Genomic DNA, 286,266 nt, shown 5'->3' with positions numbered 1-286,266 from the left:
GGGAGCCGCGTTTGGTATGTGGTAGGTGATTCAAAACTCCCGTAAAAGCTGGGTTGAGAAGAGGAGGAAGGATATAAGGAGATACTGGGTGTGGGATGGCCAGGTGTGGCCACGAGAGCCCAGCCTGGAGCGTGTGGCCTCCGCCTCTCTCAACTGCAGAGTCTGGCAGGCCGGGTCAGCCTGCAGCATGTGCCCATGAGCAGAGCCAGGAGAGGTCAGCCTCACAGAGACCGCCTGTGCCTTTTAGAAACCTGTGTTCAGTGGGACCAGTACATTCGCAGCCAGTGAGAGCGGAGAACGTGTGTAGTTAAAGTTTTCCACTCCTGTGAGACCCATTCACATTAATCTACCGATATCTCCATCGTGTCCCTGCCTCTGGTGCTGGGTGGAGACTGCCTGGCCCCTGGTCCCAGCCCCAGGACCTCCCTATAGAAGTCCTGCATGGCCGCTGTCTGCAGCAGGGCTGTGGCCCAGGGTCTGGCTAGTGTCAAGCGGTCCTCATGAACAACCAGCTCTTCCTCAAACCCTAGGGAGAAAGGAAGACCAACTGCACATGTCACCTGTGCATGAGCAGGCTGCCCAGGCAGTCCCAGACTCCAGGTGGCTGCATTCATTGTACAGAGGGGGGGCAAGGAACAGGGGAGCCAAAGGAGGCTGCCACCATCAACCCAGAAAGCCCAAGACGGCTCTGTCCACTCCCTGACTTCCTCGTCCTGAGTCTCACTATCCATCCTCAGAGCAGGGTGGTCACCACAACCTGTGAGTCCCACCCAGAGACTTGCTTCCCTGTGTAACAATTAACGGCATCAGTGTTCTAACCTCTGGATGCCCTCTATGCCTAAAGCATCCCTTCTAAAGGTGGCGGCATCCTAGGAGATAAGGCCTGTGTGCTATGCTTGGTCTCCTGGGAGCCTTCTGCCTTTTCCCATCTGAAGGACCATTTCCTCTGGCTCTGATTTCCAGGACCATCTCTCCAGGCTGCCCGTGGCGGTCTCTCCCCGTCTCATTGCCCGTCCCTGTTCCAGCATGTCAGAGGCATACACGAAGGCCCAGGCATCGCTGCCATTTAAAGACAAGCAGGGAGCACGGCACACAGTGGGCGCTCAATACAGCTTGCCCGTCCAGTGACCGAGTGGCGAATGCGCGGATGGATGAATAAGTTAATGGGAACACGTGCGGAATCAACTGGGGGGGAAGGCCTTCATCGGGCGCACAGCTGGGCGACGGGCGATTTTTCATTTATGCTTCGGGATCCGCTCGAAATTCAAATTCTCATTACAGCGCGGCACAGAACACAAGCGGCACTTTGAACGACGACCCACAGAATGGGACGGCGGGGAAACGTGATCACGTCCTTCCTATTGATTAGGACCCTGCAAAGGGGAATGAAAAGATGGGCTTCAAACCCTTTGACTGTGAAAGGCGAAGAGGAAGGCAGCCCTGCGCGGCCTGCTGAAGCCGGCCCTTTCAGTCACGCCACCGCCACCACCAAGACATGTCTGCTGCCCACCACATGGCGTGTTGCCGTGCCAACATACATTCTGAGTCACCCAAGCAGATTTAATGTCATCGCCACGAAGACTTTCTCTTTGCCTTTTCTTGTGAGATTGTTAAAAGGAAGATTCTGACCTACCTAGGAAATTATTTTAATCAGTTTCGTTCCGGAAATAACTATGGGAATTCAGATGTTTCCATTCTGCTGCTTCTGGAGATGGCAACAAATGGCTAATGAAGCTTCTGCTTTCCCCCCAGCCCGCGGGTGAGACGCTGTGATTGGCAGCCGTTCCAAATCCCACATGGCAGGGCCAGAGTGCATAAGCATATGAAAAGCTCGCAGAAATGAAGCTTGTGAAAATGAGAAAAAGCCCCGAAATCGGGCCTCGCTCCTCATATTCCACACAGATAGCCATATCCTCCTTCATTCAGCGTCCTGTCCTGCGGCCACGACTCTCAGGGCCCGAGAAGCATGGCCCTGGGAACACAGCAGCGTCATGTGCTGGTGCTGCAGCCGTAGCCAGGTGGGCAAGACCCGCTCCGAGCAGGGGCCAAGCCAGGGCATGAGGTGCACAGAGGAACGCGCCATCTCAACGCTGACAGGCGACCCAGCCAAAGAGCACGCGAGGGAAGCACCCGAGGAGCAGAGAAGGGAACATCCCAACACGGCTTGACCGGTTTCTAAGAACATCTGGGTGGCCCTGTGCCGGTTTGGAGCACAACATTCATCGCTTTACCTGTTCATTCAACTACATCGATTGGCAGGCGTGTGGTCTCGATCTCTGCAATCACCTCCGATGAAGGTGAAGAAGTGATTCTGTGGGCAAGGTTCAGGGGAATGTTGCCAACACCACCGTGCTAGCAAGAAGCTTCCTCCCTGGCCTGGTGCCGTCCCGTCGGCCGCTCTGTCCACTATCCCTGTTCTTTCTGGGGCCTCTTAAACTAAATATTTTCAATATTAAAATGAAATTTGAAACCTCCCAAATGCACTTAAAAGATTGACTAATGCTTAATGTGTGTGTGTGTTTCCCATGAGCACATCTTTTATATAAACCCTAATGCACTGAATTCATTTCATCGAAGTCCACTTGGCCACAATGAGAACCCTGGCCTGAGTCCCACACACGTGTCTCCCTTGCCTGTAGCTGGAGTCTTGGGCCAGGCTCTCCACCCCAGTTCTATGGATGTCTGAGGTCTGGTATTCTGCGTCATGGGGGTGCTCCTGAGCACCTGAGTTTGAAACAGCACCCCTGGCCTCAACCCCTGAGGGCCAGTCGCATGCCCTGCCCAAGTTGTGACAGTCAAAATATCTGCAGACACTGCCACGTGTCTCCTGGAGGGCAAAGTCACAGTTTGAGGTAGACGGGCCTCACCTTTTTGGTCACTGCCCACAGGCGGACACTCCCCCCTCCCTGTGGCTCTGGAATGCATTGTTTTGAGGAAAAATGCAGACTGTGCCCAGAGAATGCAGATGGACCATGCGGCCCCTGAGCACGGATGGTGTATGCCCCGGGCACTGTGACAAACCCTTTGCAGCAACTGTCACTTGGTCAGTACAACAACCCTATGAACAAGACCATCTTCACCTGACTCCAGAAGCAAGGAAACTCAGGTCTAGCAAAATAAAACCTTCCGTGTCCCCCAGGACAGTAGGCGGTGATGACTGTGGGCTGCACCTCTGGCTGCCTATGACAGAGTCCCAGGCCTTACAGAAGGTGGACCTCAACTGTAGAGCCCAGGCCCTGGTCAGACTGTCCCAGACATGACCATGGGGATCGTTTGGTGTGTGTGTGTGTTAGCTATGTGGGCTGTAGCAGGTGCCGTGTCTGCATGTGCTCGTGTGTGTGCATAAAAACTGGCCTGAGGTAAGCAACCTCTACTAGAAGGGTTGACCCAGGAGCCAGCCCTCTTCACCCATCACAAAAGCAAATAAGCCTTGGCAAATCCCACCTGCACCCATTAATTACAGTCAGTGTCCTCAGGGCAGAAGCCCTGTGTCTAGTAGACATACCATGCCCCTGAACTGCTGCCCTCCAGAGACCCAAGAAGCCTCCAGGTGTAGTGACCATATGTCTCGATGCTCTGCCAGAGCTGAACACAAATGTCCAAGGGCTCTCGTCCCTGGTTGCTGGGATGAGCACTCACAGGAGACCTCGAGGGACCAGTAGTCCTAGAACAGACAAGCATTTGCTCCTTGGTGCCCAAGGAATTCCACATCCAGCATTCTCAGTGGCCTAGCTTTCCTTCTTCACTTGCAGGAAACCTAGGTGTGATCAAAGCACGTTGCTTCCTCGTGGAACCAGATGGAGCATCTGACGCTGATTCACAAGAACAGGCCGCACTGGGGACCTCTGGCATCTCACGGCCAAGGAGGGAATGGTGGGCATGGAGCGTGTCCCCTCTCTCGGGGCGGGTGAGAGCCCCGGCCAGCAGCGCCCAGGCAACAATGGCAGGGCTCCAGAGGTCATCAGTTGCTAAGGGGTAATAGCTTTCTTGCCACCTCAGGAGACAGGTGTTTTTAAACACTGGCCACCAAGAAGGATGACCCTGAAACCAAAGAATTTCAGACCCTCTGGTCTCTGGATCCCCAGGAGGCCAGAAGCCTTCTGCCCAAGGTCCACCCAAGACACGATTCCTTCTACCTCCTCCATGTCCACATCTGTAGGGTGGGACAGAGGTCCCTTTCCATCTTAGAGGATGAGCACTCTCCCTGTGGTACCTTCTGCACCCGCTGACCTGTGTGTCCAGTCTTGACATCGCTCCAGGGAAGAGTGTTGAAGCCCAATTCAATCGAAGTAAAGCTTCAGGGTCCCAATAACCTGGGATCCATTAGGAAGTCTTGGAGTCCCAGGCAGGACTGCAAAGGGGATTTCTAGAAGGAGCGGGGAGCACTCATGACAGTGGGTGTGCACCTGCGACATGGTGTGTCAAGCATATTGGAGTTAGCAAGCCACTTCCTGGCCTCGAAACTCAGGCTGTGTGACCTTCGCAGGAAATAGGTGCCCACCTGCAGATGGTGCCATCTGTGGCCCCCAGGGACCCTGGACTGTGAGTATGGGTGAGCCCATATGAGCAGAGTCTATCCAATAGGGCACCAGCCCCAGCTCTCAAAAGAATCCACCTCCGTGGATGGCACTGGGGTGGGAAGGGCCCTACTCTGAGCTCCCACCCAGAAGCCAGGCCTGCAGAAGTCTGCGGCTTCTGTGGCTGTGTGTGGAGGTCGGCCGTTCCAAGAGTGCTCCTCCAAGGGCTTCTCCCAGCGCAGGTTCCTGTGGAAATGCACGAGCCGGGAGCTTGCTCCTTGTCTCAAGAGCAGTCAAAAGCCTTCCCTTAGCCTCAGTTTCACTTCTGCAGTTTCAGTTATTCACATCCCAAAAAATGCTCCATGGGAAATTCTAGAAATACACGATTCCCAAGTTTTATGACTTTTATTACAGAATGTTGCCATAATTATTCTATTTTATTTTCAGTAATTGTTGTTGATCTCTGTGCTAATTTATAAATTAAACTTTGCCATAGGTGTGTATGTCTAGGAGAAGACATAGTAAATATACGTAGTATACATAAGGGTTGGGGACCTTCCAGGTGTCAGGGGATCTTGGGATGCATCTGGTGCAGACGACAGGGGACCACTATAATTAGCTGGTCTATGGTAAAGAGAAAATCTGCACAGGAAGTGTCAGTCAGAGGTCTCCTAAGAAGGAGAGGGAAAGCAGCCCTTGTGCCTTCAACCCTCAGCAGAGATGGCATGAGGACTGTGACGGGTGGCTCTGGTGGCACAGGAGTCCTGGCTGATGCAGGCCTCACGTTGGCTGCACCCCTTCTGCCTCCGCAGACCTGTCGCTGCACCGCCTGCCACCTCCCTCCCCAACACACCACCCGCTGAAGAGCTTCTAAAATACTCAGCACCTTGAATCTGTGCCTTTCATGTCATGCACCCACTAACCCTCGGGTTGGCTCGGTGGCAGTTCTCTTTATACTTACTCGGTGGGCCTGCATGTGCCACGTGCGTCCACAGAGCATCACCATGAATGCTACCTAATGCAAGCACGCTTTCACAAATGAGGTTCAGAGGCACTTTTAGGAAACAAAATTCTTTATTAAAAAAAATAACTTACAAATTAAGAGAACTCTGTTCATTTTGTGCACAGGTTTTGCAGCCTGGAACGGTCTTCTTTTGTTTTAAATGTAACTCTGCAATAGTATTAACGTCCAAACTGCCTTACGGAGCAGTTTCTGTTCCATATCCTGTGCTGGTACAACACACCACACAGAAATAAAACTATTGTAAATAAAACATTTTGGCCAAGACTGGCATATATTTTTATATATTCATATATATTTATATATATATATATAAAATTTTAAATCAGCTAACAATTAATGTCATCCTTAGTCACAACTGAAGTCAAACTAAATCTTAATACTACATCAATCTGAGTATGTCAGCATTATACCTCCCATACAATATTTAAAATATATTTAACTTTCAAATACATTTATAAAGTACGCCAATAGTGAGAAAATAAAGCCTTAAAACTTAAATACAAATCACCATATAAAAGTTTCAGGAAGCCCAGGAGGTTCTATGTACAGACGTCCAGGCAAGCCTGTCCTGAAGCTGGCTGGCACACAGCGCTGGCTACACGGCTCAGTTCTGCCTTTGCCAAAGCGTCAGAGTGCACAGCCAGGCGACAACTGCACTGGCGTGGACAGAGGAAGATGCACAATGTCACGCCTTCTCCTCTTCATGTCACTTGGGCATCAAGACCCAAAGCTCCCTTGCTCTCCTATGGAAACCATGCGGCCCAAGGCCACGTTCACAAGCTCCCTGTCCCAGGCTCTGCATGGTGGGTCATTTGGTGCTTTGCTCCAGCGCAGAGTACTCTGTGTCTGACGCTCTGGAGGCGTCGATGAGCTTGGTGAGGCCTGTTTTGGCGGAGTACTTGAAAATGAAGGCCTTCATGAGCTCGTACCTGTAGTTGCGGTTGATGAAGCTGTAGAGCACGGGGTTGACGCAGCAGTGCACCAGGGACAGGCACTGCGTGACGTGCAGCGCCGTGAAGAGCGCGTTCTCCAGCTGGCAGGTGAAGGGGAGGTAGTGCAGGATGGAGAAGATGTCCAGCAGCACCACCACGTGGTAGGGGAGCCAGCACACGAGGAAGACCACCACGTAGGAGAAGATGATCTTCCGGCTACTGTGCTTCTCCTGGTCGCCGGACGCCGAGATGGCCCTGGCAAGCAGGAAGTAGAAGACAGCGATGATGGAGAAGGGGACGGCAAAGCCCAAGACAACAGAGACCAGCTCCATGCCGATCAGCCACTCCTTGATGCTGTGCTCGGGGTAGAAGGACCGGCAGTAGGTCTCGTTGTTGGAAGCAGACGTGACGGTCTTCAGGTAGTAGGTGTCGGGCAGAGACACGCAGAAGGCCAGCAGCCACACCAGGACGCACACGATGCGGCGCACCATCTTCTTCCTGCGGCTGGAGGTGCTGGTGAAGTAGGTGATGGAGAGGTAGCGGTCGACGCTCATGCACGTGAGGAAGAAGATGCTGCCAAAGAGGTTGATAGAGAAGATGAGGTGCGTGACCTTGCAGGTGAGCTCGCCCATGGGCCACTGGTTGTGCTGCACCAGGCTGACCACCCAGACCGGGATGGTGATGACCACCCACAGGTCCGCGATGGCCAGGTTCAAGATGTAGCAGTGGGTGTCGTAGCCTGTGGTCTTGGCCTGGATGTTCACCCAGACCACCACAGAGTTGGCAATCATGCCTGTCACGAAGATGAAAATGTAAATAAAGGAGAGCGTGTAGAGCAGGATGCTTTTGTGGGGCATGGCGGGGCACTGCACCGTATCGACCAGGATGCAGTCGCTGCTGTTGCATGGCCAGCTGATGTCAGAGAAGTTCCCTGGCTCCGTGTAGTCAAAGAGATGCAGATCCATGGTGGGGGGAGTGAGAGGGACCTACAGCAAGCCGGAGAGATGGGAGGGAGAAATCACTCATCAGAGAATCTCACTTCCAGTCCCAACACTGCTCCAGGGTCCTGATAAGGCCCAGCAGTTCTGCTCAAGTTCTGAGGTATCCCACAAAGAAAGGAGAAAAGAAAACAACCGCACGAGAACTGTGTCACATAAACAAACACCCAGAGTCTCGTCCACACGGTGCCCAAAGACGGACACAGTGTTTGTTTTCTATCTTTTCACAGCTGTGTTCTCAAGACACCATCAGCCTGGCTGTGCCCAGGGTGTGAAATCAACACGGTTCAGGGCCAAAGAAACGTCAGGCTGCTGAGCCTGGCCACTGCAGTGCTGGAGGCCTACTCCTTCTCAGCGGGAGACGGCGGAGCTATTTTATCTAGGTCTCCCAAGAATGGCAGGGTGGGTCTGCCCCTGCCATGTTGAATTGCAAGCGTCCCGCTTTGGTGTCTGGGTGAAAGCATTTCAAATCCTCAACCCAATTTGCCTTTAAAACATGACTTAGCGCTTATTACCTTTTTGCAAAATTCATATGCAAACCTAGATCTTGGGCCCCTTTGCTTCAGCCATGAGGCCACTTGGAGCTTGGCCAGCATGTGTGCAATGCCCACAGCCCAAATGCACCCCAAAACCACAGGCTCAGGGCTGGCCATGCCATGTCAGCTGAGGGCAACCAACCAGCTGCCTCAGGCCCTGGCCTTGGCGTAGTTTCCCTTTATTTGTTCAACTGCTTCAGGAGCAATGTGTGCCAAGACCCGAGGCACAGAGGCCACCACCTGCTGCCTTTCTGCAGAGCCGACGATCTGCCAGCTTCTCCTGCTAACCCGACCTGAGGCCCGCAAGCTCCACGGTCAGCACTTCTCAGCCAGTGAGGGCTCGGCCACAGGTAGCCCCGGTTCCGGGGTGACGCTCCACAGATACCGTGATAGTGGCCAGGAGCTGTCTTTGAGTGACCTTCTGTCCCTTGACAGCCCTGAAGTCAAGGCTGTGGTCCTAGGTGGGTGGGGAGTATAAGCCAGGGACACCAGCCCTGACTCGTCCCTTCTAGGTAGGTGGCAGTTCTGTTACCTGCCACAGGGGCTGACTGGCCAAGAGTCAGGCTCACAAAGTGACCCTGGGTTACCCATAGCAACTCCTAGAAGAGGGTCAGTGCGTGTCGGGTGGCCTTGCCAACTGTCTGAGAACCAGAGCAGGGACATTCCGGGTGGGAATTCTGGCTCCTCCACCCAGCAGTGTCCAACTTAAAACTCGTGGTTACCCTGCCTGTGTCTGCTGCCCTAGGACAGCAGCACCCACCTCAGCGTTTCCTTAGGGACAAAGGGCCTAACCCGGAATCTCTAGGTAGCAGATGCTCAATGACCCGCCACCTGCCACTGGCCCAGGGGAAGCCATCAGCTTCTGCCCTTTAGCAGAAAGGCGAAACCTCGCCCGGCTCTTCTCCACTGGGAAACTGGTTCTCACTGGCTGCCTAACAACCCCCCCCACCAGAGGGTCCAGGAGCCGGCAGAGAACACGCACCTAGATTAGGCGCTCCTCAGGAAAGCGTGGACAGTTCCTGAAGGATGGAGGACACCTGCTGCCTGCCAGAAGCCCCTCCACAGCCTCCAAACTCAGCAGGCAGCCCACTCCTGAATGCCACCCAGGGAGACTGGCAGGCCCCGCGGCTCCCGTGTGGGTGCAGGGGACGTAGGTGGTTGTGCGCTCCCCACCTGGCCTCCCAACCCAGCCTCTGTGTCCTCTGTGCTGTTGGAAGGTCTGGGCATTCTGTGGCAGCCACTTCCCCTCTGCTCCACCATGGAGTGGGTCACTGGCCCTGCAGCCAGGAAGGACCCCACAGCCCAGTGACCCCCAGGCACAGGAGGGCACCCACAGAGGGCAAGATGGAGTCAGGACAGACAAACCCAAACAAGGAGACGTTGTCTTGTCCTAAGACACAGCTTCAAGGACTCCAAAAGGACGCTGACCCAATGGGGCTGCAGAGGTGCTGCCAGAAGTCGGGCCCTGGCCTCCCAGACTGGCCTCAGAGCATCCAGCCAGCCCCAGACTCCTCGAAGCTACTCCTGCCACCTTCCATTGGCCACCAAGTGTCCTGGGCTGCCCTCACCCTGCCAGCCTGCACCTGTGACTCCAGATGGACGCTACCTCTGCTCTTCCTCGTGGCTCCAGGCAGAGCGCCCACCCTGGGCAGCGCCCTGCCCCTCCTTCCCATGTCCTTACAACGGAGCATCTGCAGCACAGCTGAGTTTAAGGCATTTTCTCCCCCGAATCTCATCAGTCCTCATCGCACTGGAAGCAGAGGAGCCCCACCGCCATCCGGACCTGAGAGCGCTCTGCTGGAGTGGCTTCAGCCCGTTCTCTGTCCCCACTGGCACAGCCCAGGGCCTTGGCAGGGACAGCCTTAAATCCCAGAGCCCAAAGAAAGGAAGGACCCTGAGCCCTTCACAGCCTGCCCTTGGGTCTGACCCCACTCTCACACCTGGATGCTTCTCTGGCCTTGCCTCCCTTGCCCTCCAGAGCACCCACACTGGGCCCTGGTACAGTCCAGGGAGAACGGCCCCAGGCAGGGGCCCAGACGAGAGGAGCCTCCTCCTGGGGCTGAGCAGTGTCCGTCTAGGCCCCTTCAGTCTCCCCCAAATCATCTCCAACTCACCCCCTGCACCTGGCAGCTGCCAACCCCGTATCCTCCAGGCCAGAGCAGAGGCGGGCACTGGGAAGGCTCGGGGCTCTGATCCAGCCTTTGGCTCCTGCCTCTGCCCTCCGGCCTGGAGTTTCCTGGGACAGGCATGCCACCCTCCAGCCACACCCTCTCCCCCCTCAGGGGTGGGGCGGCACCACGTGGGAGAAGTGGGGTGGCATGAGAGACGGCTGCCGTCCAAGGTGGAGCAAGGAGCAGACAGGGAGGCTCCCACTGGCCCTGAGCACAGGTGACCAGCCACCAGTCACTGGGCACCAACTGGCCTGAGGAGCAGCAACACGCACCCAACTGCCATAGGAGCCGGAGGCCCACACCCTGGCCACCCCCTTCTCCCACCGCAGAAGGCTCCAGCCCAGGAGAAGGCGACCAAGTAGCGTGGCGGGATCAGACGCTCCACAGGTTCAGGTGGGAACTATCGACAACAAAGAGTCAAAAACCAAACCTCACGACAGTCCCTTCTCCAGAACAGGACCTGCTGCATCATGGGGACCACTGTGGGCACCTGGGGTGGGGGGACACTCTGTCCAGTGCCGCTCCCGGTCAGTCTGTCCACCCCTGGAGCAGAGAGCTGCCTGCCTAGGGCGGCCTCAGCAGGGCCACTCTCAGTCCTCGCCAGGAACAGAAGATGGAAGGCAAAGGAGCCTCAGCCAGGCCCTGCTTTCCCACAGCCTGGGACAAAGCTCCAGGGGACCAGAGCACGGAGGCAGGAGGGAGAGGGGCTGCAACTCCTGGAGTGCCCTGCACAAAGCCAAGGGTCTGCCTGGTCCTAGGGAAAGAGCCACTGCAGGCCACCCAGATCCACGGGCCACTGCACTCCTCGCACGCAGACCTCACGGAGCCATGGGTCCATTTATGCTGGCAGCAGGGTCCACTGACAACCAGGAGGCCCGAAGGAGACCCCACCCCACTCAGACGAGGCACTGGCCTGCTGCTGACCAACCACAGCTCATTCCTGCCAGCTCGAGGCCAGAGAGCAAGAGAAATTTTGGATATAAATCTGTGTGTTGCCTCTGTCTGGGCTCTGTGCCCGCGCCTGTGAAGGAGGCGCGAGACCCACCTCACGGGCTTCGGCTATACAGCATCTGCACAGAGGTTCCAGAAGAGACGAAGGGCTCAGAGTAAAGGATGTTTCCCATTCTAGGATTTTATAATTTTATATGTGAACCATATTTCTTATCTTGAAATACATTTCCCCAAATGTGCATACAAAATGTTTATTGAAGCAGTAATTTTTTTACTAGCAAAAATTGCAGACCACATAAATCTCTATCAACAGAGGAACCGTTCAATAAACTATGGCATAGTCTCTGGAATATAATACAGCTATAAAAAGGGAGGGACAGTGTTTCTCATGAGCAGGGAGAGTTACAACATGCTGTTAGTGAAAGGCAAAGTGTAAACATTATCCCTTTGATGTAGGAGAAAAAGCAAAACTCAAGTGTATTTTCAAATGCAAATGCCATCAAGGGCACAGGAGTCTTCAGTAAGTGCGACCCTGGCAGGAAGGTAGAAAAAGGGGACAAAGGAAGACTGTAGTTTTTACTCTATAAACATCTGTGTTATTTGAAATTTGACATAGAAAATTACGTAAATTTAAACAGAGGGAGGAATGACCCATAGAACCATTAAGGCTCGTGTTCTATTTTTGTAGACCCCAGAGAACCCACTGAGAATAGAAAGCCATAAACACAGTTTGCCTTCCTAACTTCTGAGCTTCTCTCCTGCCCAGTGCCGTCCACAGGGTCACTGCTGGGAAGACCCTGCCCACCACCTGCACTCACCCGGCATCCACGTCCACCATGACAGGAGGGGGCCAGCGCTGGACATGGCATCCCCTGCCCCTCCTCACTGGCCCTGGGCCTGGAAAGGGACTATCCACCCACCACTCCCAGTCCCAAGTGGTGCGGGAGGTCCTCCGTGTTGGGAGGAGGACGCTCCTGGGAGACTCACCTCTGGTTTCCGAGGTTTGTTATCATGACCGCACATCCCTGGCGCCGCCCCAGCCATGGCGGGCAGCCTGAGGGATTTAGCTGCATCCACAGGGTTCGCCTGAGCTCACCCCAGCACTCTGGGCAAGGCCAGAATTAGAAGTCTCCAAGTTCAGAGTCCCGCGGGGTGGCGGTTTGCTCTGAGGCCCGCGTGTCCTCACCCTGGTTAGTTCCTTCAAGAGCCTGCCAAGTGTTCAGGTGTCTGGCTAATGTTCCCCAGGATGCCTTCAACAGCTCACCCTGGCCCTCGCAGCCTGGGGGGATCCCCCGAGGCCACGCCCTGGCCGCTGCTCCTCCACCTTCTCCCCACTGGACCCCGCAGGAGTCCATGCCCCACCCCACCGCGTTCCTGCTCAAGCCTGGTGCCTCCCACCGTGTCTCCTTTGTCATCCTATGGCCACACAAGCAAAGTGGATCAGTGGTCATCATGCCCCCGAGGCTGGTGACCTCAGCCGGCACTGGGTCTAGGTTTCCCGAAGGCCTCTTCTGAATCCTCGCCTCGCTGAGGTCTGCAGGCCTCTGCAGGGCACTGCTCTGGGGCAGGTGAAGGTGAGGAACTGGGATCATCCCCCCCTGTCCCCGCCATGCTCTGCCAAGAGCTGAGGAGGTCAGGAAGGTGCAAAACCAGCACTGTACCCCCAGGCCCAAGCAAGGTGGCAGGTACCTCCTGTAGCAGGGGAGGTGCTCCCACTCTAGTGACCCATGGGGGGCTTCCAGAGTGGCAGCCCAGGGGGCCCCAGGCAGGTTCTGAACTTTAGGGGAGTCGCCCAGCCTGGCTGAGGCAGACTCTCCATAAAGGAGAGAAGGAGGTGAGAGTGGTCTTTGAGGGTGGGCAGGAGGTCAGGCTGGCCTGACTCTTCAGTAGCCACAAGAAGGTCTTGAGCAAGGCCACAGCTTGGGGCAGAAGCAGCTTAGAGGATGAAGGTGACACTCATACCCAGGCCTGGCAGGGGCACCCTGGTGGCTGGGTGCAGAGCAGCCACTGCACGCACCTGGGAGGAGGGCCCTTCAGCTCTGCAGGAGGCAGATCAGATAAGGTGGAGCCTGTCTGGACCTGAGCCTCCAGGTCGCCTCTGTAGCATCTGTCTGTGACTCATGACCTGTGCCCTGCAAGGGCACTTCCTGGAGGAATTCATTGTTGTACTAACGTAAGAGCTGACCATGGCCTTCAGTCCCTGTCACCGCCATGTGTGCACCTGGAAACTGAGGGCAAGGCGGGCACAGACACCCAGGGACTGGGATCAGATCTCTCTGCACGGCCGACTGGCGCTGTTGTGTTTAACTGTTTAACTGGTTAAATCTAGGGGACACTGGACACTGACCGCCAACCTGCAGGCCTCCTACCCGCAGGCCTCTGCCCTGCAGCCTCTGTGGCTGGGCCTGAGGGCAGGCAGCAGGGGAAGCGGTCTGCACTAGGGCCACTCCATGGAAGACAGTGTGGTCCTATGACACCTTCATCACGACCCCAAGTGACCTTATTTTATGCAAGTAGGGAACTGCTTTGATTTATTTGTGAACTCAAAACGTAGTAAATATGAGGAAAGGAAGAACACTGAATGCAGAGGGAAGACTCCACGCCCATCCTGACACAGGCCGCCTGTTCACCGGGTGCTCGGCAAACTCACATCAACACGTGGGACGCCCGACCCACTGTAAGTAACCGGGGGATAAAATGAATGCCACATCCAGAAATCCGATCTGCTCTATTGTGCTCAGCTGCCCAGGGAGCAAAGCTGTGCCCAGCAGAGCAGATCCGAGGCTCCGGTGACAAAGGCAGCCGTCTGGGCTGGCCGAGTGTGATCAGAGATCTCCTTCCCACCCAGCTTAGGACCAAGTGGGAGGTCAGCCAGGCTAGGAGGGCTCTCAGGAGACACAAGGAGCTTCCCTGGGCGAAGCTGGGAAATCTCAGGCTCTTCCTGTAACACCGAAGGAAGACGTCCTCAAAGGCCTCCGTGACACAGGAAGCCATCTGCCTGACATAGCCCTGGAAACGCAGTCCACCCTGCCCATGCCTTATCTGTCCCCCCGCCAGCAGTGGCTCAAGGCCACCTGCGATAGCCACAGCCCCTCCACCCTCTAAGATCCTGGGACAAAATAAGGTCTGCTTCCAAACCCACTTGAAGTTCCACAAAACTGTCACCGTGAAGTTATGCCATCCCCGTCACTTTATAACAAAGCAATAATGGTTGTTTTGTTCTTGTCTTTGGGTGGGGGTTGGGGTGGAGGGTTTGTAATTCCAAACTAGTAGATTCTCTGTAAGGACCTTCATCAGATGGAGCATGCCCAGCAGAAAGCCCTCGAGTACTAAAATCAGGGACACCCTCTAAGGCACATCCTGGTCTCTCTCTTGCTCTTTTCTTTGCTTTCCTTATAATAGAGAATATATGTCCTGGAGCTCGCCGTGTGTGTGTGTCTGTGTGTGTGTGTGTGTGTGTGTGTGTGGACATTAAAAAACACTAGACCTGACAGAGTTTTGGTTTCATTCTATTATACCTGCATGCACGTGATCCAGCCGCACAGCATTTTAATACTATTCTGGTTGCTAGGAGTAAGCTAAGCCCCTTAGTTGCCTGGTTTAAAAGTGCAAATGCCTTCAGGCCCCAAATTCCATTCATGTTCCACAAAATCACTGAGAAAAAACCTAAAGATCTGCAATCTTTGAAGCCCTCTGCTCTCTCCTCTTACGGTTTATAAAGTGACTGCCCTCTAGCCCCAGGTCGGAGTGACTCCAACCACTTCCCTCCTGTTGACGTGAAAACAGGAGCGCTCTGCCCAAAACCATCACACAAAAAGCCACTGTTCTGATGAAGTAGGGTGTTCTGGGCAGGGTGGTTTTTTGTTTTTTTTTCCCCCTTTCTTTCTTTCATCCAGAAAGCCTATACTTGGCCTGTTCTGGGCCTGATTAGAAATCATAATACTTTCTCGACTCTCCAAGGACTTGCTGTTAAATGCTTGCTGTTAAATGGGGCAAACTCACCTCCAAAGTCCTCACCTAGTTAAGCAGAAGCTGCTGCCTTGGAATTTTCTGGAGCTTTTTAAAAATTACAGCTGCAATGCATGCTCTTAAAAAAAAAAAAAAGACTAGCAGCAACACATGGCCGTTCCTCAATTTCCCTGGCTTTTGCATCCCCTCCCCCACCAGGGCTCCTGGAGGCTATGCTGAAGCTCAGCAGTTGTACGCAGATTCAAGTGTTTATGGCAGAGACAGGGAAAAAAGAGCAAATTGTTTCCAAGCTAGAGCTCCCATGTGCAGCTCCGCCCTAGAGAGAGCCTATGCATCTGGGCTAAGCTCCTGTTCTGAAGGGAGGAAGACCAGCAGCTCATCCCTGAAAATCCACAGAAAGTGCAAGCACCGAAATCAGAAACCACAGCCTCCCTGCCCGGGCTGGGCATGCCTATTTGATCTCCACATTTTCCTGGAATAAATAAAGGGACACAAAGGCGGCATCAGCGTTTTAGAAGAAAAGAAGAAAGTTGCCACAGCCAGACTGCAGGCTGAAGTTTTAGGGGATGTCACTGCCCCAGATACCTTCAAAGGGCTGTAAACCATTTACGGAGGCCCACTCCCACTTTGGAGAAACTAATTAATCCTGTTGTAAGCAAATGAATGGCAAGAAAGAGAGAGAGAGAGCGAGAGAGAGAGGGAAGGAGAGACAGGGAGAGACAGCCAGTCTGACTTTTACAACTTCTCCTTCTCCCTGGAAGTTACAAGTCTTGGCTAACCACCCATTCCTGACCTCAGCCACCCCTGGAATTCACATGCATCTTAACAAAATGGAACAAAATTCACTTCTGCCTTAAGAATATCTGTAAATTATCGAACACTACACTTTTGTGTGATGCTTTCTTTTCCCATCAAAGTCGGACTTCACTTTCTAAGAGAACAATAAATACTTAAATTAGATTAGCAAGGATATAATTGAGAGACAAGAAGACCAGGGTTGTATTTAACATTCCCATTTATAGCTTCCGGACTTCAGGATCTGGTAATCCCCCAAAGAGTTGAGTTCAAATACATTCTGGATTCACAGAGATTCTCAACCCAGCCCTCTGGTTCACTTAAGGCTGCCCCTTAAAGTGTTTGTCTTGCCGGAATTACGAAATTACAGCCAATTCTAGTTCCCACTCAATATATCAGAAGCAAAGCAGGTAACGGTGGTGCAAAGTAAACCCTACGCCAACTTTGGGCAAGCAGAACGGACAGTATGCCTTCTCCCAAAGGTCCCTTCCTACTGGAGCTTAAGTACCCACAGCAGCAAATAAACACCAGATTCCTCAATTCAACAAATACACATAGAAATCGCCAGGCGCCAGTGCCCTGCGCTTTTTATAGCTAGAGGTGAAGCCCGAATCAGCAGAGGCACTTTGAACACAGAGTTAACAACGTGCAGCCTGCACTTCCAGAAACCAGGCTCCCAGGCACCCATCTCAGCAATCAGAAAGGGTCCTGCCAACAAGCCCTCTTAGCTTAAGGGCAAGAGCTCTGCCTGTCCCTCTTCCTTTCTCAGCAGGCTCCCTTACCTCGGGGCTGGTTGGGCTCCGGTTTGCCTTCCTGGCCGTGAGCTTGCTCTCAGCGTTGAGCAGTTTTGAGGAACTGTGAGCTCAGGAGCTGCAGACTTGTGTTATATAAGCTGCAGAAAGGCGCCTCTAGGTGGCAGCTTTGTAGCCCTCATCGGCTTCCCCTGCGTCTCCCTGCCCCCCTCGCACAGGCATGCAAGCAGGCACACACACACACACACACACAGCACACACACCCCTCTGGTGAACCTCTGCCGTGTGGTTTCCTGCACATGCACACTCTTGGGAAACCCCAGCCTTCCTTCATTTGCAAAATCTAATGAACCACAAGGTCTAGACCCCATGGGGGGAAGTGTCAGCAGAAGAAAAACTGAAAGGAATCCCAGGGCTTTGCAAAATCATCAAATATTTATCTGGTCTCAGGTAGATATTTAATAATCCCATTAACGCCAAGAGTTCCTTTGAATGCCTCTAGCTCTAGGGAAGACTTTGTTCCCAAGACAAATCACCCTGAACTTATGAACTTTGGTGTTGATTTATTAAGGCTGTGTTGTCTTTTGTTAATTCCTCCAAAACAGAAGTCTCAGTTTTGATGTGAGCAACTAATTGGTACTGCACCATATGACTCAAAGTGGGGGAAAGAAAGCACTTTTATAACAGATCTTAATATATTTTATACATTTATTTGTAAAGCTCTTTAGGTGTAAAATCCTTGAGACTCTCCCAGAGTGCTCTGCACAGTCTGCCCGGTGCCAGACACATATTAAGGACTAATCCATGGCTTTGATAATGTCTTCTCTCTGGTGAGTCCAGCAAACACTTCATTATCATCATCATCATCATCATTAAAATCTACATTCTTATCTAGAAACAGATTGCTAAAGTCCTGTCCACGGAGGAACCTAAAAATGTGTTCCAATGTCATTATTCTAACACCCCCACTTAGTAAAACCATCCATGATCCTGTAAGTCTATGACCCAAACTTCTCCTTTTTATCCGGGTCCTAGGGACTGAACCCAGGGGTACTTCACCATTGAACTGCCTCTCCAGTCGGCTTTTTTTTTTCCTCTTAATTTTTGCTACGGGGCCTCCCTAAGTTGCTGAGACTGGCTTTGAACTTATGATCTTCCTGCCTCAACCTCCCAAATCTCTGGAATTACAGGCTTGGGCCACCGCCCTCCCCGCCCCCACTGCTGGACTTTCCAAGACCTCGCTCTTCACTGCCCTTGGTCCTGCCAGTTCTGTGCAGTACTGGCCTTCGCTCTGCTGTCTGATTCTCCGGGAGTCCTTTAAGAACAGTTGAGGACCGGTATGTGGAGGCACCGTCTGTAAGCACGCTTTCTTCGGAGCTAAAAGTTTTCGAGATTCTTTTATGTATCTACTAAAAATAACAACAGACTGCAAAGTGCTGAATCTGGGGGAGTGGAAGGTCAGTGTCACGTGGCTGGAAAGCTTCTGTGTGCAGAAAGCTCTTAACAAAAGCAATATTTTGTTTAGATAAAAGCTTCGCATTTTTCCCCTGACCTGCGGCAGACCGGCTCAGCGGGGGCGGAGCGCACACCTGCTTTCGGGAGGCCAGCGCCAGGCTGAGGCCACGGAATCCCGCCCTGCCGCGTCCACGCGGGCCGTGACCAGCGCAGCTGCTCCCCGCTCCCGAGATGTAGCAAAGCTGCCCACTCACATCCAGGGCTTAGGCGAGACCTGGGCCCGCCCCGGGAAATGCTCCTAACATTCTGCTCTGTGCGACCCAGGGGACCAGGCTCTGAGCCTGGTGGGAACGCACAGACCTCCCGGGACTGCGCGGCTTGGCTCTAACTGCGGACTATCCTTCAGGCAAAGCGTTTGGGGTTGGACAGCCTGCGCGCACCGCTAGGATAGGGTTTGAATCCGCCGAACCCAGGCGCTCTCGCCGAAAGAACAGCTGCACTGACGACAAACCTAGGACAGGATGCATGCCATTGCTAACAAGGAGGAAGGAAAATGCAAATAGTTCTTAAAAAATGGTGAACCCACTTCACTTATGCCGGTGTCTGGGCCCACCCTCGCGCAGGATGAGAATGCAGGCTTCCGCACCGCACAGCACCGCACAGCACCGCGCAGCACCCAGCGCCCAACAGCCCGCGGCAGCCCCGCCCCGCCCCGCACCAGCTCCAGCCACAGCCTCGCTCCACTCCAGTCTCGTCCCTCACCCAGCTCCAGCCCTGGCCCTCACTTAGTCGCAGTACTGGACAGCATTAGGCCCTCCAAGTCACCACCCAGCTGCTCCACCCGCCCCAAGTCCGGGCCAGGACCCAGGAGTCTTTCAGAAAGCGGGGTAGGCTGGTCCTGCACCCGGCTCCCTCCCTGTGAGGAGGGGCTAGGCGCTGGGCTGGAAGCTGGCACCCTGAGCCTGCCTCGTTCCCAGAACAAGTCCTCGGGGAAGATCAGAGGTGAGCAAGCCATGATGCTTGGGGAAAAGCCAAGACCTCCCTGCCCTGGGACCTCGAGTGTGTTTTTGGATTTCCAAATCCTGTCCCAGCCTTGACAGGACTGGGTGTATTTACTCTGGTTTTGTGGCTACTGGGCCTTTTGGTAACCTCAAGTGTAAGGTCCTATTTAATGCCTGGTTTTGGTAGGAATGTGTCTAGTCACCAACCACAGGAAACTGAGAAGGCAGGAAGAAGACATTGTCCCCAGAGTTGTCCTAGTGCACCTAACACTCAGTGCTCACTTCTCCTGAGTGCCTGCTGAGTTCCCAGCTAAGCTCCGCCTCCTTCCCTGTCTATTAAGTGCACCTGGGTTTGCTGCTCTCAGGGATCCTTTGGTCTGCAGCTGAGATACCACCAGCCTTCTGCCTGAATCTGGATCACTTAAAAGGACTGTATCCTGGAGCCCCAGGGCTGTGACATGTAAGGCACAGGCTGGACGCACCCAGTTATGATGGGCCGCACATGTGGCCCCAGAGATAGATGCTCAACTGTGCCTGACCTAAGGACCAGCATCAACCAGGCCTGAAATGCTGACCCTGGGAAGAAGCTTCACTGTCCAGACATGCAGCATGGCGGTCCTTCCAGCCAGACTGGACATCTCCCCCCGCCCCAGCCCCCGAAGCCGTGACACCAAGCTCCTTCTGCAGGAGGACTTAGAAGTAAGGTCAGAGCCCTAGCCTCCAGGGGCCCATGTTCCCAGTCCAGACAGATCTGACTCCTGGCTGACCGGCATGTCCCCTCAGGCTGCTCAGCCTCATAGAGGGTTAGGTCCCTTCTTTAACAGTTAAATAATGATGAATTCTGTTCTTGCAGGAGCTTGTCAGGATTAAACAAGGGTCGGCAACTCCAAGGTACCAGAAGGGCTGGTTTTCCCCCCTCCCACCTCTGTCATCCCCAGACTCTAGTGGCACCGAACACTTTTAAGGAATGCAATAGAACGTGACCCAAGGCTCATGGCCTCTGGTGACTGCGAGAGGCTTCAAAGCACAGCTAAGCACAGCAGCACCGCCGTGTCTCTGCCAAGGGTGTAGCCCACAGTCTTTCATTTACTCCTCACAAAAATAGTGGCACTTTTGTGACAAGGAAATGAAGGCCCAAAGAGAGCAGTGAGCTGCCCGAGGGTGACTCAGAGAGTGGCCGTGCACACCTGAGTTGGCTGGTCATAGCACATGCTGCTGATACCACCGGGGAACAAAGATAAAAATCGTTCAGCGTGTATCAGGGGCTGAGGGTGTTGCTCAGTGGAGGCCTGCACTGAGCATGCCCAAGGCTGGGTTCCGTCTAATTTATGAAGGAAATCCCTTAGAAGTTAGCAAGAAAGGGAGAGAAAGACTCTCAGGGCTCGCGCTCTGGCTCAGTGTCTCCACGGCCTGTGATGCCATGGCTCTCTGCAGCCCAGGCCGGGGAGATGAGGGTACCTTCTCCTAGGTCCTTCATCCACTGCATGAGGGCTGCTGGTGGAAACTGGGGAAATTGGGCTCTTAGATACTTTCCGCTCTCTACCCATGTGGGCCAGGCAGCTCCCGTGACCTGAGGTCAGGCTCCCAACAGTTAGTGACTGACCCAAGCGCAGGCCGCCCACCCACATGAAAAGTGCAGGAGGGGTGGACAGAAACAGCAGGGTGGAGGGCGCTCACAGCAGCCTGCCAGCGTCCCGGAGCCTCTGCGCCCCTAAGGCCTCAGTTATGGCCAAAGTGAGGGTGAGCTCTTCAACACCCAGACCCTCGGCTCCTGGGAGGCTCCTCCCAGGGACGGCTGCAGGCAGCGTTCTTCTCATTCTTCTGATGCAGGCCTGGATGTAATTGCTTTAGGAAAACCTTTAACACTGGCTGCAGTGCCCTGCCGGCCTGTCCTGTCTTACTAGTCTGATTTCTTCTCAGCACTTATCACCACCCCAGGTTACCAGTTTACCACTGCTAGAGCATAAATCCCCTCAGGCAGGAACACTGCTGTCTACTTAATGCCATGTCCCCACCACACTGTTCTTGGCATATGCTGGATGCTTGTGAATGCCATCTCAGTGAACAGACTCAGAATCTCACCGCGGAATCAGGGTTTGTCCCCGCTCTACATATTTCACCCACTGTCTTCCTCCTAGAATTGAGCTGGCAGCAAAATATCTCAGGACAACTTAAAACACACACTTTGGAAATGGGTAAAGATTGGATAAGTGCTTCACACAAAGGGATATTCAGACAGTCTACTCAGGCGGCAGAGACCACAACTTCCTTAGTCCCTGGGGACTCAGTACCAACAGCAAAGCTGAAGTGAAAACTGTCCACAGGGACGTGAACGACCAGAATTTTCACACACTAGTGCTTCTCAAACTCCATGTGGTCAGAGGCCAGCTTTCTCCTTTTCTTTTTAAATGTCCATTCACTGAGCTCGCCCAGCATGATGCACATTCCACGTGTGCCTCCTTGTGCAAGTGTGACAGCTTCTGAACCAGCCTGCACACTGGAGGCCCAGCCGGCCGCCTGACCACTGCTCTGTGTCACAGCAAGTTCACATTTCTATAAAGGGCTCTAAAGGTGCACACACAACTTCCGGACCTGCCTCCTTGCATATGAACCTATAGCTCATGGTCCACACTTGGAACAGCACCGCTTCACCAGGTGGTGTGTACACATTGGCAGGACCACTTTGTCAGGATGTACTCAAGTCCAGCACACACACACCCTGCGACCCAACGTCACTGCAGCACACACACTCAACCAGAAAGTGTACGCGCTGCATCGAAACACTCAAGCTCCTTTACAGCAGGACTGCAGGAGCGCCAACTGAAAATAAACCAACATCACTAGGAAAGAACGTTACAGACAGTATTCTTCATGAACATAGACATAAGAGTCCTCTTAAAAAAAAAATGTAAAACAAATGCAACAATCTACACAACACACTAAAGGAAATGCAAGTTTGCTTCAACATCTGAAAATCAATGTTGCTAAAATTAATAAAGCACTTGATAAAAATGCAAAGTTAACTAATGAGAAATCCCTGTGCACTAAGAATACAATCATTTCTATTTGATTAATTTTCCCGGATTTGATATGGGACGTGTGAATTTGACTCAAGCCAGATCAGGACTCTCATGGCTGATGGCATGCCTGATGGTAGAAAGGGAAGGCTGGACTTGTACCCTGGAGAGCAGCGAGGCCCCCTGTTCTCACCACTCCTCTCATGGTGCCAGAGACTCCCGCTCGCACAACGAGATGTGCATAAACTGGAGAGAAAGAGGCAAAACCACTGCTGTTAGCGGCTGACTGGTGATTTATGCAGAAAATCCTGATGGATCTACAAAACTCCTTCAAGAGCTAATGAGTGGATTTGGAAAGGCAACGGAATGCAGAGTCAGTATGTGAAAAGGCCCTTGTGTTTCTGTGTCAGCAGCAAATGATCAGAAAATGAGTTTAAAACTCCTTTACAATAGGCTACAAAACAGAAAACACACGGAAATAAATTTCACCAAAGACACTGAAAACAGAGACTACGACAGCCCAGGATAAATGGAGAGGTATCAATCGTGCTTGTGGCTCAAGGCACTCAGTACTATTATCAGTCTGTGGGGTTGTGTTTTTCTATATTTAACCTCTATATTTTACTTTATTTTATGTGGAATATTAAAAGCTGGTCACATGGAAGTTGAGAGCAGAAGGGTGGTCCCAGAGGCTGGGGCCGCTGGAGGAGGGCGGTAAAGTTTGATGGATGGGCAACAAGTCCCAGTTTGAGAGGAGATAGAAGTTATGTCCTGTAGGTTTGGAAAAGTCTGAAGAAAGGATTTTGAATGTTTTCACCTCAAATAAATGACAAATGTTTGAGGAGAGAGATAAGTTGACCCTGATTTAAACACTACTGTAACCATCACGTCGTACCTCATTGATGTGTGTAGTTTTTAATTTTATGTACCATTTAAAAATAACATAATTTTAAAAAAGAGAAATCAGTCATCTGTGGGGATGGGGACTGAGTGGAAGAGGAATTTCTGGGAGTGTTGGGAACATGTCATGTCCCCTAGGGTGGTGGTGACATGGGCGAGCCTGTTGAAATGTAGGCTTAAGACACAGCTTTTCAATAAACTTTTGCCTTGATTTTTAAAAAGCTGGTTGCAGAATGTTCATCTAAAGTAATACCGTTTAGGTGAAACTTGAAAGTACTCAAAAACAAGTATCTGTGGTTTGTAGAACTGTGCAATACCCCTGGTGAAGCAAGTCTCCAAGCAGCCCCAGGACAGTGGCTTCCTCTGAGCAGGGAGAGAGAAGGCCTGCCTCTTTGTCCCCAGTGATACCGTGGCAACAGCGAACTAAAAACACAGCTACAATAAAGTCAACGGAGGCCAGGGCTCTCACTGTGGAGAACAGAGCCACCAACACGGAAAGGGAGGAAACGCGTCCCCATCCATGGGATTGGAGTTCAAGGGATTAGTGCCAACCCCCTGTACTTCATGCAGACCTATGAACAGATATCTTAATGTCCATGTGTGTATATTCATTCATACGCATGTCCTGGAGCTGACTAATGGACAACCTGGGAATCGCAGGACCTCAATAGCATTGGGCACAATTTGCACCTACCTCGCGGCATCCACATACCGTTTTTCCACCTTGCTCCTCAGAGAGGCAGATTCTGAAATGGGAAAGAGAAAACTGAGCCTGGACCAACTTCCTGAACCAGAAAACAAGGAAGTGTTCCAAGAATGATGGGGATGGATCGGAAGGACCCAGAAGCTATGGTTTTGCTTTACTCACCGTGATCAAAAGACCTGAGAAGAACAACTGAGAGGAGGAAAAGTTTATTTGGGCCTCATGATTTCAGAGGTTCAGTCCACAGTCAGCCAAGTGCCCACAGTGAGGCAGAGCATCATGGCAGAAGGGCCTGGAGGAGGAGGGCAGCTCAGAACATGGCAACCAGGGAGCAGGAACAGAATGTATACCCAAAGGCACAGTCAGTGACCCACTTCTTCCAGCCACACCCCACCTGCCTGCAGTCACCATCCAGTTAATCCTCATCTGTAGATTAATCCACTTGAAATCTAACCATTTTACCCTGACAGTCTTTCATTGTCTCACACTTAAGTTTTGGGGGACACCTCATATCTCAATCCCAACAAGCCAGCTCCCCTGGTGAAATCAAGAGCAATATGAGCTGCAAAAACCAATAATGAGAGAATCGTATTAAAATTTACTGAACAAATCAGGAAGCCACAAGAACACATGAATAAGAGTAAACTAAATTTTGAGTAAGAATGAAATATTTCTGAAGATTCAAAATATCTCCCCTCAAAATAACAGTTGACCGTGTAGGAGAAGAGAGTGGAGGAATCTGAGAGCCCTTTCATCAAGGGATTGCATGACCACCAGGAGGGATGTATGCACGGTCGCTGTCCACACCCTCACCTCTGTAACACGCGCCACAGGTGTGAGGTTCAAATCTCATCACGAGAACCATCAGACACACTCACACCGACTGTCACGCTCAGATGTGTCCAGGTCGTGAAAGTCAAGGGATGGCCGAGAGCCTGCGCCAGGCAGAAAAGCACTGAGGAGACAGGGCCCCTGGATGCAGCCTGTGACTCCCAGGGCCCTTCTCCGCAGACAGCAGCACAGAGACAGGCGGCAAAGCTGGGGTGGGGCTGGGAACCTTCCCAGTCTGGGTGGCTGCGTGTTTGTGAGAGCTGCCTAGGACGTGGGCTGGGGAGGGCGTCAGGTGGGCCACCACTGTCCCCTGGTTCAGGGAAAAGTCTCTTTTCTTCACTTGAAATTGTATATGTTTATGGTTATTTCAAAACAAAAAGGGAGGTAAGAAGGCAGGAGGGACAGGGAGAAGGAGTGGAGGAGGGCCCCGCATTAAGTTCACCTCACACGTTGTCGACTCAGGCTCTTTAGAGGTCTTTCACACACAAGTGAAAATAGAATGTCTGCCTCCACCAGATCCGTAAACCTGAAATCCCCAGCCCCTATCAGCAGAAGTGACTTTATTAGAGATCCTCGGACATTGATTCTTTGTCTTCGGGATCTAGGTATTTTTGAGCTGAATCTTTTTTTTTTTTTTTGGTTTTGAAGCTGAAACCTCTATATTGAAGTTTAGGACTGTTGGTAAAGTTTCAGAGAAATGAGACTTGGCTCTGACCCCTGATGTCTCCTTAGGTCCGTGTGCTTTGGTACATTCTCCCGGCAGAAGTTTCCCGGCCTCCGTCAGAGATCAGAAAATATTCTTTTCTGTCAGACTTCACAATGAAGGGAAAGTAGAGAAAGCCAGGCTTCACTCAGAACTTCCTATTCAAGATCGTTCCCCCTTTTCTTAAAAAACCAAAAGCTAAGAATGAAAAATGTTGAACCCAAGGAACAGCAAATCGTATAAAGTATCCCCGAGTGTCCACTGAGAAAGTTTAACACGTGAATATTTTGCTTACAGAAATAAAAACTCTGAGAGAGGAGGTGAGCACCCGTGAGAGCACCTCACCCTGCCCATCTCTTCCCTGCAGAGGTAGCCACTGTCCTCTGGATGCTGGGGAGACTCTTTTACAGAGATCTACAAACTGCACATGCTAGGCTTTGAACACTCAAAGGTTTACGTAAACAGTGTCACTTGCTGTGAGTATTCTACAACTCGCTTTTTTTTTTTTATTGAGGCAAAATATGTTGAAAATGGTCCTGCTCCATTCACACTCCAGACCACACTTGGAGCCTGTTCCTGAGGGGACTTAGCCACCACATGGGGAAAGAGGCCCAACCCTCTAATTCCTGGGATCAAACACCCCTGTTCACGTGGCTGTCTGCCTGTCTCTCCTACCTGATGTGCTCGAGCTCAGTCTCAATGGCACAGTCTCCTGGTGCCTTCTCGGATGGGCCTCCCTCCTCAGGCCTCCCCGCGCCCCCCTGATCTGGAGACCAGTGTCTAGATGCGCTGGCTCAGTCATGCTTCATGACAGTGATTCGTGTGAACTGTCCAGAGGGTTGGTACCCCTCCCCGCTGAGGGACTGAGTCTTGCTCTTGCTTTCCCAGGACAGAGGAAGGTGCAGTTCCAGGCAAGGTGCTGAGCCAGGGCCACCATGGTCCCCACGGTGCCGCGTGCTTGTGAGCCGTGTCCTGCACCGAGCCCACCGCAGTGCAGACAGCAGGTGGGAAAGCCTTTCTGAGCAAGGCCCCTGAGGAGGGAATGTTCCCCAGACGACCCACAGGCAGTGATGGGATGGCTTTCTGCCCTCTTTACCTCCCCTCCCTTACTGCTTCCAACACTCGCAAACCAAGCTGCTCCAGGCCACAGGCCCTGTGGGCCCACTCGGCCCTGCCCTGCATCCTCTGACCCTCAGTGGTGCTGCGCATGGTCCAGGCAACTGCCCCAAACCTCCAGAGGACGCGAGTTTCCTTTTGTGCTTCTCTGCCGGCGACTCGGGCAGCGAACGTGTGGGTCTGTTTCCAGCAGCGGCCAGGCCAGGTCCTTTTCCAACTCAGCTGTGGCCGAGGGCGCTGAGCTCGGCACCGTTTTCTCTCTCTGGCTCTTTGTTGGCAGCTCCGTGTCTCGTTCTTTTCTGCCTCAAGCAAAGTGGAGGAGTCTCGTGAAGGACTGTGAGCACAGGCGAGCCACACGTCGCGGTGGCTTGCTTTAGATGTGGCCACTGCGAACTCTGCTGCTTCTGGGCTCCGGTTGCCACCCTTCCTGGGTCCCTTCTGTGGCCACGTGCTGCTCCTCCTCTGCCTGGTTTCCTTCACACACGTCTCTGTGAACACACCCTCTGTACGCAGACACTCCTCACATGATTCTGATTGGGTTGTCGCGGTCCATCAATATTTTCTAAATGTTAACAATTGCAAGTTTTCACTGTCTTTTCCAAATAATATTATTCTCCCCACAAAAGAAAAAGGGAAATTGTCTTGTTTACTGCAGCATCTAATAAAAACTTGTAAAAACTAAAGCAGTGAGGAAAGAGTAGGAGGAAACCATCCCCCAAACTCTCAAAGGTGATTTTCCTTGGGGGTGGGGACTATGCTGATGGTTTTCCTTAGCTGTTATTTTACTAATTTTTTCAAAATTTCTTACATGCAAAACTAAGGAGATGAGCTTTAGACCGATGACAGATCATTCTCTGTTTCCAGGATTTGTCCCCTCCAGTCACCCTCACACATGATGCTAAGGACACACTGGCAAGTCCCAGGCCAGTGACCTTGCAGGGAGGTCTCCTCCCTTTTCACATCTCTTTTCAGGACCTCACAATACACATTTGCATCCGAAAAGATCGGCCCTGGTCTGCCCTGGGAAGTGCCCAGTCTTCCTTTCAAAAGTGTCAAAACTCTGAATCCGGGTATTAGTCAGGAAAGCCAGGCAGAAGGCTGCTCTGAAGGAGAGGCCACATTTCTTCACTAACATGCAGATGTGAAAATGGGAGGCATCAAGGCCAGAGCAGGGACAAGGTTCCGTGTCAGGAGGCAGGGTGGGACCAGCAGCCTACCCGACGGGAGGCTTAGCCTGTGAGCCCAGGCCCTGGGCCCCTTGATCTGCCTGGACCAGGGCGGGGCTGTCTCAGAGCAGGATGGGGCTCAGCCCCTCCGGGTCCTTTGTAAGGGGTCCCAGCTGCAAGATCAGAGAACTAAGGAAACAGAAAACCAAGGAGATCAAGGTCTTGGAGGTCTTGGCTCAAATATAAATCAATGCTGGTTGACGTTATTCTCAGCAGAGCAAGCTCATTCGCTGTGGGCGCCTCTTGCACTCCACCTCTCTCTGAAGCTTACATTCTGCTGCAGGGGGTGGGGGCAGGTGAGGAGCCCAGACCAGCCCTTTTGTACAATGGAGTCAGCTAGTGTCCGAGCAGCTGTTCCCTGGGTCCCATTTCCCACAGAGACCGTGCACATTTGGGGTTGGGCTCTCAGCATGGCTCCATGGCGCCAGGTTACCCTCAGTACTCTGCATACATCGCAGCACCGCGTGCCTCAAGTGTCACTGGGAAATGCTTTCCAAGTTCTTCCTGGTGCATCAGGAACACTATCCTTCCTGTAGTGAAAGGCTGGTCTGGGACGGCCACCTGCGGCTCAGAGTCTCCCTGTGATTCCCTAAGGCCCAAGCAAGGGACTTGCGGTGGCCAGGCGGGTCTAAGACTCAAGGCACAGGAAGTCAACTTCTTGGCCGAGGCCTCTGTGTAGCACCTGAGTGCTGAGAGGCCACCGCCCTGCTGTGTTGGCCCTGCCCACATGTGGATGGGGACGTCAGAGACCCTGCAGTGCTGAGGGAGGGGCAACTGAGGCAGAAAAACAGGCAGATCCTCCCCTAGGAAGAGAACTGTCCCAGGATCAAGGATGTGCACTCAAGTAGACGCTTTGAAATAAGCAACCAGGAAGAGGCCGGGCTTCCCGGCTGTGGTCAGTGAAAGGACAAGCCCTGCTTCCAGTGTTCGCTGCAAGGTGTGTGGGCAACAGGGAATGGGTTCCTTAGCAATGAAACGAGCAGAGCGATAATACAGATGCATCGCTTATCCACTCTCACCCCAGAGCTCCCAGTAACAGCTCCGAGGATTACTGCAGCTGTGCCACAGGTAGGAGGCCAGGCCCGGGAGTCACTCGCTCTTCAGTGCAAAGTCAGCTTCAGGCCCCAGATGCACCTGCTCCCTGCTCCCAGGAAACCCACACGGCCAGCAGCCGGGACTCGGGCTACCAGTTCCCCTCAGCCTGCTCTGCCTGGAGCACTCACCAGGTGTGAAGTGGATCAGTGTCCCAAGCACTGGCCCCCGGGAAGGTGGTGCCATCGGTGAGCACGTTTCACTGCCCTGTGGCATTAAGAATGTTCACCCACCAGTCCTAAGTGCACCCCTGAAGGCCGAAGGACTTTCCTCAGCCCAGCTTCACAGACAGCACCCTGGCCTGGCTGGTGTGTGGGCAGCAGGGGACCCCACCTGACCCTGGGCATCTTCATTATGCTCCAGCATTAGAGGCCCACCCCACCCCAGATACAGGAAGGAAAGGGCTGCCATCCTCTTCTCACGTTCTACCTTTACTGTGCAGATTGGCCTGGGACAGCCAGCCTCTCTCAAGACCGCAGGGACAAAAGGTGTGGGGTGCTATCATTTGGCCACAGACAGCAGAGCTGGAGCCCTCTGTTAACCCGCATCTAAGGAGCTCCTGTCCAAAGGCCAGTGGGCACCCTGGGCAGAAGGTGCCCCGTCCACAGCAGCCAGCCTTAGCCAGCAGTCACTATATGAGTGATATTAGGAAAACTAGAGAGGTGGACACTTCCTTGTCATTTAGAGCATTCAATGATTTGAAAACCCAGCTCACCCACTAGTCCTGTAGAAGTAAGTGGATTGAGACACAGTCCACAGCCAATTAGACGGTGCACACATCACAAATGCACTGCCCAGGGGATGCCAGGCACTGTGATCACCTGTACCTGCCACAGCCATGGAAGGGACACCACTGGTGGTCACTGCTCCTTATGGTTTGGATGTGAAGTGTCATCTTGAAATGATTATATGATAAAAGCTGAAGCCTACCCAGTGGATTAATCCACTTGATGGGTTGGGAATCTGAAAGGACTATCGTTACGGTACAGGTGATATCTGCAGGTGGGTAGGTGTGGCAGAGGTGGTCAGTCACTGGAGCATGCCTTTGGAGTTCTGATTTTGTCCCTGTCATCTTGCTCTCGGCTTTGGCTGCCATGAGCAGACACTTTCCCCTGCTGGGCCCTTCCTCCAAGATGCTCTGCCTCACTTTGGGCCCAGAGCTATGGAGCTGGCCACCTCGGACTGAACCTCTGAAACTGTGAGTCCAAAATAAACAGTGCTCCTTCTAGGTGTTTTGGTCACAGCAGTGGAAAGCCTACTAGCACAGCCCCCTTCCAGCTGTGGAGGGGTTGGTGGCCTGTGGGGCAGGACAAACCTCCCACGAGCCATGACCCTCCTCCTGTTGTCACACCCAGAAGGGCAGCCAAGGGAGGAGGGTGCAGCCACAATGAACACCTCACTGTGCTGGAACTTAGCAAGGTTTGAGATGTACTGGCAACCTCCCTCCCAGTGGCCCAGCCCACCCTTGGTCAAGACACCTCATGGAAGGAGCTCTTTGGAAGCACAGAGTGCAGGGCCCAGAGGACGCAAGCTCAGCGCACTAAGGAACCCAGAACATCTGGGGTCACCCCGCTAGCTGGGCAGCAACAGGTGGAGCACCCAGAAAGGGTGACCAAGGGCTCCCAGGCAAGGGCCATGGGCAGGCTTAGGCCACACGGGTCTGGGGTGGGCGTCCCCTTCCTAACCCCACTCTGCTCCCAGCTGGAAGGACAGGCTGACTGCATGGAGCCTGCTTGGCTGGAGCTGGGGGCAGGGTTCTTGATCGGGAGCTGGGTGGAGAGCACCTCAGCTCCATTTTACCAGGGAAAAGAGGAGCTGCTCATCACCTTCAGAGAAAGAAAGTCAATCACAGGTTTTCAGCAGCACAGTAAAGCCCTCAGGTTTCTTCCAAAGTTGAACGAAGGTGAGTAAGATTTTAATTAGACTGCTCCAATTTTTTACCCAAAGATGCTCAAATTAAAGTTTTAAGAACAGCCTTAATTATGTACGCCCTTCTTGTCACCATAAATTATATTCCAAATGGTAAGATGGCCTTTTTGGATTGATGTGAATGGGCTTTTAGCAAGCAAGTTGGCAAGAAACTCATCCGCTGAGAATCACTCACAATTAAATAAGCACCAAGTGGGTCGGCGTGGACCTACACTGGACGCACCATGAAGACACTCCAGAGCCCCGAGGGCAGAGACGAGAGCCGGGAAGCAGCCCTGGAGAGAAGGTAGACACTACTAGGACTGGCAAGGAGACCTGGCCCCCGCTCGACGCAGATGGGCCTGGGCAGCAGTGCCTGTCCCATGCTGTCCACCTGGAACCACAAATCCGGCGCAGCTATCTGTGAAGACGGAGTGCACAGTGAAGGCCTTTTCAGGTATCAGCACCAGCCTCCCTAAAGGGGACTTCTTGGAAGCTTTGGCTTCGGAAGAAATAAAGTGACACTAGGAACAATCTTGATCTGCAACAAAGAAGACAAGAAAAGGAGACCCCGACAGCTGGCCCCGTGTTTGTGTAAGGACACAGACACCTATGCAGGCAACCTGGGCACAAAACTGGCCTCTGTAAAGGGTGTCTCTTACTTAGGACCTGGACTTCAATAACTGTGCTTACGCTTTTACCCGGTACAATTTGAAATATATTAAAAAGAAAAAAAGAGTAGTGTTTTCACATGGTCTTGATCTCTGCATAGCAAGGCTCAGGGCAATCTATATTTCCTCTGTACAGTTTCATAGGTTTTCTGCATTTTCTAGACTCAGCTTTGCCACGGTCCGTCGTAACAGTGGGCGGGTGTGGCCAGGGTGAGGGGTGCCATCTGGTAATGCAGAACAAGACTCTCCCCCAACCTCTAGTTCTCTGAACCAAGAGCCAGAGACTCTGGACCACCAAGAGGGAACCCTTTTAGGGACAGACCCCTATGGAGGAGGCCAGTGGACAGAGACTGTAGGACAATAGCCTCCAGGGCCATCCCCTTCCTCCCACTGTAGAGGTCCCTGGGAGGAGCCAGGTGAGAAGGTAGCCTCACTGCCTGGGTTCAGAGCAAGGGAGTGGACTTAAACCAGCTCCCCAGGAAGGCACAGCCTGCCGGTCCTTCTGGCCCTGGGCCGGGTCCCCGATCTCCTGGCTCAGGCACCAACCCTGGCCCTGTAGCTCTGTGAGGCCCCACCACCCAGGCACCCAACCCTGTCATCTGGTGAGTAAAACTTCAGGCAGGAGGGTCTTCTGGCAGGCCTGAGGCCCTGGCCACAGTGGCTGGACTTCTGCTGGCCCACTGATTTTATCATTCAACTCTCAGAGGACACTCTGATGTCCTTGAATCTAATTTGTCACTATAACCACCCCAAACTGACATGTTTTACTTAATTCTAAGTGGAGAAATGTCTATGCGGTAAGATAATTATGGGCTTGCTCATAGAGAGATGGACAGAGAGCACCAGCAAGGGAGCCCCATTGACCACTGACATGAAGACGCCTCAGCGGCCAGTCCTGAGAAGTCACCCGTCCAGGAGCCCTGAAAGAGGCTGATTCCTCGAGGGCATGGCAGTCATCAAAGTACCCACTTTGCCTACAAGTAAGTAAAAGAACAATATTTATATCACAAACTCAACAGCTAACTGTTACTCATGAGACCAAGAATAGCCAGAAGCAGAATTCTCTTATAATGATACAACGTACTTCACAATCCACAAAACACAGCCCTCTGTTTTCTCCAATAAGACACGACCTGAATCTCTGAAAAGGAAGCAGAACTCACTGTGGTCAGAGCACACCCCTCTCCTCAGTCAGGCTGCAAAATAACCAGAGAACAGCTGCTCCAGAGCCTCGCTTCCTTTCTCACAGCCTACAAACCTGGGTGTCTTCAGTTCTCACCACGCTGCCGTGTATTTTAGGCATGTGAAATTCAACGACAGACCAAGCCATGCAAATAACTTAATCAACAAACCCGGCTTCTCTTCCTACTTGTGCAATACAAGGAACTCTTCCATATACCTGTAAAGCGCATTCCCAGGGGTTTCATTTGGCGTCTCCATAGCGACGCGAGCCCAGGTTCCATGCCATGAAGTCCTGGTTTCTTCACCACACTGTCAAGTGCAGCCTTCAAGTTCGCACAGCGACTAGCAGGTGCAGGGACTCCCCAGTCCTGCCCCCTCACTGTGAAGCAGGAAAGCATCACAGGGGAAGAGGAAGTAGAGCATGAGGCCACCCAGCGAGCCTCCTGGCCGACAGCGAGGTGAGCGACTCTCAAGAGGTGGAGCCTGTCTGTCGCGGTTTTATCGACAGGTGCCCACACCACCTCCTTCCTCCCAGAGGCCTAATACTGGGTCCACTCTTCCTGCTGGACCTTGAGCAGCAGCATCTCGGTGTTCATTATGTGCTGACCCCACGCTGACTACCTGACACTAGGAACAATCGTGATCTGCCACAAAGAAGACAACGAAGGAGACCCAGACAGCTGGCCCCGTGTTTGTGTAAGGACACAGACACCTGGGCAGGCAGCCTGGGCACAAAACTGGCCTCTGTGAAGGGTGTCTCTTACCTGACCACAGGGTGTGACACGTGGTAACCTTCTTCCCTCCTCAGTGCTGTGCTGGTAGAGGGGACCAAGGACCACAGACCTCTGCCCAGATGCTCCATGAACACCAGACAGGGACATGGGTGCTGCTGTGACTTGAGACTGAATTCAGCGCAAGCGTGGGCCTCGTGTTCTTAGGCACGGTGACCGAGGAGGAGCTGGGCTCCTATAGAGTGGGGCTGTCAGAAAGTGGGTGACACCATGGGCCATGCATTTTTAGGTCTGCCAGTGACAGGGTCCCAGAAGTCATGGTGTTGGTCTCACGTCCCTCAGTTGCTAGAAACTGAAGCCTCTCAACCACATGGAAGCTGCTAAACACCAAGATGTACAGAAAGGGCCCAGACGGTCCAAGAAGACCAAGGAAGCACAGGTGGCCGTCCTGAGGGACACAGGGAGCAGGGATGCCAGTCTGTGTGGAGCTGGCTCCTGGAGGCTATGGTCTGCCTCTGCCGTGCTCTGCTCTGCCTGTCTGCCACCATCTGGGAGCCAGATTTCTCTTCTTTGAGGTAAACACTAGTGGCCCAAGTCCCTTATGAATATGTCCAAGTGTCTCCAATTATAAACAAATTCCATATTATGTCATCTTCTATATTTCAGCTTCTTAAAGTAATTGTGTACCCTCCAAGTCCCTACTTTCTCCCAAATCAAGCCCCAAGGATCTAACCTACATTGGCTCCTTCCTCAATGTGCGCAGGACCGGGCTGTCATCTTCCCTGTGGACTCGGCTCCTCCTGTATTTCCACAGCTCGGTTAAGATCCACCCTGGTTTTAGTCCAGGACTCTGGGAATCTTCACACTCCTCCTGCTTCGTGTTTGACGTCTGCTCATCCCTTTTCCCACTCATTTGGTCTTTGAAGCACCTCTCAAATCTGCTCTCAGGTCTATATGTACAGTCACGAGACTCACTGTTACAGAGCAGTGGGCAGCCTCCTTATGGGCCTCCCCGCCTCCAGACAATGACCATTCCCCCAGATGAGCCGCCCGCCCCCCAAGGAAGCCATGGAACCTGCCAAGCCAGTGGTGCGACGATCCGTATCCTGTTGAGTGTCCTCCCCTTTCCGCAGCAGGGGCAAAACCGCCCTGGGTCCCGGGCCCTCTGTGCCAAGAGCCACTCCTTTCTCCAGCAAGTCCCTGAGGCCCGAGAGTGCCCCGTGTGGCCTCCTTCCTTGGTGGGCAGCAGCTGGTGCCCTCTCACTGGGCATTCGCGCTCCCATGCACCTTGTCCTGGAGGGTTCCTGGTTCCTCTCAGGTTGAGGAGGGCATTTATTGCACCACCAGGGATCTGTCATTTCTCTGTACTACTGGAGGGCGAGAGCCCACCCAGGGACATCGGGTGCTTACCCTAGGGCCAGCGCACAGTGGGGAGTTACTCTGCACTAGTGAATGGCCCCAAGGAAGGGAAACAATGGACTCGGGCTCTGAGGCTCGGCAAGCCACTCCCAAAGGGAAGGGGGAAGATGCTGCCTTCCTTTAAGGTTCACCCTGTTTATAAGAAATGCCGTCTACTTCTTCAGTCACCTGTAAACTTAATTCAAACTCAAGTTCAACTTCTCCTGAAATTCCACCACGCCTTTCACAACAAAACCTGCACTGCTCCTCTCTAACCCCAAACACATGGAACCAGGATTGTGAGTTTCTCGTTGCCAGTTTGGTCTGATGGTGTAGGAGACCCGAGGTGACCCAAACGCTCTAGGGTAATTCTCAACCTAAGGCTAGTTGGGAAATTGTCCGACCTTTTTTTCAGCTGATGTGCCTCTGCATAAAGACGCGTGGCAGTTTAAAAACAGGGCATCCTTGTCCTGCAATTGCGGTAGAAGTTGGTGGCACACAGGGAGCTGTGGCTAGGGGGGCACAGTCCCAGAGCGGCCTCCTGCCCATTAGGCACCACCACAGGGGTCCTCTCTGCAGACTGGCCACAAGGTTGTTCTTTGGATCCCAACACATCGTGCAAGTCTGGCTATGGCGTAAGATGTCAGTCCCCGCCTAACTGCCCCCCGTGGCACGTGTGCTTTCCACCACGCAGCACCGGATCCAAACTCAGTGGCCACCCTCTCTCCCCACCAGCAGGAAGACTGTGCCAGCCATGTGCCCAGGGCACCCTGCTGAGTGTCCAGTAACTGCTCCTCCTGGGGGAGGCCTCCTTCACAGCTCTGGCCAACTGCCCCCCCCCTCCCCGTGTAAACACGGCCTCACGCTGACCACCAGCCCCAGAGTGACAGTGCAGCCTGTAGTGGCAAGTGGACACTGTCTTCCACTCCCCCTGGCTCTGGCATGCCACTGGTTGGGCCCTAAGTTTTCTTCACTAAGTGGCACCAAGATTATCTTATGGCTTATTTTTACATCCATCCTATGAGCAGTAAAGCCCTGTTGCGTACGTGGTGCCCCTGAGTCACACAAAGCACCGAGCACCGCTCTCTCCTGGGTGCTGGGACACGCGACCTGTTCCTCACGGCAGAGTACCCAGCATGGGAGTTCTGACTATTGGAAGTAGACACAGGTTTTCCCTATAATCAGGTGACTCTGCGGTTCTGGTTTAGATGCGTGTTCCCGAGCAGGGAAGGGTGGAATCCAGCTGTTGAGCTGAGCCCTTCAGAGCCCCAGAGGGGCCACTAGGCCTGCCACACAAGTGACACCTCACTCCCCACGCGCTTTGTGGGAAGAAAAATGGCCGAAAACTGCTGGGATTAACACGAGACTGGCATTTGTCTGTCAGAGGAACACTTTTTGCAGCAAAAGTAGAAAAAAGACTGAAAGCTAAAAGTTAAAAAATGCAAAGTGATCTTTGCATTTCAACAAACATCATGCCCCATAAAGAGAAAAAAAATTATTGCAGAGGGAAAGGGGGAAATATATGTTTTCCAGTGTGGCCACATGATGACGGCCAATGCTTTCTACATGTCGTCACAGAGACCTGTGCGATAAAAGATCCAGGTCAATAAAGACGCTGACGTACAGAGAGGTGCCCAGGGAAGACAGATGTGCGTCCACAGAGAGAAGCCAGTGAAGAAATGTGCACTGGTGCACCCAGTTGTCTAGCCTGGACTCTACCAGAAGGCTGGCATCTGCAGTGGCACGGTGCCACCACTGATCTAACCACTTACTGTAAAACTGCAGCCATCCCGACAGCGTGGCGCCAGGCAAAGGCTGACTTCAAGCACAGGGTGGGCTCAGGAAGCAGGCGCACCCACAGGACGGTTAGCTGTGGCCCCAGCGCTGTCCGTGGGGAAAGGGCGGCCTCTTCAGCAAGCAGAACTGGAAAACTTTGGAGAATGGTGTTGGAGAGAAGGAAACTCGCTATGGCTTGGTGTGGTTTGAGTGCGACACTCCCCCCACCCCACAGTGCACATGTGGGAGGTGTGGTCCCCAGTGTGGCAGTGAGGAGGTAGGGGAATGGCTAAGAGGTCGGGCCCAATGGGAGGTGTTAGTGTCCCTAGTGACACTGACCTCAGAAGGAAGCAATGTTGTGCTCAAGGGACCCAGTTGGCCTCATGAGAGCAGAATGTCATGGGAAGGGTGAGCCTGGCCCCAGAAGCTTGTGATTGAACTATACAATTTCTAAGGAAGAAAACGTTTTGTCCCCTTGAGGTAGGCGGAGATCTCTTAGAGCATTGAAAACACTGACCATTAACTGAAAAATGGATAAACTGCTGTTTACCAAAAGTAAAACCTGCTCATTTTCAAAAGATTCCCATAAAATGGAAGGGCCAACGGAGACCAGGAGAAAGCGTTTGAGAAGGACCTGTGTCCAAACGTTTGTTTGCTATTTTAAATTATGAAAATATGTCAACACTGTGCTGCTTTTCATTTTGGTAATGTGTGCCTACTCTGATTCTCTTTTTGGGAGACATCTAAAGCTCCTGTTTGCAGAACATGCCTGTCCTGGTCAATCAAGGCGGGGACTGCAGCTACTAAGAAAGATATGGGGTATGGAGGGGCTGATGTAAACCACCCTGCACAAGGAGAGGGGCACACTACGTTTCACAGGAGGAAAAGAAAGAAGAGAAAAAGAGCCCTTGAATCAAAACCTGCTGGGAGTTATTTTGGGAATCATTTTTAAAACGATAATTTTCAGAGCACCTGCTTCCGATGTAAACACTTTCTTAATAGGTTATTTTTATTTTCCTAGCCTGGCAACTTAAAAAGTTACTATCTGTAAGAGCCGATCGCTTCAGATAAGCACATTCACTTGCTTGAAAGGGCATGAATATGAATTAGAAAAGAAATGAAACCTGATGAGGCAATCAGACCTTTTGGGGAAGGTGCAGAAACAGGAAAGGTGGGGAGCCCTGAGGTCATGGATCATGATGCGCTTCCCTCCTTCAGTTCTCTGCAGAAAAAATCATAAGTCATAGTAGCACAAAGATGAGAACGTAAGATTGAAATCAGGCCACATCAAAAGTGAGTCATCGGGAGGACAGGCTGTGCAGGTCTCGCTGCGCCCAGGGATGTGCTGCGCCTGCTGCACTGGTGTCAGGACAGCCCAGCTGGAGAGGTGATGCTGAGGCCCTGGGTCACGCACAATTAAGATGAAAATTCTGGACCTGCGACCTGGGAGTGAGCATGGACGGCCACGGACCCTCCATGGAGGTCCAGACGCTGCCTGCATCTCTCCATTCAGCCCAACCACCTGTGCTGGAGAAATCCAACACCTGTGACAGTTCCTGCTCCTAGAGCTGATCTCCTCCAGCCACTCTCTCAGGGCCTCTGGCGCTTGGCAGTGAGTGAGGCAGGCTGGGCTTTGTCGTCAGCAGGTAGCACTTTGGGTGCCCTGTTTCTGGTGTTCCTAGAATCTGAACTGGCCTTGGTGTTGCATGGCCAGGTAGCACCACGCTGACCCCCACCTTGGTGAGAGGTTTGTGGCCAGAGACAGGCTGAGCCCCTGGGACGCAGAGGCAGAGTGGAGCCCAACTGTGCTACCAGTGGAGTGGCCCAGGGGCGCCCTTGTCCTCTGAGTCCACATCCTCATCTGAAAGGGAGTGTAACCGTAGTGACCACCTTAGGGGCAGCAGTGAGGTGGCCATCCAAATAGTCCCGATCCATGGGCTGCCTTCACCGGGAGCATACGTCACACTCCACAGGGTCCACAGATCACGAGGCATTCCCACTGGGGACCACTCCTGGCGATCCGTCACCCCTGCAGCAGGGGCAGGAGAGAAGACTGGGTCTCAAATGTGCCCGCTGAGCTGCTCTTCTTATTCCCAAACCTGGAGCCTGCTTCCAGAGCGGGGTCCCCTGGCAGAAGCCAGGAAGTGCAGGCCCCAGTGTCCCTCCCACAAGTCCATGAGCATCCAAGGAGGCTCCTCACCTGGACACCCAGGACACACCAGAGGTGTCAGGTGGGGGCCAGACCCAGGCAGGTCAAAGGTCCTCCTGAGCTCCACCTCCCGTCCACATCTCTTCACACTCAGCCTCCTGCTGGGGCATCTGGGGGCCCTTTCCTATGATATGTGCCTTGCATGTGTACTCACACACACACACACACACACACACACACACACACACACGGTGTGAAGGGCAAGGGGATGACACTATGAGGCGGACGCAGCCCTGACCAGAGGGGAGGGCCCTGGATGCCTGCTCCCCCTGTCCCCAGCAAGCCATCCTGAGAGGCAAAGCCCCACAGGCTGCTCCCAGGCCCCGGTGACTGGGACCCACGGCCCACAGCACAAGGGAGCAGCTTAAGGGTCTTTGCCCCCTCCCCTTCCACCCACCACAGGACGCCCCGTGGCCTCAGATGAGCCACCTAGGTAAACCAGGTCATTCTAGCCCTGTTTCAGCCTGCTGTCCAGAAACCAGGGCTACCACAGGACCCCTGCCCTTGGCAGCTCCACTCCTGCTACTGCCCTCCCCAGTTCCTCTGCATCCACCCCAGCCACGGAGCCTCCTGGCCACGGAGAACACCTGCTTCTATAAGAGCTGCAACGCCTCGGGACTCCGAGGGTCGTCCTCTGAAGGGCCTGGGCCTCCATACCCAGGTCCCATGCCTGGCTGGCTGAGCGGAGCTGTCGGCCCACCCCTCCCCACGAGGCCCCAGAATGAGACCTGGGTGCTCCTTGTTCATGGCCAGGCCAGCTCTGCCCTGCCTTGAACCTCCACCCCAGGGTCTTCAGTCTTTCCACCAAAAGAGACACCAGAGAAGCCAGCAGCCTTTGTGAGCGCCTACTGGATGCCCTCCTGGACCTGACCATTCATGGGGTGTCCTGACACCCCAGACAGGACACCCCAGTACCAACTCTCATCCGGAATCAGACCAGAGATGGCTGGAGCCTTGGAGACAGAGAGAGCCCCAGCATTCGGTGGCTCCACACACAAGCCCCACAGGTTCCCCCACCAAGGCCGATGTCACCCGACCAGTGGACTATGTCACTGCCCGCTCCAGGCTCTGTCTTTGAACCCTCATGGATGCAGAGAATGACAACTGAGGTTCTGCTGGCACAGCTCGGAAAACGATGCCTCATCCTGGACCCTGACCCCTTCAATGTCACCAGGGAACCACAGGACTTGAACACGCACCTGTGTTCCCTGGAAAGACTCCTCTAGATCCAGAAGTGCTTAGAATCTCAGAAAATTCAGAACAACCAGAAATGGACAATTCTCCCCCGAGGGGATGAAATTCCCTGAGTAATAGTGACAGGGAACCCCTTGAAAGATGCCTTGGCGGGTCCCTGAGGAAGAAGCCACCTGGGTGACACTTCCCAACCCAACCGTCCCCTGTCCAACCCCAGCCAGGTTCTTCGCCCAGGTGAGGGCTGCCATGCTCTATGAGGGGGAGGCCCACTGCCGAAGCTCAGCTCTGTCCTGTGTCTGAGCAGGAGACTCCTGAGCCCGGCCTGGGAGGCGGAGAGAGCTCCAGGAGAGTCACAGAGGAAGGCTCTGGGACGGCCTTATCCTCGCCGGAAATCCCTCTGCAGCCCTGGCTGCTGCTTTCTCTGAGCCTCAAGCCCCAGTAGAGGTGAAAACGAGGCTGAAATTCAAGAACACGCCTCGTATTCTCTCCCCGTTCTAACCAGTGGAAGAGAAAACCGGGAGGGTTGCAGCAGACATGCCATCCAAACAGGTCCAAGGCTGCCTGATTCGCTGGGCCCTTGCGAGGTGACTCCTGGGAAATGAAGCTCATCATCCACATCCAGAGAGAGAACCGGAGACCCAAAGGCCCAGCCCTTGCAGGAACGCCACTCATCAAACACTGACTAAGAATCTCCTCTCCGCCAGCCACTGTGCTCAGTGATGGGGATGCAGTTCAAACAACCCACCTCCAAGGGATCCCACGTGGTCCCGAGTGAGACCCCAAGGCTGGGGGACTGAGCAGATTAAAACCATACAGGAGGTACAGGAGCCTGCAGAGTCTGCACTCAGAGGCCCTAAATGCCTGAAACCAGAGCAAAGTCCACACTGCCAATAGGACTTCTGTCCCAAGGCATCACAGAGCCAGGACACTGTAGGAGCTGAGGACAGTGCAGAGGAGGAAGAGCCTAGGCCACCCACTCACTGCCTGGCGACTCCTGCTGTTCACCTCCGCGGCCTGTGAATGAGGCCAGACCTCGATGGAGCAGCACAGTGGACCCTGACAGGCTCACACCAAGAAATGCAGACTGCAAGGTCTGCTTGGTTAATGCCACATTTATAGACAAGTTTATTTTGATAAGACTCTTAGCAAATGCTCTACACAGAATAAATTCTCTGATACTGTTTTAGCCAGGGTCACCGTAGCCACTTCCACCAAGTTTACTTTATCACATGTCCGGGAAAGCAAAGGGCTTTGAGGAATGAACAGCAGAGAATGCTCTTCCTAAAGTCAGAGCAACTCAGGCAGACAGTGTGAACAGCCACTACCCAGCTGTCCCAAGCTCAGTGTCCTTACATTGGGTGCCCATGGACGACACACCAGGAGAACATCCCGGCTGGCAGCACATGATGTCAGGAAGCAGCAGGGCAAGGGCAGTTGTTCCTATGGTCAAGTGTCCCCAGAGCCAGTGCTGTATCCACTGCCCTTGTCTCTGCTTGACCAGGGGTAGAAGGAGATGCCACATGACCAGCAAATGCTCCAGGATGGACAGAGCCTTTGGCTGCCTCCTCTAGGCTGTCTGCCAGGGCATGTGCCATGCTTACTGACACAGCTGAGGAAATGACATTCCTACATGAGGACATGGGGTATGTGGTGGTATTTTTGTGGACAAGGTTTGGATCTCTCGAAACAGGCTGTGTGACCAGGTAAATGCCAGGTGTCAGGTGGGTTCTCGGTCAAGTTATCCTGGGAGGAGGATGAGTGGAAGGTTTGCTAGGGAAAATGAGACTGGCTGAGATGGCCAACAGATGACTCAGCTCTGCTTTACCAAATTCAGAGCCCAGCCTACCTCCACCTTCCTCTTCTTCTTTAGATAAGAACCAGAAAAACTGTGAGCATCCATCTATCCTCCATCCATCATCCACCTCCACCATCCATCCACCTCCATCCATCCTCCATCCTCCACCATCCATCCACCTCCATCCATCCTCCATCCTCCACCATCCATCCACCTCCATCCATCCTCTATCCTCCACCATCCATCCACCTCCATCCATCCTCCATCCTCCACCATCCATCCACCTCCATCCATCCTCCATCCTCCACCATCCATCCACCTCCATCCAACCACCTATCTATCCATCCATCCATCCTCCATCCTCCACCATCCATCCACCTCCATCCAACCACCTATCTATCCATCCATCCATCCTCCATCCTCCACCATCCATCCACCTCCATCCATCCTCCATCCTCCACCATCCATCCACCTCCATCCATCCTCTATCCTCCACCATCCATCCACCTCCATCCAACCACCTATCTATCCATCCATCCATCCTCCATCCTCCACCATCCATCCACCTCCATCCAACCACCTATCTATCCATCCATCCATCCTCCATCCTCCACCATCCATCCACCTCCATCTACAAACTCAACATTTGTTCACTTACCAGGTATGGATTGAGTGTGATGCAGGCACAAGTCCAGGCAACCATAAGGAAGGCAAATCCCTACCATCTTGGAATTACAGCATCACAAGGAAGCAGACCCTACTATTTCAAAAAACAGAGATGACATAATTTTGGTGGTGATAATTGTTATAAGACAGATATTAGGGAAGGTTAATGGGCAGAGGAATTATTAAATAGGGGGTTGTCAGTCTCTGCTTTTTTAAGTGACTCTACTCCCCTACGTACAGAGCAAACCAGTAGTCCTCAATATTTTTCTATTTTGTACTGGAAACTTAAGGTTGACAAGAACTGATATAGCCAGACTCCCTTTGTGAATGAGAACCACTCAGAAATACATATTGCCAAAAAGCTTTCGAATTCACTTTGGTTTATGATCTGACCAGGGCGTATCTGAGTGATTCTTAGAATCCTTACCATTTCCTGGGTGCTGTCATTCTTCTCAATCATTAACACTTGACACTTGAAATTACTACCGAAAACAATAAAAATTGCTTTTATTTTTATTTATTTTATGACTTGCCCTTTGGTGCAGGTTAACCCTGTGTTCACCCTTGCCTGTCCAGTGCCTCCCTTGAGCTGGTGATAGAAGAAGAGCTCATGGATTAATACACCACAGGAAGCCAAGGTAGGCTTGTGAACCAACCGACAGAATCTGGGGACTCTTAGCACCTGGATTGGGGCCGTCAGCGCATGACCTTGCTTTTGGAGTGTATCAAAAGGCCCAGCTGCAGACATCTGTCTGTTGGTCTCAGACACAATGCTTCTGGGCACTTGGCCAATGAAGGTGTTGACCAGTGACCATAGTGACTGTGAAAGGGAAGGCCATCAGCAGACCTAGGAAATCAGCTTCCAAGAGACCCCGGTAGCGCCGACCTGCAGATTTCCTCTTCTTTCCTATTTGTGCTTAGGAGGAGGAGCAGGTGGATGCAGCGCACACAGCTGGGGAGGGCCAGGAAAGGAGAGTGGGGTGGTGGGGAAAAGAGCTCTCCAACTTCAGAGAAGGGGACAGCAATGCTGAGGAGCCACAATAAGAAGCCACCTGTGACTGGAGGGCTGGGGGACGTCGTGAGCTCAGCCTGGGGAGCAGCGGGCGCTGCTTACCCTCGCCCGGCACTAGGCAGCCGGAGCCAGCACAGACCCGCACGCAGGGCGGAGCGCATCCCGTGGGCTGTGGATCTACGCCACACCTGTGTGTTGGAAGACGGCAGAAGGGAGTGCGTCAGGTGACTCCAGCCCTCCACAGTCTCTCAGGGTCTCCTGAGTCATGTCTCTTCTCATCCATTTTTCATCGTCCCCCTCAGCAAAGAAGCCAGATCTATGTCACCTCCAGGATCTGCGTGGAGAGCCGAGACAGACAAACCCGATCCGATGCGCTGCTCTTCCTAACGCCTGTGGAAGGCTGGGGATGTCCCTGCGCCCAGACCATTCAGCTCCCTGCTTCATACCGAATGCAGCTTCTTTACTGAAAATAAATTTGTACAAATAGATTCACTGTCCTTAGGAGAAAATCCCAGGAGTAAGTAGACAGGTCATAATATTCTAAATCGCTTCCACTGGAGGGGGAGGAAATTTGGCCTGTGGTTACCTGTGGGAGAGGACATCTCTCCTGCATTTATTAATTGTAGCTCTTCTTGTGGAATGCTTCCTATTCCTCTCTCTGGGCGTGTGTGGAGTGTGAACATGTGCTGTGCTTCCTGTGGTCTGTCCCCTGGTTTAAGTGAAGAAGCTGGATTTGGGGGCTTTTGGCTCCTACTCCATGGGTACATTGCAGAAGAGCATCTTCTGGGCTTCAGGCAAGTCTGTCTTGTGGTGCCATGAATGAGTTCAAATCCTCCAAATGCAGTAGAGAAATCTCAGACATGGAGGTGGTACTGCTCTCTGGCCCACCATCTTCTCGGAGGAACATCTTGAAACTTTCTACACTATCATTATTGTTTTATAGCTTAGTTTTCATTTACTAACTTCATTTTCTCTTATAAAAAACATGATCCACCCATTTGTGGGTTGATCTCGATATTCCACATAACAGGATTCCTATAGAGAAGATTCTATTAGAAAAATTGAATGAGCTGAAATTTTTTGAGTAGTAGCAGATGCAGTGTGCATAGGAAATTTGGTATGAAGTAATGAATAAAAATAATTTCATCTCGCTTAAAAATGATCAGTGGTGTAAACTTGACACAGGATGCCTCTCTTTCCTTCGGCCTTGAGTTTTCCTTCCGTGTCCCACGGTGTTAGGACGCATGCTGGATTTCATCTGGAATGTGTTTTCTATTATGGGAGGTGATGGGCAGAGGAGGCTGGTTTGAGGTTTGGGGTCTGACCCAGGAGAGGGAAGGAGGGAAGAGGTCTTCTAGGAAGAGGGCGCGGGCGCGGCTTAGTGATGCCTGGGTTTCTTCTCCTTTACCATGTGGTTTCCGTGGTAATGCACTTTCCAAGATCTGTCAAGTCTGTCTCTTGTCATGAGGGATTCTAGACCAGGAGAGTCTTGGGGTAAGTCCTGGCTCTGCTCTCGGCTCGCGGTGTGACTTTGAAAACATCAGATGACTTTTGTTGGCTCACTTCGCTGGTGTGAGGTCTAAGCAAGATACTTACATAAACACTTCATAAATGATAAAACACTACCTATGCCAGTTTGTTACTATTTTTTCCCCAAACAACGCTGTGAGCCATGTGAGGAAAATACCACGCAGGCAGCTGCTTCCCAGGGCCATGAGAAGCAGAGTCCAGGCCTGGAGGGCTGGCCCTCCTTGGGCTGCAGACTCAGGGTGGAACCCGCTGAGTCTGGTCCAGGCCACAGAAGGGTCACCTGGGTGGTGGCTACACCTGAGGTGTTCCAGGGCTCTTTCTTTCTGGAGAAAACACAACTCAAGGCAGGGACTGCAGGCCGGCTCTGGGTGCCCTCACCAGTCCAGGCCAGGCAGAGCCCCGAGAGCTCATGGGACCTCGGGCCCTCCTCCCTCCCAGGGAGCGGTCCCCATGCCCTTGCTTCTGCTTCCTCCGCCCTCTGGGCTCCCTCCGCCTTGTTGGGGAGACGCGCAGCAGAACGGGCTCCAGCGTGGGGCCTGTGAAGGTGGCCAGGCCTCACGCAGGGGGACGCCATGGCCGGGGCTCCACCTGCTCTCCAGGCCTCAGGGAAGACACAGAACAGCAACCGTTCGTCTTTTGAGTTCATTTGGCAAAGTTAAAGATGCATTTTTTTTCTGCTTACTAAAAAGAGCGTTTTTATGAGTTTCCGTTATAGCTGTGGCTTGTTTCTGGTCACAGGGAAAATCTTGTTTTGGTAAGTGCTTTGAGTCTTGATCTCATTTCATCAAACTAAATATTTCTAGAAGTTCAGCAAAATGGACTATTCCCTCCTCCTTGTGAACTGGATAAGGACAGACAATTGGCAGCACATGTGGGCAGCTCCAGTGGCAGTGCCTAGACACATCCGCCCTGCAGGCTTTGAGCGGACCCAGGCACAGGCTGGGTTTGTGTGTTGGGGCCTGGGGGGGGGAGGTTCCTCCCTGGACTGTGGCCCTGCTGTCACCACGCTGGCTTGCTGAGAGCACTGCACATGTCTGGAGGCAGTGCAGGGGCCATGCTGACTCGCCCTGCGGAGGAGAGGACAGAGGCCACAAGGAAGGGGCGCCACCGTTGAGAAGCACACGCTTTGATTTGTCGTAAGTAGTAGAAAAGGAAGTGCTGGTCATCCACCGGCAGGTCCAGCCTTCCCTCGTGGTCCTGTTCATCATCAGCACACCTCCCAGGGCCCCGAGGAACCAAGACCTGCCGCAGTCCTCAGACCTGAGCACATGCAGGGCAAGATCTGCTCGTCTACAGAGATTAACTGGTTAATAAGTGCGTGACCCTATAACTCCCTGAGTGATCAGATTCGGGCAGCAAATGTCTCACTGCAGACCAGTTAGAGAAAGTCTACCTGGGCCACCAAGCAGGGGCTGCAAATCCTATCACAGAGAATGAGATTCCACCAGAGGCAAGAAAGAGAACAGCCCTGGGCCCAGCTCTGCAGGAGGAGGCATCCCGGGCCTTGGGCTTGTGAACCGGCCAGCTCTGGGCCAAGATAAGGTGAGGTTACTTCTCCCCTGATATTCACATCCCCAAACACAAACAACCACACAGGAGTTTGAATGAGGGAGAACTGGCCTTAGGCAGGGCTCGGGGGAGCCCATGGCAAATGTGGGATTCATGTGGCCTTTGAAGGTCATGTAAGAGTGAGGAGGGTGAAGACAGGCGGGCAGGAGACCGGGGCAGCTGCTCTCAGCTGGGAAACAGACGCAGCTCTCTGGAGACCCTCACCAGAAACCTGTCATTAAGTGTAAGGTCTCAGCTGAGCCAAGAAGAGATGGACGGGAGTTTCATCCTCCAGGAAGACGTCCATGACAGGAGAGTGCCCACGGCAGTTCTGGGCATGTTTTGGTTGACCTTTCACAGGGAAGATAAGAAACAGCCCTGGCGGGATGGACAGCCAGAGACTCTGAGAATCCCAGGTCATCAGAGCCCGGGGCCAGTCAAGCCCTCAGTGCAGCACCGAGACCCCTGGGCACGTTTCTAGTCCAAGCTGGGGTGGTGTCTCTCGGTGAAGGCTATGCCTGAGCCTGGGGCACAAGAAGAGCGGACCCCATGTCCCCAACTCGCTGTGCATTCACACGGGTCCCTGTGCCACATCAATTCCCTTGCCGTCCTGGGGGAGCTGGGGTGGTGGGGAGGCGAGGCCTGCAGAGCAGGGCGTCTGAGGTGGAGATTTTGCCACACACACACGTGTGCACACACACAAGCAGACACACACCTGTGCACATGCACCCACACAGGTCTGCACACACACACCTGCACGCATGCCCTAGCAGAGCCTGTCTTACAGAGGCATTTCCGATGTGTGAACTGTCAGGCTGGCCGCAGCCCATGGGTCAGCCAGATGTCAAGCGACATCTCCATGTGACAGAGGCGGGCCCTGAGGACTCCCATTCCCAAATAATGCCTGTAATTGTTCTTCTATTAGTCAAAGTGCGCATTTTAAACCACTTGATTTTATAGCATGGACACAGAGTTCTACGATGGCCCTCTCTCCTGTTAGAGGTGTGATCCCTAGCTGTGGGCAGGCTGGGGACAGGGGTGGGAACTCACTCCCTTGAGAAGGGTCTGTTGTAGCTGACTGCAGAGAGGCTCTGGGTGCCGTGACTGGAGGGGGAGCTTGGAGGAGCCCACACTGCAGGAAGCAGAACACTGCCAACCTCTGGAACAGCCTGCGAGAGGCCCAGGGCTTCTGGGAGGCCCGAAGCCTGTAGGCACCATTCAGCCAGGAGACTGTGAGCAGGGTGCCCTGGTAAGCTGTGCCTTGACGCTCAGCCTACCGAGTTGTGAGTTGCCGCGTAGGTGCCAACTGGAGTCACCATGTTCATCTGTCAGTTACGCAACAGCAGAAAATCGACCCAAGGCATCTTCTGTGATTTTAACACCTTTCATCTTTGTTTTCTCTGGCATTTTCTTCAAAGCTGGCTTTTTATTTTATTTGTTTGTTTGTTTTTGGTCTCATCTGCCTCTGCCTGAGCTCTATATCCACCAGTTTTTCACTGGTAACAGAGTCTTCAAGACACCAAAAAGGAAAGGTGACCCCTGTGTCCTCAGTCGGCTGCTCTTTCAACCTGGCCTTCAGTTCTATGGACAATAGGATTTTTATCCCTGCCACGGGTCCCTGTACTTCTCAACTATTGAACTTAAAGTCTTGGTTTGGCAAATGATTGTCCCTTCCTGCCAGGGTCTGACCGTGAGGATCCCAGAGCCCCCCTCAGAGCCTGAAGCACTAAGCAGGCACCACTAGCAAGGTAACATGCAGGTGATGCAAACGCAGGGAGGGCACTGCCACCTGTGGACGCTGCTTCCATCCTCCTCCAGGACAAGTGGCCAGTGGCAGCCCCACCGGCATGGCACTCCTGTCCTCCTCGTCCAGTCCTCAGGCCTCAGGGCCCTTCTGTCTCTTCCTCGTCTTAGGGCCTCGTCAAGGACTGCAGATGGTGGCCCCAGACCCAAAAGGAAGCTGTGGGGCCAGTGGTGGCAGTCTGGACATTCAAGGCCAAGTCTCTCTACACAAGGGAAGCAGAGGCCCACATTTCAGGACTTGCACTTTGCAACGGAGAGCGGGAAGGGCGCTCCTGAGGAGTGACGGCAAGAGGTGGGTAAAAACCCTTAACGGTGCACGTCATCAAGTTCTGACTCCACAGCACGGCATCCCACGAGCCAGGGCTTTTGTGAGCAGCTTTGAAATTCCATCAAGTCACAGTCATGGGAAGGAGGAGGGAAGGAGCCATGTTCAACAGCTGCTGGGACATGGCCACAGCCCAGTCTGGAGGTCGCTAAGGCTTACCAAGGACAGATGTGAAGAAGACAGTCGTGAGACAGAAAGCACAAAGAAAGGCTGGGGACAAGGAAGCGATCCGCAAGGAGCCAGCACCTGAGAGCTGAAGGCAGTCGCTTCCCCAAACAACACTCATTCTGCCAGCCCTGGTGGGTGATCGGACACTGGACCACCCTCACTCCATCAGCAGTCTTCTACTGGATTTAATTTGTGAATCGCCTGTTTTATAGGTACTTTCTCCAAGGGTAACAGATAGCCTGGCGTTCCCTGCTCCCTGTCCCCCAGGTCTCTTGTGCAGTGCACCATTGGGTCATGAGCTGCCCTGTGTAAAGGCTCAAGGGAAAAGAACAAAGAGGGGCCTCCAAACTCCAACGAAGAACCAGGGTCCTCCAGCCAGTGGCTCCCAGGACATGACCCCACTGGTAACACCCGGGTCTGAGAAAAGCAGGCTCCCCTGGCCACCTCCCTGCGTCTGGGGTGCCAGCAGCTCCCCAGTCCTCACCTGCATCCTGAAGCCTTGGCTGCGTGTCTCTCTGCACCACATTGGGTTTCCTGAGCAGGGACACTCTGGGACAATAGTGTATGTTGTTCTAAGCCACTGAGTTGGTTCAATTGTTAGGAGCATTGGATACACAGGAGACAAAAATGGGGACCATCAATCAAACCAAGGGCTGCATCTTTGAAAATATTAATAAAAATGATGACCCCCCCCAGGAGATGAATCAAGGAGGAAAAGAGACAGAATTACACTTCAGAATCTCGAAGGAGATATCACCACAGATCTTACAGATGTTGAAAAGATAACGTGGAATACTATGGACTTAAAAAAATAATTTCTATGCCTTGTACTGAATTACAGATTATCTGATGACATATACAACTTGCCCAAACTAACAGAAATGGGGAATCTGAGTAATGTTACTCTAAAAAACACACGGAGTTTTCTAATTCATAATTTTTTTAATCTGGAGAACATTTCAGGCTCAGATGGCTTCCATCAAACATTTAAGAAGACAAAATGCCAATCTTACACAAATTCTTAGAAGATACAGGGAAAGGAACACTTCCCAAGTTACTTTATGAAGCCAACTTAATCCTGAGGACAAAAGATGACATAAATATTAAAAGAATTAAGTTACAGACTAATTACCCTTCCTGAACATAGATGCAGAGCCCCTCAATTTCTTGGCCTGTACGGCTTAGCAGTGTCCGGCCAGGACGACCCTCAAACCCACCCCAGATGAGCATTTCTTCCTCTCAGCTTGGGGAGGTTGGGCACAGGTTGTAGCTATGATCGTTTTGGTCAGCATTTCATGTTTCAGGATCTGCAGTGGTGTTCCTAGCATGAAGAGGCTCTGCGGACACCTCCCTGAGGGGACCTGGGTGGCACAGGCCCATAGGGTCCACCACTTACGAGGTCCACACCGTCCATGACTGCACCCGTTACGAGAGCCACTAAGGCGCCTCAGGGAGGTCTAGCAGGCGAGGCTGGGGACTCTGAGGCTGTGCCAGATGCTGCCCTCCAGTCCTGGCACAGGGCAGGGCCCACCTGTCTAAGGAGGCTCTGTATTTGCAGGACAGAGAGGGACAAGGATGCAGAGGCCTGGAGGGAGGAGGACGGAGTGAGCCACGGAGACTCTGCCAGCCTCCAGCCTGGGCGTCTTTAGACCAAGGCTCTGATCTCCTGGGTCTGGCCGTGTTCTGCGAGGAGTTAATAGTATAAGGAGAGGTCTCCTCTGCTCTTCACCTGCGTCTTGCTGAATTGTTGGGGGCACTGGCACTTCATGTCCCTCGATGTGTCTCCTTGATGACTTGTGCTCCTCTGTTTCACGAACAGGGCAGCTGCTATCTGTACCTGGCTTTCTACTCTTGGCACCAGAAACTATTGCTTCCTTATAAGCATTGTGAGGACGGAAGAGCCAGAGAGGGGTACAAGGGACACATGGGAAAACAAAACCAATGGGAGGGACAGGCACCACTATTTACTGAGAACTATTATCAAAATACCCGAGGCTGCCGGGCAGGCGGGGCGGGCTGGGGCTGCATTCAATGGCCTTTGGAAGCTGAGCTCCTTTCAAAAGATGGCAGGTGTTAAAACAATGCGAGGTGACCTCTCCATCTGGGCCAGAGCTGCCCGGCTGTTTGTGAAAACACAGGGTCACAATACGACAACATCCTGCCTCCTGCTAGTTCCTTCTTTTTTTTTCTCACACTGGGAAATTTTATTTATAGTTAATAGAGGCAGCTCATAACACACACACACACACACACACACATACACACACACCTCTCCCAGGGGAAATGATGTTTGGATGTTTATTTGACGTAAAACAGCTTGGTGTGTGTGTGATCTATTCTTTTGGGAACTCCATTCAGAATGTAATGTTCCCGTTGCTCATATCCCTTTTAAATTAGCTTACTAATTTACAATTAAGTCAGAATCACTTCCAGTCCAAAATATGCTTTGAGATGTTACTGTCACAGCTGGAGAGAAGCCGGGGTTCACGGCCGGGAGCGCTTGCTCTCTGGAACCAGCCCTTGCAGTCACTCTTCTTCAGCACATTTGTAAGTCCTGCTTGAACACCTTGTGTGGAGCCGACCTTTGACAACCAGAACAGGTCTCAAGATTTCTGCAGCCCCAGAATGAGAAATACTGCTCAGAGGAGGGTTTTGAGGAGAGCCCCAGGCTCCCCCAGTAGCTTACGGGATTACCTGCTGTACAATACCAGGTTGGTTCAAACCAATGCCCGGTATTTCACAGATGCTGTTCATTTAATCCTTGTAACAACCCTCTGAGCTAAGCAGAACTGTCCCTATTACAACTCATAACACCCATGGGCCTTGGGGTTGCTCACAAAGAGTCAAAACTGAGATGCCAGATCTGGATGGAGATCTTGGTCAAGTTCCGCCAAAGCTTTCCTTCCTGATCGGGTCCAGTTAAGTATGCAAATGTAGCAAGCTGAGCATCTCATCCATTTCTTTTTGTGCAGACAGAACATCAGACATAAAAAGTGGCTTACTACGGCAGTTTAATGGCTGACGTTCTAAAGGCTCCTCTCATGTGGAAGGACATCTTACACGAAGAGGCACAGAAAGGGCTTCTACGTGCAGGTGCAGAGGAGAGGCCTCAGATTCCACATGAACTTTCCACCTTCCCACTTTTATCTATGCCGACTGCACTTCTCTTCCTGTGGGCCTACCTGAGCAGCTGCTAGAACTGAATCAAAGTCAACCGGAAGCTCCCCCTTCCTTTCCTCTGTGCCTTGAAGTACCATCAAATGACGGCTGGGTCCCGGCAGTCACTCTCCTCCAACTCCAGCAGCCCGGACTCGCTGCAGGCTCGCGAGCTGGTCCTGGGAAGACTCACTCCCTCACCGCGGGTCTGAGGGAGGAGAGGGAGCCTGTCAACACCGCCAGGTTTTCCGAGGAGCAATTCAGGGGCTGAATTCCCTGCCATACTGTGGGAGTCTGGTGGCCATCTTGACATGAGTGGGCAAGGCCCCGGTGCCTCCCCTGCCTGGGTGGAAACTATTCCTCACACACTTCCAGTGACGGGTGGGGCGGGTAGAGTCGGGGACTCTTCCTACTGTAGAGAAAGAACTGGCTTCAGAGATGCTGCTAGGGTTGATTCAAGAAAACGGAAGGGCCAGGCCTGGTGGCCACGTCTCTAATCTCTGCTTCGCAGAGCAGCCTGTACCTGGTTGCTGCACCTTCCCACACCCAGTCCCCAGCGTCGCCTCCAGTCCTGTGAGCACCGCCCCTTCCTTCCAGGCACCCCACGTGGGAACCAGCATCACCCGTGACCTTTCCCTGAGCCACACCACTCAGCCCATGAACCACACTTTCCCCAGGTCTGATACCCTCCGCTCCATCCTCAGGCTCTTGTTCAGGAAAGTCCCTGTCCTGATCCCCCTTTTCCCTCTCCTCCCCCAATTTCAACCATTTAACCATTAGAAGGGCACAGTTCTGTGGCAGTAACTGCCTTCACAATGCCATAAGCCATCCTCACTCTATGTCCCAAGTGCTCTGCCACCCCAGCAGAAGCTGCGTGCCCACTAAGCCATAGCTTCCCAATCCCTCCCCCAGCCCCTGGTGGGCTCAGATCTACTTTCTGCCCCTTGAGAAGGCCTGTTCTGGACGCTGCATGTTGAGTGGAGTCACACAGGGTCAGTCCTGGGTGTCTGGCTTCTTCCAGTGGCACAGAGGCCTGGGGTGCTTCCCTGTGTCGGTCGGCCTGCGGCAGGTTCCATTCCTGCTCACGGCTGCGGGTTGCTCCACGGACGGGTTGCTCCACGGCGTGTGCAGACCACATTTGGCTACCCACTCTGCACTTGCCTTCATCGTGTCAATTCTCCTGCTCACATAAGCCTCAGTAGTTCTGCAGCAGCCACACAGTCAGTCCAAAACCTGCCTGCCATGGAGCTCACCTCCCATCTGGCCCCAGTCCACAGAGTCACACCTGCTCCCAGCTCAGACAGAAACCCTGGCTGTAAATGAACACACCTGAGTGTCCTGCGTCGACACCGTTGCTCATGCTGTTCCCTTCACCTGGAATGTTCTCCTGCTTCCTCAGGTCAAAGCCCATTGGTCCGGCTCTGATCCTGCTTGCTGCGTTGGACCTCCCACTTCCCAAGAGCAAAGCCACTCTCACAACTCAGCTCCCAAGCACTTTGCAGTGTGGCATTGAATCACCTCCTATAGTTCTCTCTCTCCTATGCCCGCCCTGCAGGCTAAATGCCTCCAGAGCCATCTTTTTCTGTTGCTGTATGCAAGGCTGTGGTCTGCAGAGAAGGAGTTTCAATAGATATTTGCCAGTTAACTTCAAGGACTGGGAAGCCAGGCACAGTGCACTCACCTGTAAAGCCAGTGGCTCTTGGAGGCTGAGGCAGGAGGATCCTGAGTTCAAAGCCAGCCTCAGCAAAACCAAGGTACTAAGCAACTCATGAGACCCTGTCTCTGAATAAAATACAAAATAGGGCTGGGATGTGGCTCAGTGGTGGAGAGCCCTGAGTTCAATCCCCAGTACCAAAAGAAAAAAGGACTGGGAAGGTGGATTCTTTCAGCAACCTGGCAGTCTGATTATGGTTGATGTGGAATAAAACATCAATTATTTGGGAAAAAATGTAGTAACTGTGGAAAAGATACTGCTCAGTTGAGGGGAAACTATCCAAAAGGGGAATCGGAAGTAATCAGGCCCCCAGTATCTAGCCAAGCGTAACAAAATAAAGAGTATTTTTGTGTAAGAAAAACAAAATACCACTGTGGCCTGCAGGATGGACTCAGAGATGGGGTTCAGCAGGACAGAGCATGCTCAGGGAGGACGCAGCAGAAGGTGGTCCTCCCTGGAAGACAGGAACAGCTGTGTCTCTGGGAGGTGCCACCTTCTTAGGTCAGTCCCCTTGCAGGGCTGTCCAGAGCCTTCCCCAGGCCGGGCCTTGATCTGGTTATGTGGTTGCCTAAGTGTAGTCTTCTGGTGGTAGGACTCTTGCTATGTTCTGTTCTTGTTGTTACTTAGAAAATGAGAGGGAGCTCACTGGGGAGGAGGAGGCCCAGGAGCCCAGGGAAGCCCTGGGAGGGGCCCCAATCTCACTGGGTAGTGGTTTCTGCGCCACCTTGTGGCAGCCTGAGTCTAGACAGAAGAGCTGCTCCCTGGTCTGCCAACCCCAGTCCAGGCCTGCGGGGATCCTCAGGTGCGGGTGAGGAGCTAGTCCCCTGGGCGGCAGAGTCATTACAGGGTGATGAACGCTTTCACAGCAGAGAGTCCTTGAATGAATGACAAGGACCCACGAAAGACAGGCGTCTTTCTCTGGGAACTCCACGTGATCCCAGGAAGTATTCCAGACCATTCAAGCAGCTGGTGAGTTTTTAGAAAAGAAGCAAAGACGGCAAGTGTTGTCATCCTGGGTTCTCCAGAAACAAGCCAGAGAGCCTGGTTCTCAGTGTCTGTCGCCATCGACTGCCTAGACAAGGACAATGCGCCCTTGACGAGCTGCAGGGCCCCTGGGCTCGTCAGAGAAGCCACACTTCACCATGACACGGATCAGACTGCAGGTGCGCCAGGGACGTGGACGGGTGACGCCAGGTTGAACGCCCCGAGAGGCTGCAGCAGCCGTGAACACCACGAGTCGCCAGCGCCACGTGGCCCCTCAGAACAGATGCCAGGCGGCGGACCCCTGGAAGGCCCCTCTTGCTGCAGGATGAAGAGCCCACGCTACCTTGGGTTCTGTCTGAAGGACGCTGACTGTGTTAACAGGGTTCCAGACAGAATGACAGCAAGGGACCCCAGGACCTGGTCAAGCAAGCCTTGAGGGGAGCTGGATGCGGTGGCACACACCTGTAACCCCAGTGGCTTGGGAGGCTGAGGCAGGAGGATCGCAAGTTCAAAGCCAGCCTCAGCAAAAGCAAGGTGCTAAGCAACTCAGCGAGACCCCGTCTCTAAATAAAATACAAAATAGGCTGGGGATGTGACTCAGAGGTTGAGTGCCGCTGAGTTCAATCCCCAGTATCCCCCAAAAAAAGTCTTGAGGGGAGGCATAGATGTGAGCTAAATGCTTAAAAGACTGCTCCCAGCATATATACACAATAGAATATTACTCAGCAATAAAAGAGAATAAAATCATGGCATTTGCAGGTAAATGGGTGGCACTGGAGAAGATTATGCTAACCGAAGTTAGCCAATCCCCAAAACAAATGCCACATGTTTTCTCTGATATAAGGAGGCTGACTCATAGTGGGGTAGGTAGGGGGAGCATGGGAGGAATAGATGGACTCTAGATAGGGCAGAGGGGTGGGAGGGGAAGGGAGAGGGCAGGGGGTTAGCAATGATTTGTAATGTGATGGACATCATTATCCTAAGTACATGTATGAAGACACGAATTGGTGTCAACATACTTTATATACAATCAGAGGTATGAAAAATTGTGCTCTATATGTGTAATAAGAATTGTAATATATTCCTCTGTCATTTATTTTTAAAAAGTCAATTAAGAAAAAAAAAAGACTGCTCCTGTGTACAAGGAACAGCGGTGCTGTTTTGCCCTGGATCCCAGTGTGAATCAGAGTTCAGAACCCGTGGACTTTCTAGAGAGCCAGGCCTTCTCTTGTCGCCCTTGTATGGGCAGAGGAGGGCAGGAGGTGGGGAGGTCCTGGCAGGTGAACCACCTGTCACAGGAGTGGATCAGACACCTTCGGAGGCTCCATCCGCCAGGCCTTGGATCCCCAAGGGGACATGCTGACCACAAGCCTGCGCTGCATGACGCTGCATGACCGTCCCCGCTGTACTCCTGAGGGCGGGGTTCTCTCCTACCAGAGTGGACTCACTCTGTTTCACAGTGGTGCCTGTTGTTTTCCACAGCGGGGTGTCCACAATATATGCTGAAATGATTTCCTCCCTATCAAGCAGACTGGAGGCTAATTTCCCCAGAGGCCTGCAGCCCATGGCTGCATGAATCATTAACTACTGAGGACAAAGCAGCCCTTCTGCTGTGCCACTCACTGGGTAGCAGTGGGTTCTCCTAAAGGATAAGCGGTTTGAGGACTATCATCTTGGGAACACTTGTCTCACAGAAATGCTTTTAAGCAAGCATTAAGGTAGGTGCTCCAACCACATCATTAGGGAAAGTAGGAGCGTGTGCTCTCCGAGGCCAGACCATCTGAAAAGCCAGGTCCACGACCAACTGGAGTACAGCCACGGACAGACAGACGCCGACCCGCTCTGAGTGTCGATTTCCACCTTGGGTAAAATATTACCCCATTCATGAAGGCCATGAGAAGACTGAGGGAATGGAGATGTGCCAAGTCCCACGTGTCCCTGGCACAGAGGAAAGAGCAGAGTTCACAGGAGAGACGCAGAGAGGACAGCAGTCCAGAGAGAGACGCAGCGGGAGCAGCTCGGAACTCCACTCGTCTCATATCAAGTGCTCTGCTGGTCTTTTTAACACGGCCTGTGCCTTTTAGCTAGCTGTCTGGATTTGTCACCAAGCAATCTGTCTGCCATAGAGTTCACAGGTCGAGGTGCCTACTGTGTGTCGTCTACCCGGCAGCTGGTCCTGCCTTCTGTGCAGGCTGAGTCCTGATTGGGTTTGCACCTTCCTCTCTGTCTCTCTGTGCAGGTAACTCCCAGCTGATCTGTTCTCTGTCCTGAGGTGTTGCTATGGAGAAACGTGATGCCTAGAGCTGCTACAGGCATGTACATCCAGAAAGGGAGTCATTCAACATGTTGAGTGTGACAGCACCAAAAGATGGAGAGACCACCAGAGGCTGATCCTCAGGGACATCACCGAGCCACTGAGATCATCAGCCCTGTTCTGGAGACTAGGGAGATTGTGCACCCCGTATTGGCTAAGCTACTGGACACTGGGCTTCATGGGTTTGCATTCATTAGCATACCAACCTTTGCACCTGTGCTGTCCTTCCTGAGGGCTTTCGTATTGGGGGTTAATAAGTTGAGTGGAAAAATGTTGGATCACACTTTCCTCTAGAACTTTGTACCTTCGCTTCCTTTCTATCTAGCATGGGAAGCTACCGCAGAGGACACTGAAGCTGCCCACTCTCTCCCACCTCTTCTCCTTGCCGTCAATAATGGATCCAGGATATCTCTTCCAGTTGGTGGTTCTACACCAGTTTTTCCTGGAACATAGTGAGAATTTTTGATCTGCAGATTCAATTCTCTTATTTCAGAAATGTTTCCTTATATCCCTGGGGAAAAAAAAATCTCAAGTTGAAGTCTCTTTTTCAGGAACACCAACTAACCCTTTCATAATTACTTAAATGTCTTCATCTTTCTACTCTATATTCACTGTAATTTAGTCAAGCCCAAAGTCAGGAATTCAACTAAGTTATGACTAGTCTATTTCTTGGTTTCTCTAACTTATTTTCTGTATTGAAATATTTCTGCTTTTTGTTTGATTTCCTTGGGCATGTAATCTTTTCCTTCTCATTCTGTTGTTTTCTACTCTCTCATTTTATTAAATTGATCTCGTGTTACTATTCTATAACATGGAACACATGTAAAAAATTTTATTTATTTGGTTCTTCACCTATATCACCAAGCTATAAATCCTTTTTTATTCCATTTTTATTAAAGTCTAAGATTTAGATAGTGAATATGCTGCTTCTTTCTATCTTATTCTATGTAACCTGGGTGGCTCTTGGCAGATCTTTTGTTTGTTCAAATATAATGTGAACAATTTCTCTTGGGCTTCCTTCCTGAGTGCCTTGAGCAGCGGGGATGTTGCAGTTTCTATTTTTGCAGGACCTGAAAGTAGCGATGGCTGGAGAGGTCCTGCGGCCCAGGTTCATCGTCATTTTTATGCAATGACCTCCCCACGCTCTTTCCCCTGCATTAGCTCTGGACACGTTCCTGGAACCGCAGACTCTAACTGCGGCTAGAGTAGTCACTAACGATGGCAAGGAGAGCACTCATGGCGACTCACTAATAACTAGCATCCACGGCCCTCAGTCGTGGTCACTGGGGCCCGGAAGGGCAGCGTCTGCACCCGGCCCAGAAGAGATGCCCAGTAGAGTGAGCAAGGAATGGCGGCCAGGCCCGCATTAGGGACGGAATGCCGAAGGGCAGAGCTGGCGGGACCTGACCCCGGGCCGCGGAGCCCGGCGGGATGGAAACGGGCGACCCGAAGGCAGCGCGGCCCAGTCCCGCGCGGTGGCGGGGCTCCGCGGAGCATCCCGCCAGCGTTCTCCCGAGGTCCAGCGCGGTTGCCGCGGAGACCGCCCGGCCAGGGACTGCGCAGGCGCAGCGTCCTGTTGCTAGGACAGCCTGGAGCCCCGGAGCCGCGAGGGAAGTTCCGAGCCTTCAGCGCCCGCAGGGGAGCCCGCCAGCCCCGCTCGGTGCCCTTCCCTGCCTGTAGTGAGGGGCTGTCCCGCTCCCACCCTCCCCAGCACCGCGACCTGCGGGGCCCCCCCGCAGTGGCCAGCCTCCAAAGGCAAAGGAAGAGTTCCCGGTGGGCCAAGGAAAGCGGAAGTAGCCAGCCATGTCGAACGCGTAAGTGTGGGTGCCCTAGCCCTGGGGCACTTCTCCAAGCCAGGAGTGGCCTGCTTTGCTCCTTTCCTGTCTTCTCCCCTCCGTCTCCTCTTTCCTCTCTTCTCCACTGCCCTTCTCTCTTTTCCCTTTGTAACAAATTCAATTCAGATGTGCCTGAGACTGGAGGATCAGCTTCTTGTGGACAGGGTGTATGGTACCCTTAGATCCCCCCACCCAAAGAGGAGCTCCAGCCAGGTCCTCACTTATGCCCCAGGTGCCCTTGAGGTCGAGGAACCTCAATTTGTAATCCTCAGTAATAAATGGGCCCTAGTGTGAATGCCCAGGTCCCAACGCCTCAATCAAGAAAGATCTTGAGGAGCTCCCTTCCTTGGCTTTCCACGGTCCCTGGTGGAGGTGCTGAGAGGCTGTCCCTAGCATGTGCCACGGGCACAGCCCTGCCCTAGTTTCCTTGTTTGGAAACAAGTCATTTCAAACATGGATTGCGGACTCGGGGACCACTGCTCAAAGTCCCTGAAGTACAGCAACTGTCCTCACCTCCACAACCACTCTGCAGTGTTGGCTATTAGGATTCCATTCGCAGTAGCTTAGGTGCAGAGGCGAGCAGCTCATGCAGCAGGTGGAAGGTGTGGCCCCAGAGCCGCAGTCCAGCCACAGTCTTGCTGTGACAGCCCTCTCTTCTAGGCCAGGAAACTGGAGCAGAGGGCTACAGGATCGCCAAGGTTTGGGGATGCGGGAGATCAGGAGTTCAGCCTGGGACCTGTTGAGTGCAGTTGAATACTCAGGCTGCCTGGTGGAAACAGCAGTCGGGTCCTTTTAGCGTCATAGTCAGTCTTCGCCCCCCTGACTTCAAAGGCTGTAGCACTTCTAGGCCTCATGGCCACGTCGGAAACCACCACACTTGTACAAAATGCTGGGTCTCACAGATGAGTGCTGCCTTCCCTTTGCCAAGTGCATGTAAAGTCTCAGGAACACTGTCACATGTCTTGTGCTGTCCCACTGTGACCCTCTGAGCAGGTGTTGTTATCCAGGTTTGCCACTCAAGGAGGTGTGGGCACAGGAGGAGAGGCGGTAGCCCAAGGGGACACCCTCATGGCAGAGTCTCTTGAATCCTAGAGCACTCTCTGTCAGTACACGGGATTGAACCCGGGGCACTGGGCCACAGAATCTTGCTGAGTTGCTTAGGGCCTTGCTAAATTGCTGAGAGTGGCCTTGAACTTGAGGTCCTACAGCCTCAGGCTCCCTAGTGGCTGGGATTACAAGCTTGTACCACAGCGACTGGTTTCTATTTTAAACCTTTAGCATTTTCACCTTGAGAAATCACCTTGCCAAGACCAGGAAAATACACACATGCGTCCACACAAACACTTGTGCCTGAATGCTTATGGCGGCCCTGTTTTTAGCGGCCAGTGTGGCTGAGTAGAGAACCCTGTGGGGTCCCCACACAGTGGAGAATTGCTTGGCAGTAAAAAGGCATGAAATTCTGGTTTGCGCTATAGCATGGCACGTGGGTGAACAAGGGCCACCTGTCACATGGCTCTGGGCACAGCATCCCACTGTGGTGGATCCACTTTGTTTTCAGCCTTGCCGTGGAGTGGAAGTGATTGGTGTCCAGCATGAGCCGTGCTTCTCATTTTAAATTTGAGCCTTTCCCAGGCTGGCGATATGAGGTTCACATCTCTCAAGGGTGCCTCCTGGGGTGGCGGCACCCTTACTGTGTTGGTGAGTTAAATGTTGTGACGTTGATAATCTCTCAAGGGTGCTGGGTAGCACCTGGAGCATGATTCCTGTCAGCCCTGCCACTAGAAGGGGACAGTCAACCTTCTAGCAAGCTCTGCTGCAGAGCTAGTGTGGGCGGTAGATTTAGGGTATTAAATGCTCTTTCTACTGACAGCACGTTCAGCTTACAAAGGTTTTTTTTTTTTTTTTAAACATCTTGACATGAAATGTCCAGAAACGGCAGGTAGAAGTGAGATTTAAGGTGGCCAAGGGCTGGGAGGAGTGGGCCCTAGGCAGGGAGGGCTGCATGGCATGGCTGTCTTTTGGGGTGATGGCAACATCCTGGAGTTAGGAGGTATGGGGTTTGCCCAACACTTGGTGCAGACCGTAAACCCCCGAACCGTGCACTTGAGAAGGCATTCGATGGCACGTGAATGACGTCTCCGTGATGCCCTGCTACAAAGCATCTTGTCACGTCCCTGTGCCACGTGACCTTCCCAGGGCTGCAGTGCGGTGAGCTCCATGCTGGGTCCTGGAGGCCCCACAGGCTGATGTGACTGAGGCACGGTGGCCAGGCCCCTGGCACTCCAGTGAGTGATGGGGTGGCCCCCCAACACCATGTGGACAAGAGTCACATGGAGGGGGTCTGGACAGGAAGACAGAAGCCACAGTCAATCCCTGGAGAACAAGGCTTGGTGGAGGAGATGGAGGCCTCTCAGAGCTGAGGAACACAGGTGAAGGTGCCCCGTCCCTTCAGACAAGGGGCCCTCAAAAGGCAGCAGGCAAGGAAGAAGAAGGCTCAGCCCAAATGGCAGGACCTGGGAGGCCCAGCCAACAGATGCCTTTGGCCAGAAGTCCCAGTTAGGGCCAGCCCTGCAGTGGCCTTGGGAACTTCCTGCTGCCTGACCCCTGGGCCAGCACCTGCATGAGTGCCCTTAGCTGCAGCAGGGCTCCAGGCCGGGCCTGCCCACAGCAGCTGCAGCCCTGGGTCCCTGGGAAAACAGCAGTCCCCTCAGCCCTTGCTCTTTGTGGGGTTCAAGCCTCCCTCCTGCACCCTCCTGGAGGCAGCCTCCTGGGGTGGCGGCACCCTTACTGTGTTGGTGAGTTAAATGTTGTGACGTTGATAAGACACCTTTTATCTTTAACTGTCTGCCCCACCTGGTGTTTAAGACTCATGACTAGATTTACTTAGTGTTCAGTGTGTCCTTACTAGATTCCTGGCAAATCCACAAGCCAGTCTCGAGACCTGCTGTCTTCATATCTTATCTCCCCAGGCAGGACCTGACACCGCCTTCTGCTTATTCTGATCTTCCCCATTCTAGAATGTTGATTCATGAGGCCTAATGTGGCTCCCACCATGGTAATTCTTAAAAAGTTAATGGTCTTTATTGGAACTGGGAATGGGATTTCTTTTATCATTTTCTTCTCCACATTTAGATTGCACAGGTTTTGTCTAAGTCTTTCAATGCTGCAGTGCTAATTGACTTTTTGTTGTTGTTACTGACTTCCTTGGATTTTAATTCATTTACAAATGGTGGTGTTAAACATCTTTTATAGTTGAGTCCTTGTATAATTCCTTTTAAAAAATCATTCCTCGGTTTTGAGGAGCATCCCCTGCATTGCTCTGGAGGAGATCTCGTTGGCCCATTCTAGCACTGTGGTCACCCTGCTCCTGGACCTGTGAGGGGGCTTCTCACTCACGTGTGGACTGTGAGTCAAACTTCACTGAGCATTGGTGGGAATACGCCAGGGTCTTACCGTTCTGCTGAGGAGCTAGGGCCCCTAGCATGGGCTGCGGGCACCCTGGGCTCTTGGCCTTGGTCGGAGAAGTGAGGCTTCTGGGGTGGTGCTGTGCTCTGTTTGCTAAGTGGGACTTCAGAGCTGAGTTCCAGATGAGATCAGCCTGTGCTTTACCTCGTGTTGTCCCAAACCCTGTTTAGTTCAGAAAATGAATAGAGCACTTTTTTGGTTCTATGCTACAGTGCAGGGTCCTTCAATGCATGTGGCCTGTGTGCCCTCTCAGGTCAGTGACCAAAGCAGGTGGCTGTCCCTTCCAGATTCTGCGAGTCTGGGCATTGGCAAGCCAAGACTATACTCCACTTCTCACACCCCCAGGATTCTGAGTCCCCCAGGTGGATGAGTTGCTGTGCATTGTGTGCAAAGCCTGCGGTCATCTTTGAGGTGATGGCTTTGCCTCCTCGTGCCCTCTCCTGTCTGCTTGTCTTCTTGAGAGTGGCAAGCACAGGGCCAGCATATCCGGGTGACTTAGACAGCTGTAAGTCTTTGGTGTTACTTTGCCTTTGTTGTTACTGTCCTTTTGAGGACCGTTTTTGCCGTTGGCCAGTAAGTAACATAATTATTAACCACTGATTATGCAAGGAGTGAAATGTCCCACCCTAAATAAATCCTAACTTTCCCATAATAACAGTCCCTTTTATAATAAAGCCATCTGGCAGAATGCCCTTTCGCTATCAACGTCTTCTAAACATTGCTGAGGTTTGAGAAATCTTGTGCTTGAACACACTGGAGGTGGTGCACCAGGGGCAGCATCCAGCATCCTGACAGTGGGGTGCTGGGGAGGGTGGGAGAGTGGGGTGCTAGGGGAGGGGGAAAGAGTTTTGTTGTTTTGAATCTCTTGATCTTTGTTCTTCTGTGGTGGCCACCACACCTGTCCTCCATATCTGATCACCCTCATTTGCTTTCTTCCTGATGAATTGAGAGTGGAAAGTTTGGTGGTCAGAGCGGAGGATCTGGGGTCAACTGCCAAGGTACAAATCCTCTGTTCAGATTTATGATTCGGGGCAATAATTTCTCCGTACCTCTGTTTCCTCATCTGCATGCAGGAGTGATAATTTACCTGCCTCACAGGGACATTGTGAGAATGACATGAGTTTTTGTATGTAAAGCACGCAGAACAGAGGCTCACAGTACAAAAACTTAAGTCACCATCATTGTCACCTGAACCTTGAAACCCTTTTCACATCAAGGTGCACTTTAAACTTTTGGCCAAGAAGATGAAAAAACCTAACGTGATCAATGCTTCAATAAGCAATTCCTGCAAAATTTCTCACTCGCAGGGAAGTCTGGAGCGCTTTGGAAGGACAGCAGGTGGCGGGCCTGGGCAGAGGGAGCACAGGTAGGGCACAGCACTGAGCCACTGAGGGCTGGGAACCAGGTGACTGGACGGTGTGTCTACCTGCACTGTTGCCTCCGGGGTCAGTAAAGGGTTGACAAGTTTGTGAGCTCAGGGGTCAAGGGGAATGTAGAGAGCCTGGAGAGGTACCAGGAGATGCCAGGGAGGGACAGGCAGGAAGGGAGAGTCAAGAGGAGGTGGACCTGGGCACACCTGGGGCCAGGAACCAGCAGCTCCTCTGCAAGGGGGGAGCCCTGGTCTTCTGAGGGGGCTGAGAATAGGGGAGTGGTTGTGATTCACTTGCCCTGAGTTTGCTTTTGTTGTTACTGTCCTTTTGAGGACCGTTTTTGCCGTTGGCCAGTAACATAATTATTAACCACTGATTATGCAAGGAGTGAAATGTCCCCCCCTGAATGGGAGCTGGTGGCTAACCTGTGGAGAGTCTGGAGGCCAGACGCAGGGCAGCATGGAAGAGCATCCAGACAGGCAGGCAGGAGGGCGAGCATCCTCAGCCCTCTTGGTCCACTCCCCAGCCAGGGGAGGAGCCACCCTCTCCACTGAGCACGGGAACACCTCACAGACAGCCATTCCCCTCATCCCAGGGAAACCAGTGACAGGCCTGTCACCCGGTCCCATGGGGAAGTCCCTTCCCATGGACCTCCAGTCCAACTTTGTCTTGTTCTTGAATATAAAAGAGCCAGAACCCACCCAAAACCGGACCCTCATTCATCTCTACCATGACTGTATTGGTCAGGGTGCCACAGGACAAGCAAGCACCTTGAGTGGGTCTGGTAAGTGGCCAGACAAGGGCGTGGACAGAGTCTAGGGAAACCAGCAGGTGGCAACAGGAGGAGGGAGGCCCTCTGCTACCTGCCAGGGAGGCAGTGGGACTGTGCACACCTCACCATCCCCCACCTCTCAACCCCAGCATGAGGCAAGAGGGCCTGGCGGGAGCAGGCCAGCAGCTCCGCCCCAGGCCTCGCTGCACTCCACTGTGCTTCAGACGCTTGTGAATGTTGCCTTGAGCTCTCGTTCACTCACCAGTTTCCACTTCTGTGTGACATACACAGCCACTGGTGACCATGCCACAATTCATTTATCTGCCCTTTTGGTGATGGGCATTGGGTCATCTCTGTTTATGCTATGACACCACTTGTATTCAACATAGTTCTTGAAACTCTAGCCAGAGCAATCAGACAAGAATAGGAAATTAAAGGTGATAGATCGGGAAAGAAGTCAAATTATACGTCTGCTGATGACATGATTCTATACGTAGGAGACCCAAAAACTCCCCAGAAGACTTCTAGAGCTGATAAATTCATCAAAGTAGCAGAATACAAAAATCAACATACAAAAGTCAATAACTTTCTTATATTCCAATAATGAATCTGCCGAGAAAGAAAACAGGAAAACTGTTCAGTTCACAGTGACCTCAAAAAAATGAAATACTTGGAAATAAATCTAACCAAGGAGGTAAAAGACCTCTATCATGAAAGTCATAGAGCACTGGAAAAAGAAATTAAAGAAGACCTTAGAAGATGGAAAGACTTCTTATGCTTGTGGATAGGCAGAATTATCAAAATGGCCATGTTATCAAAAGCCATATAGAGATCAGTGCAATACCCATCAAAATATCAATGATATAATTCATAGAATTAGATTTTAAAAAGTCCTAAATTTATTTGGAAGAATAAAAGACCCAGTGTAGCCAAAGCAATACTGAGCAAGAAAGGCCATGCTGAAGGCATCACCATCCCTGATCTCAAATTCTACTGCAGAGTCTAGTAATAAAAACAGCATTGGAACGAGCACCGAAACCAACAAGGGGACCAGGGGAATAGAATAGGAGACACAGAGACTACGCCACACAAATAGTTTCCTAATACTCAACAAAGATTCCCAAAACATGTTGTACAAAAGATAGCCTGTTAAACAATCGGTGCTGGGGAAACTGGATATCCATATGTAGAAGAGTGAGACAAGAGCCCTATCTCTCATCACTACAGAAGTCAACTCAAGGTGGATCAGAGACCTGGGAATCAGACCAACTGCTGGAAGAAAACACAGGGTCAACACTCCCGCATTTTGACTCAGGCACTGACTTCCTCAACATTGTTACCCCTAAAGCCAAGGAAATGAAAACGAGAATCAGTCAGTGAGATGACAGCAAGTTTAAAAGCTTCTGCACAGCAGAGAGAACAAGAACATGAGGAGAGAGCCTGCAGAACGGGAAAATCTCCACCAGCTATTCCCCCAACAGGATTAGTACCCAGAAGGTGTGAGGAACTCGAAAAACCTAACACCCCAAACACATAATCCTACCAATAAATGTGCAAAAGAACTGAACAGACATTTCTTAAGAAGGAATACAAATGACCAACACATATATGAAAAATATATGTTTGACATCCTTAACAATCAGGGAAATGCAAACCAAAATCACACTGAGTTTTCATCTTCTGTTAGAATGCCAGCCATCAAGAATACGCACAATAGCAATGCCCGTGAGGATGTGGGGGGAAGGCACGCTCATACACGTTGGTGGGATTATAAATTAGTACAACCACTGTGGAAAGCAGTATGGAGATTCCTCAAAAGATCAGGAATGGAACCACCACGTGACTCAGCTGTCCCACTCCTGGGTAGTTATTCAAAAGAACTAAAATCAGCATACTACAGTGACACAGCCATATCAGGTTTATAGCAGCACAAGTCACAATGGCTAAGTTATGGAACCAGCCCAGATGCCCATCAACAGACTAAGGGATAAAGAAAACGTGGTATGGACACACAATGGAGTTCTACTCAGCCACGAAGAAGAATGGGATTATGGCATTTGCTGGTGAATGGACAGAACTGGAGGGCATCATAGGAAGTGAGATAAGCCAAGAAAGATAAGGGTTGAATGTTTTCTCTCATACGAGAAGCTGGAGCAAAATCAGGGGAGGATACCATGAAAATAGAAGGGAGATGAGTGGAGCAGAGGAAGCGGGTAGAAGGGGAGGGAAGAGGGACTGGAAAAGAGGGTCTGCAGAAAGAATGGACCCAGCTGTGCTATGTACATATGTGAATCTACCCCAGGGAATTGTACCTTTATGGATACCTATAAAGCACTGATTAATAAAACAATAACTACAGAGAAGAAAGACCAGTAGAAGAAGGAGAAGAGGAGAGGGAGGAGAGGAGGGAAATGGCAGGATTGGGGATTGAAATAGCACAAAATAGATTCCATGCATGTATGAATATGTCAAAATGATCCCCGCTATCATGTGTAACTAGTGCACGAATAAAGAACATTAAAAATACTACTCTAAACATCCTCAATGCACATTTACAAATTTCTCTGCAAATATGATTATTCATAGAGTCTGCACATGTTTAACTTTACAAAACAAAGTTGAATGACTTTCCAAAATGGTTGCTGTAATTTATACTCCATCAACTATGTATATGGACAAACAGTGAACCATTCTGGACCTCAATCATTTTATCATTTACATTAATATAATAATACTGGCTTCACATGATGGTGAGGAACAACTATATCATTTAGGATAGGACTTTTACAATTTCTTATTTGTAATAATAGCAGTGGTCAGATCTAAAAAACCACATGGACATCCATACAGGACTTAATATTGTCTAAACAGCCTGCAGCCGCCATGTACTGCAAGCTCACGCCTGATTGTGCGTTCTGTTTTGTTAGACCAGATGGCAGTATGTTTCCCTGACAAAATAATTCTCATCTGCTCAACTGTCTGAACCCTGTGTCCTCCCGCAGGATGTATAATAAAATGTGGCACCAGACCCAAGAAGCCCTCAATTCTTTGCTTGATAAAGAGTCTCGGAAGCTGGTGGAGCAAGAGAAGAATCCTGTCTACATCTTCCAGATGTTGGCCACCTTCTACATAAAGTATGTGCAGATCTTCAGGAACCTGGAGAATGTCTACGACCAGATAGTGCACCCACAGAAGCGACTGCTGATCCGGAAGATCCTGGACGGGGTCATGGGGCGCATCCTGGAGCTGAAGAACGACATGGTGGAGCTGGAGTTGTCTGAGTTCCATTACTTTGATGATATCTTACAGGACCTGAAGTTGGCCCCTGTAAGTACTCTGTTGGTTCTTTCGTCTTTATTTTCCTCTCACTGTTAATAAGGCGTGTGGGTCTCTACCGATATTCCGCAGGTCCTGTGGACGCATTTGTTGGTGTATTCAACACCTAAACGTCAGCATCACGCTGTCACCGCTGAGTCTTAGTCCCCTTCCCTCTTGATGAGGATGAGAGTCTGCACCATCCTCTGTTCTGTTAGGAATGGGGTGTGGGCCAGGACCGTGGGATTAGAGGGGCCCCACCTGCCACAAACCCAGAAACACAGACCCTCCCAGTCTTCCGGAGTATGCCCTGCTCTCTGGGCCCATGGAAGTTCCCCTCCGCCTCTCCCTGCTGGCAGCTCCTACACCCCTCCTCTGGGCAGTTAGCCCTGGCCACTGTCCTCTGACCTTTGCTGCTTGACCCCCACCCAGGGCTTCTGCTGGTGTTCTGTCTGGCTGGGTGTGCAGGGCCGTTGGACACCCACCACTTAGGAGCTATTTGCCTATGAGCTTACCCTTCATCTTGAAAGGAATGTTTCCACAGAATAAAATCAAAAGGAGAAAATGTTCGATTTTTACATTGGAGTGTAGTGTTTCTTTGCTTTGGAAGTGTTTTGGCTTTCCCAAAGCGTCATGCTTCTTTCTGGGATGTACCCCCTTAGTTTTGTTGGTCAATTTTATCAGGATGGACTAAAGAAAATACCGAAATCAACAAAAATGTTGAAGAACCTATTCCTAAATTTGCGTGGCCATAGCTTTCATCTATAAGCTCCAAAATTAAACCACTGGATTTAGGCAGGTGGGTTTACTCACCAGGTAAAATGTGGATGACCTCGGATAAATGTGAAACACGTAGTTCTTCAACCATACTCTCAAATCTGATTGGTAAAGTAACATTAAATTTACAAATTTAACTTCAGAAATATAATAAATGCTGCCCCTAAATGCAAGGACCAATGAGTTTATGGGATTTATGTGGGGCTGCTTCTGTTTCTCTCCCTGTCCACAGCAGCTGGCCCCTCTGCTTTGGTCATCTCCTAAAGGCCAGGAGCAGCTGCTGTCACAGCAGAAGCCACTGGACACCAGGAGCATCCCACAGGGCAGACCGCAGCAGGAAGCCTTCATGGTGGGGGGCTCTCAACAGTGACTGAGCCGTGGGAGGTGACAGGCAGCCAGGGGTTCACCCAGCAGCCACAGCACAGCCAGGAAGACCATGAGCCAGCTCCAGGGACTGTGTGCATTTCAGGTGCAGCCACCCAGCACCCTGTGCAGTTTGGCCTCTGTGACTGTCACTCACATAGCCCACCACTCTCTGTGTTTTGCGGCCAGCACCCAGCTGCTTGTCCAGTAGGACCCTGTGCCCTGATCACAGGTGACCAATCCACTGAGAGGCTCTGGGTGGCTGTACCAGTCAGGCCCTCCCTCGGAGTTTCTGAACCAGCTTCCACCTCGAGGTCTGAACTGTGGTCCCCCAGATACCTAAGGGTTAGAGCTCCGTCAGCCCGGTGCTCTGGGGAATGGAGGGAGATGCTCTTGGCGACAAAGAGGGGAAACCAGAGACAGCAGAGAGCAGAAGGAAGCAGCAGAGCCTTCCCCTGCCCCCGTGCCCGCCCTTGGCTCCATGGGGTCCCCAAGTCTGTCCAGAAGTGCCCCCTTTGGGCCAAACTATCCAGAAGCCTGTTTCTAGCACCTTCTCTGCTAGGTCCTCCAGCACAGAGGGGTGTGTGAGGAGAGAGGGCCTCTGTACCTCGGCACTGGCAGTGTCCTGGATCCCCTCCATGGAGAGCTGAGGCTGGGTACCTGCACCTAAAAGGGGTCATGATGGACACCTCTGCCCCGACTTCCATGCTCCACTGCTCTGTGAAACCCTAACTGCCAAACCCTCACTATGATTTTGTGGTCCCAAATGGGCCAGATGCAGTCATGTCGATAAAATTTTTGCCTTAGAATTTGGAACAGTGCATCGTGCATGTTTCTTAATTAATAACTTCCCAACATTAGATATAAGTGCCATCATTCCTCTCTGACTGCCCTCCCTCCATAGGGCACACTCACCCCCTGGGCCCTGGAGCTCACTCCCAGATCACCTCCCAAACTCCATTAGCCTGTAAAAAGCCTGGGGTTCAAAAGCTGTTGCCACCTTCCAGAATTCCAAGGATCTGTTCTTCTCAGTCCTAAAGATGATACCCCTTATGCTTTAAAGCTTATTTAGGAGAATTCCTGTCCAGAATTCTCTGGGGTGAGGGGAGTCACACCCTGATTTGGAAAAAAAAGGGAAACTAATCCTAGAGACCATAACCTTGGCTTGCCCCGTCAGCTGGTCTACCTGGAATTAGCCAGGCATGACGGACAGTGTCTGGGACAGTCTTCTCACTGGGCCAAGAGTCCACATCCTTGAATAGACTTCTGTATTCCTCATCATTGAACTTGGACTCGTAAGTATTTATTTGACCTCTACTAGTTTGAAATATTTGGTAATATTCTTCATACAGGTGAAGAATAGACATTCAGACTTATTTTGCCAAAAACAAGTTTTCTGAATGGTACAGTCACCCAGAGCCTCTAATTTCACAACTAATTTTTGAATGAGATAATTTATATAAAAATAAAACCAAATTATTAGAAAAGATTATGGTCTTCTGCATACCAATAGTCAGTGGTGCTAATTCTAATTTATTAGGTTTAATTCAAAGACCTCTATGACCCACCTGGTTTGAATAATTATTTTAGAGACTGAGAGAATATTATATTTCTTTAAAGAAATTCATAAGGTAATCATGAGTTCTTTGAGGCCTATTTGGTGTGAATTCCTGAGATTGTAGTTAGGATATTCCTTCTGTGGAGGTCTCCTTTGGAGTAATGCTTCTCTGCACTCCAGGGCCTCTCCGTCTCCTGCGTGAGCTGGGCAGTACACCATGCTCTTTCACCTGCTCATCGTCACTGTACATTTTCACGAGCTCTGAGTCCTGGTATCATGACTAAAGTGCTCTTTTGCTTATTTTTTTCCTCTTCTAGCAACAGTTGGATATTCCCATACCCAAGTACTTTTTGAAGGAGAAAATAGAAGTAATAAGAGAAAGAAAGAAAATCCTTGCTCAGATATTAGCTGACAGTGGATTAGATGCAACTAGCATGGTTTGTATCATTCTAACAATTTTCTTAATAATCTGTATAACTTCTGTTTCTTTCTTTAGCTCCCTATTGTGTGAGAAGCAGATTGTTTTCAATTTGAGGAGAGTTACCCCCTCCCATTGTTATGTCAGCATATAAGAAGTTGTGTAACTTTGGGATGTATTTTTGGTGACACATAATCATTATTTTCCAAGGGCTTAAATATAGAGATCAAAATAAAATGCTTTGTTGGTTAAATTGTGATCCCTAAGACTGGGTCGATTATCAGCTCATCTTAATAGGCCTTCTCAGGTCCACCCAGCTGAAGTCAGCATTCATATAAAATGGGCAGTCATTCATATAAAATGGTCAAGTGCCAACATGACTCACCGGGAACCTGAAAACTCGGATGCTTTCTCAAATGCTCATGACCTTTGATGACTTCAAGTTGAGTGACACTTGCATCTCCTGACATGAATCGTATGTGGGAAAGAGAAAGAAGATCCTTAAAGATTCCCCAGAGAGCCCAGAGCAGGGTCCAGGCAGCTCTCAGCCCGTACCTCCCTTGCCCCCATCTCCAGCCCCACCTTTGCCCACCATCCCCAGAAGACACCTGGAATCTCCCTAGGCACCATGACCCAGGTGGCAACACCCAATGGGGCCCATTTGCAGGAAGACCACAGGTGCCAGCTGTTGCCATTGTACCCTGGTCTTCCCCTGCCATCTCCATGTGTCACTTGTACTGCCCCAGTTTGGATGGCCAATTGCTGTCACCTCCCACCACCTTGTCTGGGTTTCTGCAGTTACCCCTCCATGAAGCCTCCTTTAGGGGCAGGGACAGTCCTTCTCTGCCAGTCCTTCGCACATGGCTCTGCCTGTCCACCTCCTGGGATGTCTACTTATGCATGTCACTGACTTGCTGACTGTGAACTCAGCGCCCTGTTCCCCTGGCTGATCCTCGTGGCTCATGCAGCAAGACAGCAATTGGCCATCCAAACTGGGGCAGTACAAGTGACACATGGAGATGGCCGGGGAAGACCAGGGTACAACGGCAACAGCTGGCACCTGTGGTCTTCCTGCAAATGGGCCCCATTGGGTGTTGCCAGCCTCGGTCATGGTGCTTAGGGAGATTCCAGGTGTCTTCTGGGGATGGTGGGGCAAAGGTGGGGCTGGAGATGGGTGAAGCCAACCCAGCTCCAAGCTGCAGAGGACTTGCTCTTTCCCTGACATTCATTCCTGTCACCATGACACCCCTTCTGTGGAGCCCAACTTGATACAGATGATCTCGCTTTCTGTGCTCCTCTCCCAAACTGCTGACCCCTCCTCTGTGCTGTGAATTCCTTGAAGTCATTTCAAGGCCAACTTGCATAGGGATCCTGCAGCCATCCTTCCAGCCCTGGGCCCTGTGTCTGTACTTTCTGTCCTTGCACCTGCCAGAATGAATCACTGGGACATCATCTAGTTCCCCCAGAGGAACCCTGTGCCCCAAGTAGCCATATGTAGCATAGAACTGACCCAAGGTTTTGTGAGGGAAGTGGGGAAGGGAGATGGACGCGTTGCACTACACATGACAGCGAGGCCCTTGCTGTCTCTCCTGCCCAGTGTCCCTCTGGATTGTGCCGGGTCAACATCAGGGAGGTTTCTTTCCTGCCCTCTGTGGCCATCCCTTCCACCTCCACTGGGCAGTGCTCGCCTCACCCTGGCCTCATTTTAGTGCACCCTGGCTCAGCACCCCACGAGGCCCCCCACAACCTTTGCATGCCCTTCGCTGTCCTGCAAGCCCCCAAGCTCACTGTCAGCAGCCTGTTTCTTCAAGATATCTGCGATGTATACCCAGAGGAGAACTTGGAGAAATGAAATCGTTATCCATCGTCTACATTTAAAAGTCAGTCCCCGCTGCCGAGGCCTCCGGGGTGTTCAGTACTCTTAGTCGTGTTGGGTAGACCTCGCAACATCCCTCGAACACAGCTCTTCAGCACTGGCTGTGAAAGTGTTGGAGTGAGAGCTGGGAGCCCGAGGGAAATGTGCAGGCCACCGACAGTGGCCAGGGGTCCTCTAACGTGACCACCACGGTGATGCTCGTTTTCCTCTAACACGCCAAGCTCACTACTGGAAATGTGTGCCCCCCGCACACGCCAAGCACCAGAATCTCACTGAGATCTCCACCCTGAGGACCTGGGGTGTGGACGGGCTCCCCCGTAGGCAGCCATATTCCTGGGGCTGCACTGAGGGACACCTTGGGGGGGCAGCAGATGGCTTAGTGGGAGGAGGGTCGGTCCCTGCTCCAGAAGGCTCCCCACTTACCACCCGTGTACGTCGCTCCACCGTCTCAGCCTCAGCTTTCCTAACGGCTGAGTGGCCAGAAGCACCTGCCTTGGACATTGATTCAGTGACTCTGACGAGCTCCGCGGGAAAAGAATCTGGCATCCGTGAGGTCCCTGTCCTCCTCACTCCTTCCTGCACCCCTCCTCCCCCTGTAACACAGAGTGACTGTAACTCCTGGTGACAAATGGAGCAGCCACTCCTGGGGCCCTGATGTCACGGCGTCACTGCCCCAGAGGCCTGGAGGGGACTCCACCTGTGCCTGCAGCTACTTTGCCTCTCCTCTGCCTTCATCCCTTCACGGACACCCCACCCCCCACCCCCGCAAGGCCACCTGCACGGCTTCCCCCTTGCTCCTGGGACAGCAGTGGCCCTCAGCCCTGAGCCCTCTCAGAGCTCACGGGGGCCCTTGGGCACCCCCAGAGCCCTTGCTTTTGTCCCTTTTCCTTCTAAAATGTCTTGGCCACTTGCCTGACTTTGTCACCACATGCCTCACCTGAGCCCTGGACTTTTTGTTTTAATGGCACTTGTCACCACATTTGGATGTTTTAAATGCAAATTTACGAGTCTTGGAAGATGTTTCTTATGTAAAATTAAATGCTCCTGAAATGATTTGGCATTGGCCTCGTTCACTAGGTCAGTCTGTGATCGGTTTAGACCCAGCATTTTACCTCGCGTGTATTTTAAGACTCATATCTCATATTAGTGCTGTGTTTAGATTCAAGTGTTACTGAATCACTTCCATTTCTAGTGTCACTCGCGGCCAAGTTAAACTATGGTGGCTCGAGTTACTATTTTGTTTGGAAGGCTAGAGGAAATCTGCGGTCCTTGAATTTGGGATCACAACATGGCGTGGCAGAGTATGACAGTGTACCTAATCTGCTGGTAGACAGAGAGCATCGGGGAGCCTCTGCACGCTGCCCCATGGGGCTATTAGCAGGGTGTGTTGGGAGGAAGCAGGTGAGTTCTGACGTGTTTAAACCTTGACGTATTCTGTTTTTTGTTGTTGTTATTATTTTTAGAAATTAGCCATAAAGAGCATGCCCTTCGAAGAGGCTATTAAATTAATCCAGATTGCTGAGCGGGCGCGGCAGGGCCGCCTGAGAGCCCTGTTTATGAAGCAGATATACCTTCAGGAATACAGAGCAAAGCAGGCCAGGCTGCTCGGGGAGAAGGTCGCGGACACGGGGGCTGCCGCACTCCGCATCCAGAAGGTACGAACAAACGTGGGGCCCCCAGAGCTGGGGGGAGCATCCTACGCAGGTAGAGATCCTTCCAGTTCAAGGGGTGAGTGCTGAAAGTCAGAATCCAAAAGTCCTACCTTTGGTAGAGCTGGATTCCATTAGTAAATTCCAGGAAGATTTGTTAATGATTACCCTGGGGAAACTGTGAACTAAACTTAGTCATACGTAATTTTTTTAAAATTCTAAATAAGTGAATAAAATAAAATACACAGAGTATTTTATTTAAATGTTTTTTTTTTTAAACCACTCATAATTGTTGGGAAAATGTTGCTAAGACTCGGTGAGGACATAAATCCTTAATGGATTTTTAAAAATATATTCATGCATACACAATTTGCCACCTGGCACTAGCAACCATCTCTAAGGACAGAACAGTGACAGTATCTTCCCTTCCAGGAGTGGCCCAGGGCTCTTCCCCCAACAGCTGAGTGCTTCTGGTTTGTACCCATCGGAGCTGGAAGCTGGGGCGCCTCCGGGCTGTATCTCCCCGTGTTCCTTTGGAATTTTTCTTTTGAAACTCTGAAGTGCCACCCTTAGATCTAGCCTCACACTCCTGCCACCGAGAAGATTCTCTTGAAAAACCCCAGGTAGAGGAACTTCACAAAAGAGAGCAGTAGCTCATTTCTGTGATGTGATTTTTTTTTTCCTTTCAAAAATTTTTGCCTACAATCACATACAGAAAGAGTCCGTCAACACACCCGTGTGCCGCCTGGGGTCTCTGATCATGTGACCTCTGGAAGGTGCCGTTACGCAGGAGAAAGTGTGTGGCAGGTCTCCTCTGCCCAGGTATTAAACAGGCGGACGTGCTTTTCCTCTCAGGTCTGGAGGGGTTTCTGCCAGTCCAAGAGGACCGAGAGAGAGAGAGAAGAGGAGATGATATTCCTGGGCATGGTGAGTGTGCTTGTCGACAGGACCTGGTTTCTTAGGCAGCACACTCAGGAAGGCTGAGTCTTCCCTGGCTGTCCCTGCCTGGCCACTCCACTGGTAGGAAGAGGGGAGACTAAATTGATAGTTTTGGCCAGCGGGGGCTGTGGTCTTCACCTGCCTGTGTTTAAGTCTCACCTCCTCATCTGCATCCCTTCCCTGACGTCTAGAGATCACTCAAGGGACAGCTGGCCCAGCAAGTCCATTAGTGCAGCATCGTTGACCTGCCGAGGCCCTTCTCCTGCCTGCCCCCAGCGGCTCTCCCCTCCTGCCTGCCTCTGGTCAGTGCTGGGGTATTCCGCTGGAGGAAGGAATCAGGTCCATGTTCCAGCAATGTGGAAGCACCCACTCTCTGGGTGAAGGACGCAGTTTCCCTGTGTTCACAGAGTCTCAAATCAAGAGCTTCCTGCTCAACAAACACAGGAAGTCACACCAGAGTAGTGCAGGATCCAACAGATGCCTTGATTTTATTACCTAGGTTCTCGAGTTTCCTCGATCTTGCTGTTTTAAAAACAAGCCAGCGTTTATGTTTAGAGATGGGGTCCCCCTCGGGCTCCAGCCCATTCCTTGCTTTTTGGTTGTGGGGTTGCTACCAGAATCTGGTGGGTTGGCACCTGCTGCTGGTTTAGAAATTCACTGGGTAGAATATTATTCAGCCATGGAAAGGAAGGAAGTTCGTCACACATGCCACAGAGCGGTGAGCCTTAAGGACACTGTGTCCAGCAAAATAAGCCAGTCACACAAAGGCAGATACCCCACTCTTCAGTCCCCTGAGGTATCCGGATGGACACAGCCATGGGCACAGCATGGAGTGGTGGCTGCCAGGGCCTGGGGCAGTGGACATTACATCAAATATCCAGTCTCTGTGTGCAGGTTAGGTCCTAGCGCCCGTGAACTAGTTTACCCTACTTAACCCCTACCCACACTAAAGCAAGGTCGAGATAGGAGATTTTAAGTCATGTGGGTATTTTTTCCCCATAATTGAAACGTTTTTAAATGTCCACTGGGCCATTGAATTATACTGAAATGATTCTATGTGGATCTCAGCTACTTGCAAACTAAAACTCAAACAAGCTTCTCCTGTAGTCCATTGAATCTACCATGTCTTCAACTGTAAGATGCATTGTTATTTTTAGGGGCCACTAAGAAAAAAGGGCTTCTAGATAAACCAAAGCACACCCTTGATTGTAAGATGCATCCGTCCCTAATTTCAGAACCATTAAGTGGTGAAAAATCTACATCTTAACACTGGTGAAACAGGGAGAGTTGTATCTGTCATATTAGGCAAAATAAGAAGGCTTGACAATTAGGGTCATTCGCAATGTGACGAGCTTGTCACATTGCCCCAGCCTTTCTGAAGGCCAGGGAGCCGGTGCAGCTAGAGCCTTAAAATATTTACATGTCCACCCTTGACTCTGTTTCCAACCTAACACATCATCAGAAACAGAGATCTGGCTGCAGAATAGTTCTCTGCCGTATTCTTTCTAATACCAAAAAAAAAAAAAAAAAACGGAAATGGCCAAGTCTAGTGTTCTAGAGCAGGTGTGTGGTGAATCATGAATCATGGTGGCCTTACACAAGACGGTACTGTGCCGCGCCAACACTACAAAACACATTTCTTACTAGTGTTTGATGATGCAAAAATGCTCAAGGTCGAAATTCGGGATTTAGAATTCTAGCATGACTTCAGCTAAGGGGACACTCAGAGCCCCTTGTGCGCACAGGAGAGGCACCTGCCGAGTCAGTAGGGCTCATGTTTCAGAGGGTGGCTTCAGAAGATGTTGGTGTTTTCTAAACTGGTCAGCATTTACTCTGTGAACCAGAAAACACACACTTCTTAGAGTAAAAGCAGATGGCAGTGAGGTGACATCCATATTCCCAAGATCTCCAGATTGCTTGGTGCGTGTGGATGGGTGGATGCTTAAGGAGACGGCAGCGTGAGCGTGATTTGGGGTGGGGGGGCATGGATATGGGACGTGAGGGTAAGCGTGGTAGTTATGTCTAGTTTTCTATTTTAAAAATCAAATTGCAGTCAAAATATTTGGTATAAAGTTTTCCAGTTGAACAAGAAATCGTACATTAGCTGCAGTTTTTGATTGTTTTTTTTTACACAAATGAAGCACAACTTTCATTTCTCCGATTGCACTGCAAATTGGTGCCACCACTCTGGGAAGCAGCATGGAGATTCCTCAGCTGCAGTTGTGACTCGGCAACTTCTGTTTAAATAAATTTCCATCTCCTTGAACTCGGTCTACGTTTACCCAACAGCCACCGTGCGCCTCGTGCCACAAACCTGGGCAACGGCCGGGCATGACTGTCTCACCCTCAGGTCTCGCTAGCTGACACTGATAGCACATGAGGGTGGGATCACACGTGGCTTGGTTTTTCAGTTTTCCTTTGTCACTTGCATGTGCGTCGCTGGGATGAAAACTGCTCGTCCCGTTTCTGACCACGAGCAGGGCGAGTTTGTGTTCCGCGAGACGTTCCTCAGCGGGCTTCTTCCTGCGTCCCCCTTGAGAGCACGTGGTCTATGGAAATCTTACTCGTGAGAAGACTATGGATTCACTTTTAAAGGAACGCTGCCTGCTGTTCACTGCCTGGTGGCCATAAAGCATCCATTCCCCACCCAAGGCGGCTTCCGTGGAATAATTCCCACTGGTCCCTGATTAGGAGACGGCCTCCCCTCTTTACCCTTGGTTTCTCCGTCCGCTCATGCTGCTCACTGTGCCAGGGTGAAGCCATCGACTCACCAGGTCAAAGCTGCCTCCCCACCTCTGGGAGACCCTGGAGTGTCCTCAGGAGCGGCTGTTGGGCATCAGAGCCCTGGATTAGAGCAGAAGACGCCAAAAGGCCCCACCGCGCCCCACGTTTCCTTTGTCATTGTCTTATGAAGGATATTTTCTATACAGCCATTTAAATGTTTTACATTCTAAAATCTATGCAGGAAAACAAATAGCGCCGCCCTGAACTCTCCTGTGCCGTCATTTTAATTGGCAGAGCCAGTGGAGCCCATCGAGTCGAAGGAGCTTGAAGAACGCACCGCACTCCACCCTGTGCGTCTCGGCAGGCACCGCGTCGAAGTGTGCACTTTAATGAGGAGCGCGGGGGGCACTCATTAAAGAGGCCGTCGCTTCTGCACGCTCCTGGAAGCGCCACACCACCCTGCTCACTTCAGACCCACCCGAGACTACCTACAGCCTACATGACATCTTGGCCAATAAATCAGACCCCTTTCTTGTTAGCAAATAACCCCCGATCCGAGCTCTGGCCCCCAGTGATTGTGGCTCCTTCCGAGGGCCTGTGGCACGGTGGCCCCATGCTGCCTCCCCAACAGTGTCCTTGGGCTCCTCTCTGGGACCTGCTGTCATGCACAGCCAAAATGGGCAGAGGATGTGGATGAAGCCCTTTCACCACCACCCTGAAGCCCAGCCAGGACCACGCAGTCCATCTGATCCTGCGGATTATCTGTCACATTTGGCTCCAAATGACATTCCATTGTTTCCAAAAGATTGATTCCCAATAAGCAGTTTGTGCTGTGACCCTGTGTTTTGCTTTGCTCTTGTTTGGTTCTAGCTTTTGAGTGCAGAAGAGCTGTTCCCAAGCTTCCCGGGGAGGCAGGTGCCCGCCGTGGGGGTGTCTCTTGACCAGCTCAAAGGGCTTGTGCTGCCGCAGACACTGCAGGGGAGCCAGGCGGGGGGCGCCAGCGGGCACTGCCCCGTGGAGGGGCTTGAGCAACGTGCCCACTGGCGCTGCGACCTCAGCCTCCTCTCCTGGGAGGTCAGAGCCGTGCTGCCTTCTGCAGAGGTGGGGGAGGACTCGATGAGGGTCAGTGGCTGAGACCTAGGTGGCAGCCAGGACAGACTGCACCTTCAAAGACAGGAGTCATGGAAAACTGTGTCACGGTGTCATGATGTGGAATGACTTTTAGAATGGTCATTGGCATCTAGAGGTATGATAAATTTTCGTCTAACAAATTGCAAATCTTTTAAAATGAGTTCTTGCATAAAATACATGTGCAAAGGCCGTGGCCCCCTGTGAACCACCACATCTGTGACGTGGAAATCACTGTGACGTTGGCTCTGGAAAAGCCCCAGGGCTGCTTCCCACCTGCCGCTCCCTGACCCAGCCCCGGGGAGCTTCCTGGGGCTGCCTGAGGCAACAGCTGCAGCCCCACACAGTCAGCTCCCTCCGGGTGGCGCCCAGGAAGAAGTGTCAGATGCCACCAGCGTCCCTCCTGGAACAGCTGTCCTCGCAAACCCACAGGCATCCTGGCGAGGAGGCCCGAGCTCCAGGGGGCTCCCTGGAGAATCTCGACCTCAGAAGCTCACTTCCAGAGACTCAGAGAGAAAAGGAAAATCACCGTTTTCTTTTCTATCAAATGGGATTTTACAGCCTTGTTCCCTGGGAACCGTTGAGTGTGATTTCAAGTCTGATTTTAATTTTTATTATGTCTTCTTATAATTGTTATTATTGATATGCTTGATTTTTGCCCCGGTCTCCAGGTCATGGAAACTAAATAGCCAAACTCGTTGCCCTCCCAGGTCCCCTGGCCCCAGGAGTCCTTCACCTCACTCTGGGACAGGACACCTGCCGTTATTGGTCCCCTGCAAGGGCACATCACGCAGTCCCTGGTGCACTTGGGAGAGTGGCCGAGGCCGAGGCCTGGAGCCAGGGTCCCCTGGGAGGCAGAGCGCGTGCTGACCCCAGCACTGAGCCGGCCGCACCGTGAGCCTCGCACCATGGCTTCTGTACGTCTGTGCCAACAGGGACGCGGTGGCTGCTGGCTCGGTTAGAGCCAGGCCGGCACGGCCAGCACTGGAGAAGGACTAGCCGTGATTCCTAAGTGATCGCATCGTGAGCCTGACACATCATGCACCTTCAGACACGGTGACCAGGTGCCGTTTAAGTTAGAAAAGGGCAAGGCACCCAACACGGGCACTGTCGCCCTGACCAGGAGAGCCAAGGGTGCAAGGCTGGAGAGGCAGCCTAGCAATAGGCATTAAAATCACAAATGCTCATTTTTTAAGAAAGCATGATTTATAGTGCCCGCCAAATGCCATCTTCAGACAGCATTTTAATTCAGGAGACCTGCCCGCAAAGAGGCAGCCAAGCATGGTGCTGGGGCTTGTGCAGGTATGTCACAGCGGGTCCCTCTGTATGTACGATCACCACACACCAATAAAAACAGTTGGGAACAAGAACAAAGACTGGAGATAGATGGCTCAGACCAAACCCCAGTCTGCTACTTCCCGGCTGTGTGACTTTGGGCAACTCACCAGACTTCTCTGTGCCTGTTTCCTCATATATAAAATGAAGTAATGAGGCTACTTACCACATAAAGTTGCCATGAGGAATAAATGACATAACACCAGTGAGGACTTAAAATCATGCCTGGCAAATCACAAGTGCCCTCAAAGTATCTATTAAAAACAATTTTAGCCAGGGGCAGTGGCACACACCTGTAATTCCAGTGGCTAGGGAGGCTGAGGTAGGAGGATTACAAATTTGAAGACAGCCTCAGCATCTTAGTGAGGCCCCAAGCAACTCACTGAGACCCTATCGTAAAAGAAAAAAGAAAAATTAAAACAGGCTGAGGAGGCGGCTCAGTGGTCAAGCACCTCTGGGTTCAATTCCTGGTACCAAAAAAGAAAAGAAAAGAAAAAACAAAGTAGGACCCGATTACATCTCCACCACTGATTGATCATGAGTCCAGCTCTACTACTTTGGTTCAAGTTCCTAAAAAGGCAAAATTTTCAGATGCTGGGTGTTTTTTTTGTTTTGTTTTTGTTTTTTAAAAATTAGACTTAATGAACTGGAAAAACACTTTAGGTCTCTGATAGTTCTGTATTTGCTAAAATTGTGGATTCTAAAACAAAGGTCCACCCTGGGGACGCTCAGCTCCTGCTGCCGCAGCCCCCTGCGCTCCCCGGGGCCGTCTGTGTGACCCGCACAGATGCGCGGTACCATGTGCTGCCCGGAAGGAAACGTGGGGCCGGGTGGCTGGTTTCCGTCAACTGTGGCACCCCCTCTGCACCATCCCGAAACGGACCCCGAGGTGGGGACACTCCCGGCACACAGTCCGCCGTGTGCCATCAGAGCCGAGGCGTGCGGCACCCGTCTCTGTGCCCGCGAGGACCGAGGCACAGCCAGTCAGTCTGTGCTCAGAGGGGTGAGAGGTGGCTGTAGGTGGCCAGGGATGGCGTCCCCCTCCTTGCTCCAGCTTTGTCTCCAGTGTCCCTGCCCCAGGAGCACCTGGAGGAGGCCGCCAGCGTCGTCAGCCCTTAGTGCACGTCCACTGGGGACCGAGAGATGGAACGGCATTTCATTTGGACAAATGTCCATTTTGTCTTCCTAATTTGAACAAGGAGTTTTAAAGACAAAGCCCATCAAACATTAGCTAAGCATTTTAAGTTAATGGACCGTGTCGTGCTATTTGCCCACAGACTCAGGAAGCACTGTGTTGTGCCCTATTTTTACAGCAACATCAATTATTAATATGTATGTTTTTGCTGACAGAGGACCTTGCTATAAATGTAGGTTTCGTTATCCCGTTCTGGGTCATTAACAGTGGAAAGCTTGTAAATATAATGGTTTATTCACATGGGAAGCCTTCATTAAGATGCATCGTTCTATAGCTGATGCGTTTCAATATAGAACATGTCATTGTGTTCTCTGGCTCCCTTTTAACATTCGTAATTTATTTTTAAATGAGTTGCTGTTATACCACGAGTTAACACATTCGAATTCCATATGACCAAAGTTGCTAAAGAGGAAAAGATGTCGTAGCCTAAAGGAAGAGGTGCTCATTAACATGGGACCTAAATGCATTATAACCTTTCGATTCAAAAACCAACTAGAGAAGGAAGCCCCAAATGACCAAATGCATTTCCTTGTCAGAGAAAGTCGACATCAAGAAACACACAGAGGTGCACACACATTAACCACACAGCATGGCGTGGCAGCAGGCAAAGCCACAGGAGCCAGGAACTTCCTGCTGGCTCCTTCCTTGACACCGAATGATGAAGAAGGTGGAGTCCACTTTGAACCTCTGTCTCCTCATCCGTTCAGTGGGCTCCTCATGTGAACATCAATAAGGAGAGAGGTGAAGGAACACGTGGGGCTGACATTAACCCGATGGCTGTTCAGTGTGGCTGATAGGAAATGCCGCGGGAGCCGAGTGATTTCTGGTTGGACTGTGGATGTTGAGGGAGTTTGCTGATCACCTCTTACAAAGCTATTGAGAAGACGTGAACCAGACTCGCCTGCTGTGAGGAAGGACAGCGGGGGGCCATTTCAGCACAGCGAGTACCCACCTGGGAGGGGACCTGCGGAGGATGACAGGAGCAGCGTGACTGGGCGGAGGTGACTTCACGGGAGTCACCCCCAGCAGAGAATCGTCTCAGTGGAGGCCTCAGAACACCGTCTTCAGGGGCGGAGCAGGGGCCCCTCAGGAAGGCGACCCACTGTGGTGGGGAGGGGAGTCCCTGTGGGTCAGGAACTTCTGATTCACACCTTATGGTCCCGCCAGGGGTGGGAGACGTGGCCTGGGAGATCCAGGGTCCGGTTTCACCTAAATGATGAAATGGGGGAGTTGCCTCCCTGAGTTCCACACAGACACCCACAGCCACGACCAGCCACGACCAGCCACGCCGCCCAGCACCTCGGGGACTTAGATGGTTTTTTTAACATTGTTCTTTAAAATGATTTTGTGATTCTCCCTGCTTTCACTTTTCATCATAAAAGCCGTGCGTCCTCATGTTACTGAACTTGGAACCTTTGCTCGTGTTCTGAGGCTTCCCAACGCTGTGTTCGTGAGGCTCCGTGGGTGGCCCCTTTCTCTTTCCCCTTGGGTGGACGTGACTGTCCTCTGATTCTAACGGCCCCTCGTGTGAAATGCCTCTCACCCCAGAGCGTCAGGGCTGTGTCTTGGCAGTCGCGTCCGTCCGTCTGTCTGTCCACACAGACCTGCTGTTGCATCCAACATTTAATCCATTTGGGATGTGTCTCTGCGCGTGACAAGACTCAAGACCAACTGTCCCTTTCACAGTAACAGGCTTAAATCCACAGCTTTGCGGCTGGCTTCTGTGGGCTCTCGCTCGCTGCCATGTTCTTGCCCACAGCTCTGAAGTGGACGGACTTTAGTTCTGCTCTCTCCCCCACGTTTCTGGACGCCGTTGCCAGGTGGCCGTCCTGGGCTCCGCCCGCCTGCTGGCTGGTGCCGCCCGGCGCAGAGACAGCCAGCCCAGTAGGGATCGCGGCGGGGGCTCCCGGGCCCAGGCCCTGGGGTTCTGTCCTGGGGCTTCTGCGGAGAGTCCCACTCAGTGTCCCAGGCCAGCGGCCACCGCGGAGGGGCAAGGTGACGGGCAGAGCAGGGAGCGGGTGCCACAGAGGGGCAGGGTGACGGGCACCGTGCGGGGGCTGTTGGAAGCTGTGGAGCATCGTGCAGCTAGGACACAGGCTCTGAGGGAGGCTTGTGGAGGGGACCCGGGCCCAGGACGGGAAGAGGCTCCTGGTGGGTGGCCTTCCATCCCACAGGACAGCAGCAGAGACAAGGGACCCCAACAGCATGTCCAACAGGGACGGGACCTGGGGTCGAGGAGTCTGGAGTATTGACAACTCGGTTCATGAATACAGCTCGAGGATTAGCTTATGTGATTCAGGATTCAAAAATAGCCGTTTAACAACCAGCTGGCACACCCCTGAGAAGGTGTCCGCTGGCCCTCGGCAGCCTCGGCCTGACCTCCCGGCGAATCTCAGAACCTCCAGAGCTCGGTCCTGTCCACCAAGGAGAGCCGGCCCTCGGCCCCCGGACTCTGATTCCAGGTGCCCCAGCCCCAGACGCGCCGTCCTTCTCCAAGACCTCGCCCGCATCCCCTGCAAGCCCTGGCAGCAGCTGACTGGCTGCGTGAGCCTGTGCCCCTCCCTGGCTCGTGCTGACCTCCTCCCACCAGCCCCACTTCTTCAGGAGTCTGAGGGGACGTGACTGTGCGTTTGCCCCTGCCAGCCCCCTGCAGAGGCGGATCTGCGGGGCTCAGCACCTCTGGGTGCTCTGCTGCCAGTTGACGTGCCAATGGGTGGGTTTAGTGGGTTTCAAGGGAGAACATCCACTGAAAACGCTCACTGCCACAGGATGCCTGGATCTGCTGCGTCATTTCCTTCCCTGGAGGTTGGTAGGGACGGAGTGGACGTGTTCAGTGTCTTCTTTCTTGAAATCAGAGCACTCCAGCTCCTTCCTCAGGTTCTGGCTTCCAGTGCCTTCTTCCTCTACATTCCCTGTCCTCCGACTGACCAGGAAGCTTGGTCGAGTTTTCCTTTCCATGGTGTGAAGGAATCTGTGTTAGTATTACTGTGACAAAATACCTGAGGAAATCCACTTGAAAAGGTAGAAGGTTTATTTGGGCGCACTGTTCTGGATGTTTCAGTCCATGACCGATGGGCCCCTTGCCTTGGGCCTCTGGTGAGGCAGCACGTCGTGTGCTGGGCCACAGAGCCAAACCACTCACCTCACGGCCAGGAGCAAAAGAGAGAAAGGAAGGGCTGGGTCCCTCACTCTCCTTCAAGGGCACACTCCCAGGGAGCGCCACCGGGCCCACCTCCTGGAGGCTCCACTGCCACTTGGTGGTGCCACCTGGGGACCCAGAGTCTATCGCTGGGCCTCTGGGGACATTCATGGGCCAGCACTGGATGGGCGCGTCCCTAGGCAGCTGGCCCCTGCGTCTGGGCAGCCGTGTGGAGTGAGCCCCGGTGTCCCCCCAGCAGTGGGCCACCTCCTAAGGTTGCTGCCAGGCCTGGTCTTGGATTCTGGGCGTCTCCGAGGTGGAAGGACACCACCGAGGACCTCGGCACTCTGACCCTCCAGGACCTCTCAGTGCTGTGGCTTACAGTCTCCCCCTCTCTCTCCTGTTCTCAGAATCCCCCTCCTCTCTTCGACCAAGTCAGTGCCGCCATTATCCAGGCGGAGAAGGTGAGCCTGCTGCGGAGCGCGGTGCAGCTGAGGCACGAGGAGGGCTACAGGGAGGCCCTGGTGACCATCAAGAACGACCTGCAGCAGACGGAGGGCCCGGACATCAAGGAGAGCCTGCGGGATCAGATCCGGCAGTGGTTCATCGAGTGCAGGTGAGCTGAGTCCGTGCGCCCACCCACGTCCCTTGGAGGCCGAGCCCCTGGCACGTTTTAACTCAGACACACCCGGGGAGGGTCAGGGGGTGCCTTAGCTCCACGCAGGACAGAGGTCTCCGGGCGAAGCCTTCAGAAGTCAGTTCTCTCCTCCTTCGTGACAATGTCCTGTCGTGCTCTCGGCTTGCGGTGGAATACAGTCCAGATAGTGCTTCTGTGACCACAGAAGTAGGACAGGATGGGGGACACAGCCCACCCTGGGGGGACCCACGCCCGTTCTCAGCTGGGCCTGGCTGAAGGCCCCGGGACCCCGGCTGGTGCGGCCTTCCCCCTGGGCCCCCAGCTGCGGCTTGCCTGAGGCCCAGGGCTCTCAAACCCAGCCCCCAGAGAGGGGGTCGGCAGTTCTGGGGCGAGGCCCCGGCCTCCTCGTGTCCCAAGGGTCTTGAGAGGGTCCTCCACGGAGTGCTCAGTGACCTAAAGCGAGTTCCTGGGCCAGGTTCCGAGGGGTCTTCCTCAGGCACTTCCACAGGGTGGGAGGCACTGCCGGTGACCCTCGTGACAGCTCTCGGGTCTGTTTCGTCTCAGGAGGAGGGAGGGCGGCTGGCGGTCCCCACTGGGCTCCCCTTTTCTTGAGTAGGGGGCACATCCTCAGACACTGACGCCTGCGCTGGCCAGCTGAGCGGGACGGGCACGGAACTGTTAGGGGTAGAGAAAGCTGACCTCCGCTCAAAAATCGTGATGTGACCCCTGTGGTGGGCAGGCTCTGAGCTGCCCAGTGACTCGGGTGTGGTCTACACTGCATGACTCACTGAGGAGAGTACAGCAGAGGCTGGGCTCTCACCGCCATCTGCTCACCTCCCACACCCTCCTGTGGGCTCAGAGGAGTCCCTGCCTGAGAGGACCCAGGGGAGAGGCCTGGGACTGAGGGAGGCTCCCAGGGCTTCCTTCCAGCAGCCAAGAGTGGAGTGCCACCCACGGCCACACGTGTGGACCTGGAAGGGGAGGCCTGGGGTGGCCTGTCCTGGCCGGGGCTCTGATTGCGGCTGTGTGGGCTGGAGGCAGAGGCTCCCCACAGAGCCACACCTGGCCCGTCCCTCAGAGGCTGTGGCACAGTCAACGTTGGCTGTTCCCACCACTGGGTTTGGGGGTAACCTGTCGTCTTAGTGTTTCTCGCTGTCGTAACAGAGCGCCTCCCGCTGGGTGAATTATGAACAACAGAAGTTTGTGGGCTCAGATTCTGGAGGCTAGGAGTCCAGGCTGGAGGGGCGGCCTCCAGTGAGGCCTTCTTGCTGCGCCATAACTGGGGGAGGGGGTGCCACGTGGTGAGAGGGACAGGGCCAAACCAGTCCTCTACAACCACCAGCTCCTGACAGCCCACCTGCTCCCCTGGTAGGAGTGTGGGGGCCCGACCTCCTCCTGAAGACCCCATCTGTCCACACGGCGCCTCGGTGCATTCTGGTGGGGACAGACCCCAGCCCTTGTACCTGAGTCGGTCATCGTGTGACTTAGGAGGCTGGTCAGCTTCTGTGCTGCCTTACGTGGGGGTCTAGCCGTCGTCTCCTTGGTAACATTTAGAGGTCATGGCAGGTTTTCTTTGGTTTTTTAAAAATTAATTAATTTATTTTTATTTATATATGACAGCGAAATGCATTACAATTCTTAAAGATGACACACACGGGGCTCATTTCTTCACCTCTCTGGTCGTACACACAGTGTATCCACACCATTCGGGCCTTCGTGCCTGTACTGGACAGTCCACTGTCATTAATCAGGGGCATGGGGTAGGTTTTCCTTGATGCGACACGGCATGCTTTCGCCCGGGGGGGCGGGGTCCCGTCCCTTCCTGTGAGTACCCTTTCCAAACCTTTGATGGTGTCTCAGGTTCCGAGTGATGACCTTTGTGAGCGTCTCTCCGGTATCTTCCTCGGGGTACTTGATAGCAGACCAGGGCACATCCCGAGTCCCCTGCACGGGGTCTCCTCACGTGAGGACTCAGGAGCTGCGCAGGTTCTGCGGGGACGGGGATGGTCAGGAGACCGCGACGCTGGCAGCGGGGAGGGGGTGCAGCCCGCACGTGGCCCTCTCCCTCCTCCCTCAGCTTCCTCCTCAGCTGTCAAAGCCCATCGCACTCGACCCTGGACCCATCACCAATGGATCGTGATGAATCAGAAGAGCTGCAGGGAAGGGAGCCGTCGTGGTCGTGGCTCAGAAAATGCCCACAGCTCCCCGCAGCCCACAGCGCCAGGCCAGCACCCCCGCCAGCCCTGTCCTCGGCTCCCGCTCCCGTCCAGGTGTAGGAGAAGCCGGCAGTGGCCTTCCCGCTTGAAGTAGCCCTTCAGGCCTGGGTCAGACGTCCCCTGTTTTTCTCTCCCTGTGGCATCTGACCGTAGAGGGGGGCAAGGACTCCTCCGCCCACCAGGGCACCCAGACCAAGAAGGAGCAGCATCCAGGCACTCAGGGTCAGCTAGCAGCGGGGACAATCCTGAGAAAAGCGTCCCGAGGCGCGTCACCTGTCCCGCCAGCATCGTGGGGTGCCATGCAGACCCGGGCGGCGTAGACCTTACTGCCCTCGGCCACCCAGGCTGAGTGCCCACCTGGGGCCGCCTGTCACCCTAGGACCAGGGTGGGCAGAGCCGCCACCACTGAGTCTTCAGCTCCAGCAGGAGAGAAGGCGATACAAGAGGGGGGCAGCGCACACCGGGTCCTGGAGGCCACTGCAGGTGTGACACAGCAAACTTCTTTATAAGTAAGCTGGGTGTGCCCGAGGGCTGGCTGTGGCTCAGAGGCTGAGCACTGGCTGGCAGGGGGAGGCCCTGGGTCCTCCCAGCCCCACAAAAAGACCAGAAGAGAGGTGCTCTGAACTGGGGAGGGGCTCCTGGGGCAGTGAGTGCGCAGACCGTCCCGTGGCCTTGCTGGCGTCCCTCTCTGCCAGGCCGTTGCTCATCTCTGCTCTGTGTCTGGAGCCCATGGGTTGTGGACATCGGCCTCACCCCCAGCACAGGAGGAACTCGAGGCACGATGACCTTAGCACAGCAGCGACACCCGGACAGCATGGTCTGTGCTCTGCCTCCTGTGGCTCCATCGTTGACCCAAGAGTCCCCGTGCCCCAGCTGGCTCCTCAGACACTGAGCTGCAGGCTTCCTGTCTCTGGGGACTCCCTTCTACAGCCCTTGGCTTCTGCCTGGTGTCCCAGTCCCTGGGCACCGGCTAGTGTGCCCTCTGTGTCAGAGCCCACCCTGCTGGGGTACTGGTTCTGCTGGACTTCACGTCCACCCTGAGCACAATGACAGTGCCACACCCAGGCCCCAGGGGACCGTCCAGCATGGCCTCTTCACTCACCACATTCGCCCCACGTCGTGCCACACAGTCAGAAGATGGGCAGTGCCCGATGCCCACCGGTGGCCCTGTGCACCGCCCCGCTCCATGGTCACCCACAGCCAAGCTGGCGTTTCTACTCTGCTGGGGTCTCAAGGACTCGGTGCACGTCCCACTCATTCACTCCCTTCCCATTGCCCACACTCCTCACGGCCTGTTGCTCCCATTGACAATGACAGTGCCACCCCCCCTGACTGCTTCCTGCCTTCTCCTCCAGCTCCCCCTGGAGCTGAGAAGCCAAGCCACCTGGCTCCCCCCGGGGCACTTCTGCAGAATGATTCAGAAGGCAAACTGGATCCTTGCTTCCTGCAAAGCGCAGTACAACCGCCGGCAAGTCCCTCAGCTTCTCTGGGGTTAGCTTCCTCCTCTGTGATGGAGGACAAGGATGGTGCCGTTTCTGGGGTGTTTAGGACTTTTCTCCCTAAGTAGCCACCTGCTCCGCACACGTGCCCTCTCGCACGATGACTGCAGCCCCAGCCCAGTCCTAGGAAGACAGTGCCACATCAGTTTCCCAAGCAGCAGGGGCAGTGCCGTGATGGGGTCATGGGCCTCCACTCTTCACCACCTACCTGGCTGTGTCTGCAGAAACGCTCTCGGGATGGTCGTGTGCAGTGGCAACCAGGAAATTTAGGTAGAAAGGCTTCGCTTCAGAAGAGCTGAGCCTTCTGATTAAAGCACATGGATGTGTAATTAAAACCTTCACTTTCATAGTTAATGGGATCATGTGCCCCATGTTCATGAACTTCTGCTATCAGGGGTTCTCCTTTCCTTATCTGCCAGAGAACAAGCATTCAAATGTGTTTCCCATAAAATGATTCTTTATTTTTAACAAATATTTTAAATTCCAATATATCAAGTGACAAAGCCAAGTTGAAAGTGCTGTGCATAGTTGTAAGCCCAAATAAGTTAAAATATACAGTACCCGTCCTTGTCTGTGGGACACAGTCCAGAACCCCAGTGGGTGCCTGAGACCGTGGACGGTATCAAACCCTGTACCTGCTCTGCTTTCAACCCTACACAGCAAAGCCATACAGCAAAGTTGATTATATAAATTAGGCCCAGAAAGACTAACAACTATTAATAAGACATACCGTGTATAATAAGGTGCCACACAATAAAACTGTCAGCATCGCTACTCCTGAATTTTGAGACCAGTATTAGCTAACATAGGGGTCCCTGGAACACAGCCCTGCAGAACTGCAGTGGCCGCTCTGACAACCAAGATGGCTACCAAGTAACCAGAGGGCGGGTAGCATATACAGTGTGGACCTGCTGAACAAAGGCATGAGTCACGCCCAGGTGGGGCAGCCCATGGCCCAGTAATTCATCATGCTACTCAGAATGGCACACAGTTTAAAATTTACCAATTGTTTATTTCTGGAATTTTGCACTTAATATTTTCAGACAGCAGTTGACAGCAAGTAATTGAAACCAAAACCATAGAAAACAGAAAGTGCAGATAAGCGGGGACTACCGTAGCCACAAACACATCTGGCTTCTTAAATGTGTGTCTGTACATGCGTGAGAAGCCTCTGGGAGGGCACACCAGAAGCTGCAAGCTTGCTGTCTCCAGGGACAAGAGTGGTAGGTAGGGCTGCATGTTACTTCACATTCTTCTAGACTATGAGAACCCTTGTGTTTCAACAAGTATCATTTTTACAATAAAAACCAGAGTTAAAAGACATACTAGAAAAAAGAGAAAGGCAATCCGTTTGGGCTGATTATGAATTTCTTATGCACACTGACTTTAGAGAGTCAGATTACGGAACACGTCTGTGCCACTCTTGGATGTACACCATCCTCTGGTGCGGAGTAGGTGGACATGTGTAAACGGGAGTCATTTTCCCCATGAGGTCCTGGGGGACGTGAGGGACAGGCCTGCCTTCACTGTCCACCCAGAGGCTCCCTAGTTGCTCCAGGGTTGGTGGCCTCCTTTGAAGGTGCAGCTGGCTGGTCCCTTGGGGACACTTCATCCTGGTGTTCCTGACCCCTCTGTCTAGAGGCCATTCAGAGGCATCCTCATGGGTGCACTGTGCAGAATTCACAAGTTATAAAAATTCCTTTTTCTGAAGTAATGTAAGGTCAGGGGAATTTATTTTTATAATTGGATTACATTTATCTCGTTGACTTTGATAAAAATCCTCCTTGCTTTTTTAAATCAAAGGCAAATAGAAAGCAAATATTGTCTTTTGAAGCATGAAATATGATCAGTCCCCAGGATGAATTCCAATCAGACACACCAGAACAACTCGACAAATCACGACGGGGCAGGGACGTCTACTCCCACGCCTCGGGACACTCCCGGCCCATTTTATCACACAAGTAGTGGCCACAAGGGTTACTTGTTTACCTCAGGTTTTACATTATTCTGATGTTAAAAGTAATCCACGATCATTATAGAAAATGTGTGAGATCAAACTTTAAAGAAGAAAATTTAAATCATCTGTACTGTCAGCATCTATAAAGGTAGCTACTGTGAGAATTCGGGGGACATTTCCTTCTAGCCTCCTTCTCTCACACATGCATTTTAATTGTTTCATGAGCCCTTTCTCCAAATCTAAAAACCATGACATTGGACTTTCCCATGTCCTTAAATCCAGAAGATGTGCTCAGGAGCACGGTGTCCAGCTGCACGGAAGCCCGGGACTGACTGATGAGGATCTTTCAATCCTTTGCCAAGTTGATAAGAGAAACGCTTCTCACTGTCTTTTAAGTCACACTGACTTTACTAATGAGGTGAAGAAGTATTTGGTGGGTTTTGTCACTAGTGTTTCTTTATCTTGAAGTGACTTGTCACTTACCTGCTTCCCTCTGTGGTGTATTATTTTTTTTTTTTTTTTTTTTGGTGATTCCTACACACACACACACACACACACACAAACATAGATACACATACACACATATACATACATAAACACACACATACATACACACATACACACACACACATACACACAAACCTAGATACACATACACACATATACATACACACACACACACACACACATACACATACACACACACATACACACACACACATACACACAAACCTAGATACACATACACACACATATACATACATACACACACACACACACACAAACATAGATACACATACATACACACATACATAAACACACACATACATACACACATACACATACACACATATACATACATACACACACACACACACATGCAGGAAAGCCAGAAGTAAGAGTAAAGGGCAGAGAGTGGGTGGGAGAAATGACCTGGCCCTCAGGAGCCATTCCTGATGTCCCCAGGGTGCCCTCCTGGCCGGGCCTGTGGGCCTCGCTCCTCCAGCCTCCCCCTGCTGTCTGTACACAGTTCAGGATCTGCCACCCAGGGTGACGTGGGTGAGACGAGAGGCTGTGACGCCTGGACCCACACGCTTCCGGATGAGGTCATGGAGTCTACAGTGTACTTCATTCTCCTGTGGTGGCCCTAGGCAGGGCCCCTTGTTCTCCTGTGGTGGCCCTAGGCAGGACCCCTTGTTCTCCTGTGGTGGCCCTAGGCAGGACCCCTTGTTCTCCTGTGGTGGCCCTAGGCAGGACCCCTTGTTCTCCTGTGGTGGCCCTAGGCAGGACCCCTTGTTCTCCTGTGGTGGCCCTAGGCAGGACCCCTTGTTCTCCTGTGGTGGCCCTAGGCAGGACCCCTTGTTCTCCTGTGGTGGCCCTAGGCAGGACCCCTTGTTCTCCTGTTTTGGCCCTAGGCAGGACCCCTTGTTCTCCTGTTTTGGCCCTAGGCAGGACCCCTTGTTCTCCTGTGGTGGCCCTAGGCAGGACCCCTTGTTCTCCTGTGGTGGCCCTAGGCAGGACCCCTTGTTCTCCTGTGGTGGCCCTAGGCAGGACCCCTTGTTCTCCTGTGGTGGCCCTAGGCAGGACCCCTTGTTCTCCTGTGGTGGCCCTAGGCAGGACCCCTTGTTCTCCTGTGGTGGCACTAGGGAGGACCCCTTGTTCTCCTGTGGTGGCACTAGGCAGGACCCCTTGTTCTCCTGTGGTGGCCCTAGGCAGGACCCCTTGTTCTCCTGTGGTGGCCCTAGGGCAGGACCCCTTGTTCTCCTGTGGTGGCATTAGGGCAGGACCCCTTGTTCTCCTGTGGTGGCCCTAGGCAGGACCCCTTGTTCTCCTGTGGTGGCCCTAGGCAGGACCCCTTGTTCTCCTGTGGTGGCACTAGGCAGGACCCCTTGTTCTCCTGTGGTGGCATTAGGGCAGGACCCCTTGTTCTCCTGTGGTGGCCCTAGGCAGGACCCCTTGTTCTCCTGTGGTGGCCCTAGGCAGGACCCCTTGTTCTCCTGTGGTGGCCCTAGGCAGGACCCCTTGTTCTCCTGTGGTGGCCCTAGGCAGGACCCCTTGTTCTCCTGTGGTGGCCCTAGGCAGGACCCCTTGTTCTCCTGTGGTGGCACTAGGCAGGACCCCTTGTTCTCCTGTGGTGGCCCTAGGCAGGACCCCTTGTTCTCCTGTGGTGGCACTAGGGAGGACCCCTTGTTCTCCTGTGGTGGCCCTAGGCAGGACCCCTTGTTCTCCTGTGGTGGCCCTAGGCAGGACCCCTTGTTCTCCTGTGGTGGCCCTAGGCAGGACCCCTTGTTCTCCTGTGGTGGCCCTAGGCAGGACCCCTTGTTCTCCTGTGGTGGCACTAGGGAGGACCCCTTGTTCTCCTGTGGTGGCCCTAGGGCAGGACCCCTTGTTCTCCTGTGGTGGCACTAGGCAGGACCCCTTGTTCTCCTGTGGTGGCCCTAGGCAGGACCCCTTGTTCTCCTGTGGTGGCACTAGGCAGGACCCCTTGTTCTCCTGTGGTGGCACTAGGCAGGACCCCTTGTTCTCCTGTGGTGGCACTAGGGCAGGGCCCCTTGTTCTCCTGTGGTGGCACTAGGGCAGGACCCCTTGTTCTCCTGTGGTGGCACTAGGCAGGACCCCTTGTTCTCCTGTGGTGGCCCTAGGCAGGACCCCTTGTTCTCCTGTGGTGGCACTAGGCAGGACCCCTTGTTCTCCTGTGGTGGCCCTAGGCAGGACCCCTTGTTCTCCTGTGGTGGCCCTAGGCAGGACCCCTTGTTCTCCTGTGGTGGCCCTAGGCAGGACCCCTTGTTCTCCTGTGGTGGCACTAGGGAGGACCCCTTGTTCTCCTGTGGTGGCCCTAGGGCAGGACCCCTTGTTCTCCTGTGGTGGCACTCGGCAGGACCCCTTGTTCTCCTGTGGTGGCCCTAGGCAGGACCCCTTGTTCTCCTGTGGTGGCCCTAGGCAGGACCCCTTGTTCTCCTGTGGTGGCCCTAGGCAGGACCCCTTGTTCTCCTGTGGTGGCACTAGGGCAGGGCCCCTTGTTCTCCTGTGGTGGCACTAGGGCAGGACCCCTTGTTCTCCTGTGGTGGCACTAGGCAGGACCCCTTGTTCTCCTGTGGTGGCACTAGGGCAGGGCCCCTTGTTCTCCTGTGGTGGCCCTAGGCAGGACCCCTTGTTCTCCTGTGCTGGCCCTAGGCAGGACCCCTTGTTCTCCTGTGGTGGCACTAGGGCAGGACCCCTTGTTCTCCTGTGGTGGCCCTAGGCAGGACCCCTTGTTCTCCTGTGGTGGCACTAGGCAGGACCCCTTGTTCTCCTGTGGTGGCCCTAGGCAGGACCCCTTGTTCTCCTGTGGTGGCCCTAGGCAGGACCCCTTGTTCTCCTGTGGTGGCCCTAGGCAGGGCCCCTTGTTCTCCTGTGGTGGCCCTAGGCAGGACCCCTTGTTCTCCTGTGGTGGCACTAGGCAGGACCCCTTGTTCTCCTGTGGTGGCCCTAGGCAGGACCCCTTGTTCTCCTGTGGTGGCACTAGGCAGGACCCCTTGTTCTCCTGTGGTGGCCCTAGGCAGGACCCCTTGTTCTCCTGTGGTGGCCCTAGGGCAGGACCCCTTGTTCTCCTGTGGTGGCCCTAGGAAAGGGCCCCTTGTTCTCCTGTGGTGGCCCTAGGCAGGACCCCTTGTTCTCCTGTGGTGGCACTAGGGCAGGACCACTTGTTCTCCTGTGGTGGCACTAGGGCAGGACCCCTTGTTCTCCTGTGGTGGCCCTAGGGCAGGACCCCTTGTTCTCCTGTGGTGGCCCTAGGCAGGACCCCTTGTTCTCCTGTGGTGGCCCTAGGGCAGGACCCCTTGTTCTCCTGTGGTGGCCCTAGGAAGGGCCCCTTGTTCTCCTGTGGTGGCCCTAGGCAGGACCCCTTGTTCTCCTTTGGTGGCACTAGGGCAGGACCCCTTGTTCTCCTGTGGTGGCCCTAGGAAAGGGCCCCTTGTTCTCCTGTGGTGGCCCTAGGCAGGACCCCTTGTTCTCCTGTGGTGGCCCTAGGCAGGACCCCTTGTTCTCCTGTGGTGGCCCTAGGCAGGACCCCTTGTTCTCCTGTGGTGGCCCTAGGCAGGACCCCTTGTTCTCCTGTGGTGGCCCTAGGCAGGACCCCTTGTTCTCCTGTGGTGGCCCTAGGCAGGACCCCTTGTTCTCCTGTGGTGGCACTAGGGCAGGGCCCCTTGTTCTCCTGTGGTGGCACTAGGGCAGGGCCCCTTGTTCTCCTGTGGTGGCACTAGGGCAGGACCCCTTGTTCTCCTGTGGTGGCACTAGGCAGGACCCCTTGTTCTCCTGTGGTGGCCCTAGGCAGGACCCCTTGTTCTCCTGTGGTGGCACTAGGCAGGACCCCTTGTTCTCCTGTGGTGGCCCTAGGCAGGACCCCTTGTTCTCCTGTGGTGGCACTCGGCAGGACCCCTTGTTCTCCTGTGGTGGCACTAGGGCAGGGCCCCTTGTTCTCCTGTGGTGGCACTAGGCAGGACCCCTTGTTCTCCTGTGGTGGCCCTAGGCAGGACCCCTTGTTCTCCTGTGGTGGCACTAGGCAGGACCCCTTGTTCTCCTGTGGTGGCACTAGGCAGGACCCCTTGTTCTCCTGTGGTGGCACTAGGCAGGACCCCTTGTTCTCCTGTGGTGGCCCTAGGCAGGACCCCTTGTTCTCCTGTGGTGGCACTAGGCAGGACCCCTTGTTCTCCTGTGGTGGCCCTAGGCAGGACCCCTTGTTCTCCTGTGGTGGCACTCGGCAGGACCCCTTGTTCTCCTGTGGTGGCACTAGGGCAGGGCCCCTTGTTCTCCTGTGGTGGCACTAGGCAGGACCCCTTGTTCTCCTGTGGTGGCACTAGGCAGGACCCCTTGTTCTCCTGTGGTGGCACTAGCGCAGGACCCCTTGTTCTCCTGTGGTGGCCCTAGGCAGGACCCCTTGTTCTCCTGTGGTGGCACTAGGGCAGGGCCCCTTGTTCTCCTGTGGTGGCACTCGGCAGGACCCCTTGTTCTCCTGTGGTGGCCCTAGGGCAGGACCCCTGTTCTCCTGTGGTGGCCCTAGGCAGGACCCCTTGTTCTCCTGTGGTGGCACTAGGGCAGGGCCCCTTGTTCTCCTGTGGTGGCACTCGGCAGGACCCCTTGTTCTCCTGTGGTGGCACTAGGCAGGACCCCTTGTTCTCCTGTGGTGGCCCTAGGGCAGGACCCCTTGTTCTCCTGTGGTGGCACTAGGCAGGACCCCTTGTTCTCCTGTGGTGGCCCTAGGCAGGACCCCTTGTTCTCCTGTGGTGGCACTAGGCAGGGCCCCTTGTTCTCCTGTGGTGGCCCTAGGCAGGACCCCTTGTTCTCCTGTGGTGGCACTAGGGCAAGACCCCTTGTTCTCCTGTGGTGGCCCTAGGCAGGACCCCTTGTTCTCCTGTGGTGGCCCTAGGCAGGACCCCTTGTTCTCCTGTGGTGGCACTAGGCAGGACCCCTTGTTCTCCTGTGGTGGCCCTAGGCAGGACCCCTTGTTCTCCTGTGGTGGCCCTAGGCAGGACCCCTTGTTCTCCTGTGGTGGCCCTAGGCAGGACCCCTTGTTCTCCTGTGGTGGCACTAGGCAGGACCCCTTGTTCTCCTGTGGTGGCCCTAGGCAGGGCCCCTTGTTCTCCTGTGGTGGCCCTAGGGCAGGACCCCTTGTTCTCCTGTGGTGGCACTAGGCAGGACCCCTTGTTCTCCTGTGGTGGCACTAGGCAGGACCCCTTGTTCTCCTGTGGTGGCACTAGGGCAGGACCCCTTGTTCTCCTGTGGTGGCACTAGGCTGGACCCCTTGTTCTCCTGTGGTGGCCCTAGGCAGGGCCCCTTGTTCTCCTGTGGTGGCATTAGGGCAGGACCCCTTGTTCTCCTGTGGTGGCACTAGGGCAGGACCCCTTGTTCTCCTGTGGTGGCACTAGGCAGGACCCCTTGTTCTCCTGTGGTGGCCCTAGGCAGGACCCCTTGTTCTCCTGTGGTGGCACTAGGCAGGACCCCTTGTTCTCCTGTGGTGGCATTAGGGCAGGACCCCTTGTTCTCCTGTGGTGGCCCTAGGCAGGACCCCTTGTTCTCCTGTGGTGGCACTAGGGCAGGGCCCCTTGTTCTCCTGTGGTGGCCCTAGGCAGGACCCCTTGTTCTCCTGTGGTGGCACTAGGCAGGACCCTTGTTCTCCTGTGGTGGCATTAGGCAGGACCCCTTGTTCTCCTGTGGTGGCCCTAGGCAGGACCCCTTGTTCTCCTGTGGTGGCATTAGGGCAGGACCCCTTGTTCTCCTGTGGTGGCCCTAGGCAGGACCCCTTGTTCTCCTGTGGTGGCACTAGGCAGGACCCCTTGTTCTCCTGTGGTGGCACTAGGGCAGGACCCCTTGTTCTCCTGTGGTGGCCCTAGGCAGGACCCCTTGTTCTCCTGTGGTGGCACTAGGCAGGACCCCTTGTTCTCCTGTGGTGGCACTAGGCAGGACCCCTTGTTCTCCTGTGGTGGCCCTAGGCAGGCCCCTTGTTCTCCTGTGGTGGCACTAGGCAGGACCCCTTGTTCTCCTGTGGTGGCACTAGGCAGGACCCCTTGTTCTCCTGTGGTGGCCCTAGGCAGGACCCCTTGTTCTCCTGTGGTGGCCCTAGGCAGGACCCCTTGTTCTCCTGTGGTGGCCCTAGGCAGGACCCCTTGTTCTCCTGTGGTGGCCCTAGGCAGGACCCCTTGTTCTCCTGTGGTGGCACTAGGGCTGGGCCCTTTGTTCTCCTGTGGTGGCACTAGGCAGGACCCCTTGTTCTCCTGTGGTGGCCCTAGGCAGGACCCCTTGTTCTCCTGTGGTGGCACTAGGGCAGGGCCCCTTGTTCTCCTGTGGTGGCCCTAGGGCTGGGCCCTGGTGCAGGTGGAGTGAGCCTCATCCCATCCTCAGCCTTTTTTAATGTAATTTTTTACTTTGAGACAGGATCTCACTCAACCGCCCAGGCTGGCCTTGACCTTGCAATCCTTCTGCCTTGGGCTCTGGAGGAGCTGGACCTATGGGCTGTGCCCCACGCCCAGCTTATTGGAATGAATATCGTTTTCCAGCTGTGCATTTTGGGTTGGAGACTAACACATTGGGGCTGCGGTCTCCTGAGGTCTCAGGGTAGCTCCAGGGTTGCAGGCTTTCTTGGCTGTTCACATCCTACAATGTGGCTGTGGATATGGACCCCAGTCCTGTTGGCCAGGGCCTCTGTCCCCTCCTGCCAAAGCATGGAGGAAGGCGTCTGCGCTCAGCCTGGCCTCCTTTCCTCCTCCCCTGGGGTGTGTTATTTTGTTCATGCTCTGCTATGGGGGGGGGGCGTAGGATCTTCTGGATCCCGTGGTCCTTGTGTTTACGAACCACCTGTTGGAGTACGTGCCGGGCGCTTTCAGTGATGGGAATGGTGTGGAGACTGCAGCATGGTTGCTCACCAGGGGTCCTGGGTGCTCAGCACCTGCACTCCCTTGACCCTTGCTCCAGGTCCCTCTTGCTGCGCAGTGACCTTCCACAACCTTGGTGACTTAAGACAGTAGAGATGTATTTTCTCACTGTCCTGGAAGTCCCAAGTCTGAGATCCAGGTGCTGGCGGGCTGCCACCTCTGGAACCTCAAGTGGAGAACCCCTTCCTGGCCCCTGGTGGCTAACGGCATTCACTGGCCCCTGTGTCCACCCCACTCAGTCTGCCTCTGTGGCCCCCTCGCCCGCTCCTCCTCTGTGTGTGTCTGATCTGCCTCCACCTCTCCCCTGAAGGACCCTCATGATGTTATTGAGAGCACACCCCTGTGATTCAGGACCACCTCCTGACCCCTCGTTTAATCGCATCTGCAAAGACCCAGTTTCCTTGTAAGTACCCCTCACAGGCTCCAGAAGGTAGACCTCAGCATCTTGGGGACCAACTGTTCAGCCACCATGACCTTCAGCACCTATGAGATGGACACAGCCGTCCTCCATTCACGGATAGCGTTTGGTTAGTCGGTCCAATGCTGCACAATTTCTGCAGTGGGGAAATGTCCTAGATACTGCCCACTAAGTAGCCAGTAGCCCCGTGAGGCTCCTGAGCACCTGAAAGACGGCCCGTGTGACTGTGAATTTTTAATGACAGATGGTCCCCACCCTCGAAGTTTTGGCTTTGGATTTTTCAACTTTACAATGGTACAATATGCTTTCGATAGCAACCAAGGTGGAATTTTGAACACTGAACTTTTCCCAGGTGAGAAACATGCTCCAGATCCTCTCTGGCTGTGCTGGGCCGAGGCACCCGGGCAGCCCCATGAGCACAGGGAAGATGACCCAGCTCCCGTGTGCTGAGCAGGCTGTTCTGTGGGTTAGGTGAGCTATAACTGCGTCTCCACGTAGGGTGTTTCCCATAGGGTGGGCTTATGGGACCAAACCCATTGTAAGTTGAGGGGCGTCTGTGTATGTAATTAATTTGAGTTGAGACAGCCCCAGGACCCTGGTGGCTGCTATATTGAACCACATAGTTGTGGGGACATTTGTCTTCAGACAGCCCCTTGCTTGTACTGGGCATCTCTCTTGAGATCAGCTATGAACATCTAAGTTTCAGGATTCGTTAATAAGCTTCAGTTTATAGGGCCATAAAGGGGTCTCGGCCATGACCTTATCCAACCACTCAGGGTTGGAAGGGAGAACTTGGAGGCCCAGGTGGGCTGTATGGCCTCGGTCAGCCTGGGAAACCATGGGCTATGGTCAGTGAAGCTACAGTGGCTCCTCTCGTCCCCTCACAGATCAGAGTCACCTGGGCACATCATTCCTAGAAACTCTAGAAGATGCTGGGTCTGCAGATGGGAACCCCAGATTGTCCTGTTGTGACTGTTGCCATTCCTGTGTCACCTATGTGACGGTGCTCGCTTTGTCGAAGAGGTGCTGAGTTCCAGGGCCTCCTTCCAGCACAGAGAGGCGTAAACTGCTGAGCCTCAGTCCACCTTTTGGTCAGCAGTGAAGGTTCAGGGGATGGCTCTGGGCCTTGGGGCCTCGGGAGTTTCTTGGGCTCCATCAGGTGGCCGGGCTGGGGACGGAGCCACAGCTTCTGCCCTTAAACTTATGTGATGCTGTGTCCTGTGTCTCTACAACAAGTGAATACATCAAAAATAGCACACATGCACGTGCGCGCACACACACACACACACACACACATTCACAAGCAAATGCTTGTGGTCCCAGGGCTCGGCTGCCTGTGTTCAAATCCCACTTAACCCCTCACAGGCTGTGTGACCTTGAGCCAGTTTCTCCCCCTTTCTCTGCCTCCTTCGTTATACTCAAGTGGAAGGCGGTGGTATTAATACTGCTTACGGCATAGAAAGGATAAAGTAGGTTAATAAAGATCCAGACATTACTATTGTCAATACAGATGAACAACAGAGAGTTTAATGACCATGGAGCTGCAGACAGTGTGTGCCGCGTGCTCCACCCTCAGTAATTACTGTGGACTCGACTCCTAGGGAGGCTGTGCACCCAGACCCACAGCTTACAGTTTGGAATGCTGCCACCTCCTCAGCCCCTGATGCTCCGTCCAGGGTCTGGGCCCCTGCATGCCCAATCCCTGGGTCACAGTGCCGCCTCGCCAACCACAGAGGCAGGATGGTGGTGGGTGGGAGAAGGACTGTCCTCAAGAGGGGGCGGGGCAGGCTTGAAGCCGGCAGGGGGGTAATCTCAGGCCCACCCACAGAAACGCAGAACCACCTGCTGGAATGTGCGCAGGTCCCCAGGGCAGGGAGCGACTTCTCTCAGGAGCAGCAAGCTGCATTCTTCGTGGAGGAGGGCTTGCAGGGTCTCCTTGATCTTTTCGTTTCTAAAGCTGAGGTGCAATTTAAGTGCAGCCAAGCCCCCTCTCCATGTGCCCTTGGGCAAGCTAAGCTTTGTCCTTTGGGGCCCTGGGCCCTGGGAGGCCTGAGGCCCCTCGTCCTCTCCTCCGTCACCTCAAGCCCAGCAGGCCCTAGAACCAAGCTGCACAGGAAGCCGACAGCCTGCTCCCATCCTGGGGCTTCGGACCCTGAGGGGCAATCTGCGAGGGCATGGCGTCTCTGGTGCAGGCAGAGCTTCAGGGCTTCCATCGGCCTGAAAGAGTCTCCCTGTTCCTTTCTCTTCTCTCCCAATGCCACCTGCTGGGCCCTCAGGGGCCTGGGCCACAGCGTCTCCACCACCAGCTTGCCTTGAGCAGTGGTCCTTCCTTTCCAATGTACCAGAGTGTCTCCTGGCTGCCCCAGCAGGGGGTCTGCAGGGAGCTCCACTAGCTCAGGGGCAGCGGAAACCTCGAGGCGCCCTTGCAGGGTTTGTAGTTCCCAGGAGATGGGGTCCATACCCAGGCCTCCATCCCACGTGCAGGTGTCATCTCCTGAGGGTGTCAGCAGCAGGACCTTTGTCCTGAGCGTCTGACTCGGTGCCAAGGAATGATCAGTGTTCCTGCTGTTTCGTAGAAAAAGATGGTGCCTCATGGTCCCTTAGGTGCCATTGGGAACCCCCGTCTTTCCTAACTCCTGGCTCCTCCTTTCCCCCAACTTCCTAGCCTCTCCATGTGGAGCAGGGCATGTTCCGTGCAGTCAAGAAGAAAAGGAAGGGGTGGCGGGGAGGGAGAATCAATCGTGGGCTTGAGGAAGCCCGTGCGTGGCTCAGACGTCACTGTGGACTTAGAGAAGTCAGGGCGTCCTGCCTGAAAGCCCGGAGTGACCACCAGATTTAGAACTGAGACCTGGGTGAGTAAGGGCTTTTGAAACAGGAGCATCATGTAAAACCAGAATGGCGTCTCAGGGAAAGCCCAGAACCATCCTGAGGACTTCCAGGGACCTCAAAACAGAAGCCTCCCGAGTGTGTGCGGCGGGTGTCTCGTGGGCAGTGGGACTGCAGCAGCGTCTGTTCTCTCCCTTGGTCCTCCAGGCAGGGAGCATGAGTTACTTTCGGGGTGAAAAGGGAGGTTTTTGAAAGGGGACAGTCGTGCACAGAGGTGAGCGCAGGGCTCATAATTGTGAATTCCTGTGAGATTATGTTTTCAGAGGCAGCTGTGGCCAGTAGACAGGTGAGCGCGTGTGCAGGTTGCTCACAGGAGAAGCAAATAACTTCTTCCTGCCGTTGCTTTGGCAGAAAATATATGGGTGGAGCGGGGGACATCAGAAGAGGTGGGCGAGCGCTCAAGGTCCGGGCATTAGTCTCTGAGGTCTTGGGGACAGGTGCACAGCCCGCGTGAAATCGCATGTTTTGATGTCAGGTCGTCACAGTAAATCACATTAAGAACACCCAGCAGCTAGAGGTTCCCATGGCCGAGCCAGGCGCCAGGTCTTGATGAAAGACAGACGCTCAGGCTCCTCTGCAAGTGCGGAGAACAGATTCCCTCTCTTTGGCACGTAGACGGTTCCAGGCTAAAGCGCTGGGCCCTGCTGACCCAATACAGGGCCTCTGTCTGCCCCACAGTCTGCAAATGCTAAACAGCTCCGGGAGCTACTGATGTTGCAGAACCTTGAGTGGCCACAGGTGACGTCCCTGCTACCCTCCTTGTGCCTCCTGCCTGGGGAGTCCTGCTGAAGAGTGGCCCAGCATTGCCAAAAAGTGAAAACGGCACCATGCTGGGAAGGTGGAGGGCCACCGCATCTCTGCTGCTGTCACCAAAACAGCAGGGTGACTTTGGAGCCATTGCCTTTGTGGCATTGACATGGCTGCGACCAACGACACCACACCACTGTCCTTTGGAGACAGAGCCTTCCAGTTTGCTTGAGCAGGCTGTTTCTGTGTTCCATGGAACAATGTCACTGTGGAAGTGTCACTTTGGATGGAAAGACCAAGACTTCGTGTTGCATGGACACAGTAAAGATCCCCTTGAACTTGATCAAATACAGGCAGAGGTCGTCGAGGTTAAGTGCTGGGCCCTCACGCTGCCCTTTTCTGTAGCTCACTCTTGTTGCTGCTTATAAAGATCCCAGTCTTCAACAGCAGCGGGGGCACAGTGAGTTCCACACGTCTCTCACTGGCACTTTCCCGTCCCCATTTTCCCTGAGCTTTCTGGATCCGTGGCCTGGGAAGGAGAAGGGTGTGAGGCTCCCAATGAGGAGGGTGGAGGAAGGCGGCCCCGAAGAGGCCTGGATGATGGGCGGACGATATCTTTGATCAGGAACTGCTTTCCATTCCTTCCTGAAGCATCTGCACTTGCCTGGGGATTAATTTTTATATAAATATTTGAGATAAAAAGGTGAAAATAAGGCACATACATCGTTTTCCCAAAGCCAAAATAGGCAATCATGTGTTCAGTAATACATTAATTCTTTTAATAAAATTTTTAAACGGGAGGCTGGGCAGGGAGGTTCCTGTTGCACTGAAGCATGAGCAGAATCCAAGATAATAATTTCAAATCAAGAAGGAAGCTTTAGCCAGGCACAGTGGCACACACTTGTGATCCCAACTACTTGGGAGGCTGAGGCAGAAGGATCGCAAGTTTGAGGCCAGCCTCAGGAATTTATCAAGATCCTGTCTCAAAGCAAAAATTTTAAAAAAGGGCTAGGGATGTGGCTCAGTGGTAAAGCATCCCCTGGGTTCAATCCCTAGTACCCCCCCAAAAAAAAAAGAACTTTCATCTTGAGTGATCACTGCTAATAACTTCTCACTAATAAGTAAAAGCACCATTGAATAAATCAGATTCCGTGGTGTGTGCTCAGACTGCCTTGCTGTGCTCCTGTACCACCACCTCTCCTTTGAGAACTGGGGTGTCCCTCGTTTTTCCAAGAAGGACCGTGTAATTAAGCCCATGTGCAGTCAATTGCCTTTATTGAGTGTCAGTGAATTTATGGGCAGCAAGTGGCACCTCGGGAGGCTCCTATGTGGTGGTTTAGAAGGAAGAGAAATATAGGAGTCTGCTGACATTAATGGAGGTGGCCGTCTGACCGGGGTGACCAGCCAGAAGCCCCTCCATCATGTATTCTTCGTACCTGATGAAACACAGATAAATCTCTGCCTGTGAGTCGGCAGTGGTGAGACCCGAGGAAGCTCCGTGTCAGACCTCAGGAGGGAGATCCATCAACAGGCAGCCCTGCTTCCTAAATCACTGCCCACTCACGGCTGGCCATTTTCACATTTGTGCAAAAACTTTACTGAATGCTCCCATTGCTAACTGAAAAATAAAAGTGATGTTTTCCCTCTCCAGTGTCCAGTGTCCTCCGATAAAGGACAGAAAGGCTGCTCACCAAGCTGAAGCTGTCTTTATTTTAAAAGTGACATTAGTCACTGAACAAATTCTGTAAGAAATTAGCACTATCCCCCATTAGTATTTGTCACAACCAAATCAAGGGACTCCTAGAGTTCCAAGGAGGTGTCTAACAGGCAGACAGCACTTCATTTTTAAGAGCTCAGTGGATAAGCCTAGCTCAGTGGCACCGGCTTGCAGGGGGCAGGCTTGCAGGGGCCCTGCTGTCCAGGGGCCCGGCTGTCCAGGGGACCAGCTGTCCAGGGGCCCTGCTGTCCAGGGGCCCGCCCTCAGTTGGCTCTCCTCACACAGCTACTTAACAGCAGCTGCCCACGTCTCTTCTTTTCCAGTAAAACACTATTTTCACTGCACATCTGTCTCCCAGCTGCCCCTCTCTCTGTACAAAGCCTCATTAATGGCACCTACATAGACAGCGAGCTTCAGTGGTTGTCCATGGGTGCCCAGCTCTGCCGAGAACCCCGTGGAAAGTGGGTGGGGAGGCTGATCCTGCGGGTTCTGGAGACGCCCTTCCTGGCTCAGGTCTCAGTCTGCCTGGGTGAGATCTGTCAAGCCTCAGTTTCCTCATCTGAAAAATATCAATGACAATAATTTTATCTGCCTCGTAGGTTCATTGATAGGATTAAATGACGTACGTTTTTCCCCACATTTTTTTATTTGTGCATTATAGTTGTACCTAATCTAGAATTCATTTTTATGTGCTGGTACATGCCACAATATAATTTGACCAGTGTCGGTCCCCAGATTTTCCCCTCTCCATCCCCTCCTACCCCCCCCCCCCCGTCTCTTCCCTCTGTTCCACTGATCTCCCTTTGGTTTTCATGAGATCTTCTCACCTTTTTCTTTTTCCTCTCTCTCGCTTCCACATAGACCCCTGATCTTCTAAGTCTGGCTTATTTCACTTAACCCAGTGCTCTCAAGTTCCATCCATTTTCCTGCAAATGCCATAATTTCATTTTTTATTTGAATAAAACTCCACTGTGTATATATACCATTCGTCCATTGATGGGCACCTAGACTGGTTCCATAATTTGGCTGTTGTGAATTGTGCTGCTAACAACTTGGGTGTGCATGTGTCGCTGTAATATGCTGACTAATTCTTTAGGATTCATACCAAGGAGGGGTACAGCTGGGTTACATGGTGGTTCCATGCCTAGTCTTTTAGGAATGTCCATACTGATTTCCATAGTGGTTGTACTAATTCACAGTCCCAGCAAGAGTATAAAATTGTTCCTTTTTCTCCATGTCCTCTCCAGCATTATTTGTATTCTTGATGACTGTCATTTTGACTGGTGTGAGATGAAATCTCAGGGTAGTTTTGGTTTTCATTTCCTTAAATGCTAGTGATGATGAGCATTTTTTCATGTATTTATTGGCCTTCTGTATTCCTTCTTTTGAGAAGTGACTATTTAATTCATTTGCCCATTTATTAATTGGGTTATTTGTGGGGGGTTCATGTTATATTTTTGAGTACTTTATGCATTCTAGATATTAATCATCTGTCAGAAGAGTAACTACAAAGATTTTCTCTCATTCTATAGGTTCTCTTTTACATCCTTAATTATTTCCTTTGCTGTGCAAAAACCTGATTTGATGTCACCCCATTTATTAACTGTCGGCATGATTCCTGAGCTTTCAGGGTCCTCCTGGGTTTTCCAAGTTATTGGAGAATAAGTTTTCAAAATAGGCCCTAAGGATCTTCCAGATTCCTGTGATGTCTGTAGTGATTTCTCCTTTTTCTTCTGTAATTATATTAATTTGGCTATTTGTTTTTTCTCCCTTTTCCTTTTGGTTAGTTGGGCTAAGGGCTTATCAATCTTGTTTAACCTTTCAAAGAGCCAACTCTTTGTTTCATAATCGTTTGTATCTTTTTTTTTTTTATTCTCAAGTTCATCAATTTTATCTCTGATCTCAGTTGTTTCTTTCCTCTTACTGGTTTTGGGATTGGTTTTATCTTCTTTTTTAGGGACCTTGTGATATAACATTAGGTTATTTATTTGGGCTCTTTCTGATTTTCTTATGTAGACACTCATAGCTATAAATGTGCCTGTTAAAACTACGTTCATGTGTCCCAGAGGCTCTGGTATGTTATATCACTATTTTCACTTGAGTCTAAGTTGTAGAATTTTTCCTCTGATTTCTTCTATCACTGTCTGATACAAAAATGAATATATCATTTAAAGATTCAATTTATGTTGAATATATCATTTTTGTAGGGTATATAGTTTCTGATGAGATGCATGGAATTATGTCTAAAAAATTTTTTTTGTATTTGCTAAAGGTTGTTTTGTGGGCTAAAATATGGTCAGTTTTGAAGAACGTTCCTTGAGCTGTTAAGAAGAAAATATATTCAGCTGTTGTTGGATTAAATATTCTATAGAAGTCTGTTAAGTCCATTTGATTTATATTGTGAAATAAGTTGTTGATAATGGTCGAGTATGTTGCAAAAGCGGGATTTTTCTGTAAATTGTTCAAAGAAGTCTACTAACCAAGCTATCCAAAATAAAATTGTTCTTCAAAGGCCCCAAGGTCGTCTGGTGTAAGCGCTGTCAGTTTCCAGGAGAGGACAGCAGCCATGTGGAGACGCCTGCCCTTGGCGGCTGAGAACATGGTTCTTCCTGGGTGGAAAGGACTGGGACTCAGGTTAGCAGGAGCCGACCTTGTCCAGCGAGCCTCCTGTCTTCGAGGCTGACTCTCGTCCTTTCACACGAGTGGCTGAGTGCCGTGTCCTGGAAGACAGGAGAAAGACCCTCAGATGCAAAACACTGTCCAGGAGGAACTAGGGTCCTTCTCCAGCTCCTCCACTCCCTCCTCTTCTTACCCGAGGCTAGGCCTGGCCTCTAACTCCTAGGTCCCCAGCTTCCTCTCTCCCTTGGTGATCTGGCCCAGGCACGTGGCTTTAAATCCCATCCGTATTTGATTGACTCAGATGTGACTCTCCACCCAGAGCATTCTCTCTCCTTAACCCAGCTGTCACTCGAGGTCCCCTCCCAGGTATAGAGTGGATGTCTTAGCACATCCAGGACTGAACTGTGGTCTCCCTGCCCGCCACCAGCATGCCCCCCACAGCATTTCCCAGCCCAGCAGGCCATGGTCCGTTTATACAGCCCCGTTGGGCCCAAAGACTTCCCTGACTCCCCCTCCCAGCCAACACCCTTCGGCTCTGCCCTCACAGTGTGCCGAGACCCCTCCTCCACCATCTCACTGACCAGCCTGGCTGGACCGCACAGCCTCTAACTGGCCTCCCTGCCCCTCTCCTCGCTCCCTGAAACCTGATTTTACTATTTACCTATTTTTGCCTGACAACATTGCACAAACTTACTTTCTTTAAACAGCAAGCTGGTTCTCTTCCGGGGTCAGTGGGTCAGGGGTCTGGCTCCTGTAGTTAGGGTCCCCTCTGCTTTCAAGCTGTCTTGCTTGTTGGCAGCACTGAGCTCCTTGGGGGTGTCAGACCAAGGCCTCAGTCCCTCTGGGTGTCAGCTGCAGTCGCACCCTGCTCCCACCCAGGTGGGCCTCTCAATGTGGCAGCTTGCCCCTTCGAAGCCGGCAAGCCGGAGCCTGGGAACAGGATGAAGGCTGCAGGCTTAGGGCACATCATTGTTGAAGGACGTCTGTCATGTGTTCTGAGGGTCAGCAGCAGTCCACACCCACACTCGAAGGGAAGGAAGGACAGGGCAGTGTGATCCCCAGAGGCAAGGGTGCATGGGGTGGTCAAGGGGCCACTTGTCCTGTCAAACCCAAAGTGGGTTGTGGCAACCCTAAAGACCCCAGGACAGCATGGCTGGGATCACTTTGCCGTGGCCCTGGGACCCTGGCCACCTAGACACTGCCTTCCTAGAGAATCAGGCCTCTTCCTCAGGAACCCCTGTGGGCGTACAAGAGGCGCCTCTGGGGTTTCCAGCCCCAGAACTGTCCCCTCACCCCTGACCCCTGTCGTTCATCATCAAGGACATGGGGAGGAGAGACTCTGTGCTCAGGTTGCTGAGTCCTTCTTCTAAGTCATGATTTTTTTTTCCTACAATCATTTCCAACTTGTTGGTGCTTTTATTGTTTTCTGTGATTCAGTTGTCACTTCAGAAAGCACCATTAAATGTCCAAGTGGTGCAAAATGAGACCCCAGGTGTCCATCCCCACAGACTAAGAGAAATAGTGGGAAGATGGGACACCGTTTGATGCTTCACCAAGCACCAGGTTCCCGATCCTTGTGCAGGAAGGCATTGGATCAAATGAAATGCCTGCTTCTTATCTTAAAATTCAAAACAAGGAGAAAAGGTAATGGACTGTGATAAACTGTGATTTTAGCATAATCAAACGAAAGCTCAACAGAGAGGGATTTTTATCCTTGTGTTCACAGCTTTTGCCCGGGGCCTAGACTGGCATCTGGCAGAGGAGCACACTCAGCAAGCATGCCCCGAATGAAAAGCGAGTCCCTAACACGGGACCACTGCGCTGGGTGGAGCAGCTTCCCAGGAAGGGAGAGGACACAGGCTGGCGCTGGCCTGCTAGCGGGTTCGTGCCACAGCCGGAGCCAGGGAGTAGTGAGATGCCAAGGAAATGGCAGGAAGGAATACTTAATGAAACAGGTAAATGTGCCTTTTAAATGGGTGACGGGCTGGATGTAAGGGAGATAGAAGAGCTCTGTGCACGTCTGAGAGTCTGTGAAGGACGAGGAAGAAACAGCCTCGGGAACCGCTGGGGGCCACACGCTGCTCCTGCCAAGGGGAACGAGGAGGAGTCGGTGCCAGGGAGTTCACGGAGATAACGTGGTCCCCGCTAAATCCCAACAGGATCCTTTATTGACACTGAAGACATGATATTAAAGTCATTAGGATTAGAGTAAGGACAAGGAAGAACAAACAGGCCTGTATTTAAGTGTCTTACAAAGAAAAACAAGGTGAACACACCAGCTCTTATGGGAGCGCAGATCAGCTGAGCAGCGTGGAGGGCCCGGGCTGGCCAGGCAGAGGGAAGGAGGTGATGGGTGATGGGCGGACAAGTGGGAGAAGACAAGGGGAGAAAACACGCAGAGGCAGGAACGGGCTCGCCGGATAGTTGAAGCCAACGAGGAGCAGAAGGCAGAGCATGTAATTCCCCTACAGAGGTCCGTTTTCTAACTGTGGAAACAGAGACACCTTAGAAGAAAGGTGGACGGATTCCACTGTAAAAATGATGAGTTCTGTTTAATAATCCAGCTGCAAAACTCAATGGCATAAGAGGAAACCTACCAAATACCAAACTGACTTTATCATAAATCATTTTTCTTTATTTTTTATTTAATCGCAAACACAATCCCTACTGGCAGCAAGAAGGAGAGCAATCCTGACACGGGTTAAAGAGATCGCAGTGTCCCCCAGTCCTGCCCCTGAGCCCCCGCAGGCAGGAACCACACACCTGCGCTTCTCCGGCCCGCTCCTGCCAAGCAGAGGTGGTGATCCCACGTCTCCGTAGCCTGTCCTTCCCTTGAGCATTGTGTCACCGTTTCAGGAACTGACCAGGGTTTTCCAGCGCCTCCATCCTCCTAGGAGGAGTGGGCTGGAGGCGGGGTCTGTCAAACTGCAGCGCATCTGAATTCTCCCATTTACAGTAGTGGATAAAAGCTTCTGGAAGTGCCTGTTGCACAGAGCATCTGATTTCTAAAAACCGCTCGCTGCTGTAGGCAGAGGTGCCTGTGAGCTTTGAACGGACGTGGGAGGAATTGAACGGAATGGCCGTGTGCTGTGTGGCAGGTCCAGGCAGCCCAGGCTGGCCACAGCACCACTGCCCCGTCCAGGGTGCAGGCTATCTCTGCCCCAGGGCGTCTGGGCCCTGCCTCCCAGTGCGCTGCTGGAGGTGGTGTCAGGAACATTCCCTGAGTCACTCAGATGCCCACCCCCCCTCTGGCAATCAGGGCTGGGCAGGTCTGGCGGCTGGGCTTCCTGCTGGAGCCAGGCGGGATGCAGGGGTGGGGGGTCCTGGAGGCCAGGGCAGGCTCAGGACAAACACTCCTCTGTGAGACCAAAGCCGGGAGTGAAGGCCAGGCCAGGGGCTGTGGACTTGGACTGGGTGGAGCAGGAGGATGGAGTGAGAAGATCTGGGCTGGCGCCGGAGCTGCTGCTTGGCACTCCCGAGGCCACGGGAGGCTCACTCGAGGGAAGCGTCAGAGCCCGGGGTTGGAGGCCATTGTCCTGGACAGTGTGGAGATGGTGCCACCCACGACCTTGGGCCCCTGGAAGGAGCACAGGAGACGGCCATCCTCGGGGCTCTGCACCCTCACTGCAGCCGCTCTGAGGCCTTCTCACTTTCTCTTTTTCTTTCCTTCCTTCCCCTTTTTGTTATTTTTTTGGATTATTCTAGGGTAGACCAGACCTAGTGACAGGAAGGTGTCATTTATTTTTGAAAATTTTAAACAATCTCTAAAGTTTGATAAACAAAACAAGTGGAATTAATGAACAACTCAAAGTATTCTGTCTTCTGGAAATGAAAACTTGATTTAATACAAATTCAATGTTGTTCCCCAAACCCAAATGTTTGCTTTAAAAAAAAAAAAGGTCATCCCTGTAGAACGTGCCAGCCTCTGCTGTAGTGAGGTGTGGTGGGGGATAGTCCCCAGCGGCTGCTGAATCGCAGTCCTGACAAGCTCTCCTGGGTCCTGGGCTCCTGTTCCTGTGGCTCTCACTCCTCCTCTCCCTTCCTGCTCATGTGTAGGCAGGGGAGGTGAGCAGACTGTACACAGCAGCCCTGCAGGTTCTATTCCCTGCCTCACTTGTTCCATGGGGGGACTCAGATGCCCAGCTGAAGAGCCCGCTTTGACCTTGCTTGTTGACCTTGCCTGTTGCAGCATTTTGAGAGCAAATGGAAGCCGGGCAGAGAGGTCGGAAGTGGGATGCATTCTGGAACGCATTCTAGCACACACTGTAAATCAGCAAAATGATGACAGTTTGAAGATAATCAAGTGGCTTTGAATTACAATTGAGAGAAACCTGTAATTTAAATAATCACCATGCACAAAGGCAGCCTATTTGACACTTAATAATTGTGCAGAGGATTTTGCCCTAAAATCTGTTTTAAGTAGAAAAGTTTCCTGCATCTAATTAAAATGCTTTCCATTCTGGGAAGAGAAATTGAGATCATCATCCCAAAATAACTCCACACCCCACTTCTTCTCCACCCAGAGATACATACGCACCTCAGCAGGTCCGTGGTGGTGAGATGAGAGGACAGTCGTTTTGTGTGGCCGAACAATTCATTTCATACAGGACAGTTAGGGCAGACCTCTCTGCTAGTGTGACCCTGGAGGACACCCTTAAACCCAGTGCCAGAGTTGGCCACTTGGTGTATGTTTTTCATCAGGGGCTGAGTCTCTGAGCAGGGCACCAGAGGAGGAATGAGGAGGCGGCAGAGCAGCTGGGACAGCCACAGAGGGAGGCAGGTGGCGGGGGACGCGGGGATGGGGGAGCATCAGACGGCAGGTCTAAGTGTCTTTGTGTCCAAACCAGGACACATTTAAGAATGAAAGGGGGCAGGAGGGGATGTCCCATGTCACACTGCAGGCATGCGAGGAAGGCAGACCCAGCCGTGTTTGCAGACAGAACACAGGTGTGGAAGAAGAGAGGGGCCGAGGGGGACGCCACGTTCCCTCCCTGGAGAGACAGTTTCCATTTCCTGAACTGGGAAAAGGTGAGAGCAGGAGGAGGAGGGCTGGTGAGAACAAGAGTTGAGTTTGGGGCCTTGGGGTCCCTGGGCTGCCAGGCCTGGCCGGGCAGTAGGGCTTGAGCCTGCAGTCAGTGGGGCGGTGAGGCAGGGGCCAGACGGCCGTGAGCCTGGGCATGGAGAGAGGGAGGACCCTAAGACCAAGCCCCTTCCAGGTTCCAGGTGGGGAGACAAGGAGGACCCAGCAGGAGAGCCCAGAGGAGGCTAGCAGCCCCCTTTAATAATAATAAGGTGATGGGGAGCTCAGATGCTGCTGACAGGTCCCCAACATGTGAGCACTCTCCATGTGAGGCAGAGAAGGGACTCCGGAGGCAGGCAGGATGTCAGAGGGGCAGGCAGAGGCCAGGGGATGCTGAGCATGAAACCAGGATGGAGAACCTTCTGGAGAGAGCACTCTGCCCACCCGCAGCATGACCATGTTGCTGAGCTGGCACTGCTGGAACCCAGGCCTGCGGTGGGCGCTGCACCATGGGAGTCTGTTGTCTGTTGTCCCAAACTCAAGTGGCAGCAGAGGCTCCTGAGGGTCAGAGGCAGGGCCTTGCCAGCCCCTCTCCTTGGCTTGCATGTGACCAGCTCCTCCCTGGGCCTCACCACCTGCTCCTCCCTCCTTCTGTGCCATCTCTCCAAGTTTCCCCTCCTGACACCGACACCAGTCACATTGGGATAGGACCCAAACTACTCCTGTGTGACCAGATCTTAACTGAGGACCTCTGCCCAACCTTCTTTCCAAACGAGGTCACATCCCAAGGTGCTGGGGGCTCAACACATGGATCTTGGGTTCGGGAGCACGATTCGTCACAATAGCTTGTGAGAACTCTGGTAATGGGGTGTGAACGTGGGCAGCTCTGGGAGGCTGCGGGGAAGAGCGCAGAGATGAGTGAGCCCCACAGTGAGGGCTGGGAGGTGAGCAACTGTGAGGAGGAGAGACTGTCGTTAAGGACAGCAGAGGGGACAGAGGGCCAGGAGGTGCAAGGGTGTCCTGAGAAGGCCAGAGTCCGGGCCACCAAAGCCTGGGGACACCAAGCCTGAGGGATGAATGGTCTCTGGAAGGTGGCAGCCCCTCCACTCCTTCCTGGGACACATCCAGGCAGACAGCAGCTGAGCCTGGGGTGTGCACGGTGGCCATGGCCTTCCCGGGACTGAGAGCAATTCCAGTTGCCATTTGCAGTCCCTGTTGTTTGAATAAGAGCGATGCTCAGCCCCTCAGTCCTAAGCTCAGCAGCGGGTCTTCCTGGCCCTGGGCCTGCAGGTTCCCAGCTCCCTGGGGGTGAGGTGTCCATATGTGTCCAAGCGTCCATGCAAAAGCGCAGCCTCCACCATCCCCTGCACCAGTGGTCCTGGGATGGGGGCCGGCAGAGATGGGGAGGAAGTGCCCATTAGGGGCAGAGGGGCTCAGAGGGGCCAGAGTCCACAAAACACAGATGCTTCAGTTTCCACTTTTAATCAAAAACGCCGCCGTCCTGACAGCATGTGACTTGGAGCCCGCGGCTCCCCCTGAGGAGGCCCAGGTGGGCTGAAGTCAAGTTCATCAGGTCCCAGCTGCTTGTGTCGGAAACACCCCAGGGGCCTGATGGCGGGCAGTGTGTCCCCTGCAGCTCTGACGCCTCCTGTGGGAGCAGGGCCCAAAGCCGGACACTCCACGTCTCACCACCGCCTTGCCCTGATGGGCAGCAGTGGGGACCATGGGAGCCGGGGTCTGAGGAGGCTTGCTGGATGGGTGGGGACAACCCTGGGAGCCGCACACCCAGCTGAAAACAACCCCCAGCCTGGGAATGGGATCAGAAATGCCAAGTAGAACCTCAGGCCCGCTTTCTCTTACAAGTGACCAGGTCACAGGGGGCTGAGGAGAGATTCCCAATCAGTGTGCCCAGAGCACCCCTGCAGGTGGAGGTGTCCTAGAGGGACAGACAGGTGGAGTAAGCACAAGCCCAGGGCAGTGCTCACACCTGCATCCCCAGGAGCAAACAGATGGGGGCACAGAACTGCCAGAGGGCACTGTCATTTTCTAAATGCAAAATTTTAAATATGTCTTTAGATTTGTGCTCAAGTCAACTGTTCTCATTATTCAAGGAAAAGAATATTCAGGTTCAGCTTATAAATAGTTACATAAACTAACATGAGTGGGAATGACCCATTATGTTCATTTATCTAGTAAAAATAAATACTTAATATTATTTTGCAAAAGGCCCTGTGAAACTGTGACATTAAATCTTAGTGACAGTTGGTGTGTTTCGTAAGAGTCCCACATTCTAGATAGCTATGGAAATCTGTTTTATTTTTGATGTCACTAAGCTTGTGTGGGTCCTCGAAACACTCGAGCTTTAAACAGCGAGAGCCCAGCCATGCGGTGACCTGTGGCGTGCAGGTGGCTGGGGAGGCTGGGGAGGCTGGGGAGCCATGGCGAGCATTGTGATGTGTGTCCTCCTGTCACGTGTCTGAGCCGGGCCATCCAAGAGTGTCACGGGGCCGAGATGACGTCACAGGGACCTCCCCAACAGCATGGGAGCTCCCCGTTCCCCTGGCTTGCTACCATGGTCAGTGGGTCATTAGCAGTGATGAGCCCCGTGACTCAGTGGCCCTTCCCTTTCCAAATGACAAAGACCCGAGGTTAAGAAGCACACCTGGGTGCAGGGCCTGTTCCACCTGCAGGAAGACTGGTCCACATGGACGTGGGAGGGGTGGGTTCTCGGTGGGCTCTCGGGTCCAGGCCAGAACCTGCAGGAGGCCAGTGCTGTCCTGGTGCCCTGCAGGTCTCCACCAGGCTGTTAAGGGCCTCTGCCTTTTCCCTTCGACATCTGTGAGGATAGATTTCCCTCCCATGCTTCAACCAGAACAGCAGATTGGAATACAGAGGAATGGGCATTTCAGCGTCTGCTTTCTAACTGTAGAAATTACGTGATCTCAGAAAAAAAATGACATAAAACCCGCCGAGCCTGGGCCTCGGGGCTTCCTGAAGGCCAGAGCGGGTCCTGTGCTCCAGACACGGGCAAAGGTGTGGTCTGCACGCTGCACCCTTCTGCGGGCTCTGGCTCCTGTGTTTATCCTGAACTGCCAACAGGAAGGCACCGTTTGTGCTCCTGTCCTCATTCCTCCTCCAGCACACACTCCTCCACATTCAGAAAGGAAAAAGGAGGAAGAGGACAAGCACAGTCTCTTGTAAGGAGAGATGTTTGTCCCACTGGACAGGATCCTGTCACTGCATGTCACCTCTGCTCCTCAGAGGCATGCTGTCCAGCCCTCCATCCCAGGGAGCCCCACCCTTGATAGCCACCACCCGCTTCCGTGAACACAAGCAAATCGGTGAATGGGGCGGCGACAGAGGGGACCTCACTGACTTCTCTTTCAATTTTCCTCCTTCTCTGCACAGGAATCTGACCGGCTCTTTTCCTGAGTACCCCAGTGTAGAAGACGGAGGTTCTGCTATGATTTTTTCCCACAAGACCCCAGAACAGGTACAAATTTGCCTGAGAAATAAAAGTGTGACTCTACCACGATCCCGTTCCTTAGATTTCAAGGTTAATGGGTCCCTGGTGTCATCAGGTCCTGTTATGTTCCTGCTAATATCACCGTGGCGTGCTCTAGGGTGCACATCAACGCATATTCCTGCAGAGTCGTTTCCAAATGAATCCACCCTTTTCCTGTCTGGTTGGGAGGAGGTATGATGACCCCCGTGCTGAAGTCTGAGCAGCCTGACTCAGGTGCCCTCCGTGTCCCTGCCTGCCTCTCAGGCCAGGTCCTTCCCCTCCTTCCCGTCCCCAGACCTCGCTGCCAGCCGTCCCCCCACCCGTCCCCCTCGAGTCTCAGCCACTGAGCTCTCAGAGCCTTGGCTCATGGCCAGCTCTCCCCCAGCTCTGAGGGCCTTCCATTAGGGCTCTCAGTGAATCCCGACACTAATGTAGAAATCACACTGAGAGGTCAGACAGAGGTTCAGAAGATACTGACAGAACCTCACTGAGGAAGACGGAAAGGCTTGGGCAGTAGGCCTCCGTGAAGTGTGAATAAGTGTGAATACACATCAGCTGCCCATCATTTCTACGCAGCTGATGCGTTTTCAATCAAAATCAAGGTGGTTTTATATTGACATGCTTATTCACACGTGTATCTGGAAAATGCATGAAGCATCCACCCAATTTTTTAAGGAACTCTGAGGAAGGGGAACCGCGTTGTAGATATAGATCAAAGAATTTTTAAGGAATCCAGCCCCACAGTATCAGGGAAAGAACTGATCGAGGGCAACTAGGAGAATAACAGGTGACATTCCTTGAGCAGGCTCCGTGTCCCTGAGTCGGACACACACTGGAGTTCAGGAACCCAGGACGGACTTTCCCAGGAGCCGGGGAGGGAAGGACTCCCAACACACGACTTGGGGTCAGTGGCTCCCCACTTGGCAAGACCACGAGATCCTGACCTCCCTTAATGCACAGATAGATTCCAGATGCATTAGATGTTTGCATGTAAAATACTAGATCACATATTAACAGAAAAATGTCCGGGATATTTAACAGTCAGGGGGTAAGGAATGATGTTAGAAGCAGGTCACTGTAGGAGGAAATCAGCCAGAATACAGATTGTTGTCTACAAGGGCAGAACCCAAAATTGTGAATGCACTTCCAGTCATATCACTAAGGGAAGTACTTGTGATACCTGTGATGGTGACGTCAGTTACATTTAGAGTTATTGGAAAATAAGAAGGAAAATCTGAACATCCAGTAGAAAAGAAGCCGAGGAATATCCATGGAATTTTTTTTCAAAAGAAGATTTTTTAGATTCACTCGTAAAGACATTTAAATTTAAAATAATCTTGCTGTATCTCTTTACCTGTACAATCGGTAAACATTCAAATCAAGGTAATAAGAAGTCAACGTGTTGTCCCACTCCTTGGTATTTCTCCAAAAGAACTAAAATCAGTATACTATAGCGATGCAGTCACGTCAGTTTTTATAGCAGCACAAATTCACATCAGCCAGATTACGGAACCAGCCCAGATGCCTGTCAGTAGATGAATGGATTAAGAAAATGTGGTGTGTATACACAACGGAGTTTCACTCAGCCACAAAGAAGAATGAAATTATGGCATTTGCCAGTAAATGGATGGCACTGGAGAACGTCATGCTAAATGCAATGAAAAATAAGGGAAGCCAGATATCATAAAGATATAAGGAAGGTCAGTGGAGTAGAAGAGGAAGATTGAGAGGGAGCGGGAGGGAAAGGGGAGGGAACGCAGAATGAACTTAACATAGTCACGATACGTGTGTGAGCATGCCGCAGGGAGCTCCACCTTTATGTGATGTAAAATGCACCCATCAGAAATAAATACATAGATAAACGAGTGAGAGGAAGATCAGCAGAGTGGAGGAGGGATGGGGGCAGGGACTGGAATGGAGTCCATCAAATTCCATGTATGCGTGACTTGGCCAAATGAGTCCAACCACTGTGCATAACTCTAGGGCTCTAATTTTAAAAAAAAAATACAGTGAAAACCGAAGAAGTCAGTGTGCACGGGGGACAAAGTCACTGTCCTATGCTACTGATGGACACGTGAATTGGCGGGGTACTGTTTAAGGGACAAGTACCAAGTGGACATCAAAAACTTCTTATGTGGATACCCTTTGACTCATAAATGCTATTTGAGGAATTTATACTAAAGAAAATAATAAGACAAATTGCTACAGATCAGAAGTCAACAATTTTTTTTTCCCATTAAGGGTCAGATATCAAATATTTTAGGCCGTGGAACAAACATTCTCTGCCATGGCCTCTTGGCAGCCAAAGACAATCAGCGAATGAACAGGCATGGCCATGCGCCAGTGAAACTGCATTTCAAAAGTGGGCAGCAGGCCAGGTCTGGCCCATGCGCCCTCATTTGCTGGCCCCTGCCGTGGAGATTGCAGGAGCTGCTGTCTGCCTGGACCTCGGCACTGGCCCAGAAGACCCACCTCGCCGTCTTGAATAGGGAATTGAACGGCTTGAAGCAGAGTCGTGCAGTTAGAACCAGGCTGCAGGTCAGGCCTTGGGACCTCACCGCCTACCCTGCAGCCAGCCTGTCCCTGGGTGCCCTGCCTGGGCCTCGGGTCAGACACACAGGCTTCTCTTCAGGCTGCAGAGCCCCCCTCCACTTCCCCAGAAGTCGCGGCTGTCGGCCCCCATTCCCCTCCTGCCTTCTTCCCCCACTCTGCAGCACCTGGCCTCAAGGCCTTACCACTCCCCGGCCGGTCAGCCACCCCGTCCTGAGGGACTGCTGTCTCAATCTGGCGGTGGTGCCCTCCTCCGTGTGTGCAGGTCCTGCCCCTGCGGCTGAATCTTCAGGCACCAGTTGTTCTGAGCCCGTGGCAAGCAGGCTGCGTGCTAGCCTGGGAAGGTAGTGAGTGTGGACGCAGGATGTGGTGGCCTCCAGTCCATCCGAGTGAACCCGGCTTGTCTTTACACGTTTCAGTAGAGCAGAGGGCGCGAGCATTAGCTCTCATGGCAGACGGAGGGAGAGTGGGAGGGGCAGGCGACGAGTCCCATCTCCTGCATGCCAGCACACTTTGGGCCCACGGCGCAGGTCGCGACTCCCCTCTGCCTGCCTCTGCTCCTCTGGAACGTGGTGCTGGCAATACCTCCTCCTGTGCGGGGGCAAAACTTAGGTGCAGTTTGTGTGTGACGCACCTAGAACACAGCGGGTCACATCACAGTCTTTCAGAAAGTCCCAACAGCTGCTGCTGATGGCAGAGTAGCGCTGGCCTGGCACATGCTGTCGAGGAATGAAGAGACGGCAGGCCACGCACGGTCGCCGTGACAGCACACAGTGGCCACGTTTGCCTTTCTAAAACATGAAAGTAAAACAAATGCTTTTTATGAAATGAGGTTAACGGTAACTCAAAACCCTCCAAAGGACTTGTATCTAGAGCATCCAGAGTGCTCTGAGACCCCAAACACGCGACAAAGGCCCCAATCCAAAAATGGGCAAAAAGCTTGAACAGACAATGCAAAAAGAAGATTTGTGAAGAGCAAATCAGCATGTGGAGGATGCTCAACAACACTGGTCCTTAGGGTGGTGACCGGGAAGACCACAGTGAACAGTGTCTCCCACTCACTAGGATGAAAATAATGAAAAAGACAAGCCCCCAAAGCTGGGGATTGGAGGAAAAGAAGCCCCCAGCATGGCTGCTGGGACCGCTTTGGAAAACAGCTCGACAGCTTCCTGGAAGTTCAACATGAGCTGACCACACGGCCCAGAAGTTCCGCTCTTAGGACCCCTTTCCAAGAGAAATGAAAACAAACGTCCACATAAAAAAAATGTGCATGAATATTCATAGCAGCGTAAGTCACGATAGCCAAGAATTTGAAGCAGCCTCGATGAATGGATGAATGGGTAAATGGATGGGAGACATGGGGCATTAGCCACACAGTGGAATATTATTTGGTAATAAAAAGGAACGCACAGCTGGTATCCACGACAGCGTAGGTGAGCCTGACTTACGAGCATTGTTGAGGGAAAGAAGCCAGAAACGGCTGACACTGAACCGTCTGCGTCTGTCATGCAGAACGTCCAGAGAAAGCAGGTCCCTGGAGACAGAATGCAGGCTGGGGCTTGCCGGGAAGGAGGGAGGGCGAAGGCAACGACAGTGGACATGAGGGATCTTCCTAAAAGTGACACCACCTGACTAATTTGCTGAATTGTACACTTAGAATACGTGACTGTAGAATATGTAAAATATGCCACAGTGAAGTCACACTTAAAAATAGAAATGGGCAGTGGGCCACATTTGCAGAGCTGTAGGAGTTCTTTATGGATTAGAAAAATGATTTATTGGGCTGGGGCTGTAGCTCAGTTGGTAGAGAGCTTGCCTCACATGCACAAGGCCCTGGGTTCAAGCCCCAGCACCACAAAAAAATAATAATAATAATGATGATGATGATTTCTTGTCTGCGATGCTCATTGTGAGTATTTGCATGTGTACACATGCACACACACACCTCACAATGGTAGTGAAAGTGCACATTTAATTCTGGAAGATTTTGCCATAGTTAAGGAGCCTGAGAAAATAAATTCGATACTGACCTCTCAAAAAAAAAAATCTGAAACAACTACAAGGCATATCCTTTTCCACCGAGGAGGCTGACAGATACCAGGCACTGTGATAGCAAGGACACAGAGAAGCAGCCCCTTCCTTCATCGTGGTGACAGGATAAATTTGTCCAACTCAGGACAGTGTCACAGAGGTGCATACTCTTGATCCAGCATTTCACTTTTAAGAATTTATTCTGCAGATACACTTGCACCTGAAAAATGAGGTCTGCATGCACTTATTCATGGCAACAAGACTCTTTTCTGTCTGCATTATGAAATTCATAGGCAGGATTCATCCTTGGGGTGCAAGGATGTCTCAACATATGCAAATCAGTCACATTAGCAGAAGGAGGGATAAAAATCATGTGATTATCTTACTAAATACATAAAGAGCATTTGACGAAAATCCACATTCTTTCATGATAAAACTCAACGAATTAGGTATGGTATAAACTTATCTTAATACAATAAAGACCTTAATATGAAAAGCCCACAGCTTAATATCATTACCAGTGGCAAAAACTGGATGCTCTTCCTCCAAGATCAGGAACAAGACAGGGGTGCCCATTTTTGCACCTTCTATTCAAAATAGTACCAGATAGATAAATTAGGAAAAAAATAAGAAATAAAAAGCATCCAAACAGGAAAAGAAGGAGGGAAATTGTCTCAGTGAACAACATCATCTTTTATGGAAAACACTGTAGATCCCCCCAAATCCTGTGATAACTAACAAGTAAATCATAAAATTTCAGGATACCACCCCCGGCGTGTCCCACAGTAAAGAGCTCAGCCTTGTGAGGTCCCGGAGCTGTGCCTGGCACACCATTGGTGCTTTGTACGGGGGTGTTGGCTTCATTCTGGAGCTGAGGAAGCACCTCAGAGAGGCCACACAGCTTGGCTCAGTCAGGGCCTGCAGGGAGCAGAGCCCGAGGGACAAGCAAGGGCATCCTGCCCTGGTCACCTTGGTGTCTCCGACACTCACAGCTCCCAGTGGCAAAGAGTGATGCTCACTGAACGCATGTCCCACTCCCTGAGTTGCACGATCCTTCCCAGACCTGTCCTCCTCCTCCCATAGTGTCAGTCCAGGTGTGATGGGATGGAGGTACCGTTGAAAGAGAATTTTACATTTTATAGGAAATATAAATTATGTCTTGGGTGAAGAAAGAAAACTCAGAGAACTCATGGAAAGGGGAAGTTATTACGAGAACTCCTGTCACCATCGGGGTCCAGGCTGGAAGTGGCATCCTCAACTTGCAGGTCGAGGTGGGGCGTGCCCAGCTGCTGCTGGACGTTGAGGAGGCCCAGATGTCTGGAGTTTGAGGGACCCCTGGAGCAGGGGCAGCTCTGAGCTAGGGGGACCTGGACTCACAAGGGTCCAGCTCTGCATAGTCCCCTCTGGGCTCCTCTGCTGCCTCCTGCAGACAAGTCAGCTCTACTAGATGGTGGCCTTGCCACCCCAGGGCTCATCCCCGCCCAGAGCAGGCAGAGAAGGGTCCCGACAGCAGGGCACTCCAGACAGGAGCGACCTCGCCCACTGCTGCCTGAGCGCGGTGATTGTTGGGTTGTTTTCCAGGTGATTGAAGATATCGTTGCAGGCCAAGAAGAGGAAGAAAAGAACAAGAAGAAGAAGAAGGGAAAGAAGGCCAAAAAGGAGGAGAATAAGAAGGTGGTGAAGGAGAAGCCCAAGGTAAAGGTGAGCCGTTCAGCGACGGTTCCTTTTTCCCAGCGCCCCTTTTGAACTCTCCTGAGACGGCTCTCGTTTCCTGGGGAAACCATTCCAACCGCCAGGTTCCCACTTTGATTTTTGTTGCTGGACATCAGTGGCCATCTTTTCCACAACTTAAACTCCCAGGGTAAGTGACAGGCTTGCGGCTCAGAAGTTGCAGAGCTTTGAATTTTCATTCCTCAAAACAAATTACCCCCTAATCTCTCCTCAAAGGTGGGGTGGAGAGAAGGAAAACGTGCTTTACAAACCAAGTCACCTCCCGAAAATCAGAATAACCGTGTCTAATTTAGCCCACGTACATTCGTTGAAATTTGTCACTCACGGTGACTGTCCAGAGGAGGCCAGAGTCCACACGGTGTCACTGGGCCGGCCTGGTGGGGTGGAGAGGAGGGTGCGCCCTGCTAGGTGCTGCTGCCTTGCTCTGGTTGGTGGAGGGGCTTCATCTTGGCGCACGTGGGACGGGGCATCCCCAGAGCTGTCGAGTGCTCTGGGTGTGAACTCCGTTGTGGGAAGTGGAGCTCACACCTCAAGATGGCACCGTCCTCCGTGTAAGAGTTTACTGTACAGCCAGTGCTGCCTCGCAGCTGACCAGAAGTGTCCTCTGCTTCACCTCCAAGAGTGGGCCCCCAAAGCTACGGTCCTACTGTGACTCAGCCAGCCAGAACATTGGATCCCTGAGGGTCATGACCCCAGTGACCCTGTTTAGAGGCAGAGACCAGCTGTGGCTCAGGCAGCGAGGGGCATGCTCCTGGTGTTCCAGGACACGGCCACAGCCAACCCTCAGACTCAGGGACTTCCCTGTGGGAGAAGCAACAAGGCGGACGGACAGACTGTGCCTGGGAACACTGGGGCCAGGTTACAGTGGGAGAAAGGGCTGGGCCAAGGGACACGTGAGCAAGAGCCAGAGTGAGAAGGTAGACATAAACCGTCAATGCCCCCATCTGCACACACACAGGGGAGACCGTGGGGACAAGGACCAGCACATCGCCAGAAGCCCCTGGCACGACTGGCGCTGGCCAGCTGGAGGTGACTGTCCTTCCCCTTGCCGTGCCCCTCTGATGAGCAGCAGGTCCTTCATCGGCCTCGTTGGTACTTGCGGCTTTCTTTAGCAGTGTCCCATTATTGTCCCACTGCATAAGCAAAAGAAGAGACACCCCCTGTTGTTGCTCTTTTGGGGCCTAACCCAAGCCACTGGTAGCAGATGCCCTTGATGCCCTCTCAGAACCAAGGCAGTGGATTCCCGGGTCCCTGGGGCCAGCGCCAACAGCACACAGCAACATTGCCCCCCACATTTCACAATGAATCAGCTCCGGTCTTAGGGAGCCCCTCCTGTGAGTTACACCCCTGCTGGGGCAGCCAGCATCCAAGGACCATCAGGCGACAGCACCAAAACCCAGCCCAGCATGTGCCACCGGGACAGATGGGAAGGGTTCTCCTGCCCCCCGAGATTAGCCGATGGCTCTCTGCAACTGCGTCAGAGTCCGCCTTCACCCTTCTCTTATGAGTGATGCTCCCATTAGACCTGGGCCTGGGCCGCCACCTGAGTGTTTCAGGAAGCTCGGCCCAAGAGAGCTCCCAGTGCCCCACTGGCCTGCCTGGACCAGAGTTCTCACTTGCTTTAGGGGGGAAGGACAACTCACTGGGCACAGTTAACCTTTAGAACCTCTTCTCACTCTGCAAGATAATTTTGAAGCACCTACAAATAAGGAGAATTGGAAGAATTTCAATTTTATTGTAAGCATCTTTTCCTCTAAATATGCATGAGGGACTTTACACTTGCAAATTAAAAAATTCACTGTTAGTGAAGCTTGCTCCATAAGAATCTGAATTTATCAGCCATGCAATCTGGTCATTGGTGGGTGAAGGGATTTTATTAACTATCCATTAAAGACTCAATTAATGATGAACAGTTTGGGACAAAAGCAAAGTTTAAGAGCATCAGCATTTATGAAGTACTTACAAATGAAAGGGAAAATGCTTCAGAATTGCTTTTAAATTAACGTCTTCATGGAAAGTACAGATCTACAAAGGGATGCCGTGATTAGTAAAAGAAGAAATGGTGATCTCTAATGAAAATAATGCATTTAAATTATGTTACCAAACTTTTTTGGAGATCAAATTATCCTTTTGGTGGACTCTTTAAAATTATTCTATGATCACTTGTGGAGTTTCTAGAACCATTCCTGAGACCAGCTATTCCAATTCTTGTGTGGGGATTTGTATTTTGATGTGTAGAAAAATACATCTGTGAGTCTTCATGATCAGACAGCAAGACGGGAGAGACCACAGGAGTTCTGGTGACGTTGCATACATAGATCCTGGGTTACCTGCCCCTGCCCCTCACACAGCAGCCAGGCTGTGGGATCGTTCTTGAGGGGATCTTATGATTTATGACTTATTGATCACCAGGCAGAAAATGTGAGAAGACCTCATATTAAAAGACGAGATAGGATTATCTCTTCAACCAACTTCTTTTAATCAAAAAAAAGTATCTTTCTGGAATATCACCCAGGTAGAAGGTTAGAATTTCCACAAGTCCATGAGATAGTTACAAATAAGCATGATATGGGGCCTGGGAGAGTATTATAGGTGTATAAAGAGCCATAGGAACCACTGGGTGTCTCAGTTGAGTTTCACAATGATTCAGTGTCTGAATTTCCAGCTTACTGTGGGGCTGGAGGAGTAAGGAAAGAGGAGTGTCATGTGGGAACCTCTGCAATGGCACACAGAACGTTTTAAAATAAGTGATCTGTGACTCATAATCTTGCAGTCCTTTGATCATTGCATCAAAAAGTTCACAAAGCAATGCAATGTTTAAAATCTGAAAGTTTTCTGCTCCTTTTCTGGATCTGGACACTCTCCAGACTGAGATGGGGGAGGAGAAAACACAAGCGCTCCATCAGACGTCTTCGTCTGCAGCTTGGCGCTCATTGGAGCTCATATTCCCTCAGGAGCTTCAGAACTTAGTCTTCCATCAGGCAAGAAAAGGAATCTTCACCTAAGCCTCACACCTTGTCCACGTATCAGCTCAAACTGTGTCATGGCGTTAAACATAAAGCCATGAGGACTGAGATGAACACACGGGAACCAACCTTCAAGGACCTGGGCTACGCAGCGGGATTTTAGTATCCACACCAAAAATAGCATCCATAGGAGGACAGTTTGACAGATTGTGATACGCCGGTTATGGTGATGAGTCCTGCTTCCTACACGTTGAAGTCTGGACATTAGAGAAGCACGCCGAGGCAGGCATATAAAACAGGGTTTATTTAAAAAGGGGTGACATAGGGTTCTCCCAGGAGGGAGAAGGGGGCCAGAGCTGGTATCCTGGTGTCCCCAGAGGTGAGGTGTTCTGCCCTTTTTATACGTCCTAGGATCCTTTGTTCTCCTGCCTTTTCTTCTTATCTTTCTCCTTCCTGCATAAGTGACTAAGCCCAGGACTAGGCCTGGAGTGCTCGGTGGGACGGTGGGACAGTAGGACAGTGGGATGGTGTGATGGCCCAAAGGTGGGACACAGGTGGGCTGAAGGGGGGAGGGCAGGATGGGGCAGCCCAGGACACATTAATTAACCACCTTCTGGCTCCCTGTAGGCAGGGGCAGTTCCTGGGACAGGTCACCTTGGCAACAGGCTGCAGCAGGGCAGGTTCTTGGTCAGGGAGGAGGAAGGGCTCTGAAGGAACTCACATTTCAGTCCCTCAGGGGACAGTCTGCAACTTCCCGGGATTCACTCAAAATTGGCCTCCTTGATCCACCTGACTGGATCTACCTGTCTATACTGACTGCCTGTTTAATTCTGGCTTCAGTTGGACCTCACCAAATTCAAAACCTTTTGCCCTGTGAATGGCCCAGTGCAGAGGGTGAGAACACAAGCTGTAGACTGGGAGAAAATATTTGCAAACTGTCTAACAAAGGATTGGTATATAGAAAGAATTCTCAAAATTTAACAGTATAAAAACAGTTTTCATTGGACCCTTGGTTTTAAATCAAAATTGTTAAGGATTTCACAGGAGGAGTAAGGGGAATCATGCCGTCACCAGGACCTTTTTTCCAAACCTCTAATCAACTCTGCAGAATTGCTTTCACTTTTTCTCGAAGTCCGTGAGGTGGACCTCACATTGGCTTTGGAAACAAAAACAACAGAAATGGGACACTATGAAGTGCATTCTTCAACTTTTTTCTCTTCTTTTTTTCCCCAAGTCACATATTAAACCATTTGGAATTACTTCTAATGTTTTCAACCAGAACATAACACATGATTTGTCACATGAATGCTAGAGTCTTCTCTAAATTCACTGCAGCCAGTGAATTTAGACTTAACTAGTGCTAAATTCTTCTGGGAACACCCTTGGATCTAGACACTGCACAATTAGCTTTGCAAGTTGTCATCTGTGGGGCCACCCAGCTGTGTCTGACCACTGTCCCTCCTCTCCAGGCTCTTGGCCCAAGACATATGTGGAGCACCTCTGTACCCACTGTGATGCAGTAAGAGAGGGTGATGTGGAGAAGGGAGAGGCTGAGCACTTGAGCTATTGAAAGAATGGGGTCCTCACCAGGGAACAGAGACCCCAATGGGTAGACCCCCAGAAAAAAATACATGAACTTGTATGTGGAACTGCATTCTCTGGGAGAAAGGCATGTGAGCCTTCTCTGTTTCAAGGGGTCTCTCTCCCTTTTCAACCCAAGAAGCACGGCCTAGAAAAAGGACACGTTTGATCACTCGGAAGGGCCACAGGAAGAAGAGACCGCACCTGGAGAGGAGACTGGTGGCCTGCAGGCCCTGGAGCCTCTGTGGAGTCATGGAGCGTCAGTCAGGGGGTCTCTGGGGCTCCATTCTTAACCCGGGTCTGCCTAGCTCTGTGGCTGCCACGTGACCAGGAGGGACCATTGCCTTTAGCCAAAGCCCCTGCCCCTCTGCTGCCATCTTCTGTCTGCCCCTGCAGCATCCAGAAGGACCCTGAATTCTGATGGCACCAACCACAGCACTTGGAACCCAGAGCGGTGCACTTGTCACCTCTGGAGGAAGGGACGAGCTCAGGACTTCACTGAGGGGCGTCAGCAAGGTGGACTGGCCGCACTGACAATGCCGGAGGAGCCTGTGGTGCTGGGGGGGTTCCGGGGGTTGCAAGTGGAACTGTAGGAAGGTGGGGGGCGGAGGCAGAGGAGCTGGCTCCAGAACTCTCCACTCCTGCCGGGAGCCCATGACAGATGCAGGGAGACTGGTTGTGTAGGCAAGGACATGCCCTGCGCAGGAGGCTCTGTAGAGGACAGGGGTGGGTGTGCTGTAAGGAACCCATGTGGCATAGGGGAGAATCTGGGCTCAGCTACACTTTGGGACAGGAGAAAGGGTGAGACCAGAGGGGCCAGGAACAGCCCGGGAAGCAGGATGACGTTCAGCACCGTGGAGTCCCAGGGTACTTGCCCAGGTGTGTGAATTTCTGCAAGAACAGGAAGGTTCTCCTCCTGCACTTCCACAGTGAGCAGGGAGAGCTGAGGACGCGGTGGAGGCAGAGCCAGGGGGCTCTGTGAGGAGGGAGGCCCTCTTGGGTCAAAGCTGCACAGAGCGAGGTGGCTGTGCGGGGGCCTGGAGGGGGCTGCCCAGGACTCAGTGGTCCAAGGCCCTGCCACAACCAGGGCCACCAGGGTCAGAACCAGACACAGCAGGTCTCAGCTCTCACCTTTCCCTGATGACCCAGGTGCCAATGTCCAGAGGCTGCATTTCCCAGGCCCCTTCCCCGATCCCACCCCACCGTCCTATCAAGCACTCCGCAATACTTACCACCCAAGCTGGACGCGCTCAGTGCCTTGGGAACGCATAGGTTCCTGTGCCAGTCAGGGCGGCTCTCCAGAGAACCAGAACCAGTGGGGGTGGGGAAGAGAACCGCCAGGAGATAGGGGTGAGGGGTGTGTGTGTGTGTGTGTGTATGTGTGTGTGTGCAAAAGAATAGCATTCTGAGTCCTGAAAGATAGAAAGAGCTGTGAATCTCTGGTGCTGATAGAAATGGATGAGCAAAGAAGCAAAACTACATTCTGAAGGCAGGTTCAGAAATAGTTCTGAGATGCTTGGGTGTGTTTTCGAGTTCAGTTGCACCGGCTAGCATATTATTTTAGTTCATTTTTATTTTAAACTCTTGTCTCTGGCCATGAAGGCTGATTTCCACTTCTAAACCTAGAGAAGTGGAAGATCATCCTTTCAGTGGGAAATAATCAGTGCTTCAGAGGCACGTGGGCCGCAGCCCCCCCACCCCGACACAGACCCTGCAGGGGGAAGCAGGTGCGCTGGAAGCTGCTATGGGGCCAGTTTGACACTTGAACTTGTGAGCTAACCGACATATGCCAAAATGCACGCCTGAACTTTTCATATGTGAAGGGCGCTGCCTTATCTGAACTTTGCCGCACTATTTCTGAACCTGCCTTCAGAATGTAGTTTTGCTTCTTTGCTCATCCATTTCTATCAGCACCAGAGATTCACAGCTCTTTCTATCAGCACCAGAGATTCACAGCAGGGGGAGTGTCAGCAGCCTGCTGCAGGTGCCCACTACTGGCAGTAGAAACCTTCCAGCCTGACCGCCATGCATCGGAGCCGCTCTTCAGGCCAAGCAAAAACGTCTCCTAGTGGTTCACATTGGGGAGGTGCCTCCGCGGGCTGTTGATTATCAGCCACTCGGCCCGTGGTATTCTACCATTCTGTCTGTCTGTTCTCCTAGTTTCACTAAAATGGATAGAATAAAATTCTTGGCAATGAAACCTCTTCTAGAAACATCCCTCCTCAATGCATCCCTGCATCCCTCAGTATATCTCAAAAGCATCCCGCCCACGGCACTAGTCTGTGCTGTAGAAAAACAGCTTTCATACAGCAGATGGGAACCTACTAAAAATGGACACTTTTAATAAACCCACTTTATAAATATACTCTTAAAAATCAGAGCAGCAGGCCGCCAGCAGTTTTTTTGTTACAAAGCAACCACTTTGTCCTGAGCAACTTAGTAACCCAGTGGCCGTAGAGAGAGAGCAGGGAGCTGCCTGAGAGGACTGGCTGCCCAGGAGTGTGGCCGAGGGTCACCACAGCACAGGAGACCCTCCCGCTGCTGAATGGGCTGCGAGGTGTCCCAGAAGGCAGGAGCTGTGGAAATGGCTCAGTCTGCAGAAAGAGAAGGTCAGGTGCTGCAGACCCCAGCTGACAGTGTGCTGGTGGGCGAGGCAGAGGACAGACACCACGCAGGCCCCGCCCAGAGACAGGCCCCGGTGTTGAGAACCAGCCTGCCCCATTTGTTCACTGTGCGCTCAGCCAGCGAGCCTGGGAAGGGATGGAGAGTGTGGTGATGGAGCATGGCGCCACTCGGGGACCAGGTGTAAGGAACTGGCATGTATTAGTCACTATGGTCTGAACATCTGTGTCCCCCCAAATTCATGTGTTGGAATCCTAATTCCCATTGTGAGGTGTTAGGAGAGGGGGCTCCTGGGAGGTGATCAGGCCATGAGGGAGGAGGTCATGTGGTTAGTGCCCTTATAAAAGAGGCCCGGAGAGCTGTCCTGCCCCTTCCTCCACATGAGGACGCAGCCAGAGGCCCCACCTGTGAAGCAGGGAGTGGCCCTCTCCAGACACCAGATCTGCTGGTGCCTTCATCGTGGACCTCCCTCCAGGACTGTGAGCAAGGAAGTTCTGTTGGTTATCAGCCAACAGCAGCCCAAGCTGACGGGCACATAGGGCAAAACCAGCAGGACCGTCTTGAAGCAGGACGGATCTGTCCATGGTGAGTGCGTGGAAGGTCAGGAGGACTCTGTCCACTCCCAGACTCCTGGTGTGATGGAAATGTCCAGAAGCAGGCATGACCGTGGGCTGCCTTCACAGTCTCAGGCCCAGGAGAACCTGACCATGGCTCCACTGGGGACCACTGAACCAGTACTGTCCCTTCGCTGGGAGCCTGACTAAGGAGAATGTGCCCCGAGAAGACAGTGAGGAGGGAGAGCAACCCAGAGGTCCTCGGGGAGCCAGGGTAAAGGAGCCGAGAGGTTTCGCCTCGAGCAGACTCTGGGCAGGAAGATCTGGGCAGTCCTGAGGCTCCAGGAATGAGCCCTGGGCTGGTGAGAGGCAATCGGTCGTCTGTGGACCTCGCTCTGGCTGCACATTAGGATTGCCTGGATGGTTTTAAGAAGAAAAAAAGACCCAGTGTCCACGTCCTGTGCAGAGTGGTCTTGCTGAATTGATCTGGGAACGTGCTGGGCATTGGGAGTTTTGTTTCTAAGCTCCCCACTGGGTTAAGATACGCCCCTAGTGGAGCAGGCTACTCTCCGTCGAGAAGAAGGGAGTGTCGGAACAAGGGCTGGCCATGGCCTCCACCCGAGCAAGCAGGCCAGAGCGCAGAGGCCTGGCTGCACCAGGCGGCCTGGACAGGGAAGGCACCCCCGCGTCCATGGGGAAATGTGTGTGATGGCACAGGAGCGCCCACGGCCCAGGAACCAGCTGGTTAGAGGTGACTCTGGCAGGCACCATGGGCAAAGGACCGTGGTGTGAGGCAGGCCCTGGAGGCGGAGCGGAAGGATACACTCCTGTCCCCCCCCCCCCCCAGCCAGTGCTCAGCAAGTGTGTGCAGTGAGCAGACAGGCTCAGAGACATTTCCCTGAAACCAAGGCGAGGTCAGAAAGTCAGGAAACAAACCCCAAACAGAATGGCGGCGGCGTTCAGCCACACATGAGGAAATACCCCCCAAGGAAACACCGCGTTCCACCTCGTCGTCTGGCCAAACTTGTAAGTCCCTGCAGTGACACTGATATTAACAGACGTGGCGTGTGTCTGAGCAAGCAAAGAGGAAGAGGGAGAGTCCTAGCTTAAAGGTGACGGTGAGGGGCTGAGTTTTTCCTCTGGATTTTAAATTTTATACGGCCTTGGGATGGTGTTCTTGTGCAGTTAATAAGCACTCTTTGCAAAATGTCTGACATGGTTGTACCTGAGCCAGCAGGAGGATGTGGGGGAGCTGCTGCAAGGTGGCCCCTAACTCTCTGGCTGTCCCTGGCTGGTGTCTGTACACAGAGGGCCCCCAGTGGCATGTGGACAGTTCTGAGTGAACAGAGGGCAGGAGTGTGTCTAGGCTCAGGTTCACAGCTGAGAAGGTGGACACACTGGGCTGGGGCACCCTCAGGACCCAGATCCACAAGCTTGATTCTTTGTCCATCTCCCCTGACGACTTCAGAGGTCCTCCCTCTCACACTCCCAGCTGGCCAGTGCTCCTGTGCTTCCCTGCCCCGTGACTGGTGACCGCCTGCCTGCTGGGCTCCTCGAACAGGGCTTCCCTCTGCTCAGAACAGTTTCTGGCCACTTGGCCCAGCTGAGAACTATGGGGGTAATGGCCAAGAAGTTTCCATCAGAAAGGGCAGCACTGGGACAAAGTGACCGGTGTACTGATCTGACTCTGTCCCAAGAAAAGATTCAAAGGGGAAAATGACTTTGGAATTGGGATGGTGGCTTCAAACCTCCTCATGGAGTCTTCTCTGCCGGCAACCGTCAAAACAGGCAACATATAACCTGTTTAAAACAGCAACCCAACAGAAACACGTGTGACAGGGAAAGCAGAGACTTCCACTGCTCTTTCTCCTCTGGTTGACGCACCTCGTGTAACTGCCAGTTACACCAATGGAAAGCTGAGCTGCGTTAAGTCCTGGGAATGTTTAGCATTCGCTATTCCAAACCGTCAGGATCAGAAGTTTCCAAAACAGGCCTGACGATGCTCATTTCCCTGGAGAACTTGGTAGTTATCATAGGAATGAAGTTGTGCAGTTATGTTTTCATGAACATGCCTGACTCGCCCGTTCCATGCAAGGCACTGTGCTGGTTCTACACAGAGCAGGAGACGTCCTCGGGACGGGTGGAGTTCCCACCAGGAGGGGTCTCAGCCCCGGAGAGCCGTGAGAACCTGCTCACAAGTGGCCAATGCGTCTCCACCAAGAACCAGGCGCCCAGAAGAAGGGAATTCTGGCCAGAGAGAAGGTGGGCACCCTCCCGTGCCTCTGCTCCAGCTCCCCACCCCACCAGGGTGGTGTCCCCGTGGCCAATCCTGCCGTACAGCCCTGCCTCATACCAGGTCCCAGCTTGAGGAGCGTGGCTCCAGGCCCCTCCAAGGCCCAGCGCCTCTGTCTGCTCCCTCTCTCTGCCTCGCCAGTCTGTCCCCCTCTTCTTTCCCTGCCCCCATTCATGTCCACCCGCCCAGCCCACATGTGCTGAACCTCTTCCAGTCGCCCAAACAAAGCTCAAGTCCACGCGCCCCGTTGCCTCCGCTGGAAACGCTGTCCAGCCACACGCTCCCTTCCCTGAAGTCCTCCTCCTCCTCTTCCTCCTCTTCATCTATCCATGATGGCCCAGCCTCCCCTCCTGTAGGGGCTCCCAGAGGCCAGCAGGGACCATATGAGTGTTGAAAACGAATGTCGACTGAAGAGTGTTCAGATCCATGGGTCCTTAGTGAGCACTAGAGAGAGAAGGGAGACGGGAGGAGACGGGACGAGAGAGAGCCAGGTAATAAATAACGCCCCGGGACACCCACCCCAGAGACTTCGCTTCTCGGTCTGTGATCCGTCTCCACCAGGTTCCTCCCTGCCCAGTGCTGCTGTGTCTGCTTCCCAGGCAGGTTTGGCTTTCCGGACTGTGTCCTGGCAGCCTCGAGTGGCTGACCCCAAGCTTGTGTCCTAGGTGGGCTTCTTAATCCGAGGCCATTGGTTTCAGGGGGCCCTGGAAGGTGGCTAGTGGCCTCACAGGTTTGAGCCCCTGGTATTTCTGGGCCCAGTTCTTCAGGGCAGGTGGCTTCCCACCAGCCTCAGCACCCTGCATGTCGTATAAGCTGGGGTCCAGGGTCCTGTGAGCCCCAGACGTACCCTGGACCTCCACTGTGTAGCCCTTGGGCTCTCCCATTTCGAATGTCTCCCTGTCCTCCCTAAAAGCTCCAGGAAAGCCAGAGCATGTCCATACCTGCAGCCTGGTAATACCTGTTGGATAGACCAATGGACCCCTCAGCCAAGCAGAGCTGAGCTACCTGGGTCAGAGGTTGGTCAGAGTCCAGGGCGCTCAGCACAGATGGGTATCAGGGACACAGAAACTGTGAAGGCCAGCTGGACACTGACCATGCCATGGGGCAGGTGTTTGATCAAGGCGGACCACAGGGAGCCATTGGAGGTATCTGGGCTGGCCCCTCCCTTGACCAGAGCTGTGTTTGCTTCAGAGATAGCTGACAGAACCTAGTGTGAATTGGGGTGGGAATCACATTCCCCAGGGAGCGGGCACCGCAAGCTCTGGATTGGAACCCACTCCAGGAAGCCCGAGGCCATTCCCTCGCATGTGGCCCACCATGGCCACACCTGTCCAGCTAACAGTCGGTGTGTGCTCAGTTCAATGCCACTGGCCCGAAGCCATGCTGGCCTCCTTAGCATGTGGGAGGTGGCGATGAACCCGGTGGTCCCTCCATTTGACAGTTGTGTCTTCTTCTAATGTGTTAGGAAACTCTAACCAAGGTGCCAGACCCTTTCCCGGTGTCTGGCTTCACTCCCCATGATGCCTTCAGGGTTTGTCCTGTTACAGTGTGTCAGTGCCTCCGTCCTTCCATGGGAGTGTCCACTCTGTTGTATGGACATTCCACATTTACCCATTTCTCTAAGGATGGGACATGTACGCTGCGGTTCTCCTCTAAGCCAACAACTGTTCTTCCAATGCCCATTGCAGACAGGTAGAGGTGCAAGACCCCGGAGCTGATGAGGCCTCGCTGCGCCCAGGGCCCTCTGTCTGGTGGGAATGGAAGGTGATCACAGGAAGGACACAGATGGGTGGGCAAGGCCCGGCCAGTGTGCAGATGGGGAAGCTGGCCCCGGGGGGCCAGGCAGCCATGGAAGAGGATGGCTGGGGGAGAGAAGTCCTGCCAAGTCCAAGGTCATCAGAAAGCCTTCGAGGAGGGCAGCCTTCAGGCAGAGGGGCAGCAGGAGGAAGGAGCAGGAAGCAGAAAAGAGCTGCCATTGCGCCTTCTCTGTGGCCTTCTGGGTGTGGCTGCAGCTTTGTCAGGTGGGAGGTGACTCATGTGCAGGTGGCAGGAGCAGGCGGGACCTGGTCTGGGTGCCACTCCTGGGAGCGCTGGCTGGGCCTGCTGGAGGGCTTGGACTCTGTCCTGTGGGGACCAAGGCCCTGAGGAGCTCTCACAGGGGTGTCACTGTGGGGCTTCAAAGGAAGGAAGCCATCAGGTTAGATCTGCCCTCCCGACCCTCTGGCAGGACAGAGGGTGGCCCTGAGTGGCCGTCGGGAGCAAGGGGCCCAAGCAGAGGGGAGAGTTCCCCAGAAAGTGTAGGAGGCAGAGCAGGCGGGGTCTGCTGCCCGCTTGGCTACAGGATGAAGGAGAAGGGGAAAGGCAGGGTCCCCAGCAGGCGCTGCGCAGCCCAGGGCATGTGGGCGCACCGTGGGTGATCGGGGGCTGCACCCAGAACCTGACCCTGGAAGGGCTGTCGGGTGCCCTGAGCCGCGGTGCTCACAGCAGTCGGGTGGCACCGTCTCACGTTGCCGCATCCTCAGCTCCTCTAAAGGCGGGGAGTGCAGCGCGAAGCTCCTCACAGACGTGGTAAAGACCAGCGTGTCCCTTTGCCCTTTCTGAGGGTGACGGTCAGGGGAACATGACTCCTGGGGTGGTGCAGACGTTATCCTGTGGCTCTCCCAGCTGGGAGGTGATGGGCCTGGAGGCCCAGGGACAGAGACGACTGGGGACCTGGGGCTAGGAGCAGAGCGCTGCCCACGCAGGTGGCGGTAGTTACCATCCCCCTCTCAGCGCACTCAGCAGCAGGAGCCAAGGAGGGCGAGGCCAGGTGCTCTCTGCCCCGGCTGCAGAGGCCAGTAGGACCCGGCTCTAGGAAGGACGCTGGGCCCCTGGCAGCAGGTTGCTGCCAGGACTGGTTTCCAGGTTCAGGTGAGCAAGAGGCAGGAGCAGTTCTTGTCCCTGTGGAAGCCCAGGACTGGCAAGTGACACAGTGGAGCGCAGGATGGGGACAGCTCCCAGCCAGGTTGTGGAAACTCTGGAAGGGATGGGGAAGGATTCCGCCTTCTGCCACGGAAGGCCCCAGGTCATTATAAGACAGGACCAAACCATGGGCTGTGTCCCCCCGGGAGACCCTGAGGAGGGAAAGCAGAACAGGCAGGGGACACCTCGCTGAGCCGGCCATCCGTGCCCTGTTGGTGGACACAGCAATCCTTGCTCATGGTGGCCAGGAGCAGAGCCCCCTGGTGACCCAGCGGGACCGTCATGACAAACCACTGTCCGGCACCACCACATATGCACCTCTTACTAGCTGACCTTCAGCCTGCGGTTAACAAGGACGTTGTTCTGCTCTGAACAGGAAGAAGAGGAGGAGTGGAAGATGTCAAGGAGCGCCTTCCTCCCCTCCATGAAGGAAGGGAGTGACGTATACAAAGGTCAGTCTGGAGAGTGCTCCTGGCCACCGGGCACCCAGGGCCCTGCCTGAGCACTTGGGAAACCCAAGGGCACAACCAAGAAAGGCCACCAGGGTTCCCTGTCGGTCACCCGTTCCTTCTGGTGGCTTAAAGGCATGTACTTGGTGGCTGAGTGAGACACACGCAGGACAAGAACATGTTCAGAACTTCTGTCCTATTTTTTGAGCCTTCATTCTTCAGCTGACTGTTCTCCTGCTTGGTGGAGGGAGGAGAAGTATTCCCTAGATTGTTCACATGGAGGAAATCCACACCACGGGCACACGGGATGCGGGGTCCTGTTAGAGCAGGGCCGTCCCTGAGTCCTCCCAACAGCTGTTCAACAGGATTCGCACGGCCAAAATCTGGCACGATTCGAGTATGAATTGGTCTTCCAGACCTTTCTATTTTAATTTGCTAGAACTCTGGTCCAGTTCCTCTAGTGCTCCTCCACCCTCAGGATAAAGCCCAATGCAGAGTGACCTGTCAAAATGACCCTGGTGGAAATTCCTGAAAAATGCAATAAGAATCTTCCCAAACCTCAGTCCGTCACACGCTTCCTTCCCAATTCTGACTTATCTGGACAGCGCTGGTACTGCCACTGACATAGATCTATTTGTTTTAAAGTTGATTCAAGGTTTTCATCTCAGTAAAGTGTGTCTCATCCTGAGGGACAACGTCAACATAGTTTTAGGTTTCCCATGATAGCTTTATGAGATAACCATGTCCCTGTGCCACCTCAATCCTCTGACAGACCCCGAGTGCCAAGAAGGGCCCAGCATTTCACCCAGTGCCAACTGAGGTGGAGCCACAGGGCACTGTGACGTCCACAGGACATGGCACCTGCTCTCACAGGGAGGAAGGAGGTCAAAGAGAGTCAGCTAACGTTGACTGAGTGCCCAGACACATTGCTGTCCCTGTCGAGAGGCGGCGGGGAGGCCACCGGCCATCCGGGGCTGAGGCTCGTCAGCTCTTTAACTCGCAGCAGTGCGGAGCAGGCGGCGGCTAGCACTCATGTGGCCTCCTCACATGGCCACTCAGCCAACGCTGACAGGGTGGCTTCAACCTGTCAGTGTGAACCAGCCTGAGGTGGGAAGGTGACACCGCACAGCTGCTGCAGTGTTGTGGCTGCAGCCGTGGATGGGCTGGGAGGTGGCGTGAGCAGGGCCATTGGTGTTGGCGAGGATGATGGCAGTGACATCCTGCAGGTCTGGCTAGCGAGGGCGCTGCAGGGTCACAGGCCTAGCTGAGGGCCCTCAGGCGTGTCAGTAACAAGAGCAACAATGTTATTAAAACGCTGCTTTGCACACGGCTGTCTTTGCCCCGGAGGACAGCCCCCCTTGGTGTCGCACTCTGGTGCAGGACCTCCCAGCCTTCCAGAGGGTCCCTCGTGGTGTGCTCTGCAGCCCTCCCCTGGGAGCTGCCGGGCAGTGTCGTCCTTGGCCTTGGCCTTCCCTTGACATTGGGGACATCCTGCTGCTGTCCCACTTTCTTGTCACTCCCTCATTTTGGGGAGCCCGTCCTCAGGAGGCCCAGAGGAGCTCCCCTGGGAGCTGCAGGGGCCCCTGTGTCTGCGGCTGCGCTCACACTCAGGCTGTGGAAGGCCCAGCCCCCTTCTCCTACGTAACTTGGAGAAAACGAGGGCAAGAGGAAGACAGGTAGCGCACAGGCCTCCGCTCCCACTTGGGCAAGTCGGGAGGGAGCCTGGAAGCACACCTTGTGGACATTAGGAGGACCCAGGACCTGAGGACCGCGGAAGGCTCCTGGGGAGCTGGGTGCTCACCTGCTGCTGGGCCCCGCACTTCCTCCAGGTGCCTGGCTCTCCCCACTGCCGGGTCCTTGTACTCTGTCCCCACTGCCCTGCGGCCCATGTGAAAGGAGCCACCCGTGGGCAGCTCACCCTGCCTGGCTCTCCCTACCAGCCTTGAAGTTAGTGCCAGGGTCCATCCTGAGGCTTCCTGCAGCCGGGTGCTGAGTCCCTGGGACAGGACCTTCTACCTGCTCTGAGAGCAGCACCCGGCCATAGCAGCACTCAGCAAAGTCCCAGTTTAACAACTGGACTCATTCCACCTGTTCTTGAGTGAAAGAATGAACATGGGAATGAATGTCATAGACAGTGTGACCTAGGTAGACAGGCGGGACAGTATTCTGATGGTCCTCTGATACTCTGATTCTGTAACAATGTGCACACATTCCTTTGACAAAACGCAAAAATTAATTTGGGGAAAATCTAACATTCCCATGGGAAGCTCAGACTTGCAACCTGCTAAGCCACACAGGAGAGCTCTCGAGCTGTCCCCGCCTTTTGTGTCATGTCTGTTTCCTCGAAGGCTGAGAAACCGAGCAGCGTCCCTCCAGAAGGGCCTGCAGTGCCCTCCGTGCTGGACGGTGCCAGGAATGTGCTATCTGCCAGGTCTTTGGTAACTTGAAGAAATCAAATCTCTTCATCTTAGAATTCTTTTCTTTACAATCAAAGGTTTTCCTTTTCAAATAAGACATTAGCATTTTAATCACTCAGATTAACCCCCCTGGGCCCCTCCTGGGCCACTCTCCCCTACGTGTGAACCAGCCCTGGCCTGCTTTTCACATTCTTGGGATAAAAGCCAGTTGGGGCAGTTGCTGCCCTTGAGGGTCATGCTCAGCTTCCTGCAATTATAAATGCCCATGAAATTCTTAAAGGGATTGAAAAGTGCCCTGTGCAAAAGTGTCATGAGAAAAGCAAAGTTTCGGTGGAAAACTCAACCCGTTGAGACCATCTAGGGGGAAATAGGAAAAGCCTGTTCGCGGTGCTTCATTTTAAAACATCTCTGCAACTCGGGCCAGAGAATGTGTTACTTGCAACTGTTTGTACATAAATAACCAAGCCGTGCTCCCTTTCTGATATGTATTCTGCGCTCCTTTTATTGTTGGATCAGTCGTTCTCAGATTTTAGTGTATCCAATGAAAAAGAAAAGCAGCTCCCTGTAAATTACAAAGCCATTTTGCTTTAAAATACCTTAATGTGACAGGTGGGTTTTGCTGTTGGTGAAGACTTAGCAATCCTCCAGGGGAACCTGCTTGAAAAAGCTATTACTAGTAAATGGCGCATTCCAACACATTGAAGCCTTTCCTAGTGTTTTTGAGGGGAAAGGTTATGATTTTCAACACATAAAGGAAGCATCTGTTATTCCTACAGTTTAAAGCATTCCATAGTTTAAGCTCATGTACGTTTCAGAAAATGCACTAATGGAAGCACCTGCCTTCAGATGAGGGCACCATCAGCCAGGGGAGCCATGGGGGATCTTGCAAGCTAACCGTAGTGCACATTCTGGGGGGATTCACGGTGAAGAAGAAGCTTCCCGCCGTCACCTGCTCCTCTTTAACGACGCCAACAGAGTGTTGTGGACAATTTACACGAAACTTTTCTGACGGGTCTCTGGCTGGCTCGCAGGGAGGATTATTTACGAGAACAGAACTTGAGCCCAGGCCTCCAGCCATCTCCTGCAGGCCCACTCCCCTCCAGCCGCCCTTCCGGGTCCTCTCCCCTTTGGACTTCACACCTCAGTTCCAAGCTGGTCACCTCCCTGGTCTGGGTTACGGCCTCTTGAACTTCACCCTCCCCCTGCGGTCACCCTCAGAGGACTGCAGACCCATGGAGGCAGGACCCATCCCTCTCCCCACCCCAGCATTCTCATCTGCTTGTGCCCCTGTCACCCGGCCACCTCTCAGTGGCTTCTGTACGGGGAACTGCTGTGAAACTTCTACCCTCTGTGTGGTTTATTTCTTGTCTGTTCATTCCAAGGCCACACTAGGCATTCTATTCTAGAAGAAATCTGGGGCCTTTTAACAGCATCATTTTCAAAAATCCCACCCCTGCAACCTTGGGTCCCACAAGGCTCAGCCTCGCATCTGGGTGGCAGAGACGGCCATCAGCTGGCACCTCTCACAGCCCTGCCTGGCCCAGTTCCATCATTTTTCTTTTTGGTGGGAGGTAGGTAAGCAGAGGCTGCGAGGACCCTTCTGGACCTTGAGTGACCCAGACAGGCTCTGTTCCCTCTGTCCCCTGCTTCTCTGAGTGATATAGGTCATCCTTGTTTTCTCTTGGGTCACATTTCTCTGGATCCAACTCCTGAACCACCAGGGGAAGGCAAGAGGGAAGTTCAAAATGTGTGATTTCCAAAACATTCAAAAAGTAATGCAAAAAAATATACTGTTGGTTAGGAGAAAGCAGCACTCGTGGGCTTGGCCTGTCTGCAAGTATCAGGGAAGGGTCAGTCCCAGGGAGGGGTCAACGGTGGGCAAGTGCAGCAGCCACAACTCTCACACTTCAGTGAATAATGAAGCGATAGAACACATCACAGAAATAGAGCCCGTCATTGTCTGGTCCCACTGTGCATGCTGTTTTACTGGTCTGAGTCACGGGACGGGGAACCATCTGCCTGTTTCCCATTAGCAGTTCTCCTCTTTGTCAAGGTGTTACATTAGCGTGCCCGTAAGTCCGTCCTCTCTGGCCTGTTTTATTCACGCTCCCCCGACAAGAGGCTGAAAGGGAGGCTTGTGCTGGTCCTAACAGCAGCTTCCTGAGGCCCGCGTGCTGACGTCCTCTCGTTCTCTCTCCCTTGCGCTTCTCGGTATAGACACGTGGATGAATAAAGATGAATCTCAGAATTTCCCTCAAGACTATGACGAAGAGCTGATCAAGAAGGAGAAACGGAAGGAAGTGGAGGCGGAGATCAGGGTGCAGGTACAGCACACCTGTCACCGCTCAGTGACTCGGCTTCTTGGCACTGCCTGCTCGTGACCACCCTTCAGATTAGAAGCAGTTTTTGAATTTCACCAAGAAAACCACCAGGCATGCAAGGTCACTGAGAAGTGGTGTTTCGTCTTCCCGCAGGTTGATGAGTTGATGCGACAGGAGCTAAAAAACTTAAAACTAGCAGTGAACAAGGAAATCGAGCTTCCGGTCAGAGCGGGAAAGAAAGGGAAGAAGGTGAGTGTGAGGATGTGGGGCAGCGGGTGGAGGTGGCTCGTTCAGTGACAGGATGGAGGCCCTGCCTGCACAGTGGGGCGCCCGGGTGGGCCACCTAGCAGACCAGGTGGCTGTCCCCAGGACCTCGAGGGGCAGCACGCCTTCCTTTGGTAAGCTCAGTGGGTCGGCCTCTTGGCCCTCTGAGGGGACTCATACACAGGCTCCACTCTGTCCTCTGACAGTAACTTCCTCGACCCCTCAGCAGGGGCAGCATCAGATGCCCAAGCCCCATGGGCAGGATGAGAACTACCAGAGGAGCCAGAGCTCATGCCCAAGTGCCCCTGCCTCCTCTCCCCCTGGAGGTAGATCTTTAAAGGTGGCCAGTGGCAACGATCAAGCTTGTGGGGGGTGGGGAGGTCAGAACAGAAGGAATCGGGTGAGTTGGCCCTTAAGTTTCCCCCACCCTGTCTCCCCTGGTATGGAGCAGCCACCTGGACTAGAATATCCAAAGTTCATGTACTTGGTCCCCTGCTTCACCTTCAGAGACGGGGAGCAGAGGACAGACACGCAGCCTGCCCTCGGCCCTTCAGGGGAGTTAGAGACAGTCCTGCCACCGGGCCCAGAATACCCAAGGCAGAAGGCCAAGATGTCACCCTGGGGCATGGGCATGAGCACGGCAGCTGAGCCTCTGACGCTTCCCCAGGGTCTGTGGCCGAGGGACAGACACAGTCCCTCTGGGGTTCTCCACACTCACGTCTGGCTTTCCCAGCCCAGGGGCCCGTGGCCCGGGATGACGCTCCTAGCCCATATTATCCTGGTTTCACAGTTCAACTCTGAGGGCAACTGAGCTCCCCGCACACTGTGGCCCCATGAGGTCCTCACTCCCTAGTGAGGGCATCTGTTCCTACCCCTCAGCTCCATGCATGTCTCTCAGATCTGCCGACAAGGCTGTTTTAATGACTGGATGTGGAAATTCAACTGAACAAAACCAGACGTGAAACTGGACCCCCCTGGCTGGGATCAGCTTTCCCCTCTCACCAACCACCTCACTGCCTACCTCACCCCAGATCAGACCAGGCCCACTCGCTCTCCTGGCAGCCACCTTCTCATCTCCTGCAGGCTGGCTGCCCTCGCCATGATGCCAGGGATTGTGCCGTCACAAAGGATATCAGGGTGCTCCAAGAGGTGGACTGTAATTGTGGAACCACAGAGCGTTGCATACCCAAAACTCCAGTCCAGGTGACCCAGGGGTGAACCCTGGGATGTGACGGACTGGGATTTAATTCCATAAGCCGGACGTTCACTGGGCACTGTGTATTCCTCCGTGGGAAGACTACGAGCCACAGAAGAAACGAAGCAGGAGGAATCCGAGGGGCTGAATCTGTTGGTAGTCACCCAGCACTTTCCAGGGAGAGTGGCTTGACCAGAGTCTCTCCAGAGTCCAGAGTCCCTCACTGTCTCCAACTCCCCTGAAGGGCCCGAGTGCAGGCTGCGCGTCTGTCTTCTGCTCCCCTGTCACCCTTCCTGGCACCCAGTGAGTCCTCAGTGTGTCTTACTGAATAAACTATGTATTACATCTGGATCCTACGCAGATTGATCCCTGTAGACTAGGGGGCGTCTCGGGTGTCACTGTGGCCTCAGGAGCATCCCACCACCTCCTCTCCTGCCTGGAACTCAACTCCTGATGAGTGGCTGCACTGCCATGTCATTCTCTTAAGGAGGGCGAGTCCCCAGCCTGCTTCTCTTGACAATCATATTTCCCATCACAAATTAATCAGCTTTGATTGTGGTCTGTTCCACCCTCTGGTGATTTGGAGATCCGGAATCACACCCCGGGGGGCAGAACGTCTTTTTATTTCATTCAGTTAGTGTCTATTGAGTACCGAGGCCGGGTGCACAGGGAATACGAAAGACAGCAAGACTGAGATCTGTCCTGCCAAAAGCAAGACTCTGGCTATAGGACAGCAATGTTCCTTGGGTGAGCTGTCCTTCGCCCTGACGACCCGGGGTGAGGTCCTGCCTCTTGCAGGAGAGAGAGACCTCAAGTCCCCGACTTGTTCTAATCACAAAAACCTAAGGACACAGAAGTTCCTAGAGAAGCCTGGAGTTCCTGGCAGGTTTGGCTCTCCTCCCGAGGGCTTGGATATATACATAAAACTTGTCACATTTAAACAAGGATAGGATCAGCAAAATGGCAGAAAAGGAGTCCATCCTCACTCCCCCAAGAATCACCGATTGATCAACCACCCACAGGCAGGTGGATCCTCATAGGAGCCTGGAATCCAGGTGAGAGGATGCAGCACCTGGGTGAGGTGCAGAAACGAGCAACACTCTGGAGGGAGTAAGAAGAAGTGTTTCATGTTGTCCTTGCCCTTCCCAAGCCCACGGGTCGCATCACGGAGGCCCACTTGGCCTGCGGGGCCTCCCTGTGGGGTGGGTGAGAGGGGAGCTCCTGACGCCACCACAGATTTGTGCACCTGGACCCAGCACTGCAGGCCAACCCACAGGCCTAGCCCAGGAAAGATCCAGAGTGTATCACTACAGAAAATCACCAGCTCACCAAGGAGAGCAGCAAGAGAGAACCGCAAAAGAAACAGAAAACAGTTAAAGCAATAGCAAGTCCTTATCTGTCAATAACGTAAGTGCATATGGATTAAACTCACTGATCAAAAAATACAGAGGGACTGAAAGTCTGTTTTGAAACAAGAACCAGCTGTGTGCTGCCCACAGATGGCTCCTTTTAGACTCAAGGACACGTAGAGGCTGTGTGTGGAAGGCTGGGGAGGACCTCATGCGAGTCCCCACCAAAAGCAAGAAGAGGCTTCACTTCTGCAGAGCAGACCCTGAGTCAAAAGCAGCCACAGAGACCAGAGAGGTCGGTTCTCTAGAAGACGTGGCAGTTAACGCCATCCTACGTCAAAGCGCACGAATGTATGAAGCAAGCGCTGACCTCCTAAGGTCAGCCTGCAATGGAATAGCACTCTTGACAGATGAAGAGGATTGATAGGATGGAGAGCTGGCGATTGACTTCCAGGGTTAACAGTGGGGCGTCTTGGAAGGCAAGGGGGCAGCAAAGGGCCCCTGAGGGACCGTGCCCGCTGTGTCCTCGTGGAAATGTAGTGCACTTGACTATGGGTGTTGCCGTCCTGGCCGGGATCCTGTGAGGCAGTTCTGCAAGACACCGCTGCTGCAGGAACCCGGGAAGGACCACGGGAGCCTTCTATGGGTGGCTCTGCTGTTACCTGGAAAGAAGATTCTGAAAAACCAGAGACCATGACAGAAGCGCAGCTGTGTGGTCATGACCATGAAGCTCCATGTTGTGATAGAGTTTGAAAGAAGCCAGTGTGTGGCACAATCCCACCTCCAAGAGCCTGTGGTGACTCAGCCAGGACAGAGGTGACGAAGATGTTGTGTATTTTGAAATGTGTGGAGGTTATATGTAAGAGCTCAATGCAAAATCAGACCAAGCAATAAAAAAGAGGGAATGGGGAACACACAGGAGGGGTGGAATGCAGAGCACCCAGGGGTACGATAGTGCCTGGCGTCTGTCATGTCTGGGAAACATGCTTGCTTGAGGGGACTTGGGCTAGAAGGTGACAAGAAAGGAAGCCCAGTGCTGGAGTGCCTTTGCACACAGTGCCTTGGAAGTCCAGCTCATCCTGTGGGCCGTGGGGAGCTTCGGAGGGATATTGTAAATAGAACTCTGAAGGGACCAGTACCACCGAGAGGCTGCACTGGGAGCCTGTCCCTCCAGGCTGTCACAAGGATCCCAAAGCCAGGTTCCTTGGGAACAGGAGCTGGACAATTGCCTGGCCCTGAGGGCTCCCAGGTTGGGCCGGTTGCTGACAGAGAGGTGATGGGGCATCGCCCTGGTCCATCTGGGCTGCTAGGACAAAGTGCCCCAGACCGGGTGATCGATAAAACAAGAGAAGTTTATTGCCATGAACTCTGGAGGCTGCAGACTCCCTAGGGGAGGCTCTTGGCTTCTGAGATGGCCCTATTAGCTGTGCGTCTCCGTGGCAGAAGAGGTGACAGCTCTCTCTGTCCTCTTCCACTAGACACTAACCCTGATCATGAGGTTGGAGCCCTCTTAACCTGATTGTCTTCCAAAGGCCCTACCTTGCAGGACGGTCACCCCAGGGCCAGCTGGGGAACAAGCACTAGACCATGGTAGATTCAGAGACAAGCACAGCCCAGTTCTCTGCCTGTGCCCAGCTTATCTGTGCCAGAGCTCAGAGGACAGGACGGACCGCTGGGGCCGATTTGGAATTTGGCCCTGTGCAGGTTTCACAGCGAGACCCACCTTCTGTCCATAGGGACCACATCTGCGGGGCCACGGGGATTCCCCAGGCCACTCCCTCCCCTCTGGAAACAGGGCAGCCCTGCCATCAATGTAACGCGAGCGCATCCCGAGCGCATCCTCCCCACCCACGACCCCAAGGAACCATCTGCTCAGCTGATCTCTGCTAAGTGGATGGTCACTTCCATTTCCTTACAGAAGAACAAAGGGAAGAAAGGGAAACGAGGGAAGAGGGGGAAGAAGGACAAGGACCTGACGGCCGACAGGTGAGGAGAACGGTGGCAGAGAGGGGGCCGGGAGCCCTGAGCAGCGGGAGGGCGCCCCTCTGTTCCTCGGCAGTGTCGTGGAATGAGCAGATCTGGGGGAGCCCCCTGCAGATCCCAGGTTGGAAGGTGCACAGCACGAGGACGGCCCAGAGGCGGACCTGGGTGCCGTGGCATCGAGCTCACGTGGCGTTTTGAAGTGTTAAGATTCATGCGGGGGAGGGGGTGTTCTTTAAAAATTGTTCAGGAAATAACAACCCGAGGAACCTCCGGAGGACACGCCAGGGTAGAGAGAGTCTCAGTCCTCCCCGGGCCTGGCCGCCCCTGCTGGGCTCCCTCCAGCTTGTTGCGGGGAGACCAAGGGGAGACGGAGTCGGCCAAAGAGGGTGCTCCATTCCTCGGGTTTTGCTGTTCCGATTCCTAGTGAAGGATGGCTTTAAATGCTGAGGTTTTAAAGCTGAAATGGCTCTCAAGTGCTACAGCATTGAAAATAAAGAGCACGAGGGGTCACATGTTAGGGAGGAAGTACCCTAACAGGAGGGTGTCGGGGACCTTCTGAAGGGATCCCTTGCCTGCCAGGTGTTTTGCTCACAGTGGACGTGGGGGGCTCTTTTTTGGGTGCCATACCCCAACTGCCTACAGCCACCACCCAGTTAACCCCTACAGGAGATGAGTGCACCATAACCAATCGCTTCACCCCAAACGTCCTTGCACTTTCTCACACAAGCTTTTGGGGGACACTTCGTATCTAAACCATAACAACGCCTATGGTATGTGCCTAGAGTAAGTAAGAATTCAAGCTAAAACACTGCAGTGGGTATCTCGTTGATGTAGATTAGGTACCGCTACCCCCAATTCCATTACCTTTAGCCCTTTCCTAATTTTCAGCAGAGGGTGTGCTATTTTAAATATGTTGAAGACTGGAGGTCACACGGGTCCCAACAGCACTGACCTTCCTGAGTCTCTTTTGTCCCTTGGATCACAGAACAGTGGGAGAACTGCTGGACAATAGCTTTATTTATAATTTATTTATAATAGAAAGACAGGTGGGGTGGAAGGAAAAGAAGAGGAAGCATCGTGGCCGCCCACGCTGAACCATATTTGAGCTGACTATCGGAATTCCCACAAACCCCACCTGACATTGCTGGGGGTGGCGGCCGTTAAGTGGGACCCTGCGTCCATTTTTGTTGGGTGGCATGAATCACAGTGTGCTGGCTCTGTGCCAGGCCCCTCTTTGAGAAGTCATTTTGGCACCTTAAACACTGCAGAAATGTCCGCAGCCTGCTAGAAGCCGTTCCCCACGCAGCCTTACACTTCACCTTCCATGTAGGAGAGATCTCCAGCAGAGGCCTCGCTCCTCGTACTGATTTCTTTCAAACCATCATGCTGTCAGGTTAATAGGAAACACAAATTTCACCAAGCGTTGATGATTTCCCACTGTGGGCAGGTGCTGACTGAATAGCACGTTGCTAGCATTGGGTGATTTCTAATTCACATTTGTGCTATCACGAAGACTGGTGGCCACCCGACTGGCCTCAGCTACCCCGAGATATAATCCTTATTGATGGAAAACACCCGATATGCACATGGATGAGTGAAAACTCTATTTTTAAAGGCCAAATTTACCCCCCAAATTGTAGAAACACCTCAAAAGTCCATTCATTTGCATACATGCAGATGTACTTTGAATAGATGTGGTCCAAGTTCTTGGCTCATGTGCTGATTGACGGAAATACTGCTGACCCCCTGTGTGGGCTGCTGATGTAGATGCTCTGCTTTGTCCCCAGGACCATCGAGTCTCTGTTCAAGGAGCTGGTGGAGGAAGGCCTGCTGATCCAGGCTCGGAAAGTCAACCTCTCTGATTACATTGGTAAAGTGCCCCAAGAGCAACCCTGAGGTCCAACAGTGGGAAATATGTTTCATCTGAGTCTTTGTCCAAACAAACCCCGCCGTGGTAGCCTTTGGCAGACGTTTGTCAGACTGAGTGATGGGAATAACCTAAGGGGGGTGCCGTGAACTGACCCCGGTCCAGTGCTGCCCCTGACATGGCAACAGCGGGACTTTGTATCCTGCCTGCCGAGCTCCTTGGCACGTTCTTTCTGGCATAACCTGAGGAGGAAATGAACTGTGTGTGCTTCCTGACCAAGCAGAATGCCCTGGGGCAGCCCGGTGCTTCCACAGTCCACACCCTCCCAGCAGGAATTCCACCCGAGGGAGCTTCCAGGGAGGACAGGGAGGTAGAGAAAAGGAGGAGCGTCCGGACAGGGGCTATCACAGCCTTCAACTAATGGTTTTCTGTTGGTCTTTTATAACCTGGAAACACAAAGCTTAAGATGCCCCGTAACTTCACCATCCTAATGCCGACATTACCTTCTCCTGGAGAAAGTCCCTCCAGTGAGCGGGGGTGTTGTCCCATGTCACCACAGGGGCGTAGACTGCCGCCCAACATATACGTGCAGCTCAGTTTCCCCGGGCCTGGTAATGTCCTCCACGACTGGGTGACTGCCCATCTCTTGGTGCTCCTGCGACCCTTCCCTCTAGATGTTTCCTGGCCTTTTCCGCCCGGCTCAGCCCGCAGTTCTTGGGACTCTGAGCCGCTTTGCAGGCTGTTCCTCTGCTGAGCTGCTTTGATGGTTTCCCCATCATTTGATTTAGGTTCACGTTTTTCACAGGAAAACTTTTGAAGATGCAGTGTCCTTCTCAGTGTTTCCCACTGGACACAGGGTGCCACTCTGTCCCATCGCTGGTGACATCAAGTTGAACCACATGGTGAAAGTGCTGTCCCCAGTCTTCTCCACTGGGAAGCTATCTTCCTCTTTGTAATTACAGAATAATATGGGGTGGTGCTTGGGGCTCTGGAGATGCCGACCCCAGCTGCCTCTCGCAAACACTTGTGGCATCCACTGGTGACTTTTGTCTGCGGCAGTCTCACTGTGATGGTGGTAAAGTGGGGTTCTGTTCCCACCACTCCTCCTACACTGAAAGAGACCATTCTTCTGTAAGAAAGTATGGAACCTTTCTGAATTGTGGTGGTGTCAGTGTAGACGCACGAAGTCTCTCCGTGATCAGCGTAGTATAATCTGTGTCATTGTTCACTCTAATAGAGCAACTAGGTACCAAAAACCCTCAGGCCTCCCTTACTCCAAAACTAAATGACAAGATTTACTCTTAAGGGCTGGGGGGGTGGCTCAAGCGGTAGTGCGCTCACCTGGCATGCGTGGGGCGCTGGGTTCGATCCTCAGCATCACATAAAAATAAAGATGTTGTGTCCACCGAAAACTAAAAATAAATAAATAAATATTTTTTAAAAAAAATATTTACTCTTGAGCCTCAAAGTACAAGCCTTGGGGACACTGAAGGACCTGAGAACAGCAGAGCCTCAAAGTAACCAGCCAGCACTCACTGAAAGGTGCTGTGGGCTGGGCAAGAACTGAACTGAAACAGAGAGGCGTGTCCATGGCAGATCAGTGCAAAGGGCCAGGGCCGAAGCAGTCCACACTGACAAACTCTGGGAGTGACCTCCGCTCTGCCCTTCTTAGATGGGGCTCCAAACCAAGGAACCTCTTGGGAGTAGAACCAAAACTGAGCAGAACAGGGAAAATAAAGATGAAACAGAAGAACAAAAGCATTGGGAGAGGGGATCGGAGGCAGAGCCTGACTTAGAACAGGCCCCGTGTTTCCACATACATGATCAGCAGGAGAGGAAGATTTGCAAAACTAGAAAAGCCATCCTGAGCCACATCTTCTAGAAAAACAGACAGTTAACTCACATAAATTTTAGCAACAGAAAACTTCAAGGTCAAAGTCCACATAAAATTATCCTAAGAAAAATGAGGAAAAATATCTCAGAAAGACATTGCCATAGAGCAGAAGCTAATAATATGCATTAAAATTATAGAAGACATGTAAGAACAGCATGAAGTAGAATTAGAAAAACTCAGGAATGAGGTGGTAAAACTCAAGAAATAGTATTAATAAAGGAAAAAATATTTTAGGAAAAAACTGATTTAGATACAAGAGCTCATAAAGAACAATGCTTTAAGAGAGAGAAAAGGTAAAAGACAGAAATTTTTAAGGTAAAATTAGAAATGAATAGAGATTTTTAAAAATTCAGAAGAACCTGTCAAATACTGAAAACAGTCAAAGAAGGTCCAACATACAAAAATGTCCCTGAAGAAGAGCCAAAGGGGAGCGGCAGAACACTACGGAACCAAACTCATGAGGCTTTCTTTGAAAAGACGTGCAAGCCACATCAGGAAAGACACCCTGCATCTGGGAGCAGGGACTCAGTTTCACCAACACCAAGCACATTCTCTAAAAGTGCCTTGGGAATCAGTGGCCCATAAGGGAAAGGAAATTAGAGCAATAGCAGCACTTTATATCAGAAGCAGATGGAGCCACATCTTTGAGATAGTCAAGCACAGTAAATAAGATTCGAGGATTTTGAACTCACCCAAACTCATGTCCACATACACAGGACACAAGCTCCTAACTAGGCAAGAACTCAGTGTATTTTGCCCATGTGCCCATCTTGAGGAATCTGCTAGGAAGGAGCTACCTCAGTGGAAACGGAGGAGAGAGATCTGACACCAGGGCTGGTGGCAACCTGCAGGGCATACTCACTTTTGAACCTGAGACCAAACAGGGCCACCAGGCAAAGTGTGAGTGCAGAGAGCCGTCTGCTCTGACAGTGGGTCACACAGCCACAGAAACCGGGGAGGAAGAGCTGGTACACACAAGGGCTTAGCGCCTTCAGTATCCTGGGCAGTACTGGTTGGCATGAGAGTGGGTGTCTATGGGGGTGGTGCAGCATGGGGTAGGCAACTGAGAAGTTGTGGGGCCTGCCACCCACCCCCATGTCTTGAAGACTGAGAGTGGGGTGTATGTGTCATGTGGAAGGAGTTGGGGAAACTGGAAATCCACATTGGTAAAGCACAGAGGCCCAATTCCCAGGAACTTATGGATACTTTTAAGATCCTAAGATTTTAAGATGGATACTTTTAAGGTAGGGCGACCATGATGAATACCAAGGTGCATGGCCTTCCCAGCTCTGTCCAGTCAAAACACCTAGAAAGAATGACCTCCTGGCTCTTGGTCCAGGCAGGACCAACCTGTAGCCACAAAAGCCCCTGGCCTTCGGGTTATGTTCTTAACACTCCATCTCCCACTGAAGAAGCCAGCACTTCTTGGAGAAATGGCCAGTGCCAGACAGGGCAGGGGACACAGAGAGGAGCCCGAGATACCACCTGCCACATGGTGACGAAGCTGTCAGAGATGACCCGGTTCACGGCAGAAAACAGGTTGAAGAAACTCGTTTATGAAGAGACTAGCTGACAAAAGTTGAAGGAAACAGGAGACAAGTTGAGGGAACTCCTCAGGCCAAAGGGGGCCGTACTGAGCTCAGTGAGGATAAGAAATACGATGTATTGAAATCCATGAGACATATTTTTATTCAAAAATTCTTAACAACATTAAAAAAACCCTAATTGTCATCTTCACAGAGTACGACCAGAGGCCAGTTTATTGTCTTACAAACTGGCAATTAGAAAGATCCAAGCATTTGCTCTGTATGTCCTCACCACCGGGTACCCCAGCAGCAGGTGAGGGGTGTCTTCCTTTTCAAAACCATTCCAGCTAACCGCCAAGGTCAAAGGGAGTCAGGGCATCGCTGTGCTGCTACCCCGGGAGTCCAAGCATGGGAGGCTGCTAAGCTCTGCGGAGGGCAACCCCCTGACGTCCTCCCACATGAACCCGCAGCCTCCTCTGGGGTGGAACCCAGTCTGACGGGCCTGCAGACCCAGCTGCCATTCTGCTGGGACTGTCATGATGGGAAAGCCTCTGATCCTGGGACAGCCCCAGCTGAACCTCTCTGTCTTTGGTGGCTTTTGGCTTTTGTTCCTTAAGCAGAGCTCAGTGTCCTTCACGCCACGCCCTCGGGTCTGGAGAAGGACTTGAAGTCTGGACACTCCTTTGCTCATTGGTCGCTGGCTTCCCTGATGTCTTTCTGATTTTGGAACAGAGCAGTTCGTGCCTGGAGCTTCCTTCGCCAGCCAGGCCGGACAGACTTCCCACGTAAGGGGAACTGGAACCAAATAATTGCAGGCACCTCTCCTCAGTCCGATGCCCTAATTTTGATTGAACTTCTTGGTTTCTCTGTGACACTGGCACACAGAGGCGCGGCCTGGCTGGTTCTGGAGCAACCTGTTCTCTACGAGCTGCGTGATCAGAGCCCTATGCGGTGTCAGGAGGGCAGCCTACAGGCTGTGCCTCCAGGCAGGACAGACAGGCAGACCTGGGCTTTTCCAGCAGACCAGACCAGATGTCCAGCCATGCTCCACAGGGCTGGGAGTCACTTTGGGAGTCAGGATTTGTAGTCCCGCCTCCCTCCCAGCACCACTCAGATCCCTGTCACCATCCCCTTCACAGCAGGTCTGGCTGCAAGAGATTGAAGAGGAGAGGACAGAACCAGAGACGGGTGGGTGGGCCTGCAAACCTAGCCCTTCCTCCCCGCCCCTCGCCTCCCCAGCTCACCAGTCCACACCCCTCCCTGGCCTCACTCTACACTGTCCGGTGTCCATCTCCATACGCTGGCCCCATGCCCAGGAAGCCCACTCTGAGGTGTGCCAGAAACAGCACATTTCCTCACAACCCCCAAACTGCCAAGTCCTTCTCAGGAGCCCCATCCCACCCCTAGGGACCAGCAAGCTTCCCAGTTCCCAGTGGGACCAGAGTGCTACAGAGATATTCTGGACATTAGTGCCCATGAGGACCTCCTAGGCCACCAGAATGCAGGCTGGATGCCCAACTGGACCCTGGCCAGACTGGGTTTCTCCCCAGGCCCCACCTTGCCTCTCCCAGAGCTTCCTATGCCACTCCTGTAGGGTGGGTGATGGCAGCCACCACCTGGGAAAATCTCTATGAGTTCTGAGCATGTGGCAGCAGAGACACCCTGGCCAGCCGCCGACACCCCTCCTGCTGTCTCCAGTCCCCCGTCGGCTTAGTGCACTCCTGTGAAGAAGGAATTGGCTCTGTGGCGCCCCACATGTGCCTCCCGACCATCCACGTCACAAAGCATAAGGCACAGAGAAGGCTGGCCACTGGCTGAGGAGAGACAGAGAAGGGTTTCCCCCTAGATGATCCCGTCAGCACCAGGCTTCAGAGACAGCTGCGTTTGGTTGAAACTGAGCCCAGTTAGTGTTTTCCACATTCGCCCCGAAGTCCATCCCCTGCCCTGTAGGTCGGAAGACTCAGCGGGTTCCCAAGAGCCCATCCCTGAGGTTCTGGCTCAGGTCCTGTGCACAAGAAGAACATCCCAGGCAGCTCCCAGGCAGGCTTGGCAGAGCCGCTGCCGCAGAAAGGACACAGGAGCACAGAGTCTCTGAGACGCATGATGTGGTCCTCATCGTCGCCGGGAAGCTCTGCGCAGGAGACGGCTCACCTGGGCTCTCTCTAGCTCTGCCTGGTCCCTAGAGCTACCGAGGGTTCTGGAGTGCAGGACGGGCTGGATCAGGCTGGGGATCACCACTCAGCAAGTCCCGAGTGCCTCTCAGAGGCTCCCAGCCAAGGAGCAGCCTGTTCCAGGGAGCCTCCCGTGTCCGCTCACCCATGTCTGAGGGGCTTGTTTAAAGACCCAGCATTGTTGAGTAGATTGTTCCATTTCCTTCTTTCTTACACTGTTAGGGACAATGGGAACATGTGGGGCTGATTCATTTTCATTCTGTGGGTATTTTTGTAAATTCTCTTTACTGGGCTCTTCCACCCTGATTCTCTTTACTGTGTGCTCATCAGGGACGATGTGCAGAATCACCTTGGCAGGTCGTGGCTGGCTTGAGGAATGCCAGCTGGTGGCCTCAGGTCCTGGAGGCCAGTGTGAGGGTGTAGGTGGGTGACCTGTCCAGCCTCTGCCCTGCGCAGGTAGCTGTGGCATCTCTGGGGCTCGTTGGTGTGAAGCGGCATCGCCCATCTCTGCCCTCCTCTGGGCATGGTGTTCTCCTTTGGTGCCTCCGTTCACGTCCAGTTTCACCTTTTTGTGAGGACTCCAGTCCTATAGGATTTAGGGTCCACCCTGATGAGCCCATGGGCCAGGCCCCTGTTTCCACAAGGTTGCATACTGCGGTTCTGTGTGCAGAAACTGTCCAGGGCCAGGGCTCAGCCCAAGGCAGGGTCCGTTTCTCCCCTGTCTTGGGCGTCTGGGCCCTTTCTCACATCCTCTGTCTCAAACACCTCTTCTGCTGTTTTTCTCTTTCCTCCCTTGTGGAAGGTCTGGTACCTGTGCAGGGAATCCAGAACTTTCTGAGCTCTGGAGTGGGTGGGAGAAAAGATTACAGATCCCCCACTGGGCAATCACCAAACACATGGCTGGTTACAATTAAGCCCTTCGATATCTTCTAATTAAACCTGTAGAGATTTATTTCTGTATTATTCCTTCGGCGTCCCCAGCATGGGGAAGGGCTCCAGCGAGGGCACATCTGCCCATCTTTGGGTCTGGGCTGAGGACTTTCAGGCAGTCAGCTGGAGAGAGGATGGCTAGTATGTGCTTTCCGAGTAGATGGAGCCTCCTAGCTTGGCAAACCGCCTGGGCGATTGGCACCTTCACTGTGTCAGAACCAACACTCCCTAATTCAATTTTATATGATCTGCTTTTTAAAAAAAAAAAAAACATTAGGTTCTGGAAATATGGTGAGTGTGGTCATTAATATGGGTTTACATAGCAGGAGAATCAGGGTCACTTCCCTATCCTCTCTAACGACGTGCGTACTGTTAATAAGGGCTGGGTTGAACGGGTGCTGCGGGACCTCTCTCCTGGTGAAGGCTAAATTAACCACTCTGGTATTTATTACCTGCTCATTAAAGAGCGTGGGCATCTGAAGCCGTGGTGGAGGCTTCATCATTACTCATCCCTGCACCCCACACCTTGCCCTTGCCAAGGACTGTCTCATTCAGAGGCCTGTAAGCCTCCCTCTGCAACAAAGCAGCCACCATTGTCTGAATTTTAACCCTACTGTTCTTAGAATTTGCAAAAGTGCATAAGCTTTTGATACTTTTTTGTGATTCATACGCTGGTATGCTCTTGCATCCCTTAACCTCATGTAGGAAACCATCCCAGACACTGCTATTCGTTCATTGAATATTTTTACTACAAATTCAGGCACAAATCAAGAGGATCATATGATCGTATAAAGGCCCATCCTCGTGACAAATGGAGACAGCCAAACTAATTTTCTTGGTGACCTTATCTAAATTAGTTAGAAAATAACGCTTCAGATTTATGGCTGGTTACAATTAAGCCCTTTGATATCTTCTAATTAAACCTGTAGAGATTTATTTCTGTATTATTCCTTTGGCAACCCTTTAAAAATGATAAAAATGTAAATGAATATTACCTTCAAAAGGAGATGTTTCTATTTATCCTAAATTAGACTCCTACCCTTCCTTTCAAATGACCGCATTTTAGATTTCAGATTTGCACTGCTGCAAAGCAGATTCCACATGGGTCTGAAATAATTTATTTTTTAAGTTTGTGCAAACGTTATATATAATCTCTTAGAATATAAATAAAGCAAAACCCACTGAATTTTAGCTTCCTTTGCATGTCCCTCGTTTAAAAACTTTATCTCATTCCCCAGAACCCAATATTCAAATGTTATGTGTTTAAATATTAGGTTAGTGTAGTCACCAATGTAATTCCCAGTTAATTACAGGTAGGACGGTGGTGTCCCCTGGCTTGGGTGGCTCTTCGAACCGTCCTCTAGATAGACGTGTTCTTCACAGTGAGTCTCCATAGCCCCGCTCTAGTCACCCTGCAGGGTGAATGAGTGCTCTCCCACTATTTTGCTCTTCTGTTCCTGATCCCCATTTCTCTCCTCTCAGGTGAGTACAGCTACCTGGGGACCACACTCCGCCATGTGTCCATAGAGCCCATGCCTTCCCTCCTGGACGTCCGACAGCTCATCACGCTCTACGGGATCTTGCCTCTGGGTAAGGACCACTGCGCCTTTCCACACGCGGGTGGTCCCAGTGTGGATGTTCTTTGCAGCTTTGCTTCTGCTACTGATATTTCTGAGTGAGCCTCGCTGCCCTTCGACAGTGCGTCCCCAGCATGGGGAAGTGCTCCAGGCAGGGCACGTCTGGGCTGGAGACTTTCAGGCAGTCAGCGGGAGAGAGAATGGCTAAAGCAAGCACCTCAGTTAAAGTGAGTGGCATCAGAGGAAGCACTGGTGGCCATGGGCCTCTGTGCGTGCGCTTCTTCACTGCTCCTGAGCACAGGCAGCCTCTGGGTCCCTGGGCTCACCTGAGGCTGGGCCAGCCCCCCGAGGTCCACTCTCACTGCTAGCCATAGTTTAGCATGCTTCCTCGGAGCCTGTGCAGCGCCAGCCTGTCAGATTCTTCTCCCCCACCTCCGCTGCTGTCACCCCGGGTGTGCCCAAGCCACCTGGAGCAGGGGCAGCGCCCCAGGGGACAACTGTGACACAGAAGTCTCACCGTCTCCTTTGCTTGCAATGGGAGTAGTTGGAGCACCTCCGATCTAAAGAAGAGCTTAAGCCAATTGGCAAGAAATAGTTCAGTCCTCTTCTAACGTCATGTCAGACACAGTAAATGGAACCTGGGCTGATGTTAACATGCACATCCCAGCAAGTAGATGGATTGGGGGCAACAACTCAGTGTCTACAACCTATAATATTCACAGGGTCAATGTAAGTAAAATAGCAGGTTGGACCTCACACTCATCCCAGTGTGTGGAGAGCCCACAGCACGCAGGGCCAGCAGGGCTCGGGCTGTGGATATGAGGGGCTGTGGGGGGTTTCCTGTCGGAAAGCCTCTGTGAGGGGTGCCCAGGAAGCACTTCCCCCACCCTGCGCTCCTTCATCAAAGGGCCCGCTGTCCTGCCGGCCCTTCTGGGCACAGACCCCATGGGGCTTTTCTTCCGACAGAGGTTTCGTGTCATGTCTGGAATGTTTAAGAAGCCTTCAGGTGCTTAATTTAAATTTCATGAGTTGTCTGCAAACCAGAGGAACCCAGAAAGACCCCCACAGCCCCCCCAGCCCTCACAGCCCAACACCTGTGGCTGCCACTCGCCTTCCTAATGTATCAGGGGAAGGTCATGTGTCAAAACAGTATCCAGTTACAGAAAGGAATGTAGGGTTTCTTGTTTTCTGGGCTCTGATGGTTCAGGTCCTTCGTGGTGGCCACTGCCCCAACTAACAAATGTGGCCTTTCAGAGAAGCCACACAGCCACTCTTCACACCAGACTGGGAAACAGCCCCATCCAGGGCTCTCAAGAACAGGTTTGAGGCTCCAAAGCCACCTTAGTAGGTAAGAGACAGCCTGGTGTCTGTCAAAGAAACTGACACCCACCGGGAAGACCTGGGAGAAAAGGCCCGGAGGGGACGATTCCTGAGCAGAAGCATGGTCCTCAGTGGGGATTCAGCCATGGCCACTCCCCACCACGCCATGCAGGTGGACTCCGTGACCGCCTTCCAGATGAGCAAGCATCTCCAACATGGTGAGGGGTGGGAAGAGGTAACACTGGGATCAGGACCAGAAGCCTGGCCTTCCTTGCACTCTGCAGTCCTCCCCCACCAGAAGCTCCCGTGGCTCTCGGCCACCCCAGCAGCAGCAGGGAGAGCCCTGCTGACTCCCAGGTCCACCCGCCCACCTTCAGCCTCCTGGGGTCACCTGGCTCCCAGGTGCAGAGGCCTTCCCCAGCCACCCTCTTCGCCTCTGGGCCGCCGGCCTGACCCTCCTCTGGAACGTGACTCCAGCACGTCATACACACCTTCTCCGGCATCTCCAGCTGCCCCTGCCCAGGTGCTGTCCTGGTCCTGGTCCTTCCGCCTGCACCTCTTCCAGCCCCTGGCCCCTGCAGTGGGCCATGCCGGCCACCCTTCAGGGACACCGACCACTGGTGGCATCCTTCTCATGCCCCTCACTGTCCATCCCCAGTCACCTTGCCTACTGGAATCACTCACCACAGGCCTGTGTCACTGTGGCCCCCCCGGCTGGAGCCTCCTCCTCAGGTCAGCCTTGTACTGGAAACTGCTATCACCACGTGGTTAGCCTTGGCCAGCTCTTTGCCCTTTTAGGCCAGTTGTTAATGTGCCCGTATAATTATGATACGCTTTTCCTTTTCCTTTTTCTTGTACAGGAAATTATGTAACGTACGCAAACACGATTTTCACGAATATCCACCGTCCTCCACATGAGCCAGCCCTCTGTAGGGTGACATTGAATAGCGTGTTTGCTTGTTAGCGAGGGATGGGGTAGTGGAAGTGAGGAAGGCACACGGTTTTCCCCGGCAGGGGAGGGGTGCCAGGCTTTCCTTGTCCATTCAGCCCCGGGGTATGGAAGGCTGTCCAGGGTCCAGTTCCTTTCTCACTATGCCCGGTGACCGATCCGAGCTCTGCTTGCATTCTCTGTGATGGAGACTCCCCAGCCACAGAGATGGGCAGTATGGTTGAGAACACAAGGCAGGAACCTTGGAATAGTGACAGTAATTCAAGTCACTTACTACCCAGCGTCAGTCTGACTGTGCTGCCCAGCCAGACAAAGGCCAGGGAAGAAGAAGGAAGCCGAAGCTCCTTCCTGCCTGGGTCTAGGCACAGTCAGCACCACTACATGCTAGGAAGGCGGCTCCAGGGACCCTCCTTGGCCCACTTCACGGGACTCTGTCCCCACCTTCCTTCCCGAGCCTGCAGGGATTTGTGCTGTTGCTGGGAGGTGGAGAACCCCTAAAGAAATAAAAGTAAAAATCCAAGAAAAGCTACCCCAGGAGTTCAGCTTAACGCTGGGAGTTAGGGAAGGTGTCGGGGGAGAGGAAGAAAAGGAGGTATTGAGTGACCACTGACCCTAGGGCTCCAACCCAGCTCTGGTGTACAAACCAGAGACGCTGCAGCCCAGGGCAGGAGCCACGCCCAGGCTCACCTTCTTCCCATGGTCATCACGGTGCAGAAACCAGGGCCACGTGAGGTGCCAGCCCTGAGGCTCTCAGTGAAGGACCACTGGTGTTCTTGGCAGGTGTTATGGTCTGGATGTGAGGTGTCCCCCAAAGCTCACAGGAGAGACAATGCAAGAGGGTACAGAGGGGAAATGGGTGGGTTGTGAGTGCCTTAACCCAATCTGTGAATTAATCACTGGTGGGATTAACTGGGTGGTGATTGGGGCAGGGTGTGGCTGGAGGAGGTGGGGCGTTGAGGGTGTGGCTGTGGGGTCTGTATCTGTGTCTGGCAAGTGGAGTCTGTCTGCTGCCTGTCCGTCATGTGAGCCACTTCCCTCCACCACACTCTTCCACCTTGATGTTCAGCCTCAGCTGGAGCCCTAAGGAATGGAGCCTGCCTTCTGTGGACTAAGACCTCCGAAACCTGGAGCCCTCAAATAAGCCTTTCCTCCTCCACAGTTGCTCTGGTCAGGTCTTTTAGTCACAGCAGCTGATGGAAAGAGCAGGATTTTAGAGCCTCTGCCCCCACCTTCCCAGGGTCTGCCGCCGTGCATGAGAAGGCTCCCTTGGTGAAGTCCTTGCTGCTGGCTGGGCCGTCCGGGGTAGGGAAGAAAATGCTGGTCCACACCATCTGCACGGAAACGGGAGCCAACCTCTTCAACCTATCGGCGGCCAACATCGCTGGGAAGTACCCTGGCAAGAACGGCCTGCAGATGATGCTGCACATGGTCTTCAAGGTACGTGCTCCGTTTCTCTGGCTCGGATTCTCCACCCTCTTTCAAATCACATTTTCAAGTCCTGCAGATAACTTTTTTAGGCCAACAAGCACATCTCTCTTTAACTTCCCCATTGCCTCCTCTGTCAATTCATTGGTTGCCGCCCCTGGCTGAGCATCCTGCGATTAGGAGCAGCTTCGTTTTCCGTGTAAACACCCTCCTGTGCCATCCAGACCCCCCCACCAAACCCTTGCACAGCCCAATGAAAATCCAGTCCACAGTCTCTCTCCTCAGCCCGCCCCGCTGTAATAACATGTATCAGGCATTCGCACTTGGGCTTCGTTGCTCATGTGGCATAAACTGCTGGGCTCCGGTGGCTCCCGAGCATCAGCTCTTTCCTCGGGAGACCTGGAGCAGCTCGCGGTACGCTAAGCAGAGCAGGGATGTGAAAAGGCAAGGGCTCCGCAGGATCTGCTTGGTCAGGCTCCACGTGGGAGGTGGTGACAGATCAAACATGCACGGACGTGGTAAGGACAGCCACTGTAATCTGTGTCGTGTTACTACCCAGTATCGGCAGTTCCTTCTCGGCATTCAGCTAATACAGCCTTCCACAACTGAGTGAGTGAGTGTACTGCGGTTTCACCCCTTAGCCACTGTCCTCCTGACAGCAGCGATTGCTGGACTTGAGAGCAGAGCCTCTGCCTGCGCGGACTTCCGACCTCTCCCAGGCGGAAGCGCCCTTAGGAGATGCATCCGATTCGTCACTGTTTTCCTGATTGCTTGGTTTGTCATTGTGAAGTGTCCCTGGAAATGACCCTTGTCTTGAAGTCTACCTGTAGTCAATATTAATGTGGAGGTAGCCACCCCGGCTTTCTCGTGCTTACATCTATGTGTATTTTATGATCTTTTATTTTCAATGTCTCTGTGTCTTTAACGAGCACCTCTGTAATACTACAAAGCTGCTTTTTCTTATTCAGTCTGACAATATGTGTCACTTAATTGGTGCACTTGCTCCGTTGTATCCATCCATCTTTATGACCATTTCCCTGTCTATTCTCCATTGTCCTTTTCTTTCTTATTCTGTGTCTCCTTTCCTTCCTTCCTTCGGGTCAATTCAGCATTTTCCTAGTAGATCCTGTCAGTTCCTCCACCGGCGGTCCTTTCAGCGGTGTGTCCACTGTATTGCACAGGGCTGCTCTAGGTTGCACCCACCAGGCTGTCCACGGTCCGCGTGGAGTCGGTGTTGTCCCCGACCACGTGCCCAGCAGCGGCACAACCCCCTGCCACCCTTGCCAACTCGTAGTTCTGCAGCTAAAATCAAAACTACAATTGAATGTTGCTATTTTTGCCTCAAACAGCCATTGGTCTTTAAAATCAAAAGAGAAAGAGCCACAGTCTCCGTGGTCTCCAGATGTCCACCGCTCCAGCACCCTGGTCCCCTGCAGCTGTCCACGCTCCCGCCGGCCTGGCTGCCCTCTCCACCAGGGAGCTCCCTTAGCACTTCTTTCCGTGCCGATTTGCTGCCAGTCCATTTTCTTAACTTTCATTTCTTTCTCTTAAAAGTCTTTACACTGTCCCTAGCTTTTAAGGACACTGTTGTTAGACATCGAGTTCGGGGTTGACATGTTTTTTCTTTCAGCACCATGAAGACGTCACGCGTGGCCTTCTGGCCTCCAGTGCGTGTGGCAAGGAGTTGCCGAGCCGGGATCCCTGCTTCCCTGGCGTTCCTGTTACCTCTATTTACTCTGCTTTTGACTCAAGTGCATCTTGAATCTGTAGATACATCATTTACACCAAATCTGGGGTGTTTTGGCCATTGTTTCCTCAAATATTTTTTCACCCATCTTCTCCCTCCTCTCCTAACCCTCCAGTTAGACATATTTCACCTTGATTCTGCTCCCTAGGCCTCTGTTCCCACTGGATACTCTGTCCCTGTGTCTGCGCTTACCTACCCTTTCCTCTATCATCCCCAATCTGCTGTTAAACCCATGGTGTAGATTTTTTAGTTTTTGGTACCTTTGTTTCTAATTCTAGAACTTGTGTTCGCTGCTGGGGGTTGGTTTTCGATGCTGAGCGGCGCTTCTCCATCTGCTCATTCATTGACCATCTTTCCTCTAAGTCCTTGAACCTCGAAGTCCTTGCCTCGCAGAGCTTCTCCGCTCCTTCCAACGCAGCACCACCGCGAGTCTATTTCTGCTTGATTGCTTTCTCCTGGACCATGTGTCACATTTCCCGGGTTCTTTGTGTGATTAATAACTTTTTACCATATGTTAGACATTGTGGATGATATGTTGTCGAAGTTCCCTGGCAAGCCGAGTGTGGTTCTGGCAGGCAATTAACTTACTGGCTGATGAACTTGAACTTGCAAGGCTTTGTTCTCTGTTTTCTTAATGTGGTCTGTTTGATTTTACCCTCAGTCCAAGGTAAATCCCCCAAGCCGGGGACGTGGTCTTTTCCTCAGCTGCAGTGGAAGAAAGCCTCTCCAGGCTCCTCCTGTGGCATTGACTCAGCGGTTCTTCCCTGAGCCTGCTTTCCCCTGAGCCTCTGGGGCTCTCCGGCTCTGTGTGCACACTTTGCAGGTCAGCTGCTGACCTGAAGGTGAGCTGGCAGCTGAAGCCAGGCAGCCTGACCTGTGCCCTCTGTGTGCTTAACCAACGAGCTAAGCACCAGGTCTTAGAGGAAAAGTAACAGAAACCCATCCCTTGCCCAAATGAGCACCCAGCCTTGTTCACTACAAACGTCAAGTTGTAGGGACACTTAGTATTGTCAGGTGACACACAGAAGCACACAAATATAAAAGCATGAGCAGTTTTCAAGCATCTATGCACCCCACCTTGCTGGGCTGTGGTTGCCTGTTAACTCATCAACTCTCACCACAGCCTGGGAGGCAGGCACTAACACCGTCCCATTTGACTGATAAGCAGACTGGGGCACACAGCATTTAAGTAACATCCTTGGATGGCAGTGCTCAGGGTCCAGCCCCAAAGCCTCCAGTTTCATAGCTCTGCCGGAAGTAGATCCTCACATGTAGCCTCCTGAAGTGGGGCTGCCGGCCCAGCCCCCGCTCCTGGGGGCCTAGGAGCTCCTGGTGTGCATCTGGGGCCCAGCCAACGACATGATCCTTGTCCCAGGAGGTCATTTGTTCCCGCCGCTGGGAGGCTTTGTCTCAGTATCAGATAAGCTATGTTTGTACTTATCAGAATGATCACAAACTGACATTGTGTGGACCACGGACCTCGGATGTCAAATTATCAAAACGTGGAGCAACACATTTATCTGCCTGGGCCGCGTGTCAGAGTTCGGGACGCTCACCTCGTTAAACTCCACCTTTATTGTGTGTATAGCTGATTAATGAAAGACACCAAGGTCTCGGGAGTGGGAGTCATTCAATTAAAACATGTTCACAGTGAGGCCACTGTGCGCCAGCTTGACTGAGGAAGCAGCTATTTGCATTGCAAAGAGGTTTTGCTTTTAATTAACCAGAGGAAAGAGAGAGATTCTGCTTGTGTTGATAAGTCAAGGGCAGGAAGCTGAGCACGTCTCTGTGATATGTGAACCCAGGCCGGAGCGCGGCCCAGTGTAGCTCTGTGGGACTTGCCGGAGGTGAAGGGACAACTGGGCCTGATTCTGCCTCACCTCTTCCTGCCAAGAATTCCTGCCATAGAATTGATCCCAGAGAGCAGAGAGTGCAACTGGTGGGAGACTTCCTGGCTTCCAGTCTGACTGGTGGCCCCACCTCACCCAGCTGCCTGAGCACCCCGGGGAAGTCGCAGATTTATTATGTCACCACCAAGTGCTTTGTTATGGTCCTTAGCAGAGAATTCTTTATCTCACACTGAACTCTAAAGGGCAGTAAGTAGCAGGAAGTGTTTCCTAAAAGAAATTGTGCAAGTCAACAGCGCTCACAGCAAATGTCCCTATGACTATACGCAGAAAAGAAGATGTGTGTCTCGGAAATATTAGAAAAATAGTCAATGAGTATTTCTTAATAGCCAATTAATAAATATTTGGTGTGTGTGGGATGAATATTTAAAGTATTTGTGGACAAAGAAGTTAGCAAGGCAGGGCCATTACCGAGGACTCCCCCAGCTCCGGCGCCCCCGGGTCTCCGTCCCAGTTCATGGGGGCAGAGGAGCAGAAGGGGCCCTTGTTGGCCTCTAACAGGAGCAAGGCACTGAGGACGGTTATAACGCTTTTCCTTTTAATGGTGCCAAACCCTGCCTGGGGTAGGAATTAATGTTCCCATTTTACAGACAAGAAAATTAAGACTCAAGAGTACCAGATCGACCCACATACAGGAGAATCAGAGGCCTGGAATCTGCCCTTGAGCCGGGGCCTGACTCCACCCTGCCATGCTGGCCCCAGCTGCTCCCTGGGGGAGGCTCTCCTGCCCTGCCCCACTTGGGCTTCCTGGGCCCGAGTGTCAGCAGGGAACACTGAGCTGCTGAGTCCTTAGGAGCGTCCACAGGATCCCACTTCCTACCCATCCCCCTTCCCTAGAGTCCCCTCTTCCCTCAGAATGGCCTCTCAGGCCTCTTGGCAGAGTCAAGGGAGGCCAGAGCAGAGCCCAGAGGGAGGCCAGCAGGGGACTCACTGGCCTGCACTCTGGGTCTTGGGACAGATGCTCTCTCCTCTGCGGTGGTTCTTGGCCCTCCTCATCCTCCTTCTGCACACTGACCTGGCCCTCTGGCCCACCTGAGACCAGGGCTAGGAGACCAGGGCTAGGGGCCACCCAGCCAGGGGGGATGGACTTGCTGGTGCACACTACCTGCCTGTGCAAGGTGAAGTTCAGCAGGAGATTGCAAAGGCCAGCACCCCAGCCCAGCAGAGCCCATCAGAGGGGCGGAAACAGGAGAAGAGGGAGTGGGCAGTCTGGTGACGCTCGACTGTGACAGTTGAGGGGGCTGTGACAGCCCTGAATGGCCTGCTGGGGGAAGGCCAAGGTCACCTTCCACCGTGGGATGGAGGCGGTTTCCGACTGAGGGAGGTGCAGACTGGTGTCCAATCCTTCCACTGTTTTGTTGTTTGTTGTTGTTGTTGTTGTTGTTGTTTTGCTTTTTGTTTTTTCACACAGACTTTATTTTTCAGAATGGTTCTAGATTCGCGGCAAGATTGAGCTGAAAATAGAGTCCCCATACATTCCCGTCCCCACATGTACACACACGCCCCATTAACACCCCACAGTGGTCAGTGCCATTTCATCACCCAAAGGCCACACTCCCTTAAGACCTGTGGCAGTGGGGACCAGGCCTCAGAAGAGACCTCTGCCTCCACATTCATCCAAGACAGTGTCAAAGCGAGCAGGGCCAGGAGGGAGCCCAGGAGGGTGACGGAGACTCCAGCAAGCCACCAAGGGAAGGAAGTGGGCTCAGAGTCGCTCATCGGAACGCATTTATCTGGTCCATGAGACTCCCATGGACGGAGGCTCGTTGTGAGCTAGGGATCCCCAGGATGTGAAGCACACAAAACTAAGACCCCAGGTGACATTCGATGGGGCTGAAGAGCCCTCTGCTGGCAATCAGAGTGAACTTTCCCAGACAACTTTAGAAAAGTTCAATCATGAATTAATTACATTTAATTGTCCATGACCTCAAACTATCCATGGGTGATTTAAATGAAGACTTGTCATCGCTGAATGAAAATTAGAAGAGCAAAGGATACCATTTTTCATTAGCAAATTGGCAGAGATTTCATCTTTTGTACTTGTCCAGAGGAGCCCAGGACATCAGAGAGGCACCACTGATGGCGGCTGCGGGCCCTGGATGGCGCTGCCTTGGCGCCACCAGTAAGGAAAGGCCTCCCCAGCCACACATCTGTCCCACACATCTGCCCACGTGCCCTGCGTCCCTCCCTCCCAGGCCGCAGTGCCAGGAGGACCGGCGCCCGTCCCTCGGTCGGAGGTCCCCCTTTCCCACCTTCCTCCCTGTCGCGCCATCTCCACACCCTTCCTGCCCTGCGCCTGGAGCAGAACTCACCTGGGTCCCTGGAAAGGCCTCTCAGGCCACCACCCGGGGTGGCTCGGCCCGTCTTTCTGAAGGAATGCTCCCTGCTCTTTGGTTGTCCCATTCACATCTCAGCAGCCTGTCATCTGGCTCCTGTCCCCTCCACTCCCGCCAAGGACACCAGTGGCCTCCTCATGACCCAGCCACTGGCACTGCCCACTACCACCAGCACCTCCGCCCTGTGCTCTGACCTCTCCTGGCCTCCAGGGCGGCTCTCTCTCCTGTGCCCCTTGTTCCCCCTCCCAGCCTAGACGCCCCTCCTGGGTCTAGACGCCATGGGACTTCCAGGCCCAGCATGTGGCAGGTGGCCAGTGAGGTCAGAAGCTGTGTCCAGGTGTGAAGCACTCTGCAATGACCAGAGGCTTCCTGGGGGTTCCCAGGACCCGGTCCGAACTCTAGAGCCTTCCATGTGCTCCCCACCCCCCGACCCACTACCCTTCCACTCCTCTCACCTGGACCCACCAGTGCTCCCCACCTGCCCAGCCCCCCGGGCCCGCAGCGACCCAGCTCACTCCTCGTCTCCTCTCCACCGGTCCCTTTGCGCTCCCACCTCCTCCTCCTCCAGGCACCCACTTCTTGCCACATCCAGCGGATTCTGAGCCTCCCTGGTGTCCACTCTGCCTCCCTGCTGTCCCCCAGGAGCCCTGGCAGCTCACGTCCCTGCCTTCAGACCCACCCTCTGGAGGCCCACGAGTCCCCAGCACCCACCCACCACCCCAGCTCCTCACACAGTCCCCGCGGGGGTCTCCCGGAACAGAGGGGATGGAGATTCCTGATCAAGGCCTCCCCAGGTCTCCACAGCCTGCAGGGTGCAGCGGCGGCAGGGCCACAGCCTCCTCCTCCAGAAGCAGCCCGCGAGCCCACGCTGGACACCTCATCCAGTGCCCAGGCACGGCTGTGGCCCTCTGGTGACCTTGAAGGTCTGTCTGTCTGCAGTCTCCGACCTGGCTCCCTCACCCAGGGTCCCTCACCCAGGGTCCCTCACCCAGGGCTCCCTCACCCAGGGTCCCTCACCCAGGGTCCCTCACCCAGGGTCCCTCATCCAGGGCTCCCTCACCCAGGGTCCCTCACCCCGGGCTCCCTCACCCAGGGTCCCTCTCTGTCGCTGGTGGCCCCTGCTGACACTACCTTCCCAGGCAGTCGAGGGCCCCTTGAAGCCAGCGGCCTCCATCACTGATCTCTGTGCCCCAGCTCCTCACACAGTGCCTGGCCTCAAGCTCCCCCCGTGGAAGAGTGGCCTTCACTCCACAATCCAGGCCAGATGTGGGGCCGCCAGTCTTTCTTCCCAGGGCAGTTTTTTTTAACTATTGGACAACATCCAATTGGCCCTGAGTCTCCCTTCTCCAAGGACAGCAGCCTCTGTCCGTGGATCATCCTTCAACTGCCCAGTCTTCTGTGCTTCTCCAGAACTGGGCATGGTCAGCAGGAATCCTGTGGCCACTCGCCATGCAGCTCCCCTGGGACAGGGGGCAGGGACAGGAAAACCCGAGACTCCCACTCTCGAGGACAGGACAGGGAAGGTCTCCGTGGCCTTCCTGCTGGGGTGAAGGATGGCGAGGACACAGGTCTTGTCTCCACGGCAGCGCCTCAGTGGAACGCTTCTCAGCAATGTGGACGCGGGGGTCAGGCAGACAGGTCCCCCTCGGGCCCCAGCACTGCCCCGGTGCTGGTCGGGCACGTTACTCAGCCCTCGCGATGCTCTGCGCAGTGACCCCAGCTGGAATGGGGAGAAGCCATGGGACTTCTAGGCCCAGCATGTGGCAGGTGGCCAATGAGGGCAGAAGCGGTGTCCTGGGTGTGAAGCACTCTGCCATGACAGTGGCCGGATCAGCGTCATCGGGGACACTCCTGGGAATGTCTTCCAATCCGTGGGTAACAGCTGAGCCCTCGCAAACCCCTCACCCCGATGTCCCTGTGTGCCCTCGCCATGGGTGGACGGCAGGGGAAGGAATCCACCACCGTACCAGGGCGGCCCAAGTGCTTAAGCCTCTTGCGCTTCAAGTTCACGTGCAGCTGCTCCGCTGAGAGCAGAAAGAGAAGAGCAACGCTGCAGTACTGGGCTCTCACCTCTGCAAATGCCACTGAGGAAAGCCGGACTGAGGGGAATGAAGCAGGGACAGTCCTCTGCCTGCCAAATGGACATGGGACAGGACGGCCCACTGTCCTGAACAGTGGAGCCTAGGACAAGAGACCATTGTTCACGTGAAACATAGTACTAAGAGTTTAAGAAGGACCAAGATAAGATTCTGCCTTTGTTGTTATAATGTATCTTTTTTCTGAGAAGGTTAATAAAACCTTGTGAGTGGAGCCTCTGATTGTCTTATTTACTTCTGGGGCTGGAGGCAGGGAGGCTTTGACCTTCAGTGGGAGGCCGACTGGGGGCAGCCTGTGTTGGAGGAAGCTGGGGTCCACCTGAGCTGAGTGGAGCACACAGCCACCTCTGCGACTTAGGCAGGGTCACGTAGGGATTGGCAGGAGGCAGCTCTTTGGATGGGCTAGGACAGGATTTCGTGTTCTGGGGGTTCCTGGTGACCCTAACGAGAGCCACTGAGCTACTGGGGTGAGGAAGGGGCTGCACCTCTACCCTGGTCGCCTCTGCCCTGGCTCCTGCCCACCACTGTCCCTGTCTGCAGCTGTCACTTTTCTCCAAATACCAACCACAGACTGCTACCCACGCTCCCTGGCACTGTGGCCCTCTGACGGGGTGTCCTCTGGTGGCTTCCCAGCTGGGGCGATGCTGCTCGGGCAGAACCCACACCCTGAGCCTCTTTGTGACCTTGCCGCACTGGCAGAGAGCGGAGAGCCTGGATGTGACCCAGGTGGACCAGCTCCCTCCTCCCAAGGCCACGGCAGCCCCCGTTTCCTCTCTGTTCCTCTCAGGCCTGGACAATGCCCAGGACTTAGGGCGTCCAGCTCTGAGGTGCCTCTTCATCTGTATTTCACGCACGACCTTCCTCCGAGAATCATGGAATGTTTAAGCTGGAGAATCGCTTAATAAGTTGCTTTGACATATCCGAGAGCTGATTTTATTAAATAAAAGATCACAGATGAGGGATCCGGAAGGGGGAGGGAGTCCCTTGATCCTGCAGTGGGCATTGTGTCCATCTTACTGACGAAAGCGCCAGGGCAAGGTGGCCTGGGGAGGCATCAGCTTGAGAATTTGAACCTGCTGCTAGGCAACACCGTCCCCAACTAGGAAATCATGCCAAGCAGCACCCTGTCAGAGGGTGGCCACAACGGCGGCACACGCTTGGAATTTGGAGAGAAGAGCCACGGCAGGGGCCAGCACACAGATGGCTCCAATCCGTCTCCACCGCAGTCCCGTCCAATTTATGTAGCCTTTTCTCTAACCAATAAATCCAGGAGAGAGGCAGTGCCTCTGCAGACTCTGATGCCAAAAATAAACTCTCAATGTCCAGGCCAAAAAGAAAGCACCCACAAATGCAGGCCACCCCAAATTCAGCAGGCGCACGGGTAGGAGGGAGGAAAAGAGCGGAGCTTTGGGCTCAGGGAGAGGTATTTCCATCTTAGCTCAGCCACAGTGCGCTCTGGAGCTGCCCCGCGTTCTTAGTGGGTGCAGGTGAGATGGCCGTGGGCAGGGCCCCATCAGTCTGGCTCTGAGTCCTGCTTCTGCCTCTTCATAGCCCTTGCTTCAGAAGGTCCTCGAGCCTCAGAGTCCCCATCTGTGAGCAGGGTGAAGGCAACAGCGTGCACTCTGTGGGGTTGAGCTAAAGATGAACAATGTCACCTGCACTTGAAGTCCCCAGGGGAGGAGGCAGTGTCAGGTGCATGCTGGCTCCGACAGCTACGGCACATGTGCCCAATGCCCGGCACACACCTGCTCAATCACCAACTGCCAGGGCTCCCTAGGGTCACCACCCACAGCGCCTTGGGGACTGGGATTAATGTCGGAGACTCTGACTCCTTGAGCTGTTGGCTCTGGGTCCGCCGGCTCACATCCCAGCACTGACTGACCAGCGCTGCCTTCCCTGTGCCCGTCCGGCATGCTGGGCACCGTGGAGCAGCCAGCCAGGCGGCGTGCTACACAAGGGTCCCGTTCAGTCACTGTCCACTCTGTCCCAGAGGGTGCATAATCTGCTTCCCATCCCGACTTGGTACACAATGCCGGGAAAACAGCCGCCGTGTCCCCAGCGTTTTTCCCTCACCCACTGAACGGCCGCCTTGGTTCAGAATCACCCCTGTTGCCGAATGATGTTTTAAGAAATATATAAATAGGAGGCCATTGCGCTGTGCTCGCTGTGGCTGAAACAGCTTTTATCTGTCGCGATTTCACACAAAGCACAAATTGTTGCAAAAATACCTGAGCTCCGCGCTCGTGGGGGCGTTTGAAGAGATTGTTAGGTGTATGCAGTTATTCACGGGCCACAGGTCAGTCCGGCCCCAGCTCCACTGCAAAGCCCTGCATGGCCTGGAGAGACTCGGAGCTGCCTTCCAGGGAGACTGTGGCCACAAAGGCGCAGCCGGATGCAGATGCGGGGAGCGTGACGGGCCCTGGTGCTGCGCGGGTTTTCTCCTGGCAGGCCGGCTTGAATGAAAATGGGGTGGCGAGTGGGCTGGCATCAAGACTCACGGCTGGTTGCCATCGTCTTCAGCTGAGAGTCATGGGTTTATTGCAAACCGAATGGAGAGGAGGCGCGGGGTCCTGGGCAGTGTCTCCATCAGGACAGCTGCTAGGGTGCAGGGAGGCCGGCGCCTGCCTTGCTGTGCACGCCTGCCCTGCTGTGCACGGGTCTGAGCCGCAGGCAGGTGAACACGGCATGCAATGGAGTGCGGGTGGGCTCACCCCAGGGCGCCCGGCCCAGCGACCCCACTGTCCAGGGCCTCAAGCCCGCCATTGGCGGGGAGACCCCACGCACCCCGAGAGGGGAGGCTCTCACCTCCAGGGCTTTTCTGTGTCCTTTGCAGGTGGCCAGGCAGCTCCAGCCATCCGTGGTTTGGATCGAAGACGCAGAGAAAACCTTCTACAAAAAGGTCCCCAACAATGAAAAGATGGTGAGGACTTCTCCATGTTCCCTGCTCTGACCTTGCCTTCCTCCAAGGGCCCCGGGTGGGGGTCCCACCTCCACTTTTCCAGAAAACCTTGCCTTGTCCAGGGAGAAAGGCAGTGGGGGTGCATGGTCTGTCTCTGCCCTAGGAGCTGGTCTGCCTGTGGAAGGGTCCAGGGGTCGGATCCTGAGGTCGGATCCTGAGGCATGATTCAGAAGAAAATGTGGAAGAAGGGGGAAGGGATTTCCAACCCAAACAAGGGTCCAGAGGGAAGAAGCAATTTAGAGAACTCGGCTCCGAGGCAGCCAATGGCACACACAGGGGTTATTATTAGGATTTCCTATTGTTCATAATAATAAATAACAAAAGGCCTGAAATTCACGAACAAAGGCCGTCAACAGCCAGCTAAGGCACCGAGGGCCTCCGGGGAGCCCTCTTCGATTGCTTCCTTCCTTCTTTTCTCTCCTTTCAATGGCCCCCTCCCCCATGCTTCCCCCCGCAAATCACCAGCAAATTTCCCACAAGTTAAAAAAAAAATTGCAGAAACACATGATTGTTATTCCACATCAATTTGCACCAAAGCAAATAGTGGTTAACTGTGAATTTCTGATTAAATTCATAAGGATTTTAATCACTCTGAATCCTTATGTATTATACATCCTTTTTAGCAGGTCGGGTGATTTGGATAAAGAAAGCTCAATCTTTTCTTCTCCAAATGAGCCCTGATTGCCCTGTCATTGCAGAAACTCTTAGGAGGGCTCATTTATTATGTCATCTGGGAACCTAGCCACCAGCGCCCTCTGCTGGCCACATGGCTGCACTGAGGACGAAGGGGAAAGTCCACACATGAGAAAAATTGATGCTAGAAATAACTGTGAACCAGATCACAAATCTAGAGAGCAGTGCAAGGCTGTGCTTAATCCAGGGGTCATGCCCCTGAGGTCATCAGAAGTTTGGCTCACTAATGGGCAGGGACTGTTACTGTCCCACATAACTTCAGCCTGGGTGGAACTTGAAAGGTATGGGCCCCCAGGCCTGCTCACCTTAGCTCTCTGTGCATCCTTCAGCAAATAACTTAACCTCTCTGAGCCTCCACTTCATTAACTATCAAATTAGAGGGTTCCCTCCAGAACAGCCTCTGTGTTAGTTCATGAAGCCTCTCTCGAATCCTCTCCCAGGACCCCTGAAGCTCTTGATTGGCTGAGGGAAATTACAGCGTCTGCTCACCTGCAGCCTGAGTCCATGGAGACCCAGAGGAATATGAAGCGTTCCTTAATAAGGCAGCCAGAGGGGCACTGGGCAGGGCTGGTGGACCCAGCACTGCAGAGAGTCAGCACAGAGGGGCAGGAGGAGGCGGCGGAGGGGGCAGATGGGAGCAATAGAGCTGGAACCAGGCCTCCAGCTCCCCTGGCCTGCCCCGCACAGCCGGCCGGCCTCACTTGGGTAGGAGGTGAGGCCCTCGGAGGCCCGTGCCCGTGCTCTTTACTCTGCTCGCTTCTGCACTGGAGGATGCGAGGACCCTCAGTGGAACTGGCTGCCTCAAAGACCACCAGTCGTGCCCTGGGGCGAGTCCCAAGCCACCTGGGGGACACCAGGTGAATGCCTCCTGCCTGAGCCCGCTGCAGGTCAGACAGCGGCAGAGGCCGGTGCACCGACCACAGCCGCCCAGCACCACCCCCGGCAAGAGGTGGAGGTGGGGAGACTCGTGTGTGCCCATCTCCCCTCGGGAACACGGCTCTCCACCAGTCCCGCACCCCAGGGACGGCCTCTCAGCCTTGGGGACTCCTGAGTCTTCCCTGAGCTGCTCAGCCACCAGGCCCTGGGCTGCCCACAGTCTACAGGCGAGGACCAAGCCAGGCGGCCAGCACATGAGCAGGCAGAGGAGCCAGGACGTCCTGCCCACCTCCCCACTGTGTCTCTCAGCCGCCCGGGAAGCCAGCATCTCCTTCCACCACCCCACCACTGCGCTGGAGGCTGCCCTCATCCCAACAGAGGCCAGAGAAGAATGTCCATCTGCAAAGAAACCCAGGGCGCCCGCCGTCCACAGCCACGAGACAGAGCAAGGCCCTGGCCCCGTGACGACTGCCAAAGTCCCTGGAAAGAAAAGCCTCACCTGCAGTGACTGGATCCACCCTCCAAGGCCTCTGCCTGGGAGCTAAGGCCCCTCCCAGGGCCAAGTGCATGGAGCTCACCCAGGCCCAAGCAAGGAGGCCTGGAGAAGGCCCACCGCCACAGGGCCTGGAGCTCAGAACCTACGACCCAGGGAGCCGAGCCCCTGGGTGGCAGGGATGGGAGGCCCTGACGTCCAGGACTGCTTTAGGCCAGAAGTAGAGGAGCCTGGTGGCAGGAGGGACATTGATGGAAAGTGTTTTCTTCCCCAGGCACAATACACATCAGATCACTCTCAGGTCCCTGGGAGAACAATCGCATGGTTCTGTTTTGCAGAAGAGGCTGCCCGCTAGCTGTGGGCAGTGTCGGTGTGCAGAGGCCACATCCTGACCCCACCTGGACACCACTTACAGGCTGGAAGACCCTGAGAGCAACCACCCTGTCTGCCACAGGGCCAGCTGTCCCCAGCCCCAGCCTGTCCCCCAGCACATCATCAACCTCGGGCTCATTCCACTCCTCTCCTGAGAACTGCCTTTGAGCTCTTCCTGCCTTTGACTCAGAGGTGCATGACTCCGGAACCCTCCATCCTCCTGCCCCTCCCCTGTGCCCCTCATAGTCCCTTCGCCCCCGGGAAGCTCTGACACCTCCAGGATTTCAGAAAAGTCCCACCCAACCCCGATGACCCCACTGCCACTGTCCCCCGCACATGCCTGCTCGTGCCCCCTCCTGTGCCCTGGGAGGAGGGCCACCCTCTCCTCCAGGGCAGAAGGCAGAACGGCCACTCCTGAGCTTCCGCACCGCTGCCCTTCCTTGCTGCATCGGAGGCTCCCTGGCACCGCCCTCCCGGGCACCGCCCTTCCTGCCATCACTGCAGGGCCCTCCCCAGGACGTTGCTGGCCCTCCCCAGGACGTTGCTGGCTTCACTGGGGCCAGCTGCTGCGGGGGTTTTGTGGCGCTAACTGCAGGAAAGCAAATTGAAATTGCCCTGTGGATGCCAGCCACGGATTTGGAGTTGCCCACAGTAGGACAGTTGTGAGGGCTGGCAGGCCCCGCGGCGGGGGCAGCGGGTGGAGGTTGCCAGGTGATCGTGGGGACGTTTCCCAGCGTGATCGATGAGCGTGCAGGTCTCAGGAAGATGGACAGCTCTGGGCTGGACAAGGGCCGCGGAGTGTGGGGGCTACTGATGGAATGGACGAACCGCCTGTTCCCCTCCCCTGCACCTCACCAATACAAGGACGTCGGCTGGACACAGCCCAAGATCAACATTTGTCATCCAAATAGGCTAATTAACTTTAGGCAGCCTTGCCATTTCAGGACACGCAGGTAGCATCATCTACGGTGGAGAGCGCACCACAGTCACCATGGCAACCGGGCTGCTGGGGATGGGCTCAGACCGAAGGTGTCTCTGCCCCCATAGAGCCTGCTCCAGCCTGGGACCCTCAGATCAGTGCTTCCTCCACCGACTCTGGCAGCTCGTGTGCCTCTCAGGAGTCCCAGTCACTCCCTCCAGGTTCACGCCACAGCGGCAAGTTTCTTACTGGCCGAGCCGCTGTCACATCCGCTCACTTCCTAGCCCACCAACATCTGCTGCCCACCATCATCTGCTGCCCACCATCATCTGCTGCCCACCAACATCTGCTGCCCACCATCATCTGCTGCCCACCATCATCTGCTGCCCTCTCCACTCCAAGAAATTGGTCTCAGAAAGTTCCCCTCGGTGCAAAAGAAGTGCCAGACTTCTCTGAAATCGCGTTGTTGAGCAGTTTTAAAGGAGATCTACATACGTGGAAGGACCTTCACATTCGTGGGTTGCTAAGACGTCAGTCATCTCCAGATGATCTATGGGTTCAGTGCCACCCCATAAAAATCCTGGCTAGTTTATTTTATTTTCAGAAACTGTTAAGCAGGTCCTCAAATGCACATGGAAATTCAAAGGACCTGCCAAAACCCTCTCCAGAAGAAAGTAGTTCGAGGGAGGACCCCGACACCTCCCAACTTCATTCCCCAACTGACTTCAGCATTGGGACACTCAGGACGGCGGGTACGGGCACAGGAGACACGTACAGATGGACAGAACCGACGTGAGGGTCAGAAATGACTGCTGACCTTACAGCCACTCGGTAAAGCGCTAAGACCACTCAATGCAGAAATAACCTTTCGACAAATGCTACAGCATAACTGGCAGCCACCTACCGAGGGATGCAGCCGCCTCCGACCCCTGCCGCATACAAAAATCAGCTCAGCGTATCGCACTCCCACAAGTAAGAGCTAAAACGAAAAAGCTCTTGGGAGAAAACGCAGACCTAAAGCTTCGCGGTAGGCAGTGTTTAGGCAGTGGTTTCTTAGGTGTGACACCAAGAACACAAGCACAGAAGAAACTTTAGACGGTATCTCCTGGAATCTAAGATGGTTTCGCTTCAGAGGACACCACTGAGGAGACTAGCAGCCAGTGGGCCAACTCTGAAAGGCCCAGCTCAGACCAGGGGCCCTGCAGTGGGAGGCGGGGCCAGTGCAGGTTGACAGGCGCCCTTCAGGAAGTGCCCTCCTGGCCCTGGCCAGGGTTAGAGGTGGAGCCTGCATCTGCAGTGGCTTCTCCCTTAAACTTTGTGATCTGAAGTCAAAGGCAGAGACCTAGATTCCTCTCTTAATGAAATAACGTTTTTCTGTCACCAACTTCTGCCTCATTCCAGAGTAAAAGCAAAGTTCTCATGTGGCCTGCAAAGCCCCAGGGACCTGGCCTCTCTTCCCTCTCTGCCCTCCTCCCCTGCCTCTCTCTCCCTTGGCCTCTCAGGGCTTTCTAGAGCCTCCAGCACATTTCTACCTCAGGACCTTTACACGCACTCTCCTCTCTGCCTGAAACTCTTCCCCAATCCACACAGCCTTCTCCTGCCCCAGTCTGCTCAAACGTCACCTTAGCATAGTGTCCCTTCTGCTTGCCTCCACTCCCTCAGGACTCCTCTCCAGCTCCATAGCCCGTTTCCCCTGACTTGACTTAACTGTTCATCTGTGAACCTGCCTTTTGCCTCTGCCGAATCGTCAGGCACGAGGGTGAGGATTGGGGTCTGGTTCGATCACCGCTGTAGAGCCAGCTTCTGGCCCGCGGCTGCAGCTCCATCCACGTTACACAGACTGGGCTGGGACTGCAGCTCAGTGGAAGAGCCCTCGCCCGGCAGGGGAGGAGGCCCTGGGTTCAATCCCCAGCACAGAAAAAAGACCCTGGGAGCCTTTTGCAGGAGAGAAGAGGGAGGACGGGGCATTGCGCTGGAAGAGTCCACGCCACAGGCCGGGACTGCATGGAACCCACCTGAGCAGAAGCACTGTCGCGCTTTCCACACCAAGGGACCGAGACCTCCCGGGGCTCAGCATTGGACACAGAGCCAGCAAATGCAGGGCCTAGGCCCCAGGCCCAGGAGCATAACCACTGTGAGGGGCAGTGGAGGAGAGCCCAGGCCAAGGCCCTGTGTGGAGCCCGGACAGCAACGGACCTTATACTTGGGTTTCAACCCTGCCTTGTTCTGCAAATAGCCCTCCATGAGCCCAAAACCGTCATCCAAAGTGGTGCACAGAACAGCCCTGACTTGAGGGCCTCGGGAGGAGGTGGCGGGGCAGTGGTGGGGGCTGTAGGGGCAGGAGGTGAGGAGTGGGTGCAAAGGGGGTTGCCCAGAAGGGTGGGTTATTAGGGGTCACGGAGGAAAGGGTGAAGACAAGGGGCTTGGGGAGAATCAATTGCTCAGCAAACACTGGTTGAGCACCATCTGTATGCAAGAGACCGTTGTCCAGCCTCTTCACTGAATCCCTATTTCTGCATCTCTTCCCTTGCTGTCCCTCTAGCCCAGAGGGCCCATGGATGGCCCCCAAGATGGACAGCAGTTCCACATAACTCTTCCAAAGTGCTGAGCTAAAAACAAGAAAGTAAAAGAAATGACAAGACAACTCGCAGAGGGTACTGGCTGATGAGGGGCTTGTATTCAGATCATGAAAAGAACCCTGACAACGCAGTCTCAGGAACCTAAAGCAGGAAACCCAGATGGCCAAGTGGGCCCAGGATCTAGATGCACATTTTCCAAAGAGGACATTCAGATGTCAATGTGCTCATGAAAAGGTGCAGAGTCTCTTCAGCCATCAGCCAGTGGGAGCGGGGTGGCCAAGGCTGCGCTGGGGGTCTCTGCAGAGGCTCTCCATCCCCCGGCCCTCTTCTCAGGCCCTCTCCTCACTTGCCTGTGCCAGTCAGCTTCACCTAAAGCCAGGTACTGCCCGTGGCAACCTGGCCACAGCAGCCCCCATCCCCGGGCGCAGAATGCGTGCCTGAGCCTGTGCCCCTCCTTCATTAGCAAGTGCCGAGACACCCCGGTCTCAGAACCTTTGTGACCAGGGTCCCCATTGTGTCACCATCAGCAAAGGAACCTTGAATTCTTCCTCCAAACAGCTCAGGGGAAAGCAGGAGAACGGCACTCGCCCGCGTCCCAGGCGCTCCTTCCCGTGGACGGCAGCCGAGTCTGCCGAGTCTTCCACTGCTTGGGTCAAGGGCGCCAGCCCTCGGTCAGCTCCTTCCTTCCCTCCCACTTTCCAAATCTGAATGTCAGAGGGGAAGGAACTGCCAACAATCAAACCTCACCCGGACTGGGAAGTGCCTCCCAGGCGCCGGGCAGAGGCGCAGAGCCGTGAAATCACCTTGATAAGCGCAACCCCCTGCTCCCATTTCCAAGAGGATGTCCTTGGTAGTCTTAATTCTTTGTTCTGCACGTGGAGTGATTTTTCTCCCCTCTCTTACTCCCAGAATGATCCTAAACGCCTGAAAAAACAACTACCCAAAATCCTGAAGCTCCTGAAACCGGACGACAGGATCCTGATCGTGGGGACCACACAGCGTCCATTCGATGCTGAACTTCAGTCTTTCTGCAGAGCCTACCAAAAAATTATTTTGGTTCCCAGACCAGACTATGCCTCCAGATATGGCAAGTATCCTGAGCCCCTTCCACATGTGGTTCCCAGGTGGGCTGCGGGGCTGGCGGGCAGGTGTGTGGGGCCAGGATGCCACCTCAGAACCGCTGACCATCCACGCAGCCCCGGGGGGCAGTGTGGTAGCAGTGGGAAGAGTCAGGGGTCCAGGCTCCCAGGAGCCCTGCTCAGAATCCCAGCTGACACTCAGCAGCCGGGCGACCCTGACAGGGCAGCTGACCTCCCTGCTGCCATCTGTGCAGACCTGTCCACTTCTCAGGCTCTTGTGCCTCTCACCTAGACTGCTGGCAGGGGGACACTTGGCCCCAGGTCAGCTCCCAGGAGGTCCTGGGCATTGGTGGCAGCAGTGTAGGAGGGAGGGATGGAAAACAGGGTGGTCAGTGGCAAGAGGGAGCTGGCAATGTAACTAGTGGTCACATCTGCCACCTGCTGCTTCATGACAACCTGCCCACTGGCTTAAAGCAGCGGATGGTCCCCCTTGTGCATCGGGGGTGGACTGGTCTCCTCCGGGCGTTCGCCATGGGGATCTCACCTATTGGAGGCAGATGGCAGCTAGGACTCCAGTTATTAGAAGGCTGCGCAGGGCTGGACATCTGAGACTGTTCCCTCATGTGCCTGGAGTGGCGCTGGCCATCAGGGGAGCCCAGCAGGGCTGTGGACCAGAGAGCCTACGTGGCCCCTTCCTGCAGCTCAACAGCTCAGCTCTAGGAGGGAGCAGCTCCAGGCAATAGCTGGAAGGCTTCCTGTGACCAGCCTCAGAAGTCACAGAGTCACCATCGCCACGTGGGGGCCGGTCAAGGAAGTCCAGGACCACCAGACTTAAGGACAATGGGAGATGCAGAGTGTGAAGACCGTGGGTGTGGCTCTCAGCAGATGGAGGAGTGGCGAGGGGACTGGGATGGGGATGGGGATGGTGGTCGGCGTTAGAAGGGTGGAGATGAGGAGCCGACGGTGGCCCCACTACACAGGTGGTAACAGTGACGGCCCAGCATGGGTGACACTTGGGGAGCTGGGAGCAGTGGTTGTGGAGATGATGGCAGTCCAGTGGCGGTGGTGTTAGGAGGGTGGTGGCAGTGGTGGCAGTGTGGGGTGACACTGGGAAGTTGGTGGAGGTAGGCATGCAGCAGTGGGGAGCATCAGGGGGCAGCCATGCAGCCGATTAGGTGAGACCCGGCTTTTACTAACCCTCGCCAGTCACCACCCAAACAAGGGACACATGTGTCCTCATCTGCTTGTTCTTGAGTTCCTGGCCAATTTTCTTCACTAAAGAACACTCCTTGAAAATGGTGGGTCATCATGAATGTAGAAAGGAGACCATGAGTGCAGAGGAAGGGGACAGGGGAGGGAGAGAGAGAGGCCAGGGGAGGGACCGGGGAGTGACACCAATCACCCACGCTGTGGCGTGTGAGCACTCTGTGATGGAACCACTGTTCTGTGTGATCAGTGTGAACCACTAAGAAGACACAAGGGCAGCCCGGGCGCCCCACATGGATACTCACTAGCCATGGCCACTCTGTTGGCAGCAGGGGCTTCTTTCTCCCTTCATAAGGGGAGATCTGTCTTCATCAACCAGTCTCATCCCAAGGGCAGGAGGACCCAGGGCCTGTCACTTATCATCCTTCAGTGGCTTCTCCATCCCTAGGTGGCTTCCCCATCCCTCAGGTGGCTTCCCCATCCCTAGGTGGCTTCCCCATCCCTCAGGTGGCTTCCCCATCCCTAGGTGGCTTCCCCATCCCTAGGTGGCTTCTCATTCCTAGGTGGCTTCTCCATCCCTCATGTGGCTTCTCCATCCCTAGGTGGCTTCCCCATCCCTAGGTGGCTTCCCCATCCCTAGGTGGCTTCCCCATCCCTAGGTGGCTTCTCATTCCTAGGTGGCTTCTCCATCCCTCATGTGGCTTCTCCATCCCTAGGTGGCTTCTCCATCCCTAGGTGGCTTCCCCATCCCTAGGTGGCTTCCCCATCCCTCATGTGGCTTCTCCATCCCTAGGTGGCTTCCCCATCCCTAGGTGGCTTCTCATTCCTAGGTGGCTTCTCCATCCCTCAGGTGGCTTCTCCATCCCTCATGTGGCTTCTCCATCCCTAGGTGGCTTCCCCATCCCTAGGTGGCTTCCCCATCCCTAGGTGGCTTCCCCATCCCTAGGTGGCTTCCCCATCCCTTGGTGGCTTCTCATTCCTAGGTGGCTTCTCCATCTCACAGGGCCACCCGGGGCCCCATGGGATCCCTTGCATCCTGCCAGTGTCAGGAGGAAAGAGGGACGGTGGCTCAGAGGATGTCACAGGAGGCCCCAGGGACTGGACCCGCAGGGCCAGCCCACACCACCCTGGCCAGGAGGAGTCCCAGACCCCACCGCCCAGGGCCTTGGCAGGACGCCACGGGCTGTGCTCCTGCCTCTGCAGAGCCTCCTGCCCTCCCCTCGGCCTCCTCTCCTCTGTTTTGTTTCTGGGGCCCATGTTTTATGTGTTTGATGAAGTAACGTCGGTGTCATTAATTCGAAGGGGCCAGAACATTACTCTTGACTGGATTGAAGGGTCCCATTGTTTGACAGACCCACGGGCCCTAAAATGAAGCTATTGATGTTGCACGGGCGACTTTGTCCTTTTGATGAAAGATCAGGTGTCTCCAAGATGCAGAGGGCATTGCAGATTCCCACCTGGACCTCCTCACGGCGTCCTCGCGGGAGGAGGCAGGGGACAGACCTGCAGCTCTGCTCCTGGGCGCAGAGCTGTCCACCAAGCCACCTGCCTGCCACGTATTTCTTCCTGGTGGGTGATCTGTTCAAGCTACCATTATTGCTGCATCCTGAGCACCGACCAGCGTTTCCTCCAGAGCCTTGACGCTTTCACAGCCGCAACGGCGGGGACATTCGTCTTAAAGAAGGACGGTCCCTGCCACAGCAGGGACCAGAAGTGTCTCCTCCCACCCATCAAGCATGGACTGCAGATCCATAACTGGGCCATCGCCCGGCCATCTGTCTGCCCACAGCAGAGCTCCCGAGGTGCATGGAAACACTCGCCCTCCCACTTGTCAAATTCCTGCAGGCTGTTGGCAGGGAGTGACAATGCCGAGGGCCAGGCCAGCCTGAGTCCCTCGGTCCTTAAGGTTCGCCAGTTATGATTCAGTGTCTACCTCCTTCCCCAGGTCAAGCTGTCTCTGCAAAGATAACCCACCTCCCAAGTTGATGAATGCCTTGTCTGCTCCCCAGAACTCCCTCTGGCCTGCCCCCTCCACGTCCCTAATGCTTCTCTCCTCTGGTCCCTCCCCAGGGGTCTGTCTGTCTAATTGCCCAATTCCTCATGGACCCCACCCGGCCCAGTGTCCGATGGGATGAGTCCAGTCTGTGTCTTCTGGGATTTGAGGCTTCAGAGGGTCAGGGGTTTGTCCAAGTCATGTCATTCATCATTCATTTCTCCTACTTTTGTGAGATCTCACATTAAATGAACTTTAAGATACTGTGTCCGGTGGAGCGGCAGCCAGCGTGGAATCCACTGGGACGTCAGAAGCAGATGGGAGAAGCCAAAGACCAGACTCATTTCAGTTAAAGAAGGGAAAGAGAATGTAGATTGATCTGAAGAACTGAGAGATCCCTTGCCTCCAGGAGAGGAAGTGGAACTCAGCCCTCCACCCAAAGGCCCCCACAGTGTCAGCAGTGCCCAGCCTTGGCCTGGGCCTGACCCACACACTCACTGTGGGTCTGGGACTGTGCCTGGGCGTTCCCCACCTGCACTCCTGAGCGGACCTGTGGCCCCTGGTTCCCACACTTCTGCACCCTGGGCTCCTGTGCCAACCAAGCCTTCCACTCCGAGCCTCACTCCATGCTGACCCCAGAGCAGCTGCTGTCAAGAGCCTGGGCACGTGGCTTTGAAAAGCCATACACGCAACTCTTTAAAAGGTAACCATCAAATCAGTCCAGCACGAGAAGGAAGTGAAGCCCGGCCCTTGGCCCACTCTCGGCCATGCGATAGGTAGGGACCCGTGGGCCAGCTGTGACTGCACCTCCACTCCACACCCACAATCTCTGGAGAGTCATCAATGAAACGAGTCTGTCCAGAAACACTGGCCAAACTACACGAACACCAAGCATCGCCCGTTGTAAATGGTGAGTGGTGTGTCCACACGTGCACGCTGCCCCAGAGGGCTGCGTTCCATTGCTAGTGACCCTCACGTGCAGAGATTGCTCATGTTGGACAGTGGCATGACTTGGGCAGGCACTTCCAGGGATGTGACTATTGCCAGTCTACAAGGCAGCAGGGGACTGAGTCAGGTGTCTATTGCAAGGTCACCTGGCCCTCCCCATCTGTCCCCTGATGGTTCCACTTCAAGCCACAGGCAGGAAGGCTGTCCCTGCCCGGCAGGGCTACCACCATCCTGAGTGTCCGCCACAGGTGTCTACTTGGGCTTCAGCGGCTCCAGCTGTGCTTCCCAGGACACTCGTGCCCTCCGGAGTCAGCTCTCAGACGTGCTGGTCCCCTGTAGATGATGAGTTTGGGCAGAAGACGTTCCATCTCATGGTGTCCCCAGTTGTTATTGGTGTTTCCATTTTTACCCTAGGTTATATTTTCTAACTCTGTGGCGATCATAATTAGATGGGGATTACCCTTGCCTGCTATAGTCTGTCTTTAAACAAATGTGCCTTGAAGCATTCCGTAGCTCCTTTTGTGCTGTGTTTATAACTGATGTTTTAGTGAGGGCGGGAAGCACTCGTGCAAGGCACAGTGACCAGCAGTCACCGTGGCAGCAGCACTCACGCAGCTAAGAATGGGGCCCACGGTCAGCGCCGTCGGGCAGCCCACACACTGCCGTGGCTGCGTCCCACCAAGGCTGAGGAGCAGAGCAGCTCAGGACTGGCTGATGATTCCAGCCAACATGGGGATCCCGAGGGCCCTTGTTGGCCTCACTGCAGGGCTCCAAACCCTTGATGCCTTGGAGAAACAGGCAGGACCCCGGGGACACTGGCCTTTACCAGCAAATCAGCTCCCCCCAAAGGACCCCACCAAAGAGGACAGTGGAGGCGAATTGCGGGATCACTCAGCTCCCAAAGCAGTACTCTCTGAAGTGGCTCCCGGGTCCCTTCCTTTACAGTGACCGGTGCACCTTTGCCTTTCACCATCTGTCTTCAGCTCAGTGGATGTGGACGGTGGGATCATTGAACAAATGCAGAACTGACCCTTCACCATGTCTGGCGATGGCCAGATTGTACAGTAACAGTCATTAAAAAAAAAAATGTTTCCACACACCTCAGAGAAGGTCAAAATGCTTTAGAAATGTGTGACCAGGTTGTCCTGGTTCTGAGACAGACAGCCCGTGTGTGCCCTCACCTGTCCTCGGTCCCTTCCCTGTGCTGTCTCAACAGAATGGACATAGTTCTCCAAATGTAATGTTAGTTTAAATGTTGCACTGAGTTTGTTCAATCTCTAAAGTAAGCATCAAACTTATTTCATTTGCACAACCTCCTGTGCTCTGAGGGAAATCTCTTCTTTACCCCGGTCCCACCCACCCAGGCACTGTCAATCAACCAACCTATATATACAGGGGGAGAGAACAGGTCACAGTGCTCCACCTAACCCAATGTGTAATATTACCCAGAGCCTTGCAGTAGCTAGAGAAAATCATAATGTGACTTCTAATTCCAGTTGTGCGAATAATATAAGAAATGAACTTTATAACTAAAAAAAAAGAAATGTTAAACTCCTTATCCAAATGCTTGGGAAAATATAATAATCTGATGAGCAGAGATGCCACTTATTCCTCACACAAATTTCCAGTTCTGAAAGCTCTTCAGCATCTGTATGGGTTGCATTCAACTGTACCGGTTAACTCTTCCTTGTCTATTTGCAAGGGACGTGTGATCTATAGACCTCCAGGTCCTGTGGGGGAAGAGTCCCCAGAGGACAATGTGCAGTCATCTGCTCATTTGAATGACTTGTACGTGGGAGTTGGCCCCCGTGTGTCCTTTCAGACAAGATGAAGTTTGTGGAGAGCTGGGCTAGCGCTGCTTGCTCTGTGGTAACGCTTGTTCTCTGTGTCTTTCCCACCATCTTTGATGCAACAGTTTTGTGGAAACAAATCATTCAGCGCAACGGTGGAGTCCTCACCAAGGCCTTGAACATCAGCTGCTTAGCAAAGGTCACCGACGGCTTCACCCAAGGAAACATAGTCAAAGTGGTTAAAGGTGTGCTCACGGACCGGAGAATCCGGCAGCAGACTCAAAAGCCACTCACCCCAGCGGAGTTCATCCCGTTGATAGCCGGCATGAACCCAGTGTACAAAGAAGAAGAAGAGTGCTTTAAGGTAAGCAGCACCAACAGCCAGAGGTGGGCGGACACTGGCCACATGACCTCCTCCCTCTGGCTTGCAAGTCCACGAACCTGAACTCTGCCACATACATTGAAATTTGGAAATGTGACATTTTGGGATCACAGAATCTTTTGAGTCTTAGTAATAAAGCAGGTATCTTCCAAATTTTAGGAAAAACATGCTCTGTGACCTTGTGAATTAACAGCCAAATCGCAGCTTCAAAGGATTCTCTCTCTCTCTCTCTCTCTCTCTCTCTCTCTCTCTCTCTCTCTCTCACACACACACACACACACACACACACACACACACATGCCCTTATCTTGTTTCTCACATTTTACTTCATATTATGGAATAAGTTTTGCATGGGGAAAACTGTCCCTAAATAGCATGTTTCAAGTTGAAGTTGTTCGGCCACATACTTGCCGTGGCACACTTCAGTTTTCAGTGTACTTGACGTAGGAAACCACAAGGGAACTCAGCAAAATTTAGTATCCAAATTTTTGATCACATTCTGACATGGTCACCACATTCTTTAGATCTGGAGGAAAGTTTGAGATGTCTGTTCCAACTCCTCTTCCAAGAGGGACACAGATTTCGGACAGTCTGTCTTAGGACTTGTCCTTCGTGAAGTGGCCCAAGACACAAACAAGGTAGCCTTGTCCCTGTCACCAGGGCCACTCCTCCCACACCGCTGGCTCCATTCTACCTCAAAATGAACACAGTTGTGTCCCCTTTCTGTCCCTGAGGTAGTCTCCTTGGCCAACTGGGAAGACAAAAGAGGAAAATCTTATCCATGGAATTGAAGGTCACCACAATCTTGGGCACACTGTCACCAAAGGGAGAGTTGAAGTCCCCATCCAAGCCTCCCCCTCTGGGAGCTCGCTTATGGTGAGGACGGACACAGCCTCCCTCCTGGCCTGTCCCAGGGCTGAAGTGGAAGGTGAGAAGTCATCGCAGTAGTGACCCCCACAGGGAGGGCCCAGCGTGGGGTTGGGGAGCTTCCTCTGTAAGGTCCGGATACTGAACACCTCTGGTCCTGAGAGCCACACAGCCTCTGGGCAGCTCTTCAACTCTGTGTCAGGGTGCAGCAGTGAGTGGTGGGCAGGGCTGGGGTCCAATAAGACTTTATCTGCAAAAACAGACAACAAACCCTGTTTCTCCAGCCCCAGCGCCAGCCAAACTAAAAGGGACATTTTTAGTTCCATCTGAGTGTTGGCCAAGCATCTGAATTGACACTCTGTTACTGAACTGCTTGAGTTAGCATTGTTTAATTGAACTGTTTGAATTTTGTTCACATTAATTGCTAATATTTACCCTCTTCTAATGATAGATTCTTTTCTGAAACACTGCACTTTTCTCTCCTTTCTAAAGTACTGATTTTTCCTTATTTTGAGAAGTTGGGTTTAGGGTGTTGAAGCCCAGGGCTGGTTTTCTGTGACACGTGTTTGAGGCTGACCGTGCTGCTCAAGAAAAGGGAACGTCACACTTCACAACCTGGATGACAATGTGTGTGCTTCTCACACCCATTTCTGGTGGACTTTTTAAGGAGCCGTGGTGACTCTATACTCCCAACCCACTCCCCCTTCCATGTGGCACCAGGCACAGTGCCTGGCCTGGGGTTGGTACTCAGTAAGTTCGTTAGTGACACCTTCGTTGAGCAAAGGGACAGGTGGAATGTCACTGTGGCTCTCCTGGATGACGTGGTGCTCCGCTGTGGCTGCTCATGGCTGTTTGCCCTGGGCCAGTTTACTGAATTGTGCTCTGAGAATGTCTCAGACTGAGATCTCGCATCTTCTCCGGCACATTCAGCCCTGTTCCATGAACATGATGGGGAAAACTCTGATGGCTAATGATGATAGAATCACCGTAACGTTCTCCGTTACATATCGACTGCTGCTCCGTGGCAGAGCCCTGGTTTGCAAGGAAGGAGCCATTATTCTGTGGGAGGCAGAATAAAGACCCCTTGGGGACAGCTGCGTCCTGACCCCGGAGCCTGTGAATGTGCTCCTTGACCTGGCAGAGGGGAAGCCAGTTTGCCAGCCAGCTGACCTTAGGACAAACAGATTGTCGAGAATTAGCTTGAGAGTCCGATGGGATTGTGAAAGTGGACGAGGGACTGAGAAGAGAGTCCCAGAGAGGGCACAGCTTGGGAGAGACTCATGGCTACTCCAAGTAGCCCAAGTTGCTACCCTGCAGATGGAGGGGAACCACAGGCCAGAACAGATGGTCTCTGGAAGCTCCAGAAAGCAGGAGATCAGGTTCTCACCCCGAGCATCCATGAAGGGGCACAGCTCTGGGGCATCTCAATTGTAGCGATGTGAGAGCCATTTCAGACCTCTGACCTAAATGTGTTATTTTAAGCCACTAATTTTGGGTTATTTGCTACAGCATCGATAAAAAGAAAAAAAATGCAAGAAGCAAAGTAACTTGTTATAAGTCACACAGCACAAGAGTAGCAACGCTAAAATTAATGCCTTCCTCCAAAGCCAATTTTAGTAACTATATTTTATCCTGTGTGTCTATAAATTAAGAGCTCATCACTTTACATGCTTGGCCACCTCACCTTATTATAAAAACAGAGCCACGGCTAAAAGAAGGAGGAGGGAATCCCCAGGTGCTAGAAATAAGGATAAATTTCAAAGACAAGAACAACCACATGAGCTAACGCACTGGTGGCCCGGGGAGCCTAAGACACAAATACAATGGTCCTCAGACCAGGTCATCAGAAAGCAGGAAGAGCACAACACTGGGCCACTCGGGAGGCAGCATCACGGGCCTTGTGACCTTCTCGGAGCTGTACAAGAGGAACGGAGGCGTTCCATACAAAGTCAGACTCTGCTCATACCTTGCACATCAGCTTCCATGTTTACACAACCTCCTCGGTGCCAGAATCCCATGTTGAAATGTAACATATCATTCATACCCCCAAAGTCACATCAAAAGCAAATATGAAAAACACTCTGTATGGAAACTTATCCAAGTTAAGGAACATTTGATTTCTTTAGGAAATATTACCCTTGTTAAAGAAATCTCATAATTTTAAAAAACTATGGAAATTTAAAAAAAAAAAAACAAGGAAATAACACACCATGAGGAGAGTCAGCAGATACAAATAACAGAATTAGCACTTCCAAGAAAGCAAGATACTAGAACATTCTGAAAGAGAATATATGTTAAGTATTTTTAAATTATTAAAGACCAGAAATATTATGGGGGAAGAGGATAGACATACTTGAAAAAGAACCCAATAGAAGTCTGATAGTCAAAAAATATAAAAGGTCAATGAAGGGGTTATCTGATACAGCTAAAGAGAAACTAAAGGAACTGGAAAGGGGAGCAAGAGGAATTTGCCTAGGATGCAGCAGAGAGGGAAAAAAAAAGACCATTAAAATACAGAGAAGCTGTACTTTAATAACTGGAGACTGTGACATGGGAATACATGTTGCTTTTTTGATTCCCCAGCATCACCAAGGAGAATAAACTTCAAAATAGCAATACAAAACCTAGTTCTGTATTGGGCTGTAAGGGCCTTGTAGAAGCAATTGCAAAACTGCTAGGGAGGCAAGAATAAGGAAAGAGAGAAGCCAAGCAAAGCATCCCACTCAAAATGATCCTGAAAATCAAAATCTTAAAATATCTTTGGAAATCTATTGTTAACCAAAGTTAGAATTCTAACCACTAGTTAGAATCTGTGTTAACCATCTAGTGTTAAGAACAATCTGACAAAATCGTTTAAATAAATATGGTTAAGATGTTCAAGAAAATAAGTAAAAAACTGACTTTCACTAGGAATATACACAGTTTTGAAACAAAGATATAAATTGAATGAGAAGAGATAAGATGAAAAAAAGCCACAAAGAGAAATTATATAAGATGAAAGATACAGTAGTTAATACTAAGTGGTAAAAATGAGATCAGTATGATGCCTAGAATAGACACGGTCAAAGAGTAAATTAGTAGTCTGGAAGGTAGTCCTGGGGAGTTCCCCGAGAAGGCAACACAGAAAAACCAAAAGGTAAGAATCCATAAAAGTAAATCTACAGATGACATGTTGAAAGACATCAACATTCAGCAAATACAAATTCTAGGAGAAAGGAATATAAGAAATATCAGAAGAATTATATCAGAAGAATTAAAGAAATACATGCTGAGAATTTTCCTGAATTAAAAACCTGAGTTCTCAGATTAAAAATAAATTCCAAGGAGTAATTTTAAAAATCCCTGCCAGTATCCATGATTGAGAATTTAAGAACAAGATAACAAACCAGTCTCAAAAGCTACATGATTACTTACAAAGAAACAGCAATTGGTCAATCAGACATCTCTTTGACAGCAGTAAATGCCAAAGACAGTGAAATTATACCTGCAAAGCGATGAGAATAGTCAGCTACCTAATATTTGTACCCAGCTAAACCAGAGGCAGGAGAAAACAAAGTCAATTTAAGACAAATGGCAGAGATCAGTTCCCACTCACGGCACTTCAGAGAACAATTTGGCTATAATGAAGGTGTTTGTTTCCTGTAACCCAGAAATTCTATTCCAAAGCGTATGCCCGAGATACGTCTCACAGGTATACGAAGAGGCACGTAAAAATTGTGAACTATAGCACTGTTCACAAAAAAGAAAAATGACTTACATGTCCACTAACAGGAGAGTTGATGGGTGATATAATCATTCATGAAATAATATTATTGTAATGTTTATCAACCAAAATGTTTCTCAGGTTCCAAATGCAATCTAAACAGGGCCAGTGGCAATCACTAAGTGCTTTGTTGGTATCTTGACTCCATTATTTCTGCCCCGTTTTCCACAGAGCCCCCTCAGAGCATGTGAGTGCCCACTGTGCTCACATGTGGCCAGATTACAGTGGTCACACATGAACCAGGGCCAATTCACATTTCCAAGAAGACCCACATCCTCAGGGCACAGTAACATTCCAGGGAAGCGCGGGACTTACCTGGAAAGTACTGTTGCTTACGTTTAGTCCGCACTTCTCGGAAACTGGGAATTCCTCGGGTACGAGTTTCGGATCATACAGAAATGCAGACGAGAAAGCCCAGGGAGAGAAGTTTGTGTCAAAGACGTTAAATGCCCAAAGTAAAATGGCGACTTGCTGCTTCGTTCCTAGCAAGCTCGTCTTTGGTTTTAAGACTGTTTGGCGGGTTCGTGTCCTGCTGGTCTTTTCCTGGGCGTTTACGAAGTTTCCGTTTCATTTCAGAACTGGTACGCCAAGACCCCTCTGGGCAGAAAGCGCGTCTTATCCTTAAGGGTCGGTGGCAGAGAAAAGGAGACGGAGAAGGGGAAGAAGAAGGAGGAAAAGGAGAGGAAGAAAAATAAGTAACGCCTCTCTGAAGAGCCATCCTCGAGTCTCCTTGGGACAGTGACAGCCCCCGGGCTCCCAGGAGGAGGCTCACACTACCCACTGAAGACGCCCCAAGGAGTGGCATCTGCCCAGCCTGGCCTGTGAGTGTGAGTGACAGCCCTCGTTGGGGACCAGGGCCACCATGCCCAGGATTTTCTTAATCTGCGTGAAGTTTGTCTAGAGGTGAAATCCTCGCCTCACGTTCTGCACACTCTGTCCAAGCTGGATACTCACCAGCACCGGTGTTGAGTTTGTAGAGAATGTTCTCATGGGACAGGCGGGAACGCCACGAGGACATGTGGTAAGCTGGCTGTTGATTAGCCCACTGACGTTGCGCATTGTCTTTCATGTATTTCAATAAATTAATTATTTGCTCTAGTGATGTGTTTTATGTAATGGAATAAAGTCAGAGCTGTGGTTGCTGAACACCCCTCTAGCAAATGTTTCCACCTCCTGCTCTGAAGAGGAGCCATGGGAGGGCCAGGCCCTGCCCCGGCAGCCGCCTGGGGTGCTGTGGAAGCCTCAGGTGTTAGCAGGCCCAACAGAGGATGGAAACCACACTGTGTAAATGGAGACGAGGAAGCCCAAGTGAAGAGATTCAAAATGGTAGATAAGAAAAATATTAAAGGGTAAAAAAGTAAGGATTCAAAAAAATGTGAATTTTCTAAGAACAGAAAATATTATTTGGTGGAAGATCACAAGTAACCAGCTCCTGAACTGTTGGAAAACAGAGGCCACGGGATGGCTTCATCTGAAGGCTGGCTGGTGGGGAGTGCTCACATGGGACCTCCGGAGGCCACGGGACCCAGGGCCTGGGTAGGGCAAGGCCACTCCACAGGCGGGCTCTGTCTCCAGGCTCTCCCAGGACCAGCAGCTCTGCTCACAAGCCCCAAAGACCAGCCATTTCCAGGTGTCCTCCTGTCAGAACTCCAGCGTGTGCCTTGCTATGACAACAGGCCACACAAATGAGGACCCACAGAGACGGTCACTGGTCCATGTGCCCTGGACACAGTCTGTGCTCACCAGAAAGTACAGCTGCCCCTTAGTACCCACAGGCACTGGTTCAAGGAACCCACCCTCCTCCCCCAAAGGATACCAAAATCCAAGCATTCAAAAGTTCCTTCAATAAAGTGGGGCAGTATTTGCATATAGCCTGTATAAATCCCCGTGTAGACTTTAAATCATCTCAAAATTACATAAAACACCTAATAAAATGTAAATGCTCTGCAAATAGCTGGCACGCTGTATTGCTTATAGAGAAAAATGACAAGAGGAAGTCCACAGATGTTCAAATGCAATTTTTTACCAAATATTTTCAATCTGTGGTTGTTTGGATCTGCACACAAACAAACTGTGTGGTGGTCCTACACAGCCCGAGTCCATCCTCCTGAGAACCACTACCTTGGGGGCCCTTCCACACTCTGCCTTCCCTTACCAAACTGACCCCCAGCTTCTGCAGACTGACCTCCTTCCGCCCACTTCAGACCTGAGGGGCAGGTGGCCACCCACTGGCCTCAGAGATGGCAAACAGTCTCCAGGGTGGCTCCACCCAGTGCCCACCACTCATCCTGGGAAGAAGACCTTTGCTTGTGACCCAAAAAGAGAACTTAAAGCCCTGGGGTCTGATGTTCATCATCATTTCACTGCAAAGAAATGAAAATTAGGTGAAAAGAAACAATTTTTTAAAATACCATTGAACTTGGACTTAAGCAACACTTTTCCAGAACCCATACAAATCTGCCTTGGGAAAGTTTAATGAATAGTAATTAAAGGGTACAAATGCACTGGGGGGCCCCTGCTTCTGAGCACCCTCCAGGGGACTTGCGTGTTGGTGGACACTCTCTGGTGCTGTGCCCTCCTAGCAGGACCAGCCAGCAGCCAAACGTGGCAATGACTGGTGCAACATGACTGGTGCCCCACGGGGCTGGATCCTAACTTGGTCTAATGTCAGTTTAGTTACATAGACACATGTGGCCAGTGGACTGCTGACTGGACACGCAGCTTTGGAGCGAGGTGAGTCTTGGAAACTGGTAAGGAGGGCCTTATGGCCTCGCAGGGAGCCCGCTGCCTTTCCCAGCAAGCTCCCGCCCGCGTGTGATTTCACAGCCACCTCCAGCCCTTCCCAGTGTTGGGCTTGCACTCTGGTGCCATGTGGGCCTGAGCCCTGTCTGAACCTTGGAGAACATCAGCATGACCTTGCATCCTCCCGCTGCTACAGGTACACACTGCTGGGTGCCCCCCCACAGATGGGAGCCCTGTCATCACAGAGAACTACATAGGAGCCCGACACCCAGAGTTCCACTCAGCCTCCTGCTTGGCCACATGGACATGCCATTTCTTACACAAATGGCAACTTGCCGCATGTACTGCTCTGTCCCCGCTCTCTTTTGAATAATTTATCTTGAATGTTGTTTCATCTCAGCACATTCAGATGGGTCTCATTCTATTCCCTGCTTGGCACCCTACACTCTCAGGCAAAGACGTAGACTATTTCCACCCTGTTGCCATTCCGTCCATGCTGCAAGGCCCTTCAACATCCATCATGGTGAGTGCAAAAGCATCTCCGTAGGATGTATCCTCGAAGAGAAATCACTGAGCCAAATCACTTATGTGTTTTTCATCTGAATTCTAGCAGGGTGAGCGGAGAAGAAGTGTGTTGCTCACATCCTGTGGGGCGCACCTGTCCCATCATCCTCACGGAGCAGGAGAACCTGCTGGTGAACCAGCCAGAGGTCCATGTTAAGACCCCACCCTACCCGGAGGGGCAAGCCATGGTACACAGGAACCCCCGTTTCTCACCGTGGTGGAGCTGGGGACTGGCCAGCCCCCCTGTGCAGAGGAACCAAGACAAGTGCCTGGGTGCAGGGGGGAGGTGGAATGAAGGGACATGCTCTTTCCTGAAGTTCTGCTGGGCCTGAGCTATCCCTGGGCCATCAGGTGGCAATTAGCTCCTCTTGAGCATGTTCTTAAATGAAGGGGACAGAAATAATTAATGACATTAACCCTCATTAAGAGAGTGTTCCATGGAATGGAATCTGATTAAAGTGGAATGTGGCCTCAATGGCTGCACACTCAGCCTGTACTTAGGAATAAGCAGGTCCCGATGTCACATCACACTGCCTGATGTCACACTGTTCCTTAAAAAAAACGCTCATGAGATCTTTGGGGCTTCAACAAACACCTCAGTTCAGACAGAGCAAGTCTAAAAACCTGAGTGCTAAAGAATTTGCTTTGGGGACTGTTCCCCAGTGCTGCAATTTGGGAAAACCAAAGGGTCTTGGTCCAATGTGCTTCCCTCTGCCAGGGAAGCAGGCCCTGGCGATGCCGGTTCCCTAGAATCCAGCTGCAGCCCTGCTGTCTTTGGTTCCTTCTCCAGGCCTTTCAGTGGGCACCTTCTGGGTGCCAGACACCTGCCAGGTTGGGGTTGCACAAGTGATCAGCTTTGCAGCCTCGTTGGTGGGGGAGACATTGATAAAAGAGATGATCATGCAAATGCACAGGTGAGGCCAGATCCGTTCAGTGCCTGGACCTGCCCGGGGCTTAGAATTTTAGACTGTGATGAAGTGCAGACCTGTCTGATTTGTTAGCTCTTCATGTGTATAAGGTCCCTGGCACACGAGAGTGTGCCACCTTATCGAGGTCAGTGGGGGCACTTCTCATGCTGGGCTGCAGGAGGTCAGGGCCCATGGCCTAGGGAGGAGGAGGCTCCTCCTACACACACTGGTTTTTCTGTCAGACACCTGTCCCCTTGCGCAGGCAGTGAACCCAGCTCCTCAACACGGCAAAGAAGCCCAGTACCTTTGAAGCGGACAGTAATAATTAATGTCATTAACCCTCATTAAGAGAGTGCTGGCCAAGGGGTCACACACCCTGGACACAGCCTGCAGTGATGCTGGTGCTGTGGAGCCACATCCAGCCCCAACCCGAGACATGCACACGGGGCATGGTGTGCATCCAGGCCTTGCCTCCGGGGCACTGCGAGGGGGAACCCAGCTAGCACAAGCCTGATACAAGGCCCACAGGAGGCAGCTCCAGAGACCAGCACCAGCCAGTAAATGATTTCTGAGCACCCACAGTAGGCCCTGCCCAGCCACAGGGAGAGCGTCACATTCCTGAAAGGGACACCAGCACGGTGGCCGTGAAAGCACAGGGGCAGCTCCCCACCTCCTCTCGGCCAGGGCAAAAGGAACTGTCTCCCTGTCGGGAGCCACTTTGGGAATCCAGTGCTCCTCTGCGCACGGCTTCATGGACACCTCGGCTCCATCTCTGGGGCTCTTGGTAGCCTTGCACCAACTCTTCCTCACCCCCACTCCAGCGGGGAAGGGGTCCATGGCACCCGGGAAGCGCTCGGCTGGGTGGGCGGGGTCCAGGTCACAAACAGCTGAGCAACCTGAAGCCAGTCCAGCCACTCAGCCACACGCACACGTTGACCACGTGCACAAACACAACAGACAGACCACAGGGTGTGCGTGCATGCAGGTGATATGTGTAACCACATGTGGCATTTTTGAACAAACATTCACACATACAAACCATGCAAACTACACACATACATGATCTATAGATGCACATGTATGCACATACAAACAGCACGCACACCACTCACTACAGGGACGTGAACACACATATACATGATCCCTCACATCCACACAAAGACACAGATGCACAGGCTTACACACATCTCAGACATACAGACACATACACGTATGCACACATGTGCACACATATGCACATGCGTGCTCACACATTCCTCTACTCAGCCCTACAGCCCCCATTCCTGCAAAAGGGCCAGTGGCAGGTGCAGTGGCCTGCACAACCCCAAACCTCAGGCCACCTCAGAGCTGCGGCAGGGACCGGGCAGCGGGTGAGGAAGAGGCCTGGGCAGGTGCTCTGAGCGTGCTGTTTGCGCCTCTGCTCCGCTCAGGGAAAACATCCTCTTCCTGCTCCTTGTGGGAGCCAGGAGACCCCCGCTGCAGCAGGAAAGGCTGACGCAGACACCCTCTGCTCCCAGCTGCACCTGAGCACAGGGGGGTGGGAGGGCCCAAAGCTGCTCCCCAGGCAGCACTGCGGGGACCATGGAGGTCAATGACCAGGAGTCTGACTGGGAGGAGCTGACCTTGGGATGGGGTGGGGCCAGTTCCGGGGACCCCGGGAAGCCCTGTTTTCTTCCTCATTCATGGAATCCTGGGCGAACTCCATAAAGGCCCTTGTAGCTTTCAGTTCCTGTGATGCTCAGGCCAGAGCATTCCAGATACAAAGCCTGAACCCCGAGAGCCACCTGGCCACTGGTGATGAGAGGAGCAGTGCACATACCCCAGTGGCCAATCTTAATCCACCGGAGTTGAGGCTTCTTCCTGAGACACGCAAGTCTCAACACGAATCAAAAATGACCAGAGCTGGAGGGCACAGTGGTTCTCTGCACATCTGGCTTACGTTAAGGGTATGTGTTTGAGCCAGAGGCATCTCTGCACAGAAGTTGGCATCGTCCCAGAGAGCAGGGACAAAGCTAAACTTGGATCTGTGCACAGTCATCTGAAGCCAGCTGTGCCCCCTCAGGAGGCCAGCCTGCCCCTGGAAGATGGGCTGCTCCTGCCCCATCCACGAGGCTGGGAGCTCTTTTCTCCCAAGCCAGCAGCTTTCTGGCCACAGACCACCGTGGCTCTGTCCCACCCCCACCCCCACCCCCACCTGCCACTTTCTGCCTCGCCCTGCCTCACATTGCCTTGGCTGTTACTGCCACCCAAGGTGGAATGCGTTCATGTTTTCCATTCTCTCCAAGCTGCGCTGGAATGCGAGAGTCACCCCGAGGACAGAGCTGCTGTCTATTTTGCTGACTGTTGGACCCCCAGAGACTAGAGCAGGAGGGCAATAGTAGGTGCTCATTCAACACTGGACAGATAACAGGTGAGACAAGGTAGACCCAGCCCTTGATGCCAATAAATCTTAAGGGTTTAGTACAACAGAAGCTTCTCAGCCATTTAGGTCCAGCGGGAGGAGCAAGGAGGCCTTCTCCATGAATCCACCCAGGCTCCTGGGTCTGGCCCCTTCCAAAGTCACCCTGGGCACCAAACTCCAGCAGGTGGGGGAGGGGTGAGCCTGTCAAGACCAGGAAAGGTTTGAGGGGCAGGCCTACAGAATAGGGGGTCTACCCCACCCTGCTGCTCACAGAGCACACAGCACACCCAAGGGCAAACCAAGGGCAGGAACGGGGCCTAGCCGTGGGCCCGCCTCCACACGCGGGAACAGTGTGTAGGCTGTGGAGTCCAGTGGACCAGCCAGTTCAGGGAAATTTGGTATTTTCAAGAGAAAGCACTAAAGAAACAAGCCAGGCATAGTGCCACACACCTGTAACCCAGGGAACTCAGGGGGCTAAGGCAGGAGGGTGGCAAGGGCAAGGCCAGCCTGGGCCACTCAGCCAGACCCTGTCTCAGAATGAAATTTAAAACAAGGCCCTAACAGATTACATGGATGGATCGATAGATAGATAGATACATACATAACAGAGACAGACAATCAATGGACACATACGTAGATAATACAGATAGATAGATAGATAGATAGATAGATAGATAGATAGATAGATAGATAGATCCCCACTAATACTGCTCTCTCTCCAGCCTGAAAGGCTATTACAGACTCATCTTTTGAAAGAAAAGTTTCCAACAGTCTTTTATCAAAATGTAAATATCCCGGAGAGGGATGTAAACACTGGCGCTTCTGCTGAGTCACAGAACACAGAAGGGCTCAGGCCCAGTGTGAGTGGAGAGGGGCGAAACCGTCCCCCCAGGCCTGGCCCTCCTGGTGACTTCCAGCCGCCCAGGCAAACTGGCCCTGGTTTTGAACTATGTATCATGGAAGTAAAGAGCAGGCATTCCTTCGTGTATGGATTTCTTTTAATCGAAATTATGATCGTCTCTTCCACAGCCTTGTATGCAGCAGCACTTACGCATTTCCTCCTCAAAATCGGATTTCTTTGGTTTTGCTCGTTGTTTATTTATTTATGGGCTTGTTTGTTTTATTTTTAATTTTTAAAAAAAATTTTTGATGCATTATAATTATATGTAATAGTGGGGTTCACTGTGACCTATCTGTGCATGCATTTGGTCCATTTCATCTCCAGAACCCCCTCTTTCCCTCCCCTCTTCTCCTTCCTGGTCCCCCTCTATTTTCATGAGATCCCCCTCTTTTTCCCCCTTTCTCCTCTCTAGCTTCAGCCTATTAGAGGAACTTAGGACCGTTGACCTTCTGAGTTTGACTTATTCACTTAACACAATGGTCTCTAGTTCCATCTATTTTCCTAAAAATGGCATGATTTCATTTTTCTTTATGAATAAAGCTCCATTGTGTGCAAATGCCACATTTCCTTTATCTGTTCACCATGGATGGACTTCTCCTTCACAGTGGGCCTTTGCCTACTAAGTTGAAACGCTCTTACCAGGTAACCAGGTTAGCATAAGGGGAGAATTGACTCCATAAGTGTTGAGGGCCACAGACAAGTCAAGATGGCGCCTGGCACTTTGCCAGGAGGAGTGGTTTGAGAAGTAACGCCAGCGAGCCATTAAGATGATGGAGATTCCTTAATGACTGACTGCTGTGTCTAGATGATGTTAATTAAGTTAAGCTGTGTGTAATTACTAAGATGATGAGGATTCCTTAATGACTGATTGCTGTAACTGGATGATGCTAAGTTGAGTCAAGCTGTGTATTCAGTTATGTATATATACCTCTGCTGTCCTACAATAAAGCGGCTCCCGCCGTATCAACCTTCACAAGTTGCTTGTCACCCCCCAGTTATTTTGCCCAGCCAGACTGCGGCACATAAGTACGTTGAGATGGTCAACAAGGGAAAAATAACTGTGTTTTATGATTCTAGGAAAAAGGCAAAATAACAACCTCATAGGTTTCATTCTGTGGTCAGTGAGCATCTGTTCTTTCCTCAGTTTGGGGCTGCTCTGGGTGCTGCCAACACCCCTGTGTCCAGGCGCAGGCAGGCGTGGCTGGTAGGGGTGCCCCTGTGAGGACCCTGCTCACCTGGAGCATCGTCACAGGTGGTGGGCAGTGCCCATGGCTCACTGCCATGGCGTCCACTTCGCCCAGGCCAGCAGCGCCTGCAGACTCGCTGACACGCCATCTCCTGCCCTCAGTGTGGCGGGCCCTTTCCGCGCTCCCCGCTCTGGGTGGGTGAGGCAGCCTCACGGTTTTCATCTCCTTCTCCCTGAAGACTAAGAGGTTGCCAGTCAAACTGCCCGTCTGCCTGTGAACACTGGACATGGTGTCTTACACATGCCTGTCACGCCGATTGTCTCTCCTCTTGGCTTGACTCTTTCCTACCAATTCTAGGTTCTCTCCTAGAAAGAGGACGCTTGCAGGCGGGCGGTGGCCGTGTTCTACTCTCGCTTCCTTTTCCCTGTCTGGAAGTCTCTCCCTTGGAGGGTACAGCTTGTCCGTGTGTCCTATGTAAGAAGTCTTTGCCTCTTTCACCACATGGGGATCAGTGTTGCTGGTGTCTCTTAGAATAAGTCTGTAGCTTTACTTTCCACATTTGTCCACTGGTTCACCTGGAATTGATTTTTGTTTAAGGCCGAACCTCCATTTCTTAACCATGAATAAACCCAGGATTGTTTATTGGAAAGATTGTCCTCTGCCCACTGCTTTGCAGGGCCCTGTGTCATTAAACAAGTGTTCAAAAATAAGGATGAAAAGAAAAGCAAGTGTGGGTGTATACACTGTCTTGCTTGTGAATCCTCCGCTCTGACCGCCTGTGGCTAACTGTACCCTGTCCTGATCACTGGAGCCTCACAGAGGTTCTTTATTCTAGTGTCACCTGTCTTCTCTCCAAAGTGTCTTAGATATGTTTGACTCTTTGCATTTCTAAACAACTTGAGAGTCAGCTTATCCATCCCCACCAAAAAAAAAAAAAAATCTGACCTTTTAATGTGTATTACTTTAAGCATTATGCTGAATCTACAAGAGTAATTTAGAAGAACCAACATTTAGTGAGTTTTCTACCCTGAAAGTACTGTTTCACAGAATTTATTTTAGTTTTTTTTTAAATTTTCTCAATGATGCTTTGTGATTTAATGTATAAACACGTCTTTCTTTCAACTTATATCTCTGTTTTAGATAATTTTGCATCATAAATTCTATTTTTGAAACTTTATTTTATGCGTTTTTTACTGGTATGTAGATTGACTTTTTGTATATATTTTATATCCATCAACGTGTTAACTTGCTATCTAATTGTAATTATTTATCTATAGGTTATTTTGGATTTTTTAATGTCCTTAATCATATTCTCTTTGTATAATAGTGGTTTAGTTGTTTTTTTTTTTTTACTTATAATTTTATTTCTTTTTCTTGTTTTATTGCACTGGATGTGTCCTTTAGTTACAATATTGAATAGAAATAAAGTCAACAGGCTGGGACTATGGCTCAGTGGTAAAGCATGAGGCCCTAGGTTCACTCCCCAGTGCTGTGAAAAAGGAAAAAAATAATACTCTAAGCAGGAAAAATATTCACCATGTCACTAGTGAGGTGCAAAGTTTGATTAGGTTTTTGAAAATATAATGAATCATTCTAGAATATGCTTTGTAGATTTGTTGTGCTAAGAATTTCTACCATGCATGGGTATGAACTCATATCAAGTGTTTTTGCACCCATTGAGATGATTACACAGCCTGTTCCTTCATTATCAAAGCTGGTTTAATTGAATAATTTTAATTGAATTTTCATCATTTATAATGAAATAATTACTTATTCACATACTTGTAAGAAATCATACAAAGAGATCCCTTGCACACTCCCCCTCCCCAGCAGTGACTTTGCATAACTATAGTATATCATTGATACAATATACTGATTTTACTCAGTTTTCCTCAGTTTTATTGGTGCTCATATTTGTGTGTGTTAAGTTGTATACAATTCTGTCACCTGTGTATGTTTGTATCCCTGTGACCACAATTGAGATACAGAGCAATCCCAACACTACAAGGATCCTTCTTCACCTGGCCCTTTATAACCACATCCACTTCCCTCCTGCTGCCCCTCCTGTAACCCCAGTTAACCACTAATATGTCCTTCATTTCTAAAATTTCATAATATCCAGAATGTTGTGTGAATGGGCTAATACAGTTTGACGTACTTTTGGGGACTGGCTTTCTTCACTCAACATAATCCCGTGGGATTATCCCAGATTACTGGTGTATCAGAGGTCCATGACGCTGTTCCACAGTATGGATGCACCACAGTTGATTCATCCTGACATCCGATGAAGACATGTGACCAGTGTCAGCTTTTAGCTATTACAAATAAAGCTGCTGTAAGAGCTTATGTACATGTTTTTGTGTGAACATAAGTTTTCCAGTGAAAACCTGAGATAAATTACCCTGTAATGGTTAATTTGAATTGTCAACTTGATTGGATTAACGGATGCCTACGATTAAGAGGCTTCTGGGTGTGTTTCAATGCAGGTGTGTCTAGGAATGATTGGCATGTGGGATAGCCAACTGAAGTGGAGACCCTCCCCAAGTGGGGGCAGCACCATCCAATAGGATGATGGCTTGGATGGAATAAAGATTGGAAGAACAAGGAAGCAGCAGCAGATGCACGTTCGATTCTTCTTGAACCGATTCTTGATTGCTGCTGCAATTATCTGGGGATACAGGACTCACTTCTTCACTCTTCCAAAGTGGACTCTGCCGGTGACTTCCCAGAAGTCTTCAGTCTTCAGCACCATTGATCCCTCTTGTTGTGGGGCTTCAGCCTCTTGGACTGCGAGGTACTGGTTCTCCCAGCTCTCCAGCCTGCAGACGGCCACTGGGGACTACACAGCTTCTGGTGGTGTAAGTCAATCTAATAAATCCCCTTTGTGTAATCGTACTTCCTGTTGATTCTGCTCCTCTAGAGAACCCTAATACATCCCCAGAGTGCGAGGTCTCTGTGTGGTCAGCTCTTTAAGAACCTGCTAAGACCACCTAGAACAGCAGGACCACCTTAAACTTCTAGCAGCAGTGTACTTCTTGTCCAGTTTCTCCACACCCCCTTCAACATTGGGAATTGCTGCTATTTCCTATTTTGATAATGGTGTAATAACTGGCTTTTGAGAACTAAATAAGTCCTCTTTTTTTTCCAAGTATAAGTTTTTATTTTTGATCTATTATTTTTTTAATGTATGATTTTATTTCATTTGGTAACATTTTGTTTAGAATATTTCATATGTTCCTACATGGAACTATTCTATAATTTTCTTCTCTTGTAATATTCTTTTTTAATTTTTTTTTTTTTGCAGTTGTAGATGGAAACATACCTTTATTTATCTTTATGTGGTGCTGAGGATCGAACCCAGTGCCTCACCCATGCTAGGCGAGCGCTCCACCACTGAGCCACAACCCAGGTCCTCTTGTAATATTCTTATTAGACTTTCATATCTACATCTCATAAAATCAGTAACATTCTTTGTTTTTTTTTTTTTATTTTTTGTAAATATTTGTATAAGATAAGCATTATATTTTCTTTAGAGTTTGGTAACTTTGACAGGTGACTGCATCTGAAGTTTTCTTTGAGGAAAGGATTCTAATTCCCAATTTAACTTCTTATTGCATTATAAGGCTTCAGACTTTCTATTTCTTCTAGTGTCAGTTTTGGTAAATTGTATTTTTAAAGGAATTTGTCTATTTCATCCAAATTTTCACATTCTTAGCATAAAGTTCTTCACAATCTCCTCATTATTTTTACTGTAAGATCTGAAAGGGTTCCTATTGTTGATTCTTGGTGTTAGTTATTGTGCCTTTTCTCTTTTCTCTTAGTTGGTGTCATCAGGGATTTATCTTTTTAAAACCACATTTCCAAAGAGCTGGGTTTTGGCTCCTCCATTTAATTGAATACTTACTCTTAATTGAATTTTCATTGTTTATAATGGAATGATTCTGGCTGTCCCCATTACAATTTTTAAATTTTATTCACTTTTGTCTTTATCCTTTCTTTCCTTCTATACCTTTTATGATTTAATTTGGTCTTCTTTTTCCGATTTCCTGAGAACAGATACTCATTGATTTTTATCCTTCTGCTTTTCAATACCTTGAGACTATAGATTTTCCTCTGAGAATCTCTTTCTTGATAGTCATCAAGACGGAAACCAGCTCCAAGTGTGCACACGATCAACAGAATGCATTTCAGTGTGTACACAGGTGCGTACGGCATTGGAAGGGTGCATGCCAAGCTGGGCCGTGATCTCTGGATAGTAAGGCTATGAGCATGCTGACTTTCTTTTTGCTTTCTGAATTTTGTTAGGCCCTTTTCACTTAGTGTACGCCATATTTGCAATTTGAGTAAAATATATATTTTAAGAACTATGCTGCACAAGTGCAAATTAAAAGAATGAGATCACAAACTAAAAACAGAGGCTTGGGCCACCATGGTACTGTTTTCAAAAGCCAGTAGAGGAAAAAAAATGGCTTTTAAAAAAGTGCCATAAATTTAATAGCTAAGAAGAGAAGATTTAGTAGTGCCTCATTCCTGTTTTCAATTTGAATTTGAACTTTTGTATCAAAATCTTCTCTCCCTATGTCCTTGAAGAGCACAGCTGCCATCCGAAGTCTGTTTTTAGCATCGGGTAACCAGTCAGGCATTGGGAAGTGTGGGTTTTAAGGAATCATTTGATGATGGAAACCCAGGAAATGAATACAACTTTACTTCGGTCCACGCTGGCCTAGGAAGCACAAGACGACGTGATCACCTTAAGAGATCTATGGCGTAGAAACACTAGAAGACAAGAGGTGGAGAAGAGGGCCGTGCAGTGAACCCCTGGAAACCCACCTGCATTCTCAGCAGCCGCCACCAGCCAGGCCCAGTGTGGCATCAGGTCACACGTCAAGGCCTATGACAGAGTCCAACCTTGCACTCGTCTCTCAGACCAGGTCCAGAGCCCCCCACACACCCACCCGCTGCCACACCCACAGTCCAGCTCCTGCGCCTCACTTCTTGGTTTCTGTGCTGTGTTGACCCTGAGCCCAGGACCTGCTACTGCTTGACTGTGCCACCCTCCCTGGCCACAGTGGCCCAGGACCCTAGGAGAGCGGGAGCACTGAATGCAGAGCTGGTCACTTAAGCCAGCTGGTCACCTGGAGAAATGGCCAGAACAGTGCAGGGCAGGTGCAGACACAGGCTCTCCCTGTCCACAAAGGCCAGAGGCAGGGCACAGGAGAACAGGACAAGAGGCAGGGCCCACCCTGAGGCCACTTGGCTGAGATGAGGTGGGGCCCATGGCTGTGGGCCTCAGCCTTCATGCCTGGTGCGTTCACAGAGCTCCCAACACTTCCACCGGGGCATGGCACCCAGCTGGCCTCTTCCAAACCCTTTCACCCAGTGAGACGTGGCACTTTCCCACCGCTGACCAGGCTGCAGTGTTCACAGGGCTCGGGGTGTGGAGACCTCACCGTGTGGCAGTAACGCAGGGCCAGGCCTGGGCTGGCACCACCCTAACCCCAGGGTCTCCCCGCAGCACATGCGAGTATTGATGGGCCCAGCCCTGTTCTCTGCCCAGGGACCGACCGAGACTCACGGCTCCCTGAACACAGCCTGTCACCCCACAGGTGGGACCAGTGCTGACTCAAACTGCCAAGGCTGAGACGTCACCCTCCCTGCTGAGGGACAGCTTGACTCCAAGTGGAAACCAACTGATTCTGCCCCATAACTTTCCCAATTTGCTAGCGTTCCACAGCTGACAGAGCGGCTGATGGGAACGTTACCATTATATAAAACAGTTAGCCCAACTTCAAAGCGTCCTCTAAAGTACATTTAATTACATTCTCCCCAACAAGACGTCCGGAACGGGCTCGCTTCGCTTTTGTGTGGGTATTTATCTTGAGCACAATGCCCACGTCCTGTGACATCAGTATTTCTCTTCACATTGTTGGAAATACGAGTACTTTGGAACTGGCAGCAGCAAATTAGAATGCACCCAGCCAGGGCCTTTTGTTACGCAGCCTTCAACGGTGCTGCCCGCCTGGCCCTCTGAAAGCTGTGGGACCACTGGAGTTCATTTGAGAACACTCTACCCCAAGTTGGTCTTGCAAATTATTTCTGCCCTATGCAGAGTCTTTTTAGTTTCCTTGTGGCATCAAGAGACTTTGAATTCTGCATAATACGTGCTTACCCAGGCACAGGGGAAAGGATTATTGCTCAACCAGGATTAAATGATGCTAATAGTAATGAGCTGGTGACAAACAGAACTGTGGAGCTTCTGCGTTTGTCCGGGGAGGACGGTGGTGTTGGTGGAGTGTAGTCAGGGAGGAGCTTCAGGACGCCAGGGCTCCATCTGCTCCAACAAGGACTGACCACCCTCCACACACTCAGGACCTGGACTGGGCTTTGGTGAAGCCTATTGCTGAGCCCAGGAAAGAGAGGACCTGGCCTCTTTCAGAGGCCAACTAGTGCTAAGATGGCAGCCAGACAGCAGAGGGTCTCCTCTGCCGCTTCAGGACCTGACTTCCTAAACTCAGCCGCGAGCTCACTGCTGGCCAGGTGGCCCTAGACCCTGGGCTCTGTGAGAAGGGGGACCTAGCCTCCCCTGCCAACAGCTGATCAAACCAACAATCAGCACCAGTGCATGGGTAGCACACAGAACTCATCCCCATAGAGACTGGCGCTAACTCTCCTCTCCAGTGGGCTCCTCCAGTGGTCAGGAACACTCAGCTGTCTCTCTGCAGAGCATGCTGTCACTCAGCCGCAGGCCTCTGCCTCTGGTAGGGATGGGAACCTTTCTTGCCCCTCTGGGAGTAGGGAGAGCCTGATGAGGACGTGGAAGGTCAGGCATCTTCCCAGGGGTCACTTGGAAAGGACACCAAGCCAGCCCCAGCATCACAGTGCCCTCAAGTGGACACGTGTGAGCACAGCTCTCCTTCAGGCCCCCATCGGGATGGCTCTGCCACGGCCAGTGCAGGTCAGAGCCCTCCTACCCTAGAGAAAGAGAGGGTGGCATGCCCTTCCATGGTCGCCTGGGTTCATTTATTAATAGAAACTAAGCTGCTCACATCTCCAAGAAGTAAATGTTGGACAAATACCCAAAGGCCGTCAGCTGTCAGCCGCTGGTCTGCTTGGGGCCCGCACGCCCCTCTGTTCCCACCCTCTCCCTTCTGCGCCTGCTCACGAGCCACGTCCATCTCATAAGAAAGCAGGTGTCTGTATGTGGGGACCCCGGGACATCTGGGGGTGTGCTAGCACAGGGAGACCCGGCAGGGAAGCGTGACTAGTGATGGAAGAAGTGCTCCCCGAGCTGGCGTTCTTGATTACACACTCGCCCAAAGTGTTCCAACTACAAGGGGGCTGGGAGTCCTGGCTCCGCATTTCCCCGTGGGCTTTAAATCGAGGCTCTAGCACAGCATTTTGAGGGGATCCTTCAGGCAGGACTGGCTCAAGCAGCAGAGAGCTTCAAGAGCTGGCCTCTGCCTGGTCCCTCCTTCCCCCCACTCCCTGCCCTGCCGGGTGGGGGCTTGGCAGCTCAGCCTCCATGCACATCCTTGTGCCCGGCAGCCTCAGGGAGAGAGGGAGAGAAGTGCGCGCCACAGGGGTCAGACCCAGGACAGACAAGTCCATCTCAATGTTCCTCCTTGCATCCTGAGCACCCCACAGCCCGCACTACTTAGTGGGCAGTCCTGTGTGCTCTCAAGTGCAGAGCGCAGGACCTGACCCCTGACCCTGGGACAAATGCCGGTGCAGGCCAGGAGAAGACCCCACCCCACGCTCACCCCCTGTGCTTCCTGGTGCTGACCCCACTGGATCACAAGGTGTGGGTCTATGGTGATGAGGATGGGAGGGGGTCATGCAGGGAGGAGGGGTGCGAGCAGTTTCAGCCTCAGGGGTAATTTACACACAGGTGCCATTAGCAAGCTAAGGCTCCAAAAGCCACGGGATGTCTCCAGGATGTGACAGAAACTTGATGGCTCAACAGCCAAACTGATTTGGAGGAAATGCAAAAGAGTGGAAGACCCTAAACCTCCCCCTCCTCACCAGACCAGAGCCGGCCACGCCTTCCCCAGAGCTGCAACAGACCTGTCGGGTCAGGAACGCTTTAGACTTGGGCAGTTTTATTAGAATATGATGGCAATGCTTACCTATCACACCCCACCATGACCCTACCCAGGGGCGTGCACATGTGACATACATGATTCGGTTTCTGTTTTGGGGAGTAACCCAGGATTTGGAACTGTGAAATCCTAATGACTGGCATTGACTGTGGAAAGAAGAACAGAGCCTCCCCTCTGCTGCCCACTGCACCCCCAGGAGTGGAGACAGTCTTGCTGGCCACAGGAAGCCCAGCAGCAGGAGGTGTGGGTATGTTGAGCGGTTAAATCTCTTGAAGACCCGTCTCTCGGAGGCCACTGGAACACCACGCTGCTCCTTCTGAGGTCTCCTGCGGGCGTCATTAGCTCGGTCAGCACTCCTGAGAGTCCTTCTCCCTGCACATCACCCTGGAAGCCCTGACCTGACCACCACGGAGAGGAGGAGGCCCGGCAGCTTCCCCGGATGCCATGTCACGCCGCTGCCTCCCAGAGGACCACGGAGCAGTGGAGGTCAGCAAGACATCCTCAGCCCCTGCCCACCTGGCTCCATCTGTTTTAGTTAGTTTGGGCCTCACTGTGACCAAAACGCTTGAAAGGAACAACTTAGAGGAGGGGCAGCTTCTCTGGGGCTCACGGTTTCAGGGGCCTCTGTCCATAGATGACGGACTCCACTGCTCAGGGCCTGAAGTGGGGCGCACATCGTGGGGAAGGGCCACTGGAGGGGAGTGGCTCAGCTCAGGGAGGGTCAGGAAGCAGGGAGAGAGAAGGGGGAGGGGCTTCAGGGCCGATGCGCCCTCCAGGGCTCACCCCAGTGGCCCACCTCCTCCAGCCTCGCCCACCTGCTGGCCGTCCCCACCCGTCAGCCCATTCAGACTGCATGGATGAGGTCACAGCTCACAACCAATCACTTCGCCTCTGAGTATTCCTGCGTCCACAGGAGCTCTGGGGACACCTCACATCCAAACCACAACACCAGCACTGTCCGGAACCCCGAGGGTTGCAGAGAGGACGCAGAGAGTGAGTGGGAGAGGAGAGCCCCCTGGGCGGTGAGTCCTCGGGGGACCACCACAGTGCCACCAGCCCGTGAGGAGGGAGGTCAGCCATATCAGCCACGTCACCTGCCACTCAAAAGGATGGCGGGTGCAGACTGGTCTTGAGGAGCCTGCCCAGGGCTCCCACACCTGCAAGTACCTGGAAGAACCCAGTGTGTTGGGCACCTGTGTGACAGTCACCGGAGACTCTGGGTCCCAGGTGGGCCTCACTGCTGTGCTGAGACACACTTCATGTCAACATGCACTTGTTGGTCTTGTTAATAAGCAGAATCTTTATCAATGGGTCGTGTTTCAAGCCTGAGATCCTGCATTGTTAGCAAGCTCTTGGTGTCACTGAATTTCTGGTCCCCCTCGATGTAGTTACAAATCCAGCATCTCAGCAACCACTGCTCCTTGTCTCCCCCAGTGGCTCTGGGGGACATTTCAGAAGTGCTGTTCCAGACACAGCCTTATGCACTAGAAATCAGAAAGGGGTGTCAGGGTGTGGAGGTGGGGTGTCCCCCAAAAGCTCACAGGTGAGACGCTGCAAGAAGTTCAGAATTGCGTTGTGAGAGTCTTAATCTGATCAGTGAACTGAACCCCTGACGGGATTAACTGTGGTCACTGAAGTGGCGGGGTGGGCTGGAGGGGTGGGCTGGAGCATGGTGAGGGATGTTGTTTTATGGGGGTGGAGCTCCCTCTGCTTCCCTCCTCCACACTCTGCCACCGTGATGTTCAGCCTCAGCTGGAGCCCGAGGAATGGAGCTGGGCCTCTGTGGACTGAGACCCCTGAAACCCTGACCCCCAGCTAACCCTCTCCTCTACAGCTGTTCTGGTCAGTCAGCCCCTCTAGTCACAGCACAGACAAGCTGGCTAACACAGGGGGCGGAGTGAAGACTACTAGGGCACATGGCCAGCAGAGGAGTGGCCAGAGGACACGGGGCTGAGGATGAGAGCTGATAGGGGGGCCACAGGGCTCTTCTCCATGAATGGAATCCCTCAGGAAAGGAAGCCACAACCATCGTCTGTCTTTCACTTCCTGAAAGTCCGAGGCGATGGCCCCAAATGGCCCTTAGCGCTCTCGTTTCCAGCGTGCCAAGCCGTGGTACTCAGGGGTCTGCCAGGTTGGGGACAGTCACGGGAGCCCCATAGAGGCAGGGCAGAGGCAGTGTCTGAGAGGAGGTGGGTCCCCGAGCTGAGTAGTGCTGCCGCCTGAGACCCACTCCCCAGTGGGCAGCACTTGGGCAGCCGTGCTCAGCCAGGTCCCGTCTTCCGCCCTCAGTGCCCAGGACCAACTGACCTGAAAACTGACCCTTGACAAATGAAATACCGAAGTACAGGAGCCAGCGGCCCCCAACGCAGGACAACGTGGGACTTCTCTCTGCGTGGCCTGCCCCTCACTGACTCCTCCCTGGGTTTCATACTTGAGAAGATACTGAAATAACCAAAAATTGGCTTGTTTTAATTTGCTTCTTATTTACTGCCATCGAGATTGCGTGTTTTTCCTGTGTCCTGGAAACAATTTCTGAATATCCTTCCGTTTCCCTGGATGTCTCTCCTTCTTGTGGGGTAACAGTGCCTCCCCCTGCACGGACACAGAAGCCCTCCTGGCTCTTACACAGTCACAGATATTCTCTCCCAGTCTCTCTTCTGTCTTCTGACTCCACGTGTAGTTTATTTCAGATGCAAGCACCTGCCATCTTTACCTAGCCAAATCTCTTTTTCCCCCAGGGGGCTTTCGAAGGCACTCCCATTATAAGATCAAAATAAATTTTTCTTTATTACCTTTATGGTCTGTTTTAAATTTTAGTTAAGATGTCAGGAATATATTTCCTCTGGGGAGGTGGGACAGGAGAGAATGAGATGTTTGCAGGAAAAACGTCAACTGCACTTTTTCCCAGTGAATCAGTTATCTATTGTCTTACTTTTTTTTATTTTTATTTTCAGTTACACATGACAGTAGAGTGTATTTTGCCAGAATACATGCATAAGTATAACTTATTCTATTAGGTTCCCACCTTGGTGTACATAACGTTCAGTTGCCCTGGTTGTGTATGATACAAGGCTAGGAAAGTTACGATCAATTAATTCTACTTCCTATTCCCTCTGTACTGCCTACCCTTCATTACCCTTTGTCTAGTGCAATCTGTTTCTATTGTTCCCACCCCAACCTCCCTTGTTTTGGGTTAGCATCCACAAATCAGAGAGAATATTCAGCCTTTGGGTTTTGGAGGGATTGGCTTACTTCACTTAGCATAATATTCTCCAATTCCATCCATTTAATGGCAAATGCCATAATTTCATTCTTCTTTATGGCTAAGTAATATTCCATTGTGTGTATATATACTACAATTTATTCATCTATTCATCTGTTAAAGGACATCTAGGTTGTTTCATAGCTTGGCTACAGTGAGTTGAGTTGTTATAAACATGTGATGTGGCTGTGTCACTGAAGTATGCTGATTTTAAGTCCTTTGGGTATATTCCGAGGAGCAGGATCCTCTGCAGCCCCAGCACGTGCAGGTTGCTGTGTCCTCATCCACAGCAGCATTCAGGACCCCTGCTCCAGAAGGGTCCCTCTTGTCCACGTCCCACGCGCCTCCTCCATCCTCATCTGTTCCTCCTGTCTATCATTCTGCTTCTTCCAGGGGGTTCCACAGATGGAATCACTCTGACTGTGACCTTTGGGGAGTGACAGCTCTCAGTCAGCACCACCCTTTGAGATCCACACTCCTTATTGAATTACAGCTGTTTGCTATCCCTGTAGAGAAGTGACCGTGGTATTGGTGCACTGCTGCCCGTTTAACCATCACAGATAAGAGATACTTGGGCTATTTTAAGGTTGGGGTTATCACCAAACAAAATTAATAATAAAGTTGCTAAGAGTATCTGTGTACCTGTTTGTTTATTCCTTGTGGTGCTGAGTGTTGTTGGCATGATTGAGCCATCGTCCTTCCCCACCTCCACGTTATGAATATTGATCTTATTCTCCCTGAGTGAAATTTCTGTGATGAAGAAAGTGGGTGATGGATGGTAGCCATTGCCTGCTGTTTCTCCAGAGCGATGCACCATCTTACCCGCCACCAGTGGGTGGTCTGGGTTCTCTGCACCCTGGCCTGCATTCTGGTCTGTGTGCAGTAATATCTCATTGCATTTCCCTGATGGCTGAAGACACTGAACATCTTCTCCTGGGCATATCTGCCATCTGTAGAGCCCCTTCAGTGAAATGTCTGTTGGTATTTTTTACTTGATTGTCCTCTTTTAAACTAAATTCAATTCACAAAGAAACTCGGTGCCACTTTTAGAGGGACAGGAATGCACAAGTTCATTTCAATGAGAAATTGGAAGATTTGCATCCTCAAACATTCAGAGCAGGACTTGCGGAGATGGCCAGGAGAATCGGTGACCTCACTGAGCGATTATTGTCATGAAGGGCATCAACGCAACTTAGGCCAAAGCCTCCCTTGCTCCTGGCAGCTCCAGAACACTTCTGCCCAGTGCACCTCAGCAGGTTGATGGCTGGACTTACAGAGAGGGCGGCATGTTAGCAGTGACGCTAACGTGTCCTGGAGGCTCCCTCGGATGCAGCCCGGATCCTGGCTCACTGGGCCGCGAGCCTCATCTCAAGATTCTGTTTTGGTAGAGATGGACATCAGGAACTCCTGGCTTCGAGGTTTCCACGCCACAGTCATTCCTTCTCCGGCCTGTGTCACAGAATTCCAGAAGACACCCGAGTCTTTGAGAAAACGGACAAGAATTGCCCCACCAGGGAGAATCCTGGCTCTAGGGATGGAAATGTCTGTGGTCCCCCTGAGCAGGCATGGGGGTCCCCAACAAAGGCAAGGCACGAGAAGTGTTCTGCACACGTGCACACTCATGCTCAGAGCAGCAGTATTCACAACGGCAAAAGCAGAGCTTCAGTGGATGAATCACAAACAACTGTGGCCTCCCCTGGCTCTGGAACACCACCCAGCCTCAGAAGGAAGGACCTCCTGTCACAGGCTGCAACATGGGTGAGCCTGGAGGGCATGTGCCCAGTGAAGTCAGCCTCGAAAGAACAAAGACCGCTGATTCCACAGACAAGGTGTTCAGAGGAGTCAAGCGTAGACTGTAGAGTGGGGAGCTGGGGATGCAGGGAGAAGGGGTGGGCGCTGGTCCTGGCAGGGTGGCCTGTGGGTTTCGGATGCTGAAGAGCGTTCTGAGATGGGTGTGGTGACAGCTGCACTCTCTGTGAGACTCTGAACCATTCACTTGGGAAACGGCTAAAATGGCGAATTTTACACGGTGTGCATTTTACCACAACTTCAAAATAAAACAGGCTTGTTACTCTCCAGGTCTGGCCTGGCTTCCACTTGCTGCCCGGGTCTGCCCTGAAGCAGCCTCGCTCTGGTTCCCAGACATCCAGGAAAGAGCAGAGCTCACCATCCTGGCTGCTTCCAAAGCAAAGCCTGCTTCCTGTGTGCCAGCAGGTGAGTCCCACCCAAGTGCACCTGCAGCCTCCCTGGCCCTCAGAGCAGCAGACAGTGGCTTTGGGACAGCCCCTTAGGGAAACTCAGATTCTCAGCTTTTCACTGGGGCCACCCAGGGATAGTCATTAGCATGAGACTTCTAGGTGCACTGATCCAGAAATGGAAACCCTGTCCCCACAGGGTTACGCCCATAGTCACGGGTCCAGGCCAAACTACCGTGCACACGGGGCGCCCCATTCCTGCCTCACTGAGCGCCATCGTGTGATCATGGAAGGAGCATTGACTGAGCCCCTGCTGCAGGCCAGCACTGTTCAGGTACTGATGCGCTCAGTAGTGAACTGTGCCTCCCATTTTATGGATGACAACTGAGGCACAGAAAAGAGTGGTCAGCACTCCACAGCACTTGGCTACAGAGATGTTATCCCAGTCTAAATCCAAAGACTAAGGAGCGAGGGTCTTGGCCAGCCTCGCACTGATGGCACTTACCCTGGCTCCTGGTGGTCCCAGCTCTCATAACTAAACCCATTCCTCCTTCAGAGAACGGGCACACAGAACACTGACGGCACCACCGGCACGCACCTCTCCTCCCCAAGCCATAGATTTGCCTCTGCATAGCATGGGGGTGAGCGAAGTCCAGGTGGCCCTGCGCAGGCAGCAGGGGGAACACCTGGGTGCTACTGCCCCCTACTGGCCTGCCTGCGCAAGGCCTCAGGCTCACCTCTCCTAGGCCCTGCCGTCATTTTCCAGACTTACAGTAGAAAAAGAATCCCTGCAGACAGCCCTCTGCTCAGTTCTGAGTGGCCAGTGAGAGGATTCACAATGGAGGGCTCCTCTTTCCACTGCTAATTAGTGTCCCATGGGAAATGGGTGAAGATGCCGTGAGTGGATCTCACCAGCTTCAGTTCTATGGCCTCCTCCCTGGACAAGAGCTGTCTCCCCTCATCTGAGGCAGAGTTTCCAGTATGCAGAGCTGAGGCCTGTCAGAAATGGAGCAGCCAGTCACCTGTGGCCCACCCAAATCAATACTCCCTAATTATATTGGTCTGAAATGTGTATAACCCACAGGAGATAAACTTGTCCTTCCATTAAAATTTCCCACCTCTTTATGTTTACTTTCAGAGAGGTTTCCTGAACTAGACTACTTGAGAAGTAAAATTGATCCATTTAAAATTTAGATGATCAGCTAGATGTGGGGCCACACCTGTAATCCCAGTGGCTCAGGAATTTAGACAGGAGGATAGCAAGTTCAAAGCCAGCCTCGGCAATGGTGAGGCACTAATCAACTCAGTGAGACTCTGTCTCTAAATAAAATACAAAATAGGGCTCAGGATGTGGTTCAGTGGTTGAATGTCCCTGAGTTCAATCCCTAGTACCATGAAAAAAAGAAAAGAAAAGAATTAGATGATGAACTAGTAGGTCTCTTGTTTCTGCATGTGTTAAATTCAGAAATTTTGTTAACTAACTGCTAAGCTCAGTCCTCACTCTGCCAGCTGGTGTCAAGTCTCATGGCCTCTAGGCTAGACTAAGCAACTGAAAGCACATCATACACAAACTACAGAAGTGGGTCAGGACTGGTAGAGATTTTTTTCCATTCATGATTTTTGAGGTGTTGAAAATGTTATGACAGTTCCATGACTAAATATAATTGTCAAACTGAAATGATATGATTTGCAGATAGGATTAAAAAGCAAAACACAATATTCCATGCAAATGGGGCTTAAAGCAAGCAGGAATAGCTACCCTCATATGCAGAAAAGTATACTTCAAGCCAAAATGAGTCAGAAAAGACAATGAAGGTCACTACATATTGGTAAAGGGAACATTCCAACAAGAATATATAAAATCAGTGAATATTTACACATCAAATGCCAGGCACCAATTGCATAAAACAAACACTACATGAAATAAAGACTCAACTATATCCCAGTAAAATAATATTGAATGGTTTCAATACACCTTTCTCACCAACAGAGTGGTCACCCAGACACAAAATCAGCAAAGATACTTCAGACCTAGAATATATTAAAAATCAAATAAACTTAATAGACATTTACATAATACTTAATCCAATAAGAGGTTAATACATTTTCTTTTCAGCTGCTTAAGAACTTTCTCCAAAATATATTGTAAATATTTAGCGAGTTTGAAAAAATACAATACCTTGCAAGACAGATCATAATGGAATGAAATTAAAAATCAACAGCAAAAAAGAAAATTACAGAGACTACATAAACACATGAGTTTGAAAAATATACTTTGAGTGATAAATGGGATATCAAAGAAGATGGGGGAAAATTTTAAACTTCTTAGAATCAAAGAAGAACAGAAATAACAACATGCCATAATCTCTGGAACACCATGAAGTTGATCCTAAGAGGAAAGCTCATAGTTGTGAATGCCTAAATTTCAACAAATCAAAAAAGATCCCAAATAAATAACCTAATTGTACATTTCAAGATTTATAAAAATAAGAATAAGCCAATTCCAAACCAATAGAAGGAAGAAAATAATAAATATCATGGCTAAATTAATGAACTAGATAATTTTTTAGATACATAGAGTTGATATTTTGAAAAGATAAAAAAAAGACTGTTAAACCCTTAGCCAAACTGAAAAAGAGAGAAGACCCAAACTAACAAAATTTGAGATGAAAAAGGAGATATCATAACAGACATCCCTGAAATCCAGAGTATCACTAAGGACTATTTTGATAACTTATATTCCAAATAAACTGGCAAATCTAGAAAAAAAAGGGATAGGTCTCTAAACACATACAATTAAAACTTTAACTGACCAACAACAAGCAGTGAGATTGAAACAGTTATAAAAAGCACTTCAATAAAGAAAACCGCAGACCAGATGGATTCTTAACTGAGTTCTACCAGATCCTTAAGGAAGAATTCATGCCAATGCTCCTCAAATTATTCCATGGAGCAGAAGAGGAGGGAATACCCCACTCTATAAAGTTATTATCACACTGATACTAAAAATAGATAGGTGCTGAGGGCCATTGCTAAGTAAGAATGACACATGGCAATTTATTTGTCAGCCTACCCAATGTTGCTTAGAGGAAGGACTCTCCATATTGACCCAGGTCATTTGCAGTGTCATTGCATGTAAGGTGACCTTGCTCAAGGACCAGGGCGGATCGGGGGTTTAGGGTGTTCCTGGTTTAGGACAATCTGGGTTTAGGGCGGTTCCAGGTTTAAGGTGTACCCCGCTGGGAATAGGGCGTATCCTGCTGCCTCAGGCGCGCCTGCTCGTTGAGTTCCCCTTGAGTTCTCATTGGATTCAGAGAGTATTTGGGATTTTGCCCAGAACGTGATTGGGGCCCAGAATGTGGATTTCCCCGGAATGTGTGTAAAGTGCTGGTGACAGTTCGAGAATAAAGAGTTGCTGTTTGAATCTACAAGGTGTGTGGTGGCTCGTGATTTTGTGCCCAGCCAGATTGCGGCAGATAGGGACACATCAAAGAACAAAAAGTGCAAAAATCCTTATAAAATATAAGCAATTCAAATAAAAAACACATGATAAAGATCACACACCATGATTAAGTGGGTTTCATTCCAGGGATGTAAGGTTAGTTCGACATATGCAAATCCATAAATATAGTACATCATATAAATAGAACCAAGGACAAAAATCACATGATCTAAATGAATGCATAAAAGGCCTTTGAAAAAATACAGCACCCATACGGGATTTTTAAAAAATGAAGAAATCAGGGGTAGGCTAATATCCCTAAAGGCTTTATATGACAAACCTGAATCCAACATCATACTGAATGGGGAAAAGCTGAAAGCATTTCCTCTAAAATCAGCAACAAGACCAGGATTTCCTTTCTCACCAAACCTATAAAGAGAGTACTTAAAATTTTAGCCAGAGCAATTAGGCAAGAAAAGTAAATAAAAGGGATACAAACAGGAAAGAAAAACATCAGATTATTACTGTTCACAGATGATACGACCCTTGTTATGGTTTGGATGTGAGGTGTCCCCCAAAAGCTCACATGTGAAACAATGCGAGAAGGTTTGGAGGAGAAATAACTGGGTTCTAGCCTGCACCTAATCAGTGAATTAATACCCTGATAGGGATTAACTGAGTGGTAACTAAGTGGTGGGGTGTGGCTGGAGGAGGTGGAATTGGGGCGTGGCTTGGGGATGTAGATTTGTATTTGGCAAGTGGTGTCTCTCTCTCTCTCTCTCTCTCTCTCTCTCTCTCTCTCTCTCTCCTCTCCAATCATCATGTGAACAGCTTCCCTATGCCACACTCTTCCACCATGATGTTCTATTGAGCCCCAAGGAATGGAACCAACCTTCTATGGACTAAAACCTCTGAAACCATGAGCCTCTAAATCAACCTTTCCCTCCTTTACATTTGTTCTGGTCAGGGCCTTTTAGTCACAGCAGCGAGATAACTGACTAAAACAACCCTGTACCTAGAAGATCCCAAAAGCTCCACCAGAAGACTTTTGGACTGATGAACAAACTCAGCAAAGTAGCAAGATACAAAATCAACACACAAAAATCAATAGCTGGGCTGGGGACATAGCTCAGTGGGTAGAGTGCTTGCCTCCCATGCACAAGGCCCTTGTTCAATCTCCAGCACTATAAAAAAAATCAATAGCTTTTCTATGCACCAATAATGAATCTACTGAAAAATAAATCAGGAAAAAAAATTATTTACAATAGTCCCCCACAATAAAATGCCATATCCTCCCATCTAAAGATCTCAATATTATCTAAATGCCCATGATTCCCAAGTTCCATTCCCCACCAGGCTTTTTCCCCAATGGTAGATGTATTTCCAGCTGCCTACTCAATGCCTCCCTTGGACATCCAATGCACAACTCAACTTTTAAAAGTCTAAAGTCCTGGTTTTGCACCCCAGCCCTGCTTCTCCCACCGTGGTCCTCCGCTCAGTCACACTTCAGCTGCTCCTCCCACGCACTAGGAGGCGCCCTGGTTCTGCTTGCTCTCACCCACTTCCCATCCCTCTGGGAATCCTGGCTTCTCCATCTCCAAAACGCACACAGATTCCAAATTCCTCTCATTCATCTGGGCCACCAGTCCTTTCTTGAATTGTCACTGCTGCATCCTGGTGCTTGGAACAAGGGTTATTGATTGAGTTCTTGAATCAATCATTGTATACTCTTTGCTCTGCGCCCCTCCTTCACCCCTGTCCTGCTGTGTTGGTCTCTCCTCACCCAGCAAGCCTCCTTCCACCTCTGGAAGTCATGCACCTTTCTAAACCAGGCAGTCTCACCTGTTCCAGGAAATCTCCAGAATAAATCCCAAACTCAGGATCATTGTGTGTGACTCCTTTGCCACCTGCATATCATCTCTCCCACCCTTACCTGTCATCGTGCATTAAGAAATGCTCTCTAGACACACTGCCTAGTCATCTCTTCACCACAATACACAGCCCTGCAGGGAGGGATTGCCTGGTCTCACTGTCTCTGCTCTCCACCTTCTGATGGTGTCCAGAACCAAAAAGGCACTGAGCTCACAGTGGTGAGATGTGACAATTCCCTTTTGCTCCAGCACATACTTGTGGGAAGTCCTGAACTCAGGGCTTAGAGGCCACTCAGGAAGAGTTACCCTCAGCACAAGGACCAAGTTCCTGCAACCCCAGCCCATCTGGCAAAGTACCACCCACCCTCCCAGCAGCCTGGTCCAGCTGGTAGGATGGGTGAGACCATGGGATGGCCATGACGTGAGGGAACATCTGCCTAAGAACCACAGATTCTCACACAAACGTGCAGGTCTGACACATCCAGCTGTGCAGGGAAGTGCAAGGAGTGTCCTCTCCTGCGTGTGCTCCCTCCTTGGATCCCACCCAGCTTCCTCTCCAGTGCTGCCCATTTATCTGCTGGGTTGGACTTGGACATCCACCTCCTGGATTGTCACGAAGGGAATTTTGGTGTCCCATGTAACCTTGTTTGGTGTCTGAACGTCTTCTTGGAGATACATGGAATTGTAGTTTATTCTCTCATGGAAGCAGCTGGACTCCCATGCCCTACTTGGTTTTTTTTTTTTTTTTTTTTTTTTTTTTTTTTTTTTTTTGTCCTTTGCAAGCTAAAAACTCAGGAAGGACACAAGGGAATGAAACTAGGAACCAATCACAGCCTAAACACAACCCACCTCCAGGAAGGCAGCCTCTTGGAGAGGGCAGAACTGAGTCCGCAGAGCAATGGTGAGCGCCATTCAGAGGTGAGACTCCTGGGGATGGCTGCACAGAGACTCTGATTGTTGACTTGTGCTTCCTCCCAGCACCCTCCCTCACCCCCGACAGAGAGGAGCTTCAAGTCAGAATACATTTGAATGGTAAAATAATTTATGCTTCATTAGGGTGCTGGATTTAAAATTAGACGTTTACAGGCATAATCACAGGGATTGTTTAATCTCATTGTTCTGCCAAGTATCAGCTGCTCTTCTTAGACGTCTGTGACACTGGGGTGGGCTCCTTATTCCCAGGTTCCCTGTCCTCTCGCACCAAATACTGTGCCTTCCTAAAACCACCCTCTGTTCATTTCACAGTCTTCCTCCAAAAGTGGATAGCCAACATATGGCTTCTGGGACCTGACCCGCTTCCCATGTCCTCTCCCCAGGGCTGCATGGTCACAGCCATGCCTTCCACTCCTGATGGCCCATCTGCACACCTGTCCTCCTCCACTTGCCTTTGTTCACTCTGCTCCCTCCATCTGGACAAAAGCACTTCTGCCTTCCAAAATTCTGTGCATCCCTTCAGACCCAATTCAGGAGCCACCTGCCCGTCAATTCTTTGATCATGATGGTAAGAAGTCATCTCTCCACCACCACCACTCATGGCTGTCCAGCTCCTTGGTAAGGATTCCTGTCTTCTCTCCTCCCCAAGACCAGATGGCCCTGGAGACCAGGAACCTTGTGTAGGCCTTTCTAGTCTGTGGTAGGGGTTCACCGGAGGACTGTTTTAGACGGAGGACAACTGAAAGACGGCCATGTCTTCCTAAACCCTTCGGCATTGATTAGAGAAGACAGGGTGTGATGGACTCAACCCAGAACCTTCCCTTATCCACAGGCTCTCGTTGCCATTCGCCCATTTCCTCTCATTCCTCGTGGACTCCCCTCCCACCAGCCTCCAGCTCAAGGTCTCTACCCAACCATCTCTCCCCTCTCCTCAACAAAAGACCTTTGACTCTTACTTCACCAGAAGAGAGGACACCGTTAGGCGTCCTCCCTCACCAACCTGGATCTGTGACCTTACACTGTCACAGCCTCCTCCCACCAGTGCCTCCTGCTCTGGCTGAGGCCAGGGCCCACACCCTCCCAGACCACCAGCCATCTACTCCATTGCAGCCTCCTCTGCCTGTGTACTCTCTTTACAATGAAGTTCTTCTCTCTAAGCTTTTACCTCTTGAAATACGAGCAGACCACGATTACTGGTCTCCCCTTTCCTCCCGGTCTTCTCAGACAGCCTTCACTCCGTCTCCTATTCACTTCTTAGCAAAGTTCAGCTTGCTGTCTGCCCCGGGGCTCTGCCTAACTTGCCTCTCTGCATTTTTAGACCCTCTGGACTGCTCTGGACCTTCTGCTCCAGCCCAGGACTCCCTGGGCCCCACCATCCCCTCCACCCTGGGTTGCATATGGCGCCCCCTCCTCTGCTTTTCCTGTGGCCTCCTTTCCTCTCCATGCCTCTGAGTGTCACAGTGCCTGTGACCCCGTCCTTAGCCTCTTCTCTCCCATTCTGTGTGTCCTGGGCGTTCTCCAAGAGTCCCATCCTCCTGGCCCTGTTGACTCTTCCAGCCCAGAGTCCTCGCCAACAGCCTGAACGCAGACCATACCCACCCACTCAGGGTCTTCACACTCTGGAGTTCACCCTGAGCTCACCCTTATTGCCAGCAGCCCCCTCCTCGGGGCTCCTCGGTCATATGGCCCCTGACACTACTGCACCATTGTCCCTTCTATTTCTCTGGTCATTGCTCATCTCTTTCCAGAAAAGCTCAGCTCAACCAGCTGTCTGCATCAGACTAATGACCCATTGATCCATCATCTACAACCAAAACTGGGCCACACCGTGGGAACCTTCAGAACCGAGAGGAAGCAGAAAGGCCAGAGTCTCCGGCAGCCAATTAGGGTGGCCTGGAGCTGCCATCCCACATAATAGGTGTTTCCACTGAGGACCTTCACTATGAGCAGTCCAGAGGCTGAGGGGCTTCTCCTGTGACTGGGAGGCCCCAGAGGGCATTGGCCCCTCTCTCTTATCCATAGAGCCTCCTTCAGAGGGACCCTTTCTTGGATATTCTGATTCATTCAGACATTTGAGAGCCAAGTCCTACTGATATAAAAACCATTCTCTCTTTTTTGTAACATTTTATGTAAAGTGGATATAAACTGATCCATAGTATATTTTTCTATAAAAGAAATATATGTTCATTATAGAAAAATACAGACAAGTTAACAGGATAAAATAAAATGCATTCTTCAATTTTTTTCTCTAAATAATAATGTTTTTTACAAATTTAAGATATAGCATGCATTCAGTTCTGAAACTAGATTTTCCCTAAACTGTATACAGATTTCCATACCATTAAGTGTTCTACCATCACAGCATTTTCATGTCTACATGGAACCTCATTGAATCAATGCACCATAATTTGTTTAGCCATTCAATCTTCTTGGATATTTAGGTTGCTTCCAGTTAGCAGGGGCTCATCCATGGCCCCTGCTAAAGAAAAATTCCACTATAAAAAGCACCTACATTCCTCCAAATGACAATTTTTTATTTTCAACAATTTGAAGACCCAATATTCCCTGAGGACTATTTCACATTGTCTTTCCTGCTGCCATTAATCCCCACACCCACACCACACTTCCAAGGACAGCCACTTTATGCTTCTGAGGAGCCTCTATCTTTGACCACTCCTCAAAGTTTTCTGAACTTTTCTCATAAATGTATTCTTAAAAAATAGTTTTGGGGGCCAGGAGTGAAGCTCAGTAGTAGAACACATGCCCACTCTATGTGAGGCCCAGGTTCATCTCCAGCAACAATAAATAAATAGCACATCACAAAGCTAATATTTTCTTGTAGAAAACTGACAAAATACAGATACTCATTTAATAATAACTACTTTAAATATTTGGAATCTGTCCATCTCATCTTCCTTTAAGTATAATTTCATGTGTATTTACCAAAAATAAAATCATGCTATATATTCTACATTCCAGAAAATTGTTACTCACCAGAAATATATGTAAAGAATCCAGAAGGGGCCGTTACTCAGCATACAAATATATTGTTAAACTTTTGTCAATGTAATGTCCTCTTTTAATTTGCATTTTTGTAAATGTCAGTGATATTTAACATTAAGACGATTTGTTGGTATTTTAGCTTCCTTTTTGTGTATTGGCTTTTAGGATCCTCGGCCTCTTTTCCCCAGAATTTTTTTTTCATCATTTCTACACTTTAAGGATAATTGTCGTAGCTCTATAACATATTTTGCCATCTGATAAAGCAGATTTTTCTTCCAACATTCTTCTTTTATTACATTTCCTGAACACTGATGTGACTCTTTTTCCAAGATTCCTTCCTCCACCTTTTACCCAATTTTCTAATTTTACTGGTTTATAGAAAACTATTAATTTTGTTATTTGAGATGATAATAAGCTAGCTTACTGAACATTTTTACAAGTTCTAAGTAATATTTTTATATTGATTTGTATGAATTTTCTAAATAGATAGTTGTGTCATCTACAGATAATAATTAATCATTTTGATTTTTAAAAAATATTTGATATTTTTGTTCCTTTTTCCTATCCTATTACAATGGCTAAAACTTCTCAAAGAGTATAGAATACTGATGAGGGTACCTTTGATCTCATGTTTCCATTTGTAAAAAGTTGCATTTTTATGACGCACCTAATCTCCTTCTAACCTCTCACACATTCCCTCTTGGGAGCATTTTATTGGTACCTTGAGAAGAAAGAGTTTGCTTGCATGTCTTAGCCCCTTCTGGAGTCTTTGGATCTGTTGTTAAGAAGAGGCATCCTCTGGTGTCTCTGCTTCCCAGGAGGGGGTCCATCATAGCTGTATGTGGGTGGAGGAAGAAGGGTCAGAGCTGTCAGTGTCTGTGTAGGTTGTCTAATTCAGGGATTGTTAGCAAGCTCCTTTGGCTTCAGATCTAAAGCCACATTCTGCAGTTGGCTTCATCAGTAATGAAGTTGACATTTGACCCCCTGTGTCTGAGGCCTCCTTTCAATTGATTCCAAACTGAGACAAGGAACAAGTGGTAAGGGCAAGCTTGCTTGCTTGCTTCTCGGCATAGTAAAAATATCTCCGTTGCATCATTAAATTGGATGTTGGCTGTTACTTTTATAAAGATAATCTCTAATCATGCAAGAAGGTATGCTTTCATTCTGTCCAAATCAAAGTTGTAATAAGAAATGGGTATCAAGTGGTGTCAAATATTGTTTTAGCATCTATTGAGATGATCAGACTGTTTTCTCCTTTGGTATATATGAGACAAAATGTATTAGTAAATTTTTTAAAGCTTCTAAAATATTTTAAAGCTAAAGAATTTTGCAATCCTGCAATAAATTCTATTTTGTCACATGTATTATTCTTTCAACATATTACTGGATTTTATTTTTCAATATTTCATACAGGATTTTTATACTTTTATTGGTGATTGATATTGGTCTAGCTTTATTTGTTGTTATTGCTGATTGCCATTATCTCTGTTGTGTTTTATTTTAACTTTTTAGGAATATTTCTTTGACAGACTTTTTTTAGTGTCTTCAATAAAATTGTTGTATTTTAGTTTTCTACTATTTTCCTTGTTCAGCTTTCATGTCTATTTATTTTTCTGAAAGATCATCCATTTCATTGAGACTTTAAAATGAAATAGAATATATTTTCTTGAAGATTTAAATTTTTACTCCCTATTTATGACCTCTTTTTTCCTGAAGGTTATACATTTATGCCCATTCTTTTGGTTTTTGATTGACTTTATTTTTCATTTACCTTTCAAAAAATGTTGAATTTTTCAATCATCCTAATGAATTTTCTACTTATTCTATTCTTTTTAAAAATTTATTAGTTGTCTATTCTTGTTTTCTTAGTTTTATCTCAGTATTATTTTCCTCTGTTGTTGAGGTGAAAGTTTAGTTCCTTTATCTCCCAAAGTTTAGTTCCTTTATCTCCCTTCTTTCTTGTTTCACAATAAAGGCATTTAAGGCTATGAATTTTCTTCTAAAGACAACTTTGGCTACCTCCTACAAATTTTGTTGTATAGTACTTTCATTATCATTCATTTGAAATTAAATTTTTTCTGATCACTAATTTGAATTCTCCTACAATGTATTAGTTACTTATTTAAAACCCTTTTGTTTCTTCTAATACCTAAATATTTTGATAATTCTATCTTTCCCTAAGAGTGTTGTTATAGTTTCACTTTACTCACTCATGGTCAGAGAATATAAATTTTCTTTGGAATTTTATTACCGAATTTATTACCACCGCCCAGCACACTATGGAATTTTCACTAATTTCCATCCCATCTTATCTTGGTCAGGAATACTTTTTCTTCACACTACTCTCCCACTGCAAGTCTCTTGCTCTCATTCTCCTGTGTCTTCTCTTCTATCCCATTTGTTTTAAGTATGTTTTGATGCCAATTCTTATTGTTTCAAATTGGTGTGTAGGAGCTCTCTTTAGTAGGATTTTTACCCAGGCCCTAAAAGTTAGTTGCTCACAAATGACAAGTGAATGGGGGGAATAGGGTAGAAGAGGAAGTTCTGGGAACATCAAGTATCATCCAAACCAGATGCCCAATGACCCATAGATTGACCTTTGATGCAAAGGTCTAGAAGGTCAGCTAAGGACTTCTCAGTCATGAGTCAATCCCCATTGATTCTTCCATGTTTGCAACAGAAAATGTTACTCTTCGTAGTCTGTCTGGGGGGACCACTACCTGCATCTCAGCCTCCCCCAGCTCCAATTTTTTGGTTTCAAAGTGTAGAGAAATTCTCAATGAAAAACCCTCAGAATATTTTGGTCTGGTGCCTGGTTCAACTGTTTCTTCTCTTGAGACAATCTCTCTTTTATTCTTTTTGTATCATTAAGTAGGAGATGCATACAGAAAAGTATGCATCTTCCCACACTAAATAATTGCTAGTGGATACAAGATCAACATACAAAATCAATAGCTTTACTAAACTCCAACAAAGAAAGTTCTGAGAAAGAAATCAGCAAGACAATCCTATTCACAATAATCTCAAAAAAAAAAATAAAATACTTGGAAGTAAATCTAACCCAAGAGTTGAAACACCTCAACAGTGAAATTTCAGAACACTTGAAGATATTGAACAAGACCTCAAAAGACGGAAAGACCTCCCATGTTTATGGATAGGCAAATTAATATTGTCAAAATGGCTATACTTCCAAAAGTGTATATAGATTCAATGCAATCCCCATCAAAATGCCATGACTAGGAAAAGCAGTCCTAAAACTCATTTGAAAGAATAAAATATCTAGAACAGCCAAAGCAATGCTGAGCCAGAAGAGTATTGCTGGAGGCATCACAACACCTGATCTCAGTGTCCACTGCAGGTCTGTAGTAATAAACAGCATGGTATTGGCATCAAAACATACTGTAAAACCAATGGGATAGAATAGAAGACACTGAGACAAATTATTATGGTTTAGATATTCAGTGCCCCAAAAGCTCATGTGTGAGACCATGCAAGAAAGTCCAGAGGTGAAATGCTTGGGTTGTGAGAGCTTTGACATAATCAGTGCATTAGTTCACTGATGGAGATTAACTGGGTGGTATTGTACACAGGTAGGATGTGGCTGGAGGAGGACGTCCCTGGGGTCCTGCCTTTGGGATCTGTTTTTGTCCCTGGTAACGCGCACTCGCTATGCTCCTTCCTGTCAAGTCCTAAGCTGTTTTCCTCAGCCACAGCCTTCCACTTTGATGTTCTGCCTCACTTCAGCCCAGAGCAAAGGAGTCCTCGTCTTTGCACTGAGACCTCTGAATAAATAAAATGTATCCGCTAGCAGTTATTTAGTGTGGGAAGATGCATGCTTTTCTGAAACCATGAGCCCCAGATAAACTTATCCTCCCCTAAGAGAGGAAGATTGTTCTTGTCAGATCATTTGGTCAAAGCAGCAAGAAACTGACTAAAACACAAACCCACATAGGTACAGAAATCTGATACCTAACAAAGGTGCCAAAAAATATGTTGGAGAAAAGATAGCCTTCTTAACAAACAGTGCTGGGAAAACTGGATATCCATATGTAGAAGAATGAACTAGGTCCTGGTGTCATCCTGCACAAAAGTCAACTCAAAGTGGAACCAAGACCTAGGAATCAGACCAGAAAATTTGTAACTACTAGAAGAAAACAAGGTCAACACTCCAACATATTGGTGCAAGCACCAACTTCCTTAACAAGACCCCAAAACTCAAGAAATAAAACCAAGGATCAATATGTAGGACAGCATCGAATTAAAAAACTTCTGCAAAGCTAGGTATGATGGCACACACCTGTAACCCCAGCAACTCAGGAGGCTGAGGCAGGAAAATCCAAGTTTGAGGCCAACCTCAGCAATTTTGCAAGGCCCTGAGCAACTTAGCAAAACCCTTTTTCATAATCTTTTTTTAAATGTAAGGAGTTTGGAGATATAGTTTGGTGGTAAAATGCCCCTGGATTCAACAATCCCTAATGAGGAAAATAAAAACCTTCTTCACAGCAAAGGAAGCAATGAAGAGTGTGAAGAGAGAGTTTGTGGAGTGAAAGAAAATCTTTGCCAGCTGCCCCTCTGATAGGGGATTTACATCCATAACATAAACAGAACACAAAACACACAAAAAATCCATAAATGGACAAAAGAACTAGAGACATTTCTCAAAAGAAGAAATACAAATACATTTTTTAAAAGTTCAGTATCCCTAGCAATCAGGGAAATGCAAATCAAAATCACATTGAGATTTCATCTCACTCCAGTTAGAAGGGCATCATCATCAAGAATACAAACAATATCAAATGCCAGTGAGGCTGGGTGTAAAATGTACACCCATACACTGTGATGGGCTTCAAATTAACCACTTTAGAAAGCAGTATGGAGAGACCTTAAGACTAGGAATGGAACCACCATCTGACCCAGATATCCCACTCCTTGCTATTGATCCAAAAGAACCAATCTCAGCATTCCGTAGTGGTATACACACATCAATGTTTATAGCAGCACAGTCCACAATAGCCAAGTTACGGAATCAGCGCAGGTGCCTGTCAACAGCTGAATGGATAAAGAAAATGCAGCATTTATACACAAGGGAGTTTCACTCAGCCATAAAGAAGGAAATCATGGCCTTTGCTGGTAAATGGGTGGAACTGGTGAATTCCACCTTTATGTGTATCTAGAAAGCACCAATTTAAATAAATAAATAAAAATAGGAAGACCATTAGAGTAAAGAAAGAGAACAGGGAGAGAGAGGAGGTGATGAAAAGAAGTACTAGGGACCAAGTAGAGCACATTATTCCATGCATGTGTGATCATGTCAAAATGAACCCATTACATACAACAGTAATGCAGTGATATTAGTGAATCATCGAAAACATCTACCCACACTACATAACTGCTGGTGAATCATCCCAAACACCCTGGGACCTGTTCAAGAGATGAAGTGCCACCAGGACTTGCTCAGACTTCTGTCCCCGCCTGCTGTATGGTCTCTCCTGCAAAAGCTATCACTGTCGTGACTTCCATCGCTGTAGTCTAGTTTTGCCTGTCTTTAATCTTAATATAAATGCTATCATATTCAAGTGTCTGCAAGAGCCGCCCACCTGCTGCAAGTCCCTGTAGAATACGGAGCTCCGCTGCTGCACGGGTCTGTTGTAGAGCACACCATGGCTTATGTAGCCGTTCTATTGGCAGTGGATATTGGGATGGCTTCTAGTTTGGAGCTGTTGGACAACATTGCTGTGAAGATCTTGCGTGCCTTGGACATGTGAACATATTTCTGTTGGGCATTTCCCAATTGGGGAGTAACTGGATATAAATATCTTCAACCTAAATATATAACCCCACTTTTCCCAACTGATTGCACCAGTTTATACTCTAGCAGTACGTGGAAGTCACATCACTTCAAACCGTTAAAAACACTGGCCTTGGGGCTGGGGTTGCCGCTCAGTAGTTGAGGGTTTGCCTAACATGTGTGAGGAACTGGGTTCTATCCTTAACATCACATATAAATAAATAAAAACTAAAGGTCCATCAACAACTAAAAACTAAAAAAAAAAAAAAAAAAAAAAAAAACACTGGCCTCCTTTAGGCTGTACTTGCAACCTCAGGATTCCCTCTTCGTGTCACCGTCCTCGCACTCGGTCTGGCCTGGGACCACTAGTCTATTTATTGCTCTGCTTGTCTATTCCTGTGCCAAAACCACGTGGTCTTAATGACTGTGGCTTAACATGAAGTCTGAATTTCCATTACAGTAAATTGTCTCAGCGTGTTTTATCACCACAATGGCTTTGTTATTTTCATTCCTAATCTTGTTCTTAATTCTTATTCTGTTTAAATTTTAGAATCAGCTTATCAAGTTACAGTTTTTTTAAAAAAAACCACACTTGGGTTTGGGTGGGGATATGTTAAGTCTATGGATCAGTTTGGGGGTATGGGGAACATGTAAGTACATTACATATAGACATATTATATTATACATATGGATATACATAGATTATCCAGATTTATCTCCGTGAAACATTTGTAGTCACAAATGTAGCTCAGTGGTCAAGGTGTGGGGTGCTGGCTCCAGCATGCTCCTTTCTGGACTGCCTGCTCATTGGCTCACTGGGAGCAGCTCATGTCCTCTGCCACCATCTCTCTGTGCACTTCCTGCAGGTGCCTGTCAACTTCTCAGGTGCCACAAGGGCAGCAAGTATCTGGAAAATAGAAATCCACCTAGAGAGCAAATGCCAGCCTCCCTTCTGCAGGCTCCCGTCATCCTTGAGTGAGTCACCCTCATCGGCTCTGGACAGTGTCTATCTACGCCTCCTCTGCAGGGAGAGAAAGAGACAACCTCCTCCTTGAACTCCAAACTCCAGAAAAAAGCCGACTTCCTCTCCTCCTCAGGAGCGGAGTCTCCCAGCCAGGTGTGGAGGCTCTCGGTCCTCCCTTTCGAAAGAGGCTGACTCCCACCTGCAGGCAGCTCTGCACCTGGAGGGTGCTGACCCTTGTTCTCAGCTAGGGCCTCTCATGCACTCAAATCACTTCCTTGATTATTGTATTCTTTATTGTTCCCCAAACATTTTTTTTTCTTTTTTGCCAACTGTTTAGCTCATGTGTGTGCTATAACAAAAGACAACAGACCGAATAATCTTGTTTTAATATTTATTTTTTAGTTATAGGTGGACAGAACATCTTTATTTTATTTTATGTGGTGCTGAGGATCAAACCCAGTGCCTCACCATGCCAGGCGAGCCCCAACCCGAGACCCCCAGACGGAGTGATCCTGAAACAACAGGACTTTATTTCCTTATGGTTCTTGAGACTGGGGTGTCCAAGACCAAGGTGCTAGCCATTTGGTGTCTGGTGAGGGCGGCTCTCTGCTTCCAAGACAGTGCCTTGTGGTGTCCCCGGCCTGGTGGGAAGTGCAGATGAGAAAGGACCTTGCTAGCTCTTCAGCCCTTTTATAATCACTAATCTCTTTGTGAGGACTTTGCCCCCATGATCTAAACCCTTCAAACCAGAAATTAAATTTCAACGTATGAATTTTAGGGAGCACATTCAGTTCATAACATTGACCGTTCTTTAAACTCTCTCCCAATTCTTAAATGTTTTATTTCACACAACTAAAATAATTCTTAAATTTTTTTCCAGGAGATAATGTGTTTGATGCCTGAGAACCTCCTTCTGGTGTCCCAACATGGGAACCTTAGATCAGCCAAGAAAAGAGTTCTTGGGTTATAACATTTTGCCCTGCAAACTTTGCAGGCATTCCTCCGTTGCTTTGACCCAGTTTTGATAGGAAGAAACCTGCTTCCAACTAGAAAATCTGTTTTTTCTTCTCTGAGGTAGGAATTGTTCCTTTCTCCTGGAAATACCAAAATATCCTCAGAATGTGTTCAAATATGTTTCCTTCTTTCAAAGAATATTTTGAAGAATACCTTTAATTTAAAGACAGCTCTTAATTTCTAGAAGTATTAGAAGGAGTTCTGATTTAGAGAAAAAGACTTCCTTCTCAGGGAACTTATCTTCATCTGCTGGGCAAATGAAGCAGATAAAAAACCCCGGTACCACAGACGGGGTGGCGACTCAAACACCAACGTGGGGCTCAGGGTTCTGCAGGTCCAAGATCACGGCCAGCCTGGCTCTGAGGCCTCTTCCCTCGGCTCACGTAGGCACCGTCTCACTGGGCTCTCATATGACTTCCTATTTTGTGCCCAGAGAAAGAGCTGTGGTGTCTCTTCCTCTTCTGGGAGGACACCAGTTCTACAGGATCGGACTCCACCCTTAAGGCCTCATGACCAGCAATCCCTTCCTTGGGTCCTGTCTCCACTGCAGTCTCATGGGGGTTAGGGCTTTAACCTATGGGGATTGGAGGTGGGCACAAGTCAGTTCTAGCAACATTATCCTATGTTATTTCTTCATTTACTTACTGTATGTTATGGCTTAGATTTGCGGTGTCCCCCAAAAACTCATGTGTGACACAATGCAAGAAGGCTCAGGAGTAAAATTATTGGGTTACCAGAGCCTTAACCCAATCAGTGAGTCAGTCCCCTGATAGGTGGGTAACTGCAGGCAGGTAGGGTGTGGCTGGAGAAGGCGGGTGCCTGCAGGGCATGTCTTTGAGGTCTGGATTTTGCCTTGGTTGAGCAGAGCTGTGCTCTCTCTGCTTCCTGGTGCCAGGTCCTGAGCTGCTTTCCTCTGCCACACTCTTCCACCATGATGCTCTGTCTTACCTGGGGCCCTGAGGAATGTGGCTGACTACCTATGGACGGAGACCTCTGAACCATGAACCCCAAAATAAACTTTTCCCCCTAAAATTACTCTTGTTGGGTCTTTTCATCACAGCAGAAGAAAGGATGATGAAAATACTATATTATCTCTATTCTCTTTCTCCTAAGATAATATTAATGCAAGAACATTCAGAGGAGAATGATCAGACCCTGAGAACTGCAACCTAATGGGTCCATCTTGGCTTGGATGGACTGACTGGTGGTAACTGTGGGCAGGTGGGCCACTGGGGACATGTCCTGGAAGGGCACTGCTTCCTGTGCCCACCCCCACGTCTCTACCTCTTGCTCTCTCTACTTCCTGTCGTGAGCCGAGCCGCTTTCCGCGGCTGAGACCCTCCCCCACGAGGTGCTGCCTCACTGGGACCCAGAGCAATGGATGACCATCTATGGACCGAGACCTCTGAACTCGTGAGCCCCTCTAAATAGTTCTTGGTAGGTGTATTGGTCACAGCCACGCAACAGCTAGCTAAACGAATCCCAGAAATGCGGGTCTACATCATGTTCACGGATTTCCTGACCCTTTCCTCCACCTTGTTCTGTTCCATGAACCACTTTCTCTCTTTCATATGTTGAAGTGGAAGTTGAAGAGAACGTCTGCGTCTGGTCTTCTTGATTGGATTTCCCACAACCTCCCCTCAGCGTGTAAGTGATGGCCAGCCCTGTGGAAGGACCCAGGTGAGTGGATAGTCTGTGGCTGGTTAAAACCTGGCCGGGGCCTTCCCTCCAGAGGCCTTCGCTTGCTCTCCTGCTTCTCTCCATAGACAGCAGGCTTGTCCAGATCCTAGGTGACAGTATGAAGTAGAAATGTTCCCAGTGCTTGTTTCTTGCAGCGATTCTGATTCATAAGAAGACACATGCTCTGCTGACTCAGGGACCCACTTTAGCTCTGTGAGGCCAGAGCTCACACTCGGCTTATCTGAGATGGGGAAGGACAAGCTCTTTGGCTGTCTCCAGACAGTAGTTAAGGTGGCAGACCAATCATCTATTGCTGAATAACAGATCCCCCCCAAAGCCTAATGCTTAAAACAACACACATATATAATTTCACACTTTCCAGTTTAGGAGGGTGGTGCCAGCTCAGAGCCTCTTGTGCAGTCACCTCAAGGGTAGACAGGGGCCGAAAGCTCTACCACCATGCCCCCTGCATGGTCGTGCCCCCTATGGGCACCACAGACTATCCACTCACTGGGTCCTTCCACAGGGCTGGTCATACTTGGCAGCTGGCTTCTGCAAGACTGAGCCACACCGGAGAGAGCTGAAGAGAGCCTTGGGACAGAGCCAGACCTTTTATAACCCAACCTCAAGCAGCTGCCTCTTCTGCATGAGCAGCACCAGCTGTTAGAAGCGCGTCTCAGAGGCCCCGCAGCCCTCGGAGCAGGGAGGTTACCAGGGCGATGTCAGCAGGCCGGCATCAGGAGCTGCCCACCAGGGACCGTTCCAGCATGGACTGTGTCTCTGTCAAACATGTTCCGACCCCTACCAAGAGTAGACCACGGGGTTGGACCTTGTAGACGTGCCACTCTTCTGCAACAGGTGTAGAAATTGGAAAGAATTAGCAACAGGGACAGGGAGCGTCACCCTGGGGCAGGGTGTTCCTGTCCTGTTTCTTGTTTGTTTTGTTTTTCAACGTCCAGCTGCTGGAATGGCAGGGCACTGTCCTTTCTGAAACACGCTTGGCTGCCTCCCAGGAGCCCGCCGTGCCCAGGCCGTGCTGCTCGGTCAGGGAGCCGGAGCCGGGTGCTGCTTGAGATGCGGGTGTTTGGCGTGTGCTCTGGGACGCAGGGCCCCTTCCTGGGCCTGCTGATGGGGCAGGAACTGCCCTCCGCTCACCCTGGCCCTCTCTGCCTCCCTCTTCCCCGACCTCGATCAGCAGCTCAGCCCGCGCCCGCCCTCCCTGCCCCGTTGTTAGCAAAGTCCTCACGACTTTCTCTTCATGGATGCTGCACTCTGCCCTCAACGCCATCGGGGACACGCTTTCCCCATTTCTTCCAGGTTCATTGATTCTGAAGACTGAGGGAGGTGGAGGGAAGGTTACGAGTTGTCAGACTCCTCTGCTTTGCCCTGTCAGGGAGCCACCCAGCTCTGCTTTGATCTAACTTCAGCTCTCAGAAGGCAAACTCTTCCCCTGAGTCATGTGCTTGGAGGTGACAGTGACACCATGATTAGCTGTGCGACTTTTCAACAGGAGGCCTTCGAGGTCCAGGCTCAAGGCAGCGTCTTGGTTGGGAAAACACCATCCAGCCACACAGAGCTCACAGGGCGCAGTTGCCTCTCTCTCTTCGTCCACTTGCCATATGAGACAGCTGCCCAGCGATGCCCCGAACCCTGGCGGCTACCCTCTCCCTTGCACCTCTTCTTTCCCTTCCATTCCTTCCTCATCTCTTCTCACGGTCCTGCATCTCCTAAAAAGACCAAACGAACAGAGAGGAAGGAAGAAGTAGGAGCTGGTTCCTAGAGGAGGTGATGGACAGCCAGGAAGCAGGACCACACGGCAATGGGGCATGGTCCCACTGTCAGCCCCACCCCTTGACTGCAGCGTGACCTCAGGCAAATTGTTTCCCTCCCCAGCTTCCTCACCTGCCAAGTGATGACAGCAGTAGCTCCTGCCTCCCAGGGTGTCAAGAGGGGAAACTGCATTCACATTTGCAATACCTGAGAAGGGTACCTGGCCTGTGTCACCAACTGTCATGGGCATATGGCACATAGCGTCACATCGTCAACCACCCAGAATTGCCTGGCCCTAGCAGGGCTCCGAAGTGTTTGCTGCATGAAACTTCCATGTTATTTCGTTTGGGTTGTCGTATTAATGGAAAATATATGAACCTCCAACTGAACCGGTCTCTCCTTGTGCCTTTGCAAATCATGACCCAAAGAGAAAAAAATCTTGCAAGAGTTGCTGTTGAATTTCTGCATATCTGGTCTCTAACTCCTGCATTGTTCCCAACCTTTGTAACCACTGAGGAAATGGAATCGGAATCTGTTGTCTCCTTGCACAGAGACCTGCCATCAAGACCCCACTCCAATGCCACTCTACAAAGAGGTGCAGTGGGCCAGTGAGCAAGCCCGTTCCATCACACAACAGTCGATTCACTGACACAGATATCTTGGTTGTGAATGACATGCCTAAAATGCTATGAAAGGCTTGTTTAAAAGGAATTCAGAAGACCCTCCAGCCAAACGGAAAAGCTCTGGCCTCAGGGACAAGCATCTGTGTCACTCCAGCAGGGAATTAAGAGTCGCCATGTTAGTCCACTTTGTTGCTATGATGATACCCAAGGCATGCTACTTTGTAAATTAAAGAAAGTTTATTTGGGCTCATGATTCTGGAGATGAAAGGTTGAAAGATGTCACCTGGTGATGCCCTTCCTGCTGGCAGAGCCCCAAAGTGTCACAGGGCATCACATGGTAAAGGACAGAAGCACACATGTCTGTGTGTCTGGGCTCTCTCCCTCTTCTTACAAAGCCACCAGGAGTCCATCATGGAGCTTGAACCTAATAACTTGAATCCCAACAATTTCCCAAAAGCCCTACCTCCAAATACCGTAGTGAGACATGTCTCCACCCTTTGAAGACCTCGCCATGAGGGCCAAACTCCATCGTGCCCCACGGGAGACAAGCCACAGTGAACCACAGCAGCTGCAAACAAGACCCTGGGAGCGGGGAGAGAAGAGGAAGAAGAAAGACAGAAAGAAACTCTGCCCAAGAACAAAGCCCCAGTTTAACCTGGACCTGGGAAGGTTGGGCAGCTAGACTGGGAGGGGAGAGTGACCCAATAGTACCCACAGGAATTCTCATGGGAACCATGGGCAGAAGGAGCAGCCCCAGACTCTCCACAGGGAGTGGGAACATGGCAGGCTCAATGAAGATGTGGGCCCAGAAGTGGGCCTCGGTCACTTGAGTCCATTTGTACATGGACCACACTTGTCCCTTACCTGAGGTCCACAGGGTTGGCACATTTGAGACTCTCCATTTCTCCCCGGCCAGGACCCTGTTTTGGCAACTGACTCTCACTGCTGTTCAATCCTAACATGGGGCTGACATGTAACTGGACTCCACCCATGTCCACTCACTCTCCAAGCTCGGTCAGCTCCTGGTAAAATTGCTCAAAACCAAAAGGATAGATAGAGAAGAAGCTGCGGGTCCAGCAGTCACAGAAGGTACACTTTGGGGCTCTGAACAACTACACCAAACTCCACCGTAACTAAAAGCCAGTGCTTTTCAGTTTTGCTGGAGGGTCTTCTGAATTCCTTTTAAACAAGCCTTTCACAGCATTTTAGCCACTGAGCCTGATCTCACTGGACACAAACCATGGGACATAACATAAAAAACTCCCCCTAGAACCTGCGTGCTTCTCCCCGAGGATCTGTGCTGCTAGCCCCCCGCCCCGGACATTTGTAAACACAAAGACGTGAGTCAGTACAGCGTGTCACTGAAAATACATGACTTATGGCACCTGATAATGACTGTTTAAAAATTAAACTAGAACGATGAACGACCTTTATCTGATTCAGAGAAGCCGGGATGTGTCTGCCATTGATTGCTTAAACACATTTTGCACCCTTCAAGGACAATTGCTGAAGGAGAAAATCAAATATATGATCTCCAAGAAGTGAAGGGGGAAGTCTTGCCACTGGGTCCCTTTCTCCTCAGGAACAGTCCAGGCTAAGAGGGGTTGGGTGGGGAACAGCGGTCACACGAGCTATCGAAAAATAAATAAATAAAGAGGAAGAAATAGAGATTAGAAGATTTCATACTGAAATAAAGAAATTCATGTTGCCTTAAATATAATTTGTGTTCGTTACATTTCAATTCCTAATTTATACATAGCAGGGTTGATAAAGAATTACATTATAACAAAATTAGCCAGAATAATTAGCATAGCGTATGTGCCACTGATTAAACACCCAGCGGATAGCGCGGTAATTAAGATCAGAGAGAGCCGGATTTTGAGGCTTTGTCATCTTGTTATCTGCCTAACAAGTGCTTCATCTTTACCTCCCTTCTGATTTGAAGTTTGATATCAGCCTCTAATAATGCTCATTTGATTTTTTAAATCACCTCTCCCGATGGAGATCATTTTTCCTGTGGTCACCACCCTCCCTCTCTGAGTTGACACCAATGTGCTAAATTCCTTCTGGAAGTAAAGCATTTATAGGGCATTTGCACTTGGAAATTCAAGCTCACAACTCTTTCAAATCCCTAATTCTTTGGGCTGGGGAAACGTGTCTGGCGTGTGTGAGACCCTGGGTTCCATTTCATCCCCAGCATAAAGCAAACAAAACCCCTAACTCTTTGGGCAAAGAAGGCACTCGAGGCCAGTGGCTGTGCTGAGGAAGAGTTCCCGTCTGCTTCCTGGGTGGCAGCCAGTGCCTGTGACTCCAGTGATTCCAACGTCCCCACAGGGTCCAGTTTTCAGTGCATGTGGCTTGAAGGCGGTTGCCCGAGTGACCCTGGACTTGCTGGTGACAAGCCGGGCCCAGGAGGCCTGGCTCCCCCACTTGGGGTCTGGGGCTGGCTGCTTGCAGCAAACCCTTGGTGGCTTTGCCCTGAGACAGGAAGTAGCCATCAGCCAAGAATGGGGAGCCGTTCCTCACCTCTGCCTGCATTTTTGCGGAGTCTCTTTAGGCAGAAACTGAGACCCGTCTGTGATTCAAAGGCAGAGCGAGCACACAACCTACCGGGGAAACCTTCACCTCCCGGGACACAGCACACAAACAGCACCAGCACTAACGCGGGGACCCGGGCACAGCCAGCGCCGGGCAGAGGGTGAGGGCCTCAGGAGCCAGCCTTCCCTTCTCCCTGCTTCGGGCCCCTCCGCCTGCTGACCTTCATCTCCTCGGCCTCCCCTCTGCCAAGCTCCGACTACGGGTCCAGTCCAAGGACAGGAAAAGGGAAGCAATGTTCCCGCTCAGTCAGGACAGCAAAGGGCTTCCCAGACGACACCCCAGACTCCCCAGACAGACACCCCAGACACCCCAGACAGACACTCCAAACAGACACCCCAGACAGACACCCCAGGCACCCCAGACAGACACCCCAGACACCACAGACACCCCAGACTCCCCAGACCCCCCAGACAGACACCCCAGACTCCCCAGACAGACACCCCAGACACCACAGACAGACACTCCAAACAGACACCCCAGACAGACACCACAGACCCCCCAGACAGACACCCCAGACTCCCCAGACACCCCAGCGCAGAGCACACCTGCTCTCACGGCAGAACCTCGTCGTGAGGGAGGCTGGAACACCGAGTGGCCAGCGGTGGAGACGGGATTTAAACCACCGTGAGTCACCCCCACGGGCTGGTCACGTTCCACAAGGTCATATGCAGGAGCCGAGTGGAGAAGAGAGTTTTCCCGAGGAGCAGAAGCAGCGGGATGAGAGAGCTTAAGGGACTGATTCGCCAACTGCAGAGACTTGGTAGGTCTGAAGCCACAGGGCAGGCCGCCCGGGGACAGCTGCACTGGGTTCCAAGGCTGTGCGCTGGCAGATTCCTCGCTGCCCGGAGGGCCATCTGTCCTGGCTGGGCCTTCACCCATTACCCTTTATTCCAAGTCCACTGAGTCTAAGTTAATCTCATCCAAAAAACACCTTCTCAGAAACATCCAGAATAAGGTGAGGCCACAACACACTTAGAGTTAGAAGGAAACTGCTGGGACAGCCATGTTGTGCACAGATTGACACTGGGACACCCAGGAGTACAGGAGGCAGTGGCCACCTTGAGAAAATAGCCCGCCCGCTCCCCAGGAGTGCAGGTAAATCAGGACAGGGCTTTGCTCCTGCATGGGTGGGCACTGTCACTTTGAGCCAAGTTTATCAGCCTTGGTGTGGGGGGGCAGCTAATGTTAGGTTGCTTCCTGTGTCCCCTGGTCTGTGCTTCTGTCCCCAGCTGAGAAAGAGTTCCTGTCTATGGTTTTGTCCTTCTTTGAGACCAGCCAGTCCATCTCTGAATTCAGAAACCCAAGTTCCCCTTGCATTCTGTTCAGTTGAAGGCCCGTCCACGTCACGGTGCCCACACTGTCCTTTTAGATGAAGTAGAGTGTGAGGGACAGAAAGTCAGAAAATGTTCTCTTCAACAAGCAGAGAGCCAGCCCGTCCCGGGGGACAGTGTCCAAAGTTTCCGGATAGAACCGCACTTTTGACAAAGGAGACATTCAACAATGCTTCCAAGAGCTTCCTTTGAAAAGGCTGGCTCTTCCTCTCCCAGCACCACAGACACGTCCACCGCCCCCATCGAGAATAGCTCTTCCCTGCGCCCGGGAAGACGACCTCACAGCTGCCCGGGGCCAGTGGCCCTGGCTGTAAGGGAGCCACAGAACCTCAGCTATTTATAGCCCCCGCACCACTCCCTCCCCAGGCAGCTGCTGACTTTGGCCTGAGATTAGAGGAAGAGAAGAAAGACAGATCCCCACACAAAGGACATTACAATGTTCAGCTCGGATGACCTGCCCGACTACCCTGTCAATTCAGACTTGGTGAGGAGACTGAAGGCCGCCCTGGACGCCAACGATGAGGGTTCACTGAGGGAGCTGATCGGCAGGGAGGTGGAGCCAGTGGACGCGGTCATCGAGCTGGCCAACGACGACTGGATGAAGGACCCCTCCGCGCAGCTGCCGTCTGGCGTGCTGCTAGGTAACCAGGATGAGGCCCATGGGGGAAGGAGGTGGCTAACTCCCACACCAGGGTGGGCCATTCCTGAGTAGAGGGGCCGACGGCGGGAAGGGGCCAGGACGGTGGTTGGATATCAGATTCCTACTGCAAAGATACCAATCGTAACGGAGCGAGATTCTCCAAAGATATGGTATTTATTAGGGAGTGGGCATTGCAAGGGGAACACCATGTGCCATAGTGAACCGCGTGCAAATCGAGGAGGCAGAGGCCAGGGGCAGAGCTGGAGGCAAATGAGAAGGGCCACATATTTGCAAACAACAGCCCTTGGCTACAAGGATCGACAGCCAGCATTCGGCATCCATCCGAGGCTGGACGGGCAGTGGCTGGGCAAATGGCCCTACAGAAGCATTTTCTGTGCAAGGTCACGGTGGCCTCTGTACAAGGCTGTGGCTCTGGCAGAGCCCTTGGTGCAGTCTTGGTTTCCGGGCACACGTGTGGGGCCCCTCCTTTATACCCTCACGGCTTTACCTGCTGTCTGTCAGGATTGACATGGTGACTTCATCTGGGTTCTGATGGCTTTCACATAAACACACACCGCACCCAGCCTGGTGGGTGTGTCACAGGACCAACAGCACAGCACCCCACAAGATGATTCAAAGGAGAAATCCACCCTGGGTGCCCCGTCCTGGCACAGGGGCTGTTGTTGGGTCTCTGTGTTCTCCCACACTGGTCCGTCTGCCTCTTTATAACCGCATCATAGACAGCATTTTGTGCTCTTTCTTGAGATCCAAAAACCTGCTTTCCATGTTGCCACCTAGGCTCCTGAATTTGTGTTAGTCAGCTCTTTGTTGCTGTGACCCAAGTACCTGACAAGAACAACTTAGAGGAGGAAAAGTTTATTTGGCACACCCTTTCAGAGGTTCAGTCTGTGGTCACCTGACACCACTGCTGTGCATCCAGGTGAGGCAGAAGAGCCTGGTGGGAGGCTGTGGAGGAGGAAAGCCGCACTGATCAGGTTGTGGTTCTCATGACCTAATCCTGAGCTTTGTGGGACACCTCATCTCCAACCCCTGACCCCTGCAGAGGTGATTGATCACAAAACGTCATGGGAGGAGGGTATCGGTTTCTATTTTTGTTCCTGTAAATAATGCTGAAACTAGCATCTTCATTAGAATCCACATGACTTTTTTCTTATTTGGGGTTTATCCTTAGGATACATTCCTAGGAGCCCATTACTGGAATGGGAATATAAATTTCCTTGAGTATAATTCAAATTGTTTTCCAAAATGACTTCTATTCCCTCTGACAGCGAGCTGTTTGCCACGACCTCTCCAACAATGAGCGCCGCAGAAAGGAATCTTCACATTGAAACATTTAAATCACCAACTCAATCATTGTATGTGCGCAATTCTTTGCTGCCTGCTCGTCCATCCTCTCTTTACAGGCCAGGACAAGGGACTTTGCCTCTCTTTGGAGACCTCTTTACATGAAATGTGACTATCTCTTTGAGTGCTTTCTGTCACTTAGTAGAACATCTGCAAGGAACAGGCACAATCCCTTCTTGGGTTTGCTCAGGATGTCTTCCCTGGCCTGATTTACTTTTAACTGTATTCTGCTATCTTCTAGCTGGTGCAATGTGCACCCTGGGAGGCCTGTCTTGGCTGAAGGCTCCTCTCTGCTCTCAGGGGGCTGAAAGGGGGAGCCTTTCTGATCATAAGTGGCAATTTGACTAGGAGTGTTAAACACTGTCCTGACCCACCCTGCTGTGCCCTGTGCCCACCCTTGAGGCTGATCTTTATGAAGTGCATTCATCCATCCCCTGCCCTCTGGTTCCTGTTGGGTGCAGCTTTTAGAAGGTGCTAGAAGAAGGGGAAAGGGCAGGGCATTTGCTCCCCGGGCCCTTCCCTGCCAGGTGGCTGCTGCAATTTTGCAACATCGTCCAGATGGGGACCCCGCTCCTGGCCCGCATCCCCGTCCTCCTCACTGGCCCTTCGGGTGCAGGAATGGAGAACCGCCCCCTGCGGCTCCTCCCCTGCTTGACTGCCCTCTCCTGCGCCCTGTGGTCATGCCTCTGTCTTCTGTGGGATTCTGACTGGAGCAAGGTCGTCTCCACGCATCCTCCTTTGCAGACCTGCCGTGGCCGGCAAAGGCTTGTGCATTTGGAGCTCCTTCCCAGCATCAGTGCTGCTCACGCCTCTGCTGACCTGGCAACCTTCACCGTCCCCGTCACTGGGCTGAATGCTTCAACCAGTGAGATTTGTCTTGGGAAAGCCACACACCCTTCCCTTGGCTCCATCAGCTCGTGGACACCACCGTACACAGGGACCATTCCCTGCTGGATGGCATGATTCCAGAGCACAGGGGCCACGGGAGGCTGAGGACGTGTTTAGGCGCTCAGGTCTGCTGAGAGTCATTTCAGTGCAGGATGATGATACACGGTATGAGTAGGTGCGTGGTGGGGGGTGACTTGTCACTGGTGATTTCATTGCAGACAGAGCAGGCTGCACTTCTCCCAAGGGCAGAGGGAGCCACGTGGTCGGAGTTGTGTGTGTGGCGTGCCACTCTGACTAAACTGGGAAATTAGGGCTTGAAGGAGACAAAGAAGGCTGGGAGGTGGGTGTAGTCAGGAGGGGACTGAAGGCAGCTGCCCAGCTGCACCATAGCAAGGGTCTGGGATTAACACAGATGAAGGGACAAAGACGGAGAAGAGCAGGGCTGCTCGTGGGAAGGACTTGGGGAGAGGCAGGAGGCACGCAGAGCGATCTGCTATTCTGTCGCGCGTGAAGTCTGCTCCGTGTGTGACGGAGTGGAGAGTGGAGGACGAACACGGGGTCAGCACAGGAAACTCCCTCCCAAGAGCCTGTGACGCAGAAGACGTCATCCTGGGCAGCTCATGAGGAGCCCCAGGAAACAGCTGGCTTCGAATGAGGCTCTCCGAGTCAAGCTCAGGTTCTGCCACCAGCAAACTGTGTGACCTCAAGAAAGACACTTTCCCTCTCTGAGCCAGCATCTCCACTTACCAACAAAGATGAGGTTAGAGTATGTTCTCCAAACAGAGGTCCTAAAGTTTCCTGAGAAAATCTCCAGGGTGGGATGAACTGGGAAGGGCTCCTTGCTATCCTACCCCTGGAGACTGGCACTCTGGGGGAGCAAGGGCTCTGAGTGGTCTAACCACAAAGGGACTTACAGAATGCAATCCTGCTCGCCGTGATTTCTCCTCTGACCTCAACTTTGCTGATGACCGTGGAAAGGGGGCTTGCAGATGCTCCTTGGGATCTGCTGGCCTGGGCTGTGAAATGGGTCTCTTCCTTCTCCATGCCGAGGCCAGCATCCCCAGGACTCACGGTCACAGCCCAAGATGGGAGTGTGTTCCTCTGCTCTCAGGGGACACCTGAGGCCTTGCAGAGCATCCTGGAGGAAGCAAGAGCCATTGCATTCAGACAGACACGTGGGGACATGAGAATTTCTGGAACTTGTGGCAGGAGCCTGAATGCAGCCCAGATCAGGAGCAGACGCTGCGAAGAACTGAGGCCCTCGGGAGGAGGAAGGTGAGTGTGAAGGATGGCAACAGCAGGAAGAGGGCCAGGCCAGGAGGGCGGAGAGCCAAGGATGCCCAGCAGGGAGAAAGCATCTGCCGAGGTCATGGCAGCCTCAGCATTTGGGGAAGAGAGAAGAGATTTCCAGGACAGCCTGAGCTGACAGAATTCTGGGAATCATTCAAAAGGAGACAAGGCTGCAAAGACAGGAAAAAGTATCCATTCTCTGCTGGTTGACAGATCACACAGGGATCCCTCTAAAGCTAACCATCCTGTGAATTTTTATTTCCACTAATTTGAAAAGAAGGAAAAATCATTTATTTTGATGTGTCCTGTCCAAGAGAATGCAGAAAATGGCTTTTTCTGGAGAAGTCTTGCAGGTGCCTACGTGCCCTGTGGTGTGGGCAGAGGCTAAAGGAGCAGAAAATTTAGTCCTGCAAATGACAGAGTAAATGTGCCTCCTGAGGTGGGCTGGAGACAGGAGAAAGGTCATCAGTCAGGGTCCCCTTCATGGGGCAACTCACCTGTGCCCTGGCAAAGACACCAGCTCTCTAGCAAGACATGCCTTGGGATGCCCAGCAAGATGCCCCAAAGGGCATGGAAACTTCTCGTGTGCACTCAGCCTGCCCCGGTAAGAACCACTGTGATCCCTCCTGGCTCTGGATTGTCCCCTCCTTGCTCACCCTGCTGCAAGGAGTCCTGTGTTGCCAGCTCTGCATTCCCACCATGGAGACCCTCAACACATGAATGGAGTCCAGCAATGTGTAGTAGGCCATCTATGTGAGAGAGAAAGACACACCTCCTCCTTTGCCAGAGTGTAATACCCTTAGTCTGCATTTAATCGTGAAATGTATGGCTGTCTTAGTCTACTTTCTGATGCTATAACAAAATGCCTGAAGTTGGATACTTTAAAAAGGGAAGACATACCCCTAGTGGTAGTACACACTTGTAATCCTACCTAGGTTTGAAGTCTGGCTTGTGTTGGGAGGAGTGCAGGTTGAGGCCAGCCTGGGCAACTTAGGTGAGAACTTAAAATAAAATACATTTTTAAAAATGGGGGTGGGGGACAGGATGTAGCTCAATGAGAGCATTTACCTAACATGCACGAGGTCCTGGGTTCAATCCCCAGTACTACAAAAAAAGGAAAAAAAGAGGTTTACTTATTTCACAGCTTTGGCAGCTGAACGCCTAAAACCAGGCAGCCCTTGAGCAGAAAAGACAGGATGAGAAAGGAAGCCAGAGATCAGGAGGGGCCCATCTTGCTCTTTTCAACACAATTTTTCTCCGAATATCTCACTTGGGCCCCAGGAGGTCTGCACTCACCCCTCTGAGAGTGTGTCCCCTGTGACTTCGTCACCTCCCACTAGGCCACACTTCTGAGAGGCCCCGCCAGCTCCCAGAGCACCATACTCCTCTGGGGAAGTGTGGGACCAAGCTTCCAGCCATGAGCCTTTGGTAGTCACCCTGAGACCATGTCCGGACCATGGCCCTGGCTTCTATGTCTATTCCCACTGATATTTCAAACTCAGACGCACCTCCTCGAGGGCAAGACCTTGCCTAACACTTAGTGCCCAGACCTCACACAGGCTACAGATTGGGGTACAGTGACTGCCACAGGCCAGCCAGACTTCTCGGCTGGTATTTGGGGGGGGGGGGGCAACTGCACTTCCATAGACACATCTGGAATTCGTTTTTCTGCAAAGGAATGTTTCATTCTATTTTCTTCCAAAGCCGTCTAACTACCATCTAACATGGTGAGCACTGCATTAATTGTCCTTGTGCCTGTTCGTCACCAACCGGCCCACTTGGCACCAAGAACACAGAGAGGGAGAAAGGACGACTGGGGGAGGGTGGCGAGGCCCATCTTGCCCCCCATATGCATCAACTGCACAATCTGGTAACTGGTGTAATCAAACTACTTGAGGAACAACTGATTACTAATTGCTATTATTAAGGATGTCAGCATCCTATGATTTTGCTGCTGATATATTATATACAAGTCAAGATGCTACTTGAATTCCTGATTGAAATAGAAAAATAGAGGCATTCTGTTGTGTTTGGGGTAATGGTATTTAAGCATCCAGAGGAAAGTTAAAGAAATACTAATTGGGTCTTTATTAAGAGATCTGTATAGGTGGAGAATGAGCGTGGGTAAACGGGCAGTGGACACGTGCGCACCCGGGAAGCTGGGGTCCGTGTTTTGAATTACACTTCTCGTCCACAGCTGGACGCTAGGCCGACCCTGGGGCCGTATCCACCACCCCAGTGGGCCGTCCTTCCTCAGGCACCGGGTGACAAACAGCTGGACCTCAGCTAAGCCAGCGCAGCTCCGGCCTCCTCTTAAAGCGCAATGAGGTGCGCATGCGCGTGGACCTTGGCACAGTGAGAGGAGCGAAAGGCCACCAGTGAGGTGAACCGGTTCCCACCGGCGCTCTGCCACTACCCAGGTGACCTTGAATGCATCAGCCCATCTGTCCGATGAAAAGTTGTGCTACGATTGTATACAATGAATCAAAATGCATTCTGCTGTCATATATACCTAATTATAATGAATTAATTAATGAATGAAAGATAAAAGAAAGAAAAAAGATGATATTATTCCGGATCAACCCCAAGGGTCTATACAAATTGGACTAACTCGGGTTCTAAGTCTGACTTGTGTCAGGGAGGTTAGTAGCACTCCTTCCCACCCCAGGTGCCTTCCCAGGAGTGGCTCAGCCTCTCAGGGCCTGTGTAGGCCTTCCCCTGCCTTCACCAGAAGGGCTCTGAGGCCACTTTCAGGTCAGCTGGGCAGTGAAGCTATCAGATGGGAGGCTGGTGGAAAGCTGCACATACAGACCAAGCAACCATATCTCAGTTAGACCTCGAACCCGCCTAACCTACAGGCAGAGGGGAGACCCAACAACTCACAGTGATTATTTTCCAGCAGAGGAAAATGAGGCTCAGAGAAGTTGAGCTGCATATCTGAAGCCCCACAGCCAAGGGCCAGCACAAATCCAGTGCACTCCTGGTACTCCATGTTGCCTGCAGTTGCATGCTTACATCCTGCATTTTGCAGATGGGACCCTGAGGCTTTCTTGTATGCACTTACTGGTGAATGGACAGTAAGGAGCAGAGTAAAACCCAGATGTTTCCTGTTTTGTAATCAAGGCCTCTTGCTGCCTGCCCAACCAGTGGCACTATGCAGGAAAATTCATGAAGAAATGTCCCCTGTGAAGCTCTTTTGAATTGAGAGTAGCACACACATGTATATACACACATGCACACACACATTCACGCACATGAGCATAAACACACATGCACCCACAATATCAATAGCCTGAAGTCCCCGGGTTCAGCAAAAGTGTTCAGGGAAAAAAAAACAAACATGGATGGTTGAGTGGGGTGCTCCTCTGAAGAATAAAAGCAGAAACTAGAAGCAGGAGGTCACCCATGACAGGGAAAGAAAGAGAAGCATCTACCAACTCAGCTGCTCACGCGGCCAGAGAATGTGGGGGCAGGGAGACCCTGCTCGAAGCAAAATGAAATTAAACCTTTCTAAGCACTTATAAATCAGCACCTAATGACACTATCCCACCACCAGCCTGAGCATTGCTCTTATTACTTTGATTCACAAGCCAGGAAAAGATCCGGAATTATGCACAAATTATTGTCCCATCTTCTTAATTAACGCTGATTGCAAAATTCTTGCTAAAGTCCTTGCTAACAGACTCAATTATGCGCTGCCTGAATTGATTCACCCAGATCAAGTGGAATTTATTAGAAATACACTTTCCTACAATAACATCAGATTATCTTTGAATATAGTTAAATTATTTAGGAATAAAATGGCTGCTGCTGCAGCCCCTGCTTTAGATACAGAAAAATATCTCTCCCCACCTAAAATTAGAATATTTCTTTGCTTTCTACAAGATAGCTCCCCCACCCTGGGCGCTTATTTTTCCCAGAAGCAGGTTGGATCACACTGTGATGAGATTAGATGCACGCCTTAGAGCTAATGGTCCAGCTTCAAAGGCATATGGGAAGGAAGGAAAACCCTACAGGGTCGCGTCTATGCTACCCCCAGTATGAACCGTCACTGCCTCTGGAACACGGTGAAATTGCAATTAGACTAAATCAGGATATTTTCAGAATCAAAATTGAGAAACAGGCTAATAAAGAAATAATGTATGCTGATGACATCCTTCTATTAGCATCACTCCCGAGCACACTGGAGAGGTTCGAAAGAACAAAAAGAAACGAGGATAATAGGGAAGAGGATGTTGTGCCTTCCAAGATGAATGCGGCGGCTGCCTGCAATGGAGGGCTCTGCTTCAGAATGCAACACTCCTAGGGGACGTGGTGCAAGTGGCAAGCACACTCCCTGGTCCCACCTACCTGCTCCACTTCCTGTCACCTCCTAATACCAACTTCAGCACCCAGAGGTTGAACAGGGACTAGGTTGGTCTTATTCACCATATCTGGGCACATAATAGCTCTAAAATAAATATTTATGGGCCAAGTAGCACAGCTATTAGGAATAGCAGTCTCCCAGATTGGCCTTGCAATTATGAGCATGCTCTGAGAGGGTGTGATGGACAGAAATAAGCCAAAGAGAGGAAGTGGAGTTTCCAAGGGAGATACAGCAGGGAGAAAGGAATAGGACCCATCTGGAACTGGGGTGTGGGTCTGTGTTGTGGGACTGTACCCATGAGGACACAAACTCTAGATGTAGTGGCTACACTTGTTTGCAAAGGCAGTGAGGAGCCATTCAGCAGAGGAATGAGATCATATGACTTGGAAAAATGAAAAAGAGAACCATGTGACTCTTTCACATAGGTAGGAAGGCTAGAGCCGAGAAAGTGAAGCCGGGAGACTCGTCCGACTGTCTGCTCACGCCCTCCCCAAGCCCCTTCCCCGCTTGCTATGAGAATCCCTCCACAAAGTGCCCACCTGGAAAGTGCCCCTCGACGCTGGGGTTGGTCTCATTCTTGTCAACAGTGGGTTAACAGCACATCAAGGATGACAGAAGAAAGAAAAAGAACCTGCGAATGTGAAAACATATCAATACAAAGTTCCCAGTCTGAAGAACAGAAACTAAAATGTCTGGGAATAAAAATGACCCAGGACTGGGGATCAGATAAAAGCTCTAATGTATTCAACTGGAGAGGAAGAAAGAGAAAGAGAATGGACAGAAAAAAAAGATCAAAGAAATAACCACCAAGCTGTGCCAAAAATTTAGAGGTAGAAGACATAAATTTACAAGTTCAAGTTCAGCAGACCTCAAGCAGGGCAGACTCAATTACACTGAGGCTCTTTTACCTGGAAAATAAGGACCAGGTTTCACTAGAGTGGGGGAGGGAGAAGCGTGCCCAGAGAAGGCTGGCATGCCCGCCTGCACCACCCACGGCAAGGGCTCCCTCCTGCCCCGCCAGCCCTGCCGGGACCAGCTGCCTGGCTTTATGAATAAAGTTTTATTGGAGTGCAGCCACGTCCTGCCTTCATACAGCATCTCTGGCTGCTCTCATGCTGCCACAGAGCTGATCCGTCACCACAGAGACCACACAGCCCTGAGATAAGACCTGAGATATTTATTCTCTGGACTTCACAGAAAAAGGTTGGTGAGCCCTGTCCAACCACAGACAGGCTCCATTTTGCGGCAGGAATCAGAGGACCTACCTGACCTGTGCGCTCCCAAGACTGGCGGGTTGCAGGGCTGCTCGGAGCCTGGTGGGAAGCAGGTGTCGTTCTGGGGGTGCCGGACACTGAGGGGGACAGTGAGCATTGAGAGTGTTCATAGCAGCCCAACATTCCCGTGTGAGGACGTGTAATTGTGTGTGTTTTTTCCTTTTTTCTTTAAGTGATTGATTTTCATTGGATTTTGAAAAGAATCAGTTGTAACAGATCAGGATTTAAAAAACAAAAACAAAACCCTCCCTGGCCTTCACCTCTGGTGTGGAGTGAAGGTCTAATCTGTGGTGAGGGGCCATTGTTTCTGGCCCTCCTCTGCCTTTGCGTGCAGTCTCCTCTGCCGGCTGCTCCTGTCCTAGTACCTGCTGACCGCCATCCTTCCCGGTGGCTCAGGGGCCTGGGGCCTCACAGTTGGGTGCTGGGTGGAGTTTGACCCACAGGACGTTTTCTAGGATCAACACCTAGGAAGCCTGTTGGCAGTAGGAGAAGGGACTCTTGTGACACCGCCTGATGGTGCCTTGGCTAGCTGCAGTCACAGCTCTGGAGCTAACTGGCTTGACATAGTTTTCCCACCTTGGATCCAAATGGCAAGGTCTCTCTACCTGCACCTGGACCTGCCTGTGGGTCTGGCCACGTCGGGCAGGGTGCCCGGGTGAGGCAGCTCTCGGCCCCTCCTTCAAACCTTAGGGAACTGACAGCTGCAGTGACAAGTCTCCCCAACACTGGGGTCTGTGTCCACCCACGTCCAGGCCTCGCCTCGCCCCAGCTCCGAACCTCAGACCCACGGCCTCACTGGTTTCCTTCCCACCCAGGTCCCCTCTGCCTGACCCCGCCACCTGGCTTCCAGATAGCCCCCTTGTTAGTGATGCCCACCTCTCACTCTGCCCAGGGCCTCCAGCTCCAGACAGCAGGTAAAGAGGAGGAAACAGACACCCCAGAAGAACACACCATCCTCGTCCTGTTTCCTGGCTCTGCTAGGGTGACCCCTGGAGGATGCTGTCCCAGCCACCCTCCCTGCCACTCGGACGCCTCACCTAGCACGTCACCCCGGTGCAGTGACCACTGAACTCCGCTTGCCCGTGAATGGTCGCCACGTCTCTCCTGCCAAATCTGACACTGCTCCCTGGCGAGGACCTCCACTCTCTCCCTTTGTGCTTCTAGAATCTGAAAAATGCTCAGGACATGTAAGTTCAATGTGCATCCCCCAACTGAATAGGAATTCACCCTCTCACCTGCAAATTAGGGAAGTATCAGCCTCAATAAACTCTCCCAAAACTCAAATTTTAAAAAAAACTTTCATAATTTAGTAGGCAAAAGAAAAAAATTGACTTATATTTTAAATTAGAAAAATGTAATATTTTGTGTGTTAAATATTCATTCATATTTTAATAATGCTCACTGTTTTCTTTTGGAGTTTAAAGTTCTAACTTTTTGCCAATAAAAAAAATAATTCCAACGAACTCTCAGTCCATCAGACACAGTGGCAATGGGACCTAAAGAGGCCCCAGGGAGACCTCCCTACGCAGCAGCAGGCTCGGAGACTTCTAAAAGGGACACTGAGGATGATCAGCATAACAATCAGACAAACCAACTTCAAGAGAGAAGTATTTTGCTCCCTGTGTGAGATTCATAAAAAACAATCAGTCTGAACATGCAATTTGTCTCAAGAGGCAGAAGCTGCAATTTCATCATGTAATTAAATCCCCATGACAGTTGTAAAGAAACTTCGTCACCTTTATCAGGGAAAGTGTTGATGATATGCTTTCCAGCAATGTCCCCAGAGCCTATAAATGTCCTTCCAGGGCTATTTGCTCCGGGCTCTGCAGGCCAGGATCTGGCGGCTGGGTTTTCCACTCAACCACAGTTGATGCTCAGTGTTCAAGGGCACCTTTGTTTCTAAGCTCCCCAAAAAAAAGCCCTCCTGGGCTGTCAGTGCAAGCAGCACTTGACCTTTGGATAAGATCACATTAATAATGAGAAGTGACTTCATTGTTTTGCATTCTCTGCACTGCGCTCGGTAGCAACATTGGGAAAATAAGTTATGAAGGTGGTTTGTGCTCCCCCCCACACCATTGTGTTCTTCCACATGATGAGAATGAGATTTCTTAATAATGTGAAATCAGTACAGACAATTTAAGTCATTATTAATAGATACAGTTGATCTGAAGAAGTAAAATGTTGTAATGTTTTGTTAAATGAGGTGTGATGTGCTAACGTTGTTATTCAGACAGGAGGTTAGGATATTTAACATGTTTGATGTTAATGTCTATGTGACTAACTCTGGTGAATATGTCTTAGAAGTCATGAAAACAGAGCCCTACCCACCTGCCAGCTTCTTATTTTTAAAAAATTCAAACAAAAAAAATTTTTAAATGGACCCCTCCGGGGAGGAGAGGTGAATGAAGAGTAGTGTTTAGAAATTTTGTAGGGAGATTAAGACCAGGGAAGGGGAGTGAAAGTGAACCACTGTCAGGTCTGCAGCCACCATGTTGTTGAGGGTAACGTCATCCTAGGCCCAGTGGAGTCAGCCCACCGCCATCTGTATAAACTGTCATCCAGGGAGGGCAGATCGACCCCGCCAGCCTATCCACGGGTGTGTAAGAGTGTGCATGGAATCTCATGTGTCCTCAGGCTCTGGCCTCTTGCCCTCTTCTCTCCAGTTACAGGGACCCTTGTATCTAGGAGGAGGTCAGATATTTTCCAATGACCCAGGAGAGAGTCAGAACCTTGGCCCTTCCCCAAGAACACGAAAAAATGACAGGGGTATCCTGCTGCCTCCAAAAACCTTCCTCTTGGCCAGAGGCATGGAAGTTGCTGTGTGGAGAAGAAGCTGGTCCCGTAATCACGCTGTCACCAGCCCCACGTCCAGGCCCAGCCAGACGGTTCCACAGAGCACCAGCAGAGCTGACCCTCAGAACTGCTGGGGGAAAGAGAACATCTGTCACCTCAGTGACAGGATACCATGGTCCCAATGTTGCCGTGAAAATAATAATTACCTCTCAAACACTGTCATTCCTGTATCCCATTAGAATTTCAAGTAGATTTCACCTTTTTCATCTCATTTGATCCAGAAAGAAAAATCCCTGTCTATACTACAAAACACAGTTATGAAAAACTAGTTTTCGTGCCTCCTGTAGACAACACATAATGCTTATTATTCAAGTCCTAAGAATATTCTTTGCAAAATTACATTCGAAATCAAGGTACTACATGGCTGGGTATTGAAGAAACTTAGTCTATTGACTCAGTTATCCACACACAAGCTCAGCATCCTCTCCTGCTTCCTTTCTCTAAATTCTTTCCACACTCTGTAATAAAAGGCCACAGAACTACCTGTGTGTGGTACCCTGCCATGGCCGCCCATACAACGAGCGTCCTCTATTCAAAGAGGGACCGCTGGATAGTTCGTCTGAAGAACTAAGAACACCAAGCGTACTTACTGATTTGGAGAAGCTTGAACTCATCAGAGCCTCATTCTTCCAAGGGGGGCACTGTGTTCATTCAGGAGCAACGTCTCTGACCAGCTCCCCGAAGCAGGAGCCGGAACGCTGCAGGGACTGAGAAAGCATGGAACCACACTGCAAAGGAAAGGGTCAGGATTTTAATGGTGCCACCAGGGAGAGAGGAAGCCGAGCAGGTTGGAGAAAGGTGGGATGAGGCTGTGCAGACTGTGATCAACCCACTCAGCCCACTCACCACGCTCATCCGTGTTGTTAGGGCTAGCGTACAAACAGGCTCACCTAGAAAACTCCACGGAGCTCCCATGTGCACCAGCATGGGGCAGAGCAGGAGGAAGACAGTCCCCAGGCACACAGAGGTGGAGGCCAAGCCAGGGGCTCTAGGGAGACTCTCACGTCTTCAAGCCAGGGCCTTGGTGACTGAGGGAACCCAAGCGGACACCTGGCTGACAGTTTCTCTGGCTGCACATTCACGCTTTGCATGTTGTGAAGCAGCTTCCCTGACTTGCTGCATTTATGCCATCTAAACATGGGCGCCAACATCAACTCACCCACAGTCCCAAACACTCTGAGCTTACAAAGAAGAAAGAGAAAAATCTAGAAAGAGCAACAGGAGAAGCCACAGCAAGGAGCGGCAGCTTATGCCACAAAATTCACAAGGAAACAGGATCCTGTGTGTCAGAAGTTTGGATGTCAGATCGGGGCGTGGATGGACTCAGCCCTTTGCTCTGGCCTGTTACCATCTTTAGGAACTCTGACTGTGTCCTGCTCCATGCCACCTTTCTGATACCCAACTCTGCATGTGCTCAAGGTCGGGCTGAAGCCAGGCTCTGTGGCTTCCTTTCGGAGCAGTGGTTCCCGGCTCTGCTGCCCGTTAGCAGCACCTGGAGAGTTTCTGGCAGTCCTGAGCCATGCTGAGCCCGACACCACCCCAGAGCCTCTCTGCCCCAGAGCCGGGCACCAGCAATCGTTACAGCTCATGGGCGAGTCCACCTCATGGCCGAGGTTTGAGGCACTCTTCTAGAGGCATTGTGTATATTATTTCTCCAGGTTGAGTTTTTTAACCAAATTTTCCCAAAGAAAGATGTTGGGATCCCCTCTCCTGAGGTCATGGAAAGCGCACCCTGAAGAATCTAAATGCAGAGTTCCTCAGCCCAAGCCAAGGAGGCTGGAAGGCTGCAGGCGGCAGCACAGCAACAGCTCCCACACCAGGCTCGTTCCTGTGGGGCACGATGACCCTGTTTAAGGAGAAACACAAGGCCCCAGCGGCGCGACCTGCTGTGTACTTTAGGTGTCTGTGTCCTGGCATTTAATGAGAACATAGCCTGTTTTGCCACTGGGGAAAATGTTTCTTAGAACTAGCCAATCAGTTCCCTGTCTCCCATGTGTTTTGCTGTAGTTAAGATCCTGTAAAGGGAGTGCTGTGCGAGAACAGGGCAGGCTGGAGCTCTGCAGGCCCAGCTCCCCACAGTAAACACACTGTCAGTTTTAGGACTCAGCGTCTTCCTACACAATTGTGGGACGGAATGCTCAGCACAAAGACACATCGTTTTTTCAACTTCTCCCAAAAGTTTTCATAACACTTTCCATTAAACATTGAGATACACACAATGGCTGCTACAGCCCCTCCTTGGAAGTGAATAACCAAGTCACCAGAGACAATTCTTCTGGTCCACCTGGCCATGTTCTTAGGGACTCCCCGAGCTCCAAGTGATCCCAGTCCTTTTCTAAATATTCCCAGACCATCGTTTCCATAATGCCATGAGGGGACTTTCCCAGGGCTAATGTGAAGCTCGAGAATCTGAGGAATCCCTATTCTTTTCCAATTTGACAACTAAAACTCCAGCCTTCAGGTCCTGATGTTCCACCAAAATTCCCTCAAAAATTCTGGCAACTTCGGATGCATATTTACTCTTGAAAGAAGCTGAGCTTTCCTGTGGATGAAGGTAGCAGAGCAGAGAAGACTTGAGTTGCATCTTGAGGCTAGGCCCTGGGTTTGACAAGCTGAGGGATGAAGGCGATAAAAATGACACAAAAATAGCTTGACCAACAAGGTATGGATGGCAAAACTGGGGTGCAGGGGGCAAGGAGGAGCCCAACCAGGAACACTGGGTCAGGTAACAGTGACACTTGAATCCCTAAAGGATGTCACCCAGCAGGCGAGAAAGAACGGTAACCAACTCTTGTCTACTGGGGTCCCCTGGCCACTGCTCTTTCCTGAGTGATCCTTGCTGGTAGGGGTACTGTCATTTACACCTCTGAATCCCCAAAATTCCTACCCTGAAACATAAAGATTACATAAATGTTTATTGAACAAATACATGAATGGAAGGGTTGGTTTTCAGGTTTGTTTATTTAATATAAGTGTCAACAGTGTATCTATTCTTGTCTTTAAAAAAAAAAAAAAACTCTGTGCCAGGCCTTTGGAGTCACCCCCATGCCCCACTTATGAGGCAGTGCTGTCATCGTGGGCTATTTTTAAAGCTCTCACAAAGCACCAAGCCTGTTCTTGACCACTACTCCCCACTACTGAAATCAAGCTTGGATATTTAGGGAGCTGTTGACAAAAACACATGGAAGCTAAATTTAGCCTAGAAGGACGTAGAGTGGCCTCTCCCCTGGACTCCCCTCAGAGCCCCATCCCTTTTTAAAATACCCCACAACAAATTATATCAAGTACAAAAAAAAAAATCCTCCAGTTTAAAGTGAAATGCCACTCAAGCAGGGTCATATTAAAGTTGTGCTTGAGCCAGGTATGGTGGCACACACCTGAATCCCAGCCCCTAGGGAGGCTGAGACAGGAGGATCATGAGTTCAAAGCCAACCTCAGCAACTTAGCTAGGCTCTAAGCAACTCAGTGACACCCTGTCGCTAAGTAAAATACAGAAAAGGACATGGGATGTGCCTCAGTGGTTAAGTGCCCCTGGGTTCAATCCCTGGTGCTGATAATAATGATAATAACACAGTTGTGCTTGAATAAGTCTTTCAGAAATCTAATTACAAATAATCAGTTGTAGAAAAAATGGCCCAACGGCTATGCTTGGAGTAATGAAATATCGGAGGAGCCTAACATTGCTACTAAAAAACGGAGCAACTATGTACGGCTCATGTCCAGGCGGCCCGACCCCAGGCATAGCTGTCCCTCACCGACATGAGCCTCTGCTTTTATGGCATGATCAGTACCTGAATCTGTCTGTGTGAGGACCACCCCGACAGACAGACAGGGCCCATCGCCCCAGCACATCCTCTGTGGCGCAGCAGTGGGTTTGACCTTTTGTGGGCAACCTCTGGGCCTCGGGTCGGTCTGTGCCCACAGTGGTGCCTGGACTCAGTCCACGCCAAGGGTGAAGGCACGCCTTCCTCTGCCGGACTCCCTTGGTTGGAGGTGTTCAGGAAGGGGCAGCCCAGAGACCAGGTTACTGTCAGAAATAAGGAGCCTGTTTGTTCTGGGGCCCACAGCTCTGGGGGAGCTCAGAGAGGAGGGGAGTCACCGGCAGCCTCCATGTGCAGAACAGAGACGGGACATGGGGTAAGAGGCTGCTTGTGAATTCTGACTGTGACGGAGGACGTGCTGCCTGGATGAACTCTCCAGCTTGACTTCACGTCTGCCTTCCTGTCGCTTCTGAGCTGTTTACTGGATTGCAACACCACATGGGCACGAGATGCGTGGGTCCCGTGTCTCCTGCTGGCAGGGCATGGATGGCGGATATATCACCCCCCCTGGGCTCAGCTCTCCTGGCAGACCTCACTGTTCCTCCCTCAGCCAGGCACAACCCTCCTGACCCTCTTCCTGCCTTTATCATGATGCATGTGGACAGACCAACTTCCTAGGGAGAATGAGCAAGAGCCATAAAGTATGTGAGTGTGTGTGTGTGTGTGATAGTTTGATTTACAATATAAGGTGGGAAAAGAGCTTTATTTAAAGCCCTGAACTAAAACTGTAGTAAATAACAACTATTCCTATACAAAATGCTTGAGACCAGAAGTGTTTGAGATTTTAGAGTTTTTCAGATTTTGGAACATTTGTGTAGATTTTACTAGTTGAGCACCCCGAATCCAAAACACTCCAAAATCCAAAATTACATATCAAAAAGGTTCAGATTTTGGAGCATTTTAGATTTTCAGATTAGGAATGCTCACATATGGTTAGTTATTAATTTTTTTAAAAAAAACTAATTATTCTGGTTTTTTTATAATTGTGGCATTTCTCATCTTGAGCAAGGATGCACATTTAGGGATATATTCTCAGTCACTGGAAGTAACTACAGGCCGCCGCCACCTCAGAGGATGCCTGAGGGAAGTCCTGGTGTCCCCACCAAGGGACACTCATGCAGAGCCTGGTCATTTGCAGCCTCCAGCTGGGCCTGCTTCTTAGGGGCTGATGCAGCCCTCAGATCAAATGTTCACTCACTGGTGGCCACAGCCACAGAGACAGAGAGTGAGACAGGAAGCAGAAGGAGGCCCTGCAGAGTGGGCAGGAGAGGCCTCGCCTACTTTTTAATGGTGTATTAGTAAGAATTACGAATGAGCCTTTGCTGGGAGGGGTTGGCTAGCTCTCTCCACTTCAAGACCAGGAGTCAACTTTTTCCTGCAAAGAGCTGGAGAATAAAACTGTTCTGGCTTTGTGGGCCATCTGTCACTGTCAAACCTATGCAAGCCTGCCAGGCTGAGTTTGAAAGCAGCAGCAGACAACATGGACATGAATGAGACGGAGGGGATCCAGTAAACTGTATTCATGGACACTGAAATTTGAATTCCTGTCATTGTACATGTCAGGAAATAGTCCTCTTTTGATTTTTTTTTCCCCAAGCATTTATAAATTAGAAACCATTCTTAGTTCCCAAGCCATTCAAAACCAGCACGGAGAACACCGACAAGGGAGGGTCTTTCAGCTCCATCCTCCTGACAGTGGAAACTATGAGAGAGTACACTCTGAGCAGCAGAGAGGCATCTGGGGAGTCATCCACCCAAACAGCAGATGAAAGAGAAGAGTCCATCACAGCTAAACGTGTGTGCTGGGCATCTTCCCCAGACACGCGGAGAGCAGTTTTGAGATAGACAGATGTGTCTTTCTCTGAGGCTAGCATCTATAGAGTCACAGGGGTGGCTGAGCACTGTGGCATCTCAGTGATCATATGACCCTGGTCATATCAAGTAACCATTATCACATCAGAGTCCACAGGAGTTATAAATATACCACCATCGGGCCCCAACTGGAGGACAATTGAGTAATGACAATAGAAATAGCTCACACTCTACAAGACCATCTTTCCCCTCCTAAAGACTTGTTCTGAAATCAACTGCTTTGTAATGGAGAGACGGCCAGAGCCCATCACAAGAAAGCTTCAGATCTTTCAGAAGATGGAAAAAGAGCCTCAGGTTAGAGCAGGGTCCCCGGAGCTGGAGTACCATGCCGCACTGGTGGCAGGAGACCTGGACCATATTCAGCCTCTCATGGACCAGTTTTTCCAGGATGCCAACATAGTATTTGAGATCAGCAAGGATGAGATGGAGTGGCAGGTGAAATCCCCAGCTACGTTTGGGCTGTCAGGTACCCTCTGCCTTTAAAGCTCAGTTGTGTGTTTCTAAGGAGCTACTAACACTCTCGGAACATACGGGGCACGTGTGTTTGTTGGGCAAGTGGACACTGTGTTTAAGGAGAGTCTCTAAGCAAAGGACATCTGTAAACGAAATTTGGTCTTTGTGGGTTTTAAGATGTGGGGTTTTGGTGATGGGATATGAGAGACGCAATCAGAAAAGCAAAACAACCAGTGAGAAATGCCCATCTGATAATGCTCCATCTGCCTCTTGCCTAGAAAAGGGAGCTGGCTTAGATGCCGATGAGCCAGCCCCTACACTTGGCAGCCAGGGAGGCAAGAGCCAGAGGAGGAGAGTCAGGCCCCTGGCATGCAGCTCTGTGGAAGGCCCTTCTATGAATCCATGATTGCCACAGCCTCAGGGAGAGCTGTGCCCCAGCCATCCCACACATAAAGGTCAAGAGGCGCATAGCAGACCTTCCTCCTGGAAGCCAGGGAGGCTGGAGAATGAAACCCCAGGTCCTTGTGTCATATTTGTCTGAGTACACTCTTGATGCCTGGATGTGGTCACCTGGGCCCAGGCAGGCAAGCAAGACCCCAAGGGAAGAGAAGCCTCCCCACCCCACCTGGATGTGCAGATGCTTGCTGACCACCTGGCTACATCCAGGCTTCTTGGCTGGCAGTTGCACTGGGACCCCCCTACCCAGGGCCCATGTGCTAGAATCCACTGCAACTCTGCCAGACATGGGGATTTGAGAATCTGCTGCCAGTTGGGCCAGGGGCGAGTGTCCATGCCCCTGACCTGTGAGCTCTGGCAGACAAGGAATGTGGAAGGTCCATGTCCAGAGACCCAGCATGATTTGGTTTATACCTCACACGGGGAGAAGGGGATAAAGCAGAGCACCATGGAAGGACTGAGCAGCTCTAACCCACATGAGGAGACAGGGCTGCAGGGAAGGCAGGCGTCATTGCCATCAGGCTCACTGCCTCCCAGCTGAGCCTCTCCAGGCCTCCTCTCCTTCACCTGCCCCTGCCCCGAACCAAGAATGCCACCTGCTTCAATACTTGAGCCATGTTTGTGTTATTTTGCAGGCTGGGGATTGAACCCAAGGCCTTGAGCATGCCAGACAAGCTCTCTACCACTAAGCTATACCACAGCCCTATTTATGTTTTATTTTGAGGCAGGGTCTCACTGAATTTCCCAGATTAGAACTTGATCCTCCTGCCTCAGCCTCCCAGATAAGTGGGGATGTCAGGTGAGCTCCACCACACATGGATGCCACCTGTATCTTTTTAGTCACATGCTTCCTGGCCCTGCACTTACTCATATGCTCAAGCCTCAAATTTCAAATAGATGCTAATTTTAACCCATCTCTTACATGTCTGAATTCAAAGTCTGGGTTCTATTCTCCTCAGTAACCTTCCTGTCCCTAAGCTCTGCTGCTTTCTGTGGCACGTCTGCCCAACAGCAGGCACAGCCTGCCAACAGAGAAGGGATGGGAAATGCAGCCCAAAGACTTAGCACTGGCCTGAGGCTCTGTGCACACTGGGAAGGGAGGGAAGATGGGGCAGCCTGGATCCCAAGCTCTTGGGCCCAGCTCTCCAACTTCCCTGAAGCAGAAATACCCCCGGCTGAACAGTGCACCTGCTCTGCACTCTCTTGCACAAAGACTTCCTGGTGGGCAGTTCCAGCCCCCCATGGCAGCTCTGAGGAAGGGAGTGCTCTGGGTACAGGCTGTAGGTTCACAGTGGCCAACTCCTGCAGCCCACAGTCCCAGGAGCGGTTGGCATGGGGAGTGCACAGTGAGAATCTTCAATCCATGTTCGTCCTGGTGGGAGACCAACAGGGTCAGGGATTTATGGGAAGCTAACTCAGACTTTCTTCTGAGAGGGCCGCCCTAGAATCCAGGCGCCCTTGGCCTACTGGAAGCTCCTCATTCTTTTTCAGGACCTGGGGAAGGTGCTGCCCTACCTCTGGCTGAGTCAGATACCCAACCATGGCATTTCCATCAGTCTAAGGAGAAACTCAGGAATCAAGGACGGGTGAACAGAGCTGATGGGGGAGAGTTGGGAACTTAGCATGTCCTGCAAAAGTCAGTAAACAGACTTCATGTCTCTGGAAAATAAATACAATCACAGAACCAAGAGCGGGCCCGTGCAGGAATGTAGAGTACTGCTGTCATTAGGACTACCTCCATCCTGCCCTCTTCAATTCTGACTCAGACATCAGTGGGAAAGGCAGCCAAATCCCATGCAGGACCCTAGCCCTGGGCCTGTGGCCACCATCACTTCACACCAGGGACAACCGGCCCCTGCCTCCCCCGCCTGAGGGGGCAACAGCTCCAGGCTGGGCCCTTGGGCCAAGGGGCAGGCTGAAACTGTGCACCACATATGGGAGGTAATTAATGAGTGGTCTTTCAAAACTGCTCAGCATGGGTCTTGGGAAGGCGGTGGCCTGCAAAAAGGGCCTCCTCTGCAGCTCATTACGGCCATGGTATCGATTCTCCCATCATTATCAGAAGGCCTTCCTGCCATGAGAAATCCTTGATGTGTATTCACCAGGGACACCTCCCCCCATTTCCACGAGTGCTCCTGGCTGCTAACAACCTTCCACGGGCTTTTTGAAAGCACCAAAGTTTTCAGAGAAGTGAAATGTATAGCACCTGCTCCATTCATCCCTCAAGAAAGAACAACCCTATATATACACACACCCCTCAAAAGCGCAGAGAAACAAACCAGAATTGTGCTGAATGTGGACGGCCACATCAAAGAGGCCTTCGAAAACTCAGCCACTTCCAAGGGGGCTAAACTTTCTCCCAGTGCTTTTCTTGGACAATCTGGGTGAGGTGGGTCAGTTTGTTTTGTCTGTTTGTCTTCTCTTAATCATAAAGAGGTAAGTTTGGCAGTTGACCCAGATAGGGCTGAATTCTGGAAAATTCCACTGCCCACTCTCCTCTCTCAGGTCATCCCTAATTCGGAGCTTGGAAAATGTGAATTCTGCCCTTAGATTCCCCCTCTGCGTCGGCGGGGTGGGCTTCTGACTACTTGAATCTTACCAGCTTTCTCAGTCACCCCCATATTTGGAAAGCCTCTTCCTTCCCAGCTACCCCACAACCTTTCGGTTTCAGCTGTACCCTTCCCAACCTTTCCTTCTCTGTCTCTTCCCTGTCTACACCTCTGTCTTGCTCAGTGTGTCTCACAGCTCTCTGTCCCTCTATACTCTAGGGTGTGTCCCCTGCAGGTGCACCTGGTACCTACCGCCAAGCAATTGTCTCCTGCTTCTCCCGCCTTAGTGTAGCGCGACCCCATAGGCTCCCCACCAACCCCATCATTTCACACCTTACCCCCCCCCCCTTCCAGGCCTCTGGACCCTGGAGTACAAGAGGGAGCTCACCACGCCCCTGTGCATCGCAGCAGCCCATGGCCACACGGCCTGCGTGCGACACCTGCTCTCCCGCGGCGCTCACCCCGACGCCAGCCCTGGAGGCCGCGGGCCCCTGCATGAGGCCTGCCTCGGGGACCACACGGCCTGCGCCCGGCTGCTACTACAGCACGGGGCCGACCCGGACCTTCCCAGCGCCGAGGGCTTGGCGCCCCTGCACCTGTGCCGCACGACCGCCTCGCTCGGGTAAGAGCTCCTGGGCTGGGGACAGCCGCCGCCCCGGACTCCACCCACACCTAGGACCCGGCCTCGGGACTCCTCCCGGACTCCGACCCTGGGCGGGGACGCGCCCTCGGCCGCCAGTCCCGGGACCCGAATACCCCGGGGCCCCTTCCCCAGCTCCGGTCCCACATCCCAGATCCAGGACCCCTGACCCTGGACCCCAGACTTGGCCCCAGGCGCGCACTGGCCCCGCCCCCAGGCCCCGCCCCGCCGCCGGCCCCCGGGCGCGTTAATTAGCGCTTGATTGCGAGCGCGGGGAGGCGCCACGCCGCGGTAATGAGCGCGCTGATCGCGCCCGCAGACGCGCGCTGGAGAATGCTAAAAGGCCGCTGGCGGGGTTGGAGGCTGAAAAATTAGGGTTTTTAATGATAATTTTATGCAGAATAATTGTCACAGTGTGACATAAATGGTTAGCTCCTCGGGCGGGGGCTTCCGAGGCCCGCGGGAAGCGGAGCTGTGCGGGCCTCGCCCCCGCCCAGGCTGTGCGGCGCCGGGTTCGCGGCCCACACCGCAGACCCGACAGCGTCCTCCACTCGGGGACCGCAGCGTCTCGGCAGAGGCGGCGGGGCCAAGTGTCACTGTACAGGACTTGGCTCAGTGTCCCTCTGGCATCGCTTAGCGTTGACCTTGCTTTTACTCCAGTATTCCCGTCCCGGCTTGGGTTCTGACTGTGTGGCTTGCCTTCTTGGTGTGAGGATCAAATGAAATCACCCAGGCAGAGTGGTCGTGTCGCCCTGCTGTTCCCCCACCAACTGCCCGAATTACACAGGTCTCCTGCACCCGGAGGGCTAGGGCAGCGGGCAACAGGACTACTGGGCTCCTGGACACGGAGGCAGGGGCGCCACCAAAGAAGAGTCCCCCCGGTTCAGCGTGGGGACTCAGGACTCAGACCCCCACCACTCTGGAGAGTGAGCGAAAGAAACAGGGTTCTGGCTTTGGCAAACGTGGGCACAGGGACACATTCGCGAACCGTCGCCGTCCCCCAGGTGGTGATCCCATCCACCTCACCAAAAGCTCCTAGGCCCCACACTCTCTCTCCCATCCACCCACTGAGCTGCTTTCTGCAATTTTCAGCAATTTTTTTTTAGCAGTTTCTAGAATTTCATATTAATGGAATATGCTCTTTTTTGTCTGCCTTCTTTCGACATAATTATTCTGAGACTCATCAGTGTCATGGTGTGTATCTATAGCTCCTTCCGGTTTATCTTGGAGTACTGTTCCATGGTGTGGCTGTACTACTGTGCTTATCCATTTACGGCTAAAATACATTTGATCATTTCCAGTTTCCAGCTATTACAAATAAAGTGGCTACTAACCCTCTGTATGGGCATAAACTTTTATTTCTTTTGGATAAATACACAGGATTGGAATGGGTGGAACATGTGACAGGATTAAGAAGATTCTTTTTAAGGAACTGCCACACTAATTTCCATAGTGCCCTTTACACTCCCACCACCCATGTCCCAGGGTCTGCTTCCCATCCTCACCAGTTCTTAGTGTGGTCAGCCACTAACTGCAGACATTCTAACAGGGGTATAGAAGTAGCTCTTTGTGGTTTGGGTTGGTGTTCCCTGATGACTAGTGATATTCAGTCTCTTTCAATTTAATTATTTACCATCCGTGTGTCTTACTGGGTGAAGTGTCTGTTCAAATCTCTTGCCCATTTTTAAAATTGAGTTGTTTGGGTTTTTTCATTAATTTTTCGGATTTCTTCATATATTTTAGGTAAAAGTCCCTTGTTACATATGTGTTGAACAAATGTCATCTCCTAGTTTCTGGTTTTTATTTTCTTCTCTAAACAGTGTCTTTTGAAGAACAGAAATTCTTCATTTTGAATCCAATGTATCATTTTTTTTTCTTTTAGGGGTTGTATTTAAAAACTTTTTGCATAACCCAAGAAGCTCACAAAGAGTTTCTCCTTTTTTCTTCTATGAATTTCATAATTTTACATTTTTAGATTTAAGTCTGTGTGGATTCAGCTTGACATGATGGCAGTCATATTGAGGCACTTCTGCCATGATGGCCCAAGGTAGCCTATTTTTCCTGCAGTTTCCCATTCAACTATAAATAGACAAAAACACTAGAGTTGTATATGGAGCTTTATAACCAGACCCTGGCTCCAGGGAAGTGCCTGGCACTTTAATATTAGCCTAAGATAAAACAGGATCAAGGATAAAGTCACTTTTGTCCTAACCCATAAATATGCCCCTTTGTTGACCCATATTGCAGGAATCCAAGTGTTAAGTCAGTCCCCCAATAAATTGCATTCTGTGCAATCCTGGATCTACCTGCCTTTTCCCTTCAGCCTCCACTGCCGTGACCAGCGCGGCCAAACTAGCAGCTTCCCCCAAAGAGTGATGGGAGATTGGAAGAAATAAAGAGTCAACACACGCAGACCTTGAAGATAAAACACTGGGGTCGGGTGGAGTGCTGCTCTCTGATGGAGAAGCAGATCTAAAGAATTACACCAGCAATCTTTATTATATGTCTCTAAATCAGATTAAAGACTATCCAAGTGGTTTTTCTTTGTATTCATGAAAGTTACAGAGTTAGCAACAGTATGCAGCTACTTCCTCAGTTATATGCTACAGTTGCAATGTGCAATGTTAGGAGCCTTGGGCAACTCAAGAAAGTCCATTGTTTAAAGTTACTAATTCTCAGGCAGATTCAGGAGCAGCAAAGCTGGTCAAATGCTGTGGTTATCTCAGCAAGGAAGTTCTCTCATTCCCAGGAGCTGCCCTGCCTGAGAATAAGGTTGAAGCTGATAAGACTCTAGCATGGAGGACATCTCCACAGCAACCAGGCATCCTATGCCTTTGCACAGAAACTTTCCCAGTCACCAAGTATACTTGGTGGCATACCACAGCCATGAAGTCATCAGGGACCCCAGTCTCAGACACTGGTCTCCCAGTCACTGTCACCACTCTCCACATGTGACAACATCTTGGGGCTGGTCCTCACACAGCAGAACTGGACTGCTCCAGAACAATGGCTGTGCTCCATTGGGAGTTAATTTCTGCATCTATAGAGAGTGAGGTATGGGGTGAAGTGTGTGTTTGGCTCATTTTTGCCTATGGGTGTCCAGCTGGTCCAAAACTGCATATCCAACGGGGTGTACAGAATTTGACGATTTGTCAAAAACCCTTTACTTTCTTCACTCTGTTCCCTTTGTACTTTTGTCAAAAACCAATTGACTCCATACATGTGGGTTTCATTCTGAACAGTCTTCTCAATTATACACAAGACGCCAGGAACCGCTTTTTGTGTAAACAGTGAAAGACTAGCTACAGGTGCCAGCTCCTCATGGTCCTTACTCCGTCCCACACCCCAGAAATGATGACATCCAAGCAAAGGAGGCTGGATGGTGGCAATGTGGGTGGAAGGGTGCCCCAGGCTGAGATCCAAGTCTAGACCTGGGCTTTGCAGTTTAGGGTCCGCAGCTCTGTTCTGAAGGGGTGAGGCAGGAAGGCCCACAGCTCATCAGAACCCAAGAGACAATAGGACTCTGTCTCACAACAGCCTTCCAGGGACGATAGGGGGGTCAGAGGGCAATGGAAGAGTCATCCCCCATCTCTCCTCTAGTTCACTGATCCATCTGGGAATTTTGACACCAATCCCACATTGTCTTGAATACTGAAGCTTCTTAATAAACCTTGAAGTCAGGAGTGTAATTCTAGGGCCATTCTTCCTTTTCAGTAGTTTGGCTAATCTAGCTCATTTGCATGTTCATATGAATATTAGATACAGTTGGTCATTTTCTTCAAAATAGCTAACTGGGTTTTCACTGGGATAGCTATGAATTAAATCCATCTGGGGAGTACTGACATCACAAAAATATTGAGACTGGTAACCCATGGGTCCGATGCATCCCTCCATATATTTAGGTCCTATAGCTTCTCTCAGCTGTGTTTTAGTTTTCAGTGCACAAGACTTGCAAATACTTTGTAAGATTGTTCCCTAGTCATCTTATATTGGAATCATAATATTGTTCATAATATTTTTATTCCAGCTTTGGACTATGTGTAGCTATTATATGAAACCAAAATAACCTATTTGTGTCTTAACCTTTTATCCTGCAAACTAACTAAACTCAGTCATTGTTCTGGTAACTTTTTATAAATTCTGTGGGATTTTTACATAGGAAATACATTTTTATGTAGGAAGCATATCATCTTCAAATAAACACTTTTACTTCTTTTGCCATACAGATGTCCTTTCCTATTTTCCTCCAGTGGCATGTTGAGTAGAGGTGGCTAGGGCAGACAGTTCTCCTTCTTCTGACCTTAGAGGAAAGCATTGAATGTCTCCTCCATTGTGTATGATATTAGATGTAAAGGCTTTATAGATTCTCCTTTTCAAAGATAGAACACTCCTCTTTATTTCTTCTTTGCTGAGGATTTGTATTATGAGTGGATATCAAGTTTTATTAAATGATTTTCTTATATATACAGAGATGATGTGATATAATTTTTCATCTGTTAATTATAATGATTTACACTGATTGATTTTCAAATGTCAAACCAACCTTGCATTCCTGGAATAAATCATACTTGGTCACAAAGTATTAGCTTCATATATATGTAAATACACATATGTACATGATGTTGGATTTGATTTGTTATAATTTTTCATATGTGTATATATTTTCATGAAAGATATTGGTCTATTGTTTTCTTGTAATGCCTGTCTGGTTTTGGTGTCAGAGTAATACTGGCCTCAGAAGTGTTCCCTCCTATTTTCTGGAAAACCTGCAGTTGTCCCTTAATGTTTGGTATAGTTCTTCTGTGAAGCCATCTGGGTAGGCATTTTCTTTGTGACAAGTTTCTAACTATGGATTCAAGCCCTTTACTAGGTAGAGAACTACACAGTTTCTTCCTTTCTTTTTCAGAGAGCTTTCAGTCTGTCTCTTATAAGAGATTTATCTCTTTCGACTAAGTTTTGAATTTATTGGCATAAAGTTGATCCTTGTTATTCTTTTAATAGCTGCAGAATCTATAGCAATATCACCTCTCTATCTCATGCAATTGGAATTCCCATCCCTCACACACAGTCTTGCCTTTGGTTTCATTGATTTTCTCTATTAGTTTTCTAAGTTTTGTTTCATTGATTTCCACTAGATCTCTTTTATTTTCCTGTCCATATATATATATATATATATATATATATATATATATATATATATTGGCCTTCATTTGCTCATCTTTTTCTAATTTCTTAAGGAAGATGCAAATGTCATTGATTTGAGAATTTTCTTATTTTGGGATGTAGGATTTTAGTAGTACATATGATCCTCCCATACTATTTTCTGAAGCTCACAGATGTTCCTATGTTGTGCTTTTAGTTTCAGTCAGCTCAAAATACTTTCTAAATTTCCTTTTGATTTTCTTTTTAATTTGAATCCTGGGTTAAAGTGTGCATTTAGTTTCCAAATGTTTGGGAATTTTTCATATATCTTTCCAGATATCTTTCTATTTCTAATTTAATCATTGTGTTTACAGAACTTACTTTGTATGACTTTACTCCTTATAAACTGACTGAGACTTACTTACATTCTAAAACAGGTTGTATCATGGTAAATGTTCCATGTACACTACAAAATAATGTGTGTGCATCTGCAGTTGTTGGGTGGACTGCTTCCTGGCTGCCATCAAGGGCATAGTTTCCCTCACTTGGGCCCAGAACAAGAGAGTCAGCCATCTATGAACTGAAACCTCTGAAACCATGAGCCAAAATAAGCCTTTCCTCCTCTAAGTTGTTCTTGTCACGTATTTTGGTCACAGCAGTACAGAACCTGACTGACTGTTCATGACATTCTTCATATTTGTTTTACAAGTTATTTTAAAAACAGTGTTAAACTCTGTGACTATAATTGTTGATTGATCTCTTTTTCCTCATTGTTCTATCAGTTTTTGCTTCAAGTATTTTGAAGTTCTATTATCAGGTACACAAGTGGTTAGCATTGCTATGATGTCCTCTTGAAGAATGAACACTTTTTTCTTCTGATACTAGGCATTTAACCCAGGGGAGCTTAGCCATTGAGCCACGTCCCCTGCCGCAGTCCGGCTGCAGCAAACTAGTCGCGGGGGTGACGAAGAACTTGTGTACTTGATACAGCAGGAGTAGGAGCCGTTTATTGCAGGACAGGAGCAGTATTTATACATTCCACAGAGCTTATCTAATTAGCATAAACTAGATACATCAGTCAACCAATAAGGAATCTCTACACTTAATGGCTCGCTTTTGTTACTTCTCAAACCACTCCCTCTGGCATTTTGCCAGGCACCATCCAGACTTGTTTACGAACTCTAACATTCCCCTGGCTAAATGCCAGGTGTTATTTTGACTTGTTTACAGACTCTAACAGTCCCCAGCCCTTTTTATGTTTTATTTTGAGACATGGCCTCACTAACTTTCTTAGGGCCTGGCTAAATTGCTAAGGCTGGCTTTGAACTTGTGATTTTCCTGCCTCAGCCTCCCAAGCACTGGGATTACAGGTGTGCACCACCATGCCCTGCAAGAATGGACATCTTTATCATTATGAAATGGTATTCTTAATCTCTAGTAGTATTCTTCAGCCTAAAATCACCTTGAATTTAAAAGACATAGTCTGTATTAATATAGCTTTCTTTAGATTATGGTATGCCTTTTTCCATCTTCATCAGAAATCTATTGCTGTGTCCTAAATTAGTGCAAATGCAGAGACTCAAAACAACACACACTTCTTACTTCACAGTTTCTGGCATTTGGCCATGGCTTTGCTAGGTCTTCTGCTTCTGGGTCTCACAGGACTGCATGCTTGGTGATAACAAGGCCTACAGTCTCACCTGAATTGTCAACTGGGAATTTGCTACCAAACCTCTATGGCTACTGGCGGAATTCGGTTTCCCAGGTACTGTTGGACTAAGGGTCTCAGTTCCTGGCTGACATTGGTTGAAAACTGTCTTCAGTTCCTTTCTGTCCATTTTAGTCAGCTTTTTATTTAATTATTTATTTTATGCTGTGACCAAAAGGCCTGACAAGAACGATTTTAGAGAAGGAAAAGTTTACATGGGTATCACAGTTTCAGAAGTCTCAGTCCATAGACGGGCAGCTCATTGCTCTGGACACAAGATGAGGTAGGAAGAAGAAGGGTGTGGTGGAGGAAAGCAGCTCAGAACATGCTCCAGAAAACAGAGAGAGACCTTCCCTCACCACAGACAAAATATATACACCGCAGCACCTCCTCCAGCCACAGCCTAGTTGCCTACAGTGACCACCACCCATTTAATCCATTCACGTGGATTAACACACTGACTTAATTGATTGGTTAAGGCTTTCAAAACCCTATGATTTTACTTCTGACTGCTCTTGCATTGTCTCACACATGAGCTTTAGGGGGCACCTAGTATCTAAACCGTAACACTGTTGCTGGCCATTCCTGCTGCTATGACAAAATACCTTAGACTAAGTAACTTATAAATAATAGGAGTTTATTGCTCACATTTCTGGAGGCTAAAAAGTGCAAGGTCAAGGTGCCAGCAGATTCAGCAGCTGGTGAAGACTGCTCACTAAGATGGGGCCTTCTGGCAGAAAGGGTTGAAGAGATGGAAGGAATGGACTTGCTCCCGCAAACCTTTTTATAAGGATGTTAATTCTATCCATGAGGACAGAACCCTCATGGCCTAATCACTTCCTAGAACCCACCCACCCACTTAATACTATTGCATTGAGGATTAGCTGCCCATGTAGATTTTGGAGAGACAAAACATGGAAATTATACCCCTTGCCATGTGGGACTCTGTAATATTGCAACTTGCTTCATCAAAGCATGTGAGCTGAGAAGACAATAGAGAGATTTTGCTAGTGAGATGGGAGTTATGATCTTCTGTAATCTACTCACAGAATTGACTCCCTATCACTTTTGCCATTTTCTATCAGCTAGAAGCAAGTCAAAGGTCCCACCCACATTCAAAGAGAGACTCAAGAGACGAACACTGGAAGTTATTCATGGCCTGATCGCTAGGAGACTAGGCCAGAAGCTGCCAGCCATACCAGCCTTTCACTTTGAACTTATGTGTGTGTGTGTGTGTTTTTTAAGTCAGCATCTTGTGGTAAGATCATCATTGGATCTTGACTTTTTATGTGTAATCTGACAGTCTTTGCTTTTTAATTTCATGTTTATATCACTTACATTTAATGTAATTTTGATTTGTTAGGTTCAAAGTAAACCTTCTGCTTTTTTTCCCTATTTGGTTCATCTATTCTTTGCTCTCTTTATCACCTTTTTTTGCCTTCTAAACTTAGAAGTATTTTTCATAATTCCATTTTGTCTCCTTTTTGCTTATTAAATATAGCATTTTGTTGTGTTAGCATAGTGATTCCTTTAGGGTTTTCAGTATACATCTTTCCTTATCACAATCTGCCCTCAGTGATGTTCTTGTGTAGCGTAAAAGTCATATGATAGTATACTTCCATGTCTCTTCCAGCCTTTGTGCTATTGGTATCATACATTTCACTTCTACATTTAAGTCCCACAATATATTGTTATTATTTTGTTTAAATGGTCAATTTTCTTTTAAATATATTGAAATAATAAGAAAAAAGGTTTTTTTATTTCTAGCCCTGTAGTTAGCATTTCCAGCTCCTTCATTGCTTTGTGTGGATCCAGCATTTCATTCTGGAATAGTTTTCTTTCTGCTTAAAGAACTTTCCTTAGTGTTTCTTGCACTGAAAGTCTGCTGGTGGTGAATGCTTTCAGATCTGTATATTTGAAAAATACTATTTCACCTGAATGTTTGAAAGGTGTTTTTGCCAGCTAGAGAATTCTGGAGTGACAGTTTGGTTTTTCTTGTCTTCCCCCTCCTTTTACCTCTCCCTCCTCCTCCTCCTCCTCTTCTTCTTTCTGTACTGCAGACACATGACTCCACTGACTTCTAACTTGGTTGTTCTGTTTTTCAATGAGAAATCTGCTGTCCTCCTTATCTGTACTTCTTTGTACCTAATGTATCCTTTCCCTGGCTGTAAGATTTTCTACTTTTCACTGATTTTAAGCATTTGCTAAGGATGTGTCTTGATGTGATTTTCTTTCATCTGTTGATTTGTACTTTTCATCAAATTCAGAAAACTGTTGGCAATTATTTCTTCCCCTTTTTTTATACCCACTCCTTCTCTCCACCAGGGCCTTGGAGCACTAATCATGGTGTGCACACCATGCCTCTTGAAGTCTTTCCACAGTTTACTGGAGCTCTGTTATCTTGTGCAGTCTTTTTATCCCTCTGTGGCTGATTTATCTTTCCTTCTAAAACCCCTGATGTACCAGGAACCCTGTCTAATGTACTTTTCATCTTAGACGCTGTAGTTTCAACCTTAGAAGTCCAGTCTTGGCTCTTTTCCATATCCCTCATGTGTACTTCACACGCTCCGCCTTTCCTCTAGCCTCCCACACATATGAGGACAGTTGTAACTCTGCTTCAGTGTCCCTATCTGTGTCACTTCAGGGTCACTTTGGTTGATCTTGTTTCTCTTTATTTCACTGGGTACTGGATATTTTTGTATTTCTATCAATACTCTTTACTTTGGGATGTAAACTTACTTGGAAATAAATTGATCCTTTTGGGTCTTGCCTTTAATCTCTCCTAGGCAGGATGAGAGCAGGATTTAACAGAGGTGGATTTTTTCTCCACTCCTGGACAGCGTTTTCTTAAGGCTCCGGTGCATGGCTCATTAGTTGTGAGGTTTTATGCTCTGGTTGTGGAAACAGGCCTGTGCAGTCTACAGGCACTCTCCCCTAACCCTTTCAAGGCTGTTCCTCATAGGCACACAGTAATCAGTACTCAGTACCCAAGGGGCCCCTCTGCAAATTCTTTCTCTCTGACTCTCCCTTCTCCAGTACTCTGCCCTCCGCATTCCAGCTGCCTCTGCAGATCCACCTCCAACTCGAGAGCTCACCAGCTTCTGCCTGCTCCCTTTACTGCTCCTGGGAGCCTGGGGGCCCTTTAGGGGGCTGTTCAGTTTGCTGTACTACACCAAAGTTCTTAATTTTGACAAATGTACCCTCTAATATAACAAGTTAACTTCAGGGGAAACTGGGTGAAGGACGTGCAGGAACTCTCTGTCCTATCATCCCAACTCTTCTGTAAATCTGAAACAATTCTTAAATAAGAAGGGGTTCTATTTTATTTTATTAGAAAAAAAAAATGTTGCTTTTTGCTAAGAAATGAGAATGCAGTAACTACGCAGAGCACAAAACACTGTGAATCCTGACAGCAGCCCTCAGGAGAAACCAAGAGTCTGACACGTGGACATCATGAAGAGCTGTGACCAGGTGCAGACCATTGGAGCTACTCATCTCATAACTGGGCAATAAAAACTGATTTTCTGGCTTCAGTTGGCTTTTCAAAAAAAGTCATACAGGTCTAGGACATTGTTTAATAAGGCCTTTGAAACGTCTTTGTATTAGAGTGGTTTTTTTTTTTTAAATCTCCTTCTGTCTTCCTCTCGTTCCTCCTCTTCTTTTCTGTCCCGATTTCTCATCTAAATCTCTCTCTGTGAATCTTTCCCTTTGACGGTTTAATTTGGGAGTCTTGACTCATTCAAATCTTCACTATTGGGGAAAAGTTAAGTGATGGAGAAGCCAGAAGTTCACCAGCGCTAAGAAGCAGCTGACTTAGAACCCTCCACACCAATGATCACAACGGAAAACGCTGGCAGGATCCATTGAACACCTCTACAATAACGCAGCCAACTACCTTGAAGGATGAAAAGTTAATAGATGTCAGAAAGGACTTGAGGGTCCGACCAGGCTTTTCAGCTTTAAAGAGTTCCCCCTAAAGTTAGACTCCGAGGAGGTCTGGCTTTGGGGAGTATAAACATTATCACTTTGACAAGAAAGAGCTACTTTCTCTGGAATCTTTTTATACATAGTAGATTTTAGGTCATCCTTAATTTTTTTTACCTCCCGGTAGAGAGGGGGTCGTTGACCTACATACAGAGCCATTTCATTTTCTTACTCTTATGACAATGGTCCCCACACCTAGGGACCCAGCTCTGCTCTGCCCCTTTTAGTCGGCAATTCTCCATGGGCATAGGACTTTAAAACCTTTGAGTCTCTGAGTTCCTGAGATTTAAAAAAAAAAAAATTATGTGTGCTTCCTTCCAACCAGCAAGCTTCAGAATTCAGAATCCAACACACAGAAAGGGATATCAGTCCTTTCATCTGGAAGCTTTTGAAGAGGTTTTCCCAAAAAGAAAAGTTCCAGTAAAGTTACCTGTGCACACTGGCGGCCGGCCGGCCAGCCTCGCCCTATTTATTACCAGATTCCTCCCCTCGACCCTTCCATTCTTACTCTGAGATAATTAAAATGAGAAAAGAATTTGTTGAGTCCAGATTCTTTTTCTTGTCTATAGCTGTCTTGATTTAAATGAAAGCCGGAACAACTCACTTCCTTCATGGGACTTATTCATGAAAAGCACACAGCTTTGCTTTTGGGGGCTGGTTGTGTCAGATCAACTAAATGAAGAACAATTCATAAGCCAAAGTGAGATGAGGGGAAGAAACTAATTATCTCAAGTGGGAACAGACATCATGGAAGAAAACCATTGCACGATTCTTTTCTAGTTCTGACCCAGCCGATTGAAATCCGGGGAGACATAAACAAAGCACTAATGATTTGCAGGGCTGTGGTTCCAGGACCCCTGAGGACACCAAGATCCACAATGCTCAAGTCCCTTCTATAAAGTGGCACAGCTTTTGACACACATTCTCCCATGGACTTTAGATCATTCTGGATGACCTACAATACCTAGTACAATGTCAAAGATATGGCCTGTGCTTTTTAGGGAATAATGACAAGCAATAAAATTCTGTGTTCAGGCGGGACAGATGCAATTGGTTTAACAGCTTCAATCCCTGGTTGGCTGACAGTGCAGATGCAGAACCCATGGATGTGGAGGACCGACTGCACACCAATGATCACAACGGAAAACGCAGCCACTGTCGGGTCAGTATCTGAGCAGGAAGCTCAGGCTCCCTCCCCTACCCCACAGCCTCCAGCTGTTAACAAGGGTTTTAACTGCATGAGAAGCAAGGCTCACAGGCTTGGATATGTCATCCAGAAAACACCCGCTCTTTCCACAGCTCAGATGAGTGCTCAATTCACCCTTCCAGTAGGAAGAAGGAAGACATGGTCTTTTTCTTGTCTATGGCTGTCTTGATTTAAATGAAAGCCAGGACAACTTGCTTCCTTCATGGGACACATTAATGAAAAGCACACAGCTTTGCTCTTTTGGACTGGTTGTGTTTGATCAACTAAATGAAAAACAATTTATTTGCCAGGAGTTCAACACATCTTAAGGAAGATTGAAGGAAGAGGAGCAAACCCCATTGGAGGACTTACTGTCTGTAGTTGAATGCATTCCTGAGTGTTAGCAGGTGTCTTTTTCCTACGATCATCTCGGGTCTGCAGGACTTGGTCATCCCCCATCACAAGATGAGAAAACTGAGGCTCAGAGAGGGCCAGTGCTTTGGCAGTGGACAGTGTCAGAGCCGGGGCCCCAAACCAAGCATTGTGCAAAGGATGCTGAGAGATTGCTTCTCCCTTATTGACTGATATATATATATATATATATATATATATACATATATATATATATATAAACTGCCTATCATCTGGAAGTAGTTCCACTCATCTGTAACCATTAACTTTCAAACATGTTCTATTACAGGCTTTCGAACCTTCCCAGCCTTTGGTGGCATTCTAGGCAGATTTACTCATCTTTTGCTTCCTTCTGGGCATAAGCCTTAATCAGACACTGCATGAAAGACAGATGCCAATTAGCACATCAAAAGGCATTCACCACCTTCAGTCATCAGAAAAATGCAAATTAAAACCACAAAGATATTCACCATGTCACTGTAATGATACAGTCACTCAAAAAAATAAACATCTGACACCACCAAATGTCGACAAGAGTGTGGAGCCACTAGAACTCCCACACTTCGTTGCTGGGTGTGTAAAATGGTTAGATCTCTTTGGAACACTGGGAGTTAAAAGTTAAATGCATAACTACCTGCAATTCCACTTGTAGGTATTTACCTAAGAGTGAGAATAAATGTCTACAAAAAGATTTATACAAAAATGTTCTTAGCAGCTCTGTTCATAATAGTCACAAAGTGGAAAACATCTAAATGTCTATCAATATCAATAAGAGAATGGATTAAAAATCATGGTATATCTAAGCGATTGAATATGACCCAGCAATAAAAACAAGAACGGCTTGCTCTGTGCTTAGAGCAATACAGATGAATTGTTGCATGCGCAGAGCAGATGCAAGAAAAATAGAAACTTCTAGAAAAAAATAAAACTGCACCATGGAGGGAGAAATTGCAGGGAGAAGTGGCTGCCTCTGAGGGTGATAACAAGTGGCAATCAATGCAAGAGGAAACATGGACATGTACTACATCTTGCCTGGGCTTTTGATTATGATGATATATTCCTTTGGAAAATTCATTCAATTATACTCTTAAGCCTATGCATTTCTCAGTATGTAAATTTTACTTTAAAGATTCATACACCTTTTCTCTCATCCAGATCAAAAAAAAAAAAAAAAACCCACTCCCACCCCTCCTTTTTCTCCTCCTCTTACTCTGGTGCTTCTGGGTCTCCTTCTCCATCCAGTATGTTGGGACCAGGACAAGAGAGAAGGGGGAGAAGCACTGTCTATTCTTGTGTCCAGGAAGGACCCTGGTGATGCTGCTTGATGGACATGAGGGGAGGCAGTGGAGCTGATTTCTGAAATCTTGTTCCCTAAATCATGTCTCCATTCTCCAAGATGCAGGGCTCCATTTGTGATCTGAGGACAGTTTGCCCAAAATATCCCCTACTGCAGCCATGCAATGCTTCAGAAAAACATCAAATGGCAGCCATTGCTCCAAGGGAAACTGTGATGCTAGAAATGACCAATAAGGTTTTCTCCTGAGCCCCCACCACCCTGAGGATCTGTCTGTTCACATCAGCCATTTCCACTGTCATGCGTATGCCTGATAGTCTCATAACTTAGCATCCCAGGAGAAAGCAAGCCAGAAGGAAACACAGACAGCAATGGGGTGGACGGCAGGTCCCCAAAGGACAGCCTCAGCAGAAGGTCCAGGGAAATAAAAGTGGAACTGCTCCTCCATCAAAGTCTCAGGCCTGTGGCTCCCCCATGCTTCATGCAGAGCCAGCGGGGGAATCAGTCCACAGGAGGGAACCTTCTCCAACGGCGCCCTTAGACAATGATACTGCATTTCCCCAAGTCCCCACCCACTTTCATGCAGCATCCATATTGTCCTCTGCCCCCACCCAGGGACCCAGCCTGCGGCTCCAGGCACCCTTCCCCTGGGACATGTCTGCAGCCCATCTGCTGCCACGTCAACTCCAAGAAGGAAAGGAGCAGCAGCCGGGATCCAAGGAGACTAGCTCCTCATGCCCATCACCCTGCAGACACACTGCTGAGCACTGAGCCCCTTCTGTCTGTCAGAAGGGATTCTGGCAGCAATCATGTGAAGTAAAGGGCATGCCAGGATTGTCCAAGGGCTCCAGGGAATATGGCGAGAGAAACCGTTACCCAGGAGACAGCAGTTTCGCCTCCTTAATATTTCTAACAAGAGCTTATGAGCAGCGTCTTTTGTCCCCTGCAAAAAAAAAAAAATTAAGCCATGTGTTCATCTGGAATGTAGCCATATTGGTAGAGTTCTTTGTGGTGCTCGTTGCTTTGTTCCTTCGGCATCACCTTTTTGTGGGTGTGGAATCCCTCCCTCGCCCAGGGGGGCTGGAGCTCACCATGTGCTGTGAGGCCACTGTGATGCCCTGGTCTCCACCTCCAGCCCCCTGCTCAGACCTCTGAAACTGAGTCGCACCCAGCACTAGGGAGAGTGAGACCTTCGTGCAGCAGCGTTGCTGGGAGTTCTGGGTGGGAGGAGGTGCTGGTGCTCACCCCACAGCTCGAGGCCCATGGGACAGGCTACCTCTGCCCGAGCCCACTGCAGGGGCTGTCAGTGGGCCTCCCGGGAATTCCTGTGGAGTGCTAAGGAAGAAACACTCCCTGCCTTGAGAGGAGAGGAGCATGGGAAGGTCCTCTCTTTTGAATGAGTGAAGGAAGGAGGAGCTTAGAGATAACTTGAGGGCAATGCTCAGTGTGGTTCCTGGCTCGTGGAAGGTTCTAGACCAATAACACAGGCACGCTTTGCTTACTGGCCCCATCCTCCTGACAAACTCGTCACTAGACCCCTCCATCCCTAGGCAGCTTCACACTGTAACATCACAACCACACAAGCCTAGACAGCATGACCCCTGCACACCTGGATGCTGGAGCCTATTGCTCCCAGGCTACAAATCAGGAGAGCATGTCAACTTACTGGATACTGAGGGCAATAATGTCTGTGTGAACAAACATCTAAACCTAGAAAGGGTCTAGCAAAAATCCTAGGAGTTAGGAATTTTTCAGCTCCGTTATAAAAGCTTAGGCGACCACCATCATGTATGCTCACGGAAACTGACCAAACACAGCCCGGCGGTCATGACTGTACCAGGAGTCAGCAGTGAGGTGGACCATGTAACTGAGCACTTGGAGCCAGACCAGCAGGCCACCTGGGCTATGTCCTGGCTGCAAGGTCTCATGCAAGCCACTGATTTTTTTTTAAGCCTTGATTTCCCTACCTGTAAATTCCACCAGAATCCTGAAGAGTTACAAGGACTAAAGGTCACATTTGCTTAAAAAAAAAAAAAAAGACCAAGTACTGGGGAACCCATAGCCTTTCCAGCTATAACTAGGAGGCAGGGGAGTACCATTTGGGGGACTGTGTGAAGTGATTGGAAGGCAGAGAAGATGGGACAGAGAAAAGGTGGGAAAAGGAAATCCTAAGGCCGACGGGCGGGGGGCCTGGCTGACAGAGCAGGGGGGCAGAGGAAGAGGCCAAGACAAGAAAGCCCAGGCTGGGCAGGACCTTCCGCCAGAGGAGGTGACCAGGAAAAGCTGTGGCTTGGCAGGCTGCTGCCTGGTGGACAGGAGCTGAGTTGGGAGAGAGTGGACTCCAAGATCACTTCCTCCTTAGCATGAATTAAAGTGACATGGATTCAACAGCCCTTGATGGCCCCTCTCCGTTCACTCCTGCCTCTGGGTCAAGCTACTCTTTCTTTGTGCTGTCAACCTTGGGCCCTGTAACAGCTGTCAGCACAGTCCTTATCCATGACAGGAATGAGGAATGGAGGGGGTGAGTGTGTCGGTCCAAGCACCTTCTTACAAGAGGCTGTGGAGATGCCATGGAGTCTCCTCCATCCCAGTGAGAGAAAGTGCCTCTCATGCTCCAGATGGGAGTGCACCCCCTGCTCCCCACACTCACTGTTCCGCGCTGATCCAGGGCCCTTCCTGGCTTCTGCCCGTCCATCAGGATACCAGGAAACCTGTCGCAAGTCCCAGCTCTGAGTAAAAGGCTCAGCCCTCATGGGCTCCCCACACAAATCTGGGAGTTGTGCTCCCATCTAGGCCATTTCTTCAACTGGGGACACATACACAGCACTGAAATGAGGACCAGTGTTCGAGGGGGGGGCCTGAGTGCCAGAGTCAGGTCTGAGAGGTCCCTGAGACTTTAGCCACTTTTCTGCTGATCGTGGAGTGAGTTGTGACCGCCCAGCCGGTTCTACTCACCTTCCGGAGGCGTGGCCATGCCTACCCACATTCTGGGGCTGCAGCTTATGCCTGAACAGATCAGTGGACAAGTCGAGAGTGTCTGGGAAACTGGAAAGCAGGGCTGACATTATTTGAATCTGCGAGCTGCTGCTGGAGCTGCTGAGGGTGGCTTGTGATTAATAATGCCAGCTGTGGCCATATCAACCTGTTACTCTGACTTATGTTGGAAAATTTGAAAATACAGGCAGGTGAAAAGGAAATCAAAGCCCCCGTCACCCAGTCATCCAGAGACAACGCACGCTGCCCTGCCTTGTCTGGTCTTTCCTTCCACACACATAGACATGGGCAGCTTTTCTACATGGGATGGCACAGTGCTGCTTGGTATTGGACTATCCACACGTCCAGGACACAGCCCCCTCCACACCATCACTCGGGCTTTCAAGCTTCATTTTTTTTTAAGATTTTTTTAAGAGGATGGACACGTTATCTTTACTATATTTATTTTATTTCTTTTTATGTGGTGCCAAGAATCCAACCCCAGTGGCTCACATGTGCAAGACAAGAGCCCTACAACTGAGCCACAGTCACAGCCCCCTTGAGCTTCATTTTTTAAAATATTTTTTTAGTTGTAAATGAACACAATACCTTCATTTTATTTATTCATTTTTATGTGGTGCCAGGGATGGAACCCAGTGCCTCACGCATGCTCGGCAAGCGCTCTGCCACTGAGCCACAGCCCCGGCCTGCGAGCTTCGTTTTTATTAACTGCCCACAGTGTGCCAACAGAGACGCGCCCTCTGCCAATCTGTGCTGTTGTGTGGCTTCGTACCTGCGATTCTGCAGTGCTAACCACTGCCCACGGTCAGAAAGGCCAAGGTCGAGCTACCTGGAAGCTCCTCATTAAGACAGAAAAGAGCATCTTCCACCCTCTGAAATGCGGGCCAGTGTCCTGGTTCTTCTGACAGGTGTCTGGGCTGCAGACACCTGTTTCCTGGGGGACATCTTTGGAGGCTGAGGTGCTTTAAAAAATAATGTAGAAGAAAATGGTTTGTAATTGTTTGCTAGTTTCAGAGGCAAAAAAAAAAAAAAAAAACAGAACCCTTGATTCCTAACCTCCTGCGGCATGGTTCAGCATTTCTCCCAGAGTCAAGCAGGAAGACGCTGGGCTCTCTGATTATAAAATTTGCATGTTCTCCTAGCTGGTTACCGTGCCAAGGGACATTTCACATCACATTGTACTGTTTGTCAAAAATCTTTTGCCCAAACAGACCACTTCTCAAGATACTGCTGATGCTGAGGCTAAACAAACACAAAGGTAGAATTTAAAATACTGAGAGTTCCTAAGAGGAAATATAAAGAGATTGAGAGGCAGCCACTGTCTGCTCTGAACCTTCAACGGGTGATCTGGTTCAGAGTCCAGGTAGATAAATGACAGAAAAACAACAGAAACAAGGCTGCAAAGTGTTGATTCATGAAAAGCGCCTGTTCAATGTGCTTTCAGGGAACACCAGCACTTTTAGGCCAGGTGCCTCAGGAGACACCGAGACAGAGACATCAAAGAGCCCCCATGTCCACATTCGAGGAGCCAACAATCTAAGAGAGGAGACAAAGGTGCCAGCAAATGTTGGAAACATGGTGTGACAAGTCATGCCTGGGCACCTGCAGGCTAGATGCAGGACAACACAGAGCTGTAGCCCTCTGCCTGGTGGCTCTGGGGAGACTTTTGAGAGGAAGGAAGGATAGGAATGTGGGGGCCATTGTAGTGCCAGGGGCTTAGGAGGAAGGGAGAACATGCAAAGGGAGAACGAAATGGCTAGGGGTTCTAGGGACCACCCCTGGTGAGGAAGGACTGAAATGCAGCTGGGTGGAGCCTCCCAAGGTGAAGCTGGTGAGGTCCACGGGAGCTGGATCCCGGGCAGCTGGTGTCCTGAGAAAGGAGCAGGGCTTTGCCACCAGTTTTAAGCAGGTGTGGCTCTTCTGATTCACATTGGCAAGCCTCTTTCTGGATGGCACGGAGCTTCCCAGATTGGAGCAAGGGACAAACTAGGAGACCTGTGAACATTCCAGCAAGAAGTGATTTGGCCTCTCAAACGACAGTGACAGTCAATGGAGGGAGGAAGCCATTCAGGTGATTATTAAAGAGATGGCACCAACTGGCTGAGGCACCAATGCAGAGGGGAGTGAGGGAGGGACAGGACAGAAGAAAGACAGAGAGCAAGTAAGCTGCAGAGCAAGACCCTGGGCATGCTGAAGAGGAGCCCAGGGAGGCAGGGCGCAGGAGGCCTCCCTCCTCGAACCCGGGAAGACAGCACAGCAGTGGTAGAAACAGCTTACAATACCTGTTGGAACAGACTCCTGTGCAGGAGGCAGGCAGGTGGGGGGTTCCTGGAGTGCACTCTGAATGGAGCAGGTACAGTACTGAAGAGAAGGATGGGGCAGAGTCACAGGGCTCAGCACCCTAGAAAGCTGAGGAACGAGGACTCAGCCTCCAGCACTGAAAAACAGTAAGTAGCCGGAGCCCTGAGGCCGCTGAGACCAAGGCCAGTCCCCTCAGGCAGTGCTTTCCCAGCGGGCTCAGCCGCCAGGAGAGCGAGAGGAATGAACTCCGGGTTAAAGGGGTGGCCATCTGATGCAGGGCATGGAAACCATTGCAATTCAAGGGAACTGAAGATTAAGAAAGGGAAACCGGTGACCCCAGTGCTGCCCGGGGATCAAGGAAAGCCAGGAAGGGCTGAGAGGCAGAGGTCAAGGACTCAAGGCTCATTAGGTGCCCACCCTCAGACAGAGCAGACTGAGTCTTCCACCAGGTACTAGGTCATGAGGTCCAGCATGGGCCTGTCTGGAAACAGCCACCATTGGAATGGCAGTCGAGGTGTCAGGAGTGCTTCTAGGGGCAGCCACTCTTCCCGGAGAGGCCTTGGCAACTCCGCTCAGATACAGTTTAGGAACCAGCAAAAGACACCCACCTCTGGGGGAGACAGCAGCCTCACATGGGGACCTGGAGACCTCAGAAGACTGTTTGGGTTACTGGGCTACAGCCCAAATTCACAGTCCCATCCAAGAGAGTCTGTTTGGGATAAAGGTCGCCCCACAGCTGGACATGGTTCTGTTTCCACCTGACCTTCCAGCGCTGGGTTGAGGACATGGCCGTGTTGCACTGAGTCGGTGCTGTTGAGGGATAGATAAATTATCCATGGGAACAAGGAGGGCTCTCGTGGGTTTCACTCTCCAGGTGTAACAAGGAACGCAGGTGACCAGTGCATGGAGAACTGTCATTTGTCCACATTACTTTCCCAAAGTAGCACCAAGTTTTAACTCTGACTTTTTATGAAAGGTCCCAGGCTATTCCCGTTTTGTTTTTTGTTGTTGTTTTGTTTTGTTTCCAGATAGTTTGAATTCCTGTACCCTTTGCACTGGAGACCCAAATTCATGGTTTTTCTCAGGCTCACTCTTGGTATTTAAGTGGGCTAAACCGCGGCGTAAACTCCAGCCTACAGGCAGTAGATTGGGGGCTGCGGGGGTGTGTGTCTTTCCCCTGGTGACAGCCTTGGCCTCCCCGCAGGTGCGCGCAGGCGCTGCTGGAGCATGGTGCCTCGGTGCAGCTCCCGGGCGGCGCGGGCCGGGACACGCCGCTGCACGTGGCAGCGCAGCACGGCCTGGACGAGCACGCACACCTCTACCTAGGCCACGGGGCGCGCGTGGACGCGAGGAACCGCCGCGGCGAGACAGCCCTGAGTTTGGCCTGCGGGGCGGCGCGGAAGCCCGACGAGCACGCGCGCTGCCTGCGCCTGTGCGCGCTGCTACTGCAGCGCGGCGCGGCGGCAGACGCGCGCGACGAGGACGAACGCAGCCCGCTGCACAAGGCCTGCGGCCACGCGCGCCACAGCCTGGCGCGCCTCCTGCTGCGGTACGGCGCGGACGCGGGCGCGCTGGACTACGGCGGAGCCTCGCCGCTGGCCCGCGTGCTGCAGACCGCCGCCTGCGCGCCCCAGGCCGCGCCGCAGCTCACGGTGCAGACGCTGCTCAACCACGGCTCCCCCACCGTGTGGCCCGACGCCTTTCCCAAGGTAAGGCGAGCCCCAGCTGGGCTGGCATGCGCCACGGATGGCCATCCGTGGCCGATGGCGGAAGAGCATCCCCAGGGAGCTTTGCCACGCAGAGGCTGGACTTGGGAGCTGGCTTTGCATGCAGCGCTTTCAAACTTTGACAGGCCCAGGCCCCCCGGGGCGATTCTGGGATGGAAGCTCTGCGTTTCTAACAAGCTCCCAAGTGAGGCCGAGGCTGCTGATCTTAGAACCCCACTTTTTGAGAATCAAAGGCCTAGAAACTTCCTAGGGGTCAGAGTCACAAGGAAATTAAGAGGTTGGGCTGTAAGTAGCATATCAGAACATACCCTTTCAAAGGAGTAACGTGGGGACCTCTGGCGTTTATTTCAATGACGTTATCACGACTCAAAACACGTTGGCGGTTCGTCTTCTGGTGTTATTTTCAGAAAGATGAAAAAATAGTCTCTGTTTGCATCTGGTGTTTGATCTAAAACGAAATTACCCAGCCTCGTCCTCTGCCTTGTTAATGATAGCACTTAACACCCTCGCAGATTCCTCTCCTTTAGTCTCGTAGCACTGATGTGAAATTCTCCGTAGGGATGATGTTGTCCAAACATCCGTCTACCTGAGTTTCCATACGTGAAGTGCCTCCTTCTGGGTCACAGCTGTGTTGAGACCTCAACTCCATTTCCCAGGTTCTTACCTTTGTAAACTTGACATCCGATCCACCTGTCAGATCTGCCCTGAAATAATAATGATGAAGAATAAAGATTTCTCATCAGAGAAAATACCCAAAAGGCAGGAAGTGTTTCCAAAAGAAGTTTCCAAAATGTTGTTTGGAGTAGGAAATTGCCCTTCCCAAAGACTTCATTGAAGGAAATCACTTCATTGGATGTAAAATTTTTGTGTATTTGACATAAAATTGATCTCATTACCCAAGACGCAAAGTCATAGGCAAATGACATTTTTTGGTCTGGCATGTTTTTAATAGATATCAGGAAGGTTGTTACCCAAAAGAACAGTATCTGAAACTGTGCAGTTCACATATTTCTGCCAATGCTAACTCTGCATTACAGATGCATTCAGGGTAGAGAGTATGTCTACAAAAGGAAAGGTAAAAAGTGGGAAATCCACTGAGACCAACATGATGTCCCTTTATGTGACCAATATGATGGCCCTTTTCTGTCACTATCTCCCTAAGGTGCTCCTCCAAAGCATTTCAACATGGTAGACTCTTAAAGGGAGGAAACGCCAGCATGCCCTTTGTGTTCATAATCTTTGTGTTCATAATTTAGCCCTTAACCTTTCCCATTACTAGCAGGCTTAGTTCATCAATCTGTGTTATAGAAGCAAAACTCACCGCTGCCCTGCCACTCACATTGCATCTGCATTAAACCATGACGTGCACTTCAACACTCCTTGTATGACACTGCATACAGAATGAAAGGAGAAACCTTACAGGATGAGCCTCAAGTGGAAAATACATGCAGCCATTTTTAAAGAAAAAATTAGGAGTCAATATGTGCCAGTAGCAACCAGGAATAATCCTTCATTAGCCTTGATGTCATTTTAGTGCACATGATCTTTGCCCAGGTTTTCAAGTTTTGAGGGCAGACTCACAGCCATCCCCTCTGGAGACCTCTAGTGCCTGAACTCTGTCTCCAAGCTACAGGAAATACCCTGCCTTGACCTAGAGATGAAGGACAAAGCCTCTGGCCCATCTTCAAGAATCTGTTCTGGATCCCCAAAACTATGTCAGCCACACATGACTGGTATATAGTCAGTGGTCCAGCTACCTCTGCCCGGGCAGGCTGGGATGAGTCCAGGTTTACTAGGCAGTGAGAGGTGCTTGGCCCCTGGTCTAACAATATCTATCCAGTCAATTCCACCCCAAAGTGGGAAGATTTGGATTTTTATTTTGAGAAATCTTCAATATCTTGAAGTTTCACCCAAGCGTTGCCCACTACTGCCTACCCTGTGCTCAGGTGGTGCAGACAATGCAGCCCTTTGATCAGTGATGTTGAATGAATGCAAAAGGTTCCAGCAACTATAGGGTATGCAGCCGCCTTTAATCTCTGGACAATCCTCACACTTCCAGGGGGTGCCCCCACACCTGGCCAGGAGCAGCTGGTGGATGGGGACACATGTACCACACTGAGAATCCTCCAAGCAAAGGTAGAAGTGCCTGTGACATTCTAACCTTGCCCCAGGACAACCAGACAATATGCTGTGATCTGGAGGCGGCATCTTCCTCCCCCAGGCTCCCCAAGAGTGTCCCACTGGGGAAGGCGTCTAATCACGCACAACATCAAAGGGACAGGCCCAAGAGGGCTCGGCAGCCTTGGCTAGTGCCCACAAACACTCACACAGGCCACAAAGACGCTCATCAGAGAAGACTCAGGCGCCACGGCGAGGCAAGCACAGGGCCACTGGGAATGTCACAGAGCATGCAGCCAGTGGGCAGCAGCCGTACTTTAAATAGATGTAAAGAGACACCCATGGAGCTCAGAATGACTGAGGCACAAAGCTTCACAGCGAGCTTGGGACATAAATCACCATTCCCCCACACCAAGACAAGGACCCACCTCCTCGGCAGCAGGCGGACACAAGGATCTACCGGAGCCTGGCTCAGTGCTCCGTGGAGAATCAAAGGGTATCCAGGCTTCCAGGCCTCTCTTCCCCTCTGAGCTGCAGTTCACACCAGAAGCAGGCGCAGGTGGCCAGCTGCAGCGCCATGTGGGCTCTGCAAGGTGTCACACCAGGTTAGGGTCAGGCCTGGCAAATGCCGGCAGGAGGCAGAGATGGGCCTGAAAGTGTTGGCACCTGCCATAGGCCCACCGTGTGGACTGGATGCTTGATCTGGATAAAGGAAAAGGCTCGAGTTTCTCTCCTGCTCCTTCCTACCTGGAAGGCGCGTTCAGAAGCCAGCCTTCTCCCTGGCACCTCCCACCTCTTTGAAGAGCACATTTTTGGTTCAATCTCAGAACACGATTTTGGAGCCACAAAGGGAGGGGTGCCCTTAAGTCCAGCCCCCTCCAAAACTGACATGGTAGACCCATAGTCGCGGAGCTGTGGGGTGGAACACCAGAACCCTACCAAGTCCCTTCACCTAGAATCACTGCCCTCCCCTGCCTCCTCCCCCTCCCTGGTTCTCAGTTGGCAGCCACCTGGAATCAGTGCTTGGATTAAGTGGCCAATCTCATTTGTTCCCCAGTATCACCCAACCACCTCCACAGAACTTGTCATTTGCGTTCACCATGTGTGTGACCAAGCATTCTAGCCCCTCCAGCCCTGACCCCTATGTTGTACTGCTTCCCAAAGCCACTTCTGTGACCCGTGGAGCAGAGGTCACCCTGAGCAGCAGAAATGCACCTGCAGAGGGTCGTAAACAGTTCCTCCTGGGACATGACCAGGAGTCAGGGAAGTGCAGGACAATGCCACGGTGAAGGTTCCCCAGGCCGCAAAGTACCCACTTCGCCTCCTGAGGGCATCCTTTGCACACTGAGTTATGCATTCAGTAGGCATGTCTTGAGAACTTCTGGGCTGGAATTAGAGAGACCACATGTGTTCCCGGCCCTCATGGAGTTGCCTGTCTTGTGAGCTGAACAACCACACGTGCCAATGTGAAATCTCTGTGGTGACAGTTGCCACAAAGCCAAGAGCAGATGGGGGCTGGTCTGGTGGGGGATCAGAGGCTACACCGAGCACATGATGAGTACTCCCAGAGGAGCCTGGAGACCCAGCTATGTGAGGCCTCCGGAAGGGACTTGTTCCAGACGGAAGGAACAGCAGGGACCGAGAACTGAGTCTGGACAGCCAGGCGGAGGCCTTGCCGTACAGTGTGAGATTCTGCAGTAGTGCACACCTGTGAGCCCAGCCCCAAGAGAGGCTGGGGATTGCAAGTTTGACGCCAGCCTCAACAATTCAGCAGGACCCTGCCCCAAAATAAAAACAAAAAGGGCGGATGATGTAGCCCAGTGGTAGAGCATCGCTGGGTTCAATCCAAGTACCAAAAGCAAAAGTCAAAAACTGTGGGAATCTACTCCATCGTTTTTAAGCGGAGGAAGTGCCATAATCCAACTCATGTTTTAAAATGATTTCTCTGCAGTCCTGTAGAGAACATGCTGGAGTAGAAGGCAGAGGGAAACCACTGGCCATTGTGGAAATCCAGTTGAGGGGTGCACTTGGCTTGAACAACACGGGGTGGAGGTTGGTGCGGGTAATGACAGATTCTAGAAATATCTGGAAAGCCCTGTCTTGCCTCACCTGGATGTTGACAATGCCAAAATAGGGGCCTTAAATGTTGACGTTTTCTTCTTGACCTAGTTACAGAATCAGATAAAGTGACTTCACCTATTTACCCCAGTTTCACAGGATTTTAGGGGAGAACCTGGGATAGCAGTAGTCAAAACCCAGGGCCCCATTTCCTGTCTTCACAGCCGCGTGCTCGGGCTCCCGGGGAGGGACGAGCCACCATAGGAGCGCCTCTGTTTTCTTGTCCTTGTTTTATTTCTCCATCTACATGTAAAGCAACGTGCCTCTGTGATTTCTCCCCTTAATTTTCTCTCTGCCGCCTCATTAGCTGGAGAGGGTCTGCGTGGACACTAATGACATCAGCATGTCAGAGTAATGTGGCAGCCGCCTCTCCACAGACAGCAAGGAGGCAGCGGAGACTTTTAAACTGTGTTGGCGTAAAAATAATGAAGGCAGCTAGCTGCCTGGCAAACAGAGGGGCACAGCGCTGAGGGGCCGGGAGGGGCGGGGAGCCCCAGAGAGGTGGAACAGCGCAGAGACAGAAAATGAATTCCCAGAGACAGGCAATAAGACTTTGTCACAGTCTGTGACCCGGGGTGGGGGAGGGGTGGTGCTCTGCCTCTGAGGGCAGGCAGCTCTTCCCAGGCGGGGGACATTCGTGTTCCATGCCGTCCCTGGGAGCCATTTAACACTGCAGAGTAGTGACAGGGCCAATTGGGGGGTCGCTGGGAGGGCGAAGTTAGCAAGGGCTAAGGAAGGCCTTGGAATTGTTTAGGACGCCATCTCCATAGGCCCAGACCTGGTCTGGGGGTGCCCCGTGTGAACCGTTCTCAGTGGCACATTTTCCCCTGACGGAGAAGGGGTGACTGAAGTCGGAGACCACCACGCACAGGGAAGGCGTGTTAGAGGGCCTTGTGCTCACCAGAAACATGGACGCCAGGCCCTGCGGGCTCCCTCTGCAGCCGCCCAGTGTCCTTCTCTACAGCCTGCTCCAGCCTGACTTGGTGACAGTCATAGATTAGGGGGTGGGGGTGGGAGGGGAGGAGCTGAGATGAAAAGTCTTACCGTAGCAGCAGCTCCATCTTCTCCCGAACATCTGTGAAGACAGAGGGAGGGAGGGAGAGACGGGATCCCTGGCACCAGTGAGGGGGGCTCTTACCTGATGTCCCTTTGTGGTGTGGCCATGAGTGTCCAGGCAGTCAGGCAGACGTTGCCTGCACTCCACTCTGCCCTACCACACTCTCCCCTGGAGCTGGACCACGGCTTCGCACGTGTTGATGAACTTCCCATCTGTTCCTCACCTCAGTGCAGAAGAGTAACGAGAAAGCTAATGGATTCACAGAGGGAAAAGGGCCAAGAAAAAGAGAAACAAGACAGAATCCAAAAAAACAGAGAAGAAGTCCATATCTCTCATCAGAAGATTGGAAGAAAATCTCAGGCATTGAGTGCCTCCTCCAGGGAGCGCGGGAAGTTGCCCTGCTGATCCAGAACAGGGCCAGAGGAAGCCAGCAGAACGGCCTGGCCAGGAAGGTGGAGGCTGAGGAGTGCCGCCCAGAAAGCAGGGCAGTCGTAGATTAAACCACACCAAGGGAGGCCCATTTAAAAAACCAAACCAGTGACATGAATGGGGTGCTGTGCTATGTGCCTGTGCCCTGAGCCCTCCTGCCATGGCCCTGTTTGCTCTACATCCTGGGGGCAGGGGCGCGGCCTGGCCTGCAGGCTGGGCGCAGAGGCCCCTGTTGGCTGGCTTCTGGCAGGCTCAGCCAATGCACGCCAGGGCAAAGGGAGTGGAGGGGAAGAAGCCACACTTCTCCTCCTTCCTCTGCCTTAAGTAGCCCCCCAAAGCTTCTGCGTCTCCTCCAAGCCCCAGCACCACTGGACGGCTCTGCCTTAATGACCCAGCCCCTGACCCCACTAGGTTCCAGCCTGACCTGGGTGCCCCACTGTCGATAGCACTAAGGGCCACAACCGTTGCTTGTCTGGCTAATCCCTGGGCTAGCTCACCTCCCTGTGCTGGCTTCCGGGCAGCTCAGGAGCCTGTATAATAAATTCCATATGTTCACTTCCTTCTGACTGAAATACCTAGAGTGGTTTCTGCTGCTCGATGGGACTCTGACTGATGTAAGTCATTTCAGCCACAAGTAGAAGAAAACCCAACTCAAAGTGGATGAAGTAAGGAAATGCATCTTGTGATCTCAAGTAACACCAAGTGCACACGTTGCAGCCTGTAGGAGTGGCTGCATCCGTGTCTCCATGGTGTCATCCAGGCACCGATCCTTTCCAGCTCCCCGCTCCACTGTGCCGAGAGTCAGCTCCAGCCTCCCAGGGCTCCTCTCTTGGTCAAACAGGACTGCCAGCAGCAACTGGGCTAGGCAGCTTCCTTGTTCACAGTTTCTTGATTTATAAGAAGCCCTGGAAAAGGAGGGGGCAGGAGAGGAGGACCTAGAACAAAACTCTTGAAGTCATAACCAAAGACTCAATACAGGAAACCTGTCTGCACTGAAAAGCTTACGTTTCTAGTTAGAAGTTGATTGGTTGTTCTCTGTAAATCAATGACAGGAAGCATGTCAATGTCCAGTCTAGCAAAAATGTTCCAAAAACATGGGGAATCCTTGCCACATATTCAAACAGAAAACAGGTTATTCCTAAAGAAATAAAAGTCAGGCTATATATTTTGGGAGCAGATTTTTGTCACACACACATCGGAGAGAGCACTTGTCTTCAGGATGTATAAAGAACTCCAAAAACTTAACACCGAGAACATAAACAACCCAATCAATAAATGGGCTAAGGAGCTGAACAGACACTTCTCAGAAGAAGAAATACAATCGATCAACAAATTTATGAAAAAACATCCAACATCTCTAGTAGTTAGAGAAATGCAAATCAAAACTACTCTAAGATTTCATCTCATGCCAGTCAGAATGGCAGCTATCAAGAATACAGACAACAGTAAGTGTTGGTGAGGATGCGGGGAAAAGGCACACTCATACATTGCTGGTGGGACTGCAAATTGGTGCAGCCAGTCTGGAAAGCAGTATGGAGATTCCTTAGAAAACTGGGAATGGAACCATCATTGGACCCAGCTATCCCACTCGGTCTATACCTGAAAGACCTAAAAACTACAGTAACATACTACAGGGACACAGCCACATCAGTATTTATAGCAGCACAATTCACAATTGCTAAACTGTGGAAGCAACCTAGATGCCCTTCAGTAGATGAATGGATAAAGAAACTGTGGTACATATGCACAGTGGAGTATTACTCATCATTAAAAGAAAATAAAATTATGGCATTTGCAGTTAAATGGATAGAGTTGGAGAATATCATGCTAAGCAAAGTAAGCAAATCCCCCCCAAAAACAGAGGCCAAATGTTTTCTCTAATAAGTGGATGCTAATCCATATGGGGAGGGTGCATAGGATATGTGGAGGAACTTTGAATGGGGCAAAAGAGGTGGGGAGGGGGCAAAGGGGTAGGAAAGATGGTGGAATGAGATGGACATCATTACCCTAGGAACATGTATGACTGCACGAAGGTGTGACCCTACTTCACGAACAACCAGAGAAGTGAAAAATTCTGCTCCATCTGTGTGCAGAGCTTTTTACTGTGATATATAACTGATTAAATTAATAAATAAATAACAAAAAAATAAATTCCAGATTTATTTTACCCCCAAAATAAATAAATAAAAATGGTTAAAGATGCCCCCCCCGAAAAAAAAACAACAAAAAAAATAGATTCCTCTGCTGCATTGTTAGCATGAAACAGTGAAATGTCATCTACAGATTTTTTTCTTTTTTTGGTACCAGGAATTGAACCCAGGGGCACTCAACTGCTGAGTCACATCTCCATTCCCTTTTATATTTTATCTAGAGACAGGGTCTTGCTAAATTGCTTAGGGCCTTGCTATTTGCTGAGTCTGGCTTTGAACTCACAATCCTCCTGCCTCAGCTTCCCAAGCTGCTGGGATCATCTACGTATTTTTAAGGGAAAATTGGATACTATAATTTTTAGGCTCAGCCAAATAGCTTTCATTTTATGTCAAAAGGAAAACACTTAGACTGGGTATGGTGGCTTAAGACAGAGCTCCATCTCCACAGATCTAGTGGAGGAGAAAGCATAGGGCTCTGATCATAAATGTGAGGAGTACATAATGAACCTTGAACCAAACTGAATCAGCTTCTTCTACCACCCTGAGAAGATGTTCCTACGAATAGTGCAGTACACCAGAAAATAAAAGTAAAACGTTGTCAACTTATTTTAAATAATATAATCTTTGAAACTTTTATAGCACACTGTCAGGTGACCACCACGTCAATAGTTATTCAGGCAGGTGCTCATGGTCCCAGCTACTCCAGAGGATGAGG

At 51.3% G+C, this 286,266-nt stretch overlaps 3 protein-coding genes across 16 annotated transcripts in view; 2 read left to right on the top strand and 1 right to left on the bottom strand.

Annotated features, from left to right (window-relative positions):
• Positions 1-5,572: 5,572 nt before the first annotated feature.
• Positions 5,573-32,814, bottom strand: Ackr3 (atypical chemokine receptor 3). Of its 3 annotated transcripts, none has more exons than XM_046439850.2 (2): positions 32,668-32,814; positions 5,573-7,459 (listed from the first exon to the last, which is right to left on the bottom strand). In XM_046439850.2, exon 2 carries the CDS (start codon positions 7,436-7,438, stop codon positions 6,350-6,352), a length of 1,089 nt encoding a protein of 362 aa, XP_046295806.1. In that variant the 5' UTR covers positions 7,439-7,459; positions 32,668-32,814; the 3' UTR covers positions 5,573-6,349. The 3 variants fall into 3 exon arrangements, with proteins under 3 accessions (XP_046295806.1, XP_046295805.1, XP_046295804.1); XM_046439849.2 differs by lacking the exon at positions 32,668-32,814 and adding an exon at positions 16,676-16,825; XM_046439848.2 differs by lacking the exon at positions 32,668-32,814 and adding an exon at positions 10,122-10,474.
• Positions 32,815-56,026: 23,212 nt separating this feature from the next.
• Iqca1 (IQ motif containing with AAA domain 1) lies at positions 56,027-198,844 on the top strand. Of its 12 annotated transcripts, none has more exons than XM_046439733.2 (20): positions 56,027-56,177; positions 56,699-58,587; positions 67,218-67,542; positions 70,546-70,665; positions 73,986-74,177; positions 75,027-75,098; positions 85,042-85,247; positions 115,162-115,246; positions 121,421-121,540; positions 134,924-134,999; positions 139,631-139,737; positions 139,888-139,983; positions 144,461-144,528; positions 146,313-146,395; positions 154,396-154,503; positions 157,997-158,196; positions 169,104-169,190; positions 176,071-176,248; positions 182,303-182,541; positions 187,766-188,287. In XM_046439733.2, exons 2-20 carry the CDS (start codon positions 58,577-58,579, stop codon positions 187,886-187,888), a joined length of 2,496 nt encoding a protein of 831 aa, XP_046295689.1. In that variant the 5' UTR covers positions 56,027-56,177; positions 56,699-58,576; the 3' UTR covers positions 187,889-188,287. The 12 variants fall into 12 exon arrangements, with proteins under 12 accessions (XP_046295689.1, XP_046295695.1, XP_058433421.1 ...); XM_046439734.2 differs by lacking the exon at positions 56,027-56,177 and adding an exon at positions 56,207-56,594; XM_046439732.2 differs by lacking the exon at positions 56,027-56,177 and adding an exon at positions 56,207-56,600.
• Positions 198,845-234,703: 35,859 nt separating this feature from the next.
• Positions 234,704-286,266, top strand: part of Asb18 (ankyrin repeat and SOCS box containing 18) — a 63,145-nt gene continuing 11,582 nt past the window's right edge. The window contains exons 1-4 of the mRNA XM_046439896.2: positions 234,704-235,106; positions 253,178-253,300; positions 256,647-256,914; positions 277,157-277,661. Coding sequence (XP_046295852.1) covers positions 234,902-235,106; positions 253,178-253,300; positions 256,647-256,914; positions 277,157-277,661 — 1,101 coding nt within the window. The 5' untranslated portion in view covers positions 234,704-234,901. The remainder of the gene's footprint in view (positions 235,107-253,177; positions 253,301-256,646; positions 256,915-277,156; positions 277,662-286,266) is intronic.

This window comes from Marmota monax, unplaced genomic scaffold (assembly GCF_021218885.2).
Source record: "Marmota monax isolate L192 unplaced genomic scaffold, Marmota_monax_Labrador192_F-V1.1 WCK01_AAM20220418_F8-fsc00041, whole genome shotgun sequence".
In the NCBI taxonomy this organism is placed as follows: domain Eukaryota; kingdom Metazoa; phylum Chordata; class Mammalia; order Rodentia; family Sciuridae; genus Marmota; species Marmota monax.
This window is presented reverse-complemented; position numbering and strand designations above follow the sequence as displayed.

Coding starts and splice junctions, on each gene's coding strand:
- Ackr3 (XM_046439848.2), bottom strand. CDS start 10,256: ATGCCTGTCCCAGGAAACTCCAGGCCGGAGGGCAGAGGCAGGAGCCAA. Junction 7,460..10,121: donor GCAGCTGCCAGGTGCAGGGG/GTGAGTTGGAGA, acceptor GGCTTGCTGTAG/GTCCCTCTCACTCCCCCCAC.
- Iqca1 (XM_046439733.2), top strand. Junction 85,248..115,161: donor CAGTGGTTCATCGAGTGCAG/GTGAGCTGAGTC, acceptor TTCTCTGCACAG/GAATCTGACCGGCTCTTTTC. Junction 115,247..121,420: donor CCCACAAGACCCCAGAACAG/GTACAAATTTGC, acceptor GTTGTTTTCCAG/GTGATTGAAGATATCGTTGC.